The sequence below is a fragment of the Onychomys torridus genome, chromosome 15 (assembly GCF_903995425.1).
Source record: "Onychomys torridus chromosome 15, mOncTor1.1, whole genome shotgun sequence".
NCBI lineage: Eukaryota > Metazoa > Chordata > Mammalia > Rodentia > Cricetidae > Onychomys > Onychomys torridus.
In genome coordinates this window covers 17,314,511-17,592,635 of record NC_050457.1, presented here as the reverse complement: position 1 = coordinate 17,592,635, position 278,125 = coordinate 17,314,511, and the positions used below count along the sequence as shown (strand labels likewise).

General features: G+C 45.1%; 2 protein-coding genes and 2 pseudogenes across 2 annotated transcripts; 1 reads left to right on the top strand and 3 right to left on the bottom strand.

Annotated features, from left to right (window-relative positions):
• Positions 1 to 87,481: 87,481 nt before the first annotated feature.
• LOC118596428 (60S ribosomal protein L26-like) lies at positions 87,482 to 87,942 on the bottom strand. Its single transcript, XM_036207318.1, has one exon. It carries the CDS (start codon positions 87,932 to 87,934, stop codon positions 87,497 to 87,499), a length of 438 nt encoding a protein of 145 aa, XP_036063211.1. The 5' UTR covers positions 87,935 to 87,942; the 3' UTR covers positions 87,482 to 87,496.
• An 8,425-nt stretch (positions 87,943 to 96,367) lies between these two features.
• Arsb (arylsulfatase B) lies at positions 96,368 to 262,827 on the bottom strand. The gene is made up of 8 exons (XM_036207196.1): positions 262,369 to 262,827; positions 245,192 to 245,378; positions 240,243 to 240,433; positions 230,349 to 230,556; positions 182,427 to 182,670; positions 159,684 to 159,754; positions 97,903 to 98,025; positions 96,368 to 96,741 (listed from the first exon to the last, which is right to left on the bottom strand). The coding sequence occupies exons 1-8, from the start codon at positions 262,750 to 262,752 to the stop codon at positions 96,476 to 96,478; spliced, it is 1,674 nt and encodes a 557-aa protein (XP_036063089.1). The 5' UTR covers positions 262,753 to 262,827; the 3' UTR covers positions 96,368 to 96,475.
• On the bottom strand, positions 163,705 to 163,822 carry LOC118596619 (annotated as a pseudogene).
• LOC118596532 lies at positions 236,824 to 238,315 on the top strand (annotated as a pseudogene).
• Positions 262,828 to 278,125: the final 15,298 nt, after the last annotated feature.

The window sequence follows — 278,125 nt, the reverse complement described above, 5'->3', positions numbered from 1 at the left end:
GAGGATCGGATTAGTTCTCGTCTTCTGCCCAGCAGAATGGCATGTGCTCTGGTAATTATACCAGATAATGTTCAGTCTCTTTTGAGGGTCTATAAATGAGACCACAGAAACCACGGAATTAAGATCTAGGAAAGGGTGATATCAAGAACACAAAACCAGCCTTATTGTTGGGGTGTCTCCTTGAAATGTTGTGTGAAATCAGTTTATTGACCAACTCAAAAAAATTACAGAGGCCACCTGCATTTTCTAGAGTGTCATGAATTCAAGTCACAGCTGCTTTCTAGACATGTTTTCTGGAGAGTTGAGAAGTAAACATCCTTGATAAGAAATTATCATGGGCTTCGGAGTCTTGGGACTCAGTCTAAATGTCACCTCCTCCACCAGTTACCAATGACTTTAGGTTCATTAGTTAATCTCTCCAAACCTTAGTTTTCTTCATTGTGTTTCATTTTGAGACACAGTCTCACTATGAGGACCAGGCTGCCCTTGACTTCACAGAGACTTGTCTGCCTCTGCCTCTGAGTGCTGGGATTAAAGGTATGCATCACCATGCCTGGAGTTTGCTCAACGTTTAAATACAGATAATTCTGCCTTCTGCATTATGGTGATATTTTGTTTGTGCTAAAATGTGATTTTATTTGTATGTTAATAAATAAAATTGCCTGGGGTTCAGAGCTAATAGCAAGCTATAGCAGAAGCCGGGCGGTGGTGATGCACACTTTTAATCCCAATCACATGACAGGAAGATCTCTGTGTGTTCAAGGACACAGCCAGCATGGAGACACACACCTTCAATCTCAATACCAACCATAGAGACCTAGATGTCTGTATAGACAGGCAGTGACGAGAAGGTCATGTGGTTGGGTTTACAACCAATGAGAAGGCAGAACAGAAAGTCAATAAAAAGACAGACACACAGGAAGTAGGTCTCTTTTCTCAGGGGAAGGACAGCAGCGGCAGCGAAGGGTAAGAAGGCGGTTTTAAGTCTCAGTCAGCTCTTAGCTCCTGCTCTGATCTCTTGGGCTATTAACTCTGCATTTGGCTCTGTGTTTCTTATTTAATAAGACGGTTACATCTATAACAATGTATGTGGATGTACCTGTTAACAGCCTACCACCCTTTAGATTTTCTCCCCTGGGAGATGTAATCAATGTCTGCCCTCCTTATACAGTCTGAATAGCAAACCAAAGTTAAGATTCCACCAAAGTTCACCCTGAGGAATCATGAGTTGATTATGCTTACTTACAGTGAATTAGTAAGGGGGAATGGATAGGGGTATGGGTGACCCTAGAGCAGTCTCACTGGAAGGCCTGTGCCCAGCATAGACAACAGCGTCCCCAGAGCTGCACAGACCAGACAAAGCCTGTAAGTTCCAGCCCTTCCAGGGATAACCTCTCACCCCACCCCATCCCACCCCATCCTCACCCCCACCCCCACCCAATCATGCAAATGGCTGGGAGAAATGGATGGAAACTCAGGTGGGGGTCCTAGGACCCTTCCCCCAACCCTTCCTTCTGTGAGACAATGTCAATAGTTCTCAAGCCCCTCGGTGACTCTCTAGGAAGAGCAGCCAGTCATGAAGAGGGGCAGTTTTCCCTTCTTGCCAGTCATGTGGCTTTACCACACTGCTTTTCAAAGGAAATGATACTGAAGGTATAGAGGGTACAAATGGACACTCAAGTCAGTGAGAGGGAATTGAGAGCTCAGAAACAGATGATCACATTTATGGCCAATCATTTCTTTCTTTCTTTCTCCTCCCCCCTCCCCATATTTTTTTGTTGTTTGTTTGTTTGTTTTTGAGACAGGGTTTCTCTGTGTAGTTTTGGCACCTGTCCTGGATCGGCCTCGAACTCACAGAGATCTGCCTGGCTCTGCCTCCTGAGTGCTGGGATTAAAGGTGTGTGCTACTGCTGCCCGGCTGGTCAGTCATTTCTAAGAAGTGTATTAGGGCACTTTGGTGGGAAAGGAACAGCCTATTCAGCAAATGGAACCGAGGTACTGGACAGACACATGAACAAGGAAGCATATGAACCCCACCTCTTACTTCACCCCTAATTAACTCAAAATGCACTCCAACCCTAAGACATGGCGGCTGAAACTACTATAGAACTCATAGAAGACCATACGAAAGCCAATATTTATGACTCGGATTAATCTTTAATTTCTTAGATATGGCCAGAAGAATAAATGCCTAAAGAAAAAAGATGTAGAAGCCTATTTTTAACTATTCAAAACTGAAAACTCAGACATCAGGTCTCCTCAAAACTGACAATTTTGTTTAACGAAGGGACACTATCAAGAAATGGAGAAGAAGCTGGGGTGGGGGGGGAGACGGGGACACGGAGCACACCTTTAATCCCAGCCCTCGGGAGGCAGAGCCAGGCGGATCTCTGAGTTCAAGGACAGCCTGGGCTACAGATCGAGTTCCAGGCTCCAAAACTACACAGAGAAATCCTGTCTCAGGAAAAAAAAAAAAAAAAAAAAAAAAGAAAGAAAGAAAGAAAGGAAGGAAGAAAGGAAGGAAGGAAGAAAGGAAGAAATTGAGAAGAACCCATAGAATGGATGTCAATATTCCTTTTTAAACTATTTCTCTGACAAAGGACTTGAAACCAGAACAGAGAAAGAACTCTTACAAGTCAACAATAAAAGGACAAGTCAGTTAAATATGAGTAAAAGCTAGGGATAGATATTTCTGCAAGAAGATGTGGAAATGGCCATAGGGAAAGGAGTCTCACTCAGTTGTCAGGGAAATACAAGCCAAGTCTACAAAGAAATAACGTACTAACCACGCTAGAATGGCTAGAAAGAATAAAGAGAAGACCAAGTGTTTAGAAGTAGAGAAGCAAAAACCCAGTGAGCCACCTGAGGTTTGTTGGAGATTTTGTTGTTTTTTGAGACAGCGTTTTCTTCCATAGCCCAGGCTGACCCACAATTCACGTCGAAGAGCTCGCTGGCCTCAAACTCACAGCAAGTGTCCTCCTGGGATTCCAGGCATGAGCCCCCAAGCCTGACTCCAAGAAGAAATCTGAAGTGAGAGTCCTAGAGAGCTATTGGAAGTGTAAAGCAGCAGGAATGACCTGAGCTTGTCTAGAAAGATCGCCCTGACTGCTATGAGAGACAGAATGGAGGGAACAAGACAAGAGATGGAGGCCTTTCTTTCTGAGGTGTGGGGTGAGGCCAAAGTGACCAGAGTGACCATACTACTGGATGGATAGTGGGGGGGGGGGGGGCAGTGGTTGTCCAGGGCGACGGCATCAGGTATTCACACCAGGCAGTGCATGCGTGGCAGGCTGTGACTATGGAGACAGCAAACATGGACAGTGACCCACTTCCTGTGGGGTCTTGGTGACTGGGGACCTCGCTGTCCCCTAAGTGGACACCAGAACAGGTTGTAGGCCCTGGGCCATGCAGAACTGAAGCTTCCCTCCTGGAAGGAGGGCAGATTCGGGCCACACCAGTGCTTCGGTGACTCTGTAACACTTGGCCACGAGTCAACCTAACCTGGAGTGACTTCTGGAGCCTCCTAGCTCCTGTCGGAGCCTGGATTCTGATGTTTCCCTGGGACAAACTTTTCCTTCTTGTGATTAGCTGAAGGACTGAAAAGCATTCAGGACGATTCACCAGTGCCGTGTGACATCACTGCTGTCTAGGGTGGTGAGGTGGAGGCAGCTGGTTTCTTCCAGTATCAAAGGCTTGTCCTTGGCATGGAGAGCAAGGAGAGGAAAGATAGGCCTGATTCTCCAATCTGGTAGCAAAGAGGAATTCCTGACACCTGGATTCCAGGGTCTATACCCTGGTGTGTGTGTGTGTGTGTGTGTGTGTGTGTGTGTGTGTGTGTGTGTGTGTGTGTGTTGGAAGACAACTTAGGGGAGTTGGCTTTCTCCTTCCACCACCAGTACCGAGGGAATGGAGGTCAGGCTGTCAGGCTTGGCCATAAGTACCTTTACCTGATGAGCCTTCTCACTGGCCCCAAGGTACTTTAGAAACCTTTGTTGCTTTAGAAATGAGAAAAAGCCATCAAGCCCTAATCGAAGTATTGATTCTCATGCCAACCTAAAGTTTTAATGCATTTACATGAAAAATAATCAATAAACATACCCTAAAAATAAAGTCAGAAAGCATCTCTGACGTCTAATGTAGGATTCTGTGTGTTCAGAGTTCCCTTAGAAACTTGAACTCTCTTTGACCTGATAGAAAGCAGGCACTTTCAGCCTGAGATGAAAAACAATATGATATGCCTGTTCAAAAATAAACAATTGTTAAATGTGCTTTTCTACCCCGGAGACCTCACAAGAAAAAGCAACTTGGTGTTTACTGATAACACAAGAGGGATTCAGGGGAAACACTGCAAACTTGGAAAATAACTTGTTCAATCTTTTTTATTCTTTGTTTGATGGTGGCAATGACCCAGAAGTGGAGCTTCTTTCTCTCAGACCAGAGCACTTTCCAAAACTCCCAGGCTCATAGTTTGCCAAAGGAGGAAGCTTGCCTGTGCTTCTCGGTAACAATGGCAGCATCCGGCTAACACTGTGAAGGAAAAGATGGGTGGTAAATTGTGCTGTAAAATTTCAAGAAATAGGCTCATGAAGTGACTTGGAGAGAATGTATTAATTTCCTTTACTTCCCTAATAGAAGAAAATAAAGCCATTGAATGCTTGTGAATGCTAATGAATTCAGTTTTATGCATATTCATTTTATGTATATGAGTTTAATGAATTCAGTTTTATTATATCCCACAGACTTTGCAGAACTAACTAGCAACGGTTTATAGCATTTGGGAACATATACGCAGGGGTTCCGTTATTACCTTGAGCCAGTTGAGATCATGAGGTCCAGAGAAAACCACAGCCTTCCTACCCCACAGGCTGTTACCCTGTTCTGCACAGACTATGACTTAATGGTAAGCCATTGTTCTAAGAAAGGAACTTCACCAAATAGTCTGTGTGCCAAGAGGATGTCAAGAAAGTGTTTTTAAAAGGTTTGTTTTGAGATGGTAAGAAAATAGCTCAGTTGATAATGTGCTGCCCTGCAGGCAGGAAGATCTGAGTTAGAGCCCCAGAAGCTATGAAAAGAGCCAGGTGTTGGGATACTTCCTTGTGATCCCAGTGCTGGGGAGGCAGACAGAGTGGATTCCCAGGACTTGCTGGCCAGCCAGCCTAGCCTACTTGGCAAGTGCCAGGCCAATGAAAGACCTTCTCATTCAAAACATAAAGTGTGTGTGTGTGTGTGTGTGTGTGTGTGTGTGTGTGTGTGTGTGTCACACGCCTTTAATCCCAGCACTCGGGAGGCAGAGACAGGCAGATCCCTGTGAGTTTGAGGCCAGCCTGGTTTACAGAGTGAGTTCCAGGACAGCCAAAGCTGTGACACTGAGAAACCCAGTGTCACAAACAAACAAACAAACAAACAAACAGAAAAACAAAGTGAATGGCTTGTGAGGAACAACACCCAGGATTTCCTTTGGTCACTACATGCCTGGGGACACAGAGACAGACAGACAGACAGACAGAGACAGACAGACAGACAGAGACAGACAGAAACAGATTCATTTTGTTTTTCTTGATTCATAAATGAAGTTTACTTTATTTATATTTGAGAAAATATGATTTATGAAATAGATTTGCTGAGTAAGAAGTTCCAGAAGAGACCAAGGTCTTGTTCAATATCAGTATTGATATTGATAGTCAATATCTCACGATTAGACTTTGAAAAGTCTCGAAAGATGAAGAGTAAGTTGGATCTCTATATCATACCATGTGGAAAAGGAGCTAAAGCAAAGGATGGTGGTGCATGCCTGCCTTCTGGAGGCAGGAGCAGCTGAGTCTCAGTGAGTTCAAGGCCATCCTAGACAACATAGCCAACTTCAGGTGTGTCTGATGTGGTGTCTAGAATGAGAATGGCCCCTACAGGCTCCCATGTTTGAATGTGTGGTCCCCAGTTGATGGAACTGTTTGGGGAGAATTAGGGGGTGTGGCCTTGTTGGAGGAGGTGTGTCACTGAAGGTGGGCTTTGAGGGATCAAGAGCCCAGGCCCTTCCAGTTAGCTCTGTCTCTGCCTGTGGATCAGTATGTAAGTTCTCAGCTGCTGTACCAGCACCACACCTGCCTGCCTGCCATCACCATGATCCTTGCCATGATCATCATGGACTCTAACCCTCTGGAATGATGAGCCCCAACAAGCTTGTTCTGTCGCAAGTTGCCTTGGCCATGGTGTCTCCTCATAGTGACAGAAAAGCAACTAAAAAGCCAGCTCCCTGTGGCCACAGTTGTATGAGGATTTTTTTTTTTTTTGAGACAGGCTTTTGCTATATGGTTTTGACTAGCATGGAACTTGTGATGCAGCCCAGGCTGGCTTGAATTTATGATACTCTTCCTGCCTCAGTCTCCATAGTGCTGAGATTGCAAGCAGACACCTGCACACATGGCCTGTGTCAGTTCTACATGGCATGTTCTGAAAGAGCAAATCTCTTAAGACAGAAAGAAAACTATTGGTTAGCAGGGATGGGGTCGGGGGATTGCTGCTGAATGTATATGAGGTTTTCATTTGGATGCTAAAATAGTCTGAAGTTAGTGGTGATGATGACATAACCCTGTGAATGTGCCGGAAGTCACAGAATTATAAACTAAAAGACAGCTAAGCCTGTAATTCTACCTATTAGGGAGGCTGAGACAGGAGGTTTGCAAATTCAAAGCCAGCCCAAACTACATAGTGATTCATAGTTAGCCTGTGAGAATTAGTAAGAGCTTGTGTCTCAGAATAAAAAGTAAAATAAACATAAGAAATTAGGGATGTAGGTCAGTGGTAGAGAACACAGGCAAGTCTCTACATTCAGTCTTCAGTGAAATATAATAAATTCATTAATCACTCACTTCTTGTTGTTAACTTGTGAATTTTTATGTTGTGTGAATTAAAAAAATAATTTATTTAACTTTATTTTATGGTATAAAGGTGTCAGATTCCCCTGGAACTGGAGTTGTTACATACAGTTATGAGCTGCCATCTCGGTGCTGGGAATTGAACCCGGGTCCTCTGGAAGAAAGTCAGCGCTCTTAACTGCTCAGCCATCTCTCCAGCCCCTGTTGTGTGAATTTTAATCTCAAGAAAAAAACATTTTCAGGCATGGATGCACAGGTTGTAATCTCAGCACTCAGAAGGCTGCAGAAAGAGCGTTAATTCATTATACAGTGAGTTCGAGGCTAGTCTGGGTTACAGGGTGAGACCCTGTCTTACACACACACACACACACACACACACACACACACACACACACACCTTGACCCAGCTATGAGCCTATGAACCAGCAATGGCATGCAGACCTTGGCAGTAACCAAGAGCTCTCTAGTTGAACTTAAGACCCACTTAAAATGAGGGAGGTCGTGTGTGGTACTGGAAACCTAGCCAACTATCCAGGGCTAGTGAGATCATGGGTCTTGGAGGAGAGCCTGCAAACACCACTTAACTAAACCAGCATCATCCCTAACCACATTCTAAATATTTATCTTCATACCCACGGAGAAGTGTAGTGCTCGTCCCTCATCAAAGAAACTTCCCTTGGCAACAGATAGAGATTATTAAAGAAAACCACAACCAATCACATTGCAGTTTGGGAGCCCAACTTCAGTGGGTACCTCTACAATTCGAACCCCACACCTAAGCCTTGGTGGAAAGATGAAAGATGGTAAGAGCCAGAGGATCAGGGGGTTTGCTGTGAGATTATGTCTCCTAGGAATGTCAGAGGCTGCACCCACAAAGTCTCACAACCTGATTGCTCAAATGTGAGCTGGATAAGGACAGCACCAAGATACATGCCAACCCGGAAGGAACAAAGCTCTTAAGTCCCCAACCCTAGGCAAGGAACTGCCAGCAACCAAGGAATACCAACAGCAGGAGACTAACTGGTTATCCAATACCAAATGGCCAGCCCTGAAAACACACATACAAATAACGCTACACAGACTGCACAGGTTATATGTAGGACTGTATGTGTATATAAATACATAGATATATGTGACAGCTATCAATGAAAAAAGAAGCCATGGATTTGAAAGAGCAAGGAGGGGCATATGAGAAGGTTTAGAGGGGGAAGTTACAAAATTATAATCTCAAAAAAAAAAAAATAAAATAAAATTCTAAAACGGAAAAAAAAAAAAAGAGAGAGAAGAATGCTCTCCATCTTCCTGCCTGGGCCTCCTAGATGCTGGGCCTAGACACCACCACGTCTGGTTTGCTGTATAATTTTGCAAATCGCCTTTATGTGTGACTCAGTAGATGAGAGCTGTGTGCTCATGTTTGCTGTTAGAGGTTGTCTGCTGCACACAGCTATATACTTGGAGAGAGAGATAAATTTAATATTCTGTCTAGATAATCATTGAAATTTTTCTTTGACACAGCACCAAACCCCAGAGAGCAGTGGTTTTTCGAGGTTGGTTGCAGTGTGGAATCAGAAGCCATGTCAACTGTGACGGGGTGAAGACTGAAAGGCAGCAAAGCTTTCTGTTCGCACGGAACACACGGTGCTGCACACAAAGCGTGGGAAAGGCTGGGTGATGCCATCATTAGTGCGTGGGCAGCAAAAGACTTGTTCAGCACAAGGAGTGTCCTATGTTGAGTGGCTCAGAGACTGCCTTTAGTTTACACACACAAACCTTCCTCACACAGGAAGAAATTTGGGCTGGTAAAGGCAGGTGCCACGCGGAGATCGTAGGAGCGTACATAGCACAGACCTCGGCTTGCTTCAAATGTTTGCCAGGCAGGGATATTTTTGTTGTTGTTGTTGCTTTTTGTTTTGTTTTGTTTTTCCGAGAAGGGGTTTCTCTGTGTAGCTTTGCACCTTTCCTGGAACTCACTCTGTAGCCCAGGCTGGCCTCGTATTCACAGAGATCTGCCTGCCTCTGTCTCCCAAGTGCTGGGATTAAAGGCGTGCACCACCACCACCCGGCCAGGCAGGATATGTTAAGGCAGCTTTTCCAGGACTGTTCCAGGGATAGAGAAGACTTTACAGCCAGCCACCAGCAGACCATGGACTTCTGAGGACAGTTCTAGGACATTGGTGTCACTGAGTTTCTAGCATGGGAGATGCTTGAAAATCTCTTGGGGGACTGAGGATGTAGGGTGTTTCTTAGCATGCATGAGGCCCTTGGTTTGGCCCTCTGGCACCCCATAAACCCGGCACAGTAGCACACACCTGTAATCCTAGTACTCAGAAGGTAGAAGCAGGAGGATGAGAAGTTCAAGGTCATCCTTGGCTACAAAGAAGTTTTAAGCAGCTTAGGCTAAAGACTGTCTCAAAAAAAAAAAAAAAAAATCAGTCCTTGAACTCTGCTAAATTGGGAAAACATTGCATAAATGTAAAGATTTTTCTTTGTTATTGCCTGACTTGAAGCATTTACAAGGGGACTGTGGAGATGGCCCAGTCCATAAATTACTCATCTTCCACACAGGAAGACCTGAGTTCAATCCCCAGAACCCTCATGAAAAGAATTGGGCAGAGTGACACACGCTTGTAATCCTAGTGCTGGGGATGTAGAGACAGGTGGATCCTTGGGGCTCACTAACGAGACACCCGAGAGCAGTGGTTCTCAACTTTCCCAATGCTGCGACCTTTTAATACAGTTCTTCATGCTGTGGTGACCCCCAACCATACAATTATTTCATTGCTACTTCATAACTGTAATTTTGCTGCTGTTATGAAATGTTATGAATCATAGTGTAAATATCTGCTATGCATGATATCTGATCTATGACGCTCCAAGGGGTCATGACCCATAGGTTGTGAACCACTAGCCTAGATTATTCAGTGGACTCCAAGCATTGCAGCTTTATCCACTTAACCCTGAAACATATTCTCATGTTAGCAAAAATCCAAGCTAAGTCAGGACTGAAGTGGGGCTGGCCATCCAGGCAGGAATCCCCAAAGAAAATCTGCAGAGGAGCTTGGGAACCACCTGGGGTGTCTGTGCCATCAGACTCTCAGATTTCTGTGATTCAAGTGATATTTTGCAAACAGAGGAACCAGATCTCTCTGATAAAACATTTGCTGAAAACATTCCCACCCTACCACAGCAGGGAGAGTCCTTCAGTGGGAACATTTGATTAGAAACAAATGAAGAAAATGAACATTCTCACATCCTGCTGGCTGATGTGATCCCTCTCTCAGATGAGTCTTGGGGCGCTAGATAAGCTCTCTCTACTCAATGGAACCTGAACCCTGAGAAAGAAGCCACATGAATCCCAACACCAGGTCCTCCTTCCTTCCCTGAAGACACCTTGATCTCCTTCAACCTGGAACTCAGTGTTTTCACACCACACATGGAGTTCTCTGCTCTCATAGAAACAGGCAATGAGAAGAAAGGAATTTCAGAAGGAGAAACAGCAACGACCCTAGAAGAAAGACAGAAAAGCGAAGAACTTTGAAGACAGTCAGGAAATAGTCGAGTTTTCTGTCATGTACTCACACCTGAGAGGCAGCTCGGCAGGTTACATGTATACTTTCTGCCACGAGGAGCCCATGGTGGTTTTTCAAAGAGGGTAGAAGTTACAAGAGCTTTTTAAAAGCAGACACTAGCACTCTCATGATTGGAGGAGGGACATTGCTTTCCTGTCGAAATTGCAGGTGAAATGTAAAGTTCAGGTCACTCTTGAGTCTTGCTCCAGAATGGCTGGCGGCCATCACTCCCAGTGCTGACCCACAACCTCCAAAATCGATCACCAAATGAGTCTCGCATTTCATATCTCAAGGTTTTGACTACTTGATTATATCTAGGAGAATGACTTTTCATAGACTTTCAAAAACCATTGTTGCAGCTAAAAGAAGGGACCAATATATGAGATCCAGCAAAGGAAAAGACGTAGGAATTTTTGCTGACTTAGATTGAGAAGCAAGCTGTCAAGAAGTATGTAAGGAATCCTGGGTTTTCCTGTGCTTTATCATTTTTAAATTAACTTTTGAATGATAGGCTTAACTTCACACTTAAGCATTATTATAGTTTGTTCTTATACATTCTCTTTCCACACTCCCCTCTCCCATCTACTCTATCCCCAACCCTTGGGTTTTGATCTACAAATCCACAGGGAGGCTGTTTTTAAAGACCCAAAGGCAGAAGCTCTAGGATTACTGCCCATATTGGCAGGCTTCCTCTCAAGAAGTCAGGGGAGATGGGTATTCAACAGATCATGGAGGCAAGGTCACAGTATGGAAGGATTCCCAGTAAGTAGAGTCTAGCCTCAGTGATGAGTTACCACCAGCACAGGAACACAACAAGGCACAACTCAATTAATAGCTCCTTTCGTTTGCATAAGACCAGACTCTGACCTCATTTGAAGCTGCTCAAGACTGAACACGATTTAGGCTCTAGAAGTTACTGATTCAAAGGACCCATTAACCTTCCTTAATCTTGTGGTCCTAATATGTTTTCCAAAAATGCTTAAATGTCAGGTGTACAGAGTCTAATTTTTACTCCACACATGGAAATTGAAAAATCCTCCTTTCAGGTCCTTTCCATCGTTATTTCCGGTATATGCTGGCACTTCATTCTCTCTGTAATAAAGCAATCTCCTGGAGACATTTCGGGGTATCCAGGAGATGCACATAAACCCATTAGGATATAAGTGGCTTAATGGGAAAACAGGATAGGTCAACTGGATATCTGTCAACCAAGATACATGCAGAGTTCTCATTAGGAAAATGCTAAGCAAAAGGCCTTCTTCAGGGCTGAGAAGAAGAGGAAACAGTCTCATACTTAACAAGAATGTCAAGAGCAACCTCTGGGAAGGTATAGTAAAATGTCTTCTATGTAAGTCTGAGGATAATGCAAACCTCCCATTAAAGATTATGTCCAACTGGACTTATACTATGTATTAGTTACTTGTCCCTTTGCTCAAACAAAATACGTGGCAAAAGCAACTCAACAAGGAAGGTTTGGTTTTGGCTGAAGGGTGCTGTCCATCATAGTGGGAAGGTAGAGGCGGCTGGTCACGTTGTCTTTGTAGCAGGAGACAGACAGAGACAGATGGGGCAGGTGTTAATATTCTGATCCTGCCCTTTGGCATCACCCTATGCCTTGCTGTAGAAGCCTATTCTTAAAGAAAACTCGGTCCCTTCCTGTCTCTTCTCTTTCTTCTGCTTTCCTCCCACTAGGTTTGCACCTCTTGAACCCCTCGACCTTCTCTCTTTCTCCCTCTTTTTCCCTCCTCTCCCCCCCCCAAATAAAACTCTTATTGAGTGCTGTCTGCATGGCGTCTCTGTCTCTCACCCTCCGTGGGGCACCTTGGCTCTACCCACCAGCACATGTAATTCATAACAGTGAAGAGGGGGGATGTTGGGCTCTGCTTCCTTTTACTTTTTCATTCAGTCTAGGACCCCAACTCAATGAATTACCTACATTCATGGCAGGTCTTCCCAATTCAGCTTCACCTAGAAGTTCTTTCTCAGGCATGTCCGGAGATTTGTTTCCATAGTGACCCTAAGTCCTGCTAAATTGACAATCAAGCTCAACACCACACTCTACAATTGACATTGTCATTTTATTTTGAGACAGGCTCTCACTATATAGCTCTGGTTGATCTCAAATTCTCATTTTCTTGTCTCTGCCCCCTAAGTCCCGGGATCAGAGGTGTCACCATGCCTGGCTAGTTAGCACTCTTTATGAGACATCTGCTGGGCTGTGAGGACCCGGGGGCAGCTGTTGCTGGCTATCCTACAGCTCGGATGGTCATTATTGGATCTCTAGGACCAAGACCAATGCCTGCTTTGTTGTAGGCATTCACTGAGCCTTTAATTAAAGGAAAGATAGATGGATTTCATTACCCGCTGCCTGAGGGTATTACATAGTTGATTTCTTATTTATGAAAGAGAAGAAGTAGCCAGAAAGAGAAGCCTCCAGCACTTCCCAGACAACATAGAGTCTGAAGAATGAAGAACCGTAGATCACAGTTAAGAGTGATGAAGACTGATCCCTAGAAATCAAACTTGCGTCGACCTGGAAATGGACCAGAAATGTTCAGGTGGACTCTGAGCTCAGTCTGTAGAAGATTAGAGCAAGAAATCAAGTTTAGGTCTCTTTAAGTGAACCACAAGTGGGAATCGAGATAAGTCGACTATTAGATTTACTTAAACTTTGTACTTACAGAAAAATCCATCAGCAAAGGGCCTCAGGGTTATAGTTCTTTCAAACTCGCAACATTATTGCTCTAAGATGTAGGGTCTTGACATATTGTGATGGTGTGAGGGAGCGTATCAAAAAGTAAGCCAAGCAGATACTCTGTGTGAATGTGTGTGTGTGTGTGTGTGTGTGTGTGTGTGTGTGTGTGTGTGTGTATTACTCTCCTCCCTCTCTGCAAAGTTTGGAAAACAGGTTGGTTATTAAAAGACAAAATCTGAAAGGAGGTTTTTACATTTTTATTATTTTACTTTGCATATATGGGTGTTTTATCTTATGTATGTTTGTGCACGATGTGCATGCCTGCTGTCCCTGCAGGTCAGAGAGTGTGCTGGATCCCCTGGAACTAGAGTTACAGGCTGTTGTGAGCCACCATGGAGATGCTGGGAATCAAATCCAGGTCCCTAAAAGAGTAGCCAGTACTCTTGACCACAGCTGGACCATCTTTTCCCTAAATGGAATTTTTTTAAAAAGCAAAAGAAGGGTTGGTGAAAAATCAAAAGTAAATCAAAACAAAAACCAAACTAAAAAATGATACTTGGAAAATGAAGCAAACGGATTAGAGAGAAGCAAGTCACAAAGAAGAGGGGTTCTGGGAGCAATCACAAAAAAGTAACGTAAAATGGACACTTAGAAACTGTTTTTAAAATTATGATGGTGATTGTGTGAGTGTGTGAGTGTGTGAGTGTGTGTGTGTGTATGTGTGTGTGTGTAAGTAAGTAAGTAAGTAAGTAGGTATAGGACAACTTTGTGCAGTCAGTTCTTTGCTTCCACCTTTACATGGGGATTAAACTCAGGTCTCCAGGTTTTCAGAGCAAAACCTCTGCGGAGCCATCCTCTGGCCCAGATGTTACATTTTCTGTTTGTTTTTGAGACAAACTTTTGATTCCTTTGTTTGATTTTTGAGACAGTGTTTCTCTGTGCAGCCCTTGCTGTCCTGGAACTCATTCTATAGACTAGGCTGGCCTACACCTCACAGAGATCCGCCTGCCTCTGCCTCCCGAGTGCTGGGACTGAAGGTGTGCGCCACCACCGCCTGGTTCCAGATGTTACTTTTAGCATTTACTTTCTACTTGAGCCAGCTAAGTGCAGGACAGAAGCCTGGCATCTGTGCCTTGTTCTGTCTGTGTCTCTCTTACAGTGGACTACCTGCTGCTTCTGCATGTAGACATGTTAGTTGCTCAAGAATTGCTTGTCTGATCTACTTCACCCCTGCTTGGAGGCTGCAGGCACAGAGAGAACTCATGGTCTAAAGCCAGCAGTACCCTTGGATTCCTGGAACAGCAGAACCTTGAAAAACAAAGCCCCTCCCCCACACCACATGAGGGCAAGGCTGCACCCTGGAGCGGAAGTAATCATCTTATGCATCCAGATTGATCCCTCAAGTGATGGTACCCGTAACAGCCCCTTAGCAGAACCAGAAGTGAGATGCTTGACCAGACCACATCCTGACCAGGGTGCTGAATCACTCCAACCTCTTCCCCATGCCCCAGTTCTTTCTCCATTTAAACTAAACCTCATCCACTATCCCAGTCAGAGCTGGGGGTAACTAGACCCCTCTATTGGTTCCTCTTCCCAGTGTGGCAACATTGACTAAATCCCTCTGCTTTTCACCATTTTCTCGTTTCTTTAAATGGAATACTGGGTCAGGTGACCGAGTCTACCTTGAAGGGGCTCCGGGAGCCCAAACATTTGCCCTAAAACCTTCAATGATAAATGGGCCTTTGAAGTCTCAGTTTTGAAAGTGTGTGTGTGTGTGTGTGTGTGTGTGTGTGTGTGTGTGTGTGTGTGTGTAGTGATTCACTCCTGTAATCACAACTCTGGGAGGCAGAGGCAGGCAGCTCTCTGGGAGCCTGAAGCTAGTCTGGTTGACATAATAAGCCCTAAACCAGGCGGGGCTATACAGCGAGACTCTGTTTCAAACAAACAAACAAATGCAAAAATCTCTCACCCACGTCTTAGAAGGACAGGGTGACATCCTGTTTATATGTGACAAGGGTCTGGCTTCACTGTGAACCTTTCCTTCCTTGGAGAAGAACTGTCTCCAATGCATATCACCACCTGTGCCAAAGAAAGCTGTGCACTGAGATCCACAGCCAAGCACCAGGCCGAGCTCCAGGAGTCCAGTTGAAGAGAGAGAAGAGGGATCCTATGAGCAAGGGGGGGTCAAGATCATGATGGGAAAATCTAGGGAGACAACCAAACCAAACTAGTGAGAACTCATGAACTTTACACCAACAACTATGGAGCCTCCATGGGACTGAACTAGGCCCTCTGCATATGGGAGACAGATGTGTAGCCTAAGTCGATCTGCCTAAGGGGCTCCCTGGCAGTAGGATCAGGATCCATCCCTGGTGCATGAGCATGCTTTTTGGAGCCCAGTGCCTATGGTGGAACACCTTGTACAGCCTTGATGCAGGGGGAGGGGTTTGGACCTGCCTCTACTGAATGTACCAGGCTCTGCCACTCCCCATGGGAGGCCTTACCTTGTTGGATGAGGGAATGGGGCCTGGGTTGGGGAGAAGGCTGGGGGCAGGAGGAGGGCAGAGAGGGAGATCTGTGGTTGATATGTAAAATGAATAAAAAAATTCTTAATAAAAAAAATGGAAAAAAAAGAGAAAGCTGTACACTGGTAGCCTGTTGGCCACAGGTACTTCTGTCCCTCATCCATCAAAACCCTGTGGCTGTCACCTCCTCCATTTCCTTTTGCACATGGGTCTTTTTCCATATTAATTATTTTTACCACTTATAGGACACTAAATTTTATCTCAGTAACTTATTTTCCACATGGCCTTATGAAAGCTCCCATGATGCCAGCATTATCCACCTGAAGAATTGGCGCTGCCCAGAGGGTTCCTCCAGGGTCACCACAGAATGACGGTCACTGCCCTACCCCCAGCATTTGCTGGGGGTACGCACAGTTATCTCTTCTGTGTGGTTTTTTCAGTCTCATCTAAATGCAAGGACACTAATTTCCAGCAATCCCCACTGGATTTCATCCATATTTTAAATGAAATATCCATCCCAAGAGTTGGCTGTGGCACACGGACAGTACCTGGTAACATGGTGGTCTCCTCTCTGAGTCATTCAAGGGACTGAGTGTCTTTGTCTTGGACATGGGTTCTTGATGCCTGGCTCAGTGTGGCCCTCCTAGCTCATATTTCCAAGGCTGGCCCTTCTCAGCATCTCTGTCCAGATTCATGGCAATCCCACAGCCTGCCTGCCATGTCTTCTCTTCCCTGAAGCCAGATGGCCTGAACCACCATTTCCATCTCTGTCCAAACAGCCGTGAGTTGATAGCAGGGGAGGAAGGCAAGTGGGTGGGGAGAAAGCAACTGGTCTTTTCTCTACAATTCCTTAGGAACCTCCTGTCTGTTAGAATCTATACAGGTGATGGGCAGATTCTTGCTTCTTAGTGCCTCAGACTCTTAATCACAATAATTAATAATTAATGCAATATCTACCAAAGTATTGACCTGATTCTATGAGCACTAGTGGCTACTTTTTCCAGTCTCTAGTTACTCATTCTATAAAAGGACCTGCTCTGGGAATGAGCTGTAAATTCTTTCAGGTTAACACAGAGCCTAGGACCTCAATATAAAGACAAAGCTCAATCTTCACAGTCATAGGTTCTCTGTAGTGTCACTGAGGAAAACAAGGTAGGCAAGATCGGTCTGCCACTCTTAGGACCCTGCTTATCCCTCCCAGTAAGTAATCATGACTTCCATTTGCACAGTGTTTTACGGCTTTCCTGCATTTTGACAAACACCTCCAAGAAAGCTTTGTCCAGTTGAAGTCACTGGGGCTAATTCAACAAATAGTTATCAAGTTGGGACTAGGTGCCAGGGGCAATGAAGTCATCTAGCTTTATGACTCCTATCTTCAGGGAGATGAGTAAACACAGTGTAAACAGCACTAGGTTTGAAAAAGCTCATAAAAAAGTCATTGAGGCAGTGGAGAAGCTCTCTGCTGGAGGTACTGTCTGATTTTTATAGATCAACTTTGTAGCTAACAGGGGCTCCAGGAAGGACATTCCACCTCCCAGCTGAGGTTTTATTTGGAGGTTTGTTTGTTTGTTTGTTTGTTTGTTTTCTGTTTTTCATACCCCCTGGATTAGAAGAGATAGAATCCAAGTGTGATGACTATTCTTGGTTGTCAACTTGACTATACCTGTTATTAACTAAAACCCAAAATGCTGGGTACACCTGTAAGGGTTTTTTGTTGTTGTTGTTGTTTGTTTTTCTTAATTAAATAATTTGACATAAGAAAATCCACTTCTAATTCAAATCTTTGAGGTGGGAAGATCCACCTTTAATCTGGGCCACACCTTCTGCTGGCAGTTTATATAAAAGCCATGGAAGAAGCTCTCTTCGCCTGCTTGCTCTCACTTTGGCTGGCAAGTCCATTCCCTCACTGGCATTAGTGCCTACTTCAGGATTCTAGCACAGACTAAAGTTCAACTGAGACATCCAGCCTCATGGAATGAACAACTACTGAATTCTTGCACCTTCCGTTAGTAGACAGCCATTGCTGGACTAGCTGGACCACAGCCCATAAGCCATTCTAGTAACTGTGTGTGTGTGTGTGTGTGTGTGTGTGTGTGTGTGTATGTGTGTGTGTGTGTGTGTGTGTATGTGTGTGTTCTGTAAGTCTGTTCCTCTAGAGAACCCTGACTAATACACCAAGCTCCCCTGCCCTCCAGAAATGCAAAGGCAGTTTTAATCACCCAGGGCACTTATACAGAGCTCTAGAATTCCCCTCAAGACCGGTCCAGTGTCTCCAGAGGCTCTGCAGGTATTTTACCCACTGCGTGCCTTTGATTTTCTTGCTCTCAGTTGGGCACAGTAGAACATTTAAATTATTTTGAGGGAAGACACATATCACTTTTGTTCATTCTAACAGTTCTTGCTTAAAAAAAAAAAAAACATCTGGGATAGCAAAATGGGTGAGATAAGTGTAAAATAAATTTAAAAGATGCTGTTCCTAGAAATAGAACAGAACTACTTTCTTGTGTGGACTGTGTGGTGGCCAGGGGTCTGCAGGCTGCCCTGGATCCAGGCCTAGGAAGTGACTCAGTCGTGGCAAAGAAACCACTCCATGGAAGAACATCCCAGGGCTGGGTGTGGGAATGGGACATATTGGATGATATAAATTCTGCTCTCGTGCACATATTGTTTTGCAAAATCCAGGCATGAGATCATTTGGCCTGGATGTTTTCTCTGAGGGTTTCTCACAGACAAACGCAGTTATCTGAATTGGGTTAGAACAGGGAAAAGGCATTTGGGGGGATTATCTGATTGTGCACGGGGACAGTTATGCACGTCTCAGCTGGGCCAAATGGCTTCTATGTGATCCCCAGAGGCACAGCCATGAACATCTGATCATATCACTTTTTCTTGCTGAGTTCCAGAGAAGAGCTTGCAATTCTCCAAAACTATAGTCAGGAAGCAAAATCAGTGTCACTCTCTTTCCAAGCAGGCTTTACCTAAAGATGGCAGCTGGCTGGGTGGGTTTATTTCTTGTTTAAGATGACAGGGAAGAATAGTCCTCAAGATCAGTCACGATCTCTGCCACAGGGGGATCACAGGGGTGACATGAGCTTTAAGTCACTGGAACTGCCTCTTTCCAGAAGGGATGGGCTTGATGATGTCACACTTCTGAAGTGTTTCTGATCACTTGTATGGGACTGTCCCCAGGAGAACCAATTAACTGTGGATATTTCAACTGCATTCCTGCCAGCCTTGGACTTTGGTCAAGAATCTTCGGGTTTTTCTCTGCCCATACCATGTGCCATCCACAGGACTTTAGTCAGACTTCCTCATTCTGCCCCATCTGTCGCTTGATTCTGCTTAAGATTTTTCTCCTTAATAGGATGGTTTCCTAGGCCTAAGATGTTATCACTCAACAGAAAACTAGAAGGCACTGTGGACTCTCTTCAGTGAAATACTCGCATGTCAGAAGGAACTTGGAGCCTGTAGGTCATGGTTTTCTTAAGTGACAGAGGAGAGAGAGGAGTGTGTGCTGAGTTTGCCCTCTCATCTGGGGTAGTCGGTTCACATACAACGTGGAGATCCATGCAGCAAGAAGGTAGCCTGTGGGCCAGGTGGTGGTGGCACGCGCCTTTAATCCCAGCACTCGGGAGGCAGAAGCAGGCGGATCTCTGTGAGTTCGAGGCCAGCCTGGGCTACCGAGTGAGTTCCAGGAAAAGGCGCAAAGCTACAGAGAGAAACCCTGTCTCAAAAAACAAAACAACAACAAAAAAAAAGGTAGCCTGTGGAAAAGTGCAGGGAATATGGCTGAACCTTCCTCTCACCTTCAGGATGCTGGGGTCAACTGCAACCCAAAGGCTTGCTAATGAGGATGGACCCTGACAGACCCGAAATCAAACACCCTCAATCAGGGAGGATGATGTCACAAAATGTCATGGAGTCTGCAGGCATGGGAGGCAGAGGTGGAGCATGGAGCAGTATCATCCAAAAAACGCTGAAGTCTAGAAGATGTTTTAGGTCTGTGGAGAACAGAGCAATTACTGAATAGCATGTCTAGTCACGAACGTAAAGTCCTTCTTGTCCTGTGAGAACTAGAAGTCAAGTCAAGAGATCCAAACATCTCAGATCTGTCCGTTATTAAGAAAACTAGCAATATGTAGGATACATGTCTCACTTTTGAGGAAAATTCCCTAGGAGGACAACAGGTTATTCCAGCCATTTTTCTAGAGTTCTGAGCTCAACATACAATACTCAAGAATTACCATGTCAAAGTCCCTTGAGGTGTATAGTTGTTCTTTGCCAGCAGCCTTGAAGTAGGACCTGAATTTCAATTCTCTTTCCCCTGTTTCATACATGTGAAAAACAATGGATGAAGTATTTTACCATTCTGGGATTTGGTTCCTCATCCATATATATACAGACGTACACCACGTATTATACATTATATACATTATCTATTATCGATACATTTACCCTATAGATATAGCATATACAGGATAAATACACATACCTATTTAGGAATATGTTGAAGAATTATATGTATATTTATGCTATATTATATACATCATACATATATTTAAAATTAAGTAAGTACACATATACCTGTCATTACCAAGACAAGGATGAGTTGTTCCCTTAAAGCTATTAAATTACTGTAGTGGTGTCAGCTTATTGATCTAGTGTAGCATGTGAAAAGCGTGGTGTGAGCTTGATTTCTGTTTTGTTTTGTTTGGTGGTATTGTGACCCACCTAGCCCTTGCTCTTTCTGGGCACAAACTTTCCCAATGAACTATATATCCCAGCCTCCAAGCAACATTTTTACATTGGGGTTAGTGCTGGTTTAGGGTCTCTGCCATAGCTTGGTCTTCTACCTTTTCACACTTGTTATTGTAATTGCATTCTATATACATTAAGTATATAATCTATAAATACATGCTTCACAACGTCACAATGAAAGTAACAGGTGGCCATGCCTGTGAAAATGGCCGTCATGGAGTGGTACACAGCGAATGTCCTGCACATTGGCATCCTAGGCGGGATTCTGTTGAGATGCCAGCTCTATGTGTGTGGCTGTATGCTGTGATTTGAGATCATACAGTAGTCACAGACAGTTTCAGGATGTAGATGCTAAAACTGAATGGGGAAAATAGATGAATGCATGATCCATCAGCAAATGAAAACCATAGCTCGATCCTTTTATTTCTGTGCTTTAGAAAGAATTTATAGCAAATGCTTAGACTCTGTCCAGGAAAAAAGTGATTTCTTAGTTGAGACATTCTAAGTATCTACTTGGAAATTCATATCCATTGGGTAAGTGGAAAAACAGCTGTGCCAAGGGTCCTTTTCTTGTTTCCTCTTTCTTGGTGGATGAGGTAGACCTGGGCTCTCTCCACAGACCATCCGAACCAAATGCTGACATGTCAGGTTTCAAGAAAGAAGACATCACTTAGACGCCTAGGATGACTGCCTGGCATTGCTCATAAATTATGGATGGCACAATTAAATCTTTTCCATCCTGAGTACACATACCCTCTCTGTTCCCAAATGTAACTTTAGATTTCATATTTTGTTCTTCCCCTATGGCTCCAACGGAGGTTAAATAATTTATATTTCTATTAAACCTTTCCTGGTACCGCCAAAACAGCTTTTAGAAATGCAGTCATTAGGATCTCAAAGAGAATTTCAAGGGTTGGGACGACTCCATGGAGAGAGCCCACCGACTGTGCTCAGGACCCTGGGTTTGATCCCCAGCACTCTGAGGGGGGAGGAGCTGTTGAGGGGAGGGGAGGAGAGAAGTTTCAAGGGTCATGTTGAGACGTGTGTCATCCAGACACACAACTGAAAGCAGATGTTTGGATGCGTACACAGACGGGCCATTCTTCAAGTCACTCAGCCCCTGTGTCAGACTCAGCATGTTAATGCTCTGTCTCCTGTGGAAGAGCTGTATGTGTTCCCTTTGCTCTGGCTTAAGGTCCATGTGTAGCTCAGTCTTCACGGTGTCTGCCATCTGTTTCCTGTGCTAAGAACATGCTAGGATAGACAGGGTGAAATCTAAAGAAAAGAGGAGCGTTGGGGCTTGTGGTTCTGGTCTCACGTTGTACTTGACAATGGCCTTGCTGAGGAGTCCTGAGGCAGAGCAGAGCATCATGGGCAGGAAGTGCAGGAGAGATCTAGCTAGACTGGCTTTTAGGGTAGAAACTTGATGATAACCCATTAGCCCATGAGTCCATTAATCACAAGGATGGATCAGTCCATCTGTGAGGGCAGAACCCTAACCACCTCTTAAGGCTCACTTCTCACTATCACATAATCAGGCAAGATGAAACTTAACTGTTCATCATACATTTTAGACAAGACAAACCATATGCAAGCAGAACCCATTTCTGATATCTTTTATTTTCATAGAAAATCTGCATCTTGCTCCCACTATCAGATTATTTCTTCTAGCCTTATAAGAGGGAGGAAGCACTTTAAATTTCTAACTAAATCATATCCAAGGAAAGTCATCGCTAAACCGTTCACTGATGGTGAAAGCATTTTGCATTTATATGCTCACTTTTGACCTCTGTGGGGGAGACAGGATACAATGACCTGTTTCACAAGTTAGACTACAGGTCAGATAATGGAGGATCTACAGTGACTTTATGCTTGCTCATTTCAAATAACTACAGACACCTTCTTGCTATGATAAGCATCCATTAGTTACCCCTGGCATTCCTGAGTTTCAAATTATCACCCTAAAGAAGCAGAGTCCAGCCAGTGTGACGGCATACATCTGTAATCCCAGCAACGGCAGGAGGATTGATCCAAGTTTGAGACCAGCCTGGTCTACAGAGCAAGTTCCAGGTCAGCGAGGGCCATCTATCAAGACTCTGTCACAAAAGGAAAGAAGCCATGAAGAGTGCTTGAGAACTGGAGTCTGGATCCCAGCACCCATGTGACTCCAGCACCAAGAGATCCACTGTCTTCTCCTGGCTTCTTTGGGCATCAGTACACACACACACACACACACACACACACACACACACACACACAGAGTTTTAAAATGTAGAGTCTGTGGTTTGTGTTCTTATCCAAACCTGCTGCTGCCGCAAGCACTGAACCAAAGAAAGGAAAGGAAGAGCAGGAGCAGCTCACCCAGGTCGTCAGACCTGCAGCAGGCGTGGTGTTAAATGCCTTGTGCGTTGGCTCTCACGGGATCCTCATGATATGCCTGAAAGGAGAGGATCTGTTATACCTCCATTTTATATATAAGACAGGTGCAGATGGGCTGAGCAAAATATGGTACCTTGTCCAACACTGTGGGAGCAATCCTGCTGAATCCAGTAATGGACTCGGGTCATCCGACTCCTGGTTCCAGACTTTTTCTCTTCTTCCCATTTCTTTTCCTCTTCTTGAATCCCCACACCCTCTGCCTTGTGGGAACGGGTCCTTTTACACAGCCCATGTAGGTCTCCAACTTGTGATCCTCCTGCCTCAGCATCCAAAGTGCTAGATTTGCAGGCAGGTAACACCACATCCAGCTCCCAGGACTTGGAAGTAGTGCTTTTCACAAAACTATTTCTATGCTTGTGCTGATGGCACACAAAAGAGCATTCGTAGATCTGTCTGCAATGGATTGTTTTTCTAATCTAATTGTATCTGTGGTGCTGATACAAATAGACAATGGCCTGGCCACTTAGAAAAAACAACTGGTCCATTTCTTACAAAGGAAATCACAGGCTCCTATGTGGTTTTCATATGCAACAGCAATCCCGCTCCTGGGTATTTACCCCCCCACACACACACACACCCAAAAAGGAACATATGTCCACCCTAAAACCTGAGTGAGAATACGCACCTTTATTCACAATAACCCCTAGGGGAAACTGCCCAACTGTCTAACTGGTGAACAGATAGGCTGATCCACCCATATCATAGCCCGATACTCAGTAACACAGAGGAAAACCACCAATCCAAGCCTACCAGAGTAGATGGTCCTTAAGAGTGCTGTACCAAGGAAAAGTCACCAGATACTAAAAGCTACATTCGGTGTGCTTCTCTGTAACGGAACGCTGGAGGACCGGAAACTCCACAGCATCATCAAAAGCAGACCCGAGGCTGGTGGGGTAGTAAGGAGGGGGTGGACCAAAAGGCTTCTGGCAGAACTTCGGGGCGCTAGAAACTCTCTTCATCTTGACTATTGCAGTGGCTTTGCAAGGACACACATTTACTGAAACTTACACATTTGATTTTATTATTAAAAAGCCTTAAAATTCTTTTAAATTGTGTATATGTGTGTGTCTATGGGGTGGGGTATGTGCACATGAGAGTCCAGTACCCACTGAGGCCAGCAGGGGGCATCAGACACTCTGGAGCTAAAGTTACAGGTGGGTGCTGGGAACTGCACTCGGGTTCTCAGCAAGAACCATCTCTCCAGCCCCATACATGTGACTTTAAGGGGTCACTGATCAGCCAGGCGCAGTGAGTGGCTTGTGACCACAATCAAAGCCCTCGGGAGGCTGAAGGAGAAGGATTGTGAGATGTTTGAGGGCAGCCTGGGCCACAAGTGCGAGATCCTGTCTCAAGAAACCAAAATGGAGGTTTATCATGTGTAAATTATATCTCAATCTGGCTTACATAGGTCTAGTGTTAGAAACAGGCCCTGGATAGCAATGTAGTAGAATACCCGTTTGGCATGATCAAGGCCCTGAGTTCAATTCCTACCAGAAGAAGAGGAAGGAAGGGAAAGGAAGAGAAGAGAGGGAGGAGAGAGGAAGGAGGAGGGAGGAGAGAGGTCTTAGTCTTTGCCTCTCCAGCTTATCTGGAGTGTTTCCTGGTGGTGAGCCCAGCCTTCAATGGCTGAGCCATCTCTCTAGCCCAGCAGTATTTCCTTAAAGGCTACTGACATCAAGAAGTTAGGATAAGGTCGTCCCTGTCCTTTTGTTGATTCATAAAATAACATTGACCTTTCAACTTCTCTCACCCTTCAGAAGGTTCTCTTCACTACTGTGTTTCTCGAATGTTCTACCTGCTCGTCTCCATGACACAACTGCTTCAAACCCAGATCTCCAAACAGCAGCCAGAGGCCAGAAGAGAGAGCAGCTCCAAGTCAGTGGTTCTCAACCTTCCTAACTTCCTAACGCTGCAACCCTTTAACCACAACCCGAAGGTTGTGATGACCCCCAACCCATAAAATCATTTTTGTTGCTACTTCATAACCGTAATTTTGCCACTGTTATGAATGGTAGTGTAAATATCAGTGTTTTCTGATGGTCTTAGGTGACCCCTGTGAAAGGGTTGTTCACTCCCCAAAGGAGTCGAGACCCACAGGTTGAGAACCTTTACATTAGCTCTCTTACCTCATGGAATATGAATCACAAAACCAAGTTATGAAAAATGCATACAAAATGCAAAGGCAATAACCAAACAGGTTTTGACTGACAAAGCTATGCCCAAAGAACACTCTGGTGCATTGAGAACAATTAAGGACACAGCATCATCAGAGCACATGGGATTCTGAGACTAATTTTCCTTAGGCATGCCATAAGAATGCCCACATATTCATACAGATTAGGATAAAGCCAAAAAGAAATTATTATCATCTTCCTGTAAAGGCCATCAGAGAAGGATTCAATCAAACGTGTTCCATTAAATACATGCATTTATACCTTTTCTCTCTGAAAAGCCAGCGAAAATACGTGAATAAAACACACACACATAGACACAAGCACACACCACACACACACATACACAGCAAAGGAGACCACTTTGAGGTTGAAGAAAGCTTTGAAAGACATGAATGTTGGAGTCATCACTGCACACAGTGTTGAGAAAACTAAAATCTGTCTGCTTATGGAGGGATGCAGCCACGAGATGCAAGCCGGTTCACACCACAGGAACTTGGGAAGTCACAGGGACTGGGGTGTTAGGTATTCTGGAGGATGGAAGTTAATTATGGAAACGACATGAAAAGAAGGCACTGGTCAATAGAAACAAACAAACTTCCCAACACCCATGTTTTTCTCATCAATTCACCTTGTCCCTCAACATCACAGGAATTAGATACTTGTTCTGTGGAAACTGAACACAAGAGACTCCCATCCCAGGGTATCAGCACACCTTCACTCTCAGAGGAGGTAGAGAGGGAGGTGGCTGCCTTGGAAATCTGTGCACGAATGTGAAGTCCCACCTCCCCTTTCCTCTCTGGATTTCAGAACAATGGCAGACAAGAATGTGGCCACTCATAGATGGAAGGTTGAAATTGTTCAGCTGGAATCTCCAGCTTGTGCCCCAGTTCTCTCTCTCCAAACCCCGCCCTCTCAGCAAGACCGCCAAAGGTCCAGTTCCAAATTCCTAGGAGTTACAGTGGTTCCTCTCCTGAGACTTCCAGGTCCCCAAGTCCCCACCCAAAGCTTATAATGGGTCACCAACCCAGCTTGTAGAGGACATGTCATTGCCCCTGCACCTACAGGGAATTTAAGCCCCCTCCTCTAGAAAGACCATGTGGTTTCTCCCCTGTCCTTTTACCCCCCTGCCAGGGTGGGGGCTGGAGAACTCACCTGGGAGTGGTGTGCTCAAATGTACCTGGTCTTTTACTTTTTAATTCGGCTTGATCTGGCTTACTGCATTGATGGAGAAGCCTATTATCGGAGCACAGAAAACTTATCAGGGATCTTCTGCAAAAGAAACTTAAAATGTGCAGGGCGGTGGTGGCGCACGCCTTTAATCCCAGCACTCGGGAGGCAGAGGCAGGAGGATCTCTGTGAGTTCGAGGCCAGCCTGGGCTACCAAGTGAGTTCCCGGAAAGGCGCAAAAGCTACACAGAGAAACCTTGTCTCGAAAAAACCAAAAAAAAAAGAAAAAGAAAAAGAAAAAGAAAAGAAAAGAAACTTAAAATGTCACAAAGAAAAGATCTGCAGATCCTGACATTTTTAGGAGCCCCAATTAAAGGACAGTTCTGATTTGAACATAGTTTGTCACACAAACATTCATGAGTTGGAAGCTTAATGAGAGATGTTAGGATCATGAAGTGGTGGGCCCTCGTGGAAAGTGGTTATATCATGGTTCTCGCCCTCAGACAAGACTAATAACTGTTTCACAGGAATGGGTAGGATCTCACTCTACCCTCCTCTGTGTGAATGTTCATGTATGTGAGGGTGTATGTGCATAGAGGCCAGAGGTTAACCTTGAGTGCTCTTTGAGGCAACCAACCTTGGGGATCCCCATGCTAGGCTGGCTATTCAGTAAGCCCCAGGGACCCACCTGTCTCTACCTCTCCAGCGCTGGGATTGCAAGCAATTGATACCACACATGGCTTCTCCCACGGGTGCTGGGAAGCAAACTCTGGTCCTCACACATGTGTAGCCCTTTACAGCTGACCTGTCTCCTCAGCCCCTCGTGGGGCTGGTTTGGATACTTTGAGAACGAGTTGTTATAAAGTGAGTGTGCCCTCTTTGACCTACTCTACTGCCCCTGCCCCTCTGTGTCAGCCCTCGCACACATCTTCTGTTAAGTCTTCATACGCTCTTGCACGTGACTCAATGTGACCGGATGCCCTTCCAGAAATCAACGTCAGGATCACGATTTTGGGCTTCCAAAACTGTTTAAGCTATGTAAACTTTATAGTCCTCAGTCTTTTTGTTATGGGCATTTTGTTATAGAAACAGAAATCAGACTATGACACACGTGTATCGTTCATGCCCTTGGAGCAGAATCTGGTGTTTCACAAGCCCCCACCTGCACACTACACCTCGTGCTTAAACCTTGTCAGAAGATTAAAAAACAGCAGCTCTCTGAAGGAAACCCCCAACATGAGAGAGAAGGGACAAATCATACAAGGAAGGAATGTAACAAACATGGAGAAATAGAGACAATTCAGAAGAGCAACAGCAACAACAACCCACTAACGCTCCCAGAGAAACGAGACGTGGTATGTCCAACAAACAGCAACAGGATCGCATAGAAGAATAAATAGAGACTAAAGGAAATGCCCGTGCTGGGCATGGTGGCACATGCTCACAGTTCTGGCATTTGGAAGGTAGTAGCAGAAAGGTCCGAGGTTCATGGTCACCCTTGGTCACTTAGTGAGTTTGAGGCTGGCCTGAGCTAAATAAGACTCTATCTTTCAAAATAAAACTAAAGAAAATACTTTTGAACGCATAAACTACTACAGCTCAAATTAAAGATAAAAAGACAAAGAAAAAATATCTCTCAGATTTGGTGAAAAAGGTAAGCAGTGTGTTGGGGGGGGATTAAAAAATTGTCAGACAGCCAATCCAGAACATTCTACATCTGAATGAGTTCCAAGACGAGAGACTGCAAAATCTTTTTTTTTTTTTTTTTTTTTTTTTTTCCAAGACAGGGTTTCTCTGTGGAGTTTTGGTGCCTGTCCTGGATCTTGCTCTGTAGACCAGGCTGGCCTCAAACTCACAGAAACCCACCTGCCTCTGCCTCCTGAGTGCTGGGATTAAAGGCGTGCGCCACCACCGCCCGGCTAACTGTAAAATCTCAAGTGAAGATAATTATCAGACAGATAAGGCATTTCTTCGTATATAAAGGCATTGTCCACCAGACTAGGCAGAACTGTCATGTGCCTGGTCTAAGAAGTAAAGGTACTATCACGTCACATCAATTTCATTACAGTGGTAGTTACATGGGCAAGAAAGAGAACAGGCTTGAAGCTTCCAGAAAGAGAAGGGAAGGACCAGCAAAGAAGAAACTTGAGAATTCAAGGAGTGGCCTCAGCCTGACCGATGGCAGCGTCAGAACCTGGAGGACAAAAGCAGCTGCCACAAGACCGTGGCTGAGGGAGCTGAGTTCTGTACCTGACTCTACCGTCCATTCGGAAGCTAGAGGAAGAGGAGTTCCGGAGATTTGGAGCCTTGGAATGTATATTCTCTTTCAAATTACTTTAACTTATTTACTTTATGTGCATTGGTGTCACATCCCCTGGGACTGGAGCGACAGACAGTTGTGAGCTGCCATGTGGGTGCTGGGAATTGAACCTGAGTCCTCTGGAGGAGCAGCCAGTGCTCTTAACTGCTGAGCCATCTCTCCAGTCCCCTGGAATGTATATTCTAAGTGTCATGTCTGAGAAACTATTGAGACTGTGTTTCATGAAAATGAGCACCACCACCAACAAAAATGAAGACTTCAAGTTCAGAATCTCAGCTCCATTGACGACCTAAAAACAAGACACTGCTCAGGTTCCTGTCCAGGGACCGACTGAAACAGTAGCATTAACCCCTTGCCTGGAGCTGGCCACTCCTTTGCAGTTGGCCTCAGGTGTCTCTTAGAGTGGCCTTTAGTCAACAATAGAGCAAGCTTTCTACCCATCCTGGGGTCCTCAAGGGATAGTGTTTGCCCTGAAATTCCGCACTGGGCCAACAGATTGTCAGGTTTGCAACACGGGGGTGAACTCAGCTCTTCCAGCCCCATCTGAGTCCACCCTTTGCGTTCCATAGATACGGAAATCTAGCGACTCCTGCCTAAGCCTTAAGTTTTCTCAAAGAATGCAATTGCACAGGACGTAACAGGGAAGAAGGAAAGAACAACCCGAGAATAAGGCTGTTCAGCTCCGAGAGAAGCCAGAAGGCAACCTCCAGGCTTAAAACACACAGCGACGGAGACAATCTGGTAGGCTCCAGCCTGTGAGAAACAGTTCCAAGGTAAATTATACGGTTCTGAGGGAGAGTCTAGAGAAACACAGGGGTGACTACAGACAAAGCTAAGAAGACAGAAGGGCAAATAACAACTGCAGACAAAACAGAAAGTTGTAAAAAACAAAAATGGAAATATAATCATATTATACCTCTTGGCTAGCCTAACATAAAATTGTAAAAATAAACACCAAATGACAAATTTTCAAAAAGTTCCTGGATTCAGGGAGGTAGGGAAAGCTAAATTCCTATTCCTTGGTTAGCTAGACAGTCAAGAGGTGATGTCCAAAGTTGGTCCATCTGTCATGGAAGTGAAGTTTAATGAACAGCAGGACTGTGAAGGAGTTCTGTTCTTGTCTTTGAGGTACATGATGGAAGAAGCATCAGGTGGAGGGGTGTGGTTACCAGTCACAGAGATGTAGTTCACAGAAAGAAGGAAAAACCACGTGGAAGAAGCGAAACCTCACCGACAGACGTTGGCTCCCAGGAGAGAGAAGTTCTGTAGGCAGAATGGTGGGAGAGATGTGTGGTCAGAGCCTGAAACGGGCCTGGTCCCAGATGCCATGTCCTAAGAGGATGCGGGGCTGTACGCTTCCCCTACCCAGAGGCTGGGTTCTGAATGCTCTGCCACCAGAGGCCCTGGCCCCGATGTCCTCCATGGAATGTTTTATCAGAATTGGATTTCCTGGTCTACTCAAGAAATGCTATCGATTCTGGCTAGGATTCACTTATTGGAAAGAAAAAGGGCAAGAGAAACCGAAGAGGCAAGGAGGTGTGACAGGGGAGAGGAGGGGAGGGAGGGAGGGAGGGGGGGGGAGGAGAGGAGGGAGGAGAGGAAGGGAGGAGAAGAGAGGAATAGAAAGTGGGGGGAGGGGAGGTATGGGATTGAGAGTAGAGAGGAACAGAGTAGACTCAAAGGTCCACATATAAAAGACGGAGAAGAAGCACATCAAGTTGCAGTGTGCTACTTTTCTCAGAAAATATTTGTAAATGACTGCCCAGTGGTTGGACTTGGTGATAAGAGGCAGGCTGGCAGGTCTGGACAGAGATTTAGATGCAAGATGCAGAGGAAAGTTTCCAGCAGGTCACAATCTAAGAAGCAGAGGTCACTCCTTTGCTGAGGAGCAGATTGTGATAAGAGAATTACCTTGCTCCAGGTAAGGCATGGCGAAGGAGCTAGAAAATTCCATGAACATGGCAGACTGGGAGGGAGTCCCCAAGAAAAAGTGGAAAGCCTTTTAGGTGGAGGTTTTCAGAAGAAACAAACCTCTCATGTCTGGAGGTGGGATGTGTGAGGATGACGCTGGACAGCTGGGACTATGTGGACACGACCTTATATAACAAATATGACAGCTGGGATAAAGGTAAGGGTGTTGAGTTGAGAAAGTTATCCTGGGTTACCCATTTGGGCCCTGAATGTAACTCCAAGTGGACTGATAAAGTGGAACAGAGGAGGATATTTGACCCCAGAAGGGAAGACAGGGTGAGCACAGAGACGCTGGAGTGACATTACCATTAAATTCATACTGCCAATGTATCTATCTGTCTGGTTCATTTATCGGATCTAATCATTCCCAAATAATTCAACAGTTGCTCAGATTCTGGGATTACTTTATTTCATTCCACACACATCTGAAGTTTTTCCATTTTATTTCACAGAACTGTTGGCAAGAACTACTCAGTCGGCTGCTTACCCACTCTCAGTAAGATTTCCATAGCTGCCCATCATTAAATTAGAGAAAGCTTGGTTTTTTTCCCTGACCTAAGATTGTCCCCAGGATGTCCCCTGTGTTCTTTCACTCAAATTAGATGAGATAAAATCCCACAAATGGGACTCCAAACACTTCATCAAGAGTGAGCACAAGTTAGGAGAGCTGGAAAATGTGTGAGACTAATACAGCAGCAGCCTGGTGTATTCAGTCTCCACAGAGGGGATGCTGCTCTTCAGTCCCATCTCCCAATCCAGAGGAGCAGCAGGAGATAGGACCATGACACCAGACTAGTCTAGAGGGCTAGCCCAGGACACAGTGACTCTCCAGTGTGAGAATGGCACAGGAGAGCAATCTAAACGTAAGATGTCTTTAAAATGCTGACTGGTCGCCAGACAAAGCTAACTAGCCTTTCCCGAACAGCCCTGGATGCCTCGAAATGGACCACGGGCGATGACTCAGCTTGGCATGGAATGGGTGCGTGTCCATGAGACATTTTTTCCCTCATGCAAGGAAGGCTAGTCCTGGGCAGTCTTGCCCGATTGCGGGTGAGTCCGCTCACAGACCTGTGACTCATCAGTCTGACTGGACCTCACTAGTTAGCCACCCACTTTGTCAAACACACCTTCGTCACATATGGGGGGCCTCTTTTCTAGCTGCCATTCAAATTATTCCTTCACAAGAATCCTAGAATGCACAGACGCTCTCTGGGGGGGCCATGGAAGGCAGGTGATGAGCTCCTCAAACAAAATAAAATCCTATTTTCCACATGAGTTCTCTATCAGGTTTTCATCTAGTAACTGTTGAGTCAAAGGGCAGTCACATTCCTTTCGTGTTTGCATGTGTGTGTGTGTGTGTGTGTGTGTGTGTGTGTGTGTGTGTCCGACATCAGGTTTTTTTCCTTGCTCACTCTCCACCTTATTTTTTTTTTTTTTTGAGCCAACATCTCTTTCAGCCCAGATCTCACTGATTGAGGGATCCCCCACCTCTGCCTGCCTACCCTAGAACCGGGGTTGCAAATGCGTGCCATCTTGCCTGGAGATTTGAACCCAGTTCCTCCCGCCTGCGTGGCAGCCGCTTTACCAAGTGGGCTACCTCCCCGGCCCAGCTACATTCCTGTTGAGTCTATCATTCCCTTTCCTGGGAAGCCTACATGCTATATATAGCTCATGAGTTTGTGAGTGCTCCCATGGAGGAACACCTCCTTCCTATACCTCCACAGGCAGAGCTGCTGGAGGGTGTGATCTTAGGAGAGGGGCACCTGGCTGAGCCTGTAAACACCGAAGGCTCCAGGCGAGTCTTCAGTGAATCTCTTAGATACCTAGAAAAGGCCTAGCATGGTCCTCTTCGTGACGTCGCTCTGGGACTGAAACTGCCTACCTCCCCGCTTTCCATCATCCTTTCTGTCTGCTTTTACTCAATCTACAACTGTTCAATATCTAGTCACCCAGCCAGGCTTACATGGTTTCCATCCTTCTTTTCTACTGTTGGTCCTTTAGCCTCCTAATTTCTTGTAGGTCTAATCTGGAGACTAACTAGGCAAAAACTAGGGGATAATTTTTTAAAAAGATTTATTTATTGATTATTTATTCAGTGGTCTGCCTGCATGTATGTCTGCAGGCCAGAAGAAGGCATCAGATCTCATTATAGATGGTTATGAGCCACCATGCAGGTGCTGGGAATTGAACTCAGGTCCTCTGGAAGAACAGCCAGTGCTCTTAACCTCTGAGCCATCTCTCCAGCCCCTATAGAGGAGAATTTTTATAGGAAAAAGGCAAATAGTGAGATAGTCTTCACTGTCCACATTAACTCTTGTCACCTAGGAACCATCTAGAATGGTTTGAATTTTGCAGTTTCCTCTTCATGGGTTATTCAGGGTCTCTCCAGAGGCTCAGAAGGAATTCCACCCTTCCAGAGCACGTTGGGAGTGCATTTTGGCCTCCCGGCTCTCCCTCAAACTTCGCTTCCTACAACACTATATCCAAGTATTTGGGTTGGAGCCGAACACATGCCTTCAGTGGTTCACCGGGACATTTGAGGGTCACTCCTGGCTCTTACTGTCAAGAGTATATGGATGACAACTCTGAAGGTCTTTGCCAAATGCTGTTAGCAGTCTTCATTTTCACAGTTACAGACCGAGACAGTAAACCCATCTAAGGCTGTGGTCTCCTGCCATCAGTAGCCACACTGAGATTGGGGATGTGTCCAGATACTCCCAACTTTTCTAGGTCTTTTTGAAATCAATGGCTTTCCTTGCAAAGCACAAAGGCAAACGCTACAGCCATCCAAAATCAATACAGAAGACTGATGGATGGGGAAATAGGACTGGGTAGCACAAAGCAAAAGAAATAACAAAGCCAAAGGTTACAGAGCAATTGTTCTCTCATTTGTCTCTATAAAAAGGAGAGGAACTGAGGGAGAAACTGGCAAGTCCAAGCGAAAGTGTCAGAAACATTTAATAGTCTAAGGCTGTGCCATACACTGTCTTGCACAATGTCAGAGGAAGTGAAGTGGAAATTGAGAATATTTTCACAAGTCTGAGCCAGCCAGGAAACCAGGGGAAAATGCTCTTAAATTTGGGGAAATTACAGCCTTGCTATTTGACATTAGTTGGAGAAAAACACCAAAGCTCAGAACTTAGGCTGAGAACTTGGAGGAAAGAAGCTCCTGGAAGCTCCTTGCTCGGCCCTGGAGGTTCAGAAACACTACTAGGAGAAAGCTGCAGGAAGACAGTGACACAGGCTGATGGGAAGAGAGAGCTCACATTTGTTGGCCAAGTGTTCAGGCAAGCGCTTCGAGAATCTGACTTGGGGGGTTGGGGATTTAGCTTAGTGGTAGAGCGCTTGCCTAGCAAGCACAAGGCCCTGGGTTTGATCCTCAGCTCCACATACAAAAAACCAAAAAACAAAAAACAAAAACAAACAAAAAACAAAACAAAAAACAACAACAACAAAAAAAGAGAATCTGACTTGGAGGAATGGGCTGGGTGGGGGGTGGGGAATTCTTGAGCAAGGCACATATATATAAACAATCCAGCTCCCCCGCTTAGGAAATAATAACACCCACATCCAGTGGATCTTCCTACTAATTAAAATTGGTTGGCCGGGCAGTGGTGGTGCACGCCTTTAATCCCAGCACTCGGGAGGCAAAGGCAGGCCGATCTTTGTGAGTTCAAGGCCAGCCTGGTCTACCGAGCGAGATCCAGGAAAGGCACAAAGCTACATAGAGAAACCCTGTCTCGAAAAAACAAAAACAAAAAACAAAACTAAAAGATTATCCCCCAGGGGCTGGTGAGATGGTTCAGAAGTTAAGAGCCCTGTCTGTTCTTCCTGAGAACCCAGGTTCAATTCCCAGCACCCACATGGCAGCTTACAACTGTCTGTAATTAATTAATTAATTTTAAAAAAAAGTTTGTCCCCCAAAGATATTCCCACAGGCTGACTTAATCTAGACAAGCTCTCATGAGACATCTCCCTTCCCTGGTGATGGCAGGTGGTGTCATGTTTACAATTAAAACCAACCATTACAGTACAGTGTCTTCTATATACAGTTAAATGAAAGACCAATAATTCATGATCAGCTTTATTCATAATATGAGAACTATGACCAAACACTGCTTTTGCTTAATAGATAGATCCTGGGGTGAAGGTGAAGGGAACCTCTGAGGAAATGATGACTGTTCTATTTGTAATGATAACATGAATGAATTTTTTTTTTAATGTTTGGAAAAATGTCTTGGAAAAGAGCTATCCAAATTATAATCAAATCATTAAAACTTAGGTCCAGGAATTTCATTCTTGGGAATTTGATGCACAGATATTCTTGCATCATTATAAAATGAAGTATGTGCATAAGAAAACTCTTTTTTGTATTATTTATACCCATAGATCTTTCATTTGAAATTCTTGGGACAAAAACCGTTGTGCTGGTTTGAATGCAAAGGCCTCCTAGGCCCATAGCGAGGGGCACTATTAGGAGGCGTGGCCTTGTGGGAGTAAGGACGGCCTTGTTGGAGGAAGTGTGTCACTGGGGGTGGGCTTTGAGGTTTCAGAAGCGCAAGCCGGGCCCTTTGTCATGCTCCCTTCCTGCTGCCTGTGGATCCAGAAGTAGAACTCTCAGCTCTTTCTCCAGTACCATGTCTGCCTGCATGCTGCCTTGATTCCTGCCTTGATGATAATGGACTAAACTGATGAAAATGTAAGCCAGCTCCAATGAAATGTTTCTTTTATAAGAGTTGTTATGTTCACAGTGTCTTTTCACAGCAATAAGACCCTAAGTAAGACAAAAATGTTTCACATTTCTAGGTCGTTTTTGAATTTTGGAATATTTGGAATAGCATTGATTAAGCATTCCAAGAGCTAAAAATCTAAAAATGCTCCAAAACATACATTTATTTATTTATTTATTTATTGGTTTGTTTGTTTGTTTTAGCATGAACTTGCCACTTGCGAGGTCTCAGCTGGGACTTTGGGTTAGTGACACTCACTGCTCTTCTGGCTGAGGAAAGCAGAGAAGAAATGTCTTGAGAGCCATCAAATGGCGGGCTGAGCATATGGTGATGAAGTGTTCACTTAGTATGTATGAGCCCTGGGATTAATCCATAAGACCACAAAACAATCCACTAGGTGCAGAACAGTCTCATAGAAATCATTCAAGACAATTAATGCTTTCAATATTGATTAGTAAGTGTGAGTCTATCCAACCAAAATATTAAATGTTTTTTATGTAGATCAAGATTGAGTGATCTTTTTTAAAAGTTGTATTAGAAAGTAAATAGAGACATTGCATTTCCTTCCCTTTCTTCCTTTTGAAAGAAGATATAAGATATTATAGTAGCTTAAAACAAAAACAAAAACAAAAACTGTGTAATGCTCTAGAATGGTGAGCACAAAGCTCTGTCTCTCATTGGCTGGAGATTTTGAGTGACTACCTAAGCTCTCTGAACTTGTCATTAAGTGGCATAATCCATGTAACGGTCTTAGTCTTAGCTAAGTCATGGCAAGTGCTCAAACAGCCTTGATTTTCCTCATCATTACTACTAAGACCAAAAACAGTCCACTAGTGTTCTCAGTCATGATAAATACATTGGAGTGATAGCGTCCTAAGACCAAGGACCCACACAGTATGAGGGAGTCAGCTACTGAGAAAGATCTCAGAATGTTTGAGTTCTATGAAATCTCCCAGGAGGCTCCACAAATTAGAGGAACAGGGAAGCACACATCAAGATATAAAACTAGGAAGTTTGGCCAACCTCCTGTAACTACCAACTTAGATCTTACACCATGCTACAGATGAAATGCATTTTAGAGTAGCCAATGCATTGAGTGCTCTTTAAATCTTTTATTTTAAAATAATTATAGACTCAAAGGAAGTCACAAATGCAGTACAGAGTGCCTGTGTGTCTCTTGGTCGGTGTCCCCCAGTAAGACACTTTCTAGAGCTAAAATATCAAATACCAAACCCAGGAAATAAGATATTGCAGTTGACTAAGGCCTACACTTTCATCAGTTTCCACCCTTTCAAGCTGGATGTGTGTGCACAGGTACCATCAAAGTACACTCCCTCTAAAGTCTACTTTAGTTTATGTTACTGCTCCTCTTGATGGTGTATACTCTATGGACTTGGACAAACAGATAATGATGCAATCACTACCCCAGGCCCCTGTAAAATAGTTTCACAGACCTCAGCATCTCCCTGTGTTCCACCTCTTTCCCCTCCCTGCCCTGCAGCCCCTGATAATCATGATTACCATTATAGCCTCTATATCTCCCTGTCTTTAGAATGTCAAATTCAGGTTGAGCAACCTCAATCTGAAAAATCTAAATGCTCCTAAATTCAGAACTTTTAAATCCACACCTGATACCCCAAGTGGAAAATCCATACCTGACCTCATGTGACCCACAGCAGTTAAAATACAGATGCAGAAATGTGTTTTGTCTAATCACCTTCCGGCTTTGGTAGGAGGATAAATAAACAAAGGTGAATTTAGCATCAAGACTGGGGTCCCTTCCCAAGGTTTTTTACTGAGAATATACAGATAGATATTCCAAATTTTAAAGTATCCAACATCCAAAGCACTTCTGGTCTCAAGTATTTTGGACAAAAGCTAACCTGTAACAGAATCTTACAATATGTAGCTTTTCAGATATGCCATTTTTACTTAGTAATATGTGTTTAAGTTTCCTCCATGTCATTTTATGTTTGAATAACTCATTTCTTATTACAACATAAGAAATGTTCACTGACCAGAAGTTACATTGGTCATTCTCAAGTTTTGGTAACTATCCATAAAGCTGCTATCAACATCTATGTGGGAATATTTATATGGACCTACGTTTCATCCTATGACAATTTATTCCCACAAAAGATCTGTGTAATCTCTACCACACACAAGGAGATGAGCTGCTGAGTCATTTCTGTAGGACGCCTGTCTCCTGCCTCTGTGTACCTGAGCTCACTCCTACCCTTCCATCCACCATCCACCACCACACATATCATTCCTGTCTCCTGCCAGCCACTAATCTAGTCTCTATCTTACAGTTGCTTTTTTCAGAAATGTTAGCTAATTGGGATGCATCTTGAGATTATCTTTCTCACACTAAGAAATAATGTACTTGAGAAAGGCACTTGAATTGCCTTTGCACACTTACGGATGAAAGGGTCAGAAAGCTCCACTATGCAGGGGTGCTTGAACAAATTTCTCATGCAGGATCATAGGCACCACTGGAATGCAACATCCCTTGGCAGACAGAGGGATGTTCCCTGCACAGGGGAGACACTGACATCTTTAGAAGTTTGCTGGCAGCTGCTCTTGGCAGAAGAGGTTATTTTGGAGAAGGCTCCCCAGTATCAACAGGAATGGTTACAAACACTTGAGAATCTATTTACGAACACATGACAGTTACTCTTCAAAAGACATGAAGACATGGGGGAGCATTATCTCCTAACACTGGCCCCATAAAACTAAACAAAAACCAACTTGCGGTCCACATGCTTTGTTCTAAACACTCAACACAGATCTTTCTGGAGGCCTTTTATGGGGTGAAGATCCAGCTTTGTGGGTGGCAGATCATCCCTGAGCTGGAGTTGCTGTTCAGGGAGTTTATCAGCACTAGCTGGAGCCAGATTGGAAGTGCTATTTACAATGCTCCTCGCATGCAATGGTCTTTGCCAGGTCACCCTGGTTTCTCTCCTGAAGAAGTGGTCCACCTTCCTGGTCCCTGAAGCTGCCCTTAGCCACGGGACTCTGCACCTCTGCTAACGAAATGTCATCGTTGTAGCAGGACAGATGGTGTTGGCAGGATTTCACTTATTCTCTTGGGTTCCTCCACACCCTGTCAAGAAACATGCCTGGGCAAGACACAGGGTGCTAAGCCCAATCCTCCAGCCTGCAGCCAGCTGAGTCAGATGTACAAGGGACCCCAGCAGAGCTGCCCAGCCCACTCCTGACCCACAAGCCAATGTCCCTGGGGTTCGTGGTTGTATATTATGTAGAATTAGCATGAGAGGAGTCACACTGTGAGGCACAGATAGAAGCATGAGAGTTGCTTAGCAGAAGGAAGGTGACATTTCCTAAAGGAGCCCACTGTTCTCTTTGTTTTGGCAACTGCCAGTTGGAAAAAAAAAAAAGGAAGGGAAGCATATTGGTGGTAGAATTTCACAACAACAAGGAAATTAAACATACGAGAGCCAGTGCGTCAACCCCTTGTGTTAAGCTCTGTATTAGTGACTTTTGTATCCCTGTAACCAAATACCTGAGAACTGTACCTTCAAGGAGGAAGGTTTCCGTTCAGCCCATGGTCTCTTGGTCCGTGCGCTTAGACAGAACTTCATGGCAGCGGGGGAGACTGTGTGGGTTGAGGGGGTGGGAATCTCACTTCATGGCCAGACAGCAATAAAGAGACAGGAACTGGGGTCCAAGTAAAATCTCCACGGGCTTACCCCCAGTCTCTTAAAGTTTCCATAAACCTTTCCAAAGCCAGGGACCAAGCCTTCACATACAAGAGTTTGTGAGGGATACCTTGTATTCAAATCATGGCAAACACTTCACACGAATGACGTCTAATATCTAATACTGTTATGGGGTCCGCTTGGATCCAACACAACTCAAATAATGCAGAAAAAAGTTCATTGTAATCAAGCCACTACGGAAGGATCCAGGCTGCAGAACAGATGTGGGAGCTGAACAGGGACCCCGAGCCAGAGAATTACAGAACTTTAAGCATGACAACTACAAACATCTGTCTCAACAGTTACACTTTTCACCAATCAAGGTTTAAGGGAGTAGGGACTTTCCGAGGAGCATTTCTCTGTGGTCCACTGTCTTCTTCTCATTGGTTGGTTTACTCAAGTGTGGCAGGGCAGCTTGCCCACCATCCATGTCCCAACTTGCCAACCAGGATGTCAGATATCCAGGGAGATCAGAGGGGTCTTGGGAACTTGAACTTTATTTGACCCTTATCCAAAATGGAAGTTCTATCCAAAATGTCTTCAGTTTGGTTCCTTCTTACAATGCTTTAGCAACCATGAAAGGTGAATCTAATATTCTCATGTAAAACAGCACACAGTTTTAACTCCTTGCAAACAGAGTCAGTCCCTCAATGGCCTGGAGCTCACCAATTAGGCAGGTTAGGCTAGGCTGGCAAGTGAACCCAGAGATCCTCCCGTCTCTGCCTCCCAGAGATGGGATCACAAGCATGCACCATGTGCCTGGCATTCTTAGGTAAGCTCTGGGGATTGAACTCAGGTCTTCACACTCACATGGCGAGTACTTTTGCTACTGACCTATCTTCTAGGCACAAACTCCAAAGCAGCATGAAGTGCTCCGTGGGAGAAGTTCAGGGGAGGGGCTCACTACCACATGGAAGCCTCCTGCTTCCATGAGCTCCGCTCCTCATCTGTTAGATGAAAAAGAGCCTGGAGTCTCAGATCAGTAAACACATTTCACGGAAGAACCATGTCACTTGCTGCCCTGCTGAGGGAGGAGGATATCTGCTTCAAAAGAAGATTGAGCTGTGTTCCCGCCCCAGCTGGTTCTATCTCCGGATAGTTATACAAGGGTAGGCTCCAGCGTTGAACTTGGAGGCTAGTGATCTGCTTCCAGGTTTCCTGACCTGGCGGTCACTGGCCAGGAGCCTGTGGGAAAGTCCTATTTCCTGCCCATGCCTCAGTTCCTTCCTTTGTAAAATGAGGTTGACAATGGCTGCCTTACTCCTGTGGGATGAGTGAAGGACAAGCAAGACCTTGCAGGGGTCAGAAAGGACTCCTGAGGTGGAGGTGGGGCTGGGGGGGGGTCACAAAAGCCAAGCATCGACAGGGCCATGGTATGTTACCTGGCTCTGCAGTGGAGGAACAAGGCTGGGTGGCCCCTCAGGGTGTGGAAACCCAGAGCTAGTAGGCGTATCTTCATACAAGCCTTGCTCAGCAGGGAGAGGAGACCTGGAGGGTATGTCTCCCCTCACTGGAAGTGAACCCTCAAACTCTCACTGACTTGATTCTTGGCCCTGCCTGAGCCCTGCTTCCTTGGCTGCTCTATTGGAAGCCTCCACATGTTCTCAGTCAGTCTCCTCCTCACCTACCAACTCCAACCTTCATAGACACAGGCCAGTGTGGCAAGCCAGGGACACAAATACAGATTTGCCCTTGGCTGTGAAAACCTACACTATCACCTCAGGAGTGGGGACCTCCTGAGATTTGAATGCCCTCCCCGAGTCACCCATGAAGTCAGAGCTCCACAGAAGCAGAGCATCAACTCACGTGACCCAAACTGGGCTTGTGGTCAACAGCTTTTTCTTTAAGAGTCTCTAAGATGCAGCAAGGGCTGAAGTCTGACTTCCCACCAGAGGAGTGGCGGGTGTTGAGCCCCAAAATAACGAGAGCTATATGATGGGAAGGGAGAGCCTAGTCTGAGGGAATATACTCAGGGTGGGAGGAACTGGCCTCTCCAAATGAGGGTGAGCATCCTGGGCGGGTGTGTGTGTGTGTGTGTGTGTGTGTGTGTGTGTGTGTGTTCTGAATTGGTGTAACCCCAGGGCATCCTTCTTTTCTAGTGATGAGAAATTCACTTTTTCCTTAGACATACTCCTGGCCATGTGAGCAGGCCCCATCTGATTCTTTCTGAACTAGAAATTCCCCCACCTCAGGCCGGGCCAGGTCGTGTGTAAGAGTACCTGCCATGTCTATTCTGGCCGCTCCAGGGCTCTCTGCTATGTTGGCACACCCATGCACTGAGGAATGTAGTCTCAATGTCCCACCTCACTTCAAGCTGGGGAAGAAGATCCTCTGGCTGGAGACAGTCCTGGCTTCTGGGCAGCATGAGTTCCAGCACTGGCTTTACAGGGGACCATGTGACAAGGGTTGCCGCTGGAAAGCTGCCCAGGGCTAGAACTTCCTCGGCTTTTGTAGACCTGTGATTGGGGTCAGTCCCTGAGATCATGACCTCTCCTAAGATCCTTGACTTAGAAGAGATTTGGAACAGTCAAACTTCCTGTAAACACGGCATGCTTGTGCGGACAGGAGCTAAAACCAAATCTAACTGTCCCCACACCAGGGACCCAACCCTAGATTTTCTTTGTATCCAGCCAGAGTGGGGGTTCTTTTTTCTCTTTCTAACACAAGGATACTTCCAGAAGCACAGTGGCCCTGCTGGGGCTGCAGTTTGGTGCAGGCGATTGGCAAGGCCACCTCTGTCTCCATACTGGGTGCTTTCTCACAGAGCCGCGGCAGGCGAGCAAATGTCTGCTCTTAAATCGGGCGGCGGTTTCTTTCCCCGCTTTCAGCCTCTGACAAAGTTGGAGAGCTCTCCACAGCACTGGGCTGGTGCTGCTCTCAGGAGACACAGGAACCCTTAAAGCTCGGAGGCACACAATAAGGGCTCTTAACAAGCCTGCAGTAAAACACACTGAGCCAGAAAAGTAAACTCCCACAGAGGGGGGCTACATTAATGGGGCTGTCTGTCATTAGGACTCAGCCGCTAACTTGGGTGATTTGTACAGATGACCTTCCAGGCCTCTAAAGGGCTGCACCAAGTCATTCCTGGAGGGAACGGAGGTAAAAAAATAAAATAAAGATGTTAAAACTCAAGGAGTTAGAGGAAACTTCAGTTAGGAAGGTGTGTGTGTGTGTGTGTGTGTGTGTGTGTGCAAATAACAATAGCAGACATTCATCTTCACTAGCAAGCACTATCCCCATTCAGGAAGGGCAAAGGAGTTATTGTTAGTGGGGGATTTCCCAACCAACAGCCAACACTGCAGGAAGAAGGACCATGGCCACCGGACAGATAGAAGACGACAGTGACATCGGAAACACCCCATTTCTCAAGCTGGCTTAGCTGAAAAATCTCACCTAGACTCATGACTTTATTGGCTTGGAAAAGAACTGATGGATTTTCTGCCTTACTCCCATGTGAAGCATCAGGAGATTGGAAGCCATTCAGGGGTAGATCACTGGTCCAGCATGCACGAGGGCCTGGCTCAGCTCCTCAGCAGTTGAACACACACACACACACACACACACACACACACACACACACACACGCCCCCCCCCCACACAAACGCATGCATATGCACATGCACACACAGGTATGCATACACACACATACACACACATGCACACACACACACACACCATTCCATTGAAATATTTACATATGTCACATTTGAAAAATTAACCACCTTTTAAAAAATCTGGGGGTTGGGGATTTAACTCAGTGGTAGAGTGCTTGTCTAGCAAGTGCAAGGCCCTGGGTTCGATCCTCAGCTCAAAAAAAAAAAAAATCTGCAATGTAGAATTTCCTTCTTTTTAATACCGGCTTTAATAATAAGTTAGAAACCTCTGCGAGGGGAATTCACTCTTTTCAGCCGTAGTAATTGAGGTGGCAATAACAAGGAGGCTTTTGTTGTTTTGTTTTGCAGGGTGGAACCCAGGCTCGTGCATGCTGGTAAGCCCTGTATCCCCAATCCTAATGGGGGTCACTCTCATTTTCCTCAAAGATTTTAAATAATTGCATACTTAGTTAAATTTTCTGAGACAGAATCTTACTTCAAAGCTCAAGCTAGCCTGGACCTTGTGATCCTCCTGCCTCAGCCTCTTGAGTGCGGGATTGATAGGCAAGCGACACGTAGTTTGTGAAGGAACCCTCCCATGGCGTTTGCAGTAGCTAAGCACTGTCCTGAGTGGGTTACGTTTATCAACTCTCAGTTACAACACCAATTGTATATTGTAGCTATAATTGTTGTAACCACTTGTTATCATTTCCTCTTTGGCGGTGGGAAACCAAAGCATACAGATGAAGGCCAAGGACAAATGACCAGTGAGCGGTACGACTGGGATTTGAACCAGGGAGTCTGCACAGTCTAAATGTTTAAATACTAAATTATGCTGCTTAACAAGGACACAAAAGCCACACAGACTAAAACTGTAATTAGTAGATAAACAGCTATTTCAACACTTTTGTATCAGCTGTTGTATAGGAACTGAGATGGCATTATTATTATAGGAAACTAAGTCAGAGTTTGGGGTAGAAAAGGTCTGACCCCTAACGTTACAAACCACCATCTTTGTGATGTATTCCTCCTCAATTTGGTTGTGAAATCTTCAAAGAGCATGTCCTAGTGTGCTCCTGGCTGTCCTAGGAACAGATCAATGCCACTATCTCTAAGGAGATGCTCCTCTACCCTAAAGTCCAACTGAAGCAGAAGTCCCAAGCACCCCATCTTAAAGCCAATGTCTTCAGCTGACAGTATGAAAGCCAGCAACACCACTGAGTATTTGTATCATCTCCACCATGTTGGAAAGAAAGAGGGTCTCACAACTGCCTTGTCAGCAGTTACGGGAAATGGAATTTGTCATGTTCACAGCATGAAGAGGTTTACTGGGAAATAACCATTGGTTACAAATATAATTCAGACTTCTTATTTCCCTAAATCCTGTAACTATAACCTAAGCTCTCTAGATGGTAATTTTACATTGGTGGATGTCTTTGATCAACTCTCAAGATCTCTCAAACACCTGAAAAGCATTTTTTGTTGAATGTGATTATGTGTTAAGAAGCAGTGTTTAAGTGTCCATGCCCCGGCCTATGGCCCTCAAGACCTCTCACAGTCCCTGGGGGAGTCTGTGGTTTTTTTTTTTTTTTTATAAAAAAAAAAAAAACACACTTCAGATAGTCATAAAAAAATTGTTGTTACTTTTTCTTTCTTTTTTTTTAAAGCCAGTAAAAAAATTTTGAAAGTGTCATGTGGGCCAGCGATAGGTGTTTTCTTTTGGGGGGAATGGCATTAATTCCAAAAAAATTGCAGACAGCATTTCTCTAAAACATTTGCCTGCGACATTGTCTGATGTTGCTTGTTAATTAGGTCAACTAAAGGACTGTTGTCTGCAGCCGAAACGGAAAAGCTGGTAAGTTGATCATTGTAGGGATCAGTGTCTAAGTGGTTCTTGTTGCTGTTTCATTTTGTTGTTATTGTTTTTTTAATACAACTTTATTCTGTCACAGTAGCAGTGAAGGACCCTTAAAAGAAAAGCTGCCTGCTGGGTAGAAGAATGGAATCTCCCTCTGGGAGTAGACGAGGTGTTCAGTTGTTCTTTAAGGGTTAATCCAGTTGGGCCAGCCAATCACCTGGCCAAGGGACCACCCCTCAGGGAGGCAGGTTCACCTTAAGCCATACTAAAGAGATAGGGAGAATAATTACCCCTTTAATCAGATAATATACTTTCCCTCCCAGAATTCCCAGCTAGATGGTAGCGCAGTCCCTATGAGCTTCCTCGAGGTTCTGGGGGTCTGCCTGCTTCTCCGAGCCCTGACTAAGACAGGCATAAATTTCCCATTTCTTTTTCCTCTTCTGTCTCTTCCTTTTGGATACTGGCCAGGGCCTAAGTCTGATGTCTCTGGTTCTTCAGGCTTTTTTCATCTTTCTTTACTGCTCCCCTCCTTGACACGCGGTGGCTTATGGGTCACGTGGCTGACCTCCATGCTGGTTAACTCAAATGGCACAGCCTTTCTCTTTCTCCCTCTCATCTCCCCCCTTCAGGAAGCTGTCAAGATTTATGGCTTACCTGCTCTGGGATTTTCCTTTAAAATTCTAACAAAACTGTCTTTAAGCCTCCTTTCGAGTCAATTCTTAAATTCTTTTACAAACAAGACTACGAATCCCCTTCTGGGGACTCCGAATTCTCTACTAACAATTCTATTCATGCATTCATTGTAGAAAATACTCAAAAATACAGAAACATCAGTTACCCATAACCTTACTCCCAGGGAGAGTATCTATGTATGCACCATCCCTGTCCTGTACACGGGTAGGTACCTATCATGTAGCTCTGACTTCTGCTTTTCTGGAAAGCACAGATCCTCCAAGGATCAAGGCTTAACCTCTGCCCAACTGTTACCTCATTCATTCAAATTCTTCCCTCCGGCATTCCAGTTTGGATCTGAAATGTCCCTCACGGGTTCATGTGACTGATGTGTTTTAACTGTCCCAGCAGAAATGATTACCTTCTAATGCGACACCTATGCCCCTTAATCTGCCTATCAGACTTGGAAACAAGGGATCCTGAGAAGCTGGAATTCCTCCTAGGAAGCTGGTTCTGGGAAGGCAAAGGCTGAAGCCTGGTGCCAGCCAGAGGGAAAACTTGTCTCCCAGGAAAGAGATTTCACACAATTCCAAAACCTGGTCACACCACCTTGCAGGGTAAACCGGAAGCCCAGACAATGATGGATGGGTCAGTGGTAGGTGAAAACACACCTTGACCAGGAATTCTTAGTTATACGTATCTGTAATGTCACTTTGGGAACCTCAAGATGGAATAGTGGGAGTCACTGGACTTCTTGTTCCTCTTCCCAACGTAGCCACTTTGCATGAATCTCTCTCTTTTTCTTTTTACTAACAGTCTTTTTCAATTGGCTTCTCCAGGACAGGTGGCCTAACTTGGCTTCTAAGTGTACAGACTGTGCCCCCAAGTTTGATAAAAGTGGCACTATTTGGAGAAGTGGTGGAAACTTTGGGAGGTGGGGCCTTGCTGGGGGAAGCCGGTGATTGGGGACCTGGGCCTGCCTTTGAAGACTGTGCTACCCCCTGCTAGTCTCTCTGCTTTTTGTGCACCAGGAAGTGAATCTCCAGGATGGCTTTTTGTCCAGGCATCTGGGACCACTCAAACAAAGAACGAACTCTCTGAAGCCATGAGCCAACGTCAATCTTTCCTCCTAGTGTCCGGGTCCCGGTGATCGGAACAGTAACAGCTGGCTAAGTTCACATTTGTTCCTCATGGACTGCTCCAGCCCTGGTTAGACAGACTTTAATGAGCATGCCCAGCCATTCCAGGAAAGCCCAGGCATTTCTGCAGTGGCACTTGGGCTCAGTCTGGACCATCCTCTCGTGCCCCATAATCCTGAGAAGAAATGTAACAGATACATAGCAGAAGCTTTCTCATGTTAGGGAGGTGGTTATGGGGGGAAGTGGCATCATGGTCCTAGGTAGCTCTAGGGAACAAAGTGTGAAGGGGGTAGGGTTTGGGGGACACAGATGACAGGGCCTTCCTTGAGAAGCTGTGACACTTCTGATTGGTACTGTTAAGTCTCAAACCCTGGGACAAATGGCTGAGGTGCCTATTTAACATATCAAAGTGAGCCTGGCCTCCAGGTTCTCCCAGCATCCCTCAGCCCTTACCTGTTATAGGGTCCTCTGGCTTGCATAGGTCCTGAACTCTCCAGCCCAGGGTACGGGGCTGCTCTTCCTGTATAATATAACCATTTTGGTTACCCACCCCCTTTGTACCTTGGGCCTCCTGGCAGCTGCACCTGGTTCACCTCCCTCTCCTCTCTCTTCCCCTCCCCTCCCCCTCCTCCAGCTCAGGGTTATGTCCACTCTGGACTCTCCCAGATGTCTCTAGCTCTGGCCTACCTTTTCTCTACAGTAGACTTTCTCCTCCTTCATAGCTATAACAGTCTTGTCTTTTCCTTTTTATCTCTTGTTTTCATTCAGGTTCTACTTTCTTGTCAAGATGGTTGTAAGAGGGAGGCACCCAGGGCCGGGAGAGTTGGTGACCACCTCTTCACCATGAGGTGTTGTGACTGTATTTTCTCGGAGACAGTCCTCATGGCTCTTTGAGTTACAGATGTTGTGAACTTTCTCCTGTTTCCCGTCAGCAGTCTTGACTGTGGTTGTAGCCACAGGCCCAGAGCCGTGCCAGGCACATAGTAGGTGCTCAATAGACATTTGTTGGGATGAACAAACCTAGCTGCTGTGGTTGCCCTTTTGCTCAGTGTCTGCAGACCATGAACCAGACAGTAAGCTGGAGGTTGGTTCGGCTTTGGTGGGAAGGGCTCAGAACTGCTGGCTTCCTGGCTCGAAGAATTATCTGCTTTCTGTTGTTTTTGGGAGAGCCCCAGTCTTGGCTTTCTCTGGCTGGTGTGGAGAACAGACTGAAAGATGGCTAGCTTGAGTTTTTTCCTCTACCAAACAAACCCAAACTCATAATATTTGATTTGACAGACAGGAAGCTGCTTGGGCAATAGAATGAGCGCACCGCAGCCTTCCCTTTGGTGTGGGGATGTAGGGCGGGTAAGTGGGGGGCGCTGGGTTGGAGTGGGGAGGTAATGAGCACAAAAGGAGAAAGGGGCAATTATTTTAAGTAGAGCATACCCTTTTCAGGCATCACGTGACACATGTAACTCATACACACACACACACACACACACACACACACTTGATTGGTATGTTGGATTTCTGTGACATAAGGATTTTTTTTTTAGCAGCATGCTGAGCAAATACCCTTCCACTGAGCCACATCCCTGGCCCTGTTTCAAAGTTTTTGAGAGGGGGTTTACTAAATCACCAGGCAGGCCTTGGACTGCCGATACTGCTGTCCCAGCCTCCTGAGTAGGTGGGATTGAAAGCCTGTGCCCCAAGTCCAGGGAGGGAAAACTTAGGAACTGTGTTATCAAGTGGCATCTTAGTAGTTCAAAAGGTGACTACCTCTGGCCTGTTTTATAAGTGCAAACTGCAGTTCCCTAAGTACAAAGAACCAAGGAACATTAGACGCCGGTCACAGAAGAGACTGAGAATCCAGAGGACCCAGAGGAATTTCATCCTAGGCCATGTCTGCTCTCCAGGGAGGAGGAATACCCCCTAAAAGTCATTGCCTTTCTGCCTTTAAAAGTGTCTGTAGCACCTCCTATCTCCTCTTTTATGAAGAGCATCTAAGTCCCAATTATCTGCCTCCTTTTTATGTGTATTATTATTATTATTATTATTATTATTATTATTGTTGTTGTTTTTTTTTTGAGACAGGGTTTCTCTGTGTAGCTTTGCACTGGAACTCGCTCTGTAGACCAGGCTGGCCTCGAACTCACAGAGATCCACCTGGCTCTGCCTCCCGAGTGCTGGGATTAAAGGCATGTGGCGTCACTGCCTATTTTTTTTTTTTTTTATTTTTAAGATTGTAATATAATTACATAATTTCCCCTTTCTTTTCTTCCTCGCAACCCTGCCATGTACCTGCCTTGTTCTCTCTCGTGGCCTTTAATTATTGCTGTTGGTGGTGGTGGTGGTGTGTGCTCCTAAATATGTGAATACAGCCTGCTAAGTCCGTATACTGTCGATTGTATGTCTATGTTCTCAGGGCTATTTGGTGTTGGATATGTCTGCCCCTCCCCCTTTGAGATTCCTATCTTGTGTGGCTCCCAGGCACATGTGCACACTCACTGATATTTCCATGGTTTCTCTGCTTCTAATCTGTTTCCAGCTTACTTCCACATGCAGCCTTAGCATGTGACGCTTGGAAGAAACTTGAACTTCTGTGTGGTTAGGATCGAAAGTGTTTGGGGACCGCACTGTGTTTGTTTGGAGAGTGCTGCAGAGGCCCCTCCCCAGCATAGCAGCACAGGGCTGCAGGTGGAGGGAGCCTTGCAGGCAGCTCACTGTTCCTGTGTCGCCAGCCATCCTGAAATCCCTGCGTGTTTGAGCGATGTATCTCCTGCTTCCATTTCTCAGCGGGCTCTACAGTTACAGACCAATGCTGCTCACATTTGATCATTGTAAGATGCCTTTTGTGATAGGTTTAAAGGGCTTTCAAGTTTACATTTTGTTTGTAGCGGGTTGTGTGCCTGGGCCTGGGCCCCAGTGTGCTGAGGTCAGAAGACAACCTCCAGCAGTCAGTTCTCTCCATGTGGGCGTCGTCAGGGATTGAACTCAGGGAGTTGAGCTTGGTGGCAAGCACGTTTCCTGGCTGAGTGTTCTCCAAAGGCCAAATGGTTAATCTGGATGATCAGTTTGACTGACAAGATCTGGAATTAACCAAGACACACCTCTGGGCTGGTCTGTGACGGCATTTCTAGAAAAGATTAACTGAGGGGAAAGACCCTTCTCCCTAGAATGTGTCAGTCTCCCTTTGTGTCAGCCCAGATAGGAAGGAATCCGAAGAGAATAGCATGTTGATTCCAGGCCTTTGCTTCTTGCTGGTGAATGCTCCTATATCTCAGCAGCTGCTATAGTCTTACGTCAGACTCCAAATCCTTGGCCTTTAAATGTAGACTGCAAACCTGACTCCCCAGACTCTTCTAGGCCTTCAGCGGCAGATTGGATCTGTGAAGGTATTCAACTCTGTGGGTGGAGCATTAGACAGCTCTTGTTTGCCTGCCCAGCCCAGATTGGTTTGAAGCCACGTTGGAATTCTTCTCTCAGGATATAGTTACATTTTATGAGTCCTATCCCTCTGGAGACCCCATCTTGCACATCTTTCTTCCTTCAAGGCAAGTCTGTCTCCATGGTTCTCCGTCATTCATAACTTTTAGGCCTAGTGTGCCTTGGCCAGCTTGGCCCCCGCTTGCTTGTGAGACTTTTGCTCCAGCGAGCCCACAGAAACCAGCGTCCCTGGGGGAGAGGTGAAGGAGGAAAGCTGGAGAGTAGAAAAGCCCCTGCAGAATTATCCTCTGCTCACAGGCCAATTCCAACGACTCCAGCAGCAGAGAGAATTGCTGGCAGAAGCCCGTTCCCACTGCTTTAAAAATAAGAAGATTCCCAAGCAAGGAAACACTCAGATTATTGGTTTCTATCACGATGGGAACAAATTCATGAGCTGCTGCAGGATGTTCACTAGCAGAGGTCTTGGCATGGGAGGAAATGTGAAGGAATGAGAGGGGTAATGTGGGTCTTGAAGAAGGGAAGCTTCTGGAAGCTTGGATCAGGATCAGGCACTGGCATGTTAGTAACTAGGGCAGTCAGAAGGGGAGAGTCAGAATAGCAGGGAACTGAGGCAGGGGAGCTGCCGAGGAGGCTTTTCTTTGGCCTCACAGTTTCTCTGGACTCTGAAGACTGCTCAATCAGCATCAGCCTCTCCGTGGTGGGTTTGTAGAAATTTCCTGTGACTTCTATAACAAATGGCCACAAGCTGAGTGACTCCAGATGATAGATAGGTCATCCTTACAGCTCTGCAGGGTGGCCGTCTGAAAAATACACTGTGTCACTTCTGTGTCGCTTGGTCCCTTCTGAAGGCCCCTAGAAAAGAACACATTCCATGCCTGTCTTTATCTGGTGGTGGTTTTCTGGCAACTTTTGGTGTCCCTTAGCTTGTAGACACATCACTCCAGTCTCTGGAGCTCTGAACATCTCCACGAGAGAAGCCTTTCTTTCCTCACTGGATCGACGGCTCCCTCCAAGTGTGAGATCTCAGCTCCAGAAGCCACCTTAGTGACAATTGCACCACTTCCTCTGTATGGCCCCCTTGATCATGAGACACGCCTTGGGGAGTAAAGGTCCTTGTTTGGTGCATCAGGGAGGATGTTGCCAGACAGGACGGACATGGGACAGCAGCTGAGAGAGAAAGCTCCATCTAGAATGTGGGCAGCACCCATCAATAGGCTGAGGGCCCAGATGGAATAAAATTGGTGAAAGAGAAGGCCCATGGGCTGGGGAAATGGCTCATCTGTCTTCTTGGTTCTAAGAAGTTACTAGGTTCTCAGATTCTGCCACATGCAATCAGCTATTGTTGAACTATATAACCTCCCATGGTGACCTAATTCAACAGAACTTCACACACACACACACACACACACACACACACACACTTTAGTTGGTTCTGTTCTGTTCCCCTGGAAGACCCTGACTAATATAACAGCTGCAAAGACCCGAATTCCAAACTAGGCAGTGGGGGTGGCACCTGGTACATTATTTTGGGGTTGAAATTCATCCATTCCAGGGTCTTCACATTTTCAATTTTCATATGACGTTTGGTCTTGCTTACCTGGAGCTTTTGATCTGTGGGTTTCCCCTTGATAGAATTCCTGAAGTCTTAAAACCCATTATTAAAGCATATCCATGGAATTCTACAAGTATGTGCCTCAGGAGGTTGCCGGAACCGTGAGCATCCCCAGAGAACTGGACGGGAACAATGGCAAATACCTCTGATCGCTCAGCAGCAAAGCTACAGTGAGAGCCAAGTCCTGTGCTTTCAGTATCCTTTGCCCTGCAGTCACAGCACGGAAATGTGCTTGCCATCTGGAAGTGCAATTGTAACAGAAATGTGGCACTGGGAGCTTTGCATCAGATCTAACCATTTGTTGAAAAATTTGGAAAAACATCTAACAATATTGGTGAATAAAGTCTGTAGTGGATGAATCTCATTCACTCCTCTCTTACCACTGGGGGTTGGGGGCCCAGTGACAAATTATATAGGATAACACCACAGATCAAACTCCTAACCACCGAGGAAGCTACCCTGGGGTACTCGGCACTCAGTTTTGTTTTCAGTACTGCGGAGGGAACCAGGGCCTTGCAGATACTAGGCAAGCACCATGCCACTGTGCTGCATTCCAAGCCCCAAACTCAACTGTTCAAGCAGAGAAACGATCGCATAAAAGAATTTTTTTCCTCCCCATTCTTTGCCAACTTGGGTCGTTCCTCTTCAAGTCCCAGTGTGGGCTGGAATAGTTGGCAGACTGAGGGTGACGTTTCTCTCCTAGTGGCAGCCTTCTCTTTAAGGTGCCAGGCCACCTCCCATTTCCTTCTTTTATGTTCAGAGAAATCCAAACAGCCCGGTGAGGTTCCAGTACCTCATCGGTATCTCGGATTAGTGCTATTGCCGGGCTTTAGTGTGAAACTGATTTCACAGAAAAATCAGGAAGAATAGCCACAAAATTACAAAAACAAAGAAGGGGGGTGTCACCTGCCAGACAATATGTCACAAGGCCACAACTTTGTGCCACCATTGCATGGTGGCACATAAACACACCGGATACAAGCAGTGTAAACACAGACTTTGGGAATTTCCGCTGATAAACTCCACATCTCAGATCATCTGGATAGCCATTGGAGAAAAGGACACTTGAATCCCCACCTCACACTTGGGGATAAAATTAATAGTAAACTGATCAAGTTAAAACTTTTAAAAATCTAAGCAAACACACACATACTTTTAAAGAAAACATGAGGAAATTAATTAATCTGCCCCTAAATGTTTTTACATGAAGAAATTATCATCAGTAAATTCAAAGGCAAATAATAAACTAGGAAAACATATATAACTCATCCTACAGGCAAGAATTAATTCTGTCTTCCCCACTTCTTAGAGAAAAAGAGTTAGAAACCAGTAGAAAAATAGGCAAAAATTGGGAACACAACCAACCACAGAGGAGTAGATGCTCAAAGGATGTTCCCTGCATGAACAGAGAAATGAGATCTTAAAAGTATAGTTCAAGGGGCTGGAGAGATGGCTCAGTGATTAAAAGCACTGGCTGCTCTTCCAGAAGACCCAGGTTCTATTCCCAACACCCACATGACAGCTCACAAGTGTCAGTAACTTCAGATCCAGGGAATCTGACACCCTCTCAACAGACATATATGCAGGCAAAATACCAAATGCCCATAAAATAAAAAGTAAATAAATAATTTTAAAAGTACAATTCAATTATACTTGTAAAAGAAGCTTATTTTTTAAAACCATCAAGCTTTAACCATGGAATTAGAGAGGTACCATGGGGGTGTACAATGGGGGTGACCACGGAGGGGGTCCTCCTTCCCTTGTACCTGGACCTCATGGAACCTTGTTAGACAGTGTGCACTATGACCCAGAGAAGTCAAGTACCCCGAACTCATTCTCAGTATCCCCCACATACAGAACAGTAAAAGATGTGCAGAACTTGCCTTTTATTCTGGTGTGTTGCCCCAGGATGGAAAGACCTCCTGAGATCAAAGGAACAATTCAAAACACTGGCATTGGCCTTGAAGAAGTGAGTGACGTTGAAGGTGGGGAGGTGAGCCTTGCAAGTCTAATTAATGCTTGTAAATGTAATTCCCAACCTTTTGCTTTTCCAAATGAGAAAAGGGCTTACTGGGTTCTCAGCTGACAGAAGGTTAAACATTATTTTTGAAAGTGTTATTAGAGTCACAGCCTGTGCCCCACAAGCCAGGTCAGCCCCCCGGGGCCTCAATAAGCAAACTCAACAAACCAAATTAATGGTGGAAAGTAGAAATGGCGATGATTTCTTCAGTGTGACCATATTGAGGGGCAAAGAGATCCAATGAACCCCACCTCACCCCCAAGTCCATCTTTGGGGTCCTAACATGAGGCTAACGTTTAAATAGAAGACAAAGTACATGTGTAATTAAGCAGTCTGGCCAAGATGTGGGCCTGTCCATCACTGCAATATCTAAGCCCGAAGTCTCTCTCACAAGGCCAAGTTCATTTTCTCCAGCAGTCAAATCTACCTTCCAGCAGACAAGTTCCTCTGGTAGACGCCCCCAACACTTTAGACCTTTCTTCTCCATTAGATCCCCAAGGGGATTCTTGAAGTCTACCATGCCAATAGTCTGAGAGCCAAAGAGAGGGGTACAGGTATCATTCTGACTATTTAACTTCTTCCCAGGCAACGCAGTTACCATAATACATCCTGGGACTATTTTTTTTCTAATATGTAATAGGACTTTTTAACTTTAAGAAAATCTTTGCATTGCTGCTTGCTTAATGCAAGCACTGTTGCTGAGTATTGCCAAGGTTAAAAACAAGAGGGAATGAGCAGGACACGATCAGTCACTGTAGCCCATGCCTCACTGTACGTTCTTAAAAGACAAGGAGCTGGTCACCTTCCCAAGAGATCCATTCCTGAGAAACTTTCATCTTTTTTTTTTTTCAAGACAGGCTTTCTCTGTGTAGTTTTGCGCCTTTCCTGGAACTCACTCTGTAGCCCAGGCTGGCCTCGAACTCACAGAGATTCGCCTGACTCTACCTCTTAGTGCTGGGATTAAAGGCATGCAATACCACCGCCTGGCGAAACTTTCATCTTTATTAAATCTTTTTTAAAGATTCATTCATTTTCATTAGCATGGGTATGAGTGTTTGCCTGCATGTATGTATGTGTAGCATCATCTGCATGCCTGCAGCCCCTGAAGACCAGAAGAGAGTGTCGGATCCTCTGGCTGGAGTTATAGAGGGTTGTGAGCTGCCATGTGGGTCTGGGAACTGAGCCCTGGTCCTGTAAGGGCAGGCAGTGCTCTTAACTGCTGAGCCATCTCTCTACCCCATCCCGTTAGGTTTAAAGATAACAGTTGGTCAAACCAGTTACGATGCAACTCCATCTGAACTTTCTATCATTGAGCTTTGCAGTCACAGGAACTATTGCAAATTTTAATTTGTTTACATACTTTTCTTACAAAGGATGATGAAGTGATTTAAAAATAAACAAGGCTGTCAAGCATTTGGAAGTATTATACCAGGGATAACATTCCTGCAAGGGAAAGAGAAGAAAAAGAGTTCTCTGTGAAACAAGTGTAAAGTTGCCTAGTGCTGGAGAATAACTTGTTGATATAGTTTAAAGATGATAATGGTAGATATAGAACAGCCATTTGAGTACATGCTAAAGAATGATGTGGGGTTTTTTGGTTTTGGAGCTGAGGATTGAACCCAGGGCCTTGCGCTTGCTAGGCAAGCACTCTACCACTGAGCTAAATCTCCAACCCCAAAATGGTGGCACAGGCCTTTAATCCCAGCACTCAGGAGGCAGAGGCAGGCAGATCTCTGAGAGTTCAAGGCCAGCCTGGTCTACAAAGCGAGTTCCAGGAAAGGTGCAAAGCTACACAGAGAAACCCTGTCTTGAAAAACCAAAAAAAAAAAAAAAAAAAAAAAAAGATGTAAGAAGCTTTAAAAATGTCTACTTACTACATGCTTGAAATTATACATTTTTGTTTAGTTACTTTTTTATAACTGCAAAGAGAAAGCCTGTTTTCAATTCTTGGGAGAAACACTCAACCAAGTGATTTGAACTTTTGCCCTTGGGAGCAGCTGGCCAGCAATCTTAGGAAATGAAAACCTCGTCCATCAAAGTCTTTCTCAATGATGGAGTAACTGAAGGAAGCAAACCCTGCCCTGCTTTCTTGGGCTGCGTAGGCAGGTCCAATCTAGGCAGGCTGCCTGGAAGGAGTGAGTCATGATGGGCCTTGGCAGAAGCAGCGGAGCAATAAAGAACTAGGGAGTCACAGCCCAGCGTCTCAGGAATGAAGGAAAAACCCAGGCTATGAAATACTCCCTGCCACGTCCCCATGGGTTCTGCCACCTCTCTCCTTCCACCTTGTATTCCTGCAGATCTCCAGACGCTCATCTGACTGTCTCTTGGGAACCTGTCACGGTCTGAGATGTCAGCAAATACTGCTTGGAGTTGGTGCAGGAGCATGCCTCTGTATAAAAGTCCAGTTGTGTTCTGAGAATTCATGGTTTCTGTGTTGCTTTTGTCTGATGCTGTAGAGGCAAAAACAACACTGTGAAGAAGCAGCAGCCACCTACCCACCTAATGTGATTTGAGAGTACAGAGAAGTCCAGGTGATGGATAGATCAGCTTGGCGGGATCCATTCTTTTTTTTTCTAAGTAATATAAGAACACAGGTCAGGTAAGCTTGAAGTATGGACCAGAGATGGTGTGGGGAGTACTCAGAGCAGACAGTACTGAACTGAGTTTACTGAGAGGAGGGACTTTTGTTAGCAGACACTGCTGGGGCAGACACTCTGTGTGGAACATCCCCATGTGCAACTCCATTTCACCTTTTCCCAAGACCACATGGCTTGATTTCCTGTGCTTCACTCGGTATGGAATGTCCCGATGGCCCATTGCCTCTCTGAATTGTCCTTTATTTTTTCTTTGAGGTTATAATATAATTACATCATTTCCCCTTTCCCTTTACTCCCTGCAAACCCTCCCATATGTCCTCTGCCCTTTGCTCTCTTTCATATTTATGGACTCCTTTTCCATTAATTAAAATGTCTTTGAAAGGATCATTACCAAGCTAGGGGTGCAGCCTAGTGGTAGAGCATATGCTTAGCATGAGAGAGGCCCTGGGTTCAATCCCCGACATTGGAAGCAAAGAAGAGGTGGGAGGAGGGAGGGTGGGCCATTAGAGGATACAGGCAGAACCAGAAATAAGAAGGATAATCTCTGTCCTCAATACAGTGCCTTTGATTGCATCATTTCACTCTCCCCCATCAAAGCCTGGCAAATGGACCGGCAAGCACCATCCCTTATCCCATAAACACAGCCCCGTGCCTCGAGTGTCCTGACTAGGTGCCGAATGCTGTGTAGTTTATAAGAGACCAATCTGATGATTTCCCTTGGTTCCACAGAGAGGATTCTTGGATTGTTCCAGCCACACATACCAAGAAAATATTCCATTCCAAGATTTACTTAGAACTCTATCAAAGTCTCCAATCTCCGTGTCTCTAAAATCCCAGTTCACCTTCCCAGCCTCGTTTCCTATTTCTTTCTGTTCTAGATATGAGCCTGGCCTCTTCTCTCTCTCTCTCTCTCTCTCTCTCTCTCTCTCTCTCTCTCTCTCTCTCTCTCTCTCTCTCTCTCACTTACTCACTCTGTGAATGTGCGTGTGCACGCGCGTGTGTGTGTGTGTGTGTGTGTGTGTGCACATGCACGCGTGCGCACGCACCTTCACTTATTTACTATGCCAAACCCTTTCCCAGTGGATCCCTCAGCCTGGACTTCCTTCCCCTTGCATCACTGGCTTTGTCTCATCTCTCAGGTCAAGAGCAACATCTGGGGGGACTCTGCTTCTCTCCCCATGTACAGTGGCCCTGCTGATTTCTCTACAGCACAGCATCCTGCTTATTTCTTCGGCAACACAGCACAACTTGTAATCATCTTGTTCATCATATACTTTCATATACTTATATATAATTCTGCATACTTATTATACTTCTCACTCTATAATCATGCCTACTTCGCTATGATATAATCCCAAGGACCAGATCTACCTTTCCACTGCTCCCACCCTAACGTGGGGTGCATAGGAGGTACTCATCAGATGTTTCTTGATCACTACCATGGGAAGGAACTCTTCCTGGGGATGCTTGGTCTGTGGCTGTGGCCAGCTAACTAGGGAAGACTAAAAACGGCTTTGCCGCTGACGAACTCAATCTCCAAGTCCTTTTCTATTCTGTGCTTGTAAGGCTCTTGTGCCGGCTAGTTTAGGTCAACTTGACACAAGCTAGAGTCAGCCGAGAGGAGGGAGCCTCAATTGAGAAAACGCCTCCAGAAGATCCAGCTGTAGGGCATTTTCTTCATTAGTGATTGGTGCGGGAGGGCCCAGCCCAGTGCGGGTGGTGCTGGTCCTGGGCTGCTGGTCCTGGGTTCTATAAGAAAGCAGGCTGAGTAAGCCATGAGGAGCAAGTCAGTAAGCAGCACTCCCCCATGGCCTCTGCATCAGCTCCTGCCTCCAGCTTCCTGTCCTGTTTGAGGTCCTATTTTAACTTCCTTCGATGATGGATGTACAGTGATGTGGAAGTGAAAGCCAGATAAACCCTTTCCTCCCCAAGCTTCTTTGGTCATGGTGTTTCATCACTGCTTAGAGATCCTATGGCTATGACACTATGTGTTGGTTCCTGGAGTTCATTCTAGAAGCTGCCGTCCCCCAATCATTTACTTGCCCAACTGGAGGTATCCAATGTGAGAAAAAGGGACTTCCATCCTCTTGGAAGGGAGTCTTTCCTGTAAGCTCACAGGGAATCCAGTCTATGCTGGGTAAACTGGTCAGGCCCAAGTCCTCCCACTGCACAGAAAACGCAGTGCTTGATTTTCTAAAGAGAAAATCCCATGAGCTTTAACCCAGTTTCAGTGGTGCAGTTGTGAAGAAGCCTGGTACATAAGATCACGTCATCAGAAAATACGCCAAGAGAAGGGGCTCTTGGATCTGCTCGGGCAAGATGTTGATCTTCAGAGACTCCAGTGTGTGTCCATCCCAGGGATGACCCACTTTTATCTCTGTCTTATGACACAATGTTGGCCCCTTAAAGTGGGAATTCCTGGACATTCTGCTACAAGCTGTCAGAGGGAAATGAGCTAAAAGCCCCAGGGGAAGCCAGAGGAGAAATCTTAGAAGCACAGAATAGCAAAGGAAATTGAAGAGTGAGTCTTCAATGGCAAAACTATTTTCAATGTTCTCTTAAAATGACAAAGGTCAACCCCCAGATTACACAACTCCATGGTAATGTATTTCTTATTGTAAAAGTATTTCTAAACTAAGGAAGGGGAAGAAGGGAGGCAGGAAGGAAAAGGAAGAAAGGTAAGGAAGAAAGAAGGAAAGAAAGGAAGGAAGGAAGGAAGACAGAAAGAAAGGAAGAAAGAAAGAAAGAAAGAAAGAAAGAAAGAAAGAAAGAAAGAAAGAAAAAGGAAGGAAGGAAGGAAGGAAGGAAAAAGGAAGGAAGGAAGAAAGAAAGTTGATTAATGATAAAGATTACGGGGTTGGGGATTTAGCTCAGTGGTAGGGCACTTGCCTAGCAAGCACAAGGCCCTGGGTTCGGTCCTCAGCTCTGGAAAAAATAAAAGACCAAAAAAATAAAGATAAAGATAAAGAATTACAAAGAACTTTTCCAAATCCATTCACCATATCATAAAATTTTTGAAATTCCAAAACTGTGGCTATAATCTTGGTAATTTTTGTCCTACACTCTAATAGAAACAAAAATTTGAATGTCTTTGTGTCGGTATGAATGCCAAATAAATCACCTTGAAACTGAGGTACACATTTTAACCTCAGTGATATGATGAGGCAATGTAATTAAATTTATAATCCTCTCCTCCCCCTCTCCTTCCCCCCTCCTTCCCCTCCTTCCCCCCTCTTTCCCCTCCTTCCCCCCTCTTTCCCCCCTCTTTCCCCTCCTTCCCCCCTCTTTCCCCTCCTTCCCCCCTCCTTCCCCTCCCCCTCCTTCCCCTCCTCCTCCCTCTCCTCCTCCTTCCCCTCCTCCTCCCCCTCCTCCTCCTTCCCCTCCTCCTCTTCTCCCCCTCCTTCCCCTCCCCTCCCCCTCCTTCCCCTCCTCTTCCCCCTCCTCCTCCTCCCACTTTCATTTTTTGAGACAGAGTCTCACTTACTCAGTTGCCTGAGTTAGCTTGTAATTCACTAAGTGATTCAGGCTGGTTTTGAACTCATGGCAAGCCTCCTGCCTCAGTCTCCCAAAGGCTAGGATTAAAGGTTTAGAGCCACGACAGCCAGTACCCCTCTCAACAGGGTCTTGCTCAGAAGTCGACGCTTGTCTGGTGGACTGGAATTTACTGTGATTGTCCTGCCTCTGCCTCCAGAGAGAGGAGATTACAGGTGTGAGTCACCACGCCCAGCTTCTCTCTCTTTTAAGATGAAATTTCAGAAACGATAGGCCAGCTGATCTAACCCAGTCCCCTCACTGAGGAATCCAGTGGCAATGGGACAAAACCTAAAATCACTTGCTTAAGAATCTGATAAGTAGGAGAGGGCAGAGGGGAAACCGTGATTGATATGTAAAATAAATAAAAAATGTTATTTAAATAAAATTTTTAAAAAATCTGATGAGTATCATGGTCATAAAGGAAATAGGTTGGTGGGCAGACGTCAGGGAGGAGGCCCAGCATGAGAAGATACACACACACACACACACACACACACACACACACACACACACACAGCTGTGACTTTTGCCGTCTCTGAAGGGAGAGCAGAGAGGCTAGAAGGCTAGATGACAGCCCTTTTCGACCAGGGATCCAATCTAGTACCTGTCACAGGAGTCACTGGAGAACCCGTCACTCTAAATTGGTACTCTAATCTATACTCTAGATTAGATATTAATAATAATAATACTCTAGACATTGGGTGAACTGAGATCAGAAAGGTCTTGCTGTATTGAATACCACTTTAGATGGGCTCATCTCTAAAACTGGATTAAATTAATCTAGATGATGGTACTCTTCTCCGGAGAGACATATCATCCCGGAGATTAATTCTACGGGCAATGTTAATAAGTACAACACTGAGCTCGGTAAACAAATAAACAATAACCAGTACCAAGAAAAGACAACATGGAGACAAGAAAAGAAGCAATTGACCACAGAAGCAGATTGTGTCAAAGTTTGTCAGTGGGAGCCCTAGACCCCTAAACATTACAGGCTAGTGTCATTTCTCCAGAAATCAGCCGGGCGGTGGTGGCACATGCCTTTAATCCCAGCACTCGGGAAGCAGAGCGAGGCAGATCTCTGTGAGTTCGAGGCCAGCCTGGTCTACAGGGTGAGATCTAGGACAGGCACCAAAACTACACAGAGAAACCCTGTCTCAAAAAACAAAACAAAAACAAAAAAAACCAACCAACCAAACAAACAAACAAACAAAAAACTATGGAGAAATCAAGCTTGTATTGGCCTAGAAGCCTCATTCCTACTGGCTAGCTGGAAGATTCTATGCATGCTTCTCGGAGGAGAACAGTAATCAAAGATCTTATCCAGCTGCAAACTCAGGGAGTTACAATGATCACTGGCCTGGTAAGATATGCCCACTGGTGCAATGGTAGCAGGGGTGTTATAAGAATAACACGCCTGGCGGTGGTGGCACATGCCTTTAATCCCGGCACTCAGGAGGCAGAGGCAGGAGGATCTCTGTAAGTTCAAGGCCAGCCTGGGCTACAGAGCGAGATCCAGGACAGGCTCCAAAGCTACACAGAGAAACTCTGTCTGAAAAAAAAAAAAAGAATAACCAATGACTTCCTGATTGTATTTAAAGCCCTTACCACAAGACGGAACTCATACTTGGTACTGTTAACTGGGTCAAGACCTCATGGCTGGGTGGGTCATAGGCCCTCAGGAGCTTATTATGATTGTTCTGCTAAATGCACATGGCGTTATGCTGACCCCTAAGTACTTCTGTTTCTGTACTTGTTCTAATTTTGTGTTTTGAGATGGGGTTTTCTCTGTGTAACAGACCTGGCTGTCCTGAACTTGCTTTGTCAACCAGGCTGGCCTTGAACTCACAGAGATCTGCCTGCCTCTGCCTCCTGAGTACTGAGATAAGTACTTAGCCACCACTCCCTGCTAAGTACTTACTTTTATATCTGTAGATTACTGTATCTCTCAACCTCCACCTGAACTTTCTTTTCTTTTTTGCAATAGATGACGATTAATTCAAAGACCAATAACTGCAGAGACCCTCACTGTACAGAGAATATGAGACTGCAGAGTGCTCAACTCTAAATAGATGTTTATATCACATTCCCTCTCTCCAAGGCTCAAGAATTTCCTAGGGAGGGAGTAGAAAATATTGTAAGAGCCAGAGGTGATGGACGACTACAGCAAGACAGTGTTTTCTACATATGACAGGGCTACGGCACACATGAATTCACCACGGTGTGACTGCAGGCACAAAACTCATGTAAGATCAAGCCAGCCCCAATCCCAGAATGGATGACAAAGGCTCCCCAGGAGCCCTGGTAAACTATGGTTACTGGGGGGAGGGGACAGTCAGTTGTCATCAGAGATGCAGCTACTGAGAGGATGCTCATGATCCAGTAGTTAGTCCTGTGCACACGCACATCTACTGTACACATGCACATCACCTAGTGTACACATGCACATCACCCACCGTACACATGCACATCATCTACTGTACACATGCACACCATCTACTGTATACAGGCACATCACCTACTGTAAACATGCACATCACCTACTGTACACATGCACATCACCTACCATATACACGCACATCACCTACCGTACACATGTACACCTACTGTACACACACACATCTACTGTACACATGCACACCATCTACTGAACACATGCACATCACCTACTGTACACATGTACACCTACTGTACACACGCACATCTAAGCAGCATGGAGGAACTCAGTGGGTCAAAAAATGTACCTGAATTTGGGAGGGAAGTGGGGGAATAGGGGAAGAACTGGAGGGGGATGAAGAGTAGGTTTGATCAAAACATGTGTACATGTATGAAATGTTAGATCTGAAATAAACCATTCAATTGATGGGTTTCACAATAGGCTTGACGTAGACAGGGAAAGAAAATTTTCAAAACTGAAGGTGGTTCACAGGAAATAATTTAAAATAAATCATAAAGAGAGAGGTTGACAGATAATATATAAGCAAAGGCAAATAAAAGAAGACATAGCCAGAAGATATTGCGCATTGAGAGACAGGATGAATCAGAGGTGACATCTGAAGAAATAACTTTGAATCCCCACACTAATAAAAATCTCAATAAACTGTCCATCCCAAACATTTTTATATCTTTTTATTAATCAACTTACTTTAATACATGTTTGTGTAGGTTTGTGTGCATGTTTATACATGTGCCTATGTAAATGTATACATGTGCATGAATGCGGATCCTTAGGAATGGCACTCACCTCCTTTGAGACAGGGTCGTTCATTGGCCAATGAGCCAGTGACCTCAAACAGTGGGTCAAAATAAATCCTTCCTGCTTGTAAACAAAACAAACAAACAAACAAGCAGAGAGAAAACCCACCTTAGTTATCTTACAGTAAGGCTTGTAAAACTAAGACACACACACACACACACACACAACTAAGACACAAAGAGGAGCATCTGAAACAGCTCTTGACCATATTCCAAGATCACAGACGACGGACTCCAGCAGAAGTGATATTGGACACGTGCTGTATTATCTGGAAAGGACTGAGAGTGGGCGCAAATGGATTAGGAATGAATGAGACGCCTTCTGTCTTTACACAAAAGCAGAATTCGTCTCCGGTAGACTTAAACCAGAATATTATTTCCAATTGAGATAGGTGCACACTTATTTATGGTATTGGAGGCTGAACCCAGAACCATACACACACCCCTTAAGTACTCTAGCACTGAACTCAGTCTGAGCCATTTTTGGATTTATGGTTTTACGAAAGGTTTTGCTAAATTGCACAAGCTGGCTTTGAACTTGCCATCCTTCCGCCTCAGCCTCCCAAGTAGCTGGGGTTATTTATAGGCCTGACTGGGTTAGGTTTATTAGTGATGCTATTCCGGTTATGTAGCTATTTTCCTCAAAATGTAACGAGAGCAGATATTTCTTCCAAGGCATACCATCCTTTATCTGGTCTCCACTCCGTTTGCTGACCCCAAACCAGTTCAGCTGCCAATGATACGGCTAAGAGTGAAGTAGCTAAAAACCTCCCCAGTCCAGACTTTGAGTGCTGAAGTTTCCTGGCGCTGAAGCAGCTCAGGGCGGAAGGGAAGTGTCTGTCACAGGATGGAAAGAGCAAAGACAAGAGATGCCCAGAGGAAAGAGTGTTTAACCGAAGGGGAAGGGGGTGCCCTCAGAAGGAAGGGAATCTCAGTTTCTTTCTGGTTAACTGTGGACCGAGAATAGACTCAGTTGAACTTTCTTTTTCCCCCCAACTAATATTTTTATTAATTATTTGGGAATTTCATACAATGCACCCCCATCACACTCGCTTCCCATTCCTCCCAGGACCATCCTCCCACCCTTACTCCCTCCTCCACAAAAAGGACAAGAAAAGAAATAACACCAAGTCTCGTTTGCATTGCTCGTGTACTCATGGAAGCATGGTCAGACTTCCAGCGGCCAGCTCCTCGGAGAAAACTGAGTCCTTCCTTCCCCACCCCGCACCAGAAGCCGTCAACTGTGTGGAGCTACACTTCGGCATCTTCATCGCGATTTTTAAGGACTCTCTCTTCAACAGCTTCCTGTCTGGACTGTTTCTTTTTGGGGGGGCGGGGGTAGCGGGGAAAGCTTGACAGAGAAGCCTTCAAAGTCTCTCATTCTCAATTATAAGTCTGCAGTCATCAATACCACTGCAAAAGCTTCCCTGTCCATAACAGCCAGTGGCAGCGCGCGTCATGGACACCAGGCTGGTTTCCAGTGGCAACTCAGATGATGGACATCAGCATGGCCTCTGGCAGCAGCACAGACCTCAGTGGAGTTTCTGGCAGCATGGGTCATAGAAGTCTTTGGAGGAGACTTAACCCGGAAAATGAACCATTGCTCATCTGGAATACCTTATTGCTCAGAGTCAGGGTGATCGGGAAGTTGGGCAGTGAGTCTGGGGGCGGGCCCTGTGCAAGCTTCCTGCTGCTGTACACCATCTCCTACTGGGGGTGGGGGTGGGGGTGGGGGTGGATGGGGGTGGGGGGTGGGCGGCAGCCCCATCACACCTTAGACACCACCATTGTGTTTGCAGACCACGGGCAGCACTGTACCCATCTCTCCCACCACAGCAGGGTAGCAGCCTTGGGCTTGGCCTGCCCAGTGGAGAGGTAGTGTGAGCCTAGTGGATGGTGTCAGGATGAAGCGGCCTGTGGTGACCCAGCCTCCCAGCGGCCCAGGACCTACTTGACAAGAGCATGCTCCTTTGTCCTTGGTGGCGGCCCTCTCGTACCTGTCAGGGTCCCCACCTGTTGCTGCTGGGCAGCCACTGCCACGGTCTGGCTCTGCGGCTCTCAGCCATACACACCGCTCCTCTCTGCCATCTTTTAGAGGGGGAGTTGGAGAGTTGGGGGTGGATATGACAAGACCTACTGTATACATCTAAGAAATTTTCAAAGACTAATGGGGGGCAAGTCCCTCCCTGCTTAACGCTGAAATCTTTTATTCAATTTTTGAGATTACAATATAATTACAACGCTTCTCCCTTCCCTTTCTTCCCTCCAAACCCTCCCTTATATCCAAAGTCTCCTCACTTCCCTTCAAATTCATGGCCTCTTGATATTGCGCGCGCGCGCACACACACACACACACACACACACACACACACACACACACACACACATTATATACGTATGTATTCCTAAATGTATGTATTCCCAAATGTAACCTGTTCAGTCTGCATTATATTACTTGTATGTATATTTTCAGGTCTGACTAGACAACCAATTGGTGTACTCTTCCTCTCTCAGCTTTCCTTGGTTGGCTATAGATCTTCATGTAGGGTTGAGCCTCATGGGCTTTTCCTCATCCATTTTGGCATGTCATTGGTGCCATCCCTGTTCAGCTCACATTTGGGCAGTCATGTTGGTGAGGCTTTATGGGTATGTGTTCTGATGTTATTAGGAGACACAATTTCACAACAAACTCCCTGATCCTCCCTCCGACTCTTACAATCTTTCTGCTATCTCTTCTCCAATGTTCCCTGAGCCTTAGGCGTGGGACTGGTTTATAGCTGTAGCCGTTGGGACTGGATGCCACAACTTTGCATTTTGATGGGTTATGGTTCTCTATAGTGGTCTCTGCCTGTTGCAAAAAAGATGTTTCCTTGATGAGGGGAGAGGACTATACTTATCTGTGGGTACAAAGACAAATGTTTATAGATTCCTGTTAGGAATTATGCTGGTTTAGTAAATTAGTGATTGTTGTAGAGTCTCCTCCATTGACCGTGACTTCACTAGTTCTGGGTAGTTGGCTAGGTTCCCAGTACCAGGCATGATTTCCCTCTGGTTGAGTGGCTGTTAAGTCCAATTAGAGAGCTGTTGGTTACTGCCTAGGTATGCACGCCACTATTGCATCCTTAGGGTTGTCATGCAGTGATGGTCATTACTGTGGTTCGCAGGTGTCATAGCTGGGTAGGACTGTTGGTGGCCTCCCTCATTTGGAAACTTGCATGGCGCCTTCTGGTGCCATGAAAGCTACTCCTCAGGCTAGGGGGCATTCAAGTTAGTTCCAGCTCAGGGCTTTCTGGGCTCTGTTTCTGAAGTGCATTTTTCAGCAATGGGGACTGGGTAACCAAGGGCAACAACACTAGGCTGGATGTTTTGGGAGTCTCTAAAGCAGCCCTGCCATGCCAAAAGTTTGAACTGGCTTGATCTGAGGCTGGAGATCTTAGGATATAAATACTGACCTTATTAATTAATAATTAATGCGATTATGCAGTCCTTTCTGCTGTGGCTCTAAGAGACACCTTCTTTATTCCCTATGTGCTGAAGTAGTGAAAAGAAAATGGGAAGGGGAGAAGAAGGGAAAAGAGGAGTAGGAAAGAGACAAGGAGAGAGGGGAGGGAGAGGAGAGAGTGCTCGGCTCTGTCAGAGTCAAGAGCTGATGTGGAGGTAGAAGGCCTCTGGGCCTTCACTAAAGACCATGAAGCAAATGGCAAATTTGTTGAGTTCCCGACTGGAAACCAAATGCACCGGGCCACAAAAGCAGTGTGAATATAAAAGTATTAGGAACTGACCCATGCAGTGTAGAGCCTTGTATTAGAATGAGAGAAAATAAAAAACAGATCTTGCACATAAAAAACAAGAGCATGATTACATTGTCTCCTGTGGAACCATTAGATTCCTATGCAAGAGCCAGACTTGTTTGTTTGTTTTTTTTTTTTGAGACAGGGTTTCTCTGTATAGTTTTGGTGCCTGTCCTGGATCTCACTCTGTAGACCAGGCTGGCCTTGAACTCACAGAGATCCGACTGCCTCTGCCTCCCGAGTGCTGGGATTAAAGGCGTGTGCCACCACTGCCCGACAAAGAGCTGGACTCTTAGGCATCATTCATTTCATTCATTCAGCAGATGTTTCTAGAACACTTTTGAGTTGCAAGTCTAGGCTGGGAAGGTCTTTCAAGATGAACCTCTAGTCTTACACATTATACACTATAAAATATATATTTACACAAAACATATGTAATATGAAAAGTCACTCATAATAACATCGTAAGGCTGTGACTGCACAGGGAGTAGTTGTGTGGCTGAGTACACCAGGAGAGGTAGTCTTAAGAGCTGATGCCATAGACAGGAGGCTTTGGGAAAGAACTGTCATCTCAGACGATCGTTAAAATGCGAGGATTTGTGGTGCTGACACTATGGAAAATGCTCTGTCCTTAAAGTGGTTCCTACTAATAAGATCTAATCAACATGGAGATTGAAGATTGCTTGTGTGCTGGACCCCACCCCTGGCCCAGAAAACAGATCTTTGAGACAGTTTCTCACTTACGTTAGGCAGGCTAACATTGTTCTCTCTAGCAGAGGATGGTCTCACACTGGGATTATGGGTGTGCACCATCAGGTGGGCGCAGGGGATGGAGCTCAGGGCCGAGTGCATGCTAGGCAAGCACTCTACCACTAAGCTATCACTCTAGGCCCCAGTGAAGCTCCCTTCCCATTGCCTTAAACCTAAAATCTTTCTTGTTGCTTTGATTTTCAAGTCACTCCTGAAAAGATCCCAGTCCACTGATTTGCTTTGATCTACCCTCTCCGGTGCATGACGTTTCAAAACTGTGCTTGGGAATTCAAGGAGAGTTCAAGGTCAGGAAAGCTGGGAGTGGCTTTTTAGAACTTCTTCAGATGTCTTCAAATGCTAACTAGCCAAGTCCAGCTTTTGATTCAAATGTCATGAGCTCACTGATACAAACCACTTTCTGCTACTGCTCTGTTTCCCAGGACGTCTCCTCGATGGAAAGACTCTGGGGCTTCAGGCCAAAGTCAAAATATGCCAGTGCTTGTGTGTATCTGTGTGTCTGGACAGATTGCAGAGACATCACTGACACTGTCTAGCTCAGCTTCACTCTGGCTTGTCCCCAAAGTCTGAAGCGAGGCTGGCAGGTTATGTTTCCTCCAGTTTCCATGGATACCACAGCAGGGCTTGAAACATCCTGGTGTAGGTTTCTCCTCTTTGGGTTCGCTCCTTGGAAATCTCTGGTGTTGTTTGTCTGGCTTCTAGCTTGTAGATCACATGGCACTGGTTTGATTATCTTCTTCCCAATGTGGCACAGATTCCCTCGTCATTGGAAGGGTGGCCTTGGGGCGGGCCAGACAGCTTGGACACCTCTGGGAGCCAGACTCCTGGGACTTAAGATTTGAACTTGTTAGAGGAAAGGGCAGTTAATTGAGTTCCCTCTAAGTTGGCTGGACAAGTGAAATGAGGAAGGGAAATATCTAGGTTAGTTTAGATGAGAAAAAAATAATTAAAAGCAAGCTTCAGCTTTCTGGATCTTCCAGTGAGTGAATCCCAGCCAAAGATCCCTGGGATGGCCTCCACTTTACTTTGAAGTTGTGGGCCCAGCCTTAGGAGTACTCTTACACTTACTTACATTGAACACCCCCTACCCTGAGTACACCTTTATAAGAAATGCTTCTGGGTTCTCACTTTTCCTCATATTCCATACAGTGGTATAATTATTCCTACTTTTTCTTCTTTTCCAGGCAATTCTTGGCCACAGCTGGAGGCTCACCACCAAGAGGGAAGAAATCTTGTCCTATTTAAGACCTAATAGGTGAACCTGTGAATTAATTACTCATGGAGATGCTTAGAAGTCACGGCCCAGCCAAGATCAGGTGGGCTATCATTGGCCAGGGCTCAATTCCTCGAACACATCTGGTCAGTCCAGAGGGTGGGTGGGGTAAGGAGCAGGGAAGGGACAGGAGGGAATTCTGTTTCCTTGGCAACCCATCTGCTGAGGTCATGAGCAAGCTCTGTTCTGGCTGCTCTGACATATCTGCCTTGTGGGTGGTCCCTCGAGCTCATTCCACCAGCTACATGACACAGCCCACCCCTCATGCATGCCCTCTGCCCGACTATTTATTAGGAGCTCTGCCTTCTTGGGAGATTAAATTGCTAGGACTTTATAATTAAAGACCTCATCTGTTTCTTGTTGCAAATTTCTGTGGCTAATGGGATGCAAGCCTGCATTAAGTGATGGATGGCTTGTAATCCATCAATCTCAGCTACCCACCATGTCCCCTCCCACCAGTATGCCAGCAGGATAAGAGGGATCAATGCCAAGTCTGCAGGAATCCACAGTGTGGCCAAAACTATACTAGGAAATGTGGTGCCCATCCATCTATCATCATTATCATCTTCTTTGAGATGGGGTCACTATGTAACCTAGACTAACTTTGAACTTACTATGTAGCTGATTCTCTTGCCTCTACCTCTTGAGTATACCAGGATTTGAAGTACCCACCACACCTGGCATATATGTGATGGTGTATGCAGAGCATTATGCATGCTAGACAAGCACCCTATGGCTGAGCTCCAGCTACAGCCCAGCCCTTATCTTCTACCTTCTATCCTTAGCTCATCCCATGAGTAAAGGAAGCATTTCAGAGATTTCTCCAGGGCTTTTCTATCAGGACTGTCACTCTAGAGAAGATTCTAGAAGTTCCTGGGGGCAGAGGAATAGAGACTTTTAGGGAAATGGGACCGGACGGAGAAATGTGCTCAGAGCGGCCAACAGAAGCTAGCCAGGTTGTGATCATGAGGTCAGTACATTGTATCCTAGAAAGGGTCATTTTGTGGTCTGTTTTGAGAAAAACCTTTCTTTCCCAATTCCTATCAGATGAGAGAATAATATTGAAGCCATGGATGTGAGTTCTACTTTGTTTCAGGGACTAGTCTACTTTGCCTGCATTAGAACCCCATATGCACTAGCTCTATACCCAATACTGTGTGCTCTTTTCTTCCAAGATGTATAGAGGGGACATGAACATTCAGGCTTGAACTATACTTCCTTTGAAGTAGGTGAGATCATATGACCAGACCTTTACCTGATAGGTGTTGTAGGTAATCCTGGGGCATGCTCAGACCAATGCTTTTAGGACAGATTTGCTCCTCAGCTTTCTTTCCTCTTTGAAGACTGAGTTGGTGGAAACCGTAAGAGGTCTTAGCCACCCACCAGCCCAGGCAGCTTAAGTGTTGGGAGTTAAGCTGCCAGATCTTTAGTTCGCCCAATCCTGAGGATCTTCATTACCAAGTTTATGTTGTTCTGGTACGTTTCCAACAACCCACCAACATAAGCTCTCTGAAGCTGAGAAGATTTGGGTACTTTCTATAAAATCATTGAGTTAGTAGCCAGCAAACACTGGCATTCAAATCCAAGTTTGTTGAAGAATCTATGATGATAGAGGTCAGAGCTTGGTAGAGGAGACTGAGGGTAGAAGGTCTTTTATTTTTTTTTCCCTTTTAAGAAAAAGATGCATCCCTCTTAGGATCCTCCTTGTTAGCTAGCTTCTCTAGAGCTGTGGATTGCAGTCTGTTTATCCTTTGCTTTACATCTACCATCCACTTATGAGTGAGTACATACCATGTTTGTCCTTCCGAGTCTGGGTTACCTCACTCAGGATGATATTTTCTAGTCCCATTCATATGCCTGTACATTTCATGATATCATTGTTTTTGACTGCTGAGTAGTACTGCATTGTGTATATGTGCCACATTTTCTTTATCCATTCTTTGGTTGAGGGACATCTAGGTTGTTTCTGAGTTTTGGCTATTACAAATAATGCTGCTATGAACATAGTTGAGCAAGTGTCCTTGTAATATGCTTGAGCATTCCTTGGGTATATGCCCAAGAGTGGTATGGCTGGGTCTTGAGGTAGATTTGATTCTCAATTTTCTGAGAAACTGCCCTACTGATTTCCAAAGTGGCTGTACAAGTTTGCACTCCCACCAACAGTGGAGGAGTGTTCCCCTTGCTCCGAATCCTCCAACATAAGCTGTCTTCAGTGTTTTTCATCTGAGCCATTCTGACAGGTGTAAGATGGTATCTCAGAGTTGTTTTGATTTGCATTTCCCTAATGACTATGGATAGGGAAATAGAGGAGATCTCTATAAGTAAACTGGGGATGAGGGAGGGCCTTGGAGGGTGGGGGTTGGGAGATGAGAACAAGGGGCATCAAGATCACAATGGGGGAAACCTACAGAGACAAACCAAGCTAGTGGGAACTCCTGAACTTTAGACCAACAGCTGTGGAGCCTCCATGGGACTGGACTAGGCTCTCTGCATAATCAAGACAGTTGTGTAGCTTGATCTGCTTAAGGGGTCCCTGGCAGTAGGATCAGAATTTATCCCTAGTGCACGAGCTGGGTTTTTTGGAGCCCACTGCCTATGGTGAGATACCTTGATACAGACAGAATACCTCTACTGAATGTACCAGGCTCTGTGGAATCCCCATGGGAGACCTTGCCTTGTTGGAGGAGGGAATGGGAAGTGGGCTGCAGGGCTGGGAGGAGGGAGGAGAGGGGGATCTGTGATTGGCATGTAAAATGAATAAAAAATTCATTAATTAAAAAAAAGAATATATGTATGTACAAATACATGTATGCATATAATAACAAAAATACAAAAACATTTGTCAACCATGCTTTAAAAAAAAGAAAGAAAAAAATGCTTGGATTAGAAATTACCTTTTTTTTTTTTTTTCTTGTTTTTTTCAAGACAGGGTTTCTCTGTGTAACTTTGTGCCTTTTCTGGAACTCACTTGGTAGCATAGGCTGGCCTCGAACTCACAGAGATCCACCTGGCTCTGCCTCCCGAGTGCTGGGATTAAAGGTGTGCACCACCACCGCCTGGCTTAGAAATTATCTTTAACATTTGACCCTTTTCAGTATTATAACAACAGCCGCAGTAGCAATAATATAACCCAGAGCATTTGTCTAAACTGGGTGTTGTGGTGCATGACTTTAATCTCAGCATTTGAGAGGCAGAAGCAGGTGGATCTCTGGAGTTCAAGACCAGCCTGGTTTACAAAGCATATTTCAAGTCAGCCAGGACTACATAGTGAGAACTTGTGTGATCATATCTCTGAGGATAAAGCAGAATTACTGCCTAGCATGCTGCACATCAGATTTCTTTCTGATGTATTTACCTGTGAGTGTGTGTGTGTATGTGTGTGTGTATGTGTGTGTGTGTGTATGTGTGTGTGTGTGTGTGTGTGTGTGTGTGTGTGTGTGTGTATGTGTGTGCTCCATGGGTCCCATGTGGAGGTCACAGGACTTTTTGTGGAGTTGGTCCTTTCCTCCACTTTTATGTGGGGCCTGGAGCTTGAACTCAGGTCATCAAGATGCACAGCAAGCCCTTCTACCTCATGCCATCTCTCCTGTCCATACTTCTTGCTCCCTCTCACTTGACCAGTGGGGCTGGGAGAAAATAGAGCCAAAGTCAGCTCCTACTCAGAACATTGAAGTTTAGTTTCCCACAGAAAAGAATGTGTTCTTGCCTACAGCTTGATGAGTTATCAGATACTGGAAAGACCTTGGGTCTCTTGCCTTTTCCACAAACCTTGGTTGAAGCCCAGAAGACAGGGCAAGATGGTGTAACTGAGTCTCAAGAGAACCACATAGAATGGATAGTGAGGCCAGAAGAATTGTTTATAGGAAGTGGCAGATGGAGAGGCTAATGTCAGAATCAGGAAGGAGTGTTAGATGTACAAAAGGAGATCCATCATGCACATGCTACATTATGGGAAGGATCTAGCACAGCATATAGGCCTTAGTTTTGAACACACCACCAATATGACTATAACAGCCTTGGATCCTCCATGCAGTACTGCCTGAAGAGCTATAATTCTCAGTCTACTTATTTATTCAAAACTCTTTGTAGAATTTTGTAGGCTGATGCTTCTTCCCTGGCCGCAAGTCCCAAGTAACCACACAGAGGCTTATATCAATTACAAATGCTTGGCCAACAGCTCAGGCTTGTTACTAGCCAACATTTAAATTAACTCATATTTCTTATCTATGCTTTGCCACCTGACTTGGTACCTTTTTTCAGCTCAGCATGCTCATCTCACTTCTCCCTGTATCTGCTGGTGACTCCATTGACTCTGCCCTTCTTCCTTCCAGCGTTCTCAGTTTAGCTGGTCCACCTATAGTTCCTGCCTGGTTGCTGGCCAGTCGGTTCTTTATTAACCAATGAAAGTAATATATATTCACAGTGTACTGATGTGGACTGTCCTTCTGTATGCTGTGAATATTTGTGGCTCCCACTGGCTAATAAATAAAGCTGTTTTGGCCTATGGCAAGAAAGCTTACAGTCAGGCAGAAAATCCAAGCAGAAATACAGAGAGAAGACGGGCAGAGTCAGGGGAGACATGAGTCCACCACCCAAGGAGCAACAAGATGCCAGCTGACCAGTAACACCATAGCCATGTGGCAATATATAGATTAATAGGAATGGGTTAATTTAAGAAGAATGAGTTAGATAGCTAGAAGCTGAAGCCACAGACCATACAGTTTGTAATTAATATAAACCTCTGAGTGATTATTTTATAAGTGACCATGGGACCATGAGACCAGGTGGGACACAGAGAAACTTCTGTCTACAGCAGGATGTCTTTGCAGCTCCCCAGTAATTACAGCCTCTGTGGGAATCTGACCAGTGTTAGGTGTGCAGCCTTGTGCTAGAGACAAGCCCCTGATTTAAGGAATGCATGAAATACTTGCACATAGATATGAGTATCATTAATTTTCTATCTCCAAGTTTTCTCTCTGGAGACTAACATTCATTTTTATGACAGTCCCTTGACAAGATGGGAAGACTAACAACAAAACCCAAATGCACTGTTCTCTCAGCCCCTTAGGGGTGCAGAGGTGTTGGCTGTACTTTCAACCTAGTCAATGAAGTTGGTGATCACATGAGCCAGTCTGCTGTGACATAGACCTAGATTAATCATCTATAGAGGCCAAGGAGGAAGATGGCCAGAACTGTCCAGCCTGGAAGTGTCTGCCACCAGCTCCACTTGTGACTTCTCTAGCAACTTGTGACCCACTGCTAAGGTATTTTTGTTCCCTGCTCTGCATTAACAATAGGGGCTTTTACCTTTTTTAATTTGAAAAATTAAAGCCACAGTAAAACACGTATTTTTCATTGATGTGGCATACTCTAGAGCTGAAATTGTGTCTTGAAAAACACCTGTTAACTTCTATCCTGTGTACCATACTCTGAGATGTTCTGTTCAATTTTATTTCATTTTAAAAGATTGCTAGGCACACACACTAAATATTTCACAGCAGATGCAGTCAATAGTTTGGAGAGTGCTACATCTAAGCATTCTATACATTTTCCCCAGAGTATCCTTAGCTTCAAGTGTGAGCACCTTGTTACCAAATGCCTGAAAACTCTTTGTCTAAGGACACCATCATTCAAGTGAAGAACAGCCTACAGAGTGGGGACAAATATTTCCCAGATACACATATGACAGAGGGTTAGTATGTAGGCTATACAAATAACTCAAAAATGAATAGTAAGAAAATAAATAACGCTTTTTAAAATGGGGCACAGAACTAAACAGAGAATTCTCAAAAGATGAAATAAAAATACAAGACACATTTTTTTTTAAACGTTCAACATTCTTAGCCATCAGAGAAATGCAAATTAAAACCACTTTGAGCTTTCATCATACCACAGTCAATATGATTAGGATCTAAAAACCAATTGATAATACACACTGGCATGGATGTGGGAGAGGGGAACACTCATTGACTGTGTCTGTGAGTGAAATCTGACGTTGCCGCTACAGAAACTGGTGTGAGGTTTCCTCCAAAAGCTGAAAATTGATCTACTCCAAGATCCACCAAGATCCAGCTATACCGACACTAGATACATACCAAAGGACTCTACAGCTTACCACAGAGGTACTTGATCACCTCTGTCTATTGCGGCTCTATTCGCAACAGCCAAAAAGCTAGAAACAGCTTAGATGTCCATCAACTGATGAGTGGATAATGAGAATATGGCACATTTACATAATGGAATGTTCCTCAGCTGTTAAGAAAAATGAGACTATGCTATTCACAGATAAATGGATGGCACTGTAGACAGTCACTCTGAATGAGGTGACCCAGCAAGACAAACGTTTTATGATTTCTCTAAACTCTCGTGTTTTTTTAATTAATTTATTTATTAATTATTTAATTTGTTTATTTGTTTGTTTGTTTGTTTGTTTGAGACAGGGTTTCTCTGTAGCTTTGCACCTTTTCTGGAGCTCACGTGGTAGCCCAGGTTGGCCTCGAACTCACAGAGATCCACCTGGCTCTGCCTCCCGAGTGCTGGGATTAAAGGCGTGCGCCACCACCGCCCAGCGTAAACTCTCATTTTTAAGGAACCAGACTTTGTAAGGGATAGAACCCTTCATTCCAAGACTGTAAGACCTTGTCCTAGTTATGACATTGGGTCTGCTTACATTTCATCATTGTTATAAAAGGAGGTTATATTATTTAATGGGAATTGTCTGAATCAGGGTTCCTATTGAAGCATTAAAACACCCTGACCAAAAAAAGTAAGTTGAGGAAGAAAGTAAGTTGGGCTTACACTCCCACATTGTAGTCCATCATTGAAGGAAGTCAGGGCAGGAACTCAAACAGGGCAGGAACCTAGAGGCAGGAGCTGATGCAGAGGCTTTGGAAGGGTGCTACCTACTAGCTTGATCCTTGTGGCTTGCTCAGCCTGTTTTCTTTCTTCTTTGTTTTGTTTTGTTTTTCAAGACAGGGTTTTGCTGTGTTGCTTTGGAGCCTGTCCTGTAAATCTCTCTGTAGACCAGGCTGGCCTTGAACTCACAGAGATTCAACCACCTCTGCCTCCAGAGTGCTAGGATTAAAGGCATACACCACCACTGCTGGGCTTCAGCCTGCTTTCTTATAGAACCCAGGATCACCAGGCCAGGGATGGTGCCACGCACAATGGGTTGGGCCCTCCACCATAGATCACTAACTAAGAAATGTCCTACAGGCCTGCATACAGCTGGATCTTATGGAGGCATTTTCTCAATTGAAGTTCCCTCTTCTGAGATGACCTTAGCTTGTGTCAAGTTGACAAAAAACCAGCCAGCACAGACATGGAGTCAGTCTGAGATGCCGAATAAGTTCTTTATAGTAGTGGAGACACTAGCTCAATACTACAAATGTGCTTAAATCCAGCAAGCTTAATGGTATATTTAAAAATGGTTAAAGCGGTAAACTATACTTTTCTAAAGAGAAGGGGCTTAGATTGGATGTTCCCAAGTTTGTGTTTCTAAGTCCCTCGTGGTCCAGCTTGCACTCAATTGCGTCATTAGCTGGGTGCCAAGCCTTCAACACAGGAGCCTTTTATGGGGGTACAAGTCATATGTAAACCATGACATATATGACAAATAGCAATCAAATCAGGGTAATTATGACTTTCATCTCCTTAAACATTTATCATTTCTTTGTGCCAGGAACTCGGAATTCCTTTTAAATTCTTCCTGCCCAATATTACAGGGCAGATAGATATTAAGGTGAAATTGGATTTAATTCTTGTTTTCTAAATTTGAGAGCAGTCTCCTCCCTTCCTTTTGAAAGGTAGAAAGAGTTAAATAAGTAATAGAAACCCCTCAACAAACTGAATTTGTATGTGCTGTATAACCAGGTGGCTGTGGAGTCCACGCCTGACTCGAGTTCCCTGTCCTTTTTGAAGTATGATACCCATGTTGACCATTGGCTCTCCAGGGGCTTGGCAAAAGGGTCCAAACCTTAGGCAGGAGGTATTTGGAAGTGAAATAATAGAGGTATTTTACTTATAATAATTTTTTTTCTTTTCAGAAACTACAGGGGAGCTGGAAACCATGCCAAGGAGATGATTGGAGCTTGCTGCTCATATTTCCAAGTTCACCCTATCACTGGAAATGACTCAAGGGGACAAGAAGAAGCAAGATCCATTGGAGAGTGTCTAATACTTCTTTTGTAAGGCAGTAGCAACTGAGGAGGTTCTGGAGAACACCCTCCATAGCCTACAAATGGAGTCTGTAGACAAGGACCTCTTTGGTTTGAAGGTGGCTGGGAAGAGTGGGTCCGTGATGCAGGTGAACAGCTGTGAACCACTTAGTAAACGAGCCATGAAATCCTCTGTGCACAGGGCTTTTCAATGATGCAGATGAGACTCCAGTGTGATGGGCTGACAGCCAACAGAGGATGTGTTCCAGCCTCAGAAAAGAGTGGTCTGCAAAATCATGAGCCTGCTCCGCCGTTCCTGACACTGCTCCTACCTATGAGAATGTGGTCTTTTGTTGTTGCTGTGTACTTTTGAGACAGGGTTTCTCTGTGTAGCCCTGGATGCCTTGGAACTCGCTTGATAGACCAGGCTGGCTTTGAACTCAGAGTTCCACCTACCTCTGCCTCCTGAGTGCTGGGATAAAGGCATGCACCACCACTGTCCAGTAAGAATATAGTCCTAGTCCAGCCGCCATCATTTGGATCACTACATCCCACTACAGAACAATTCTACCATTCTTTCTTTCACCCCTCCCCCACGCCCTTATGGTTCATAGACTCATAGATGCATTGCACAAGTGTATCACATTTAATGGCCCATGGTGTGTTTTGATCAATATCAGGAGAGCGGATGAAGAAAATTGCTGGGTTTGTAAAAATACTCCCTTTCTACACGGGGCATGCTCATTTGGTTCTTTGTATAAATTATATCTTTCTCACTGTTAAAAAACAAAACAACAACAAAAAAAAAACCAAACCATTAAAAAGTCCTTGCAGACCTTGTTTCACTGAAGAATTTTAATATTTTACATTTATCATTGTAAAAGCAAGGACAATTTTATAGCTTTTATGTGTGTGTTACATGAAAAGCAATTTGTCTTTGAGTGAGGGAAAAATCACTCTTTAAGAAATACTACCTAGCTTTTCCTTCATGTCAAAATGTTACATACATAAATTTTACATACAAAATGTTACGTACATAAAATTCTCAGGTGGTAGCCTGGATAACCATTAAAAGTTAAGAGCGATTAAAGTGCCAATCCTAAGGGTCCATATGCAACCCCACTTTGCAGCCTCTCTACTTTCCCCCAAACTGCAAGAGCCATGGCCAGGCCACAGCCAACACATCTGCTTCCCGAGTGTGGTGTGAGGGTCATGTCTTGGGTCCTAGAGTTAGTCAATGTGGTTGGTTCCAATCCTGATTCTTTCAGTTGTAAGGCACCTGACTCCGAGAAATGTCTGATGCACTCTGCGTCTCTGAGTTTACCCTCCACAATGTGAAGGTGCTGGTACTTACTTCCTAGGAAGTGTGAGAACAAAGGAGATAACAGAGTCCCAGCAGACAGTGAGAAGCCAGTAGACCTGTACTCTTACACTCTGCATGCTCCAAGTCTGAGCAAACGGAACCATTTACCCTCCTTGACAGTCAAGTACGTGGATGTCCTCCCAGATATTTTATTACAAGAATTTCCAACATACAATAAAAGCTGAAAACTGCGCATTTTGCTAGGCATGGTTATTGTATACCTCTGTTTTAGCCACTATCAATCTATTGTATTTTTGCTTTTGTTTAAAATATGGAATGATTTGCAAATTGGCAGGACATCCTGTGTTCACACCTGTGCTGCTGAAGTGAACTTCATCCTTTGTTTTATATATATATATATATATATATATATATATATATATATATATATATATATATATATATATATTTGGTTTTTTGACACAGGGTTTCTCTGTGTAGTTTTTTGGGTGCCTGTCCTGGATCTCACTCTAGCCCAGGCTGGCCTCGAACTCACAGAGATCCACCTGTTTCTGCCTCCCAAGTGCTGGGATTAAAGGTGTGCACCACCGTCACCCGGCTTGTTTTTAATGTGTTTTAAAGTAAATTGCAGATATATGTATTTGTCTTATTTATATCCTTATCTAGATCTTTTTCCCACTCCCCCCCCCCCCCCACAAAAAACTAAGTGATATTATCTGGATTCTTTTCAAGGTAAAACTTACATTCAGCAGGGAAAAAGCCAACTACAGTCATACCATGACTATATCTATCTTGGAGCTTTGCTATTGGCTGAACTCTCCCAGAGAACAAGTACTGGGTGGCAGTGGCCTGGGAGCACAGGGGAGGCCTTAAGGCCTCCACATCCAGAGGCTAATTATCCGTGGAGGCGTCTCTGAGAGGCCAGTTGAATCACAGAAGCAGCCCCTATGTCACAGGTCCAAGCCACTCTCTGATGCTACTTAGCTTTCTCAAAGTGGTGTCTTTTCCAGTGTCCCCAACACATGGTCACTCATCTGAGTGTGGGCTTCAGGTGACCTCGATATGCTGCATTCCCCACTTCCAAGGTCTTTCTGCTGAGGAGCCTCTCTTCCTAAGCTCTTCCTACTGGAGATGGCTCCCAGGTCTCCATAGGGACAGCAAGCCTTGCTTCTCCTGAGCTCCTAATTTTCACTGCCCTGCTCTAGATTTCTGCCTCCTTCCTCATTTCTTGCCTCCAGTTGTTCACTGACAGGCCACACCCTTTGGTGACTCCTGTGGCATGGACCAGAGAAGGCACAGTAGGCCAGCCTGAAAGGCACCATTTTTCTGAAGGTGTGCCAACTATTTCATGTGAAGAAAAGCAACATCCCAGAGGCAAGCCAGATAGAGAAGGAATAGATTTCGGAGTCCAAGCAGCCTCCTTAGTTCCATCTTCCGAACACAGCCTGAACTGTCTATCACAAGAAAGTGAATGCTCTATTCAGTGAGGATTCTGTGCTGGGCACAGATACAGAATACAACATCTGACTGAAGCTTTGACCGCATACGGTTATAAATAATGCGGTGTTCTGCTAACTAACTGAAGCTAATTCTTGTTGTGGCGGGAGGCTGCCTGCATAATCCTAACTGCATACTTCAGACTATTAGCATGGGGAGTTTCGAGAATACCTTGCTGTCCAAGAACTTCTCTGAAATATCAAGCCAGGTGCAGCTCTGTCCAGGAGCCCAGGGCCAGGAAAACCATATTTCATCTGGGACACATCCACAGCTCTGTGGCATGAGGATTCCTGCAGAGACCCCTGAACTGTATGGTAGCCCAGTTCTATTTGGATCTTATCCTGCCTCTCTTCCGCATTGATCCAGAGGAAGCCCAAGCTGAAACGTCTCTAAATAAATGTTGATACCATAAGTGCCTGCATTTGGGGCGGGCAAAGACCCTGCCAGCTCAGCTGGTTTACATTTTTTTTTCAGGTTGTGTTTATAGAAAGGAAAATGTCTGATCTCATTTTTACCAAGGCTGCTTTTCTCTGCTTCCCTTGAGACCAAGAGTTAGACGAAGCCAAATAATCAGCCAGGCAACCCCACGGGGCCCTCACCCTGCGTGCTTCGCTTTGCTTCCAAATTTTAGAGGTGGAAAAACCCAAATGTATGTTCATCTGCGGTTTTCATGAGAGGAAAGAGCTGCTGACACCATCCAGATGGGGACTGGGAGGCACTGGCTCCACCCAGGAGCAGGGGAGTGTTCTCAGGCAGCAAGACTAGCATCAAGTCACTGTAACTCTGGCTCACCGGGAGCTTAGGAAATACAAAATATACCTGTGTTAGTTTTCATCGCAGAAGTCAGGAGGCAAAGGCCTGTCTCCGGTACACTATGGCATTGGGAGGGATTCTGCTATTGTTCGAGCATGCAGCAGCCCAAAGGTTTACGGGCTGGAAGCTTAGACACAAGTATAGCAACGTTGAAGTGATAGAGTTTTTAAAGCTAGGGCCTGGTGGAAGGTTGGGTCACAGGGAATAGTAACCCTTGGAAGGGGCTGGTTCTGGCAAGTTCCTGGTTAGTTCCAGGAACAAGCTGATGTAAAAGAGCAAGTGTAGCCCCCTGATACATCTGGCTTTCTAGTTTATCTGTAATCTCTCCCTCTGGCAAGTAGAGTCACTATGAGATCTTCTGCCATATTGTGATACAGCCATGTAGCTCTCCCCTGAGGCCAGATGAGGATGCCTACTGTTGAACGTTCCTGTTTAAAAAAGAAGTATGTGTGTGTGTGTGTGTGTGTGTGTGTGTGTGTGTGTGCATGCCAGAGGAAAATGGGCAGTCTCCAGAGTCCATTCTCTCCTTCTACCATGTGGGTTTCAAGTCATCAGGCTTGGCAGCAAATACTTTACCCACATCTCACTGTCCCTAATGTTGTTAGACTGTCAGCCTCTTAAATTGTGAGCTAAGTAACCATTTTTCTTTACAAATTGCTGGTCTCATGTGTTTTGTTATAGCAACAGAAAATGTGCTAAGACAGGCTTCTGTGGGACGGTGTCTTCTGGAAAGAAAAGAACGAATCAGAATCTCAACTTAGTGTAGACGTGTTTTGTTTACTTCCTGCCACGCCCGATCTACTATATTTGACTCTGAGGTCAACACAGAAGTCCAGTCCAGATTGTTACACTTCCTGCCGTTCTCTAGGAGAAGCCGACCTAGTCTGGTGTAAGTGCTGAGAAGTGGTTCTAGAAGCAGTCAACAGCAAGAAGGCAAGAGGTGGTGTGGCCTGGAGAAGCCCTGCCCTGTGTCCAGTATTCATATCAGGTAGTCTAAGGCAAACAAAACAAATCTGCTGGGTTGAACGCTAATATGAGTGGAAAGTGAAAGACAGGATAGGAGAGAGTTCAGGACAATTTACCAGGCTAAATGTCCTATGCAATCAGGATAGTTTCTTTGAGCATGAACAGTGTCCAGGCTTGCAGTTTATGGATTGCTTGATACACGATGACTCTGATTTAATTTAATACACAGCATCCAGAAACATAGCTGCTCCATTTGCCTTGGCAACTTCAGGGCTCATGAATGAGCCCTTGGTATGTGTTAATGGTATAACCTTTTTCCTGGAAAGTCCAGAAAACCACCACCACCACCACCAAACAACCATGGGATCACTGGCAGCCAGGATCCAGACAGAATAATGGCACTTGGCTCTCATCCCATTTCCTTTGGGACACAAGAAAATATCTGAATATCAGAAATGTAAGTAGATATCCAGCCAAGAGTCTTCAACGTAAGTCATGACAAGTTGGTCTGATTACGTTAGGGAATTGTCCTTGGATCTGATTGAGAGCTGGCACCATGTACCTATAATATAGACCTGGGTTTGGTCAACATTGTTTTCTGGCAACAGATCTGTGAATGATTGATAACTGAACATTGGTCTGCCAAATTGGAGCTGGCTATTGCTAATGGGCAGGGAATTTGAACCCCCAAGACAGACAAGAACTAATTGATGTTCGAATTCCCACAAGGCAGCAACTATCTTTGGTTCTTCTTGCTATAACAAAATATTAGATCTTGAAGAAATTATAAAGACCAGAAGTTTATGTTTTTGGAGGGTGGAAGTCTAAGATTCAGGCAGGCAGGTCAGTGTCTGGTGAGAGCTGAGTTCTGTGTCTAAGGAAATGCTGTCTCCTTGGGAAGGGACAAATGTCTTCACATGGCAGAGCTACAGAAGGGGAAAATCCTAGCTGTTCCCCTCATGTCTTTGACAAGGCACTAACCCAACACATGAGGCCAGCTCTGGAAGCGTGTAGCCTTCCTCAAGTCTTGGCTCTTCATACACTGTGCATGTTGGGAGAACATGAGCATTCCAACCATGTAAAGTATATGAAAGACTTATTGGTTGACTTGGGCTAACAGTTGGAAAACGATCTGCTACCCCACTCCCTCTCCCCACCCCCCCCACACCCACCCCCCACCATCCTGCCATCAGGCTCCATCTAGCCTCCCACTTTCAGAGACTTTGAGGTCCAAGGGCCAGACTATCCCAAGCCCACTTCCCCAAGCCATAGCATTGATTCTTGTACCCCCACTATCTTATAGTCTTCTGCTACCAAAGTGTGATGCCACCTAGTCATGCCTTTTTGTAAGAATCTCCAAGTGTGGGGCTCTCACCCCCTACCCTGCTTTGCTTGCTTTGTGTGAAGAGATTCCCCCCTTTTTCATAAAGAAATGGTGACCCGAGCTTATTCCCTTTATAAGTTTCCACCACAGAGCTCACTCTACAGCCCTCTGCTTCCTACCCCTCCTTAGCCAGCCAAAGGGCTTCCTTTGGCACCTCTCTTCAGAATGCTCATCATGGATTCACTTTGAAGCGGCAGCGGACACCTGAGACAACAGGATGAGTTCCAGTCCACATCCTGTTGGCTGTTGTTACCACCTAACGTTTTTCTTCTCCTTCCTTGGATCTGCCTTCAGTCTGGACACCTCCTTGCCCTGCCATCCAGGCCCATCTAAAGTGTCAGTGAATCACAGGGCAACTTCATCTTCCAAAAAGCTTCAAACAAATCATAAACATAATTTCTATGTACTTTATAAAGAGGATGTGGGAGGCATAATGGTGTATTCATTCTTAGCCTAAAAAAATGAGCCAATTTTTTTGGGGGCATTGGCTGTTTGATGGTATTATGTGATGCACAGTATGGCTTCCTTCATTTTACATTCAAAGACAGGAAGATATTTTTGCAAAAAAAAAAAAAAAAAATCCAAGAGTTCCATCAGTTTCCTGAGGGCCTTTCTTCTACCTTTGATATACAAATCACCCTTCCTTTGAAGAACCATTTGTGTCCAGTCAATTTCTCTCCTTTGCTGGTGACTGCTCCAGTTTCTGCCAGATTCTTCTTGCTGAATGGAGAGAGAGAGAGAAAGAGAGAGAGAGAGAGAGAGAGAGAGAGAGAGAGAGAGAGAGAGAGAGAGAAGTAGCTCTCCAACTTCACTGCCTGCCTCACCCACATACCTGTGTTTCACTTTATCTTTCTATATATTTATAGCATTGGAGAATCAGCAGGACCAGAAGGAAGATGAGGTGGTTCCTAGGAAAAGACTGGTCTAATAATAAGTATTTGTACAGAGACTCCTTGTATAAAAAGGGGGCGGGGCTTCATTGGTCAACCTTACATTATGACAACTTTTACTTCCCCAAGCACTAACTTCGGAGATTAGATACCAGGCAATGGAACGAGCAGGTGCCCCTGCTGCTGTCCCAGAAAGAGGAGTTACACCTTCTGTGAGTCCAAGATGGAGATAAGGACTGACCCAAGCCAGCAGGAGTTCCCAGGAACTCAGGGAGAGGAGTATGTTGAAACACAGAGCCAGAAAACCTTTGGAAGGTTCTGAAGAGCAGCCTGAGGGGGCACTTATCAAGACTAATTGAGCTCTGTGGCCATCTGGGCCAGCCTCAATCCTGAGGTAAGACAGCTATTCAGGTCTGAGTCTTCAAGCGACAAGTATGTAGCAAGAGGCAGATGAAAAAGAGAAAAGCACAACAGTTTTATGGAACAGTGGAGTCTTCAGAAACAAGACCCTCCCTGGCTCACAGAAAGCCACTCACTTTTATGGTTAGGCTAGATGAAGACCGGACAGCTGCATAGATGTTCAGCTGGACATGTGGAGAGATGGAAGGCAGAAACCCAACAGAGAAAGGGAAAGGCCTTGCTTTGGAGCCCTTCACTTCAGCTCAAAGTAGTCAGCATGCCAAGGCAAGATACTTTAGGAGACCATGTTTGGGAGCCAGTGTAGGCTAAAGAGCATCAGGGTGTAGTCCCCAGCTTCAAGTCCTGTTTTGCAGAAGTGGTCCTCTTTAGCCCAGACTTCTGGACGTGACCTCTTTCTGACCTTCAGTGTTGCCCATCCAGCATGTTAGCATTGGCTTTGCTCCTTTAGAAGACATCTTTGCCAGTACTTCTGAGTCTCTGTGGTTCTCCTGTGAGCAACACACCCAGCTTCACAGACTGTTATGATTGAAGGCCATGTCTGTGACATGATGGAATGATGGAAGCAGTGATGTGTCCTTTTCACAAGTGTATCCTGAAATTGGTGGTATGGGGGTCAAGTGTCTCCCACATAGTTATGTCCCCAGTAACTTACTTCCTAAAAACAGGCCCTAAAAAATGTCCACTGCCTCCCCAAATGCCAACAAATTATGACTCTATCAACAGGTTAATCCATCAGCTAGGAACCAAGCCTTCAAAACCCAAGCCTTTGGGGGGAGATTGCATGTTCAAACCATAATAGGATATCATTTCTTTCTTTTTTATGTATTTTTTTTTTCAAGACAGGGTTTCTCTGTATAGCCCTGGACACCCTGGAACTGGCTCTGTAGACCAGGCTGGTCTCAGACTCAGAGATCCACCTGCCTCTGCCTCCTGAATGCTGGGTTTAAAGGTGTGCACCATGACGACCCGACTGTAGGACACCATTTCTAAGATGTTAAGACATGAGTGCTTGCAGTTTCTATCATGGGAACTCTCACTATGACCCTATTGACCCAAGCCACACCTCCAGTCCAAATGCCTGTCTCATGAGAGTCCCTGAGACAACCATACCTCAATTCTTGTCCCCCAGATACTGGGGAGACAATATGTGTTTGTTTGTTTATTTCTAGATGTAGTATTGTGATAAATCATTATATATCAATAGATAATTTATATGGCAAAGTATTGATATGGGACCACTTTCCTGATTTCTGAGGACAGTTGAGAGGAAAATAGCAGAATCATTAAATGACCTTGATGAGCATATGATTATCTTACACTTTTCACCAAGATGCCTGCCTTTAATTTTCCTCCAAGGTTCACTTTCTTTAAGGACATCAGTAGTTTGTCTCTGTCATTGATAGTCTCCCAAACCACCCACTACCCTGGGGCAGGAGAAAAGTCTCTGCAGATAGAAATTGATAACTTAAAGTTGTCAGGAAACATACTGCCTGCTCTTTACAGCTTGCCCTTGACTTTGCAAGAATTGTCTCAGCACTGGGCATGAATTCTGAAGCCAGTGCTCTGCAGGGAAGGTCAGACACGGAAAAGCATCTGAAATGCAGCAGGAGTGAGTGAAAGGGGAAACTCTGAGGGAAGCCTGGAAGACGAAGGGGGGAAATCTGAACGCATCCAAATCTGGAGACTATAAAAGGGTTTGAAGTCAAGCTGACCTGTTGGAGGAGATCCCAGGGTAAAGTCTCTGGTCTGAGAGGCCTGGACAGTGTAAAGGTTCGCCCTGCTCTGAAGAAGGCTATGAAGTCCCTCCAGCTGGGACAAACAAAGCCTTCTTCACTGATAACCCTGGCTCCAGATGCCTAAGTCCCTGGAGCAGGGTGGGGAGCAGCCTGGAGTTACGACAGGGGCTGAGTAAACATGGTCTGCAGGTAACAAGGGTACGGGAAAGGGCCACACTAGATCTAGGACCAAAGGTCTCCTTGAATTAAAAAGTTGCTAGGTCATTACCAGTCAACAAACAGAACACTTTCACTAGTATTGTTTAAGGCCAACACTGAGCTAAGACACATATTCCATCAAACAATGCAGACACGAGACATTTAGGCATGAAACACAGAACACGCCGATGCCCACTTCAGAGGTGGACAGGTAGGCACGTGGGTTCTGGTTGAGCAGGGCTAGGAAAAGCTGCTGGGGTTAGGGTAGGGGAACTTCAGAGTTAGACTTGAACAATGGGCCATTTAAACAAAGAGAAACAAGACACATTGCACACAGGACCAGTAAGTGTCCTGAAGTTCACAGTCACTGGCAGGTCAGTGGAGCTGAGCGGTGTCAAGGTCCAGATGGCGGCGGGAGTGGAGCTTCATGTCGGGAAGGGAAGGCTGAATGCAGCAACACCAGCACTGCCTTCTTCTCCGGAGGCAGGCTCCTGTTCTAGAATATTGTGCAGAGTGCAGCCACCAGCACAGCTGTGTAAGTACCTGCATGGTTTGTAGCTGTGGAGTCCTGCAGACCCACCCCGGGAGTGACAGGGCCGGTGCATATGGCAGTTCTGTTTGCAGAATTAGGGGAACCTCGTCAAGACGCCCACCAGTCTACGCTCCCGGGAGCAGTGTACGAGGGCTCCCTTTCCTCATGTCCCTGACAGTACTTGTCATTCGTTAACTTGATGACAGCCGTTCTAACTGGGGTGAGACAGAATCTCAGTTTTGACTTTTTGTTGTTTTTTTTTTTCACCTTTCTTTAGCTTTTTATTTATTTTCTTTTTTTATTATTATTATTATATTTGTGTTTTAATTTTATACATCAGCCATGGGTTCCCCTGTCCTCCCCCCTCCCGCCCCCACCTCCACCTTCCCCCACCCCCTCCCCTCCATTCCCATCTCCTCCAGGGCCAAGACTCCCCTGGGGATTCATTTCAACCTGGTGGATTCAGTACAGGCAGGTCCAGTCCCCTCCTTCCAGACTGAGCAAAGTGTCCCTGTGTAAGCCCAAGGTTCCAAACAGCCAGCTCATGCACTAAGAACAGGTCCCGGTCCCACAACCTGGATGCCTCCCAAACAGTTCAAGCTATTCAGTTGTCTCACTTATCCAGAGGGCCTGATCCAGTTGGGGGCTCCACAGCCTTTGGTTCATAATTCATGTGCTTTCATTCATTTGGCTATCTGTCCCTGTGCTTTTTCCAATCTTGGTCTCAACAATTCACGCTCTTACAGTCTCTCCTCTTTCTCGACAATTGGACACCTGGAGCTCCACCTGGGGCCTGGCTGAGGATCTCTGCATCCACTTCCATCAGTTATTGGATGAGAGTTCCAGCTCGATGGTTAGGGTGTTTGGCCATCTGATCACCAGGCTAGGTCAGATCAGGCTTTCTCTTGACCATTGCCAGCAGTCTACAGAAGATGTATCATTGTGGATTTAAGGGGACCTCTCAAGCACTGCCTATTCCTGTTCTCATGTGGTCTTCATTTATCATGGTCTGTTATTCCTTGTTCTCCCTTTCTGTTCTTTTTTTTTTTTTTTTGACTTTTAAGCAGTCTTTAATGAAAGCTGTGCAGGACACACCCCTACTCCTGCATCTTCTCAATCGTTTCTTCCTTGTATTTGCCCTTCTCCTTTCTGACTTGTCGAGACTTGCCTTTCCTTTCCAGGATCTTTTTGCAGTCTTTTTCCAGCTTTAGCCTGGTGATAACCACCTTGCTGGGGTGGATGCCCACATGGACAGTTGTGCCATTAGCCTTTTCTCGCTGGACTCGCTCAATGTAGATGACGTACTTCTTCCTGTACACTTGGACCACTTTGCCAATCTGCTGGCCTTTGTAGTGTCCTTGGACAACCTGAACTTCATCATCCTTTCGAATGGGCATAGACCGAACATTGTACTTCTGCCTCAGCTCTTTGGAAATGGGGGAAGACACGATCTTCCTCTGAATGTGAGAAGGTGCATTGAAATGCCATTTGCGATTCTTGCTTCGGTCGGAAGTCACAAAGGGATTGAACTTCATTTTGGCGGCTGTGATTCCCTTTCTGTTCTTGATCCAGCTGGGATCTCCTGCTCCCCTAAGCTTTCTTTCCCTTGAACCTTGCCCTTCATTACTCCTACTGTCGTCCAGATTGTTCATGTAGATCTCATCCATTTCTCTGTCATTGGGTGATCCCTGTGTCTTTCCTAGGGTCCCATTTTCTAGGTAGCCTTCCTGGAGTTGTGAATAGCAGTCTAGTCATCTTTGTTTTACTTCTAGTATCCTCCTATGAGTGAGTACATACCATGTTTGTCCTTCTGAGTCTGGGTTACTTCACTCAGGATGATTTTTTTCTAGATCCATCCATTTGCCTGCAATCCTCATGATGTCATTGTTTTTCTCTGCTGAGTAGTACTCCATTGTGTATATGTACCACATTTTCTTTATCCATTCTTCAGTTGAAGGGCATCTAGGTTATTTCCAGGTTCTGGCTATTACAACAATTGGAGTCTCACTGTGTAGCCTTGGCTAGCCTAACCTAGAACTCACAGGGATCTGCCAGCCCTGGCCTCCTGAGTGCTCTCTCTCTCTCTCTCTCTCTCTCTCTCTCTCTCTCTCTCTCTGTGTGTGTGTGTGTGTGTGTGTGTGTGTATGGTGTATGTCCATGTCTGTGTGCAGAATCCAGAAGAGGACTTTGTGTGTCACTCTCTGCCTTGCTCCCTTGAGACGGGACCTCTCACCGAACCTGCAATCCCTTTCTCCACTGCCCACAGAACCGAGGCTGCAGGAAGGTGCAGCCACTCCTGGCTTTCTATGTGGGTACCAGAGACTTGCAGCCAGACCCTCATGCTTGCCCAGCAAGTGCTCTTGGCCACTGCGCCACCTCCCTAGCCTGGTATTGCTTCTGTTGAGAACACTCCATTCAGTTTATTAGCCATTTATTGATTGCATGGCTTATTTGTAATGTCCTTTTGCTTTGCAGTTCTTTTCATACTCTAGATATCATCCCCATAGTCTAGAGGTGGCCTCAGTTCCCTCTCCCTGCTCTAGGCTGCCTCTGCACCCTGGTGATTTTCTCTCAGCCTTCAGGCAGTGCTGCCAAGTCACAGTCTTGGAGTTGCTGGGTGAAAGGTTATTCACACTTCAGGTCTTTCTTCCAGGCTGGGAATAATTCTGAGCTAACATTCAAAAGCAATTTACACTCATTGTATTTCTGATTACTTTCCTTTTCTCACAGTGATTAAAAAAAAAAAAAAAAGCATTATTTGAAAGCATTTACAGAGTGAGAATGTGAATTTAGGGAAAAGTTCCCCATTGTTTGTAGGAGTGGCAGCTGTGGGCTGGGCCCCCTGGTGAACTTCCTGGTTGCTGGCTTTCCTCAGGTACAGGGCAGCTGGACCTGTGGGCCTTGGTGATAGGGCAGTACAGGATCCATAGAGGAGGACCGTTCTCCTTACCCTGCAGTCCTGGCTGGGGGTGTGAGCCATAAATCTAAAGGCACCCTTTCAGCCCCTGTAACCTTTTCAAAACAAAGCAGACGTTTCTGTCACTGAGTAGAAGTATGCACTAGCCAAAGGTCTTTGTGTTAACTGTCATCTCAGGGACGTGAAAAACAAAATAAAAAGTGTTAAGATAAACCCAACTCCCTTGTTGGCCTGCAAGCTACATTCATTGGATTAGTGAGACCCTCACACCCCTTCTGCTCTCAGGCCCCATTCTGGAACCTTCTCCCATCTGTTGCAACTGGGATATCTGGCTGCAGATTCTCTTACCCTGCTGGGGGCAGGCACCAGCCTTGGTGACTCTACCCATTTTCCTTCCCAAAGCACGTCACAGCATAGACTTGCATGATTCCACCTCTAGGGATCTAAGATTCAAGTCACTGAGTATAATAAAAGCCAAGTTAGTCCTGTTCATGTGAGTGACATGTGCTGGCCTCCTTTACCTGGCTTTTCAGGACTCTGCCTGGTCGAGCGGCCATACCCCTTTCACAGGAGTCAGGCATTTACATTTCAATTCCTAACAGTTGCAAAATTACAGTTATGAAGTAGCAATGGAAATTTATGGTCGGGGTCACGACATAAGGAACTGTATTAAAGGGTCACAGCCTTAGGAAGGTTGAGAACCACTGGACTACAGGCTTGCCTACAGCCTGATCTGATGGAAGTATTTTCTCGGCTGAGGCTCCCTCCTTTCAGATGACCCCAGTTTGTAGCACGCTGACATAAAAACTGGTTGGCATAGTTTCTTTGGCAAATTACTTTGAGAATGAAATACCCCTCTGATGCCCTGATGGTCATCCTGGGTGGCTCTCATGGCAACAGGGTGAAAGGTGAAAGCAATATGTCTGCTGCCATCTGGCTTAATTCCACCCACCCTTAGGAATCATAAGGCTAGGGTCTTTCAAATGACCCTCTGTGTGCAAATTATGGATAAAATTATCTGTATGAAATTTATGCAATTACTTGTATAAAAACAGGTTTTAAAGCTCATTTGGTTACTGTAAAGGGCAGTAGTAACAAGTCACCACATTGAGCCAACATATTGGCTGGGACATTGTTAAAACAGTCAAACTAAAAAAAGCACTGTGGGGCAGTTAGAGTGCCAGTCTCTCCGGCCAGGCACGCTATAGGAGTCGTTCATCACGCCTCGGTCTCTGGACTGCTAGCACATGTCACGCCCCTCACACAGGTGGTATAAACTCTTCAGGATAACCTAGGGAGCAGCATCTCAAGTTGGAAAACATAAACTGATGCTTTTATCTGTGTTTGTCAACCGATTCTCAAAAAAAAAAAAAAGAAAAGAAAAAGAAATAAAAAAGAAAAAAAAAGGTTTCTTCAAAAAGTGAGTTTCAAGAAGGCCAACAAGAAGGCTCAGTGCATAAAGGTGCCTGCGGCCAACTCTAAGGGCCTGAGTTCAATCCCTGAAGTCCCACATGATAGAAGGTGAGAACTAAGTCCTGAAAGCTGTTCTCTGACTTTTACACTCACATCATGGCATGGACACCCATGCACCCCACATTAAAATTAAAGTCAGTTTCTAGGCTGGAAAGATGGCTCAGTGGTTAACAGTGCTTGGCGCCCAGCACCCAGCTTGGGCAGCTCACATCTGCCCTCTCCAGGGGACCTGGCACCCTCTTTTTGCCTCTGTAGGCACTTGTACTCATGTGTACATTACCCTCCCCCCCCACCAAAGACATGATTAAAAATAAAATAATTTAAAAAATAAAGTGTTTCCCCACAACACTGAAAATGTTGCATTTATGTGTATTTACATACCACTTTGTTTATTAAAAAGACAAATATGCAGTTCTTGTTCTGTTCAAAGGGTAGGTATCTTGTTTCTGTTTAAAAGGACTTTGTAAGTGGGTATAAGACATACTCTGTAAGTATATATCCATATTTCTTGGTGAGTGTTTACATCTGCATGTACTGATGAAGAGACTAGACTAGCATTTGAACCCAAAGGGTTCCCACTACCCAAAAGAACCAATATGTTGACTTCCAACACCACCAGTCAATTAGATTCCTAGAAATCCCACCTGCACGAAACAGGTGCAGCTGCTTTCATATAGGAGGCTTCAGACTCCAGGTCCACAAAACCCCAGGTCCATGGAGCCATATCTCCTGCTTATCTCTGCCTCCCCTCTCCATGACCCATCTCTGAACTCAGGTGTACTCTCCTCTCCCACTTATTTATATTATGATAATACATACACACACAACATGAAGCTTTTCTGTTGGTCCCTTCTCCTGCCACTTTGACAAATACCCAAAGACGGCATGAAGGCCAGTTACTTATTTTGACTTATGGTTTTTAAGGTTTCAATCTATAGCTCTTGGCTCCGCTGATCCTGGGTCTGGGCTGAGGCAGAGCACTCTGGTAGTGGGAGAATTCGGCAGAAGGCGCTCATCTCACGGTGACAGGCCACAGAATGGGGATGGTCATGCTAGCAGATGTATTCTCCCCCACCCCACTTACTCCATCTAGATCTGCAGCGTCTGGGATGCAGCCACCCGTACAAGGCAGGCCTTCCCCCTTCAGTAGAGACTTCCAGGAAATGCCTTCAGATCCACCGCTTCGCTAATCTCCTCTCGATCTAATGGAGTTGGCAAGATCAGCCACTACGGTAACCGGTTCAATGGTGCTGGTTATATTCACGGGGTTAGGTAACTGAAGTCACCATCTACTTCTAAAACTTCTACGGAAACCCTGTCCCCACTGGACGATATCTTCCTAGCCTCCAGTTCCCCAAGCCCCAAGTGTTCTATTTGTTACACCCTTTTCTTTTTGAATTTGCCTGTTCTTTAAAAACATTTTTCACACTTATTTATTTAGTGTGTGTTGGGGTGGGTTGATGCCACAGGTGTGCAGCGGATGGGGAGGGCAGAGGATGAAGCTTCCTCCTTCCGCTGTGCAGAACTTCCGTCATCCGGCTCAGCAGCAGCATCTTTACCTGCCGAGCCAGCTCACTGACCCTGCAGTCTCCTGTTCTGAATAATCCCTGCAGTGGGATTACACAGCGCCATCCTTCGTGTCCAGTGTCTTTCACTGATCATGGTGTTTTCAACGTTAATCCAAATTACAGAATGCATGAAAACTCCACTTCTTTTTGTGACTGGGAAACAGACTATGTTTTACTACCCACTTGTGGATACTTGAGTTATGCCTCTAGTGAATCTTGTCTAAAAAAAAAAAAAAAAAAAAGACATGAGATGGGTCTAGAGAGACTGCACCTGTTGAGAGCTCTTACTGATCTTCCAGAGGACCCAGGTTCAGTTCCTAGCACCTAAGGCAATGACTTCAGGGGATACACATCCTCTTCTGGCTTCTCTGGAACTCATATGTACATTCATGCATGTGTACGCACACACAAACACACACACACACACACACACACACACACACACACTAAAATAAGTATTTTTTTTAAAAGACATAGAACAATTCTTTTATTTTCTTGTTTTAAATAATTATATGTTTGGGCAAAGATGGCATGTCAAGATCGCCTAATTCAACCATCACCTTACCAGAGGGGGAAACTGAGGCACTGAGATGGTTAAATGATTTGCTTTCGAGGCCGTTCTACCACTGAAGTAAAGCTGTCATCTCTTTTCAAACGGTAGCATGTGATACACATACGCATGTCAATTTGACTGGGCAACCTTTTCCCCAAGAGGTGAACTATGTCCACTGTAGGAAAATGCAAGTATCAATCTAACAGTCTCTGCAAAAGTGGGCTCCTTATGAGTATGGGCTTAATTTAGTGACATTTATAATGAATATACAAAAGGCAGAGTGAGCGCATACAATTTTGTAGACTAGGTCATAAAAGGTGCCAAGGCTCCCTGCCTGCTGCTCCCTCTCCGGATTACCTGCCCTGTGAGGACATTCTCATGGTCACCACTGGTGCCCACATGGCAAGGAACTCAAGCATCTGCTCACAGCCAGTCCACAAGGCATCTCAGAACGAATCCTCCAATCCCATCCAAGCCTCCAGATCTCTCTGCTCAACTGCTGGACCACAGACTCATGAAAGACCCCGGAGCAGAACTCCCGCCAAACCGTTCTGAGTCCTCGCCCTTATGCAGTGTATGCGAGAATCAACCTTTGTTGTTTTGAGTGGCCACATTTGGGGATCATTTCTTAGCCAGCAATTAAAACCTATCATTGCCGTTTTCATGCCTACCCTGCACTGACGCCCTCTAAGACTTGGTAGTGAACGTTCCTTTGCTGTGGTGCTAAGGACTGAACCAGCGCCTTGTGAGTCTGGCACTCTTAGCCCTAGCCCCGCGATGGATGTTCTTAGGGCAACGTCTCACTTGTTCTTCAAGTGTTTGTTTATTATTACTGTGTATGTGTGTATGGTGGAGGCTGTTTATGACAGGGCACACATGTCAGAGGACAAGTCTATGGAGTCAGTTCTTTCTTCCCACCCTCAGGTGGGTCCTATAGCCAAACTCAGGTTGTCCGGCTTGCATGGTAAGTGATTTACCCTCTGAGCAATCTCATTGGCACTAACATATTTATTTAAAAAAAACTCTAATATATTTGCTCTTACTTGTGTAACATGTGGTGAGATATAATTCACATAATATAACACTGGCAAATCAGGAAAAATGTGGCAATGCCTCTTTTACACAAAACCTGCCATTTTCCACCATCTTACAGCACACCGGCACACTGGGTCCACCATGACATTCAACTACCATCATTGCCAAGCTCCTGAACGTTCAACCATCACAAGCAGAGGCCCCAGGGCTGACAGAGTTTTAGAAAGATTCATTTTATTTTGTTCCTCAAATCTGCAACAGTCATGTGGTAACAAAGAGAGATGAGTTTGCAAGTTAATAAACAAATCCTCCTTTAGAGGTAAACACATTTGCAAAGAACTAACATTAATACTTCTAAAGCCAGGTTATTCATCTTTTCTTTTTGTATAATACATGAAAACCCAAGGAGATTGATCTTGAGACCTATGCCATTTTTTTTTATTAAACAGAATCTCTAGTCATTTTTTTTAACATTACTTTCTGAAAGTCTCTTTAATCCATTCATTTGTTAACATTCCAAGGATAGCCCACAGTCAAAGGATTGAAGGTAGCTACTCAGAGAATAATAAGGAAAATTCAAATAGGTGTTATATTGTAGTAACCTTCAGTCTCAGAATACTAACGGCCACCTACAGCTGTGGGACATGAAGGACATCCAGACTCTCGTCACTCAGACTCTCTGCCATGGGCTCTGGAGTAAGGGGGGGGCCCATGGCCAGCATGTGCGTTGAGTAAAGGTTGGTAAAAAGTGTCATTAGCTTTAGCACCATTTTCTCACAATAGTCTTATAATAAAATACTGCATATTAATGACCAGGAAATACTGCTACTGAACTGAAGATGTAACTGTATGCAAGGACCTATATCATATTATTTGGTGGTTTTAATCTCTAGTGCTCAATGAAGAACGGGGATGAGATTGCTGGCAAAGGAGAATTCCTAGGGAAAAGAATTCTCTTTTGTCCCCCTGGGGAGGACATCACAGCCCCACCATGCAGGGCCAGTGACTGTCCTCATAAGTAGATCATGCTTCCGCCAGGGCAGAGGGGGCAGCTTAAGGACAGATTAGCAAGGGCTGAAGGATAGTTATATTGCCTTTATAGTCAGCTCACTGGACTAGTACCATTCATGGTGAGTATTTGCTGTTTATTCGGTTCATTCATTCATTTAAAAAACCTACTGGGTGCCTATTATGTCCCAGACCCTGTAGCAGACATTGTTGTAAGCCGAGAACAAGGCAGCGGTGCTGATGAGGAGCACCGTTTTTGTATCTATCTGGGCTTGGCACTCTCTGAGGCTAATCTGGATAGTGTCACATTGAGAAAATATGAGAGTCTGAGAAAAGGTTGAAGGTCAAATAGTGTATCCTCATTCTTCGACCCCAGAACCCCAATACGAGGCAGTGAACACAGAAGAGAGGAACAGGAATGGTTTACTAAGGTCAACACACTAGACATTGGCCACCCCCTTTCTCAGGCGGTCCCACCCATCGCCCGACAAAGGTGCTTTCCTGGCCTTTCTCCCCACTGCTTGAGAAAGCAGCACAGGTCACGGCATACTGGGAGACACAGCCACAATCTGGCTGGACTCCATGCAACTCGAATAAACCTCCTTAGCAGATGCTACAGACCCATAACTCCATGAGCATGGCCACAGAATGACCACTCCACCTTCTCCAGGAAGGACTTGGTACTACCCCAGAGCCCAGAATGCCTGGAGAAGAGGGGAAAGTGACCTCGGGCACAGGATAGTGAAGTCCAAAGGTGTGACAGGGTCAGGGCCACCTAAGCCGGGTAGCAGGAATCTAGACAGAATGAGCAACAGTGGGTAAGGGGAATAAAATAAGATCACATTTAGTTATTGTGCAAACCAGAACCAAGGCATAGACATTCCCCTGTGCTGGTTTACTGCAGTGGGCTTTATTCTCCACAGTGAGATGAATAAGGGGTGAGCCAGCAGGTCATGGATGTGGAAAGCTCAAACAAGATCTCACGGACAGGGAGCCCTCACAGCCAGCAGAACCACTAGAAATCATCTGCTCCCTGCCTTTGTTACATGTGTTTTGCCAATAAAACTGGTTATTAGCAGAGGGAGTTCTAATGACTGACTTGTGAGGCAAAGAGAGCCAGCTGCTCTGGCCTCCAGGACGCAGGGACAGCTTCCTATGTCCAGTTCCCAGCGTCGGCAGTTTAGGAAGCCGTCACGCTGGCCTCCAGACACTAAGGCCAGCCAACAGCAGGATCCATCTGTCTGGATTTTACTGGCTTTTGAAATGTACTGTAGGTTAAAACTGGACTCCTTTGGTGGGTTATAGCCTGAAGGCCAGGTGAAGGGGCTGGAGTTATTTAAAAAGAAAGAAAGGAAGGAAGGAAGGAAGGAAGGAAGGAAAGGAAAGAAGGAAGGAAGGAAGGAAGGAAAGGAAGGAAGGAAGAAAGAAAGAAAGAAAGAAAGAAAGAAAGAAAGAAAGAAGCCAGCAGAATAGGGGCCCAAGGTCTAGCCTGCACATATGTGCTCCAGCCTCCCCTGAGACCCTACATCCAGGGGCTCCACACACCGGTATCCTTGGGATCACAGTGTGGGTCCATGGGTGGGAAGTATGAAGGCACAGAGTGTCTGTGGTAGTACTGTAGGCGGGAAAGGAGCTTCAGGACGATGTGGGGATGCTCCTGGGACAGGTCATTCTTTTCTTCAGGGTCCTGATTGATATCAAACAGCCAGAGTGTCTTGGTTGACGAGTCCAGCGAAGGTATCTCAGAAACGTTGGATTGAGATGGAGGCGGGAACCAGTAACCACAGCCTGGAAAAGGACATGACACGTCAGTGGGGGTGAGGCACTGTTGGGGGGGTTCTAATCCCAGGGCATCTGGGGGACAAGGCTGCCCTGGCTTGTGGGTATGGTTACACACACACACACACACACACACACACACACACACACACACATACACACACACCACACACCCCAACCACGTGTCTCGTGGTGTTCATTCTAGATTTGTCTCAGAATATGACTCCCACGCTTTAATGGGACAGATCCTATTGCTTTACAATGAGGGACATTAAAAATACATGTGGGATGGCGGCAGGAAGGGGATTTTAGTTGTCACTGTGGCAGCGGGGGGGGGGGGGGGGGGGGGGTGGGGCCGGTATGAATATACTCCCAGGATTTAGCAAGCACAGCACAGTGCAATGCATGGGACAATCCCAAACAATGAACTACCTTTGTAAACACCAGGAACACTCACAAGCTAAGCATGCTAATACATTGCATCGGAGCCCGGGTAAACATGCCGGAGATGTCCCTTTCTGAGAATGGGGTCAGGGAAGCGGCCTCTCGCCCCAGCCCCAGCGTTGGTGGGGCTTCTCGGCTAGCTAGGTGTGCTGTGTTTGACAGGCACACGTGTCTGAAACCCATACCTGTCTGTGAAGTACGCAGTGGGATTTTCTCCTTTTACCTGCACTACAGATAATTAAAAACCAAACCCAAACCCCAAACTCAGAGGAGGTTCAGGTTGAGCAGCGGAAGCCTTTCCCCTTCTCCCCAGCCTCAGAGAGAATGTTTTATTTTTTTATTTTTTAAAGGCAGCCATCATTTTGGTGAGCTTTTGCTGTTCTTTTTGGTGGGGAGCCTACTTAGACCACCACAACAGCAGAAGTTGGGTGATACGGACCAGACAGAGCCCATGAAACTCAGAGTAGAGAGCTGCTTTCTTAAGATCTGCAGGGACCATAAAAGATCTGAAGGACTAGTTAACCTCTCAGATGTCCGAGCAGACTGAGGAGGTTTGGCAAGGCGCCTTGAGGAGCTAGGAAAGGAGGGGAAAGGCTTAGACACAGTGGTGACAATCGATCTCCCTTTCTATGGAAATGGCCCAGGGAATGAAGTCCCCAGAGGAAAGGAAGGATGGGAACACAGCCCCCACTCTGGCAGCTCCCTGGAGAGAGCTGAGCAGTCTACCTGGGTGGCCCGTGAGGAGTTTCCAGTTTTTGTATCTAATCCCAGCGTGGATAGATGTGTTAAAGGCGGAATATTCTAAAGGGAAAGAGTCATTCTTTGCGGCAGCCGTGCTCTTGCCAGGACCTGGGAAGGAATAGTTTGAGAGAATTAGATTGCTGTTATTGGCCTGTGTCGTTATAAATCAACATTTTATATCTTCCCTGCAGAGCAGTAGCTTTTGTTCCACACCAGAGCGCAAATGTCTGTCCTGCCACAGAAATGAATCTTCTATTAAATGTAAGCAGAAAGTATAGTTACATTAGATGTCAGTCACAAACCACCACAAATAGAAAGGAAACCCCAAAGAGATTAGAAGACTAATCCATCCTTAAAATCACTGCCTCCCGCCAAGACACAGAGGCCATGTGCAGAACAGTGTCTGTTACAGCAACTGAGCTGGGCATTGTGTATGCGTGAGTGTGTGTGTGTGTGTGTGTGTGTGTGTGTGTGTGTATGTATGTGCTTCTACTCTTAAATGTTTAAGTGAAATACATTTTCTGTGAATGCTTGTACCTTTGCAGATAGCATATTAAATTATAAATGAACATTTTATTGAAGTCTGACTCAAGCTAGGAGAGGTTCAGCACACCACAAAAAACTAAGGACACATTTATTTTCAAACCAGTCATGAAATTTAAAAGTTAGTGAGCAACGCTTTTAACTATTCAACAGAATAACGATGGGCATATAAACTATTAGGAGATAGCATGGGTTATTTTAATTAATCATTTTAAGGTCTTTTAGCAATTGATCAAGTTTCTGAGGGAACAGTCATTAACGCTCACCCCAACCTCAAGTTTAGAGCCAGTTATGAGACGGGCTAGGCAGACTGACCTTTTGTACTGAAAAATCACCTACAGAAGATATAGCTTCAGGTCACAGTGAAAAGAATTGCTAATAATTGACCCTCGACTTAATCAGCCACCACCACTGAGCTCACTGGGCAGTCCCAGGGTTCTCTTAGAGTACACAGTGATGACAGATTGACTACATACATCCAGGGCACGAGCTGGCTCTGAACTTAGACCCGGAAAGGGTCTCAAGCTGAGCACACCCAGTCTCTCCTCCTTAGCTAACTTCCTCTCTCATCTTCAGCGGAGAGAAACGCACTATGTAAAGTCAAGTTCAACTTTAGCTGAGGACATTGGTTGACCCTGAGGGTAAGGGATGGGTGTACTCATGCCTGGGAGTACATATTTACATATTTAAAAGCTCCCACTTTGGACCTCACTGTGCAATATCTAGTCTGTTTTAAGATTACATTTCCTTGTTAACTTTTCAAGTATGGTCAAGGCAATTGTCTGGGGGATGCTGAAGGCCACTGAACAGGCGGTCAGCCCAGTGAGTAATTGTCACAGTGTGTGGCTATGTCTGTAAAAGTGCACACTCAAAACAATGGAACTGAACAGGACTGGGGCTGTAGCTCAGCTACAGAGCACCTACATGGCATGTTCAAGGCTCTAGCATGGCCGACCCAAACCAAAACAACCAATTGTACATTCCACCGAGGTGATGAGAGGGAGGTGGAAGTTCAAGACCAGGCTGGGCAAATGGCAATCAATCAATCAAAAATAAAAGCAGACTTTATGGGCTGTGCCGTCTCCTCCATCTCTGTAGAGCTTCAAGGCTCCCTGGATTCAGTGCAGGGGTTGGCGCAGGCTCCACAGGCCACGGAAAAGGTGAGTCTCAGCCCTTGTGAGACACTCAGAGTCTGGGCACTGACCCAGTACACATCAGTGGTTTCAGTCGTAAGCACCCACAAGGAAAACCTTTCTGATTTCTTGCTTCTTTGCTTGCAAATATTTTGGCTGTAACACAAACAGATGCTTCTAGTGATGGAGGTGGGTGATGATGTGGGTCACAGGAAGCAGGTCCACGACACACAGGCTGTGCTATAACATGATCCTCTCATCTCACCCCTCACCTCAGAGTTTGTCTACAAGCCACATTGCAATAGCAAACATTTCGGATGTTAAATCAAACAAGCATGTTTTGGTGAACGTAAACAAAAGAAAAGTAACAGCTACTTCAGCCCTACTTATATTTATATACATTGTTTCCTAAAACAAACAGGAACAGAAAATACCTAAACAACAAGTCGAAGGCTCAGCGGTGAAGGATACTATTATCTCAACTTTATTTTTCTCAGTTTGAGTGACTGAACAAAGAGGTCAGAGGATACTAACACCCTAGAGCCGCCACCGGTGAACAGATGTTAACATTTTGCCACATTTGCTTCAAAAACTTATTACACTTTGATTTTGTGCACATTTGTGTGCACTTGTGCATAGGTGGGTGTGAGTGTGTGCATGCATGTGCTCGGATGTGTCACTGTGCTATGTGGAGGTCAGAGAACAACTTGAAAGTCATCTCTCTCCTTCCATCATGTGGATGGATCCAGGGGGTTGAACTGAGGCCGGCAGTGTTGGCGGCAGCCGCCTTTACCCACCGAGTCATCACCAGCCTCCCATCTGCTTTGCTGATGGAAGGAACTGGTCAGGTTCAAGCTGAAGTTTCCTCTGGCCTCCATTCAGCTCTCTCATCCACTGCTCCATGTGCTGCTCCTGCTATGGCTTCCGAACATTCTCATCCACTTCAGAGCGCAGGGCCATGTGGGTGCACTAAAGAGTATGCACAGCACTGTTTCACACCCTACATGTGTGTTATTACACATATCCACATTGTACACGTGTGTTATACATATTCTGTAACTATCATTCCCTCTTTAGAGTTTTATAATTATATATGTGCATATATGTTAACTTCACTATACAAAATACTGCATCTTGTTCATCGATTTCTCTGTCCCCTTTCCCAGGCTGTTTGATTTGGTGTCTGTTATTGGTGATCCCACAGTGAGTACTGATGTCTACTTCTTATGCACAAGGGATGAAGATTCTTTGGGGTCTGTGTCTAGAACTGACCACTTGAAAGGTCCATGCTTTTCCATCATAACAACTGGCCCTCATGACTGTAATATCCCCATTCCTGAATCCTATTCCACCTAAAATTCTTGAAAAAAACCTTTTATCTTCATGAAGGATGTAATCAGCAAGAACCATTTTTTTTTCTGTGTTAAAGAAAGGGGTTCTTACAGACACCTTTTTACATCCCTCTAGTTCACAGGTGCACAGCTTGATGCCCAAGAGGCTGACCATGACCAGGGCTTCAGGACCCATGGCAGGGCTTCCAAACACTCCCTCCTCGCTCCAAGGTACCTGCTGACTTAACTCTGTACTGCAAAGACGCTTCTGGCTGCTTTTAAATGCAATGTGAACAGAGAGTATATGGCATGTTACTCTCACTTCTGGCTCCTTTCAATTTGAAAATGTCTAGTCTGATCAAATAAGTCCATAAAAAGTGACCCTGAAATTCTACACAGCAGTAGGAATCAGCCTATTTCTGGGACCTCCTCCACTTCAGTCGCTGGAAAGCCCTCCATGGGTGAAAATCCAACACCCTTCTCTTCTATTTGATTTTGAAGCCCATGTGGGACTGGTGTTTGTCTATGAAGAGAGGTAGGAATCAAGAACACATTCAGTGTAAAGGCCATCCTCTCCCATTTATCCGCAGCAACATCCTTGCCGACATGGGGTGAGTCTGTCCCTAAAGCTTGGGAATCTAGTGAGACTTTCCACAATGCTGGGAAAGGTGTCTGTGCCAGGCCGTGCTTTGGGCACTTACCACATGTGACTGTGGAATGGTGTCTGTGCCAGGCCATGCTTTGGGCACTCGCCACATGTGGCTGTGGAGCATATAAAATGTGGCTGGTACAACTAAAGAACCAATTTTTTATTTTTGACACAGGGTCTCATTTTGTAGCCCTGGCTAATTTGAAACTCACTATGTAGACCAGGCTAGTCTTGAACTCACAGAGATCCACCTGCTTCTGCCTCCTTGAGTGCTGGGATTAAAGGTGTGCACCACCACACCCAGATATTTAACCTAATACATTTTCTACCATGGGGCTCTACCCTCAGCCATATAAATTTAAGTATTTTACTCTTTTTGGATGCTATTAAAATGTCTTTATGAAGTTTCATGTTTGTTTGGTTCGTGTCTACTGTCTGAGTAACAATTGATGACTCTATGTTCCTCTCACATTGCAAAACTTTGTTGAAGTTGTTTTTATTAGTTCTCACAGCTTTTAAATGTTGACGCATGATTTTTAAAATTACCTCTATTTATTTAATAATTTATTTTGTGGTGTGTGTGTGTGTGTGTGTGTGTGTGTGTGTGTGTGTGTATAAAGCAGGGTTAATTTTGGGGGAGTTGGTTCTCTAGAGACTTCCAACCTGTAGGTCCTGGGGATGAATTCAGGCCATCAGGACCGGGGACCAAGAGGCTCGGAGTTCTAGTAAGATCATGACGGGTTTACTTCCTTGACCAGTCGGCTGTCTATTCTTTTCATTTTCTTTGGTTCATCATTAGTTTGCCTAATTCTCCATATAATTCTGACACACACAGTGAGAGCATAACACAGTCCTTTCCGTTCCTGACCTATGACAGCTCCTGGAGGACGTTGAGAACAGACCTCTAAGCAAGCTAAATAAGACTCCTATGCTGGCTACACTTGAGTGATTTTATCAGTGAAGGAGTATTACATTTTGTCTAAAAGCTTTTCCAGATCTATTTGATTATCATCTTTTGTCCTTTGATCTACTGACTCTCATTAATTGATTTTTTTCAATGAAGGAAAGATCATTCATTAATGAAGTAATTTCTTTCATTGAAAAATCTTTATTTTTCACTAATTGATTTTCAGATATTAAGCTGATCTTCACCTTACCTGGTCACAGCATATAATCTTCTTTATACATTTCTGGATTCTGTTAATATTTTATTAAGGATTTCTTGTGTCCAGATACATAGGAAATAATGAATTATTAAACTGGTGTTTTGATAAGCTGATGTAGATGGGACAGACTGTTAGGCTGAAAGACAGGAGGACAGATTTCACAGAAAAGCCAACATCAAGGATTTATCTGTTAGGGTTGATGCTAATGAGGATGCAGGAAAGAGTCATTGCTGTGGAGTCTCTCCACCCCCACAGCACACACACAGTAGGCTTGTGGGGGCCCACAGAGGTTTCCTAGTGAGATCTGAGCTTGCTTTATCCAGCTGGGCTGCATAAGGGGATGGACTTACCACGTGCCTGGTTACCAGGTATTTGGAAGGGTCTACACTTGGCTGTGCTAGAGGGAGATCTTTTGCCCTGCCCCTTGGCATTCCTTTAAAGAGCCCTTTAGAAGAGAGAGAAGGGGCTGGTGGATAAGGATCCAGGCCCTCCCGAGGCTCTCCTGTGTTTCTATCTGTCTCTCTCCCCTCTATATTTCTATCTAAATCTCTTATCCCTCACTCCTCAAGAGTGCCCTGGGGAAAAAGGTGGGGGTGGCCCCCCACATAGGCACATCCGGAGCCTGACTGCTGGGTTCAAGTATCAACTCTTGTGCTGTGTGTGATCTTGGTCTTGACTGACCTTCCTGGCCTCAGTTTTCTCATTTGTAAAATGCAGGTGCCAGTATCTACTTTGCAATTGATTGTGTGGCCTAAGTATGATGATACCTTCAAATGGCTTGACAGTACGTCCATTCTGTAGGAGGTATATAATAAACGCTATTATTACCAGTTGTCCAATCTTGGGCAACTTCCTGAATCCCTACACTTCAGTTTGCTATCGGTAAAATTCATTTAACTACAAGTGAGCTAAGACATAAACTGTGCTTAGCACATCTGTACATTCCCAGGCCATTATCAACACTAAAGAGACCAAAAACAGCTGATACATGTACTCACTATGTACTAGGGGAACACAATACACCATTTTAAATCTCTCTTCTCCTCTCCTCTCCCCTCCCCTCCCTCCCCTCCACACTCCTCTTGAGATGGAGTCTCACTACTATGCAGCCCTGGCTGTCCTGGAACTTGCTTTGTAGACCAAGCGTCAAACTCACAGAGATCATTTGCCTCTGCCTCCCAAGCTCTGGGCAGCACCCTCCATCCAAACGACCTGCACTTACTTACTAACAGTGGAATTTGTTCCTGGGCTATGTTTAGCAAACTTTAGCCCTTCCAGAAATTTGGTTGTCCAAGAGTTATCTAATTCAGAATTCTGTCAGGTATGTTCTTCACAAACAGGAAAGATTTCGGCTTAGTAAGCTGCAAATACTCTCAATTTTTATACACTCAAGTTGAAAAAAAAATTGTCTGTTTGCTTTTAGGAGCAGGCTGTTTACTTATGATGTAGATCAAACATCTTATTTTACAAATTATTTTTATTTTATGTATGTGAGTGTTTTGCCTGCATGTATGTGGGTGTCATGTGGGTTATGTGGGTGCTGGGCATTAAATCCAGGTCCTCTGGAAGAGCAGCCAGTGTTCTTAACCTGAGCCACCTCTCCAGCCCTTCAAATATCTCTTAACGTGTACATTGAAGTTTAAATTCTGTTAAACATTAAATTGGCTGGTTGTGTTTTCCTAGTCAAACTACTAGGAAGTTTAAAAGACCCAAACTCTAGCTGAGGTCCAAGACATGGTACGTCTTGTGCCCGCCCCCCCCCCCCCCCAACCAAAGGCCTCTAGCCGGGAGTCTGCATCCTCTTCCACCAGATTTCAACCCATGTCTGCAGCTGGACGGAGACCCGCTGCACATGTGGATCAAATCTTCAGGGCGCTCGGGGTTTCATGTCCCAGTCACCGTGGGCTCGGGCCAAGGCTGTACTCTCTCTCATCTTGCTGTGTGGCAAAGCTTTACATATCCAGATGTGAGTGCATACACTGTTGTCTTGTTTCTTATTTTTAAAATCATTATGGACCTAAACATAGAGGTTTTTCCCCTAAAAATAAGTTTCCTAAATATTACACTGGCTGATCACCCTCCCCTCAGCTGATACTTTGTTGGCCCACTCTGATGCTTTGCTGGCGTGCCCCGGGTTAGCTTTTAAGGATGGAAAAAGCCACAGTGGCCTCTTCACTAGCTCCAAGGATATGGAGAAGCTGTGAGGACTTTAGTAGAAGCAGACCCCACACCACCACCCTGTAGTTCTAAAAGAGAGCCCAGACACCGAGGTGGGTTTTAGAGGCCTTTAGAACAATTGCTTTTTGTCACCTTAATAAGGCACTGAATGGCTCTGTCTCTGTTTCATTCTATGTAAAACAAGTATAAAAAGGACTGCCTAGCCAACAGGGTGAATGTGAGTCAGACATAAAGCTTATGGGTGGTGGGCCTTGTGCATTGTGAGTATGAAGATCCAGGCTGCAGGGCTTTGGAATCTCCACTGTCATCCCAGTTGAACCTATGGCCTGTGATTGGCAACCTTCAAAGTCAAGGTGTTATGAGCTGCTGAGACTGTACCAAATGTGTGATGCCATGTACCAAACTAGCTGCCATGGGAACAGGGTATGGTTAGAAAATTATTAGAGTTATTAGTCACATGACCAACATTGTATATACTATATCACAGGTCAAGCCCCACATGAAAATAGAGTGAAACAGAATTATTCATTTCTCATCTGGACTGGGGGGCCAGCTGGGGCCTTTAGTTACTCTAACACCCAAATCTGGTTCTCTGAGGCCCCGCTAGCTCAGCCGTATGTGGTGGTATTGTGTTCCCCAAAATATTGTGCACCCTAATAAACTTATCTGGGGTCAGAGAACAGAACAGCCACTAGATACAGAGGCCAGAAAATGGTGGCACACACGCCTTTAACCCTATCACTTGGGAGGCAAAGATCCATCCGGATCTCTGTGAGTTTAAAGCCACACTGGAAACAGCCAGGCATGGTGACTCACGCCTTTAATCCCAGGAAGTGATGGCAGGAAGCAGAAAGGTATATAAGGCGTGAGAACCTTTCAGGCTTTCAAGAAGCAGTTCAGCTGAGATTCATTTGGATAAGGACTCAGAGGCCTCCAGTCTGAGGAAACAAAGATCAGCTGAGGAATTGGTAAGGTGAGGTGGCTGTGGCTTGTTCTGCTTCTCTGATCTTCCAGCATTCACCCCAATACCTGGCTCCAGGTTTGATTTTATTAATAAGACCATTTAAGATTCCTGCTACAGCTGGACCGTGGTGGCAATCGCCTTTAATCCCAGCACTCGGGAGGCAGAGGCAGGCGGATCTCTGTGAGTTCGAGGCCAGCCTGGGCTACCATAGTGACTGCCCTGGGACAGCCCCAAAGAGGACTTTGTGTTTAACCGGCCCATGCCTTGGATGTCCGGGTGCAGTGCCTGTAAAGTTCCAACATGTGTCTCCTCTAAATACCCAACCCACTGCTTCCACTGTGCCGTCTGTGTGCACCCAGGGGACACTTACTCTTCATCCCTCAAATACAAAGCTTGGTTCACTGTATCTGCACTTATCACTGTTGTGGGTGACTGTCCTCGGAGCCAAGCAGTCACCATCTTGGGGAGTCCATCTGTACCCTCTTACAAAAGCACAGTCCCAGCTGGGTTTGTTAACTATTCACACACCCTCATGGAGAAACGTCTTCCTGATTGCTTAGGAGTCAGCCGGAAAGGAAAAGAAGGGAGCTAGCATAGAACTAGACATTGCCATCGTCCCCTCAGAAACAGAGGCTTACTTACTAAATTGATGTGTGTGTGTGTGTGTGTGTGTGTGTGTGTGTGTGTGTGAGAGAGAGAGAGAGAGAGAGAGAGAGAGAGAGAGAGAGAGAGAGAGACAGAGAGAGAGACAGAGACAGAGACAGAGAGACAGAGAGACTAGGGAGGGTGCCCAGGGCCCCTCACACATGCTAAGTGCTCTACTGCAGAACTGTGCCTGCAGCCCTAACACATAACGTCTTGGGCTAGTGCTGGTAGCTGGGCACAGTCAGGTACAGAGCCAAGTAAACAGGTAAGCAACAATGAAGAGTGATGTCGAGAGAGTGTGGGGAGGGGGGCAGGGGCTCTAGGAACCCCAAGTGGGCAATCTCCATTAGTGTAGGTGGGGAGAGAAGGCCTTTCCAGAGAAATGATGGTTAGCACGAAGCGGAGAGGCTGGCAGGCGATGCAAAGGTTTTCATTTCATTACTTCTTTTGTGGGCTGAGGTGTGAGGTAGGAATGTGATATGTGCACCGAGCTGTGGCAGATCCTGTCATATCTGTACAAGCAGGCTGTCATTTCACAGTTTCTGCTGAAATTTCAATGTCTTCATCAAAATGTTCTTGAGGTTGTCTGAAATTCCTAACACAAAACTGAAATCTACCTCACTGTGGGAGCTCACTGCCCAGGCCCCCTGGGAGCCTCGGTCACAGGCTCACTGTGGATGTTCACTGCTCAGGCCCCCTGGGAGCCTTGGTCACAGGTTCAATGTGGGAGCTCACTGCCCAGGCCCCCTGGGAGCCTTGGCCACAGGCTCACCATGGAAGCTGTGCATTCTCTACTTGCTCTAGTACTCGCTGTTGTCTGGAGTACTAGTTTCTACAGCTTAGTCTCACAGCCTGTCACACCACCAGGGACTGCCTCAGAAGGGCCATTCTAATTCATATATAAACTTGGGGGGAAAGTAGAGTGGAATCAAGAGTCTTCATTGGCACTTGCCTGAAGTCAAACGAAAAGGCCAAGTGCTCAGTAAAGCCATATTGTTTTAGAACTTGGGAGTCACAACCTGTGAACCAAGCCGGACCTAGGCACTTGTCCTCAATAAGTCAATTAAAAGAACCCGATCAACAGCAGGAATTGGAAAAAGGAGAATCATTCAACGTGGCCACATTAGGAAGAGGGACAAGAGATGAAGCAACTCCTCAAGTCCTTCTTCGGGGCTCTCGAGATCGGTGCTCACCTAGAGGGCTGAGGCTATACACATCTAAGCGGTCCGATCAAGGTGTGGTCCCACCCACCACGGCCCGTCATTATCTGGGTTTTAGTCTCCTCCTAGAAGGTGGTCTGATGCGTTCTGAACCATGTGAAATCTCTCTCAGAGAGCTAAGCTCCTCCTCTGCTGACACCTTTTCCTTTTCCCAGCATTCCTAGGAAAACTGCCATTTCCTGGGGGTCCACTCTTTCAACAGTCTTTAGAATATTCTGCCGCAACAGTTACAACACAGCCAGTGCCTACCAGTGAGAACCCGGCATGCACAGGACACGGGTCAAGACAGCCTGTCCAGGGTTATGCTGGAAACCAGGAGGGTGGAGAGAGGGAGGGTGGAGAGAGGGAGGGTGGAGAGAGGGAGGGAGGCTTGGAGAATACAGAAAGGGAGAGGCAGCAGGGCTGGGAGACAGAGGAGGGCCTGGGAGGGAGGAGGAGGAGGTGGGGAAGAACCCCACACTGCACTCAGGGGGGGTTTAGCAAGCAGCTCTGCCTTTCACATTCCCTGTCTTTCCTGTCATGTCCCCCACAGGGGAGGACACAGGACAGAGCGACACTCAGAGCCGGGGGGCTCAAGCATCACTTAGTGCTCAGCTGTAAAAAGACTTAGCAGGGCGGCCTGCCCGCTGCCTGCCATGGAACAGTCTGGTCCTTCCCAGACTTTCACCCGGCTAATGCAAGTTTTCTCTAACACCCACACTACTTATTGAGAATCCTGTCTGTCCTTGGCAAAATCCTTACAGCTTGAAACAGGAGTGTTGGGAAAAATAGGCCAGACATGAAGCTAATCAGAAAAAGGTGAGGAAGAATATTACAGATGTTATTTATTACCTAGGGGGGAAAATCAAAATGCCCATTATTTTTATATATGCACTCCACATGATGTGTTTCAAATGAATCTAAGTCCATGATTTTCAGTTTACAAAGTCAATTTCTCTGACACCTACTCACTCAGTCCATATTTGATATGTTAAACGTCCTCGTGAAAAAACAGCTTTGATGTGGCTTGCTCGGATTAGACAGAGTCCGGCGTTAATCACTGTTGAGTTGTGCGTAGTGGGTACTCAGAAAGGAGCCGGCTTAAGGGGAACTTCAACATTTGGTTCGTGTCTGACACTAGCCAGGAGTGTTAACTGAGCGATGTCAGCCAAGACACAGAAAGTCACCCCCTACCCCCGACCTGTCAGCCCAGAACTATTCTGATAAATGAAACCATCTCCATTGGTATATGAAGTGGATTAGTAGAGACCTTCTCGTGTTGAGTTTATACGAAATCTTGAATAATTTATTTGATAACATTTATTTATCTATAAAACAAATACCCACCTTGATCACTGTATATGCTAGATATCAAATTCTCAGAATAAAAAAATATGCCTAAGTCTAATTAGTAGTGAAGAGATGATTTTGTTCAAACACCCCATACTGTAAAATATGCAATACACATTTGCTGCCAGGAAAAATAAACACACGGAGTGTTGGGAGAGTCTAAAGGAGATGTCACCTCCCTGGGAGGGACTCATGGGGTGGGGTGGGGCTCTGGACAAGGTGGATATGACAAGTGATGAAGGCTTGAAGAGATCAGGCATGATGGACGGCACTGTAATCTCAGTGCCTGGGATGCTGAGGAGGGAGGTCAGAGTTTAAGGCTAGCCTGAGCTACAGAGCAAGACCCTGTGGATGGAGTCACAGGCAGGCTGGGATTCCAGCAGAATCACTTGGCTGGGTGGTGGTGGCACATGCCTTTAATCCCAGAGGCAGGCCTGGTCTACAGAGTGAGTTCTAGGACAGCCAGTGCTGTTATACAGAGAAACCCTGTCTTGTGTGTGTGTGTGGGGGGGGGTGACCCAACAAACAAATAAATAAACTAGAATGTCTCTCTTTTTGCAATAGTCTTCTCCCTATGGCGTTCCCCCGCCATCTCTAAATGAGGCAAATGTACACAAAGCCAGCAAAGCAGTACCCAGCTCAGGGGGAAAACGTTTCCATCAAACCGCACTCATTCTGACCTTCCTCTGCAGCCTCTTGTACTTTCTTTTTTCTGTATATGTGTATGTAGGTATGTGTGTTTGTATGTGGGGGTGCACACGTACATATGGAAGCCGGAAGTTGATACCAAGTACCTTCTTCCATTGTTCTCTGTTTACTGAGGCAGGGTCTCTCTCTGAACCTGGAGCGCACCCTCCTGCTCAGTCAGCGGTAACCAGCCAGACTGTCTCAGGAGTCCTGTGTCCCTACTATTGTTTTTTTTTTTTTTAATTCAACCACAGATTCCCCTGTCCTCCTCCTCCCGCCACCCATGTGTCCCTACTATTGAGGGCGGTTGGCATGTCTGCCCAGTTTCAACATGGGTGCTGAAGATCTCAACTCTCCCCACTCCGTGCAGCAAGAGCTATCTCCCAGACCCCTCTTCATCTTCTAAATGTTTTCCTTCCTCCAGCTCGGAACTCAACATTCCACTGGGTATTTTAGACTTCTCGGTCTCACCACCTACCTACCCGCAATTCTTCGCCTGTGGAATCCTTAGTGCCTCTCACCCCAAGGCCAGCCCAAGTACCAAGTGGCCAGCATCCAGCCCTCTTGCCTCCCTCACACACTGCCCCTTCAGCCCAACCTTGCATTTTCAGAAGATGAATTTACCATTTATCTCTTATTTTTGGCCTTGGCCATGAAAACAGGTTCAACCTCCTCAGCCTGTCCCTCCGCTCTGCTCTCTGCATGGCCTTTATTTTGTGCCCACACGCCACAGGCCTATTGTTAGCCCTGTGGTCCAAGTGAAATAGAAAAGTCAGAAAAAAATCTTTTGTATTGGACAGTGCATCAGGATGCTTCCATGAGCAACTCCTCTCTGATGTCCCAACTCCTCATCCAGGTGCCTTATCCCAACTTCTACCTGCTGTAATGAGGGTGGAAGAATAGACAAAGACTTGGGCAAGGAAGGGGCAAAGGATGGGATGCTACAGAGGACCAGTGCTGAGAGACAGAGGAAAGAGAACGATGAAACCGGCCTAGTGCACGGCAAAGTGGTCACGAGAAAGGACTGCCGTGAGGAGACAGAAAAGGAGACTGTGGGCGTGGCTAGCAGAACAGCATGGAGTCAGCAGGTACACTGGGAGCTGCTGCTTTTTTCCCTCCCTATAATTGAAAATAGATTTTTTTTTAACTCACATAACATACCCCATTTATAGTTTCCCTTCCCTCTACTCCTCCCAGTTTCTCCCCACCTCCCCTTCCATCTAGATCCATCCCCTTTTTGTCTCTCATTAGAAAACAAGCAGGTTTGTAAGAAATAATAATAAACTATAATATAGTTAGATAAAGCAAAAGCTAGCACCTTGGACTAGGATGAAACAAACAATAGAAGGAAAAGAACCCAAGAGAAGGCACAAGAAACAGAGATGCAGAGACCCACTTGTTCACATACCCAGGAACCCCATAAAAACACTACACTGGAGCTGGGTGGTGGTGGTGCACGCCTTTAATCCCAGCACTCGGGAGGCAGGGGCAGGTGGATCTCTGTGAGTTCGAGGACAGCCTGGGCTACAGAGCAAGATCCAGGAAAGGTGAAAAGCTACATAGAGAAACCCTGTCTCAAAAAACCAAAAAACAATCAAATAAACAAAAACAAACAAAGAAACACCCCCCCCCCCAAAAAAAACACCACTACACTGGAAACCATAATATATGTGCAAAAGACCTGTAGAGTAAAAAGAGAGAAGAAAAAATTAAAAATATATAAAGTAAAAAGAGATTTAAAAAAGGGGGGAAATCCTGACATTACAAGATAAGGAGCCTCCAAAGGTGCCGCTGAATTTGTTTTCTATTGGCTGTCTACTGCTGGGCACGCAGCCTACCTTAAAGAGTAGTTGGTTTGCCCAGTGAGACTCCCATGGAGAAAATTAAGTGTTCATTTGTAAGTTGTTACCAATTGGAGCTTGCTTCTGGGTTAGGGATGGGGGGGGGTTTACTTCTTTCAGCTCTAGGACCCAGACTGGTGCAGACCCATGTAGGCCGTGTGCATACGTCAGTCTCTGTGAGTTCATATGTGCACTGACTCTGCTGATTTAGAGGGCCTTCTTTTCATGGCGTCCTCCATCCCCTCTGGTTCTTCTACTCCTTCTGCACCCTCTCCCACAGGGTTCCCTGAGCCCCGAGGGGAGGGATTTGGTGGAGGTATCCTACTTAAGGCTGAGTGTTCCAAGGTCTCTCACTCTCTGCATGCTGCCTGGCTGTGGGTCTCCGCATTTGTTTCCATCTGCTGCAGAGGAAGGTTCTCTGAGGATGACTGAACAAGGACCTGATCTGCTTCCCTAGTCTGAGTCTGCACAGGATCTTGCACAGAATGCCCTAGAAACATGAACTTGGGGTGGTGGGTAGAGGCGCGGGCAATGAGCTTAGAAACAAAGATAAGGCAGACAGAAAAGAAAGCATGTATTTCCTCTTGTCACCATCTAGTTAAAGTGCTAACAGATGGACTGTCCAGGCCCAGCATCCGCGTGCCAACCACGTCCCCTACTCTGATCCTGCCGCACACGGGCCAATCTAACACAGGGCGATGGCTACTCATCCAATTCACATTCTCAGCCTGTCTCTCTCTAAATACACGTTTTTCAAGTAATTGGTAGAGTCCAACAACAAATGGCTATAAATAGGCATTGTGTGTATAAAAAGAGGGAAACTAACCAAAAATATTCATCCTCAGCCTATGATTATGATGACGAGCACAGAACAGGCTGGGTCGTCTGTTTTCTGGCTTGGGATGAAAGAAGAAAAGACTTCCCCACCCCCGGTGCGGCATTTAGTGAAATCCCAACCACAAATCCTCACAGAGGATCCAAACGCCTCACTGAAGACCAAGCTCTTCCTGCGTGGCACGGTTCATATTCCAGCACGCAGGAAAGACGTGTCTAGGCTCTGAGCACATTTTTGGACAAGGATGAAATGATGTCAAGAGTTAATTTAGAAAAGGGGGAGTTTGCCCGTGGTTCAGCCACGATGGATGTCAGGCAGGCCTGGCCTCTCTGTGCTGCCTGGGGATGGCATCTGTCTCAATCCCAGGAGCCCACACTCCAGCTGCAGCAGTGACAACCTCGGTGCAGACAACTGAAGCTGGATGGCACTCTCCCCAGCACAGCCCCCACAGTACTGCCGTCCACAGCCCAGATCCAGTGTAACCCATGCCCTATAATCACTGCAGTGAGGGCCATGAGGTGCTGCTGTTGCCAAAGGTACAAGAGCCAACAGCAAGGCCGCTCTTCCTCGCCTCCCCTGGTTCCTGGCAGTGGTCCAGTGGAAACGGAGGAAGTTTTATATTCTGAGAGGCTATCGGGGTCTCATGTGAACTGAGAGCCAGAACGTAATCTCCTTCCAAGGAAAGCTGGAAGCCTGCTGGAGAGAGCAGGCAAGATGGCTACACTGCTCTACAGCTGATTTAGAACGAAACAGTAAAGAATTGCCACCAGCTCTTCGGATCTGCTTTGGAAAGCTTCGGTCTCAGGGAACCCCTGCCTGGTAGGTCCCTGAAGTGGAGATCTGCTTGGAATTATGAAGCTTGTCTATGAAGGTCAACAGATAGTTCTCCCAAGGTTTCCAAAGACAGCCTAACAGCCTGAGTGGATTTCTTTCCACATTCCCAATGCTCAGTGTCCTAAACCAGGCCTGTCTTGAGATACCTCACACATACTGTGACAATACTCACCAGAGGGAAGACTGAGTCTGTGCTGGATGGCTACTCTGCAGAGAGTGGATGTGTGCGTGCGTGCGTGCGTGCGTGCGTGCGTGCGTGCGTGCGTGTGTGTGTGTGTGTGTGTGTGTGTGTGTCCTGTTCTTCCCCCTCCCTCTTTGGAATAATCACTTTATCAAATCAGGTAGGAGGGACTACCCAACCCCACCACCTTTCCCTTCCCCCTATTCCAGCGGGGAACTACTTGCACTCAGGGAGAATCTGCTCAGCAAATCTCCCACTTCTGAACCTGCAGCTGGAAAAGCAATCAACAGAGGGGGAAAAACTAAATGGAACTGAACTTTCCATCCGACAGAGTCAGGCAGATTTACGAAAAGCATTGGTGGGGGCAAGGCGATGTCACACGGGAGGCTCTTTTTTGCCAGAGGATGGTGCCCTGCAGACTCTGAAATACGAGCTGTTGGTCTGATGCCCTCTCTGGGCTTTGGTGCAGTGTGTCCTATGACAAACCATGGTCTGGTGGCTATTGGGTACCAAAACACAGTGGTATGAAGGAAGATGCCATGGAGATCAACTATGGTCTTTAGTAATTCACTCTACAATTCTAACAGCCAGAGACGAGTCTGAGGGTTCCCAACCCGGAGAAATGATAATGTTCAAGGATATAGAAATGCTAATTGCCCTTATTTTACCAAGATGTAGTATATACATGTATCAAATTATAATAACCTAATTATGTCCAATTAAAGAAATCTTGAACCGGGCATGGTGGTACACATCTTTAATCTCAGCACTTGGGAGACAGAGGCAAGTGGATCTCTCTGTGAGTTGGAGGCCTGCTTGGTCTACACAGTGAGTTCAAGACAGCCAGAGCTACATATTGAGACTCTGTCTCCAAAACCAACCAACCAACCAACCAACCAGCCAGCCAACTAACCAACCAACCATCCAACCAACCAATTTTAAACTGGGCACTGTGGCTCGTGCCTGTAATCTCAATATTTGGAGACTGAGACAGATGAACTGCTGTGGGTCCCAGGTTGGTCTGAACATCCATGGAAGACCTTATCTCAAAACAACAACAATAACAATAACAACAACTAAACCCCAAACAAAGCAAAATCTATCTTGATAAGATGGAAAATCCAAAAGCTAGAGTGTGTGGGAGGCACTGAGATCTTGCGTGCGACTTCTTTCTTGGGAGAGAAAGGGGTTGTGAATAGGAAGATCAGAATATTTATCACTGAACACTCCATGAAACCCCCAAAGCCACTTCCTGAATTGGCGAAAGTGCACAGGCAGGCAGGAAGTGTGCAGAGGTCTCTGCTTCCCTCCCAACATGCTCAAAGGCTCCCTTTGGGGTTGAAAAGGCACACCTTCCTGAACTGCCCAAGGCTGTGCATTTTAGAAGGGATTGTATGTTAAATACCAAACAACAGATGTTGAGCCTCTCTATTGTTCAAGGGCAGTATACAGTGTTCTGGGAACGACAGAGGACCAGTCCTCCTTTTTCTTGGTCCGAGGGTGTGCTAGGTATGATTTTTAGGTACTAGAAGGCCACAGCTATTCAAGACGCTTAGATGAAGAACAGATGTGAAAAGAGCTGTGAGGTGCAACTGTTATTATTTATTTCTTAATTAGAGGAAGGTTTTTTTTTTTTTTTTTAAGATTGGCTTGATTTACGATGTCCATATTAACTGAGCCTTTGGATAATGAGCATTCCTGAACCCCTAAGACAGAAGGCTTATTTCTAGCTAGTGGGAAGACAAGGATTCCTGGAAAAGGTAAGACTCGGGTGAGGCCACCACTGAGGGGCCAGGAAGATTTGAACAGTGGACAGACACAGGTGATCCTGGGCAGGGGTGACTGTGTGTGGCAGGAAGTAAGTCTGGATGGGAAGATGGTTGGGCACCCTGGCTGGCTGTAGGGGGACAGCTTAAGGACAGCCTGGGAAGAAGAGGTCGCTAGGCATGGTGATGCATGACTAACCTCAGTATTCAGGAGGCTGAGGCAGGAGACTAACCTGGGTGTCTCAGAAGGAAAGAAAAGGGAAACAGATGGGTTGGGTCAGTGTCATTTCCCCTAATTAGAGAAAGAGAAATTTCTGTAGTAGCTGGAAGCCTGTAACTTTTTTTTTTTTTTTTTTGAAGTAGGGATAAAAGGCACATTCAAAGATTCATCTCCATGTCCCATTTTTTGACTAAGCTGCAGAGTTGACTTAATGCTGTAAAAATGTGGCCACAGATGGCAGCAGGATTAAGTGGCCCGGAAGGGATGGTCTACATCACTGCTGTGGAAATGGCCATTCTCTATCAGCTCAGAGCCTTGTCAGACAAGTGCCGAGTGGCTAGGGCCTGGGTGTAGGAGCGATACAGGGGAAATCCAGGTCCCCTATGGGGTTCTTAGCCTCACAAATGGACTCAAATGGAGGCACAAGGACAGTTTTATTAGAGATTAAAAGAACCCCCACATCCCCCAAAATAAATAAAAATAAAGGCCAGGTGCTGGTGGTGCATGCCTTTACTCCTAGCACTCAGGAGGCAGAGGCAGGTGGATCTCTGTGAGTTCGAGTCCAGCCTGGTCTACAGAGCAAGTTCCAGGACAGGCACCAACACTACACAAGGAAACCCTGTCTCAAAAAACCAAAAAAAAACCAAACAAACAAACAAAAAAACCCCAAAAAAACAAAACAACCCAAAAAACCAACCCCGCTGGGTGGTTGGTGGTGCACGCCTTTAATCCCAGCACTTGGGAGACAGGTGGATCTCTGAGTTTGAGGCTAGCCTGGTCTACAAAGTGAGTTCTATAGGACAGGCTCCAAATTGACACAGAGAAACACTGTTTCAAAGAAGAAGGAGGAGGAGGAGGAGGAGGAGGAGGAGGAGGAGGAGGAGGAGGAGGAGGAGGAGAAGAAGAAGGGTAAAGCTGCACCTCCCCACTAAAGAACAGACTGCTCTGCCAGTCTCTTTAGCAAGGATCCCTTCCCAGGAGGTGGTCCTTAGCCAAACCGACTGAACCAGCCTGTCCTGGTTACTTTCCTATTGCTGGGCGGAGACACCATGGTTGAGGCAACTCTTACAAAAGAGAGTATTTGATTGGGAGCTTGCCTACACCTTTAGATGGTGAGCCCGTGACCATCATGGAGGGGAAGTACGGTGGCATGCAGGCCGGCGTGGTGCTGGGCCAGAGCGAGAGCTTTACATCCTGAGCTGCAGACAGCAGGGCCTGGTGTGGGATTTCGAAACCTCAGAGTCCAGCGCCCCCAATGAAGCTACAAATGCCTCCTAATCCTTTCAAAGAGTCCATCAGCTGGGGACTAAGCATGCAAATATGCAAGGCTATGTATGAAAGGCATTCTCATGGCCACCGCACAGCCCAGAGATTCTATGCAGGTGACCGGAGCCTTTTCTGTTCTAACAGGAGGACAGTCCAGATGGCCAACAGAGGCAGAGCAGGAACTTCAAGGTGTGATGAGGTGGTGTGGAAACAAGAAGAAACACCATTCAGAGATGCCGTTTCTAAGAGACGATGGTCTTGGTTTAGGAACCCTGTGAGGGGGGCAATGTTACCAGGTGGCCTCACCAATATCGGGAATACCACAGATGCAGCTTCACTTGGTGTACGATGAATAAAGCCAGAACCGCAACACGGCCCACAGGACCTGTGTCACCTGCTCCATTTCCTCCAAAGGACCACGCTGATGACACTTCTGTTTTTCTTCCAATGCTGATGGAGTATAAGAGCGCCCTGTCCAGGCCTGGATGGGAATACGCTCCTGTACCCTTCTTATAGACAAACATGTGGCCTTGGCCACTCACTTGACTGGCAGAGATGCAAGAAGGAAGGAGCTGTGTCCTCCAAAACACTTCTTGGAAGAGGCTCCACTTCCCACTGCCTAGAAATAAGAAACAAGCGTCTATTCTCTCTTAACTCACACACATTGGGTCTGTTCAGTCATCATCAGCACCTTAACCAGCCCACTTGTCCAGGGTCTCATCTCCTACAACTGCCTTTGCTTGGAATGCTCCAATTGTATTTCCCACTCTAGTTGGTGTGAACCTGGGAGAGTGGGACCTAAAAATGGGGCGGACGAAAGTCTCCTGCAGTAGTCAACTTTATTCAGAGCACCAGACAATTTATACTCTGAGGGTTAAGAAGAGTCACATGAGTAAGGTGTACAGTCACAAGGACAAGCCACATGTGGCAGAAACATGTGTTTCCATAGAGGCATATGAATAATAACAGCTGACGGGCTGGAGAGATGGCTCAGTGGTTAAGAGCACTGGCTGTTCTTCCAGAGGACATGGGTTCAATTCCCAGCACCCATATGGCAGCTCATAACTGTCTATAACTCTAGTTCCAGCGGATCCAACACCTTCACACCAATGCACAGAAAAATAAAGTTAAATAAATTATTAACAAATAATAACAGCTGAAGTAAACTCACTCCTATCCACTACAGTAGGAAGGAGTACAGAAACACATTCTGAGAACAATTCTGTGTTTTGAAGAAACTGAGGTCACATGACTCTCGCATTGTTTTCTTAGGAGCTCTCAGAATTCTCTCATGACTTCATTCCTGGAGTGTGTTCCGACACACTGCACAGGTTTCTTTTAGTGCTTGAGATACTCCAGATGTTCTGAGCTCTGCTGGCCCAGCCCGGGCTCTCTCCACAGCTGGTGTCTTTGCGTCTGTCCTTCTCTCCACCTAGGGCACTTACTACACGATGCTCTGCCTGGATAACCCCCACTCCAGGCCTCTGATCAGATCACACTGGCACAGGGGCATTTTTGGCCTCCCAAGTTAACCTAGCCCTGTTAATCTTCTACGACAAGCGTTATACTTTAACTACATGTATGTGTCTTTCCCTGGAAGATCCGGGCACAGTTGGGTTCATGACTTTTTTGCTCAGTCATGTACTATACATTCCACACCTAGCACTGAGGAGGGGGAGAGAGAGAGTTCTAGAAGGCCTTACACAAAACTTTAGAATATCCACACAGGAAAAAAACAAGTTGGCAAAGAGGAAGCTATTCCTTCCCCACCCACTGAGGCCAACTAAAGCCAGCCAGGCCCAGACATAACTCCAGTGTCCAAGTGTGACTGTGAATCTTTGTGATACTAAAACACACACCTGAGGGTGGAGATTTAAATGGAGACACACAACGCATGAAGTTGTATGAAGAACTACGTGTAACAAAGCATGTGAAGAAAAGTCTGTGATCTGCAAACGAGTCCCCAAAGCCCATGCTAAGGTAATGAAAGGCTAGATGCTCTGTGTCTTTGTAGGGCGGGGCTCTTTGAGTGGCTGAACTACCATGCCTCCCTTCTCCCTTAAGTGTCTTTATGAATACATTCTCTCACCATATTTACTGCTATCCACGCATCTAGTTCTTTGTCCAGGACACAAGAACATAAAACAGCTCTAGAGGTACCCACCAAGTCCCTTCATCAGTAATTATCAGTTTGATAAATACCACTAGATAAAAGAGTGCCTGGGAAATCTGGGTTTGACAGTGATGTGCATAGAGCCTGATGCTGAGTGGAGACGGCAGAGAAGTAGGCCATTGCATCCGGAGTCAGTAAGATTTAAAGAAAACCAAGTCAGGTCAAGGAGATAGCTCAAGGGCTGAGTGATCCTGTGCAATCATGGGAACCAAATCTCCGTGCCAGGAGTACCTGCACCTGTAAACCAAGCCTGCAGGAGGTGGAAACGGGAAGATCACTAAGGCTTGGTTGTCAGCCTGGGACTGATTTCAGAGTTTATCCAGAGGTTCAAACGATCTGAGCATTACATAGACTGGAACTCTTTCTCCCACGGAACACAGGACTTTGTTATTCCAAACAACCTGCCCTGGGCCTGGTGCTGGGAGAGGAACTGGGTCTCACACAAGTGATTTCTTCACAGAGCTCAGTCAGGCTCTTGCAAAGTAAACCAGGAATGCCAGGGCAAGAGCGGCTCTGAGGATCGGCATTGCTCACCACAGATGGAGCCAAAACGGAGCACCCATGCCGATCCCCCTTCCTCTCCTCCCTGCCCACCCTGCTGTTGAGGTTTGTCAGGGCGAACACATGAGCTTCTCTTGAGAAAATATGTAACGGATAAATTAGAGCAGCAAGGGAGGCTGGGAATGGCTCACTTTCATGTGATACAGAAAGAAATGGAAACCAGTCCAACCTCCTGACACACTCGAAAACAGCCTTAGCACCTTGAAGGGATCAGGGGGAAATCTCTTGACATGGCAGATAATTAATCCACTAAAACTAACAGCCAAAGGCAGCGATGGAGGCTGTAATTACCCAAATGCTTTTGAAGAGTGGATCCTGGACCTGGGACAAAATGGGCAGCTCTTCCTTTGGTGGCTGATGGCTGGGAAGGTGGCCCTTCTGCCTCTTCTGTCCTCCAACTCACCCACAACTGTCTCTGCAGCCTCCTAGGGAATGAGGGGATGTCACTGGGGTCCCACGTCTGTCTTCTGGGGTCCACTGATGAGTCTATAGTCAGGGCCAGCTGAGGACAGAGCTGTCTCAGGCTCCTTGCTGAGCCTTGTAAATATTTGCCAAGCAGAGGTGTGTAGCACTGGCTTGGAGGGTTCTGTGAGAACTCATCCAGGGCTTCTTAGAAGCAGGAAGATCTTCACAGGTTTCCTCAAAAGAATATGTGTTGCCTGCTCCCGTGAGGGTATGTGCATGCTGGTGTCTGTCGATACCAGTGCCTGCCCGAGACAGAATTACATTCCTGGTTCTGTGTGAGGAGAGGGGTGCATAAAGCAACAGGGAACAGCCGTCATTTTATTTGAAATAAGACCGATGTTAACTGTCCTCAGAATGGGACTCACGCTCCCCCCAAATTAAAACTATTTTTTTTTCTTTTGGATTTAATGAAGTTTGGCTAGTTGACATGGTGAGAGATGTCAGGCTGATTGAAGGTGTGCAGCATGATTTAAAACCGAACCCTGAACCCTTTTAAAGAACAATAACACATATTTCATATGCAGAAAGAAAGAGGGAGGGAGGGAGGGAGGGAGGGAGGGAGGGAGGGAAGGAAGGAAGGAAGGAAGGAAGGAAGGAAGGAAGGAAGGAAGGAAGGAAGGAAGGAAGGAAGGAAGGAATATGTAGAACACAGGCTGGGCAGAGTCCCACAGCCATGGTGTAACTTCAGAAAGCACACACCAGGGCCTTCTCCACACAATTGCCGAATGCATAACAAGCAACAGACCTAATCCTATAATCACATCAGGTTTATCTGATACTGACTTACTTTCCCATTGAGCACTTATCTGTGGCGAGAATCGGCATGCCAGTGGGGCCCACAGGCAGCTCCTGTTACATCTCGGGGACGCGCGCTGTGATCTGACAGCAGGCGTGTGATACAGGTTGGATACGCACACACAGAGAACGAAACATCGGGAAGAGTGCCTTCCACGCCTCCTCTTAGTCTCGTTCTGTTCTTTCCTTCCACCCACCCTCCACCTCGAGAGTGTGGGGCACACCACCCGCCTTCCGTGGCAGAGGGAGCTACCACTGAGAGAGCAAAGCTCACTCTTCTCCAAGCTGCGTTTTTCTGGTTCCCTCTGGCAGGCTAGAAAAGAAGTCAGAAAGAGGACAATGATGTGAGGATACACTTATGGTCAGCAAGCCTGTCCTTTGATGAGGGAATTGCCTGGCTGAGCTGGAATGTCCACAGATTAAAACTCTGTGGCTCACTGACTGACCTCCCTGGGCTCTGCAGGCCCTGGTACTTGTTTGAGCTTAGATGCAGTACCCGGAGAGAGGATGCAGAAGTACCCCAGGTATGGAACACCCCAAGACAGCAGGGGTTTTTTGTTTGTTTTAGATTTTTTTAATGTTTTGCCTGCATGTATGAATGTGTACCATGTGCATGCCTGCTACACACCAAGGTCAGAAGAGGGCCTAGAAAGAAAGACCATTTGGGTGCTGGGATTTGAACTTGGGTTCTCTGCAAAAACAACAAGTAACATACTGAGTCACCTTCTCCCCAGCCCCAAGACAGCAGTTCTTTAACACTGCAAGACAGCAACACTGTGGTGGGCCCTGTGAGCCTGGACTCACAGAGCCCCAACCCTGCTACTTTCTAGCTGGGTAGCCTGGGAGCATAAACAACTTAACTTGCCTATGACTCACTTAATTGATCTGAAAAAATGGGAATACCAACACCTACTTTCATAGTTGCTGCGAGCACTGAATGGGCTAATGGTAATCAGGGGTAAGGAGACATGTGGTTGATATAAAACAGAAAAGATGATGAAGTTTTACCATTATGGTCAAAAATACCTTCTCTGGGTTAGCCTCCTCTCTACCCTCCTACCTAGTGTAGTTTGGCAGTATTAAGCAGACAGAAATAAAACTAGAGGAAATAAGGGATAAAAGAGTCAGTGTCCAGGGTCCCCTGATGGGCATAACAATCTTACATCTGGTGTGGTTTGATTTTGTGGGGTTTGTTGGGTTTTTTTGGAGGGGGGCTTTCAAGACAAGGTTTCTCTCTGTGTAGCCCTGGCTGTCACTGTCTTGGAACTCTGTAGACCAGGTTGGCCTCAAACTCACAGAGATCCTCCTGCCTCTGCCTCCAGAGTGCTGGGATTAAAGGCATGTGCTACCACTGCCCAGCTGTTTTGTGTTTTTAAAACAGGGTTATTCTCTATTGTAGAAGAGCTGACTCAGTGGGTAGCTCAGGTTGGCCTCAATCTTATAGTGACCCTTCTGCTTTGATGTCCCAAGTACTGGGATTACAGTATAAGCCACTGTACTAAACCTCATGTTCACACCAACAGCCAACACTGAGACACTGAACCTCATGTTCACACCAACAGCTAGTGCTGACTGAGACACTGAACCTCATGTTCACACCAACAGCTAGTGCTGACTGAGGCACTGAACCTCATGTTCACACCAACTGCCAACACTGAGACAATGAAACTCATGTTCACACCATCAGCCAACACTGAGACACTGAACCTCATGTTCACACCAGCAGCCAGAGCTGATTGGCACAGCATCTTCCAAAGCTTACTGGGCACAGAATGCAGTGTCCGGATTGGGTCTCCTGCTGGACCTGTTACAGCGGTGACACTTTCAGCCTCTTTTACACACGCAACCACACTTCCAAAAGCTGTAGCCATGTCACACTAAAGCCGGCTACCATGTTCCCAGTCAGCCACTCTCTCTACCCAGTTCTGTTGTCATCCACCTGCCCCAGTGCATCCAACCCAGCCTGCTAGACGTGCCTGAGAACGCTCAGTTCTCTGTCTCTCTGGTATCCTAACTGACTGATCTCTGTATTCATCATCACCAACAGCCCTGGTGACATCTGGAATGTGACGTGCCTAACGTGGCAGTCACAGCAGCGTCTACAGGAAGTTAGCCAAGATGGCTAACTGCAATATGTAGGTACCCCTGAGAACACTGCCCTCACACTGTCTTCTCCAGCGGGGGCACTGTCACCCTGCGTACTCTCTCACCACAGTCTCTCTTTGCTCTTTCCCGACCATACCCACTGTGTGCAGGGCCAGGAAGGTCAGAGTGCCCGAAGACAGCAGGGCAAGCATAGAGCCTTCCATGTCAGGGTGTGGTGGCGGAGGGCACGGCTTGTAAACAAGAGGGCTGGGGAAAAACCCACTCTGGAAAATGCTATGCTGATGGACCTGAGAGCCTCTCTGGTCTAGAGGGAGACACTGTAGAAACATTTGGGAGGTTAAATAATTCAGCACGGAGCCTGTCTTCTCTGTTTTATGTTCCCGGCTGGCCAGAGGTCTCCCGGCTCTATCAGAAAGCCCATCTTCACAGGGGAGCTTCTAAGTATCTTCAGCTCTAGTGAGGTGTCTTTCTTTTCAGATGCTCCCTTACCAGGTCCCTTGGGACACGGCACACTTCTTTCTCTCCTATCATCTGGAGTTGGGGGGCTGTGATTCCTCACTGGAGAAGGGCAAGTGATGAGCCTCCAAGGGTACCTCAGCTCACAGCCAGAGCACAGTCCACAGGGAGGAAGGAACGGAGTTTTCAAAGACTTTGACACCTATTTAACTAAACACAAGGCAAGGCCTTCAATGGGAGCCAATGCTGGCCTCTTCTAACTAGGAATCCTCAAGTGACCTTGAAAGGCAAAGAGACACAATAAGAGGCAGTCTAACCAAGGAAGGCCGAAGAACAAAACAACCTTTCACCTACTAAAGCAGCCACCCTGTTATGAAAAACACCAGACATCCAGAAAAACTGTATTAACATCATTATAAATGCCACTGGTCCAAACCCGGCCCCAACAAACACCATCCTACGGCCATGCTTCTCTATCTTTACCTCTCATGTCAGTATCGTCCATCTGTAACTGTTTCAGTGTGTCTCTAAGACAAGCATTTTAAAACAGACACACTTATGACCCCAGTAAGACTATCACATTAAAACTGAGTTAATATGGGGAGATGAACATCCTTCCTAGAATATTAAGAACATGTCTCTAGGGTCTCTCTCATATTCAGCTGGTGTTTGAATGTCTGACTCTTTTTAGTCACTGTGTGTGTGTGTGTGTGTGTGTGTGTGTGTGAGAGAGAGAGAGATACACATGTTTGTGTGGGTGTGTGCTTGTACGTCTATGCACAGAGGGCAGAGGGCAATACTGTGTGTGTTTTTTTAATTTGGTGGATTTCCACTTTCGTTTTGTTTGTGGTTGGGTTTTCGTTTGTTCGTTTCAATCCCATCTCTCACTGAACCTGTAGGTCACCTAGGCGGGCTGGCCTGGGGGCTCCAGGGATCTTCCTGCTTCTACTTTTCCAGTACGTGTCCACAGACACATGTTGCAATTCCCAGCTTTTACATGTGTGTTTGAGACCTGAACCCACGTCTTCATGCTTGTGTGGCAAACACAGACGGAGCCATCTCCTCAGGTTCCCAGTTACTTTCCTGATGAAGTCTGTGACCACATAAGTGGCTGGTAGGATACTGTGCAGTGGCAAGTATCAGGCAGAGCTTAGCCTGCTGGCAGGGGCATCCTGTACTGGGCGGGGTGAGGTTCAATTTGTGTTGCATTTATACCTTCGCGCAGAGCAGCACTCCCATCAAGGCATTTCCCTGACTTCCGGAGCCAAAGGCACTTCCAGAGTCAAAGACTTTTGAAGGCCTCGGCGGCCCAATTTCAGTCCTGGCCCTCAGTTCAATGGGTTCTCCTGCCTTAGAAGGGGCTCTGTGCTGTGCTGCATGGAACCAGGGTGACTCCTGGGTCTCTTCGGCTTGGGCTAAAGACATCCAGGATGACTGTTGGCTGGACCTGTAGTAGGTGGGGAAGTGACCAATAAATGTCCACTGTCCCACAGGCCCTGCTTTTATTCCCTCAATTAATCATGCTAAAATGTTAATGAATCCTAAAGGCTTCCAACTTGGTTGGTATGAACAGGCAAAACAGACAGTTCGCAAGAGAGGAGCTACGAGCCCAGGACTGTGCTGTGGGAAACACCAAGAGGATTGAACAGGCCTCCAGGAACGAATAATCCTATTGTGATGAGCTAAGTGCATAGGAAATGCTGAAGAGAAAGCCATCAGTATCTAATTCTATCAAGAGAATTAGTATGGCGGTTGGCAGGAAGGCCCAACTTGGGGGGGGTTCCATTTGAAATGGAACTCAAAGGGTGGGTGCAGTTTTACTATAGAGATGCAGGAAAATATTGGGGGGTGGGCAACGATCAGTGTGAAGGCTAGCTGAAGAGGGGGCACATGGGTCAGGGAGAGCAAGGGGATAGTGCTAAGCAGAGCCCACACTTCAGAGAGGCTCTGTGGCAGGGCCTGGTGTCAGCTCTGCCTTGGATCAGGCATCGTCGATCACTGAGGGGTTTCCACAGGCAACGTGGCAATCGTGGAGGGAGGGCCAGGCCTGGTTGGAGGGGGAGGTATAAGGTGTTCCCACCTTCATCAGGAGCTTGGAAAACTGCCCATTAGGCTGAGGCTGATGGACTCCAGGGCCTGGCCCAACACTAGAATGGAGCTGCAACTGTGTGTGGGGGACACCGGGTCACACCTGCCACCTCATTGCAGGCTCCTGCCATGATAACAGTGTCCCAGCCACAAGCCTAGCAGATAGGGCTTGCCCTTGCTCTCTCCAAGGCAGGCCTTCGGGCCTGGCATGCTCCCTGGCCTGCCATACTTCTCGGGGTTCCATGTCCTCCTGGCTGGCCTTTGACAGGAATCGGTGGCTGCTGGTATGGGCAGAGGAAGTGACGGAGTCTATGCTTTGGGCTATGTAAGCAGGACGCAGCTCTAGTCTTTTCCACAAAACCTGGATCATTTGATTTTAGAGGACAGACGTTGAGTCCTAAGAGGGAGTGATGACATCTATATCCCACACTGGCTTTCTGACCCTGTTAAATCCCTGGACCACTCACTGGTCCCCGTGCTTCTGAGAGAAGTAGCTTGGGAAATGGCAGGTAGGAACATCACAGTGGGAAATCTGTGCATTGAATGGAAACTGGAGTCAGTGCCCGGGACTTATTTGTTTCTCATTTGCTTTGGAAAGGGATTGTCTCGAGTTTGGAAATCCACATTCCACTGGGGAAAGCAGACCAGATTTCTGCTGACAGGGAGTTTGGCAGCGGGTAGATTTTGTCTGTTTTTGCCATGTGAGCTCATTTTCTGGGGACACGCTACCCAGTTCTCGTTCAATATGCTATCGAGGCTGTACCTTCCACCACGAAGCTTTAATTCTCACTGACTGCCTTTGGAGTTTTTATTTAGGATGCATTTTAGGAAAACATAATGCCAGGCCTCCCTTGTGCAAACGGTCAGAGCCACCAGGGAACATGTGAGTTAAACATCTTTGATGGAAACTCCAGTCAGCCTTCCTGTGCCTGGGGGGTTTCAGGGACTCCAGGCCTGTGTTCAGATGTACTACAACACACTGGGGTTGGATTGCACCTAAGCTCTCAAAGGCCTTGGACCTTTAACCTGTTAACACAGCTCAACTTTTTCCTACACAGAAAGACTGTTTTATAACCCAACATTATAGCAATTAGCAATACAAGAAAAGTTGTGTTTCTCATAGAAAACACAGGCCCTCAAGTGTTAGGTTAAATTTCAAATTTGGAGGGAAAAAAATGCTTAAAGCTGTGAGCATGCCAGACTGGACTCTCTCTCTTCTTGCTTTGGGAGGCAGCAAGAGGCCAGGACAGAGGCCTGTGTGAGACACACATCACCACCTCATGGTTGCTGAAGTCTCTTCATCTTTCCAAGCAGATGGTGATGTGTCTGAGGTCCCGCCCCATGGAGGAGAATCATGGGCACTCACACTTGTAGGCACAGTCAGAGGCTGGGGCTTGCCTGGGGAGGCACTGTCCTGGACAGGGTCTGTCCTGGACAGGGGCTTCTGCTCTTGGCATTGAAACTGCTCTCCTCATTTTCTCCTAAATTCCATCAAGAGGACATAAATTAGTAGAGCAGACAGGACATGGGCAGTTACCATAGGGGGTCACCAAACAGTTAACTCAGTTCTGATATGAGCCGTGAGACGGGTGAGTAAAGATTGCACACAATGGATTTATAACACACTAGGTTTTTTTTTTTTTTGGATGAAAGTAGTGACTGGGGACATTTCAGATGAAGAAATGGCCATGTTTTTAAACATGTGCATCTGTGAGTTGCAGAGGCTCAACATAAAGCAGATTTCCTATATCCACCAAAGCCATTTTGGCATAAGAAAGTTCCCTTGCCTAAAGCAAAACAGATGTGTGAGTGGGACACGCCAGTTCTCTAAGGGGTGTATCACCAGCAGAATTACAGAGCGACCCCAGGAACTATATATTCTGTGAAGCAATGAGCATAGAATTCTGACCACATTTTATCCCTAAAAACATTGAAAGCAGAAACTTAATATTGGAAAAAGGCAAATTATTAGTGCAGATGAAAATCCATCATCCATCCACAGTGTCAAAGACTCCCTGCCAAATGAACTGACCCCATATTGCTTTCACCGTTCCAAGTTCTTGCTACGTGCTGCATCAAAGATGTATATTCAGGTCCACCTGACTGTTTAAATAATTATTACGTGGCATATCCTTGTATGTGCTTATTATGAGGGGAGACTATGCCAGGGTTATCTGCACAATGGATCCATAAGCAAGTCAATACGGAAACAGGAACATGAATCCAGGCAATCTCACTTGAGGTGTGGGTCAGAGATCAACAACAGGCAGGTGCTCGGTGGTCTGCAAGGTCCTGAGAAGGGACGACAATGCAGGCTGGCCACCGGCACCAAACAGGAAGAAAGGCAGGCCCAAGCCACCTGCCAGAAGAACATTTATAGTGAGGTGGGCAGCAGGAGAGAGGACGAGCTCCTCAGTGAGTGACCATCTGAGATCAGGCTGGGGACGATCTCAAACCTATTAGTATGTGAAATGAATATGTAATGGATCAGAGAGAGCCACACAGCAATTCAGGTGGGTGTGGTAGAAAGGAAAGCTCAGATGATTCAAATCACATCAAATGCTGGCTCTATTACAGAAAGTCACAGGAACATTCTATTCAAACACACACAGTATTAGATGCATTAAATGCAGCTGGGAGAGTGTAGTGCTTAGAACTGTCTGGGCACACACAAGCATAATAACCACTGGTGATAAAATGTATATAGACTGGTTAGGGATAGACAGAATAAACACAGGTATTTTTCACCAATGGTTTTTCTAATTTCATGGTGATGCAAATTAAGCTCTGAATTCACACAAAAGTCACCAAGTAAAAACCCACAGCAGTGATCCATCTCTACACAATAGAGTCCTGCAGCACTATACAAACTTTCCCTCTCCTTGTTTGTTTTTATGATGAATACTAGCAAGAAAGTGGTCTCTCAACTTCTTATGATTTTAATAAGGCATAAAACGTTTCTGGAAAACTTATTCAAATATACAAATTTGTCTGAATGAGAAAAAACAGTTATGAACAGAGGTGTGGCATCCATCAAGCACCCCTTTATTAATTTAATAATTAATAAAGACACTTATAGGAAGAATGAGCTGTGACATGTGTACTCGAATAGATGGGGCACTACATTGTGAAGGGCGACAGAGTATTGCCACATTTTATTCTAGACTGCTGCCTTTGCTTTGTCTCACTGACCTGTAGTACAGTTCCCACCATCACGGCTGCCCCTTCTGAAGGAAAACATGCAGGGCCAAAGACCATGCTTTAAATGCAAGCCTTTGGCATTTGAACTCAGTAATCAGATGCCACTGGAGTCTACAGATTTTTCAACAGTGTAGACAAACAAATCAGGCTGAAACGACCCATACCATGGTGCATGTATTTCAAAGGTGACTGTTCTTTTTTTTTTTTTTTTTTTTTACATGCCCATGTGTAATACCTTATGAAGTGTTCTGGAAAGCAACCTCATAAGGAAGAAGAACAAGGCCGTGCTTCAAGGATCACCAGAATGATGGAGTCATCTCACTCAGTCCGTCTGAGCTACTTTGAGCTATCAGCCACCATATGAGGCCACCTGCCTCTATGCATACATTCCCACCCATTGCCCTCTTTGCATTCTTTTAAAATATATGACCTTTGATCATATTTACCTCCTTCACTCATCCCCCTAACTCCTCCCACATCTACCCTTTCCTTCATTCTTAAGGGCCCAGTTAGAAGCCCATCCTGTTTTAATCTCTGAGGACCTCACTGTGGAGCAGTCCTCCACCTACCATCTCTCCAACTTTCGGGTTCTCTGCTAGGCAGCCACCATGGAGGTTTATAACTTATCTTGACACATGTTGACATTCTAATCGCTAATGCAGTGATGTGTTCCTTAGGCAAGAATCTACAGCTTGTTCTCTTTCTACGACAACCTTCCTCAAAGAAAAACCCTGAGTCACCTAGATGTCAGGGTGTACATGTGCGTGTTTGCTCATGCATGTGTGTATGTAAGGGGTGTGTGTGTGTGTGTGTGTGTGTGTGTGTGTGTGTAAGAGGTGATCACCAAAGCCAGAGATCCTGAGCTATTTGGCAGGAGGCTTTAAGGAAGCTGCATTTTAAACATGTTGCCCTGGGGATTTTTGTGTATGGTAAAGACTGAGTACCACAGTATGCAGTGTGTAAGGACCACAGTATTATAGACACAAAGGAGCAAGAAGTATTTGCTCAATATATAAAGGCATACAATCGAATAAACAAAACCCAAACCCAAGCAAACAAGAACAACAAAATCAATCAAAATTAAGAGTTAGAGTGACTGTTCTTTTCCTGGTCCCATGGCTGCTGAAAAGGTAAAATCTCTCCCCCCAACCTTTCTCTCTTCCTCCTTTCTGAGTGCTGGATTTGGAGGTGTTGCGAAGTGCCTTATTACTGAACAAAGCCCTAAGGTCCTCCCTAAGCACCTCCCTCACCTTCCCAGCATTCCCTGCTTCTCAGACTTTTTATTCTGGCCCTGCTTTTTGGTGAGGAGACTCTTTTCTGCCTCCTCACCATGACTGGGGTTCAAGACAATGAACGGATCAGGAGGAGCAGGGACACACAAGTTGTCAGTGTCTCATTTAAAACAGAACCAGACATTGCCTTCTGTGCAAGTGAGATGGAGGATAGGCAATGCTCTTCCACATTAGCAACCTGTGGTAGCCTGTGGAGAAAAGGCATCTGAGTTTCCTGACCTTTCCCCACACTTTCCCAAAGACAGCTCTTCCAGACCTTGTTTTCATCAGATTTCACTCCCCACCCCCAGCTCAGGTCCAGATGCTGGTGGGGAATAAGGAAGGTCCCCAACAGCAGAAGTGTGAGCCTATGACACTGTGTTGTCAAAGAAGTGACTTTGATTTCCATGGAGGAGTCAATAAGGGCAAAAAGACATTTGGGAAGTGGGGAGATAAACCTGTGTCCTAAGAAAGGGAGGCAGTTGAGGGGCTCTTATCTCTGGAGAACTTCTGAAGTGGCATGAGGCATGAGATCTGAGCCACACGGCCTTTGAGCCTTTCTCCTTGAGGTGGCTCTTCTGATAGCCAAGTCCCCGGTCCTCGCCTTCACACCGAGGCCTTCTCAGTGGTTCACTGTGGGTCTGAGGTCCCTGCTTCAGGCAATCAAGCCAGGATTTAAAACATGTGAAGTTATTTCCTAGAGGTAGGGACATTTCTCAGGGTGAAACTGTATCCGAATAGCATTTCCAGTCCAGATGCCTCAGCATCTCTACTAGGAACGGTTAAAGAGGCAAGGGCCCCCAACTGCTTCAATATTCGGCTCAACCACAAGGCTCGCTAATGAAAGGCTTTTCATTCTCAGCTCAGTAATCTGATTCTGCCAGCAAGAGCTTTTCTCTGGTCCCCTGAGGCGTCTCTGATATCACTCCCATCCCATCCCATCTGCAGTCTGGCCTTCGATCTCCAGATATCATTTCAAGGTCAGACACAGCCACATCCTGGACAGTGGGTGGCCAGATTCAAAGATGGGTCACATAGCCTTTGGCCCCTAGTGTCCCTCCGGTGATGTGTTACAATTAGGGGCAAAGGAAGTTGTATAATGAAGTGTCTAGTCCGTGACGTCAGTAGGGAGAACACCTGGAGGGCCATGCCAAATCACGTGAGCCTTTTGAGAACAGTGTTTTCTCTGGGGGGCAGCAGGCAAGTGGGTGAGAAATTTATGAGAGATTCCACACCAGAGGTTCTCACTGCTGACTTGGAGCTGAAGAGGCCAGGGAGCCAGGGCTTGAGAAGCAGAGGACTGTCCCTGAGCAGAGAGTGGTCACACAAGGGGGCGCCATCTTGGACTTGGAGATTAAGCCCTTTGTAGACACCACATCTGTAGACACCTTGATCCCAGGCTCCTTGGCCTCCAGAACTGTGAACAATGAATTTCTGGTATTTATGAGGTGTGTGACCTGTGGTATTTTGTTATTCCAGCAGCAGGAAGGGGTTAAGGAGGAGTATGCAGGGAAGAGGGCAGACTGTGGTGAAAGGGAATGGAAAGACGTGTTTAAAGACTCAGCTGAATGCACACCGTGACGTGCCTGGCTGAATAAACCATTGGCTATGCAGCATTTCAGAGGAAGATCCTGTCAGGGGCTCTCTTGACATTCCTGACCCCTTGTGTAGATAATTCTCTGTTATGGTACTGATGTGTACACTGTGTTTGTCAGCACCCTTGGTCTCTACCCATGAGTGAGACTACTCTCTAGAAGTCACCAAATCTCCCCTGAGGCAAAACAGCCTCCATTGAAAGCCATTGATCTATACTTACTAACGTGGGAAAAAAACCCTCCACACTGATGAGGACTAAAGCATATGGCAAACAAAATAAAACAGACAAAAAAAAAAATCATATGAAACCAAGTACATGGGGAAAAAAGCATCACACAGTGTATGCAATTCCACATGTCTATATTGTTTAAATGAGTAATTGAGGGACCCTGATAGGGGAAACCAAATGTGTCAGCAGTGGCACCAAGCTGGGGCTGGGGTCATGGTGAACTCTGGCTTTATCCGCACTGCTGGTTTCAACAGAAATAATAAAAGAAAAAGGGAAAAGTGACAGAAATGTACTCGAGGTTGAAATTAGACAACGGAAATGGAAGACATAGAGAAAGCATGTGTTCAGTGGTGCACACGAGGCAGAATTCACGGGAGGAATTTTTAGGACCCGGTAGAATTCAGCCCTGCTAAATTCAGTCCAGTTACAGTTCCGCTTCTGCGTCGTGAGAAGCGGGTGAGTCACTTCTAAAACACTTCCACTTACTAGATTAAGGTTTCAACAGCGCTTCGCCAGCGGTGGCTTTCCCACCACAGTTAAAGAGGCACGGAACACTGGAACTTCTCTTTCTGTTTTTCCCTGCATGTTTCTTTCATTTGCAGTGCTTTGGTGTGTGTACAGCTTTCTCTCACTACAGACAGCGCTGATGCCATCGTGGAAAGTGTCACTCTGCAGATTTGGTGAACCCTGGGAATGAAAGCTGACTTGGAGTTTGTTTGGTCTGGCACAGCCTGGGACGCTGCAGGAATCTATTTATTTTTCATTCATTTGTTTGTCGCCCCCCCCCCCCCCCCCCCCCCCCGTGATCTAGGGAACATTTATTTCCCCCAAAGCAATAGGATCTGAAATGTCAGAGGATTTTTTTGGTTCCGCTAGGGTAATGGGTGGTTGAGCAAAAGAGATTTTTCTTAGATGCCGTTTTGCTGTGGAAGGAGGCATTTTGTGACCTTTTGCCATTGTGCACTGATAATGAATTTTCTGACAAACCTAGAAACCTTGGTTTCTTTGTTAAAATAATAAGCTTTGAGGAATAACTTTGACCTAGACCTTTGTAGAATTAATCAAATACAGATTTTGGAAAAATTGATGAGTTTGGTCTTTACTGAGACACTCTAATTTATTACTGTCACAGAGGCAGTATATAGATCTATAGCATGTAGAGACATCAAACGATTAACTCCGGCCCCGAGGCCCTGGGAGGGGGTGTCCAGCCTGCACACAGTATTGCTTTGTTTCCCTTCTCCTTTGTCCTTCTTATTTAAAACACAAAACAAAAAACTTTTAATTGTAAAAGAAATACATACAGTGAATCAGATCAAAAGGATAATGAAAATTATCTAAAACTGCACTTCTCCTAAGTGGGCTATTATAACACTTCTGTATATTATCTCTAATCCCATTTGATGCCTCTATTATTTTGTATAAAACTGACACTGAATATAAAATACTTTTTCTTTTTATTGGACAGAGTGTTTGCTGCTAATCTTTAAACACTTTGAGAAGAAAACACAGGAACAATAAATTCTCCCATTTCCCCCTTGGAATGTGGTTCAATTGTGAGACCTGCTTCTCACATTCCAGACATGGAGGGACAGAAACGCTGGGCCCAGAGCACGGGATGGGCTCGCACGATGGTGCTGGCTGAGCACACTCTGTCTTTTGAGACACAGTGGTAGACCAACAGGCATCTCAGACACTGCACATACAGCCCAACAAATGCACAAGCGTCCAAGGATGGGCCAGAGGGCCCTGTCAGCTCTTAACAGACTGGGGACGGCCTCCTCAGTACACAGGTAGCAGCTGCTTTTCCTATGCAATCTTTCTGGAAGATGGTGACTTTGTCTGCACCCAACCTCAGTACTTCTACAAGACCACAGGAGGTTCTGTGACTGTCAGACCCACAGTCCAAACAAGGACCCAGGGAGTTTACTACTACCTCACTCCCAGTCTGGGAACCCCTTCCAGGCCAATGTTCAGATCACTGCCATTTATTGGGAGCCTATGTTTTCTTTTTGAGTGTTGGCATCATAGGAAATTGTCTTAGTTAGGGTTTCTACTATTGTGATGAAACACTGTGACCAAAAAGCAAGTTGGGGAGGAAAGAGTTTATTTGGCTTACACTTCTTCTATATTGCTATTCATCATCAAAAGAAATCAGGACAGGAACTCAAACAGGGCAGGAACCTGGAGGTAGGAATTGATGCAGAGGGCATGGAGGGGTGCTGCTTACTGATGTGCTTCCCTGGCTTGCTCAGCTTGCTTTCTCATAGAGCCCAGGACCACCAGCTGAGGGGGTGAAACCACCCACAGTGGGCTAGGCCCTACTTCATCAATCATTAATTAGCAAAGTGCCTTACAGCCAGATCTTATGGCAGGATCTTCTCAGTTGAGGCTCCCTCCTTTCGGGCGACTCTAGTTTGTCAAGTTGACATGGGACCAGCCAGCACAGATAACAAGAAAATAGGACAAAGAACCACAAGTGAGTCAAGCTTCAAAAATCATGCCTGATGACTTGAATTGTGTTTTGGCCAGATACACTAAATTACACTAATATTGGAAAACATTCTGGGATTTGGCTAATCAGAAAGACAATGTACACTGCTACAGAGCCAACTTAAATAAGAATTTGGGGGAATGATTTATAAACCCTCAAAAAAAAAAACCATTTATGAGATTTACAGTCTTGTATGTGTGGTGCTAAGGGTTGAATTTAGGGGTCTTATACATGCTAGGTAAGTGCTCTACTACTGAGCCAGATCCTCAGCCAGCCCTGAAATTTAGAAAGTCTTGCATCTTAAATAGAATACTTACATATAAATTTATTAAATTATAAGGCTTGAGCTTCAAATTGGGTGAAAATCATCTGGGTTATGGCTCTCTACTCACACTGCAGTCAGAGAACTGGCCACTCAGGTGGGCACTACTTAGAGATTCATCAGAAATGCTGAATTCCAGGCTGGAGAGATGGTTCACTGCTGTGGGATGTTCTGTATGTCAAATGTGTTGATCTGATTGGTTGAAATAAATAAAGTGCTGATTGGCCAGTAGCCAGGCAGGAAGGATAGGGTAGGTGGGACCAGGAGGAGGAGAATTCTGGAAAGTGAAGGCTGGGGCAGAGAGACACTGCCAGCTGCTGCCATGACAAGAAAGATGTAAGGTACTGGTAAGCCATGAGCCACATGGCAAAGTATAGATTTATAGAAATGGGCTAAACATAAGAGTAAGAGCTAGGCCTGAGCTAATGGCCAAGCAGTTTAAATAATATAAATGTCTGTGTGTTTATTTTACAAATGGGTTGTTTGACTAACAGGGCTTGGCGGGGGCTGGAGAGAAGCTCTCTAACTACAGTTCACAGGTTAAGGTGGGCACTACTTAGAGATTCATCAGAAATGCTGAATTCTGGGCTGGAGACATGGTTCACAGGTTAAGAGCCTGCACTACTTGTCTTAAGGACCTATACCTTCCAGAGAGCCCAAGTTCTGTTCCCAGCACCCACATCAGGTTGCTCACACACACCTGTAAAACTCCAGCTTCATGGGGATCTGACACCTCTGGACTCCTCATGCATACTCCACCCCAACCCCCACCACAAACACAATCTTTAAAGAAAAGAAAAAGAAATGCTGAATTCTGACCCAATGTTAGTCAAAGCAGGAAATCTGCATGTACATTCAAAAGTGAGCAGCACTGGGATAAGAGCAGAGCGGTAGACCAGATGTCTGGAATGCAAGTATTATCATCTGACAGTTACGGGTAAGTTCCTAGGAGCTGCAAAAGTGGTTAGTTCTGTTCACAGCTTGCTCTTTTCTTTCTGAGCAACGACTTAATTTCTAATATGACCTCTGCACCTTCACCTTACTGATCATCAGAGTTGCCCACTATTGAAAGGCACTACAGCAAAGATACTGTATGTGATTTTCCTGAAGTGGAATAACAATGCCAAGGTTGTTATCCTTTTGTTTTGAGTCAGGCTAAGACAGACAGGAAAGAGCATGGTTGGTATGGATTGATGATGCACTGCACTGTAATTTAGTACATTTTGACAGATACTATTAGAACTCTAAGGAGTGCATGTTCCTTTACTTGCTGACTTCAAATTCTAGAAACAGAGAAACCCATGGGCATTAAAAATTCTCAGGAGTGTTCAGAAGTAGGTCTGAGGTCAAGACTACATTACTCACAGCAGTTAAGGGAATTTAAACTCAACCCCATTGGTTTCTAATTCATCTCAATCATTAAACTTGATGAAGTACCACTGAGTTATCTGAAGGAAAGCAGAGAGTGCATAGTCAGAGAGCTGATGTCATCCTTGGAGCTGTTAAGCCAGCCACAGCTGGGAAATGATTTGTTTTCAAGGGAAAATGTACAATCAAGAAAAAATACAGTTCTCAGATTTACTTACATTCTCTCCCGAGAGCCTGGTGATTTATATACACTGTATACATCACTTTTCTTTCTTTTTGAATTTGGTGCTCATTGTCAATATTTTCATTTTAAAGGAATTTGCATTTATTTGAGCTCAAATGCAGGACAAATGCTGCTTTTCATTATTTGTGGAGATATGTGGTAAAAGTCACCTCATAAATTTGAAGATGGCTGACATTAGATAACAGAAGAGTCTCAACTCACTTTTAATCCCCATCATTTTAAAACGTTAGTTATTCACAGAAGTCAGTACCACATTCTAACTTGTCCAAGAAGCAACTCAAATGTCTTCCTCAACTTCTAAAAATGAAGTATTAGTATCATAAATAATTCTTTTTTTCAGTCAGAAGATCATAAAGGAAGGAGGTACTTAATCTGACTTTCCTCTCTTATGCATTTTTCTTGTGAGTATGGTGCCATATTTGATGTACTAAGTTATTTTCGTAAGTTTTTATAAACCAATAAAAGATCAAAAGACTTGAGGTGAATTTAAGGAGTCCAAGTAGCTTTGATCACCTGGTTAAATCACTCTGAATCTGGGTAAGTGTTAGTCTCAAGTAAATGGTTCTTCAACTTACAATCAGCAGAGTTAAATCCAAGCTTTCTCATGTCTCACTCAACCAGCAAGCATTAGCTCTTTCAAAGATGTATCTGACATGTGGCAAATCTCTTTCTTAAAAAGATTTTGTTTTTATTTTTAAGTTGTGTGTATGTCTGTGTCTGTATCTGGAATATATACATATGAACACAAGTACCCAAAGAGACCAAAACAGGGTGTCAGGGTTGAAATTACAGGTGGTTGTGAGCTGCCGTGTGGGCCCTGGGAATATAACTGGGTCTTCTGCAGGAGCTGTATGCACTCCTAAGCACTGAGCTATCTTTCTAGTCCAAATCTATCTATCTCTCTGTCTGTCTATCTGTATCATCTGTCTGTCTGTCTGTCTGTCTATTTATCTATCTCTATCATCTATCTGTGTCTATCTATAGTATCTGTCTATCTCTATCTATCTATCTATCTATCTATCTATCTATCTATCTATCTATCATCTGCCTATCCATCCATCCATCCATCCATCCATCCATCCATCCATCCATCCATCCATCTCTATCATCTATCTGCCTGCCTATCTATCTATCTATCTATCTATCTATCTATCTATCTATCTATCTCCATTATCTGTATATCTATCTCTCATCTCTCAACATATTTTAAGGTCTCTTAGAATCTTTCTTAATTGACTTTAAATACAAGAAAATCAATGCAGAAACAGCAGAATATTTATTCTACAAATGCTTTTTGCTGGGCTGCCATTTAGATGCTTGGGTATATATGTGAGTATGAGAGACAAAAATGTCTGTTCTCAGGAAACATGCTTTAAACAGGAAAAGAAAATGATGAACAACTTTTTAAAACTATGATGACCAGCTGTGATACATCCTCTCAAGAAAAGGCAGGTCTACAACACATGGGGTTGGGGTGGGGGGACACAATTCCTAGCACACAACATCAACAACAATTACAGGTTCTCTTCATTATTTCTTTCTACCTTCCTTGTCAGTCCTACATGACCATCTTTGACAGGAGAACTGAGGAGAGTGGGCAGACAGCACGGGCATCTAACACCCACTCCATATTAAAGGAAGAAGACAACATTGACCCAATGCTTCTTTCCTGAGAAACAGGACTGTGCTTAAGAAATAAGAGAGAAAGCCATGCACACGCCTCTAATCTTAGCACTCAGGAGGCAGACAGATCTCTGTGAGTTCACGGCCAGCTGAGTTCTAGGCTATCCAGAGTTACATAGTGAGACTTTTGTCTCAAAAAAAAAATTAATGTGAGATACATGCTTTTTTAAATAATATTCCTAACTCAGAAATAAGGGCGGGGTTCATGACAGAAGGGGAACCTCCAGCTGAAGCCTCTTTTGTTACCATGGATCAGGAGTATTAGGATCACTTACTTCACAGAACGCAGGAGCATCTCCAGCACAGCAGACTGAGGGAGTATATGCTCAGAGCTCATCCTAGCAGAGGGTCAGAAACAGCAGGAAAGGTACTGGGCAGTCACCTGCATGTCTGGAACACAGTCCAGGCTGGTGAGAAAACTATAAAGCTGACTCCATCCACTGCTCCATCTAACACAGAAACCCAGACACTATCTCTCACTTAGATAGTCCACTATATCCACTTCTCACCCTGTGGCAATCACTGAAGGAGCTCTATATATCTTTTATTGATCATTTCAATATGAAGTGCGCCCTCACAGTCTCATGCACTAAGGTGGGTGGGTGGTGTTATCAGTTGGTATGACTCCCAGGAAAGTGACTGGATTCTGAGAGTACTTCTCAGATCAGTGGACTTGTCCTCTGGTGGGCTCATACTGTGATGACATTATTGGGAGATGGCAAGAGGCAGGAGGTGAGGCCTAATTGGAAGATGAGGCAGCTAGGTGAATCCTTGGGGATATCATCTTGCCCTGGCCCCTTGCACACATCCCCACCAAGCTCTCTGTCTGCAGTGAGGAAAAGGAGGCACACCCCTCTGCCATACGCTCCTACCACATAAGGGTCTGCCCAAGTGCATGGGGAACCATGGAATGAAGCCTCTGTGAGCTAAATCTATTTCTCTCTTCAAGTTGTTATTGGCAAGTCCTCTGTCACAGTGACGAAAAAGCTGACTGATAAACTAGCCCTCAAGAGTTTTCTAACAGTTTGCAGAGATAAGCTACCCATACTATTTTTAAGTAAAAACCATTCAGTTATACTCACCGATTAGATAAGAATAGCATGAAGCATGAAAAAGTGTGCCAAAGTATGAAAACACTCCTAGCTGAAGAAGAGGAACATGTGATCTAGAGGTAACGGAACAGCACAGCCAAGAGCTATTCACCACAGAGGAGCAAAACCCGACAGCATCAGCTCTGCAGTCCTCTTCCTTTGCAGCCTTGACTGGCTGGGCTCTGGCTTTATACTCCAGTCTGACCTCAAATTCTCCACAACCCAGCCTCAGCTTCCCGCTGGGGTACCAGATGTGCACCACCACCCAGCCTCAGCTTCCCGCCAGTGTACCAGGTGTATACTACAACCCAGCCTCAGTTTCCCGCTAGGACACCAGGTGTGCACCACCACACAGCCTCAGCTTCCTACTGGGGTACCAGGTGTGCACCACCACACAGTCTCAGCTTCCTGCTGGGGTACCAGGTGTGCACCACCACACAGCCTCAGCTTCTTGCTGGGGTACCAGGTGTGCACCACAACCCAGCCTTAGCTGCCCACTGGGGTACCAGGGGTGCACCACCACACCTGGCTGCATCTGCAAGTTTTAAAACACATTTGAAAAGAACTCACAGGTCTGACAAGAAATAAAAAAATACAATGCTAATAAAATGCTGACGATCAAATTACAAAAATACATTAATACCCTTTCAATAGGGGCTATCCTAAAGAGGAGAGGCAAAAGCTTATTGTGGTTCTGATTTGCATTTCCCTCGGGATTACAGATGCCAAGTGGCTCTTCCTAGACTTCGGCCATTTGTACATCTTCAAGGAACAACTTCTATTCAGGCCTTTTGCTCATTTTTTAAAACATGGGCTGATTTCTTGCTATGGAGGTATAGGTGTTCCTGTGAATTTTGGAGAGTAACTTTATCCCAGCTACTTGATTGACAAGTATTTATTTACATTTTCAATGTTTAATATCCAACTTGTAGCTGTGTAAATACAAACCAGGGAGGAGGTGCTGGGTCAGCTGGTTGCCAGGTCGGTCTACAGGGCATCTAAACATCTCTCATCACTTGGGCAGACTCCACAGCCAGAACCTACTACCAAGGGAGCTCCCATCCCTCTGCCACTCTGGGCCTTCCCCTCCTCCTCTGTGGCTCTGGGGTCCCAGGCAGGATGGCAGGGCTGGGCCTACCTAGCGGAAGCAAGTTTCCAGGCTTCTTCCAGAATGCGAGCAGCCCCCCACTCTCTCCTTCTACCTCTAACATTTCTGCTTGAATGGGTACCACTTCAGCAGCGAGGCAAAGGGTGAGTAGGAAATGCTTCTCCATGAGACAACTGCTCTTGTACTTAGCAGTGGCCGCGCTCAGCCTATATGATGTCTACCTTGTCCTTCTGATGTGGCCACTTTCCCATGGCAGCCGTGGAGCCAGCCTGATGGGACAGTGCAGGCCAAGGGGATGGTCATCACAGACCAAGGACCAGTGTCATGTGGTGGGAGTAGTGACCCTAGTGTCCAATGAGACGGCCTTGACACCTCCCTTGCTCTGCGACTGTAGGCACATGTTGACTTTCTCTGAATCTTGATATTTTCCTCTGCAAAGGAACAGAACTGGAAGTTTGTCTTGCAGTTGGTGTTGTGGGCTCTAGCATGGCCTGGGGTCTCCGCCCCACGCCTCCGCTCCTCCTGATTGAGTGAGGTCCATCTTTCCTGTGGAGGACCTGAAGAACTTTCTGTGTGCTTCTGAGACACAGAAACTAGTGTTGGACTGGTTTGTTAGCAAAGGGCTGCCTGACTCCAACTAGTCCAGGGACCTGAAAGGACTGTGGACCCCAAGGCACCAACTGCAGGACAAGTTCGTCTACCTCTGATGATATTGACCGTGACCTCTCTATTCTTCTACATCACTGAGTTTTCAGTCAAGTAGGAAGTGCTGAGACAGCCGCTTCATCACTGGGCACTCAGCAGGTTTTAATCTGCAGCTGAAGCAAGTCAGGTATTAAGGCTCTTTTCTACGGACAACAGCAACAGGACTCTCGGGGCAATCTCGCTTTTTCTGTCCCTGGTCTTCAAGGACTAAGGATGGGCCTCTGAGTCTGGGATGAGGTATATGTGTGTGTGTGAGGTGGGGTGGGGTACTTCTGGCACTCATGTCCTAACTAGGTATGCCTATACTAACGGCTCTAGGGACGGGATTGTGGATCAGTCTGATGCTGTATCTCTCTGCTTGGCACTGAGTGCTCAAGTCAACCCTGCTTCCAGATGAGCAGGTTCTTTGTGCCATAGCGATGGGAAAAGAGAAAGTAGCCTCTTGTCACCCACCAGCCAACTGAGTTTCCCTAAAGCATCTGCACAAGGAAGGCATATTATAAAAAAAAAAAAAAAAAAAAAAAAAAAGACCTCAATCCTAGTAAATCTGCCTTAATGTAGTCACTGTGGGAATAAAGTGATGTGTGTGTGTGTGTGTGTGTGTGTGTGTGTGTGTGTGTGTGTGTGTATGTGTAAATGACACAAATGAGGGGAAAAGCCATTCACAGAATGGGAAAACTCTTAGCAAATCATACAGGTGGTAAATAGTTAACAGTTAAGGAACTCCAACAACCATAGAGTTAGAAATCTCTGTAAGGGGCTGGAGACATGGCTCAGTGATTAAGAGCACTGGCTCTTCTTCTAGAGGATTCGGTTCAATTCCCAGGACCCACATGGCAGCTCAAAACGATTGTAACTCCATTCCAGGGGACCTGACATCGACATACATGCCGGTAAAACATCAATGAACACAAAATTAAAAGGAATAAATCATTTAAAAATCCATATAACTCACCAGAAAAACCATAATTAACTCCATTAAAAAGTTGGTGAAAGACTTGAAGAGAATTCTCCAAAGAATGGTGGCATCTGTGGCCAGCAGAGGGGAAGCATGCAGCCGCAGCGTGGCAGGTCACACAGGGTGAATGGGCCCTGGAGAGCCGCAGTGCCTTGCCATGCCATGCCTGAGGTTCACGACGCTGCATTGGGTGCTTATGCATTTGTTCAAGGAGCAGCCTTTGAGTTAAGTGTTCTTGCTATAACTGAAAACGCTGTGGGGGGGGGGGGGGGTGGTAAATAATGAAGAGCAGACGTTAATAGAAAATCCAGACAATGCAGAGGCCCAGCAAAGCTTAGAGAATTTCCTCTGAACAAACTAATAAAACAGACCAGTCTTGAAGCATTACTCATGGAAAACAAAAGCACAAACACATAATACTACAAAAACAGGCATGAACTGTGGGATGTGTGGGGATTAACTGTGTGAAATCACTGTCTCTGAAGGTTAGTAAAGGTCAAATGACGTAGATGTGCAGGAACAGGAGCTCCTAGTCTCTCACAGCCCAGTACTTCAAATTTATTAATTTTGAGAAAATTTCTTATCGTATCTCAGGCAGTCCTCTGCCCTGCTCTGCAGTTGAGGAAAGACACCGAACTTTTGACCCTCCTGTCTCCAGTCTCCTGTGATGAGAGGTGTACCCTTCTACACCGGGCTTATGTAGCACTCAAGAGCCAACCCGGAGCTTCGTGCATGCTGGACAAATCTTTACCAACCAAGCTGCATGCCTAGCCCTAGAGTTTGAAAAAAAAAAAAATTAGCTTTAAAAAAATGTTTGTTTGGCCGGGCGATGATGGCGCACATCTTTAATCCTAGCACTCGGGAGGCAGAGCCAGGCGGATCTCTGTGAGTTTGAGGCCAGCCTGGGTTACAGAGTGAGTTCCAGGAAAGGCACAAAGCTACACAGAGAAACCCCTGTCTCAGAAAAACAAAAAACAACAACAAAAAACCACCCCCCCAAAAAACCCCACCAAAACAAAACAAAAAAACCCCAAAAACAAAACATTTGTTTGTGTAAAGACAGTCTTTACTATGTAGCCTAGGATTGCCTGAAACCCCTTTGTAGACCAGGCTGGTCTCAAAGTTGTGGCACTCCATTTGCCTCTGCTTCCTGAATGCTAGGATGACAAGTATGTCTCACCAAGCCTGGTTTATATGGGGCTGGGATTTGAACCCAGGACTTCACAGAGAAAAACCTGTCTGGAAAATAACAAAAAGCCACAACAAACTTCACACTTCATGGTGTGAACTTTGGAAGCTTTCTCTTTGAGCCTGGGACAGGGACAAGCGCATGACATCACCGCTAGCCATACTTCCTGTACAATGAGACGAACCAGGCGCTGCTGTGAAAGGCGAAGGGATGAAAAGGAAGAAACAGGTCACTGTCGCCACAGGTCGTTCTCTTACTGGGGTCAAACTAAGGAGACCATTAGACCTGAGTTTAACGACGACACTGATAAAAGGAGGCGTCTGCTCAATGTCTAAACTTCAATGGCAGGGCTGGGGTCACAGGTCAGTAGTATCCTGAATTCCATCCTTAGCAACCCCCACCTCTACAAACAAAACAAAACAAAACAAAACAAAAAACTGCTGTGTAGCTTCTGTTAGCTAATAGAATTCAAAAATAGAAGGACCCCAGCATGGGTAATAAAACACAAGGTACCTAAAAAATGATTAACAATGTGAAACGGCCCAATTGCAGGCAGTCCCTCGGAAAGGTGGGATCCATGGAAAAGTACTTTGTTTATAAAGAGGCCAGTCTGTCCCTGCTACAAATCCCTAGTCTCACAATGGCTATCTTCTATCTGTAAATCTACCTGCTGCCATTCCGGTATATCTAAGAGCCAACAGTAAATGATTAAACATTTATAAACAGCCAAGTACAGATGATTAAAACTTTGGCAAACTAGACTATTGGTGAATACTTGAATGTAAACTGAAGAATTCTGCAAAATGAAAATGAAAATTTTCACATTTAAAATGCACCTTTAAAAAAGTATTGTATTTACTTTTTTCTGTGTGCATGTGCCACAGTGAGTGGGCAAGTAGGCAGTCAATACCTGAGGGAGTCAGTGCTCTCCCTCTACTGTGGGGATGCCAGGGACTGGATGCACAGATTGATGCAGAAAGCGAACTTATACTCAGTATACTGTCTCCTTTTTCTTTAGATCAGGACCCCAGATCATAAAATTGTGCTCCCCACATTAGGGTGGGCCTTCTTCCAGACATGGGAAGAGGCATGTCTCTTCAGTGCTCCTAGAACCTGTCACATTGACAAAACAGTGCTAATCATCAAGGCATCCATGAACATTTTTTTTTTTTTTGTATGAGTGAAACCTTGAAAATACCCTTAACATGCAGGATTAGTGAAGCAAAACATTTTATTGTGCTGAAGTGATAGGGTCATTCCATATAATCCCAACCTATGTAACCATTCATAAAATTACTATTAAAGAATTAAAAAAATTAGTGTCTTGCTGTGGGATGTCTTTCTACATGCTGTGAATATGTGTGGCTCTCTTTGGATAATAGAGCTGCGTTGGCCTATGGCAGGGCAGGAAAGGTTAGGCAGTACATTCAAACTGAAGAGGAGACAAAGACGGGTGGAGTCGGGAGAGATGCCAGCCCCTAGGTGAAGGAGAAACAAGATGCCAGCAGACTGATAATGCCACAGCCATGTGCCAATATATAGATTTATAGAAATGGGTTAATTTAAGATGAAAGAGCTAGCTAGCAAGAAGCTGAAGCCATAGGCCACACAGTTTGTAACTGATATAAGCCTCTGAGTGATTATTTTATAAGCATCTGTGGGACTGTGGGTGGGAGAGATTTGTCCTGACCATGGGCCAAGCAGGACACAGAGAAACTTCCCTCTACATTTGGTTCTCACCAATGGGCATTGATCCACATAGACCTAACAAAGCTTAAAGATTCTGAAGGCACAGAAACAGTGCCACACTAGGCCTCCTACTCTCATGTCATCAGGAATGCATAGACTCGTCTCCTGACAGCTGCCTGTGAGGTGGAGCTGGCCACCAGCCTCCATGAGCTAAGCAGCATGGCAGATTCCTGCCACAGTACACAGTGGTGTCTCTAAGCCAGCAGTGTGCTGCATGGTGGATTTAGCCTTTGCTAGTACAGACAAAACAACATCAATAAAAAAAGAAGTTTCTGGACTACATGCTACTTGATGGAGGCATAGACCAACTGCTTCCCCAAGTTGGTGGTGAGCATGGCTCCCAGAGCTGGTGGTAATTCTGCCATGTTGGTAAGCAGAGGTGGGCGGAGCCAGCAGTCAGGGTTGCTGCTTTGGTCCTACCCACTCTGCAGTTTAAATCAATGGTCAAAAATGATTACAGATTCACAATAGGACAGATTCAGATGGAAAAAAACTTCTAAATGGTTTACAGTGTGTATAAAAATGTACATAGGCTTGGAAGAGAGAGGAAAATGAATTTAGACAGTTATATAAAGAAATAAATAGTTAAAAATAAAGTCTTTAAAGAGACAGTAAAAGAAATATAAAAGTTAAACCATATAAGGATAGAAATTACACAAATAATCTGAATACTGAATATTATCATATTATTTTTAGAATTTTTAACTGCAGAGAGACATTCTATTACAGGGGTTACCAAGTTAAACCAATATATATATTAAAGGTATTTTGACTTCAAAATTTATGTCTAAGGATATGTTGCTTTGGAAAGGAGGTTCTACTTTTGTTTCCACAGAAGATGAGAACCTGTGGATTGCTTCCAGGCTAATATGTTTTAATCAACCAAGACCCCCTGAAAGGTCTCTGATGACACCATGGCCCAGATGATCCAACATCCAAAACAGCTTCAAAGCAACTGGCTGAGATTATCTAGCCTCACAGACTACTACAGCCAAGATTTAACTATAATTCTTAATTTTCTCAGGATCCCCATAAGATTGCGCCCCTAATCAGCAGGAAGTAGTATGGGAAGCTACGCCCAAATTCTCAAAATATTGTTTATGAATGTTTATTTTTACTTAAAGTGGGTTGATTATAAATGCAATCTCTTTCTAAAGAAAAGGTGATATATATATATATATATATATAGATAGATAGATATCACCTTTTATATATACATGATAGGATGACAGAGTAGATTATTGAATCTACTTTTAAAGAGCAACAACGTGTTTAAAATATTTTTCATTGCTATAGATTTTAGTTTATTGATACAAATTTAATTTTGTTATACTGTATGTATATTTAGAATCTTGTTTAAGGTATTATGTTTATGTAATTCATTTAAAATTGTAAAATATAATACAAAATACAGATTAATAGTCATCTATGATAATTAAACTTATAGTCATGTTAGTTAAGTTTTTTAGGCATACAAAGGTATATTTCAATTAGGTAGGTAATCTTCAAACACTTCAAAGACCTATACAATATGGCATTTAAAATGTTTTAAGAACTTAGATCTTTCTGGACATTGAGACATATCTACTCCTGGCACCACCAATCTATTTCAGAAATGATGATGGGCATCAAAGAAACTCATTATGGAGTTTGCTTTCCTTGTGGCGAAAGTTAGCCACTGGGTAAAAAAAAAAAATGCTCTTGCCTCAACTACCTGACAGAATGCTGTATAAACTGGACATGCATGACCCATAGGAAGATGACCATTGAACTTTGCAAGGTGAGATGGTCCTTCAAGTTCCTGCTTTGCAGAATAAACTGCCAGACATTCTACAGGACATGGGGAGAAGCGACTGACCAACTTTGCCAGAATGTGTGGAATAGTTCTTAAATTTTCCTGCTTCACTAAAAGTCATGCCAGAGGCTCCAGGCCTGTTGGCCAAAGATAGATGCCCAAATGTTACAGAGGAACTTTGGGTGACTGTCCAGACAGCCAGATGTCTCTGTCATTTCTAGAATTATGGAAGTTGCTTGCAATGCACTTCCTGTTTACTCAGGTAATAATATTGTTCCTTTTGGTGTCTTTGATGGAGTTGAAGACTAGATAGCTATAATTATAGTTTTCCTTAGTCATGATAAAAGATAAATAAGTTATAAAACTTTGGACTCAAAAGAATAGGATAGATGATAGAATTTTTTTTTAAATTTTACCAAATACAAATAGACTAGCTATTGTAACTGCAATCCTTGCTTGATAACTGTTTTGTTATATATAATTTTACTATGTTAAAGTTAAAACCTTCCTTTTTGATTAGATAGAAAAGGGTAAGTGCTGTGGGATGTCTTTCTATATGCTGTGAATATGTGTGCTCCCACTGGATGATAAATAAAGCTGCATTGGCCTATGGCAGGGCAGGATAAGGTCAGGTGGTACATTCCAACTGAAGACGAGACAAAGAAGAGTGGAGAGATGTGAGCCCACCACCAGAGGGGCAACAGGATGTCAGCAGATCAGTAATGCCATGGCCACGTGGCAACATATAAATTTATAGAAATGGGTTAATTTAAGATGAAAGACCTAGCTAGCAAGAAGCTGAAGCCATAGGCCACACACTTTGTAATTAATATAAGCCTCTGAGTAATTATTTTATAAGTGGCTGATGGACCATGGGTTGGAGAGATTTGTCTGGACTGCAAGGCAGGACTGGAGAAATTTCTATCTACAGTGTCTACATAAGCTTATGTTAAGTTAACTTCAAATTTTTGATTCAAATCCTATAAGAATGTGTTTACATGTGTCTATTAGTGAATAAAATCAAGAGAAAGTGAGAACTATGAAAGATTCACTAAAACATCTGCAAAGCTTATTTTAGGGTGCCCTGAGAGTGTTCTAATATGATAATATGATTTTTACCGCTATCTTCGAAATTTCCCATGTTTCAATGCTCCCACTTTCAATGAATTACTTGCCTGATCATGTCCCAGTCCCGAGGCTGGCCTACCCTTACTCAGATGCCTTCTCTCTGACCCCAAGCAGGCTTAAGTGTGCCTACACACACACACACACACACACACACACACACACACACACACAGAGCCTGCCACTTCCTGTGGTGAACCTTTCTCCCCAGTAGCTTCCTGTGGTGAAGAGGCTGCCCTTCCCCTCAGCAGGCAGCCTTTGGGAGGGAGCAGAGCCCTCCTGCATTCACAGACACTGTCAGACTCCAGGGAAACAACTGGCAATTAGCCAACTAGAGCTCATACAATCTCTACCACTGTCGCCTTCGTCTGTTATTTGAATTTATTTAAACTTGTATGTTATTCTTTCCTCCAGTTATCTTCTAGGCTACTCCATGTTTTTTTTGTTTTGTTTTGTTTTGTTTTTTTATAAAATCCACAGCAATGGAGTGTTTGTGGTTGACAGAATAATGCCTTCCACCCCCAGGCACCAAAGAGTTCCTTCTGATTTTTCCAGCATCTGTGAACGTGTTGGGCTACAGGGCAAAGGGGAATTCAAAGTGCAGGTGGAGGAGACTGCTGAGCAGTTAGCCCCCAAACAGGGAGGCAGCCTGGCTCTCCAGGTGGGCCTCATGTCATCCTGAGAACCTTAACAAGATGGACAGGACAGGAGATGCTGTGAGAAGGGAAGCGGGGTTGGAGGTATGCAGCACCAGAAGAACTCAATCCCAGAGACAGATGAGAAGGACTCACTGTTCTGGTGGGAGCTCCACCTCAGCCCTGGGCATCCATATACCCAGAGAGTCTGGAATGTCCTGGTGGAAGCCCCACCTCAACTCCCCCCCCCCATCTCTCTCCCCCCAAACCCTGCCTCATCTCAGAAAGCCCGCCAAACACTGCTCCTCTCCCAGAGATGCTCAAGACCACTCCCACAGGGTGTTTAAACTACCCTCCCCCTCCCCCACAAAAAAACAGACACGTGGTTTTTCAGTCTCCCTTCCCTGTCTCCTCTCTGGGGAAGGGGGTGCCAGGACAGAAGATCATGGGGAGAGCTTTACCCATTAAACCTGGGCCTTTTCTTAATTCAGTCTGATTTGGATTGATGCATCAACATAGACTTCATATGGGGTACAGAAACCTTTGCCACACCTCTCCTTGGACCACTGGGTTAAATTCTGTTCAACCACTGTTCCTGTTAAGAAGTCATTGTAAATGTCTCATCAGACGTTTCTTTTCCTGTGTTCTGATGAAATGTGTCCAATCTGCTTCCTGACTACCAGGCCAGCCTCATCCTCCCGTTGCCTGGCCTTCCCCGCCATGATGGGCTGTATCACCTCTGGAACTGCACACCAACATGAACCTGTCTTCCCTAACTTGCTTTACATCGGAGTGTTTTATCTCAGCCACAGAAAAGTTTAAAGCCACCATTTAAGTGTCTTGTGTATAACAGAATGAAAGAAGAAGAATCGAAATAATTAGTTGGAAACGGGAGAGTTTGCCTCGTTTGTGATGCTGGGCTGAGGTGGGGGCAGCACACATGTAAATGAGTGCTATGTTTTGAGTGTGTCCCCAAGGGTTTGCATGCTCAAAGCTTCACTTTCAGTTAGCCCATGTTGGGAGGTGATGCAACCATTAAGAGGCGGGGCTTAGAGCCTGGTCATCAGGCCATGGAGGGGCAATGCTGCCCCCTTCAGGAACTGATGTCCTTGGTTGTAAGTATAGACGAGGTGGGCCCTAGGCTGTTTCCTCTGGTTCCCAGGGTCAGCTCCCTCTCACATGCACCCACCACAATGTGACACAGCCAACAGAGATCTCACCAGAGCTGAGCAGATGTCAGTGCCCGCTTCAATCTCCAGACTGTAAGCTGAACGCATTTCTTTACTTACAAATTACTTGGCCGCAGGTATTTTCCTATCGCAATGGAATGCAATGGGGTTATAGAAAAGTAATCCCACAGTGATGTATGTGAAGAAAGGAATTTGGTGAGGCACATGGTCCCCCATCAAATGGCCTCACTCCCAGAGCCAGGGCCAAGCCAAACCCTTCAGTCAGCCTCTGTCCTCTGACGCCAATTACCCCGATTTCTGCAAACATAAAACTGGGGCCATGGGATTTGCTAGTGTGGTGTGGCCAACATCCATGGTGAGGATTAATTAGCATTTTTAAAAGTGCTGTGGTTTGGTTTGGGTCCTGTATTTTCTCAGGAGGAAAGGAAGGTCTAGATGGAGAGTTAGCAGCAGAGGTTTGACGGATGTCACTTGAGATGTGCTGGGTGGAGTGGGCGAGACAGGGCATGCAGCTGTGGGGCTGCTCAAGGCATCAAGAAAGCCGTAAGGGAAGCCATAAGCAGCAGAGCTTCCAGAAAGGGGGAGGAGGCCTAGAAACCTCTAAAGTTCAAAAAGAAAAAAGTGACATGTGCCGGGGCTCCGTGAGGGAGGGCTCAGGGTGACCTGCGGCCCAAGAAGTGTTGACAAACTATAGGTGACAAGTACTGGCAGCTCAGCATGCATCCTGGAGCATGAAGATGCGCTACGCAGTAAGTTCCTTGCTGAAAGGACTCCGCAGAGAAGGCAAGGTCTGTGGGTCTGTGGATCTGGGGTCTGTGGCTGACAGCAGAGCAGTCTAGTTACACACTGGCTTCTCTGCCTGACACTGTATCATAACTTTGCAGACACCATGATCTCCACAGAGCCTCAAGTAACTTTCCAAACTCGATCCAACATGTCACTTCTGACTATGGATGTGACATGTATTTATCACTGGAGCTTAAAACTGCAGAAATACATAAAGCAGAAACTGCAGCACCCTCCCCACCCCAACACCCACAATGTAACTGGTATTCCCGGCACAGGGGTCTATTTATTGTCCTCAATTTATTGGTGACAGGACAGATGACTGAAGAACTCATCCCAGGCTCTCAAGAAATGAGTCAAACTGCCATTCAAACCCTAGTCCGACACACTCCAAACTTCTACACACAGCACGGTGGTGGCAGCTCCCATCCCCACACTCTTCTTTTTCTACCCCAGTGTGATTAGCACAGGGCATGAGCAGGGTGTCCAGGGCCAGCTCTACAGTCAGAAGCAATCACCATCCAGAGCCAGACTATGTGCGAAGCCAGCAAGGCTGGTGTCACTATGAGAGCTGGTCTTCCAGCCTCACTTAAACACAGCACACCCCCACATGCCATCGCTGAGGTGAGATGGCTGCCACTACAGTCAACCTTTCCCCATCAAACCAGTGAAGGACAGGAATTGAGAGAGGCCTAGAATCAGTATGGTTGGAAAGGAGGAGCCCTAAGTTCAAGCTCCATTGTTTAACAGTTATAAAGGACCTAAAACCTTGATTTCTCCATCTAGGTTAGGAAAAGTGGGGGAAAGCCTGATTACCCAGGGGCCTCTAGAACTTCGCTATCTTATGCAGTAATGCACAGTACTGAGCTGGTGCATCCCACCACACTCACTGCATTCTGCACTAATGCACAGTATTGAGCTGCTGCAGCCCACCACACTCACCACGTTCTGCAGAAGGAAGGAAAGCTGATCTGAGAACAGGTGAGACCATCACCACTCTTGCTAGATTGTTCTGAGCAAAGGGAACCAATGGTAACGGATTCACTGATCAGCATGCATTGTTTCAGAGAATGCAAGGCGCTGAGCCAGCTACACAGATGGTGTCTGATCTACTTGGAGAACATATCTCTGGCTGGGAAACAGGTGAGCATGAGTAGGAACAATGTGAATGTTGCTGTGGATATCGCTCTGTACAAATAAAATGCTGTTTGGCCCGTGGCCAGGCAGGAAGTGTAGGCGGGACAAGAGAGAAGAGAATTCTGGGAAGTAGAAGACTGGAGGGAGACACCGCCAGCCGCCGCCATGAAAAGCAACATGTAAAGACACCGGTAAGCCACAAGCCATGTGGCAAAGTATAGACTAACAGAAATGGGTTAATTTAAGATAGAAGAAGCAGATAACAAGCAGCCTGCCACGGCCATACAGTTTCTAAACAATGTAAGTTTCTGTGTGCTTTCTTGTTGGGTCTGAGAGACTGTGGGACTGGTGGGTGAGAGAGATTTGTCCTGACTGGGCCAGGCAGGAAAACTAACTACAAATGGCGCCCAACGTGGGAGTGTGCATCTGACCTGCAGTGTGGCGGGAATGAGGAGTCTACAAGCAGCACTTTGCTCTGCTGCATGGTGGATTTAGCCTTTGCTAGTTAAAAAAAAAAAAAAAAAAAGAAAAGAAAAAAGAAAGGGTTTCTGGGCTATGTGCTGCTTTGATAGAACTGCTTCTGATAGTTGATAGTACACATGGCTCCAGACCCAGAGCTGGCAGTAAACTGCACCACCGCCATGTTGGGAAGCTGAAGTGGGCGGAGCCAGCAGCCACAGTGGTGTTTCAGTCTTACAAAGATGGATATTACACAGAGAATCTGGTTTGTCTTGTCTTTGGGATTTTTAATCACAGAAAAAGGTTTGATCATAAAAGCTGTTGAGTTAAACAAATATGTAAATTTTAAAGGTACCTTGACTTCAAAATTTGGATATAAGGATATGTTGCTTTGGAAAGGAGCTTCAAAATTTGGATATAAGGATATGTTGCTTAGGAAAGGAGTCTCTGCTTTTGTTTCCACAGAAAGCCAGAGGCTGTGGATTTGTTCCAGATTAAGATACATCAGGTTTGATCAGCCAAGACCACCTGAAAGGTCTCCGATGACACCATGGCCCAGATGATCTGACATCCAGAATGGTTTCAAGGCAACTGGCTCAGAGGTTCACCCTAATGGACTACTCTATAATCCTAAAATTTTCTTTATGTCCCCATAAGATACAGCGCCCCCTTCCAGCAGGAAGTAGTAAGAAAAACTACGCCCACATTCCCAAAATTATCAAGCTGGCTTTGGAGATGGAATTGGCTCACTCCTTCTCTAAACCCAGACATATTGCTAAAAGAAAAGGTTAGATTCTTGTGTCCCAAATAAGAAGAGCCCTCTGGTGTGGGACAGAGAAAAACCAATATTTTTCTTTAAAACAGGTTGATTATAAATGAGGTCTCTTTCTAAAGAAGAAAGGGGGATATGATATAGATATAATAGGATGAAAGGGTAGATTAGGGAACTTACTTCTAAGAGCAACAACTTGTTTAAAATGTTTTACATTGGTTTAGATTTTAGTCTATTGATACAAACTTAGTTAATTTTGTTATATTGTGTGTATATTTCTACTCTTGTTTAAGGTATTATGTTTATATAGCTCATTTAAAATTGTAATGGATAATTAAAAATAGATTAATAACTGGTCATCTATGATAATCATACTCATAGCCATGTTAGTTAAGTCTTCTAGGTATACACAGAGATATTTCAGATAGACAGGTACTCTTCAAACACTTCAAAGGTCTACAGAATATGGCATTTAAAATATTTTTAAAATTTAGACTTTCTGGACAGTGAGACATGTCTGCTCCTGGCAACACCAATTTACTTCAGAGAGGAGAACGGGCATTGAAGACACTTCATATCTTATCTTCACCTTGGCAAAAATAGCCATTTGGGCAAGAAACTGTTCTTGCCTGGACTGCTTGATCAACTGAACATGCAGGACCCACAGAAAGGTGACCACTGAACTTTGTTTAACAAAATGGTCCTTCAGGTTCCTGCTTCGCAGAGGAAACTGCCAGACATTCTACAGGACACTGAGAAAAGTGACCAAGAGACTCTAGCCCTGTGGGCTGAAGACAAATGCCCCGACTTTACAAAGGAACATTAGGTGACTGTCCAGGCTGCCAGCTGTCTCTGTCTACCCTGCAAGATTCCTGAAAGTTGCTAGCATCCTTCTCCCGGTTCTCAAGTAATATTATATCCTTCTGAGGTCTTTGATGTGGTTGAAGACTAGATAGTTATAATTTCCTCAGTTATCATAAAAGATAAGTTAGATATAAAACCTTGGACTCACAAATATAAGATAGATAGGATATCTTCTTTAATAATGTAACTATAATTCTTGCTTGATAATTGTTTTGTTATATGTAATTATACTATGTAAAAGTTAAAAACCTTCCTTAAAAAAAAAAAAAAGAAAAGGGGAAGTGCTGTGGATATTGCTCTGTGTAAATAAAGTTCTGTTTGGCCAGTGGCCAGGCAGGAAGTGTAGGCGGGACAAGAGAGAAGAGAATTCTGGGAAGTAGAAGACTGGAGGGAGACACCGCCAGCCGCCGCCATGAAAAGCAACATGTAAAGACACCGGTAAGCCACAAGCCATGTGGCAAAGTATAGACTAACAGAAATGGGTTAATTTAAGATAGAAGAAGCAGATAACAAGAAGCCTGCCATGGCCATACAGTTTCTAAACAATGTAAGTTTCTGTGTGCTTTCTTGGTTGGGTCTGAGAGACTGTGGGACTGGTGGGTGAGAGAGATTTGTCCTGACTGGGCCAGGCAGGAGAACTCTAACTACAGAATGTGACCAGGAAAACGGGAGCATGATGTGATGCCTTGAGGAGAACAGAAGCACAGGGTCTTCGGAAGCCCCACACGAACCAAAGGGACTGAAGTCTGGAGCCGTCAGCATGGCACTTAGAATCTGAAATGTCCTCTACTGGCTCTTATTGAAATGCTTGTTCCAGCCACCAGCTGCTCCTCAATCTGTCCCCCTGTGCCTTCCCTGACGGACACCTGTCCGAAATACAGTTCCCCTCCCCTGAGTTGTTTGCATCAGATGAGACAGTCACAGCAACCTGGAGATAACCGATATAGAAAGCTGGCATCGGAGAATGAAGCGGGACTGTTGCCTTGACAGCACCCGACAGAAACAACTTAAGAGAAAAGGCTTGTTTCGGCTCACAGATGAAGGGTCTTGGTTTGGTCCACAGCTGCTTGGCTCCATGAGTCTGGCCTGGTGATCTCAGGAGTGGGTGGGGAGGAGAGCTGACAAGGGCAGAAAGGAAGCTGAGAGAGAGGCTGGAGCCATGGGTTGGTTTATAACCTTCAAAGGCACAGCCATAGGAACCAACCCCGCCAGCCAGGCCATTTTATATTCAAATTACGACGCATTTAAAAGTGGATGAGTCTTACACCTCAAGCAGATGTGGCTGCTGTACTAGAGGAAATGTCTGTGTGAGGGAGTGTCTTTGGTTTTCTATTGCTGGGAAGAGACATCATGACCATGGCAACTCTTACAATGGAAAATATTTAATTGAGTGGCTTCCAGGTTCAGAGGTTTAGTCCATTATCACCATGGTGGGACACGGTGGTGTGTTGGCAGGCAGTCTTGCTGCCAGCAAAGAAGCTTAGAGTTCTACATCTTGATCTGCAGGCAACAGAAGAGTGTGCCACACTGGGCATAGCTTGAGCATATGAGACCTCAAAGCCCACCCCCACAGTGACACACCTTCTCCAACAAGGCCACACCTCCTAATAGTGCCACTCCCTAAAGGCCAAGCATTCAAACACATGAATCTATGGAGGCCATTCCTATTCAAGCTTCACGGGGAGGGAAGGGAGCGCGTGTGAATTACATATGCATATATCATACAACTGGATTATTCTGGAGTTCTGGTGATCACATCTGACATCTGAGGTGAGCTGTGGTCTCAGCTTGAGAGGACCATCACCCCAGAAGAGCCAAGACCAATCTGGCAACTCCCCATGATCTGAATGGTGCTGGGAAACACAGAGTCGGGCACTGGAGAGTTCTGGGATTTATGCAAGCTTTCAGACCCAGCATCATAGCTGCTTCTCCCACCCACACCCCCTAATGCTTCAGACACCTCCAGGCTTTCCCATAACTCGTTGCTAACAGTGCCATCCCTTTCCCCAAGTCCTCACTGGTTACTTCTCCTGCCAACTCCTAGGGAAAGATACTGAGTCTGGGCCACCTCCCTAGAAAGGCATCGAGGTATGAGGAGGTGCTAGGTGCTCTGTGTGGTCTACTCTCCATGGGCAATGTCCTTGGTCCTGTCCTGAGCCCAGAAAGCAGGAGTGCAATTATTATCTATCTCTCTCTTCTCCTCAGTGAGCACCTCCTCTGCCTGGAACCCATATGGGAGAGTGGATGAAGTTCCAGCTAGACACTAATCCCTTCTGGTGGGCAGCTTTGGAACTGGACCTCTAGGTGTTCACGGTGGAAATGTGGTTATATCTGTTCCCAACTTCAGTCCACTTCCAAAATAATGATGGAGTACAAATGCTAAGCAGGCTGAGATTAGTATCCTCAGAGGCCATTGAGGATAGACCCCTTCCTCATGGTTGGCTCTGGACCCCATCTTTTTTCCTGCTAACACTAGAAAGGAAACATTACAACTGCCTCTCTGTAGGCCTTCTGGTCAAATGGATGGAATCCTTCTGGCCCTGAGTGGAAACATAACATTCTGATCTCCTCCAAAGGCATTATATACTATGTTGTCTCTTCCCTTGAGCTGCACCTGTCAATCACACGGCCAGAGTCTCCTCCCAGGAAAGCTGATTCACCCAATAACACACTCAGGAGATAGGAGGAATAACTACCCCTTAAAGAAATAATGTACCTACTTGTACTTCCACACGGCCCCTTCCCGATGCAGTGGCTTGCCCGTCTTCACTGCTAAGCGTGCCTGCTTTTTGAGTTCTAAAAAAGTTATCATTTTTTCCTTCTCTTTCTGTACCGTTTTTTCAAAAGTACGCCATGTTCTCTCCGTCTAAGCATGCTTTCCCTGGCCTCCTGCTTTCCTCCTCATCCTCTGAAGGCCCGCACCCCACTCTTCTGCCATCAGCTCCTTGCCAACCTCCACCGTCGACCATGCCAGCTCTCACGGCCCCTCACCCAGAAGGCATTCCATTCTCTCTTCACTCCCCTCCGTCTACCTCCATTCAGCAGCTGCCAAGACTTACAGCTGGAACACTGTTGTTTTTCTTTCAGATGCTCATAAAATGGTCTCCGAGCTTCCTTCTGAGTCTGTTTTAAAATTCTTTTATTCATGAGATGATGAGTCTAAGGAGGGGACCCCAATTTCCCTGAACGTTCCCGCTACTCTAAAGAGGGGGTAGGAGGGAGTAACTGCTAAACCCAAGAGCCGGCTTCTGAGGGAGCCTGGGGAATGTGTGGAAGGCAGGGATTCCCTGGGAACCGTACAGCTCACAAGGTGAGGAGGCCTTGGTAAAGGGAAGAGGACAGGGCTCAGACAGGTGAACAGGAGGTAGCCATAACAAAACCACACATTCATCCAAACTAGTCTCTTGTTTGTAACGTGTCTAAGGCTTTCCTTTCCATTCACTCACTCCTGCCTGGGAACAGTTACTCCTAGCACAGTGGGGGAATACTTCATTACCCTCCCCTGAGTCCCACCATCAGCCTGGGAGGCACTGGAGTGGGGGCCAGCTGTGGCTCTGTGGTAACACGGGCTCAAATCTCAGCCCTTACTGGACACACCCGATGGGCTGCTTCCTGTTTCACAAAAGCTTCTAGAATATCTTCTTAGACTTTCCAGACGTTGTCCTCTAAGTTACTAGTTTCTTATAACTGGATTTACCTTTTCCCTACAAATAACTGCAAAGGAAAGAGAGCAGGTTTGCATCTTCATGGTAAAAAGCAGCAGGCCCCCAAAGAGAGCTTTTTTCTTTTTCTTTTTTTCTGATTGTGCCTCAAGGCAGACTGAGGTGACTCAGACACAGCAGAAAAGGCCTGCAGGGTGGCTCTGGGTGAAGAGGAAGCGGGCACGATGCTCCCTGCAGACACAGTCGACAGAGGACACCTCACTCGTGTGAACCAAGTTGGTAAGGGAAGGCCAGCATCGAGTGGGTTTCTTTATAGGAGGCACAGAAGACAGCAGAGGCCGAAAATTAATGAATTAAAACTCCGAGTGCCTCTGAATTAAAGACACAATGATGGAGCTTAGCACAGCCACCGGATAACACAATAGACACATCCTAGCAGCTGAGGGTGGAGTCCCCCATCCTGACTTCCACGCCCCTTCTAACCTGCACGGTGCAGGAACCTCTTGTCCATGTTTATCATTTTTGCTAGGAGTATTTTAAGGAGGGCAGCCAAAAGTGATGGCAACTTACAATAAGAGCCCTGCTGCAAACAGGCCTGCGATGGTTGTCACTTCTAATGGCAAACTAAGCTCTAGCCCAGTGGGTGTGCAGCCACAGGCTTTGTGTGTGTGTGTGTGTGTGTGTGTGTGTGTGTGTGTGTGTGTGTGTGTATTTAGCAAGGAAGACAGTCCACAGCCATTATGTGGGAAGCATAGCCTGGACGCCCTGCAGCAGGGTTATATGAGAAGTTTGAAAATCTACTCCTGCATTCCTGCAGTTCTCCAGACCTCCCCAGGAGATTTTGGTAATGCTGGAATAGGCCATGTGTCTTAGGTGTGCAGGGGCAGGGAAAGTTTAGAACCATGTAGCCTCAAGGTAACTAATCCGATCTTCTGTGCACCTGATAAACTTAATTCCTAGCACCTTCTAGAATAGTTCTTCTAGACCATCAGAAATACAATGCAAATCACATATGTAATTCTAAGGTTTCTGTCAGTCACACTTTAAGGAAGGAAAAATAAACAGATAACGTATTCACAGTCCTGTCATTCCAACACATATGCATCATATGTGTACCTAGTCTTCAAAGTCTGATATGTACTTTATACTCAGAGCTGACATCTCAACCCATAATCACCTACCTACCTTTCAAGGGCTCAGTAGTCACATGGACACTGCACAAATCTACAGACTATCTTTGCAGTCCTCAGGATCTAACCCATACTCTTTCCTCTACCATCCATGTAATTTTACTCCAATAGAAGAGACATTGCTTGCCTGTTATTAGAACACTTTCCTTTTCCAGGTTTAATGCATCCACTTGGGTTTGGTGGGCACGGTGTTTAGCTTTTAAAAATTAACACACTGAGTACTAGATTTCAGATGGCATTATCAAACGTAATTTGTTTTTCCTGTCCATCCCTCTATTCCCCCATCACCTTCACCCTGTCTCAGAGACTCTCTTTCCCCTTTCATGGTCCTCTTCCTGGCTTTATGACTATAACCGCACTCACAAATAATCATATATCTAAACATTACAAGATAAGATCTACATATGAAAGAACATGCCATCTTTATAACTCTGGGTTACTGTGCTTACTAGAATAATTTCCGGATTCATCCATTTTCCTGGAAATTTCATATTTTAATTGCATCTAATCTCTCCTCAATTGTCCACTCTGTGATCAAGTAATGATTAGTGAGTGCTTACCAAGTCCTGGGCATTTGTGCTAACTGATGAGGATCAGAACACAAACGAGTCCTAGATCTTGGCATCCAGGCCCCACTAGACTATGTGACTGATGCTATTCAGGGGCCCGAAGTGATGCTGAGTGGGGGACAACTGCTTTTCACGGGGCTTCTGGGATGCTCTGGAAACTGCAGAGAGGCAGGAAACAGGTACTGAGTTTGGGGATGGTACAATCAACTCTGTGCTTTGAAATGGCAAGCGGGACAGGTAATGTGCAGGAACATGACAAGGCCAGGTGAGAGGGTGCTGGGGGTTCGGCGACACAGTCAGGTTAACCCTCTGAGCAGGAATAGCTAAGGAGTGGAGTCTTGTGGTCACTTGGAAAGGACAAAGAAGTGAAGAGAGTTAACCGAGGCGGTACGATGTCTGGAAAGGAGGTGGCATGACCCCCACGAGAGGGCAGGGAATGTGACGACACCCCCTGAGGAACTGACAAGGCTCCGGAGGCAGCAGGCACAATGCAGCTGAAGGATTCCCAGGACTGTGAGGAAACTGACACCGTGAGATTCAGCAGGTTCTGAGCAGCACCTGGCCAACCCAACCAGATCCCGTGGAGGCTCACACAACCCCAGAGCCGACAGTGGCTTGTCTGGTGGTGAATGGTCTGGAAAAGGGTTCTGGAACGTTTAGGTAACACAGGCAGTGACATGATATGGGCAGCAGAAAGGGGCCTCAGGGCTCCTAGGGGCTCCTGGGGGCTCCTGCTGCATACAGCCAGCAAATGGCAGAGCCAGAATTTACTAACTTCACAGAATACTGAAGCCGCTATGAGATTCCCAGAACATGTGTAGGGAAGAAATGTTTACACTAACATCAGCTCTGGTGGACAGAGAGCGAGCGCTAGGCTAGTGTACTGGTGTCTCCTAAAACACAACAAAACATTTAACACAGCAGCAATGGCTGGGTACTCACATGGCGAACTGTCAAAAAAGTCCTGATCAATGTTATGCAGCAGCTCCACTCTGGGGGACGGGCTTCCTTCACTGGAAAAGAAGTTTTAGGAAAAGTTAATTTCTTCTCCTGTGGGCATGCACTGTATTATGACTTCTTTTCTTGATGCCTATAGAAAAATAACAAGTCTGCCAGTTAACAATCTTATCATAGTTCAGATGTATCCCAAAGCTGTGGCTGGTCGATCTGCATGGGGTCATTTGTCTATATCATAATAATAACTGTAAGCGTCACATAAAAATGTCAGTGTCCGGCATATGACAACACCACAGCTATATTTAAATGTGACCGTTCTTTATGGAAGAAACACAAGTCATCTGTGGGGACGTCACGCTGACCATGTAGGAAAAAATGAAGAAAGACCATCTTCCAAAACAGTGGCCCCAAGACTGCAGATGCAGCAGCCTCCTCAACACTAGCTATGTCAGAATCTTCAAATCTTCCTCATAGCCAAAGAGGCCACAGGTTTATTTTTTTAATTAATTAATTGAGTCAAGGTCTCTTGTGGCGCAGGCTGACTTAGAACTTGCTATATAGCAAAGGCTGGCCTTGAGCTCCTAATCTTCCTGCAGAACTTCCAGGGTTGTATGCTTGTACCATCACACTTGGATCACAGATTTAATAGAGATGCAGGTTAAATCCATGCCTTTAAAACCTTTTTTTGAGAGGACATGTAACTACAGCCATGACCTAACCTATATTGCCCAAAGAACAAATGGATATCACTTAGTCCAATCAGCTCCTGTTACAGGAGAGAAATTATGTCCTGAGTTAATGGTTGTGAGACTTTGAAAGTAGGGTTCTTTAGAAACTGAGAATGCTAACAGCCTGTAGATCCCTGTTCACCTTGACCTCGTGGAAACTGTGAATCAATATAAACCACTGTTTGAGAGCTGTGGACACTCACTAATCTAGAAACCCTGCTATGTATTGCTGGGTTCGAAATACTGTGAACATCCCAGGACTCGTACATACATGAGTAAACGAGAAAGCTCTTGATTTAACTAAGACAACATGACTTCCAGAAGGCTAATGTCCACACCCAAACTCACAGCTAGTTGTCTATAATAGCGATTTGAGATTTCAAAGGCAGCAACATTTCAAAAAAAGTGCCATCCATCAATGTACAACTTGGTGTTTCCTAAGCAAGAAAATGTTAAAATACAGGTTTAATACGTTTAAAACTAAATCAAAAGAACTTCATCTACTATCAACACTGTTTCCTAAACTACATTAATTTCACACACATAAACACATATAAACACACACAAAGATGCACACAGCAAGAGGAACACAACCTGGATATAATTAATGTGAATATTTTGTAAAAGTTCAAACTGTTCTTCCTTACTTCCATGAAACACTCCCACTAGAGAGCTGAAGGTGAGTAACCAGGGATGGCCCTAGTCTCTGGGACAACGCTCACTCAGGATGTCCCACAGTCCTCAGCCCCGAGGGGCTGCAGGATGGATTGGTGTTGACAGCAAGGCACATCTCCAAGGACCCTGTTCATCCATTTGCTCCTGAAAACACTAACTGCTGTCCACCTATAGATTCTGGAGGCCGACAGTCCTCCCAAACTGGCTTTGGTTGTAGAGGCTCTGAACGCAAGGAAAGGGAGATGTGCAAAGAGAGCAGTAACTATACCGAAATGTGAGAGGGGGCTGGAGAGAAGGCTCAGCAGTATAGCGCATGTAGTGCTCCTCCAGAGGAACCGTGTTCAATTCCCAGCAATCCTGTCAGGTGTCTGTAACTCTAGCTCCAAGCCAGAGCCTCTGTGGGTGCCTACACTCATGTGCACATACGTATGCAATTAACATAGTAAATAAATAACTTTTTTTTTTTTTGGTTTTTCGAGACAGGGTTTCTCTGTGTAGCTTTGCACCTTTCCTGGAACTCACTTGGTAGCCCAGGCTGGCCTCGAACTCACAGAGATCCGCCTGGCTCTGCCTCCCGAGTGCTGGAATTAAAGGCATGTGCCACCACCGCCTGGCAAATAAATAACTCTTTAAAAACAAAAAAGAAAATGTGAACAGAATGATGATGGTGGTGGTGTCTTGGGCATAAAAACAAGCAAATAGAGTTAAACTCCTGAATAACAATAGCAAAGAAGTCGGAGGGGAATGTCAGACTGAAAGACTGTGAAGAGGACAAAGCTATTTATTAAATTTAGATGTAACTAGGTAGAATTTATGTGTTGTGTTTTTAGAGAGAAAATTAAAAATAAACATTTGTCCTGGACTACAGAATGCATGAACAGTTCATTCAATTCAAAAGAAGGCAAGGGGAGGAAGTCCTCTAAACTTCACGTTCTCCACTCCTATGTAACCACTCATCTCTAAAACCAGAGCTGTCCAGAGTATCCCAAAATACCAGGTATCGGGGTCCTTTGGGTGCCAGCCCCTAAGGCCCCTCCCTTTCAGGGTCCAGAAAAGATGCTACAACAAGCGAGGGAAACCTAAGGATCTGAGGGCAAAGGGATGAACAGGTTCACAATGTTCCTTTCTGCATGTCTTTCTCATCTAGCCTAATAATACTCTTTTTCACAGGAGGCTGGAAGCAATAATAAAAACTAAGAGTCACCTCTCATTGGTCAAAAGCACATTCTTAGGGTAGACAAGAAGGACAGAGCCATTTACTCTGGCAATACAAGGTTTCAGGGTCTCAGGACCAGAGGGAGGGGGCACAGTGACCAGTGCGATAAACTCTGAGACACAGCTCTTTGTCAACAGGCTTGGCAAGTGAAGAGTGTTGGCATTCTTCTTAGGGTGCAAAGAACTGGCATGCTTTTCTTAGGGTGCTTTATGTGGATAACCTTGGTTGGACACCTGCAACTCTGACCTTGTACATTAACTGTGAACTTTTAAACTTATGATCTATATACAAAGGCCTTTAGTCTAGTTTGAACTTGCTTTGAGGTAAAAAGAACTAAATGTGCGCAGTTAGTCTGGGCAAAAGGAACAAAGAAGGCTTTTAAGGGTCCACAGTCCTCGTGGGACAATAGATCTAGTTATGAAGCATATCCTAATATATTTTTTATATACCAAAATGGTACAGCTAATGAAAAGTCATCTTCCTGACCATCCACAGATATATATGTGCTCATAAAATTGGGATGCAATCATGAGATTACATATATACATTTCACGAAAATGCATGGTAAGTGGGAGATTATCATTGCTGTTATTGCACAAGTGAAATTATAGACGAAAGCATCAGTATTCGGAGTCAGTGGCCTGCAAGCCTTGCTGACAGGGTGTGCCATCTGAGGATCATCCCTCTGGTGGGTTGACATCTGAATTATCAATTGCTATAGGCTGTATTTGTGTCCTGGCCCACAACAGCTTGGGACAATGGTTCCTCACAATCAGGCACAGTAAACAAAGGATACTTTTCTACTGATTCTGGAATTTTATATGTGTTACTAATTCTCATTATTTCACTATTCTTAAGAGCCACAAGTATTTCAAAATAAGTAAACTTAGTAAGAGGTATGACTTTCTGAACACCAGAGGTTGTGGACAATCCTCATTGACTATTCCTTGGGAAAGTTTTCACAGGCAGACTTCTTATGATGCCAATAGGCTCTCTACATCCCCAACTGTCATAGTGTATTATGATTCTACTTCCAAAATATGCTAATCAAGATATTTTAGTGAGGATGTGGTTAAAAGACATGCCGAGAAAATACAATTTGTGACAAGTGGTTTAAACAATGGCAAACATACTTAGGGACTCCAGATTATTAAGAAAACCAAATCGACATTTAGGAAAATTGAATAAACTATAAATCTTGGGTTGCCTCATCTTAAAAACATATAAATTCTCAAGACAATCTCATATAATAATTCACATGGGCTAACCCTTTGGAAAGAGATGGATTTAAGAAATCTACAGATGATTGTTTAAATTTTTAAAAAAATATTACATTAATCATCTAGAAAAGTTTGCCCAAGACCCTGGCACCCTAGTTTCTTAACAAGAATGCTGCAAGCCAGAGTCTGACACCAGATAAATGGTGTTGGCCTTGCCAATAAACAAGAAGATGCTCGGTCCAAAGCCAGGAAATGAGACTGCCATAGCAGTCCAAAGACATGGAGAGGTGAAGCTTTTAGAGATGCACACAGGGCTGGGGATGCAGCTTGGGGATGGAGCAGTTGCCCAGGATGTACTAGGCCCTGGGTTCTGGCCCCAGCACCACACAAAGCAATGTTGCCATGCACACGAAGGGAAGATGGCAATTGTGGAACTATGAAAAAAGTATACACCAAACTGTTTGCTTGGATGAGGAATAAGTATAGTGAAACTGAAGAAGACTTTCACCTTCTAACATGCTTTTAAACCATTAGTAAATAGAAGCAGAATAAAAAACAGGTGTACTGAACACTTGGGGAAGAGAACCACGAGTCTGAGGTCAGCTTGGGCTATAAAACAAACAAACAACAACAACAAGAAATATATTGCCTGTGGAAATGTCCAGGATGGCACAAATACAACACTTCAAACAATAACAAGGTCAAAACTCAGATGCTCACAGAGTATAAGAGGCTAAAGATGGGACAATTATCCATCTCAACCAATACAATGCATGGGTAGTATTAGAATGGTTAGTAGATATTTGGATTTGAATTGTATCCTATCTATTTGTAATCTATCACAATAACTGATCATGAGTCTTGAAATTTCCTTGCAGATCTTTGAACAAGATGGTCTTTATCTATAGTTGGAAACAGTAGTGGCTTTAGGGTGATATAATCTCAAATTCCATTGCTGAAGTCGCTTTTGCCTTTAGTAAAGGGTTTGGGGGTCTCAGTGCTGAGGATGGAGGATGGGAGTTAAGAGGAGCAAGAAGGGGAGAAGGAAATTCCAAGGGAGGAGGAACGAAAACATAGGGGAGTGAAAAGGTAGGGGAGCATGTAATTTCAATTCATAGCTACAAATAAGTTATCAGCACAGATACATTAATAATTCTCTCTCTTTTTAAACAGCGTCAGTGCAGGAATGCACAACTGGGCATAGGAGAATGTGCCTATAATCCCAGTAACTCAGAGGCTGAGACTGAAAGTCCATGAATTTAAGGCTAGCCTGAGCTGCATAGCAAGACCTCAGTTCAAAAAACTAAAACCCAAACCACAATCCATCCAGTTAATCTCAGCAGAGACTAGAGGATAAGCATGTGTGTGGATCTGGGGGTAGTGGCCTAGGAAATCTGAGAAATCTCAGAAACTTCTGCAAGCCTTATAGTTTTGCCTGGGAAATAACGGAGAGAGAATATTTGTAAAAGGCAATAACCAATGATTCAGGACCATATTCTGAGAGGTAGATATAAGACAATATAAACTGGACCATGACTTCGGTGTTCCCTTTATAAAGTACAGTCAGACAGCTGTAACTTCAATTTCTAAGACATGCAATGTTCTCTCCCATGGACAGCCATCTCCCATTTTAGAGAAAACCACCAGTGTTAACACGCCCACTCATGAACTACGTATTTAAAAAGGTGAGATGTGATCTGCTACCTATGAATTTTGCTTATTTGGAGGCATTTGAACAGGTATTGGAAGTTAGCTGCTTAAGCAACACTGTCGTCGACAAGCGATGAATTCCATGTGGGAAATTCCATCTCTCAGTCATGACTGCTCATCCCCTGCTGGGCCTGTAAGAAGGGCCACGGCAAGAAGTAGACAAATAACTATGCAAAGAAAAAGGACAGAATCACCTTGTACACCTCTAACCACTTGAAGACAGGTGTGTTTCATCCATGCCATTGACTACCAAACTCGGACTAGTCTGGGCTTTTGACTGTTTTGGCAAGGCTGGATTGAATAATAGCAACTATACTAACACAGAACCTAAAATACTTTCCCATAGGGAGACTGCTCAGCAGTTGAGAATGCTTGGTGCTCTTGCAGAGGACCCACATTGGGTAGCTCTCAACCACATGTAACTCCAGCTCCAGGGTATCCAATGCCCTCTTCTGGCCTTCACATACACATGTGAATAGAGGCACGCACGCACGCGCGCGCACACACACACACACACACACACACACACACACACACACACAGACAGAGAGAGAGAGAGAGAGAGAGAGAGAGAGAGAGAGAGAATAATAATAATAACAATAAAAATAATAAATCTTTAAAATACTTGACATGTATTAGTCTCATTTAATTCTTAACACCACAGTTCCAACCTTGGCTAGGGTGATTGATTAGGTTGATCCAAGCTTGGCTAATGTGATTGGTTAAGCTGATCAAATCTTGGCTAGGGTGATTGGTTAGGTTAATCCAACCTTGGGTAAGGTGCTTGGTTAGGTTGCTAACATGACCCCTAGTTGAGCAGATGATAGAAGTAAGTTTGAAACTCAGGTTGATGGACTCTCTAAACTCCAGGCCTAACCAATACGCTATACTGTCTGCTCAGTGAAATGTTTACACATGGCTTCAGCATCTCTATGGATGTGCTATACCATACACTTAGCTTATTTTTATGACTCCATAAACAACACCTTTATGCAGCCTAGCTTTATGCCACCTTGACACAAGCTAGGGTCATTTGGGAAGAGATAACCTCAACCCCACCAGATGGTCTGTGGAAAGCCTGTGAGGCATTTTCTTGATGAATGATTGATGTGGGAGGACCCAGATCACTGTGGGTGGTGCTACCCATAGGCTGGTGGTCCGTGTGCTCTAATAAAGCAGGCTGAGGAAGCCATGGAGAACAAGCCAGCAAGCAGCACTACTGAGTGTCCTCTACATCAGTTCCTGCCTCCAAGTTCCTACCTTGCATTCCAACTCTACCCCACTTTAAAAATGGACTATGATGTGGAAGTAGAAGATGAAATAAACCCTTTTCTCCCTAGGTAGCTTTTGGTCATGGTGTTTTATCACAGCATAGAAACCCTGAGACAATCTCTAACTGCAAATCCCTCTTTTAACAAACATGTCAATCACTTTCCCCATTCTTTCCCCCATATGATTGGCGAAATGGTATGCTGTTGGTGGTGGTGACATTTCAATATTTCATTTAAATTAACCTTTAAATTTCATATTTTCTATATTAGTTTTATTTGACATGCTGATGAAGAGGCACTGACCAGTGACTACTTGTCTTAATTCTTTCTAGGACTCTACAGTTCCAGATGTTGAGGCTGGAGCATCACTGTCCATTTACAGTTCCCAGCTTGACTCCATGTTGATGGCTGAGGCAGAACCCCTTCCCACAGACCAATGAGACGTGATTACAATACTCCCCCTTTCTCCACTCCCCGCTGACCATCTGTCACAAAGGACACGTCCTAGAAGACACTGTCACACTTTTAGAAAAGGAAACAGTAACGGCACATTTCGGAGGAGAAATTTGGAAGGAAACAAACAAAACCCAAACTAATGGCTGCTCAAAACATGAAGAGACCTTCCAGGATGAGTTCCACCCACATGTGAGTATGGACATCACCTTGTAGCTCCACTTCCAGCTGCTGGGCTCTTCCTGCTGTGTTTTCACATGCATATTCTTCCTACAGTCTCTTTAACCGCTAACAAGACAGGTACCACTGTGCTCACATCTTAACTCACTATTTTTTGCAGAGTTGTGGGTTGAACCCAGAGCCCTTCTCGGACATGCTAGACAATCGCTGTACCACCGAGCTTCATTTCCAGCCTGTGTCACATCTAACACACGATGAGATTAATGCCTGAAGATCTCAGTAAGCACGTGAATAATAAACGCAGGAGATGGGATTTGAACCGGAGCCGACCACCACAAAGTACACACTGAAACCATTACTCTTGGAAACCACCAGCAGAACTTATTTTATTCACTGTACATGTGCGGGTGGGTGAGTGGGTACTGGCTCTATGCAAAACCCACAGTCCTTGAAAGCCCTGTAACATGCAAGCATTACCATGAGAAAAGAGGTTAGGCATGGGAATTATAAAATTTAGACAAAATTTGGTAAGGATGTAAGTTGAATTTATTTGCTGGAGGATAGGGAACTATATTTTCATTGCTATTTATTTTTACTAAGGAGCTTATTAAGTTTTTAAAAGTAGACTACTCAAGAAAAAAGTAATTATCAAAGAATCATACTCTTAATGCAATATTTTCCTGTTGATCACAGACTCTTGGGTTAGTAGCAGGACAAGCCATAGGGGATGGTACGCCCTTCTTCCAATTTCCATTGTAATACCTATGAAGGATCTTGAAAAGACAAAAACTGGCAGCCATATTGGCAACTAAGCAGGAGGCTGGCTGCCAAAGTCCTGAGGGGCTTTAGTAACGCCAACGCTGAGGAGACTAACAGCATAATTCTTGGTTTTACAATAAGGATCAAAAACCTGATCCAAAGAAAGTTTAAAAAAAAAAAAAAAAGACACTCACTTTGTCTACCTCTAACCTCACCACGGAGGGGCCACACAAGACAAAATGGGCAGTGATCTGTTCTCAGAGCTGGTGGCTCTCTGTGTCCATCCACAGTGGCTCTCTCGTCTGTATCCACACAGACAACTAACGGCAAAAGAACAAGGATGCTGTGTAGCTTACTAGAACATGATTCAGATGAAACTATGGAGAAAGAGCCGTACTGTGCAGTGCACAGCGAGCACAGGCCGAGGCACTGTTAGCAGACACAGTAACAAAGAAGGGAATCACAACCAGCCGATCAGCATGATTCCCGCACCCAAGGCTGAGGGCCAGAGGAGCAGGAGGTCGCAAAGACAGTAAGGGCCAGAAGAATGGGGTTTGCTATGATATTGACTCTCCTGGGGATGTCGGAAACTACACCCGTAAAGTCTCGCCAACATGGCTGCCTACACAGGGGCTGAATAAGAATGACACCAATGGACATGGACAGGGGAAGGAAGTCTCGTGAGGCCTCAACCCTATTTAAAAAAAAAAAACAAAAAACTACAGGCAAATAAGGAATGCTTAGAGCAGAAGAAATAGCCTTCCTCAGGGAGAGCCACCAAATGATTATCCAATACCAAATACATACATATAAGTAACATTATCCAGACTCAGAAGGTTTTATTTATGTATTTAGGAATAAACATACTAACGCACATGTGTATGTAACAATAAAGAAAATGAATTTGGAACAGAGCAAGGGGGAAGGCAGTAGAAAGGGGGATTTGGAGGGAGGAAAGAGGGAGGGGAAATGATGTAATTATATTTTAATCTCAAAAAAATTTTTAAAGTAAAAAATAGCAAATAATTTCTTGAGCATTTTCTCCTCATGAACTGTACAATGTGGTTGATATATTGTGCACCCCAATAAACTGATCTGGGGGTCAGAGAACAGAATAGCCACTCTATTAAACACAGGTCTAGGCATGGGTAGCACACGCCTTTAATCCTAGCATTCAGGAGGCAGAGATCCAGAGATCAAAGTCACACTGGAAACAGCCAGGCATGGTGACACACGCCTTTAATCCCAGGGAGTGAGGGCAGGAAGCAGAAAGTTCCTGAGGACCAGGAACTAAGTTGGTTAAACTTTTAGGGTTTTAGCAGTTGTTCAGCTGAGATTCATTCGGATGAGGACTCAGAGGCTTCCAGTCTGAGGAAACAGGATCAGCTGAGGAATTGACCAGGTGAGGTAGCTGTGGCTTGTTCTGTCTCTCTGATCTACCTGGATCCCGTGGGTGTTTTTTTTTTTTTTTTTTTTATCCATAAGACCCTTTAAGATCTGTGTTACAGTACTTGGTGGTCGTTGGCTCGTGTGAGGAGTGCTCCATCTGAGGTTCTGGTTGTTTTATGTGAAAATGCTGGAAGGGACCCCAAGAACGCAGGAGTTTCCACAGAACAGTGATGACCAACTAAATTTAAATATTTCACACAACCCCCTCCAAGCCTCATGGGTAAGGAAGGCAAGTAAGAGTACCCAAGCGTCAGCCTACAGCACACCAGGAGACTGAGTATCCTTGGACCCCAGATGGAAGTTGGAAAGACCATCCAGGCCTAGGAGACAGGCCTGGACCACCACCCTTGGGGTAGAGTCAGGCCAGGACGATGCCAGAGTGACAGAGCATAGGAAAAGGTAGGGGTTCCAAATCACTTCTAATGAAAAAGAAAGTCACACTTTACGTGACAAAATGCTAATACAGAGTCAACAGATTGTAGATCTGAGAGCATTCTGGATGCAGGGTAGTTGAAAAAAAAAGTGGCTGGGCTTGTGTAGAAAAGGGTGGCAATGATGGACCAGTGCCACCTTGAGAGGAGAGAGAGAAGACGGTATCTTTTGGAAAGTATGGCAAAGGGGAAGTAGGAGGTGGCTGAGGAACAGGTTCTCTTACCCACCAGACCATCAGCAGTCCAGGGGAGAGCAGGCCACAGCCAGGAGGCCACAGCCAGGAGGCCACAGCCATCACAGAAACATCTGGCTCTGCCGTAGGAATGCAGTTTCCTTTTCCTTTACTTCCTTGATGTCTCAAATGGGCTCTGCGGTATCTATTCTTGGTTGTCAACTTGACTATACCTAGAATGAACTACAATCCAGAAATGGAAGGCATGTGATCTGGCTCTTGAGGCTGGAAGGCATACCTTTAAAATGGGCCACACATTCTGCTGGAAGCCCATATAAGGACAATGGAAGAAGGACGTGGTGGGTTTACCCTCACCTTGCCAGCACACCCATTCCTTCACTGGCATTGGAGCCTACTTCTTGGGGTTTCCAGCACATACAGAAGACCAGCTGAGATACCCAGGCTCGTGGGATTGAACAACTCTAGATTCTTGGACTTTCCATTCACAGCTAGCCATTGCTGGACTGTAGCCTATGTTATCCCAATTAATTCCCAATAAATAAATAATATATATATATATATATAATAAATAAATAAATAAATATATTATGTATATGGTAAGTTTTATATATATAATAAATTATATAGATAGGCAGAGGAGGGGATTCATTCTATATGTTCTATGACTCTAGAGAACTCTGACTGATACAGAGTCTCATTATGCAGCTGAGGCTGTCCTAAAACTATGTAACCCACTTTGCCTTCAAACAGACAGTGATCTCTTGTCCCCAAGTGCTGAAGTTACAGGTGGGAACCACCACACCAAGCTCTGAAGTTTCTTTGGAACTGAGAGAGAAATTAAACTACTCAAGTCCTACCCTAGCAGACTGCCTAGGAAAAAGCAAACACATATGAACATGGACGAGGCACTAGATAAGAATCTGCCATGAGTACCAAGTTTCCAGGGAAATTGAAAAAGAAATACAGCAAATGAGAATCTAAAACTTTTGGCTAATGAAAACTACTTTCCTACTATGGAAAGAAAGTCACAAGCAGAGGAAAACTGTCATATGATATTTTAGCATGAAGCAAATGTAATTTATAATTAACTCAGTAACTGACAATATTTAAAAGCAAGAGGACCTCTTCCCAGCCTTTTGGGTAGAATTAAGCAAGCAAGCAAACAAACAAACAAACAACAAAACAAACAAACAAAAAAACCCCACACACCAGGACTTGGAAACTCAAAATACCGGGTCCTGCCCTAAGGGAAGAACTGGACTGAAGAAATAAATAAGCAAGCCCAGCATGGTGGCTTATTCCTGCCATCTCAGCAGGTACAGGGGCAAAGGAGCAGGACTACAGCCTGTGTGAGCCCAGCATAAACTACACAGTGAGTCCCAGGCCAGCCTGGACCACAGTGTATGCCTATCTAAAGGAGAGAAAAAGCCAAAACTCTCAGAAACCAGGGACATAATATATAACTAAAGTGTGGGTAAGGCAGACGAGAACCAAAGTGAAGATAACTCAAAATAAAGAGTTATCAGAAAGGGTCAGAGAGAAACTGCCAGACGTTTCAACTACTACAGTCAGAGATTCTGAAGAAGGAAATGAAACAATGGAATACAGCATTTAAAACTAATTGTAAGATCTTGAACAAAAGACCTGAGTGTCCAAACAGAGAGAACCCACTTTGTATCTGAGAAAACTGACCCAGAATGGTCAACTCTGAGACACATGCAGCAACAGTCTTTGACTCTCCACAGCTACAACAGTGGCAGTCACAATCCCCTAGGCCTCCAAAGGAAAGCCTGTCACCTGCAAAGGACATTAAATTGGGCTGAAATTTGACCTATCCACAGCAACACATGAAATAAACTAAGATGGGGTAACAGTTAAAAAATCCAAGGAAAGACAGTATGAGACAAAGGTGTTTTTTTAAATCATTTGAGATATTTTTCAATTATCAGAGTTATAAAAAATGTTTTGATAGGCATGTAGGAATCTAAAGAATCCTGAGAAATTTATCCAAGAAAAATTCTTCCAAGGAAGAGACAACTGTGGATGCTCCAGAAATGGATGGATGGTTAGTATTAAGTATAGTATCAAGGACCTAATTGTAGAAAATTGTGGATAGGAGATCACAGTATTCCATGTGATATGCTCTGACAGAGTAGAAATAACATACTTAAGGCTAACAGATGTAGGAAGTAGAAAGGTAAGGCTTGACCAAGCTAGTCGGGTCCCTTGTGGATAAGAGAATTACCAAAGGATATTAGTATATTGGTGAGCAACTGAAGAAAATACACATTGTTCTAAATACTAAAATTTCCAATAAATAAGATGTAAAAATAGAATATTAAACAAAGTGACAAAGCTAAGAATAAAAATGGTAATTGTCGTAACATATATATAAACAAAACTTACCTATCGGAGGAAAACACGTTCAGATTTATCACAAAGCAAAACAAGAACTATAATTAATTGTGATAGACTACACCATCTTCTCCAGGACACATGGCATGGTCTGAGGGCCACGTCTTGAATTTAAAGAACTGAACACCAAAAGCATCTCCTTTGACCAGGAGAGAGTTAAACCAGAACTAACTAGAGTTAAACCTGAGCATGGCAAAGAAGGTGGGAAGCAATGACGTCAAAGGCATGCTCAATTCCTTGTCGGTTACTTCCGTTTTTAGCTAAGACAGAGACATGGGCAAATGGGATTTACTAACCATGGTTCCTGAGCCACTCAAAACCAACCAACAAACAAAAAAATCAGCCAGAATGTAGAAAGCAAAACACCAGATGTCAGTCAATGATGCTTACAGGTGGGAAAAGCTAAGCCAAGTGACTGCCTCAGCCTGAGGGAGTTTCCAAGTGCTGGTGGATGATGGAGAGGGCCTGGGAGACTCCCCGAGTGGAAGAGACAGAGCTGAAAATCCAAGGAGTTCAAGAAAGAGGGTTCCAGAGAAGGGAAAGCTACACAAATAGAACCTGGGAGCTTCATAGAGGGTGCCTTACAGCATCGCTAACTACTACTTACCACCGGGAAGAGACCCAGCTGAAAGGTTGACAGGGGCAGTGTTCAGCATTCACACCAGGTGAAACCAGCTCATGGTGTTCCAGACTGGAAATACTTACAGTTCATCCAGCAATGGACACAGAAGGCTTTGACTCAGGAGTGGGGGATAACTGGCCCTAGAATGAATACTATCCCAGTCTTGAGTAATTAAGTCACAAAAGTCTTACTTAGTATTAGCTGCCAATCACTGGAAAAAGAAGCTTCTGTGATGAGGGCTGAGAGCTGCAGTAATCTATGGGTATGAAGATGAGTATTTGGAAGGCAATTCCATACCATGTCCATGTAGCAAAATAATAGTAGTAGATTCTAATCTGGTGCTTATGCCCTTGCCAGCCATGGGTTCTTGGCCATGTTTACAGTTTCAGGTATGAGTTCTGACCTCTGGAGTAGGCTGGAAGCCCAATCAGAAAGCAATTAGTCACCTCTACAATATTCATGCTGCTATTGTACCAATAAGCTTACCTCAAATGTGATGTCTATATCTCACCCCTCCCTTCAAGGCTCAGGGAACATTGCAGAAGAGAGGACAAAGACTGGAAGAGCAGAGGTTGGAAGTTTGCTTGGAAACAGCATTTTCTGGATATAACTACTGTTGCTCTCACAAACTCCCAGCAGGCGTGGCTGCCCACCTAATACTTCCATAAGATCAAGCCAGTCAAAATTCCAGCATGGGTAGGGAAGGAACTCATGAGGCTCCATCTCTAACTGAGAAGCTTTTGGCAACGGATGACTGCCAGAAGAGAGAGAATCAGCTGTCTTCAGCAGTGTGGCCCTGGTAGGCTGGCCGTGCTCCAATGGATGGCCCTACACCCATGAGCATGTAGACAGAACTTATTGGACCCAATGGGTTATATAAAGCATGGAGGCCATGAGGTGTTGAAAGATGGGATAGTGTAGTGGGGATCTGGGAGTGTGGGGCAGTGAGGGGTAGACATGATCAAAATACATTGTATACATGTATGAAATTCTGAAAGAGTAAATTTGAAAGGTTTTTTTTTTTTTTTTTCAGAAAAGCATTACTCAAACAATGCAGTATCAACTGCATCTCTGAACAAAGCAAGAAGACACACAAGAATACAGAAAGGCTTGGCAGCCACCAAGATGATGCCTGACAGTGAGTCAAAGATCAACAGGCATGGGAAGGCAACCCACAGAGAGAATGATCAACTAGTATCCTTGCTAATTTCACAGTTGTTGCACTATGATGACATTGTATGTGTTCCAGGAGTTAAACAGAGTTAAAAGATCTAAGTTGAACTTGTAGGAGCAAAAGCACCAAAGTGTGAGATGGAAAACATAGGAGATGCAATTAACTGATGACTGGACTTGAAAAGAAAATAATAAACTTGAAGATTGTAATAATTAATCCAGATTGTGAACTTGATTGGATTTAAAAATGTCTAGAAGATTAGGAAAACATACTTCTCCATGTGTCTTCTGAGGTGTTTTCAGAAGATATTAAATCATGAGGGTTCTGACCTAAGCAAATGGTTTAATCCATTGACAGATCCAAATTCTCATGAGACCCCTGGGAAAGATGGATGCCTGGAGGTTGGGCCCTCATTTGAAGACATGAGTCTGAGTAACTCCATTGGAAAGCTGTGGCTTGGTCTTGTCCCTTCTTGCTACTGGCTGCTCTGAAGTGAACGGCTGCCTCTTTCTCATATTCCTGCCATCATGGTGTTCATTGTCCTCTCAAGCCTAACACAACAGGTCCACGAGATCACAGACTGAGCACTCGGAAACCAGGAACCAAGAGAAGTCTTTATTTAAGTGGTTTGTGTCATATATTTTATTGTAGTGATGGATGATGGACTGACAAAATGGCTTAGCAAGAGAATCTATTCAAAATAAAATACAGAAAAAAATTAAATGAAGATGGCACCCGTAACATAGGGGACAACCATTAAGAATGAATATGTCCAGCTGGGGGATGGTGGCAGTGGTGGCGCACGCCTTTAATCTCAGCACTTGGGAGGCAGAGGCAGGCAGATCTTTGTGAGTTTGAGGCTAGCCTGGGCTACAGAGTGAGTTCCAGGACAGGCACAAAGCTATACAGAGGAACCCTGGAGAGAATGATTATGTCCAACCTTCCTGAATCAATTTACAAATCTAGTCTTGCTCTGTACAGTTCACAAGGAGCTTTTCTGATAACTTAGTAAACTAATTTGTGAAAAGGCATGACTTGTCAAGAAAATCTGTAAGAGCAATATAGTGAAGAGGCCAATGACAAATCTAGTGCATTGTTCAACATCCTCAAAGAGGGAAGAAAAGACAATAGTGAGCCCTCCCTGTGTGAAGCAGATCCCAGCACCAATGAGAACGTAAAACACTATTACAATGACGAGGAGACGCTATTCACTTTCCATCTGGCTGTATTACTGCTTAGAATGAAAAATGAGAATCAGAGGATCTTTGCTCTGACTCAGGGACTATTGGGCTTCATGGTCTCAGTGAAGCCGGAGGGGTGGGGAGGCAAGAGATTGTTTGTTGAGGGATATTCCATCCAACTATGAACCCCAAGTTTACATTTGCGTTAATTAAATAAAATGAACCTTGGGTCCGGAGGCTGCGTTTGCAACTAGTTGACAGAAAGTGATCATAGAGCCTCAGAGGGCATCCGGGAGAGAGAAGCAGACACGGGAAGTAGTAGGGAGGGGTTTGGAGTGGCGCAGAAGCACAGGTCTTCCATGGATGCCAGCAAGGAGAGAGGGTTTGCTACTCAGCCTCTCTGAGCTCGTAGGTTTTCACCCCAGCCTTTGAATCTCAAGCCTTATTCATAACTAGAACAATAGAGATTTAGTTAAAACTACCTTTTGTGGCAGTGACAGGGCCGGTGCCTGTGGGAGCAGAATTCCTGCCAGGGTATGGCCTGAACAGCTGGGCTGCTGCTAGAGAAGCAGCCTGCTAACTGCAGACTTCCAATTGCTGGCTGAGATAGCAGTAGATTAAGGCACGGGCACTGTGCCAAAAAGTTAAAACAACAATTGTTTTCCTATAACTTTCTTCTTGAACCTCTACTAGTAGGTAAAAACGTCTTTAGAACAGCATAGTAAGTTTTTAAGACATTGCACATGAGCAGTTAATAGTCAACTGTCATTGAAGTCAAGCCCCATGGATGGGAAAGGAAAAACACATTCCTACCATTAAGCTCCAGGCTCTGATTCTGTCTTAAGATTAAATAAAGAGCAAATGCATAAAGAAAGCATATAAAGTGTGAATCCTTTGGTCTCCCTTTTGGTCATCCTGTCTTATACATTATCTTGAAATGGCCTGTAAGCTGCTTATTGGTGCAAAGGCAGAAAAAAACATACAACACTGGAAAGAACCTAGAGAAGCCTGGGTCCCTAGAAATCATGTGTTCTCTTGGAAGGAAGAGAAACTGCCCTATTGAAAGCAACATCACTGCTCTGCTAAGCTTTAACTGTCAACCCGACACAACCTAGGGCCATCTGAGAAAAGCTTCCATTGCAGAATTGCTTCGACTGGCTTCTGGGTGGATCTGGAGTGTTGTCTTGATTAATCATTGATGCAGAAGGGCCAGGCCCACTGTGGGCAGCACCATCCCTAGGAAGGTGGTGCTGGGTTGTATAAGAAAGCTTGAGAAGCATGATCCAGAGAGTACCTGGCAAGCAACAGGTATGGTTTCAGCTTCACAATACTGCCCTGATTTCCCTCAATGATGGATTGTGACCTGAACGTGTAAGCCAGACGATCCCTTTCCTCCCCAAGTTGCTTTTGGGCGGAGTGCTTTATCACAGCAACAGAAGGCAAACCAGGACAACCCTAGGACTCTGTTGTTCCTCTTAACATTCTGAAGCAAGTCAAAGAAGAAGAATTGACGTCCATGAGCTGAGGTAGACCTCTGCTGCACTGGCCAGAGCCGACTGCCATCCATTAACTGTCATGCCCATTTCATGCACCTCTGAGGAAAGTTGAGAAAACTGCCGTCATCGTCATCTTAAAAAAACAGTTTTTCCATGCCTGGAAAAAAAGCGCATGTCCTCTGGGCACAGATTGAGTGTCTCTGACCCTTGGCTGGCCACTTGCTTTTGCTGAGCGGGGAAGGCGGCTCTGACACCAGTGTGTGACTGGCCACCTTCTGTACCTGCTGCTGAGTGCGAGATGCCCGGTCACTGATGTGGGAAGACTTGAGTGGAGCCAGGAGCAGAAGCAGTTTGTTTTTTTGTTTTTTTCCAGGACCTTTTGTCCTGAAATGATACGACTGAGAGTCATTCTTCACCAACTGAATAGGAATTTGCTGGGTTTTCTACAGAGCAAGTCTGGAATTGTTTGATCCAACTGTGGGGACAAATCTGACTTAAAAAACAAACACAAACGGTAAGCCCACTCTCCTATGATACAGCATACGTGGGCTATATTCTTCCAGTAACAGTCCTGAGGAACCCAGAGCTCTGGCTCCCTTAAGGGTTGATCACCAAGAGAACATTCTAGTGCTGAAGAAAGACAGCAACTCGGAGTTAAGGGTAACCACATATTGTGCCAATTTCTCTGCAGGCAGAAGCACAGAGAGGCCAGACTCTTAAAGGTCACTCCTGATTGAGATAATCTTAAGAATGAAATATGGGTTTGCAACCCAAAATCTGGCAATACAGATGAACATCCACGATGGGCACTGTGACAAAAATAATAGCCCCAGTGGGTCAGGAACAAAAGAATTTTCTCAGAATGAACAAAACGTACCACAGAACCACAGTGTATATTTCTGCCATAAAACAAAACAAAAATAAAAACTGACTTGGTGCCAGGCACGCCACAGTGGGGCCACATCAGAACCAAGCAGCTTTACCTTGTCCATATTTTCTTTAAGTTGCATGTGGGTGTGGTGTACACAAGTGTGTGGCATGCACGGGTGTGTGTGCATTTGGATGTGCGCACCTGTGTGTGGAAGCCAGAGGTTGACACTGGCTGCGGTCCTCTGTCGTTCTCCAGCTTATGCGCTGGAGCAGGGTCTCTCACCCTTGTTCTCCAGCTTATGCAATGGAGCAGGGTCTCTCACCCTTGTTCTCCAGCTTATGCAATGGAGCAGGTCTCTCACCGAACCCTTAGCTTGCTGACTCAGCTGCTCTCCCTAGCTGGTTTGCTCCAGAGATGCCCGGTGCTGCCACCTCCCCTGTGCTGGGATTATAGGCAGACCACCACGTACCCTGGTGCGCCATGAGTGCTGAGGATCTGGACTGTCTGCTGCAAGCACTATGCCCACTGAACCATGTCTCCAGCTCCTCTTTTTTTTTTTTTTTTTTTTTTTTTTTAGATAAGAGCTCTCACTGTGTAGCCCAGGCTAGCCTGAAATTTGCCATCCAGCTGCTTCAGGGTGCTGAGTATTGTGCTCCCGGCTTTTCTTCCTTCTTTATAGGCCTTCAGTAACTGTCACATTTAAAGCTGCTGGTAAACATGAACTGAAGTCAATGTTGCTGTGCTTGGATGTTTTTATTACCTTTTCATCATAAAATGTTGTTGATTTTTTCTGCATCAAAGAAGTAAGTGAGATGTAGATTTGTCCAGAATTCCTTTTCATATTTTCCTGTGTACGGACATTTTGACATGCTTTATGTCTCTCAGTAAGATCAGCTTTTCTTGCTTTTTTGTTCTGAAATCTGTTTCTCAGATGTGTGCTTGGTATTCCTTTACTTTTCTTCTGAGTGCTGTGGTTTGATTTTCTTCCACATAAATCCTGAATTGTGAGGTGGTGGCTGAGCAGTTAAGTGCACCTGAAGTTCTTGCAGAGGACCTGGGTTCAGTTCTCAGCACCCACATAGTGGTTCACAGCCATCTGTAACTCCAGTTCCAGGAGATCTGATGCCCTCTTCTGACCTCCATGTGAAGCAAGCACATCCATGATACACATGCACACATTGAGGCAAAAATACTTTTAGAAAAGTAAAAATGTGTACTTTCAAAAGAGAAAATACAAATGGAAGCAACATTTAAGATTTTTTTCAAAGACTACCTAAGAAAGGCTGTGATGAAATGAGTATTTCTATTCATCATGCAATAAGGGTGTAGCCTTCCTGGAGAACAAAATGGTTATATATAGCCATTGTCTATCAAGTGGTCATTTTTCTATAGCACTATATATATATAAAGTCCTAAATGCAGGCAAAGATTCTATGCGGGAATTTCAGTGTTATTGATTAAAAACACCAGACTAACAAAATGAAGGCTAGGGCTGGAGAAACAGACCAGTGGTTAAGAGCACTTTCTGCTTTTGCAGAGGACCTGAGCTTAGTTCCCGGCACCCACATGGCCGCTCACAGTTCTAACTCCTGTTCCAGAGGATCTGATGCCCTTGTTTGCTCTCCACGGATACTGCAACTGCACACATGGTCAATTTACATTCATATACATAAGATAAAAATAAATAACAAGGGTTGGGGATTTAGCTCAGTGGTACAGCGCTCGCCTAGCAAGCACAAGGCCCTGGGTTCGATCCTCAGCTCAAATAAATAAATAAATAATCTTTTTTGAAAGTTAAGACAACGGTTTAACATATTAAGGAGGCTTCATCAAAACAGTATTTGCTAGGAGCAGCTGGATAACATAATAAAAAAGTGGTTATATAGAGCAATTGATTATAAAATGATTATTTTTCTTTAGCACAATTAATTTCAAACCTGTTAAATGAGGAAAAATAGTGAAAAAATATGTGTGTGTGTGTGTACATGTGTGTGTGCATGCATGCGTGTATGTGGTATGTGTGTTATAGAGGGTTGAACCTGGGGCCTGTGCATGATAAACAATCACTTTACCACTGAACTACATCACTACCCCTGAAATGAATCTTTTTAAAGGGCAAATATTTGGTTTAAAAGAGAAATTTCAATATTCCTAGGCCCCCACAGTTCACTTGCAAATTTTTTCAAATTGTCACAAATTGGCAATGTCAATAAAAAGTGTTCTCCTGTGGTCCTTTGGCATATTTCTTATGGCATTTAATACACACAGCACAAAATGTGGTGTCTTATTTCTAAGTCACTGGTAAGGCTTCTGGTCAGTAGCAAGCTGTTTATAAAGTTGTGGAGGAGCAGAACCCAGAGAACCCAGAGGCCTGGCTCCACAACCACCCCAGTAACGGGTAGTAGAGGGGAGTGACAGTCACCCCATCACAACTGAGAGCAGTAAAGCAGACAGGCTTGTCTGTCACCCCCACCCTCAGCACCGCAGTCACCAAGCTGTGCACCACGCAAGGGTGCAGGAGCCTCACGTGGGCATCCTTAGTGGTGGGACAGTTGAGCACAAAGGTTGGGGAACCATCCAGTTATTCAGTATAAGGATTGACCATGTTTGCAGCAACAGGAGTAGCACCAAGGAATGGGTCAGTCTCCAGCCCCACATAAAGAACAACCCAGGAAACAGTGCAGTGCTGGAGATGGACAGGCTGTGCAGGAAGAATGGTAGAGGGCAAGGAAGTGGGGGAGGGGAGGTGGCAGACGAGAGTGGCAGAGACAGAGCTTCAATGCAAGGTAACAGATGACAGCTGCTTCCCATGTCATTGACATCTACAGTCCTTCATACTCATAGTCCCCACTCACTATATACAGAGACCCTACGGTGACCACCTCATGGGCCAACCTTCCTGTGCAGACCAAAGTGATGGAGATGACGGACAGCCAGGGTACCACACAGCCAGGCAGACCAATGCCACAGGCTGTGCATGGCTGGTGATTACAGACCATCATACTGCGGAGCTCACTCTCCAGACAGCCTAGAGAGGACAAGGCAGAGAGGCAGGCGGAACTCTGTGAGTTCGAGGCCAGTCTGGTCTACAGAGCGAGCTCCAGGATGGCCAGGGCTATAGAGAGAAATGCTGTCTCAAACAAACAAACAAACAAACACAAATGAAATAAGCTATATGCCCAGCAGTGAAGGATCAGTTCAATTACAGTATGTGCAGAGTGTTGGCACTGTAACCCTATGAACATGGACTTCCAACTGGGGACTAAGTAGGTGTCGCCAGTGAGTGGGGGGGGGGCAGTGGACAGCTAGGAGCACTGGAAACAGATGGCTTAGGAGAGTCAGCAATGCATCTAAGGAAGACTGCTGCTATCTGATTCCATTTGGTGCAAAGCTGTGCAAATGTAGGCCACATATTGCCAGACCTTTATATTTAAAAAAAATTATTTGGAAATAATTTCAAATTTATTAAAAGTTATAAAAAAATCAGAGTACAAGAACATCTGTGCTCCTTACCCACCGTCTCATATTGTTTATATTGGAGTCTGAGTCTCCCACCCCCACGATATTCACACGCGCGCGCACGCGCACACACACCACCTTTTAATGAACCACGCACACTATGGCTCTTTGCTCCTGAGTCCTCTGCTGTGCATTTCCTTTGAAGAGAAACCTGAAACTTCACTATTTTGAACTGGGAAAACCATAGATGAAGAAAGAAAAGTATGGGGTGGTTCACAAGGAGGATGGACAGTCAACCAGCCACCCCCAAACAGAGCTCAGCAGGCCAGAGGGGTTGAGAGGCCCAGCACGATCCATTTTGTTGCTTCAGGAAAAACAGTGCGCTTGCAATGCATGTCATTGTATGTATAAACTGGATCTGGGTACTGACCACGGACATATGTCATGAGCATCTTCCAGCCTCCAGAGACGTGCCTCCCTTCCTTACAGGTCCCATGTCCGCAACCGTGGGAGTGAAATAGACAGAACAGCTGCCATCTCTGCAGCGGAGCACAGGCCCTGCTCCTGCATGGTGTCCCCTGCTGCCATTTATTGCCTTCACATTTCCTATCTCCACCCAAAGTACCCCAAGTCATCCTGCTTCTTTACCTGCTTTAAACGCCCTTACTCCCCGCCCCCCGCCACAATACAAGCTTCTTGAGAGCCAGGGTTCTGCCTGAGTTATTTACTTCTAATTTTCTAGAACCCAGGACAGAGCATCACATAGTTGGTACTCAGAAAATACTTACTAAGGAGTGGGACTAAACTTAGTTCTATAGACTGCACAGTGTCTCCAGGCTCCTATCCCATGCTTCCTTCTCTGGTGAGTCCTCCAATTTTTGAGCTAGCAACTGGGCCGATGCCCTAGCATCCTGCAAGAAGCCAGCAACACTCTGTCCTACACCAAGAAAAACTGCTCAGCTTTAACGACCTTCTACAGGAGAATCCTGTCCTTTGTATAAAACACAGAACCCAAATCCAAAATGTATGATTTAAAAATACTTAATGACAATATTTGAAAGGCATTTCATTTCATTTCTTTTTTCTTTTTTTTTTTTTAAGGAGAGAGTCTTGTATGTATTAGCTGGACTTCATCTTACAAAGGGAAATAATTATTCTCCATCAACCATGTTAAGTTGCTAGAGTTTCTGTCCTGGAAAAGAACAGGGAAAGGCATGTAGGTACCTGATGGTTCTCCACACATCGAAGCCATCCAGAGGCTTGGTACCATTGGTGCTTCCCCCGGCCAGGTTCACCAGCGTTGGAAGCCAATCCGAGATGTGGATGAGCTCCCGGGTCTTCACGCCTTTTTGTTTCAGCAAGGGGCTTGCCACAAAGCTCACTCCACGGATGCCACCTTCCCACAGGGTCCATTTCCTTCCTCGAAGCGGCCAGTTGTTACCCCCAGACAGAGTCTGCCCACCATTGTCTGAAACACAGATAGATAAGCCTTGGCATGAGTGGGCGAAAGATATCAAAACAGAGTCATATGTCAAGTCCTAACAGACAAAAATGTCACTGGTGAAGCTGAGGTTATGGAGGAGGGGGATCAAATACACATACGTCATATAATGAGAACAGGCTCAGAACCACAATCTTGGGGATGGGAAGAGGTTACCGTGACCTTCTACAAGGACATTCCCGCAAGGACATCCATCCAGTAACTGTCAGCCTTGGACTAGTTCTGTTCCTGTTCCTCATCTCTGTGGCCAAGGACTATTGCTTCAAAATAACTTACGCAATCTTCCTCAGCTATCCTTTAAAAACATCTCAGGTGCCAACCAACCTCTTTAAAAGTGCCCAGAGTTAGCAAGCAAACATGCCCCTATTGCAATGCTCTTTGCTCTCATAGAAACTCAGTACCGGCCGGGCGGGGGTGGCGCACGCCTTTAATCCCAGCACTCGGGAGGCAGAGCCAGGCGGATCTCTGTGAGTTTGAGGCCAGCCTAGGCTACCAAGTGAGTTCCAGAAAAGGCGCAAAGCTACACAGAGAAACCCTGTCACGAAAAACCAAAAAAAAAAAAAAAAGAAAAAGAAACTCAGTACCTTTGAGACTCTCTTTGGCAGCTAGCAGGGGAAAGGACAACGCTACAGCTCTTTTTTTTTTTTTTTAAGTGAATTCTGTGTGTGTGTCAGTGTGTGTGTGGGGGGGGCGCAAACAAATTCAGGTACCTGTGGAGGCCAGAAGATGTCAGATGTCCTGGACCTGGGTTACTGGCATTGTGAGCCACCTTATGTGGGTACTGTAAAACTAATTAAGCCTTCTGCAAGAACAGCATGCATTCTTAAGGGCTGAAGCTGTCTCTCCAAATGTTAACTCTTTCATTACCCTCACCACGTCTTGCCTCCCCATCTTCCCAAGTGGTAGAAAGGGTTTCAAGGACTTTGCCTAAGGGTGGGGAGGAGTGGCCAGTGACCAATAAAAGTGAATTGGTTATTTTCCAGCTCTTAAAAAGCACATTCAAGAACTCGAGGTTCACATGTAACTCTCGTTAAATAGTTGTTGAAGAACAGAGGTGAAAACTCTTCCCCTCCTTCCGCCTGGCTCCCCATTCCTCTCCCACTGGACACTGTCCTCCAGGACCAGACATAACCAGGATCCATGACACTTATCTGATAAAAAAAAAAAAAAAACCCTTTAATCCTTTGAGTTCTACCATGTGGACAGGTGCCTGGGCAAAGCCATGGATGAATTTTACATGCAGTGGACAACAATGTACAGTGCAGGAGCCTGAGAGCTGGTGTTCTCCGGCTTCATGAAAAGTCAGGGGAGTTTCACTTAGTGACTCCACACTTCCTCAGAGCAGGACAGAAACCTTTTTAAGATTTGTCTTGGAGCACCAGGCATGGTGGCACATGCCTTAATCCCAGGCAGGTGAATTCTCTGAGTTCTGGGCCAGCCTGGTCCACAAAGTTCCAGGATAGCCAGGGCTATATAAAGAAACCTGTCTTGAAAAAAAAGAAGAAGAAAAAAAGGTTCATCTTGCAAGAGAACTTCTAATACTGAAGCTGGCATCTCGGTTATCAACCCACTCTCTGGTGACCTGAACCTTTTCTTATGTGTGAGAAAGTCACGGCTTCTTCCCAGACTGCAAACAGCGTGGTTGGGTGGGAAAGAGAAACACTTCCCCCCTTGACAGGATGGCAAGGTGAAGTTTCAATGCATGCCGTACCAGAGGGGGAAGGTTTTGCTCCAAGATGACAGAGATATGAAGGATATTGGTGCAAACTGGGTAGAAATTCTAAGAATGACAAACACTGGGTATCTTATTAGACAGGTGAGGGCTCAGAGTTAAACACTGAGTTTCAACTATAGAAAAAAGTAGTGGTATTTCTTGTATACCAAATTTTCTTGTATACCAACATATTAGTTTCCAGAATACCCATGGGCTAATGTGACTTTATGTACATATTTAAATAACCTTTATTTGCATACATATGATACTTAAATACTGCTTTTAAAAAAATCCATTATTGTTCAAATGAACTATAGTCTTCTCTTATCCTGGAGGAACGCCCCAGACATCCAGTGTATACCTGAAACCCAGGTGACCACAGTCTGGGTTTTCCTACACACACCTACGATAAAGTTCAATTTATTTTCTTTTAATTTTTATTTTTTATGTGCATGGTGTTTTGCCTGCATATATGTTTGTAAAACATGCATGCCTGGTGTGGAACTGTGAGCCACCATGTGGGTGCTGGGAATTAAACCCAGGTCCTCTGGAAGAGCAGCCAGTGCTCTTAACTGCTGAGCCATCTCTCTGGCTCCATAAAGTGACAATTTATAAGCTAGGCACAGTAAGATAACAACAACAACAATAATAAAACAGAAAAACTATAACATAGTGTTACAAAAGTTATATAAGCAGGGTACAGGGGCGCATGCATGTTGTCCCAGCTAAGGAGGAGGATGTTTTTCAGCCCAGGAGTTTGAGACCAGCCTGAACAATATAGAAAGACCCGATCTAAGAATCAAAAAGCTATATGGCTGTGGTTTGTCTCTAGCACTACGTTAGCACACTCTATGTTACGGGAAGGAACGACTCACAGACTGGCAGAATCATAGACTTCATTGCACTAGTCGTCAGCATGCAGAAGAAAGCACAATTGACAACTTGGAGTTTATTTATTTTGGAATTTTCCATTGACTATTTGCAGACCGCAGTGGGCCACAGCTGACTTAACAGTAGAACACTGAAGAAGTATACAGAGGGGACTCTAGTACAGAGTGTGGACCGAGGCTATAGGAAGCAAGAACTCAATGTGAGTAAGCGTTAACGCCACATCAGGCACCACTTGGATTTCACGGGACTTTAAGGTCTAAGACGGGACGGAGACATAACTGACAGCTAACGCCAGCTGCTCACTCGCGGGGTGACCAGGGACATCATGCTACCTCAGTTTCTTCACCTTTCTTGTTTAAAGTGAGCACGAAAGGACCTTGTCAGGGCTCCCAATGCCACGTGAGTGATAAATAGTAGTGACTGTCATGGTTCCTCATGCCCACAGCTGCTCCCACAGTCTAGATAATAACGTCTTGTTACCCGAAGAGGAGGAGGAGGACAGAAAACAGTTGAGGATGGAAAGGCCAGGACTCCAGTAAGGTCTGTCTGGTCCCCAGGCCTCTGCCCCTACAGTGCCAGGCTCTGACGTTCCTAGTACAGTGTGGGCTTATAAAAAGGCTTCATCTCCCTGAGCAAGCACCAGCCGAGAGCGAACGCACTCTTCCCATGAGACAGCAGGAGCAAAGTCACTTCCGGGGGACTCCTTTTATTGATATTGGGGGCAGATGTTCAAGGCCCTGCTGCCATAGCCGCTTCTCATGGAGTCACTGACACATGCATGCTCGGTTCCTCTTCCTGCTTCACAAAGGAGAGTCTTGGGTTAGGCTAGATGAAGGAAACACCTCTTCAGCCTGTGCCTGGGAGACAATGGATCCATCCTATCATTTGATATCAAAGACATATGAGACCCTTTCTTCAAACTCCATTGCTATCTTTTTTTCCCTAAGACTTGAAAAAAACATGTGCATGCGTGTGTTCTTCTGTGAGTTTATGTGCACATGTGTGCAGGTGCCAGAAGAAGGCATCGGATCTCCTGGGGCTGGAGTTAAAAGCAGTTGTGAGCTGCTATGTGGATTCCTGAAACTAAACCCCAGACCTCTGAAAGAGCTGTAAAGGCTCTGACCCCAGAGCCATCTCTCCATGCATCCCACTCTGAATTTTCTCCCCACCCAAACCAAAACTCAAAGTCCAAGCCCTCATACAAGTTGATGACATTCCATGTCATGTCACCTTCAGTACTCACAGAGTATCAGACCCCTATAGCCAACAGATCATCTTCAAAGAAGGAACCCTTTGTGCACTCAAAAATGCCCTGAAAGCTGAGTGGAAGAAACAGTCTTCCTCAGGGAAGAGCACACCAGCTGGTTATCCAATACCACGTGATCAGCCCTGAAAACATACATACATACAAGTAACACTAGACAGCCTGAGCAGGTTGTATTTATATATTTAGGAATATATATTAATATATACTAATATATGTACATATATTAATATATACTAATATATACATATACATATATACTAATACACACACACACACACACACACACACACACACACACACATACATATATATATATATATAAGAGTGAATTTGAAAGAGAGCAAGGAGGGATATATGGAAGGGTTTGAAACGAGGAAAGGGAGGGGGGAGATGATGTGTTTATATTATGAGCTCAAAAAATAAAAGAAATATTTTTTTTTTAAAATGCACTAGAAGGGAATACTCACAACCTGAATGGCATGAATGGCTGGGGCAGCCTGGATCCTGTTTCCCTCCGGTCTACACTGCTGTAAACCGAAGTGGCACAGGCCCACGGACCAGACACAGTTCTTTGAAATACTAGTCAGTGTGCCCCATAGTTCCACATACTTGTTTGTGCTCAGTGGAAAATACTGGATGGTGGTGGTGGTGGTGGAGACCAGAGGTGGCGGGGCCCAGGGCACCTGTGTTTGCAATCTGATCCTAGTCTGACAGTGAGTCAGAGAGGAAAGTGCTCTGGTGCTCTGGGCTGTAAATCCAATCTGGCCACTGCTGCTACTGCTGGAATTGAATGAGCCTCCACACATCACCGTGGCAAGGGGCCAGGGCAGCGAGGGGGACTGTTTTTGTGATTAGCTCACCGTGATGTTTCTGCCATTAGCAATGATAAGCCTGCCGAGCACCAGTTAGCAATGTGGCTTCCTCTACTGGTTTCTCCAGACTGCTCTAAGAGGAAAGTATTGTCAATGGACGCACCTGTGATTTCCACCTGCTTCTTTAGCCAGAAAGCCAAGGGCAGATGCAGATGTGCCACAGGGAGAGGGAAGTTCAGCGCCCCCTGGGGGGTGACTCATCTATACAGCAAGAATGCATATGCTCGGCTAAAACAGTGAACTTTCTCTTGTTAAGAATTCATTTTCAAGAGAAAGTTTAGTTTCATTTCCTGACTGCCTTATGCAAAAGCTTCCAAATCAAAATAAGATGACTCCAGCTTTACAGGCTGGAAACTATGAAACTTTTTTTTCCAGAGAAATAGGTTTTTTTTTTTTCCAGCAACATTTTGGCAGACACAAAACCTAATTATAAAACCTTTGCTGTCTAGAAAAGAACTGTCAAAATAAAACAAATGCTGTCAGATATAGACTGTAAACCTCACTTTATTATTCATTATCAAATAAAATAACTGTCAGAAATCATGGAAAAACATCAGTTAGCCAAAGATCTGAGCAAAAACATTTAAGTCTATGACGTGGACACCTCATCTGTATCCAACTGATAAAAACTGAAATGGAACTATGACATCAACACTAATTCTTAGGCCCACCCCCAGCCCCAGACAATCCAGTAGCTTGGCTGTGTGACATTACCCTGAGCCATCAGCCTGAATCTCTGCATTTTGTCCCATGGACACTTTGGCTCAAGCTTCCCCAAGCACCCCCCTCCCCCTCCATAGACCTGAAAAGAAAAGAAATCTTGCTCATCCTCCTGGAGGTCTGGCCTTCTCTCCACACAGGGCACACTTGTGGATGTCAATGGTCAATGCAGAGAGATGCCATTCCACAAGGTGGAAGCCTCTTTGTCCCAAAGCTGGACCTACTGGTTAATAGCTGATTTCCTGGAACTCATTCTGTAGACTAAGCTGGGCCTCGAATTCACAGAGATTCATCTGCTTCTGCCTCCCGGGTTCTGGGATTAAAGGAATGTGCCACCACCGCCCAGCTGATAGCTGATTCTTTTGGATTCATTTTCTATATTACTCAGATGCAAAGTGGAAAATCAGTCTATGTCTTGGTATTATCTAAAGGTCTAGGGAAATTCAATACTCTTGTACTAAACGATTCTGAGAACGTAACCATGAAACCAGAGACTCCAAAGGCTGACCTTCATCTCACCAAATTGAAGTTTCTTTGCCTGAACTGGACATACACTCAACTCTGCCACAGATAAATTCAAATCAGCTCTCTAGTTCATCACCTCCCGCCTTGGGTAAGGCACACCCCCTCACCTGGGCTCCTGGGGTAAGAAGGTTTCACAGCACCCAGTTGCCACCAGAGGTATTTTTGTTAAGCCCCCAAACTATCAGGGCCACATCTTGAAGACCCAGTTGCTTTCACATCACAGGAAAGTTCAGACTTCAGTCCCACTGACAGAATTCCTTACACATGAGGCCTCAACCTATTTTGTGCCACACCTACCAAGTCACTTCTGCTTCAATCACACACAACAAATACTTGCGCTGTGAGACCACGCCATCACCTTTCAGGCTGACTTGGTCTTTGTATGACTGGTTTCCTCATGTAAACACTCCTTCCTTCATTTCTGCTGGACTCAAACTTTAAGAGCTAAGGTTAAGTGTCAGATCTTCGGTGAACCTGTTAGTACCCAAACAGGTTTTATCTCTCCTAGGTCACACATTTATTGCCATCACTCCCGGGGCACTTAACTTGTTGGCTCTTGGTGACTTTTTCTTCTCCTCGGGGCTAAGAAGGAAGCTCTGCTGTGTGTGTTTGCAAGACCTGGAAAAGGAGCAGCTAAGAGTAAAAGAAAGAAATAAAGGAGGAAAAGGCCACCCACTCCAAGTAGTGAGTGAAGATACCCAAAATTAGCTTTGGATGCAACACAGCTCTCCAAGTCCCTGCCTGGATGTTGTCCGACCTTGACCCTTTAGGAAAAGGATGCTACTTCAATCGGCAGATGACGGACTAGCAAGTGGGCCATCTGGGCCCCAGTGAGGATGTAAGCATCAAACCTACACATACAAGAACTGCTGGTCCCGCCTGGTCCCTGGGCAGCCACGCTAAGGTTTAAGGGGGCTGCTGAAGAGCACTTTGGAAAGCACTGGCCTGGAAGGGACTCTCCAGATCACACCTTAGCAAATCTGCTCTGAGCTCTGCCATTTGCCAGGGCCACCCTAGCTCTAGAACATGGCATACAAGCTCTTCTCATGTTGTAAGTGAGAGAAAGAGACAAGCTCCTTCTTTCTCTGTAAGCAGTAACCTGGCCTGTCAAGAGATGAGATGGGACGATGGAGAGCCGGCTCAGTGGTTAACAGCATTGCTACTTCTGCAGGGGACCCAGGTTTGGTTCTCTGTATCCATCAAGGCATCCCACAACTGCCTGTGACCCCAGCTCCAGGGAGATGACACCCTCTCTGACTCCTGTGGGTACCAAGCCATGTAGCTACAAATGAACAAAAACAAATCTTTTTTCTTTTTTTAAAGCTGAAATCAGAAGGGCAGTCACATGACCTGATCACAAAGTGGACAGCCCAGACACAGAGAACGGGCAGTGCAAGGCCCTTATTCAATTACACGGGTTCCTCAGATTAAGGTCAGGGTCTCTTTTAGTTAGAAACTAATTAGCTATCTATTTGATTTTATTTTGAAGTGCTGGGGGTGGAATTTAGTCCCCTACACGTGAGGCAAACGCTCTGTAACTGAACTGTGCCCTCAGCCCGGGGAATCACATTCATATGGAATCATGGAACAGAAGGACGGCTAGGTCTGAACACAAATCCATCTGGCTCTTTAATGACGTCACTTTTCCCACCATCCCTACTGCCACCTGGCTAACTTCCCTGAACACACCCAGGAGACGGGACCGTGAACTCGGGCAGGACACTTTATCTCTGGGTCTGGGATGCGAAGATCACAAAACCCGTCTTGATACAGTGTCTGGCACTTAGCACCACCACCTGGTAAACACGAGCTGTTTTTGTTGATAGACGTCACCGGAGCCGGTAAACAGTGCAGAGCAGACTACCCAGACATTAAATCCTAAATTCAGGTATCAGAGCTTCATTCTTGGGTTCTGTGCTATCGCCCTGCTGGATTACATGCTGCTCCGTGAGAAGGGGACTGCAATGAATTATGACGGGTTTTGTTATTCTTAGGGAAAACTCAGGATGACTCCTTTCTGTTTCCACGGGTTTAAACAAAGTTCATCAGTTAACTGTGGTTTAGCAATGACATCCTGAGATTCAAATGAAGCATCAGAAACTGAGTATTTATCCAGATGTTCATTTGAATATCTGTAAGGCTGTGCGGTGGTTTCTTTACTCAGGGAAGATAGGTGCTATGACCCTGGGCTCCCTGTGCGTACTCCTCAGCCATTTTCATCCTGCTGAGCGGCTCAGGGAGGATTCTGGGAAGGTGGGAGATTGGGTTGCTATTCTCCAAGTAACTGACCTGGCCACCGAAAGAGCTGAGATAAGGAAGATGGATGTGAGCAAAGGCCCAAATCAGGACCGGTGGGACTGGAAAGAAGGCCTGCAAGGAAAGTCACTTCTTCATTCTGCCATAGACATGTCATTGCTTGGAATAATGAGGGCCACTGCGGTTCTGACTCTCCTTTGAAATGTACTAAGGGCACAAAGACACACAAGTGTCCAAAGACTGAGAACATTTGTTCTCTGAAAGTCATGATGGGTCTGGGAACCGGCCAAGTGGTCTAATTCACTACCCTCTGGCGGGATTTAAAGCATTGGCACCCACAGATTGGGGAGCTCCCTAGATGAAGTTGTAAGACTCTTAGAAAGTGTAGATAATGTGGGTTCAATCATCATATTCCAGATCCTCTAGTAAGCAGTACAGAAGGGTCACTACGCTGTGTTAAGCAAAAGTACCAAATGTTTCTTCTAGTCAGTTTTCAAAAAAGTAAAATCTTCTTTGTCTTTCCTATAGTTTGATCTTACAGGAAATACTCAATTTTAAATTTAAAAAAATTAACAAATTTCCTGAGCCCAAAAATTTTGGGGCCCTCTGATGATTATTAGAGTTTATTGACAAACCACTTAACTCTTCCTCCAGGCCTGAACCCCGTCCCTGATGATCAGGTGGTTCTCTACCAGACTGCTGCTTATCTTTCAGTAATGCCAACGAGAAACAATAGACCGATCACCACAGAAGTACTGGAAAGTTTGGCAAGCTCAGCACAGCACAGAAAATGCTATTAACAGATAGAAAAGAAAAAAAAGAGAAAGAGAGAGAGACTTGTAGTTTTGGAAAAATGGACTTATTACCTATATACATGGCAAAGAAAACAAAAGTTGAGGCCAGTGAGTTTCTGGGACTGCTAAATCAGAGAAAAGCTGGAATATTCCATTTAGGCAAGCATCAGTTATTTTGTTTTGATGTTTCCAAATAAGGAATGTAAGTTAAGCGTGTCAAAATCTACAGAGTTCTTGTAAAATGGCACTCTCAATGTCAGCATTTACTGAATCTCTTAGGGTTACTTAGAAAGGTCATTGAACCTAATTGAGTGGCTGGGCGGTTCCGTTTCCCCAGAACACTTCTCTGAAGCTTTGCCAAATGCTAAAGGATCTTGCTGGTGGTTGGAGTTCAGTGTCAGGAAAGGCAGGCAAATGTAAGAACTAGCCGGTGCCCTTCTCTCTGAGGAACAGAGGGAGGAAACACTCAATGGTCAACACACAAACAACTCAGTAAGTCCAAAGATGAAGCAGTCATAAAATTTCAGATACTGAGGGCAAGAAAAAGATCCTTCCAATTTGCAGATGACACTTACTCCAAGGCCAAAAGGAGAAACCCTGTGAGTCCCCAGAACACTGGACTTCTCATGTGGCCAGAAGCAGCCCTCTGGCTAGTGCAGTGGGTGTGAGCGTGAGCTCTGTTCACAATACGAGTCCCAAGCAAGTGCAGGAGCTGTTGTAGTGAGGAAGGCTGGAATAGGGAAGGTGGGAAGCAGGCTGTTCTCAGAGTCCAGCAAGAGGAGAGTGGATAAACAAGGCAGGAAGCAAGAGCAGGCAAACAGCCCCAAAGCAGTCTGAAACCAAGACCAAACAATCAGCCAAAGCAAAACAAATGTCCCTGAGTAGTCACAACAAACTCACGAGGTCCAGGCTATCAGACCCAGCACAGGGCTGAAATGTCTCACACTCAAATCTACAGATAGGGGTGGCGTCCCGCCTCTGAGCAGGCTAGGATCTGCTGCAGGAAGCTGGAGGCTATCTCCACAGAGGAATGGGAGAAGAAAATCCTGAGCATTAAAGATAAGCCGTGCACTATGCCTGTTCTTCCAACATCAAGAGATCCACTTTCCGGTTATAAGGAAACTACTATATGAAACATGTTAGAGTAAAATGTTAGACCAATAACCCTTCATCATTTAGATAGTAAGAGGCTTGGGGCACAGTGAAGGGTAGTTTAGAATTGAGAAAAAAACCTTTCTATTCCATAGTCACATCAATGATTCTATCAATATAAGGTATATATCTTCATAGATGTTTCTTCCAGAATCATCTTCATATGCACATATAATCTATGCTGGAATAAAGTCATGTTAGGCTTGAATACCAAACACGAGCTACTCAGAAACCAAACAGGGTGCCTTTGGGGACTCTGATCTCCACTGCAATAATGCTTCCAGACATTATTCTCGTTCCTTGTAATTCTTGCCACCCAGGAAGCATTCAGGGCACAGTCAATGCTTGTCCTCTGGGGACAGAGAGTGAGCAGATGACATTTGGCTGAAGCAGCCATTCAGAGCTAGTTAGAGGGGAAAAGGGGACAGCAGAAAAAGCAAGAGAATGCAGCTGCATCCCTACAGAGATACTTTGGTCCCCACCCTGGAAACCCTATCCCAATGTAGAATGACGGTCATGGGAACTGAAGAGTGGAAAGGACTGTCTCATATCCCAGAGGAGACTGGGGGTGTTGGAGGGAGCAGCAGGGCTCTGCATTTTCAAGTGCCAAGTGTAGTGGTGTAGCATCGGATAGCAATGATTGCACAAGGAGAAGGCAGGCAGGCTACACCAGAGCACGGGGAAGCGCAGGTCCACTCACGAATGTTCTATCATTGAGAAGCACACAAATGGACATGGAGGTGGTCCCAAGACTCTCTGCAACAGGGAGGACCCGACATTGATCTTGATGGGAGAAATGGGAGGTGTGGCGGGGACAGGGACGCTTCCACTGAGGCTGGTGAAGGAGGGAGAGCGGTGGACCACTCACTCTCACCTCCCGCTCCAGCTCCAGCCTGTTGGCTTCTTGGAGAGGAGCCAGGAAGAGAGACAATAAATTAAGTGAGATGAGCTGTGCTGATTGAAACAGGTACTGTTTTTTGTTAACACAGACTTTCACTGGCTGAGTGACTTTTAAACACATTGGCTTAGGTTTCTGGGGGGTGTGATGTCCAGGCCTGTGGCTCTAGGATCCAGTGAGGGCCTCCCTCAGTGTGGCATAATCCATGCAGGAAGCAGGAGGACCGGAGATTGAAGAGAGACTTTGACAACAAAGCTACTTATGCAGTAGCAGCCTTAATCCATCCGTGACCACATCACTTCCTAAAGTCCCTGACTTTCAAATTATATTTGGCAATTATATTTCAGTTTGGGAAGGACATTGGAACCGTAACATGGGGTTGCCTCCACACAGCAGAACAGGGACCTAGGCAGCCCCGGAGACACTGATGAGGAAGAAGGAAATTACATGTCAAATTTCTAAGTCTGAGCACTGAAATCTGTGGTCACTCTGCACGTGTCCGATCATGTGAATTTGAGCAAAGGTGCTAAGGGTAAGAAAGGGAAACAGTGTTTGCAACAAATGATGTTAGACAATGGTATGTAAAGACAAAACAAAACTAAAAACCAAGACAATAACAAAACAAACACTGACCTACTTCATGAACCTCAAGCCAGCTATATTACAATTCCACAACACAAAGACAAAGAACTCAATTAAAATATGAGCAAAGGATACAAAGAGAAATTTCTCCAAAGTAGGTATATTAGTGGCCAACGAGCTCATAACAAGATGCTCAGCCTCATTACTCATTAAGTAGGCTCAAACTAAGATGACAGGCAAGATCATCTCACACTCCAGAGTACAGCTACAATTAAAAACTGACCACTTCCATGTGAAGCCATTAGAACCGATTACACTGCTGCTGGGAACACAACACTTTCTGTTTATCCTCCAGAGGTTAAAACTAGAGGTCCCAGGTACATTTGTTACCTTCGTGGCACCATAAAATCCAATAAAGGACAGATTCATGTTACAAAATGGATGAACCTCGAAAACATTAAAGAGAAAGTGGGACAGAAATGACCAGCTACTGTATGGTTTTATTTATACCACATGTTCAAAACAGGAAAATCTAGACAGAGAAAGTAGATAGTGATTGCAGGACTGGGCGGGACGGGAATGAGAGCAACTGATAATGGGTACAGGATTTCTGTTGGAGATGATAAAAATGTCCTGGAATTGGACAATGACAGTGAATGCACAGCTTTGCGAATACACTAAAAACCAGTAAGCCACATACATTTATGGTATGTGAATTATACCTCAATAAGCAATATTGTGGGATGTCCTACTGTGGTTCCAGTTGCTGTGACAAAACACCAACTGAGGAGCTGGAGAAATGGCCCGGGGGACAGGAGAGCAGCTGCTGCTCTTTCAGACAACCTGGGTTAGGTTCTCAACATCAATGTGGTGGCTCACAGCTGTCTGTGACTATAGTTCCTGGGGAATCCATTGCCCCCTTCTGACCTCCACAGGTACTGCATGTGTGTGGTACACATACATACACACAGGTAAGCACTTATACATATAAACTAAAAGCAAATAAATCTTTGAAGAATAAAAACACTAACAAAAAGCAATTTGGGGGTAAAGGTTATTTGACTTACACTTCCATGCCATAACCCATCACTAAGGGAAATCAGGACAGAAATTCAAGGCAGGAACCAGGATGTAAAAACTGTGATAGAACCATGAAGGAATGCTGCTTACTGGCTTGCTCCCTGATATCTTGCTCAGCTTGCTTCTTATACAACCCAGGACCACCTGTGCAGGGTTGGCACTGCTGCCAGTGGGCTGGGCCCTCCCACATCAATCAATCAAGAAAATACCCTATAGACATTCATATAGGCCAATTCGACAGAGGCATTTTTCCAATTGATGTTTCCTCTTTCAAAATGATCCTAGCTTGGGTCAAGTTGATGCACAACTAACTGGCACAAATAATAAAATAAAAAGGGAAGAGGGATTAAAGACTTATCAGTAAAACAAACCCCAAGAAACTCTTTCAGAAGAACATAAAATAATGTGTGCACTGGGATAGGTCAAAGGTCTCCTCAAGCCAAGTCTCTGTCACATTACTCTTGTGCACAGAGACCAGTAAGACCCATGATGGTGTGGGAGGAAGCAGGGTAGTGTATGGCCTCAGAAGGAGAGAGCGCAGCTCCGGTCAGCTGCTGGCTGCCATTGCAACTGAGCGACCCTGAATCTTGGGGCAACAGATGGACTCCCCTGGACAGGTATTCCAGACGCCATCCTAACTATCAAAACGCTGGGCTTTGAGGACATGGCAGGCTCTTCACTCATGCTTTTGCTGGTCTATCACAGTGACCTGGCTTCTTACAAATAAAACACACATGCACATGCATGTGCACACACCAGCAGGTATGTTCTGGAGCCAGGGAGTCTCTCTTAATTTTACAGATCCTGACTATGATAACCTCCCTTCTCAGTGGAGTCTTCCGCCGCAAGCTGATCCTATAAAACATCCATCTGGCATGTGAGACAAAAAAAAAATCAGTTTTGGAAAGCTTTCTGCATGTAGCCAGAGAAACTGCCTCATTGTTTATTCCATTTTTGGCTTCCTGAAAGTTTAAATATGAATCAAGTGGAAAATGACTTCAAAATAGATAAGGGATTACACAAGTCTTTCCCTCCTTCTCACTGCCATAAAAATGACCCTGTCAAACATGAAATGGTGTGCTGGCACTTTTCTGTTTTAAAACTACAGATGATAAAAATCCAATTATTCTATATGCACCTCTATGAATTTTGACAGCCACATATCAGCAAACATTCTCAAGAAACGGAGCACCCCAGACGGACTCCCTTGAGACATCTCTGTACTCATGTCATATGTCCAACTCAGTCCCTGGCACCACTGATATTCTCTGCATCTTTAAAGTTTTGCTTCTATCACAATGGTTCATTAGAACAACAACAACCAAAAAAAATCACACAGTCCAATCTTAGCCTGGCTTCTTTTCCTCAGCATGATGTGTTGGCAAGCCCTCCATGCTAATGGGTATGATAAGCATTCCTCATGTGCAGTGGGAAGCCCCATACTTGTTTACCCATCTACTAGTTAGTTACAGAAAATTTCTGGTGGTTTTTATCTGTTTTCAATAAAGTTGGATTGAGCATGTACCTGCTTGGTATATGTGAGGCCCTGGGCTCAGCTCTAAGCACTGAAAGAAAATGCTACAAACACAAAGATTCTTATGTATCTTAGTTTGGCCTCAAAGTAGACAGTCAAGGACGACCTTGAACTTCTGATACCTCTGCCTCCACCTAAGCTCTGGGATTATAGATGGACACTACCACACTTGTTTGGTATGGTTCTGGGGGCCAATCCAGGGTTTCACGCTGCTTGTACATGAAAGGGGCTACATCCTCAGCCCTAGGGTTTCAGTTTTACAGAACGGTTTCATCTCTCTCGGCAGAGGCAAACAAACAGGATGGCACCTTTAAGGCATTTTGTTTCACTCGTTCTCAGCAACTCACGAACCGGGTACTGTTTTCTTGCAGTTTATCATATAGGTTTCTCTTTTCTGTACATGGACCTTGTGGTTGATTCACTGTGCACCCTAATAAACTTCTCTGGGGTCAGAGAACAGAACAGCCACTAGATACAGAGGTCAGATAATAGTGGCACACATGCCTTTAATCCTAGCATTCCAGAGGCAGAGATCCACTTGGATCTCTGTGAGTTCAAGGCCACACTGGAAACAGCCAGGCATGGCGATACATGCCTTTAATCCCAGGAAGTGCTGGCAGGAAGCAGAAAGGTATATAAGGCGTGAAGACCAGGAACCAGTAGGTTAAGCTTTTAGGCTTTAGAGCAGCAGTTCAGCTGAGATCCATTCGGATGAGGACACAGAGGCTTCCAGTCTGAGGAAATTGGCAAGGTGAGGTTGGCTGTGGCTTGTTCTGTCTCTCTGATCTCCCAGCATTCACCCCAATACCTGGCTCCAGGTTTGTTTTTATTAATAATATTTAAGATTTGTGCTACAGGACCTTTCATTAAATTCCCAATGTCTCCAGTCATGGCTCCTTTATTCTATTTTCTATATCAATACTTCTTTACTCTGGGAAAGCCAACAACATGTCAATCCTTTTTAACCCCCACCTTTAACACTGTATAATTTCCATGGTTCTTTCCACTGTCATCTTGATTTGGGCCACAAAAATACATTCTAGATTTCAACAGCACACTTCTCAGTTGTCAGAAAAGTTTCATTTGTTGACTCAAGTTGCTCATTGATTTGGTTGTAGCTCCCATTGCTCTATTGATGAGTAGGGATTTCTACAAGAGAGTGCTGTCAATGCCTGCTTCATGTTTCATGGGCCAGAGCTTGAGAGACAGAGGAGACGGAACCAACACAAGGAACTGACCCCATCACAGGAACTAATAAAACCTTGAATTCACTCCTCACCTGCCACTTGCCCTTCCAAAGTCTCCACTGGTCTACTCCTCTGCATCAGCCAGTTCTCAGCTGCCGTGACGAGAAAGACAAGCCTCGCCTGACTTACTCCACCTCAGCTAGCTGGGGAAGGCCGCGCCACGGTGTGAATGAGAACAGGCTGAGGGGACTTGTGATGTCAGCCTGTGTTTTAAAACCTGTGTCTGAATGAACAGGGTGCACCGTGTAAGGTAAGAATTAAAGAGAACACGGAGACTTGAAAGGCCCTGATTACAGGCCTGCTAGGCCACGCGGCTGTTAGTGCTGTGGTCACAGAAGATACAGGTTTAGTATGTGGTTCCTGCTCTCCAGGAAGCCTGGCTCAGGGGAAATGCATGGCTGCACACAGTCAAAAGTCAACAAGGCTACACAGGAAGAGGAAGAGGAGGAGGAGGAGAGATGGGAGCTGGGGTAACAATCAGGCCAGGCAGCTCCGTGCTGGACCTTCATGGAGACCAAAGGCATATTCCACTGGGGCCAAGAGACCTTGACAGGGTAATTATTTTTCTCCAGATGGTTTTGTCATTTTTAAAAATTATACAGTAAGATTATTTTCCTAAAAGAAAACTGAGAGGCAGTTCCTAAGGGCATTTCTTATTACTCCTGACCCTGCTCAAGAGAGCCTTCCCATCTTTGCACATGGTAGACAGGGTTTCAGGGACTTTGGCTCGGGCTGGGGAAGAGTGGCCCAGCTGTGAAAAAGTGAGTCATGGCATCTTCACTAGGGAGTCTCGAGTTACTGGGACAATGCTCAGTGACCGCTGTAACTCAGCAGGCTGCCGGCACCGCTGTGCACTTCAGCTGAGTTCAAGCATTTGGGAGTTCATTTCTCATATTATATCTGGGTTTACTCCTACCAATCACAGACTCCTCATCCTAGGAGAGAATCTATTATGTTAAAAACCACTTTTTGTTAAGCACATGGAAGGTCTTCATGGAGAGCCCCTGCTAGAAGCCGGCCCCACAGGGGAGAGGCCATGGCTAAGCCTTTGCACAGATGGCCAGCAGGAGCGGAGGCAGCCAAGCCCACTGTGAATTTTCACTCCCAGTTGCGTGGTAAGCAGCTATGCTGGTGATTCGATAGCTGAGGGTCTCTAGCTTTAAATTCAGGCGTGGAAGCAAATGTTTCCAAAGGCTGGGCAGACAGGGAGATTAAAGGACCCGGGCGAGGTCTGAGCCCACAGTGGCCTTGCACTGTGATCCTAACGGGGAGGGCTCTCTACAGACATAAGCATCAAGTGTGGCACCTGACACAGAAACCAACCTGACAGATCCCATGGGTTCTTCTGTAATATACATCTTTGCTCCTGTCTAGTAAGGCTTTGTGCTCGGGTCCTGGTTCTTCTTTTCTGCTGCTCAGGTCCACACTTCACGCTTGCCCAGCCGTTCTGGGTCACGTCCGAATGTCAGGACTATGAATGCATCACACTTACGCCTTTTCTTCGGGGTTTTGTCTGGAACTCTTTGTGCTGTCAAAGACCCTGTGTCCTCTGACCCTCCCCTCCCCATTCCCACCTCCACCCCCACCCCCCATTTGGCCTGCTGCTGGGACTGTATTCTGTCACTTATCTAACATAAAATAAACAGAACAATCTGGAGCTAATTTAAGTAGTTTACCATATCAGGATACAGCTGGGAAAGATTTTAAGAGAGGGCTGAACAGGAACAATAGCGCTCTGAAGTGGAGCCCCCCCCTGCCCCCCTCACACAGGCAGCGAGCACAGGAAGGCAGTGGCAGACAGCCTGGTAGACAGCTGTCAGCCACTCCAATAACAATCCCTGAAGCCAATGAAAACGGGCAGGCTCAGTGCAGGCGGCTCAGCCGGAACGCCAACAATGAAAACAAGGGACTATCGGGCGTTCTGACTTAATGGCTAAGAGTGTCAGGGCCGCCTGTCTCTCGGGAGCCCCTCACTGGGGCTCCCAACCAGTGAGGCCTAAAGACGGATTGCAGATGAGACCTTTCATTTCTCTATAACGTGGGCCAAGATTTCTTTCTTTCTTTCTTTTTTTTTTTTTTTTTTTTAGGTGTGTGCATGCATACTGGCTTTATCCTGACTTATGAATTCAGCAAGGCCCACAGCGGCACATCTGGTTTTGACATCAATTTCTTCTACTCTGCAGGATGGTTGAGTTTTTAACTCTTTGGGGGCCTCTGGCTAGACCTTAAATTTCCTGGTGCGACTTGACGGAGGTGAGAGGGCTTGAGGGAGTTACATAAAGCTGTGTGCTGTTCTTGAAAGAACTTGTGAACGCTTTATATTAAACCAAGCCAAAAAAAAAAAAAAAAAAAAAAAGGAAACCGCTTTGAGTCCAGCTCTTGACAAAGGTCCAGCCAATCAGGGATGCTCTGAGGCAGTAGAGGGGTCCTGCAAATGGTGGGCTCAGATGCTTGGAGACCTGACTTTGTCAACTCTTACCACCAGGCCGAGGCTTCTGGGTCAGTTTATTCACCCAAACCAGGTGACATTACCCCCTTTCCATCACTTAATTTCTGACATACGCTCATACTTTCTCCTTTCAGAAAGTGCTGGATTTAGTGAAAATTCCCCCCGACAAGAGTAACTTCTAGGTCTGTTGTGGAAAAACTCCATTTGTTTCAAAGTGATTTTAAAAAGGTCACCTATACCTGCTGAATGACACCCAGGAGGCTCAAACAGAAAATAACCCAGCTTGGAAAAAGAAAGAAAGGTTTTATTAGTGACCATTTCTTATATCATGTCTATCACACCAGAGTAGATCACTGAAATAATAGTTACTCATGTTTCCATAACAGAAGCTAAGCCTAAAATTTCAGTGTATACATAAGTTTTTGAAACAGAAGGCAATATGAAAACTTCTTCCAAGCAAAAGGATAGAAAGGCTGGAAAATATTTCTTTAAACAATGTAACATCTGTGGCTGGAGAGATGACTGGGCAGTTAAGAGTATGCACCGCTCTTCCAGAGGCCCACATTCAGTTCCCTGCACCCACACTGGGCAGCTCACAATCACCTGTAATCCCAACTCTACAGGATCCAACGTCCTCTTCGGGTACTGCAGACACTGCAGGCGTATCCATAAGCCTGAACACAGATGCATGCACTGTGCTGGATAGTTTTATGTCAACTGGATACAGCTAGAGTCATCTGAAAGGAGGGAGCCTCAACTGAGAAAATGCCTCCATGAGATCCAGCTGTCAGGCATTTTCTTAGTGGTGTGTGTGTGGGGGGGGGGGGGACAGAGCTTTGAATTCTTAACCCTGGACCACAGAATCACAAAGATTATCTAAGAGATCAACACGAAGATGATAAAGCCTAGTTAAAGGGTACGAGAGGGGCCGTACAGGGTTAGCAGCAAAGCCACAGGTTACACTGTGGTTTCCGAAGCCCATCCCAATCTCCACCATCGTATTTGACTGTAATTACAGAGACAATAAAATGAATAAGGGAGATATGTGGGCGAGTTCTCAAACAAATCTCAGCAGACAACAGGAAGGCCAACCATCACTTTGAGACCCCAAAGGTTCCATCTGAAATGTCCATTTTAAGAACCCGAGGAATCACTGTAGATTCTATTCATTTTAACCCCTCCAATGTCACCAGATCTTCACCATCTAGGACGCACCAGGGTCTAGGGAGTGGGGACCTGCACGACTGTGACCCAGAAACTGTGGCTGTGAAGAAAAAGAGCGTTAGTGGTCCGCACTCTAGCTCCCTCCCTCTCCAGAGGGCTCTCGGTCAACCTCCACTGACAATCTACCTCCACATCACTCGGAGAGGGGCTTACCAGGAGAAAAGTACGGCCATGGAGTCATCCAGGGGATGCCTATAGTTTCTCTCAGACTTGGAGAGAGTCAGAGCAAATAAAAACTATGTTTAAAGCCGTGTCTTCCACCTGGCTCTCATCACAGGGTTTTGGCCGGCAGGAAAAGGAAGGACCTGTCAGTTTTATCCACAGGAAGTAAGAAGAGACAGTCTATTTCAGGGAAGATCAAATAAACAGTTTGTGCTGTGATGATTTCAGGTTTTTACCAGCACAACAGGTGTGTCAGAAAGTACAACACACACCCAAACCCGGAAATAGTGACACTTCACTCAGCTGGACAGTGAGGAGGGCTGCTCTGAGCTCATGGTATGGAGTAGAGGACATTTAGGGGACCTCCAGCCATTTGACTAAGGCGTAGAACCTTGTCCTTTTGAGATTTTTTTCATAACCATACTGTCCATCTCTATTTGCAGGCCAGAAAACAAATATGCAATCAGAAATGATTTTTGCCATGTATACATGTGCATGCTGTATGTGTACACATGTGTGCTCAGGTATGCGGCAAGTTGCAAAAATACACAAGAGTAGGATTTCAGCTGATTACGACAAAGCTAATACCTGGAAGAAGCCAAGGGCCTTCCAGAGGTCAAGATGAGGCTCAAGGAGCCTTGGTGATATTTGGCTTTTGATTATCAGCCGTTTCCTGCTATGAGTTTCTTGTGTGCTACTGTAGCTTTCCCATCATTTACTGGACAACATTTCCTCTCTACTAAAGGAGTATTTAGATAACCTTCTGCACTGACAGCTATGCACAGCCAGAACCCCAGTTCAAGCCTCCCTGTAATTATCATCATTGGCAGCATCTGGCCAGGTCCATCCCCAGAAGGAGGAAAGTATCTTATCAGAGATACCTCTGTACTCTCTAAGAACAGACTTAAGCGTCCAGACTATCCATTTGAGAAGGCCTGGCAGAAGTGCTAATTAAGCTTAACTACCTCCTTTCCCAAATCTTACCTCTAGTTCCAGATCTCCCTTCAAATATCACCAGAGGCATCTAGCTGTACACAGGTTGCCTAGCGACCGAGCACTTTCCCCCACCCTGCAGAAAAACAGCAGATAGCTTGGACAGATAGGAGCCACAGGAAAAAAGAAGACAGTTTTATTTTCTCCCATTGACCTAGCAACTTATAGATTCTTAACATTTTCTACCAATCACGTTTAAGATTATAGTTGAGCACATAAGCTCCCTCTTCTTAGATATTACCCAAATTTAGCCTTTAGTTAATTCATTAGTCACATCCCTTTTGAGTTGCAAATGATAATTAACAATTACTGCCCCTCTATGTGATTCTTATCACCCCTTCATTGACCGTGGAAGCCTGGTGGTCACTGCCTGAGGAAACTCTTACCTGCCTTCCTGACCATACAAGAATTCAAGCCTGGTGACCTTGCTTGACCAGGGGATTGCTATTGCTTAGGTTTGTAACTGGACTCTGGAGAGACTTGCGGGGGATGGAGACAGAGAACGGAGAGGGACAAGGAAGATTCTGTCCAGAAAGAACGTGTGGATGAGATGGAAGATGAGAAAGAGTCAGATGGGGAAGTCCTAGCTGGGTAAGAATGAGATGAAAAGGACCTAGATGAGGCAGAATTAAGACGAGAGAATTAAGATAGACCTTAGAGGGAGCAGTAGATAAATACAGAGAGAAATCAGGCAAGAAAGGAGCTAAAAGAGGATAGAAGCTGTGTAGAAAGAGAGCTGACAGAATACTAAAGTGTGTGGACTAAGGATCCATTTCTTTTCATCAAAGGTTAGTTATCAGCTGGTTGTAGATTCTTCCCAGACCCTGAGAAGGGACTCTTGAGGGGCTGGACCCCCATATGTGTGCATGTATGTGTATGTGCATGTATGTGCATGTGTGTGTTAGAGGCCAGCAGTCGATACTGGCTGTCTTCCTCATCATCTCCATTTTATTTACCGAGGTGGAGATCTCTCACTGAATCTGGAATATATAGATTTGGCTAGTCTAGATTGCTAGTTTGCCCTCTGGGTTCCTTTGTCTCTGCCTCTGAGCACCAGGATTACACACAGGCCACAGGGCCAGGCTGGAATCCAATCTCTAGTCTTCATACTTAGATAGCAAGTTCTTTGTCCATGGAGCCGTCTCCCCAGTTCTCAGCATTTCCTTTTTTTTTTTTCTTTTTGTTTGTTGTTGTTGTTGTTGTTTTGAGACAGGGTTTCTCTGCATAACAGCTCTGGTTGTCCTGAAACTCACTTTGTAGACTAAGTTAACTCAAACTCACAGCAATCCACCTGCCTCTGCCTCCTGAGTGCTCCTCCTGTGCCACCACCATCCCACTCAGAAAATCTTAAGATCTGCTAAAGGAATGCTTTAAAACAGATGTGATGTTTATTTGTTTCATTGCAGGCAGTGCACATGTGTGTAGCACAGCATGTACATGGAGGGTAATAAACAACTTGGAGAGTTGGTTCTCTCCTGCCATATCGGTTCTGCGGACTGAACTAACTCCAGAGTGGAGGCAAATGCCCTTACCCACTGAGCCCTCTCACTGGCCCTGTAAAATGCATACTTATTTGTTTGTTTATTTATTGGTTTTTCGAGACAGGGTTTCACTGTGTAACCCTGGCTGTCCTGGAACTTACTCTGTAGACCAGGCTGGCCTCAAACTACAGAGATCCACCTCCCTCTGTCTCCCAAGTGCTGGGATTGAAGGTGTGCACCACCACCACCTAGTATGAATGCATTTTGACTCACAGTGAGTTTCACAGGAAGGGTGAGTCACCAGCAAATGCAGACTTAGTATTCCTGCTGACCTGTTGTGCAGTGGAAGTTATTCCACTTGGTTCTCAAGTTTCCCTACTACCAGCAAACACGACCAAACACAAGCCTATGGCTTCTATGAGTTTATTATACAACAATAGGTTAGGACCTCCTGGTTCCCATTTCAGTACAGGTGCAAAGCTACGGATGTTCTGGAACTGAATTCCACAGCCCTGGCAGCACAGATCCACCACAATTACTCTCCAATACTACGACTAAGTGTTTACGCCAAAATACCCTCTTAAGGTACCCAAGGATTTAGCAAATAACAAACAAAAACTCTCTTTGCTAACTGTAGTCACCTAAATCTTGGATTCTTAAAATGAATGCTTTTGTCAAAACATGGTTTTTGTTTGTTTGTTTTATTGTGTTGTCTTTTTAAAAGGCAGGGGACAGGATACCACATACGCACTACAGCACACACGTGTTGGTCAGAGTCAGTTTCCGCCTTCTAGTGTGGGTTCTGGGGATCAAACTCTCTGGTCATCAGGTTTGGTAGCTCTACCCAATTTGCCATCTTGCCAGACCTTATTTTATTTTATCTTTTTAATCTTGGGGCTAGAACTCATGATCTTTCATATACCAAGTACATACTCTACATTTTTAAGGAACTGTTATGTTTTTAAGGAACTGTTAATGTCAGAAGAAATCTCCCCATGTGAGTTTAAATGTTTTTCTTAGGAATAACACAATTCATAATTTACATTGTTCTCTTTATCATTTTAATAGTTCTTTCTTCTATGATCATGAATTGATTTTTAAATCAGAAATATGAATAATCTGGTGAAATTACGGAGATAGTTTTTAAGTGAAATTAATGAGGAGATAGTAAGGATCTCTTTTGACAGCTGACAGTATATCTAAATGACTGTGGTGGGGCTAGAGAGTTGGCTCAGCAGTGACGAGCCCTTGTTGCTTTTGCAGAAGACATGGGTTCAAGTCCCAGCACCCACACTGCAGCTCACAACTGTCTGTAACTTCTTTCCCAGGGCATTCGATGCTCTCTTCTACCCTCCAAGGGTACCAAGCACACATGTGGAAAATAGGTACACATGCAGGCAAAACTCTCTTACGCTCACAAAATCATAAAGCAAATCTAAAGAAATAGATGAGGTTTATTAAAAAAGTCTGATCTAAAAATTAGAAAGTATTATTCAGTGGTGTTAAGTTGAAGGGAGAGCCATGTCACTCAACAATCTAATGAAGTGGTGACCAAGACAGACAAGGTCCCCTCCCAATGTGCTCAACTCTGCTGAGAGGAACAGATGTTGAACAAGGGAAAGAAATTGGAATGGTGGAGAGCACTCCCCGCTGTGGTGAGTGCTGTGGTCAAAACCAAGCCCAGTGACATGAGGTAGCTTTGCAGAGTGGGGAGGGAGGGGGGCACATCACCTGACAAGCCAACATGGCAAGTTTCGAGTGCAGAGTTCCAGACAGGAAGGAGATCAAGTTGGCGGCATCAGACAGTGCATACATTATACCATAGTTGCTTTTAAACTGAAAACGGTATAACTATACTCTGTTTTCTGTGGTCAAACCAAATAAACAAAGAACCACAACCTACCTCTACTTAGAGCTAAATGGCACCTCACAGTATAGCACAGAGACACTGTGGGGCAGAGTTTGGTCACCATTCTGCCCTTCCGTGATCTGTACCTCCCATCCACCTGATTTCACTGGAATTTGCTTGTGCATGTGATAGGACACACCCCGGAAGTCCTTGCTACAGACGAAGCTGTGGTTACAGGTGGCTTATTAAACCACAAGTCTAGGGAAAGTCAAAACTAGACACTTTCAAAGCCAAGCAGAGAGAAACAAACCAAAAGAGACAACCCAAACTGTTCGCACGCTTCCTCACGCTGGCCTGGCAGCATCCAGACACAGCCTCTTAACCCTTAATGCAATTAAATTCAGAGTTCTGAGCTCTGGGTTCAACTCAAACGTAGAAACTAGACTTACTATAAATAGAAGCACTATCTTCTACACAGCAACTAAACATTCTATATGTAACTTTGTAGTAAGAAGTTTACACACCAGCCACTGATGGTGTGATTAGCTATTGAAACTACCTACCGCCCTTAGTACTCCGGTATATACAACCATGAGCTGTAGGAAGGTAATACACAATACAGCTTCCTACAATAGAGTTTCATTTTATGGACACTTTTGGGGGGTGTGACCATTCAGTTTTCTGCTCAAAGTTTCTAATTTGGTTTTAACGGCCTATCATATATTTAGAAAAATAAGCTTAGTTTTAGACTGTTTCAGATGTCTGAGATGTCCCAGACAATGGTTTCCACACTCTATAGACTGTTCCCCCTGTTGCTAATACCACATAGCAATCAGTCCTGTATTTTCTTTAGAGGAAAGACTCTAAATTTCATTTTACACACACACACACACACACACACACACACACACACACACACACACAATGAAGAACTCTTAAACCAGTATGGGTTTCCCCATAAAGTTACAGCATTTGTCACAGTCTTAAAACTACACAAGGTGTGGGGAAGTAGAGCAAAGGATGAGAAAAGGGTTGAGTCTCTGGAGACCGTCACTTATGGTATGAAATTATAGTAAACAATTATAACCTCAGGGGATAAAATCTTCTTTTTCCTTATATTTTCTGTTTAGACCCCCTGTCTCATGTATCCCAGGCTACCTTCAAACTCACTATGTCCGAAGATGACCCAGAACTTCTGATCCTTCTGTCTTTACCTCCTGAGTGCCGGTGTTTGCCACCACATCCAGTTCATGCAGTGTTGGGGATCAAACCCAGGGCCTCGTGCATGATAAGCAAACACTCTACCAATTGACTCCCATCCCCCAGCTCCTTCCTTTCACCCTTTTCTTCCCTACCTCTCTCTTTCCTTTTTCTCTCCCCACCCCTTATTTTGGAAACAAAGACTTCCTCTTAGCATAGGCTGGCCTGGAACACTCAGTCCTCCTGCTTCAGCCTCCTGAGTGCTGAAATTAAGAGCAAATGCCTCAAGGCCTTTTCTTTTATGAAGATTTACTTTTACTTTCAAAAAATATGTGTGTGTGTGTGTGTGTGTGTGTGTGTGTGTAGATTCCCTCAGAGGCCAGAGAAGGGCTCTGGATCACCTGAAGCTGGAGTTACCTGTGGTTGTGAGTTGGGTCCTCTGAAAGTTCGGCAGGCGATTCAAGACCTTTATCAGTGCTAAGATTTTCTACGGCATCAAAGCAGCCATGATTTATTAAACAATTCTTCCTGAGACAATTTTAGACTCAAAGCAATTTTTAAAATCAAAAGGTCACTACCCAATAATTATCTAATTAGCGAATACATTTTTTCTCAACTCAAACAGTAATTAAAAATTACAACCGTAAAAGAGTGCTAATTGGGTTTTCATGGCAGTGTGACGTGCCTACGCTTTTTGTGTTCACCCCACTGTGGATGGTTATGCTAATTACTCCTTTCTCTTTTATATGACAGCAGGCGCCAATAGGAGATGTCTTGGTTCAACAGAGGCAGCGGAGGAGAAAGAGCAGAGTCAAGCAAGCTTCCGGATTTTCCACATACATGAGATTTCCTACAGATGGATACGGTCCGATCTGGGCCAGAAGCAACAAACCCCATGCTTTCATCCGGGAGAAAGAAATGGAGGTGAGGCAGGGATGGCAGAGCTCAAATTATCCTTGCAGGAATGTCTACTGCAACTTTATACACCAAGTCAATGTGACACCACCACGTACGTACCAGTAACCCTGGGACATCCCTGACCAGAAGAGGGTTCACCATACACATCAGGCTTCGGGACCTCACAGTCCTTATCCCACTATATGCCTGCATGTAGACGAATTTCTAAATGATCTTATTAAATAAGAAACAGAGCCAAATAGAGGGGTGAAAGCCTTAGAGATCAGGGAAATAGTGAGAGCCACCAGCTAGCCTTAACTCACCATGCCACCATAGCTTCCCAAGAGAGCTACTTCCTGTCTACCCAGGCTTTTATTGCCTTGCTGTTCTTCCCTCTCATTGGCTCTTAGCCCAGCTGCCTCACTTCCTTGTCACTGCCTGTCTGTACAGACCTCCAGGTCTCTATGGTTGGTACTGGTATTAAAGGCGTGTGTTATTATGCTTGGCTGTTCCCTAGTGTGACCTTGAACACACAGAGACCCTGCCTGCCATGTGATCAGATTAAGGGCGTGTGCTACCACTGCTTGACTTTTGTGTTAATGGCTTCCTATTACCTCTGATCTTCAGGAAAACTTTATTTATTAACATACAAATAAAATATCACCACGTTTTAGCACAAATAAAATCACCACACCTGCCCAATCCAAATGTCAGTGATTTGCAACATATTGATGCATCCCAGATATGGAGAGGCTGCCGTGGCTAGCAGCTAAGATGGACAAGGGTTTGGGAAAACATATGCACCCCAAATGCTCTGCAGGTGTCAAACTGGATTGTGTACTCTGCAGGGTAGCTGCATAGATGAAATGAATATAAAGTAATTAGTGGAAGGTATGGAAAGTTCCCTGGGCCCTAAAAGAGTTCTGTGCACTTCCTGGAGCCCAGAAATCAAGATTTTTTTTTTTTTTTTACAAGGTGGCCACAAAGTCCTCCTGCATCTAAATTCAGAGGTCTGGCTGGTTCAGTTGCTGCTGCGTGCCCATGTTCTGCCCGGTAAGTACCAGTCCTAAGAGATTCTCAATTGAGTTTTCCACGCAAAAAGGCCAGCTCCATCATTTCCCTACTCTCTTAGTGTAAGAGGAAAGAACAGCGCATAGGTGTCACCTCTCCCAGATGAATATTGGAAACGGGTAACAATCACATACTCTGGGCAAGATAGAAGTGGAATGTAGAAACACATGTAGAGGGAATTTGGGTCTCAGAGCCATGGGCAGTGCCTGGGTGGGGCTGTGAGAACACTCAGAAGGTACATAAGAGTGGAGGAGGCACAGCCCTCAGCCCTCGGACCTTCTCTTCCTACATGTCAGAGATGTGACCCCAAGCACTAGTGTAAGGGTTCTGTCCTTAATTACGTCATCAGCCTAGGATCACAGGCCAGCCTAAAAAGTGGGCAAGGCCCTCTGTGTGTCTCCCTTTTCTCTTTCTGCTCTCTTCCCTCCCTGTGGTCTGTTTCTCTGGTCCTTCCTCTCTCTCCCCTCTCCCTTCCCCCTCCTTCCCCCTCTCCTTCCCTCCCCCCTTCCCCCCTCTCCCTCTCTCCTTCTCTCTCCCAATATAGCTCTAGAAAGGTAACCATGGCTCGTGATTCTTCCGCCAACCAGCACACTCCTCTGTCAGCATGGCCACCATGGGTGGTGGCCAGCCACAAGCAGCACCGCTTTAACCAACACATATGGTTCCAGGAACTGAACTCAGATCATCATGTTTGGTAGCAAACGCCTTGATCTGCTGAGCCATCTTTCGGGCCTCACAACCCTTCATTTCAGTATCGACACATCTTTCGAAAGATGATCTTTCAAAAAAGCCTGGGTTCTCACTGCCTCTCTTTTCTCCTTGGGTGATCTCACTGTAGCATGAATCTTAGAAGGCTTTATTAATAAAATCAAACCTGGAAGCCAGGTATTGGGGTGAACGCTGGAAGATCAGAGAAGCAGAACAAGCCACAGCTTCCTCACCTCTCAATTCCTCAGCTGATCCTGTTTCCTCAGACTGGAAGCCTCTGTGTCCTTATCCAAATGGATCTTAGCTGAACTGCTTCTCGAAGGCCTGAAAGCTTAACCAGGCCAAAAGCTTCTAGTTCCTGGTCCTCACACCTTATATACCTTTCTGCTTTCTGCCATCACTCCCTGGGATTAAAGGTGTGTGTCACCATGCCTTGCTGTTTCCAGTGTGGCTTTGAACTCACAGAGATCCCAATGGATCTCTGCCCTAAGAATGCTAGGATTAAAGGTGTGTGTGCCACCATTTTCTGGCCTCTATGTCTATCTAGTGGCTGTTCTGTTCTCTGACCCCAGATAAGTTTATTAGGGTGCACAATATTTGGGGAACACAATACCACTACATCTCATCTTCCACCCTCCCATAACAATCCACTCCAGATAATTCTGAACTCCCCCAAGCCAATTTCCAGTAACTCATTCTCTGATAACCAGGGACCATCTTTCCAGCTCAATTCCTGCAGAATTGAGCTATTCAAAACAGTGGCCACTGGGTGTGGCTACTGAACACCTGAAATGTGGTGAACTGAAACTGAACCATGCTGTCCGTATAAAATGCATGTTTTTAAAAGATGGCAAAACCCTCCTTGATAGCTTCTGATACCGATTTCTTGTTGGCATAGTAAGTGGTATTTTTGATATATTGAATAAGAAAATATATTGCTAAAATTAATTTCTCCTGACTCTCTTTAGTTTTGTTTTGTTTTGTTTTTTAAGTTGGCTATGTAAGACTGCATCTGTGTCTCACATTAATGATTTGCATTACATTTCCATTAGACAGTAATGGTCCAGGACTTCATCTTAACAATGCTTCAACTATGGGGGGAGGGGCGGTTTCAAGCCTTTAATCACACCATCCTCTCACTCTACCTAATGACCCTCCACAGAATCCTAGCTTCTTCCCTGCTGGCATTCCAGCGCCAGCCATCACTGTGTCTTCTGTGTATCACCTTGCCTCTCACTTTTCACGCTGCGGAGCAACAACCTCAGTCTGATGGATACTGACGTATGCAGAGTCAAGTATCGTTAGTATCTCTTTGTCCAAATTTTGTCATCACTGGCTCTCTTCCTCCCGACAGCCCAGCTTGACAGCCAGCATGTCACCAGCAGGCGGCGGCATGAACGGCATTTTTAGAGGACCCACTGCTAGCCAAGGGCCAGAATGAAGTTCTGCTCCCACATCTGTCTCCAGCAAGTCTTCTGAACCTGGAGAGTGACTTAACCTCTTTGGGGCTCAATTTCCTTATCTACAAAACAAGGCTATTAACCTCTTAAGCTCCCCAAGCTGGTGAAGATAGAGGAAACTGGTGTGAACATGGGTAAGGGAAAAGGCTTTCGGGCACCGGCTCTCCTTGGGCTGAAAGCAGACCTGTGTGCACAGGTAGTTTGTTTTGGAAGCGATCCCAGAGAGTAGGAGTGAGCGGCCGGGAACAAACAGGGAAAAAGGAAAAGGCAGGACACGGATGTGATGTCATCCTAGTTGGCCACTGCCACAGAGGACCGACGTCCAGTCTCAGCGTGACCCTTAGGAAATCATGACGGAATCCATGTCAGAAGGAAGCATTCACCAGCTGGTTCCTCATAAGTAAGGGTGCCTCCTGGACACTGGCTCCCTGCACATCTAGTTTACACACGTTAAGTCCTCCAGTGTCACAGAACAGGTGGACTCAGAGCAAGGTCCGGGAAGTCCAGGGAGAAGCTGACTAGACTGTTCACCCACCCACCCACCACAGGAGCAGCTGGAGCACAGGAGCAGCTGGAGCACAGGAGCAGCTGGAGCACGAGCGGGAGGTAGGGAACCCAGTGACAGTGGAGACTCGTGTGATGGACGTTGTCTTTCCAAGTGTGGCTCCGAAATGAAAGCCCGGAGCGGCCAGACGCAATCGCTTTAAGCTATGTGCCCTTGTGCCAAGAGGGAGAACTGGCAATAACAAAATTTGGCCCTGGAGTCACTGACAATACGCTGTTTCTTGATACTCAAAAGACAATGGAAAATCGAGTGCAGTGAGGTTGAGTCTGTCCAGGGGCGTGCATAGAAGAGTGAGGGCTTTTGCTTTGAATGGATGCTGCCATCTCTCAAGCCCATTTCTGCTTTTCACATGAGAAAGGAGGAACTAAGACCTAACCTGCTGAGGGAGGCGTAACCCAGAAAGCTAGCATTGCATCGTTTTAAGAATCTCTGTAAATTTATTTAAATGCACTGCTGGTAATCAGGCCATCTGCCCCGTCTGCCCTGCCACGCACAGCCGCGAGGCTGAGGCCTTCAACACACAGGTTCGGCTCCGAGTACCGCAAGCACTCTTGTGGAGCCTACAATTTCCCCTCCTACCGTTGCTCACTTCTCTTTTGCAGCAAAACCTTTACCCTACCTGGAATGGAATGTTTGTTTCCAGATAAGCTTTTCTGTGGCCTTAAAGGGGTTCCTGAAGCCGGGACAGCCCTTACCAACCATGTCCTCCAGGGGGCGCTAGCCTCCATCCACGGAACAGCCGGATTCCCTACCTCTCTACCTGGACCCTTGGAACACAGACCTCCACACTAAGACACCCCACCCAGAGATTACTGCTGCAGTGTCCTCTCTGGCCAGGCAAAAAGGCCAAAGCCCAGAAAGTGACGACCGCCATAACAGCTGTGAATTCACATTTGTGAATTCCTACTTTCGCCAGGTGTTTTGCATAAATTCTTTCGCTGGAGCCTCACAGTAGCCATGGTAACCCTGAGTACCATCTAGAAGATAAGAAAACTGATGTAGCAGGTCGTCGAATGAGGGTTTGAGCTCACGTGGTCCCTCTGCGTCAAGAATCACTCCTGTCTCAGCAACTGTACTCTACTGTCTCTCAGCCTCGTATCCTTGACTTGACATGGACCTGGCTTCCCACCTTCTCCCCTTCCCCAGAATACCAAGAAGTCGAGTCTACTGTAAACAAGATTTTCCAGACCATGTAACACTGACTGGGCCTGGAGTCTTTTGGGCACATTGTATTGTTTTATCATTCATTTGGCTTGGGCCGTCTTCTTGGGTTAAGATGTAATAGAAATTCCTCGTGTTAGAACAAAGTCTGCGTTTGGTGCCACATTCTCCATGAAGAGCAACATATATCCAAAGCCAAGAACAGAAAGAAGTTGGGCAGCTGAAAGGGGGCGGGTACTTCAGGGAATAAGACTGAACCTGGCTGAGGTAACAGCAGGGGGCTCTCTAAGGGCAAAATGCTGTCCTCAAACACAAACATGTAAACACTGTTCTTTTCCAAGTGTGTTTCTTACTCCTCATACACTGTATTCATACATGGCAGAGAGAAACATCTACCGGCAATGATTTTACATGTGATGAAAGTATCCTCCATTCCCCACATCCTAAGGCCTTAAGGAAACACCTGGGCAGACTGGTTACAAGTCTGCGAGGAAAAGGCTGTTTATGTCTGCTCTTTCCTGGATCTGCAGACACGGAACAACTTATGATCGTGACCCACGTTTGCTGATTTCTTATTTATAGTGCCTGCAGGATCCTAGCCAGTGGTCACACAGCCTGTCACCAACCACAGGAACACAGTTTCTGCATTGGGTGTAACAAGTGATCTTGCTGAGGCTTCATAATCAATTAATGTTCCAAGCCTTGCTAAGATAGCAACTAAAGGGGGGCTGGAGAGATGGCTCATAGTTTAAGAGCGCTGACTGCTCTTCCAGAGGTCGTGAGTTCAATTCCAAGCAATCACAGGGTGGCTCACAGCCATCTGTAGTGAGATCTGGCGCCCTCTTCTGGAGTGCAGGCAAACTTGCAGAAAGAGCACTGTTTATATAATAAAAAAGATAAATCTTTAATAAAAAAAAAAAAAAAAAAGATAGCAACTAAGGGACGGCCATCAAGAGAAAAGCATCTACATTCGCTCAGAGAAAATAAATGCTATCACTTCTCAACTATACACAGCAAAACAGGTGACTAAACTCTTCCAGCATGTGAGCTGACAGAGCAGTAAGAAGGACATAGGGAAGTCCCACGGTTTCAGGGGCTTATCCCCTGAAAAAGGCAGTAGGGACGACAAAATGATTTGCTTTTTGTTCTAACTGTTGGGGGTGTTGACCCAGACCAACAAATTATTTACCTCTTTTAAGTATTTTCTAAATATCTATACTTGCTAAGTAGCCAGTGCAGAACTTAGGGAAAATAAACCCATCCAGAAGTGATCCTTATCTTTTTAGTTTTCAGACTAGCAGGCTATATTGAGAAAGACATCCCAGTTCTTACACGGCCATGCCAGGCTATTGTGCATTTGAATGAGAACGGCCCCCGTGGCTTCCTATGTTTGGATACTTGGACCTGGTTGGTGGAACTGTTTGGGAAGGATGAAGAGTGGGGCCTTGTTAGAGGCAGGCTTTGAGGTTTCAAAGGATTCCTGCTATTCTAGGCATATTCCCCCACCCTACTCTTTCTCCTCCGCCTCCTCCATCTCCGCCTCCTACTTGCAGATTAAGATGTGAGCTCTCAACTACTGCCGCCATGCTTTGCCCCACCATCATGGACTCTAACCCTCTAAACCGTAAGCATAATTAAACACTTTCTTTTATAAGTTGTCTTGGTCGTGGTGTTTTATCACACCAATAGAAAACTGAACTAAGACATCCATGAACATAGTAGCTAGAATAGAAAGCCACTTAAAATTTCAAACCATTTCTGCCACTGGTCCCTTGGGTTTTCAATAACCTCACTACAATTGTTACTTTTATTTACAAAAGAGATAGTTATTTTTAATAAACACCAGAGAAGAAAAAAATGTTGCAGTGTATAAGAAGTACATGTTATTGAATCTGAAATGTCCCCCAAATGCTCATGTGTTGAATACTTGGTCTGTAGCTAGTAGCATTATGTGGGGAAGCTGTGGAGTGCTGTGGGATATTCTGTATGTTTTTTTTTTAAAGATTTATGTATTTATTATCTATATAGAAGAGGGCACCAGATCTCATTACAAGTGGTTGTGAACTACCATGTGGTTGCTGGGAATTGAACTCAGGACCTCTGGGAGAGCAGTTGGTGCTCTTAACCACTGAACCATCTCTCCAGCCCATGATGTTCTGTATGTTAAATGTATTGCTCTGATTGGTTAATAAATAAAACAGTGATTGGCCAGTAGCCAGGCAGAAAGTATAGGCGGGACAAGCAGAGAGGAAAATTCTGGGAAGTGGAAGGCTGAGGCAATGGCTGCCAGTTGCTGCCATGAAAAGTGAGGTGTAAGGTACCGGTAAGCCACGAGCCACGTGGCAACTTATAGATTAATAGAAATGGGTTAAGATATAAGAACAGTTAACAAGAAGCCTGCCACGGCCATATAGTTTATAAGTAATATAAGTCTCTGTGTTGGGTCTAAGTGGCTGCGGGCCTGGCAGGTGAGAGAGATTTGTCCTGACCATGGGCCAGGCAGGACTGGAAAAAACTTCAGCTACAGTGGAGCCTTTAGGAGGTGAGGCCTGGCTTGCAGCAGTCTGCTGATGGAGGCCAGCCTCTGAAGGTGGCACCTGCCTCTGCCTCGTGTCTGAGTCTCTGCTTCCCACTGATGGGATGGGGCCAGCATCAGCTACACACTTCTATCACCATGACCCACTCTACTGTGTTTTCCCACCACAACTCACTACAGCTCTGAAACTGCCCAAATAAATCTGTCCTCCATCGCATTATTTTTCCAGATGCTGTAGTCACAACTATGAAAAGTGAACTGATACAGTACAAATATGGAGAGCTAAAGTTCTTCAATGCCCTTGCTGCATAACATGCTTTCTTTCACATCTTAATCATTAGCGCCAATGCATCCCTGTTCGGGAATCTCCTCTCTTCCTTCTCTCTCTCTCTCTCTCTCTCTCTCTCTCTCTCTCCCTCTCTCTCTCTCTCTCTCTCTCTCTCTCTCTCTCTCTCTCTCTCTCTCCCTCTCTCTCTCTCTCTCTCTCATTGTGTTTTGCTCACACTAGCCTCAAACTCGTGAGTACAAAAGATTCTCCTGCCTCAGTCTAACAAGAAGGTAGGCCCACAGGTATATGCCACCATGCCAGCTTTCTTTTTCAGATTATATTAATTTTTTTTTTTTTTGCAAATTTGCTATTAGTATTTTCTCTATCAGACAAATAGTCTTTTCCTTTTAGGCAAAGAAAATTTTTTTATGAAAAATGGAGGCTATTATTTTTAAGAAGAAATGTTGTCACTCACAGTAAACAAATTAAAACACCAGATTTCTCTCCAAAAGTTCTAAAATGTTTTTCTCTCCTCTGCCTGCATCATTTCTCATTCTGCATTGCTAAAACAACAGTAGGAAACTGGGGGCACATGCCTTTAATCCCCATATGAGGCAGGCAGAGGCAGGCAGAGGCAGGCAGATCTCTGTGATTTCCAGGCCAGCCTGGTCTACATAGGGAGTCCCAGGCCAGCCAGGGCTATCTAGTGAGGTGGTTTGAAAGAAAATGGCTACCAAAGGGAGGGGCACTATTAGGAGGTGTGGCTTTGTTGGAGTAGGTGTGGCCTTGTTGGAAGAAGTGTGTCACTGTGAAGGCAGGTTTTTGAGGTCTCCTAGGCTGCACCCAGTGAGACAGTTCACTTTCTGCAAGATGTAGAACTCTCAGCTCCTTCTCCAGCATGTCTGCCTGCATACCGCCACCAGGCTCCCCACCATGATGATAATGGACTGAGTCTCTGAAACCGTAAGCCACTACTTCAATTAAATGTTTTCTTTCTTTTTTTTTTTTTTTTTTATAAGAGTTGCCATGGTCAGTCATGGTGTCTCTTCACAGTAATAAAAATCCTAAAACACATGAGTCCCAATCTCAAAAAAACCAAAAACAACAAATAAAAAAACCAGCAGGCCCAACCCTGTTTCCTGGTCAAGGGCCTCTGCACACCCTGAGCATCTCTGTAGGCATCACTACAAGTGACAGAACCAGCTGCTGCTGCTGCTGCTGCCGAATCTTACTTAACATTCCAGCCAGAGAGACCTGAGCAAGCAAAGGAAGGGCATCGAACAGCGGGGGTTGCTGGAGGATGAGGCCTGACTTCAGTGATGTTCTCAACACACAAAACCCGTCCTGGAGTTACTTCCAAAGACTATTTGTGAACCTTCTAAGTAAGCTGATCTTTCTACTCACGCCTTCGGAGCAGCGGGATAGGAAAAATAGTCCTCTCAGCGTTACCTAATGATCCCACAGGCCAAATCTGCTGAAAACAGAGAAAGTACCTGGGTGGGCAGAGGGAACCAAGAAGAGAATGTCATGCTTGGGGGGGGGGGGGGGGGGGGGGGATGAGAGCTGCCTTGAATACCCTGGAACTCATCATCCCGGGAGACTGTCCTGCCAGTTTTCTCTGCTGTCTTGACTAAAGTGCAGAACCGATGCCTGGCCTGTGACAGAGATGATTCCTAGCTGCTCTGTGAAAACTGGCCAATGTGTTGGGGGGGGCCACACTAACTGCTGTGAAGAGCTGCCATCACTGGGAGTCCCGAGAGCCTGCCCCCTCCACACACTCTAGGGTTTTCCAACAACTCAGCAAACTCCTCCACCCTCCTTAAGCTTGCCTGCGGCAGGAACCACGTGCATTACTGGGCACTCGGATCCCTGCTGACTACCACTGACTTAAAAGAATGGAGTCGATGATAACGTTTAAAGAATTTTAGCCAGGTGGTGGTGGCGCACGCCTTTAATCCCAGCACTGGGAGGCAGAGCCAGGCGGATCTCTGTGAGTTCGAGGCCAGCCTGGGCTACCAAGTGAGTTCCAGGAAAAAGGCGTAAAGCTACACAGAGAAACCCTGTCTTGAAAAGAAACAAAACAACAACAACAAAAATTTTAAACTGTTGCACTGAAAGAAAAAGAGGGGAGATGGGCATGGCGGTGCACCTTTAATCCCCACACTCGGGAGGCAGAAGTGGATACCTAGGAGTTCAAGGCCAGCCTGGTCTACCATAGTGAGGTCAAGACCTGCCAAGGCTGCAAAGTAAAACCTATCTCAGAGGAGTGGGAGGGAGGGAGGGGAGGGGGAGGAAAAAGAAGGAAGGAAGGAAGGAAGGAAGGAAGGAAGGAAGGAAGGAAGGAAAGAGTAGAAATCTGAGTTCTTACATTTTTTTAAAGTCTATAAAACTGCATTCTCTTCCATGATGTACCTGTGTTTTAACATACAATGGTTTAAAACTACTCAACTGTTAACCTATTACTTTTCCCCTTTATGCATTCAAACAAGATGCAGAGTCCCGGGAGATGTGTCCTGTCCTCTGTGGAGTCGTGTGCTGCTGAGAAGATGGACTGGCTCAGTCACCATGCCAAAACCACTTTGCTTCCCTCTTCCTGTGGCCCCGTGTGTGCACAAAGCCATGCCCCAACTGTCCTCTCCTCCTTTTCATTGGCCTCCCTACATTTGAGTGGTTGTGAGAACAGCTTACTTTAGATGCCACCTCCTCCCAGTAAGCCAGCCTGACGGCCAATCTCTCCCAAACCTCACCATTCCCATCTGCCCCTTGTCCTGGAACTGGGTCCCATTCCCATCTGCCTCTTGTCCTGGAACTGGGTCCATGTAGGCGTGAAGTCAAATTTCAAGTATACTTACTACCCAACATTCCTGAGTTCTTTAGGAAATGCTATGCAGGCAATACAGGTATTTTGTGTGCCCATTCACATTCCTTAGATCCTTTTTGGAGACAAGTTCATAGCCTCAGACATAGGAAAAGACCCCAAGGACAAAAGTAATGCTTACACCTCAGACCACCACTGTCAGATAAGCTAAGAGACCGTAGCTCACTTAATGATAGAGCTCAGAACCAGTTCCTTGTCTAAGTTAAAATTACAGAGCCTTGCCTGTTGACTACAAATTCCTATTACCAAAAGGGTAACCTCCCCTAGTAACAGCCTGATGACACCCTCCACAGAAACCAATCAGGCCACTCCCTTCAAGCACACAGAAGTGCATGTGATGTGTACTGTACACAACTGTGCACACAGAGAGCACTTTGGGGGCTGGACCCCACCATGCAGCCTACTCCATCACCTCTGGACTTAAAAAGGACCTTTAACATAAAGTGAAACCAACATGAAATTTTAAAATGACGTCACAGGGCCACCACCAATCTCAGAAACGTGGTGCTCCATTCTCCACTTCATCTGTGATTTCCCAAATCGCGTGCGTGTCTGCATATGTGCTAAGATCATAGGCTGAACTGACAACAGATAGAGATTGAAGGTGTCTTGCAAGTTCCACAGCACTGATATTACTTTTAAGGTTTGTTAAATTTTAGAAACAACTTTTTTTTGGGGGGGGGAGGTTCAAGACAGGGTTTCTCTGTGTAGCTTTTGTGCCTTTCCTGGAACTCACTTGGTAGCCCAGGCTGGCCTCGAACTCACAGAGATCGGCCTGGCTCTGCCTCCCGAGTGCTGGGATTAAAGGCGTGCACCACCACTGCCTGGCTTAAGAATGCTTTTTTTGGAGCTGAGGATCGAACCCAGGGCCTTGCACTTGCTAGGCAAGCACTCTACCACTGAGCTAAATCCCCAACCCCTAGAAACAACTCTTTAAAAAAAAAAAAAATCCCACATAAATAAGGTAGGAAGTGCTTTATGGATAGGGAGGGAAGGAAGAAGGAAGCAAGCAAGGAAGGGAATTCTGCTTTAAAATGTTTTCATTTTCATTTTAAAAATTGTTTTAGATTAATTTATGTGTGTGTTTTGCCTGTGCATGTGTACATTCCTGGTGCCTGAGACGGTCAGAAGAGGACACTAGATCTCCTGGACCTGGAGTTAGGGGCGGATCGCAAGTCAACACATAGGTGCTGAGACATGAACCTGAGTTCTTTACAAGGGCAGCCAGTGCTATTAACCACTGAGCCATCTCTCCAGCCCTGAGTGCCCATGCTCAAACAGAACCACAAACAAGATCACAGAGACTACAGTTGGTGAAGAGTGAAAACCACCAGGAAAGAATAAATCTGCAGTGCCAATAATCCCTGAAACATTTTCTCATTAAGAAAACACGAGAAAAGAGTCTTACGAGGTTAGGGTTGCTCTGTAGGAGGGAACAAAGCCTGGGAGGCAGAATGTTCATGTCCAGCATTTTGTTGCTGCTCCAACCCAACTGCCAAAGTCAGCAAGAGAAGTAACTGGGGATCCCTTCAGATGCATTCCTGTTATTGTTTTAGGCCTGGTGGGGGGATTCTGAAAGCACAGGATGGGCAAAACCAAGCACAGCAGGGCGGCCCCCAGCCAAGAGCCTCAGCACCGGTTCCCAGGCCCTCTCCTGTGGAAGAGGCAGCTGATAATCTGCGGGAGGAAGGGGACTGTGGACTTTCTCAGCAGTCTCAGAGTTCATTAGACAGCCACAGTGGCCTCTGCAAACCACACGGAGGAGAGGAAGCCAGGACACACTCGCCACTAGCTAGCCCCAGAACGCTCATTTTCGGAGCAAATGCTTTATGATATAGACATACACAGCACCTACCACTGCCTCAGGGAGAATCCCACACATGCACAGAGTCAAATGGGGGGAAAAAAACAGCCGTTTGGCTAAATTTTAGCTACTGAAGCACCCAATCTCAGTTTTCTTCCTTAAAAAAGATAAATAAATAACAGCAGCAACAACAACAAAACTATAGAGGAAATAAATTTCCATTTTTATATTGTAGAGGAGATGAAGGTAAATAGTATGGGGCTTTTGTCATTCAAATGCCAGTTCCTGTTCCCCCCTTGAGACTTAAATGTGTGTCCTTCACCTACTATTAAAGTCTCTGTTTAAAGATTCCAGACCGGGGGCACCTGTGACCCATCTACTTTCTGCAGACTCATAAACTGCTATCTCCAGGGTGTTTAGCCCTTTCTTCCTCTGGCTGCTTACACTGGGCTCTGAACTGCTCACGGGCATTTACATTAGGAGATGAAAACTGGAGGGAGGGAGGAGGGGGGAGGGGGGAGGGGGAGGGAAGGTTGATGGAGAACAATCAGCTTTTCCGTTTTACCACTGATTGGCAGGTAGAATAAAAGTCTGGAAAGAATGATGAGATTCTGCTGTTTTCATGCCAAAGGTAAATGCATGGGTTTTTTTGTTTTGTTTTGTTTTGTTTTGCTTTTTTTTTTTTTAATGCCAATCCTTACCCAGTTCTTAAAGGTAGCTACATACAGGTTACAAAAACATTTTGGCCAAAAGCTGAGGAGCCATCACACAGTTCTTGGTTTCAGCTCGAGTTCGGCAAGGCCTGTTCTCAGAGCGCATCCATTTCCAAGTGACAGAAGCTGCACTCTAGTACATTAAGATCTCTGCGTCATTATCCCATGATCTCTGCGTCATTACCATGTGGACAAACCCTACAGTGCAGGGAGGTAAGAGCCTAAGCTTGGGAGTGAAGATGGAGCCAAGTGTCTACTTCAACACGAATCGCTCAGCCTGCCTAGGTCTGTTTTTTCAATAATCAGGGTGGACTGGAAGTCCTCTAAAACCTTCCCCAGCTCTAAATTTCTAGAAGCCCGCCTGTCCATCCAGGCACGCCTTGTTTAGCTCCTATGCACTGAGCTGACCTGTGTGCTCTTTCCTATCACAGCCCACTGACATAGAGGACTGTCAAACAACCTGGACCGTGTCCACCTTCCACTTAGGAAGAGCTGCATGACTCTGCAGATTATAAAGTACTGGCTCCAGGAACGAGGGACACTGGCAGCACCTCCTGATTGGCCGACACACGCGCAGTCTGTGATGCTGTGCTACAGTGAGGCTCACCTCACTATATTGGCCGCTACTTTTGGATGATGGATGCATCCTGGTTACTGTCTCTACGAGACCTCTGGAGCGGACCCTTCCTTTACCCTCCTCTGCCTTTCACATCTAGACATCCTTCCAGGTCCCACCTTTCTGTGAATTGACCCCAGGCTATTCCCACTTGCATTTTTCCTTCTCAGCTTAAAACGAAGTTTTCTATAGCACATACTAACACTGTCAGGGTCACACGTTTTAGAACTTGGTTGTAAACCATCTTCTACTACTAGGGGCTTCAGAAACGGCTCAGTGGTTAAGATCATTGGCTGCTTTTCCAGAGAACCCTGGTGCAGTTCCCCGTACTCACATGGCACATATTACCATCTATGATTCCAGTTCCCAGGGATCAGATGCCTTAGTCTGGCATGTAGGCAATAGGTATGGTGCAAGACATGCAGGCAGGCAAAAGAGCCATACACATAAAGTAAGTTTTCAATTAAGAAGGCGTACACTACTAGCAGGTTGGGTCAGATGGCCTGTCTGACATAGGTAAGCATGGGAGCCCTTGAAAGCAGAACTCAGAACTGTTCAGTGTGTGCAATCACCTAGGTCAGCACATGACTCCTTCTATGGAAGATGAGGTGGAAATGAGGCTTCAGAGGACGGGCAGATGGTCCAATTTAAAATGGCATGGTGGAGTTGATGAGGAATGGAGTTGTGATGTTTCCCTTCTCAGCCTGATGGGGATTTGGAATCACACCCCTGGGGAGCATCAACCAGTGTACTTTCAGAAAGGTTTAGCTGAGGAGGGAAGACACTCTGAACAGAGGGAACACACCCGGGGGGCCAGGGTCCCGGGCTGGCAGGCAGACAAACACAGACTTAGCACCAGCTGCCATTCTCTCTTATCCCAGGGGTTCCTCGAGGCTGCAGTTCGCCAGCACCTTCTCCAACGAGCTCCTCACTTTCCTGGGTTCCTCCCTAGCCAACAGAATCCTGACATCAGAACAGCCCTGCAGTTATGTTTGGACGAGACGGCCTTGTCCAAGTAACACATTCAATAACATTTCTTTGCGGGGTGGACAGGTATGCTAATGGTTAGCCTGTTTGACAGGTTTGATACTTGAAACACCCGAGGCTGCTGGAAGAGACAGTGGATGTGAACAGACTAGACTCGTGTAAACAGGCAAGGGGTAGCTTGTGGCTGTTGGCTTTACTTCAGCCCCTCACTCTTATATCTGTGATTTCTAGGTGCTTTTCTCTCTACATATAATCCACCCTCATCCTGATTCAAGCTCCCATAAAGCTTGTGCAGTGAAACACCCCCGTGCCTCAGAGGGAACTTGAGCTCCAGGAGGTTCTGAGAGGAGTGAGAAAGGGAACCATCTTCAACATGACCTTTAAAACGGAACACAAAGGGAAAAGGGGAAAATGACTCCAAATGATGGGAAAGCTTCCTGCAATTTAGTCAATAAACACGCTCAGTCCAATGTGACTGGCCATTAATTATAGACTCAGAAAAGGCCACGATGCTATGTGCTCACAGAAGCGTGAAAATGTTGATTACTTCATGTTTCACCTGCTGAAAATTCAAAATACCAACAATATGATATTCCTGCACCTATTAGGTAATATAATAAAACACTGACAGTCTAGAAACATGAGAATTGAGAGGTGTCCTTTCCTTAGACTTGGACTGAGCACTCAGTGGTCCATCACAGAGACACTAAAAACAAGACTGGTCTAGAGCCCTTAAGTACACCGGTTATTATTTTCACTCAGTGAAGTTATCAGTAAATTAACACCCCTTATGAATAAAAGTTTCAAGTGACCCAACATGTTCTTTGTGCAGAGGTGATATGATCACTAGCTGGCTTAAAGACAGGTCAATGTTGTCTCGGTTTGAATCCACGTTTGGTTACTTTCCTCTTTGACAGACATGTGTTAAATGCATACACCACTGCCAGGTGAGCGCGGGCGTGATGTGCAACCCGCTTTATTCATTAACCAGGTCTCAGTTCTGTCAGACATGCTCTCAAAGGTCTGGAGCGCCCAGCCAGGCTTCTCAGCTGGCAGTCAGGTGGCTTGCTCCCAGCACAGGTTTCTACCATATTTTACAGGTCTGCCAACTGCACAAGCATCCTTGAAGCAATGCACAGCTCTCTTTTGCCAGCTACCTACTTTGAAGAGAATTCTCATAAAATGCAAAGGGGACTTTGGAGGTAGAGGAATTCGTTATGATTCTTTTCGCTCTCTGTTGGAAATAATCAATTACACGTAATTTTGTGACTGTTAATGATAAGTGCTAAAACTTTATATTCTACAATAACTAACTCTGAACAGGTTCTGGTGGTCTTAGGGTGACACTGACATCATGGACAAGACCCCTCTGCACTGTGCAGGGCTGGCCTGGGCACTGCGGAGCCGGCTCACTGAACGGCACCTTCACTGTAATCAGAGCAGCAGCCAAGCACGCTTCACACATTCCCAATTCCCCCTGTCTACAGCCCAACTGCATGACGAATCCATGGTCTGAGACCCTCCTTCCACGTAGATTATACATGCACTCTGGCCAGAGTCTGCACCCTTTGCAGCTCTCTGCAAATGCACCCCAATCTCTGTCAAGACTGCCCCTGCACTGGAGACCACAGGCTAGCAAGCTATCAAAATAGCTAGGAAAAAAATGCTCAGAGCAGTTCTTGGCCCAAATTCTCCTATTTCTTAAATCTCCTCTTGCAGCTCCATCTACCCTCCCCCATTTCTGTCCTTTCATTCTCCTTTCTTGTCAGAGCCTCCTAAAAACCCTGCCTGCTTTTAGTGTGCCTCCACACACAGAGAGATGACAGGGAGATTTTGATCCTGCTAACCATGCGCCATTATCTCCCCAGCGCTAGCAGAGGCTGGGTAAATGAACAAATGGTCATTGAACAGACGGGGAAACTGAGCCAGAATCAACAAAACTCATTAGCAGGAAAGCTGGACTCGAACTCTGATGACGTGCTATCAGAGAAAGATAAAAGGGTCGCTGTTATGTAAAAACACAATAGTACATGAGCAACGAGACAGGCAGTATTTACTTATGGTAAAATTAATTCCAAACACAAAAAGAAGAGCACGGGATGGAGCTGATGCCAGTGGTAAAAATGCCTGCCTCAGTGTGACACTCTGTGATTTGATCCCTAATGCGTGCGTGTGCACACACACACACATACACACACACACACACACACACACACACACACACGCACACACACACACAAATAAATAAAAAAGTAGTAACATATTTTAAACTGAAATGAAATTCACACGACATAAAATTAGCTACTTTAAAGTGCTGTACTCAGTGGCATTTAGTACACGCACAGCTAACACCTCAGGAACTCGGGGATAACAACAGTGCTGTGAAGGTCTCAAGACCATGCCCCAAGGAAGGTCACCGTAGACACTCAGATGAGTGTGACAGAGGAGGAGACACCCTGAGGAGCTCTCAGATTATAAAGGAACCTTAAAAAGAAAGCTAGCAGCCTGGAGGCAGCATAACCCAGAGCCTGCCTCTCTCTCTGTCATGGCGCACAGGCTGGATACCAGGAAGCTGGTGCATTCCGTGCTCTCTCTACTAAGACATTCAAGGCTCCCCAGCCTGGTTGCACAAACACAAGCACTTACAAGGAAGAGGCGCGCTAAGGAGCGAGAGAATCGGGAAAGGTGAACCACATGCTTTTGGTGCAGGCCCTCTCTTCTGGGGCGTAACCACACTGTCATGCTCATTATTAAATTCGGCTTCAGGAAATAAACTGTCCAGAGTCACGGAAAACCCTCTAGAGAAAGAAATGCCAATTATTTCTCCTTAGAGTCAGAGCCTCGGTGGAACTACGTGAGCACTACGTAAGCTATGCTGGTAAGAGCTGGTACAGACATGTACAAGATACCACTCTTTCTTCTGCAGGGACTCCGGGTCTAGCTCAGTGGTTCCCAACCTGTGGGCTGCAACTCCCCTCCCCCAATGACCATCGGAGAATACGGATACTTACATTATGATTCATAACAGTAGCAACATTACAGCTATGAAGCAGCAAGAAAATAATTGTATGCTGGGGGGGGGGGTGTCACCACAACGTGAACTGTATTAAAGGGTCGCAGCGTTAGGGAGGTTGAGAACCGCTGCTCTAGCTGATCAAGGACTGACTCTCATTCCCCAAGTTTAGCAACTAGAAAGATGAGCCGTGGTGATGGGAGTCCAGGCTAAAATCTTGTCCTTTTAACTGTGGCTAGCACCGCATCTTTTAGCCAATATCTAGCCAAAAACAAACAGAGGAAGATGGGAACTAATCATAACTCAGGACCTGACAATGGGAAACAGTTTCTAATGCTAGAATCTTGAAACAGTTTCACAAAGTTTAAGGCCAGAGATGCTGGGCTGAGGAAACAGGGCTAACCTGTGCTACTTGGTCTCTGGACATGAGCCATGCCACCTACCTGAACGGAGGCAGGAGAAAGCCTAGGAGTGCTAATTTTGTACACAACCAAAGAATGATTAGCTCTTTCCCCTTCTATATATAGTTAAGAGGTCTCATCACTGCTAGAAGATGGAACGGGAGGAAGGAAGGGTCTCTTGGCAATTTCCAAAAGCAAAACATTAACAGGATGGAGTTGAGGGAGTCAGGTCGAGGTGACCTGGGCTGGTCAAAGAACCGATGGCCAGAAGGGAAGGAAACATAACTCAAATGATTTCTGCAGGGTGGAATACACTTCGCTCCTGAAGGCCTGGGAACTCAGTGAGCTGTGTCTATCAACCTGACCCCAACCACAGACGTGGGACAGAATTAGCCAGGGGACAGAGAGATGGCCACGTGTGCTGTGCACGTGGACTCTACATCATTTACATTCAGAGAAAGCGGCAGTGATTCGGCATAAAATGAAGATTTTAAAGTTCTCCTCAGGAAGATTTGGGGGGAGAGTTTGGCTTTTGGGAACAGCCGCTCAGAAAGCCAAGAGGGAGGTCAAAGACAAGGAGATGTTGACTCCACTAGATCTGAATTTGAATTCTGCCTCTCTCTTGTGTTTGACATGTGGCTCTTCTCTCGGCTTCCTGAAGCTGGGGTTCCTTCTTTGATAGAATGGAATAGGAACTAGCTCACAAAGGAACCTTGAGCTGTCCTGCTTACACCATGAGCAAGTGCAAGGGGCGCTGAGCGCATGCGCAGTCAGGACTTGACGCTGTGGTCACTCTTACCGTGAAACTCTGTGGAGAAGGGCAATGACAGGGCAAAGAAAGGAAGGACTGCAAAGATATTAAAAACACAATCACAATAATGTGCACCGCGGACGTGGAGGGCAGAACTCTCCAGCCGGTGACAGGGGAGTAAGGGAGACTGAGGGGGTGGGGCGGGACACAGAAACACTGGAGACAGGGGACATGACACGGGACGAGGACACGATGACACAGATGGACAGCCGGGATAAGAAAAGAAGCTGGCCAGCAATTCAACCTAGTAAAGTTTGGGACCCGTCCCATCCCAACCCCCAACCACCAAATCAAGCAGACCAAAGTCAGCAAGCTAAGACACGGGCCGAGAAAACTTCCTGGGATGGAGAATCATCTGGAGGAGCAGTCAAGGCAGTCACTGTTATCTCGGGCAAAACTAACTTGAAAACATTTGAAGACTCACATCTAGACATAAGGAAGGAAAAGATTTTAACTATGGAGATGACTTTTAAAATGCCTACAAAGAAGGCTCCAGGGACCACCTATCACTCCAGATCATAGAAAGAGTTGAAGAAAACATTCTAATCACTGTATCACATGAATTCAACCAAGACAGCAAAGCCTGCCAGGGAAGAAGGAAACCAAACCCACTCTTGCTTGTGAATTGACATGAAAATCCTAACTAAAACTCCACTGAACCAAATTTAGGAGCATTATTAAAATGCATAGGCATAAGCAAGCTGCACTGGGCCCCCAAACAAAGCAAAGATGACCTAGGATTAATACATCTGTTAAGACACCATCGTATTGGGATATGGCAGCCCTATTATAAGGTACAGTTTTTCCAAGTAAAGCTTCAAATATTATTTTTGCTAAATTGAATAAAATGTTCAGATGTTTATAAAATGAACTCTATTTTAAAATATACACACATATCTGAAATCATGACACAAAACATTGATTTTCAAATATTTTTTCATTCTCATATATCACGAAAAAAAAATTTATCCCATCCCTTCCCAGACATTGTTGACGCCAATCTCTCTATTCCTGAGCATCACTTTGAGATTTTAACAGTTTCCAGAGTGAACATCTTCACTGCTGAGCCCTCTTTAGCTCATGAGTAACATATTAATCCATATTCAGGAAATCACCATCCAGAAACTGTAATCATGATCTCTACAACAAAGGCTTGAGTTTTTTTTTTTTTAACTTACAGGCTCTAATTTTTGCAGTTATGAGGTGATTTCCAAGGAATAATTGCTAAATCGGTGTTAAGCACCCTGGTCTCCCTTTCAAAGTGTTTCTAGAGACTCCATAGGCCTTCAACACCAGACTGATCAAAAATGCTATACAAGGGTTTTTTTAATGAGGTAAACTGAGGTTGACTCCCAGATTATAAGAGACCCTATAAAGGAGCATGTCTTCCTTCCTTTCTTCCTTTTTTTTTTTTTTTTTAATGAAAAAAACATTATCTCACATTCAACCCTCATCAGTACAGGGAACACTTAGAAAATTATAGTATTTAGATAGCACCAATGCCATGGCTGCTTTAAGACACCAGCTGCTCACGCAGACACTGCCGACCTAACGTGCCCTGCCTGGATCCTCAGCTGCTCATCACTGCAGCTGAGGATCACTGCATCACTGCTGTGTCAGGAGTTGAAAGAGAACACAAGCACCATCAACTCACCAGGGACGTGATGAGCACATACAATCCCAGCACCAAAGAGGCTGTGGCAGGAGGACTGAGAATTCAGGCCAGCATGGCTATATGGTAACCAGATTTTGTCTTAGATAAACAAAGATTGCCATCTGTGAGGCCGGAAAACGCCACAGAACCTGAAGCAGAAAGCCAGACATGCCCAGATGTGGCTGTGTAACCGTAGGCTAAGTATTAACTTCTCTGGGTCTAGTTCTCACAGCTGCAAGCCCCGGGGGTTGAGGGGTGGGGGAGACACGACACGGTCCTCAGGGAGTGAATTACTATGGGGGTTAAACTAAACACATGAGGCTCTTAAAATTGTCCTATATAGCAGTGATTGAGATAAATTCAATGCCAAGTTTAGGAAAGACTGATAAGCGATTTCCCAAATGGTAAAAGAAATATAAAGAAAACAGAACAAGAAACTAAGACCGTCAGAAGACTGATCAAGTAAGCAAATATCGGACGTTCTGCAAAGTGGGGAGGAAGGGCAGGTGGATGTCTAACAATTCCAAAATCAGCAATATGAGAAAAGAACACGCTGCCTGGGTGTTCAGGACAAAGAACAAGCAAAGATCTCTGCCAAGTCCCACTGGAGTGAAATTCAAGAAAACCGTTTCTGGTGGAGGAAAGGAATTATGGTTATAGAAAATTTCTACTCAGAAAGCCCCTGACCCCATGAAAACCGTCTCAGGCATCTTGGGGGCTGAGATTCTATTTCTCTTTCTCCCTTTTCTCTGCTTACTTTCTCTACAATGAATGCGTGACTTTTATTGTCCGAAAACGATTTTAATACAAAAATATCTTATACTTGGAAACCCTAGCTGGTACTATCTATCTTACAGTGTTACAGCCCATATCTGCCCAGACACAGGGACCTTCTGGTAGCAACAGTGGTAGTCAGAGAAGACGGTTGGACTGGCAAGGCACTCTGGGGACCTGCCATCCTGATGCCCTGTGGAACCTGCTAACTCAGTCAGTGAGTGAGTGCTGGTCTTCAAGTTCACACCCAGTGTATTTTGAAATACAAACAAAAGGAGGAAAGATGTGTAATTCGGTTTCCTTATTCGAATTGCGACTGTGGTTCCACTATTGCAGATAGTATTAGTTTTCATAAGGAAATGCCGACTGCTCCAATCTGTCTTTATTCCACCTACTGAATGCCACATCCTAGAGATGGACGGCCTACGGGTGACTGACCTGTGGAGAAGATGAACACCGTGTTGTTCCAGAGCCCATGGCTTTTCAAGGCTGCAGTGACGTTTCCCACTGCTTCATCCATGAGGGACACCATCCCTGCATAAATGCGTCTGTGCTTATCTTGGATGAAGTCATATGGCTTCATGTATTCCTCGGGGACCTGAAGGGGGTCGTGGACAGACTGGAGAGCCAGGTAGAGGAACAGAGGCTGGAAAGAGAGTTTGGAGGCATCAGTTCAAAGGGAAGGAGGCTTTAACTGCAAAATATGAGACAGTTAAGATTTATCAGTTCATATCAATAACTTCAAGACAACCTACAGAGGGCACCAAAAGTATCTTTGAATCATATATGTGATTACATCCAGAATACATAAATAATTTGACAATTTAAAGGCAAGTTAGTTAAGCATAGAGAATTTAAATAGGTTTTTCTCCAAAGATGTAACAAATTTTCATAACCAGAGGACTGCTAAACAAAAATTGCACTATTTCATACCCATTAGGATGCTTAGAGTGTTTAAAATAGGAAATGATAATGTTGGTGAGGCTATGGAGAAACTGGAATCCTCAACTGCTCTTAGTAGGAATGTAGACTGTGTAGACATTGAAAGAGCAGTGTGAATATTTTAGTGTTTACCTACAGCTACTTTACACCCTGGCCTTCCTATTCCATGAAAACGCATGTCCATGTAAAATGTACATGGATGCTCACTGCAACATTATTCATAGTGGTCAAGAAGTAGGAAAACTCAAATGTCTACAAATTGATGAATGGATTAATAAAAGTCAGAATAGTTCTAGTTATGGTATATACCAACGAAACAATCCGGGACAACACAGCTGGGCTTTGAAATCATGAAAAAAGCCAATCAGAGGCCGTACCTCGCATCACTGCATTGATTTGAATATTCTGAAGAGGTAAGTCTATGGAGACAAGTAGGTGAGTGGCTGTCTGTGGCTGTGTGGAATTCTGGGACAGGAATTATGTGGCACTACCAGCAGGTAGAAATTTCTCTTGAGTGATGAAATATTTTGAAAGCAGACTGTGATGATAATTAAACACCTCTGAAGTTTCCTAGTTAATTGTATACTACTTTAAGTGGGTGAATTTTATGCTATGCAAATTATGCCCCAGTAGACATGTTCAAAAGAGGACAAAAGACCCAAAGCCAACATAAAGGTCAAAGTTTGAGAATGGGACAGGACGGAAGACTCTGACCCAGATAAACAATAATATCAACAGTCTGATGACTATCTATCTGGCTACGTCATTTAAAACCCCAAACCATCCTTTATATCCATTTTATGGATGAATTAACCAAGGCTTCAAAAGGTTAGATGATATGCGCACGTACCATTAATTGATGAGGTGTTTCCTACTGGCAACCTCATTATTATGATGTTGACATGCACTGATATGTTAGGTAAAAATAAAGAGACGTTTACAGGGTTGTTGTTTTTTTTTTTAACACATTTTTGAGGAAACACAGTATTTTGTTAGTCTTTGATGTTGAGCCAAATAAATGTAAGACCAATTTAATTCCTGGAAGTAAGAAATATGGTCCACAAGTCCTGTGTGCTTTTTTGTTTGTTTGTTTTGTTCTTATGTCAATTCATAGCATTCAGCATCTGTGGTATTCCTAGTCAACCTTTTCTCCTTAGGGGGCCACTCTGCAGCTATCCCCTGCACTGCACCTTACAGAATTCTCCAGTGAGCTGAAAACCCTCAGAGAGATAGTCACTGACTTCAATCCAAGAATAAGCACATTATTCTGTTAGAGTATTTGAGGCATTTAAATCAGAAATTAAGGAGGCAAAAAGGCAGATGGGAGGGGCTCACTTCATTTGTTTATTGTTGTAAAATTGTTTTAAATGATATATACATCCCTTTGATAGAGTGTGTGCCAATCAGTTAGAAGGATGCAGACGCATAAGAGGAAGGACCGTCCATACAGGGAGCTCAAATAGACACCCAAAAGTTTATTTGGAGTCCAGATATTCCAAATGAAATGTTGGGGTTTTTTTTTTTTGTTTTTGTTTTTGTTTTTTGAGCTGGGAATCAAACCCAGGACCTTGTGCTTGTTAGGCAAGCGCTCTACCACTGAGCTAAATCCCCAACCAAATGAAATGTTATACATATATCCATGAAAAATATTTCAAAGCCCTACTCCTAAATGCTATACCAACACTTCTAACATCATTTTGCTCCGCCTCTGCTCCTCCACACACACTTTCCCATCCATCCATCCAGATCATACTGGCACTTGGGCCCCTCTGGACCACTGAAGGATGTTGGGGCAGGGGCTTCATTCTAAGCTCTGACAGTACACTCGGCTCTGCTGGGGGAGGCTTCCTGACTCATTCTTCAGCACTAGACTGAGCCAACTCCAGCCACCAGCCAAGGTGTAGCGAAGGACAGGAGGAAAATTCATAAGGCAACTATAATTTGCAGCCAATACAACATGCTAGAAACTTAAAAAAGGGGGTCACGTAAAAATCATCTGAAACTTTTCTTACGCTGGGCATGGTGTCATATGATTGTAATTGCAGCACTCGGGAGCTTAAGGCAGGAGGATTGCCATGAGTTTGAGGCCATCCTGGGCTATCGAGTGAGTTCCAGGCTAGCCTAGGCTACAGTGTGAGACACCCCCCTCCAATCTCTAAATTAATTAATTCTTGAAAAAAATCCGAAAAGAGTGTGGCCTGCTGGGAACAGACTGGATGGCAGGGCAGAGAAGCCTGTCTGCTCCCTTCTTCTTGGCACCTCTGACTGAGCATCTCTTCTGTGGGTCTGATTGGCCCTGCCTAGAATGAGCATGTGTGCCAACTTACTGTCAAGCAGGCCACATCCTTTCCTTATAGCCAGCTGTTACGTGGAAAGGCAGGGGTATTAGAGCAGTATTCTTAAGTTTTCTGGCTGGCTTTGAGGAGGGAGCTCTGAATTCTAGGACCTGCCCTAGGGAAGGAGTTCGTCCCACTGGCCTGTCTCTGGGTGGGGAGAAAGCAGAAGACATTGGAAACACCTCCCTCCTGAGAGCCGTCCACTTGCCTCTCATTGGAAGTACTCAGCACACCACAGTACTGTACTTTGTACCATAATCTGAGAACACACTTGTGAACATAAGAGCCTGTAGTCCTGGTCGGGGTTCTCAACAGAAGGTGGGATGTAAGGAAAATGGGAAGAATGGGAAATGGAGAGTGGAGAACACAGCCCAGGTGAAATGGTAAAAACAGGCTCTCTGGAACACTGACTGCTCAAGTTAAAGGCACCTGGAAAACAGTAGGGACAAGGCCACTTTATCTTCATGCTATTTCTTCACAGTGGGAGAGGAAATCCCAGTGTGGATGTCATTTTCCCTGTACTACAGAAAGGCCTCATCGTAATCTCTAAGGACAGGAAGTCTAGATGAGGAGAATTCCATATAGACCTGGTGTCTTACTTAAGGTGTCTATTGCTGCAAGAAAACACCGTGACCACAAAGCAGGTTGGGGAGGAAAGGATTTCCTTGCCTTACACTTCAGGGATTTGCCAATTCTCGGTGTGGAACCAATTCTACTTCTTTTTGTTAAATATTGAAAAAGAATAATTTGACCATCTTTTATATCATTATTCCTTAGTGGCTAATGATATGATTAACACTCCTTTTTTTTTGGGGGGGGGGTAGAGGGATTTCAAGACAGGGTTTCTCTGTGTAGCCATGGCTGTCCTGGAACTCACTCTGTAGACCAGGCTGATCTCGAACTTACAGAAATCCTCCTGCTTCTGCCTCCCGAGTGCTGAGATTAAAGGCATACGCCACCAAAGCCCATTGACCATCACTCTTAAAGGGATACAAATAGAAAACCACAAAGTCCTCATTGTGTAGCAGTCTGATTTACACTGACTTAAACCTAAGGGATGGAGCTGAAGCTAGCCTACCAGGTGACTAACACATGCAAATGCCTCACACTGTTTGCTGACCAGATCAATACGTGCTTGATTCATTCATTCATTCATTCATTCATTCATTCATTTATTTATTTATTTATTTATTTATTTTTCATTTATTTTGGTTTTTCAAGACAGAGTTTCTCTGTGTAGTTTTGGAGCCTGTCCTAGAACTTGTTCTGTAGACCAGGCTGGCCTTGAACTCACAGAGATCCGCCTGGCTCTGCCTCCCAGTGCTGGGATTAAAGGCGTGCGCCACTGCCACTTGGTGTGCATTTTTTTTTTGAACAACAAAAATTTCACTTTTTCCATCTCATCATGATCAGTTCAGGAAAATTTGCTGTGGGGATAAATAGCCCCATACCCTTGCCCAGCTCTGTGTCACCAGGACAAGGTGATGTGTAGCACAGTCCATTTCATGAGGTTAGGACCAATGAAACACATTTTATATGCTTCCCTACTTCCGACCCCCAGCCCATGTCTGTCAGTCCTCCTGCACACACACACCCATTTTATTTTGTTTTGTTTGAGACAGAGTCCCTCTATGTAGCCCAGCTTGACCTGGAACTTGCTGTATAGACCAGGCTAGATTCAAACTCACCAAAATTTATCTGTCTCTGCCTCCCTAGTGCTTGGATTGAGGGTATATGCTACCACACCTAGCCATTTTATATATTTGTATGACACTATAAAGCAAGCTTTCGGCACTCAGGAGTACTTTATTTATGAACAACCCATTCTCCAACATTACTAAACACAAGTATTAAAAATTCAAGTATATGGGTATTTGCCATTTTGAACTACATGGTAGCCTAATGGAGAGAACATTATCTAAGGCTCCACAGTTCTCTGGCCACCATCAGGACCCTGCCTGCGGCCACTAGTTCTGGAGTCTTCCGACTGAAAAGCTGTAACCAGTTTCTCCACACCTGCCAGTGGGAACCGCAGCTCACTGCCCGGAGCAAGCAGCCAATATCTGAGGATGGCTTCCTTATGTATCTAAGGACCTGGGGTGTAGCCCTCTCAGGCCTTGGCTTAGGAGAGTGGTCCTCTGTCACCACACTGACTAGATTTACGCTAAAGCCCTGCCCCTCGTTAACCTCCACCAATCTCTGTTTATGTTGGGGCCTGGTATGTCCTTGGCATTCTCTGGATTCCAAACTCTGCTTCTGATCAGCCCAGCCAGAACTGCCAACTTTACCCCAGCCCTAACTGCAACCCTTCTAAGTGTCCTAAGACTATAAAATGGGATCCTGGCTGGGAAGTCATGACTAGACACTTGGGTATCACATAAAACCCAGACATAACCAATGGAGCTATCTCATATTCATATTTAGATGCTAATGACTCTTTCCTATTCTGCTCCATGGCTCCTAAGATGTACACTCTGAACAGCCACACTATGGAGAGAAATCACATGCCATTAAGGAGTAAAGTCTTATTTTCATTTCTTTATAGTTTTTCCTAATTCAAAGTATAAATGGAAAAACATGAATAAATTTTGAAACAACTATTCTGTCTCTGACATCCAAATTAAGATATTTCTTCCCAACCTGTGCCAGGGCAAAGAGAGAGTCTCCATAGGAGTTCTTGTTATGTTTCCTTTGGAAGCTTCTAGTAGATTAGATGTAGAGATCTTTGAGGTCTTTTAGATCTTTTTCTTTCTTCTTTTTTTTAGTTCTTCAAAGCGCTACTGTTATGAATATATTACTTTTTTATGAATGTTACTACACTCTGAGAGTCACCCTGCCATCAAGGAGAAAGGACGTACCTTCCTGACCCATGTAAAGCCATTAAGAAATGTCCTCACGCCCAGCATCAGCAACTCAGCTGTTACACAACAGCTCTGCCGATTTTCTCCCTCAGCTGCCCCTTAAAAGCAGGTACATTTTTAGTTGACTTGTGGATACTTCATGCGAATTCCTTCAGTGACTTCCATCTTACGACAAGTGCCATGTTACGATCCATACACGGCGCCTGACAGCCGAGCACGGAATCAGGCTCAACCCTGGGGGAAAGATGTTATAAAGATCAGCTCCTGAAGCCAGTGAGATGCATCCCTGCCTTGAGAAGTGAAACTGGAAGATGTGTGTGAGCTGCCTTGTGAACATGGTCGGGTTGCTGCCGTTATCTCCTCACTTATGCCTGTGCCTGGGGACACTGGGCACGACTCGACTTCTTCAGAGCATCTAAGACACGGGCAGGAAACATCCATCTCCCATCTGCTGACTTTGTAATGCCCAATTCAGCCGCCCACCCACAGAGAACTGCCTCTCCTCAGCTGCTTCCTCTTAGCCACCTGATGTTACCAGGGCACTGAGAGACAATGCTGTTTTGTACATGTCTCTAAACATGTGAGAGAACATTTCCCTTCTTTGTGTTTCACGGCAGACATGGTTGTCTCAAGATGTCAGCATGGAGCTCTTAAAAATCCAAAGTGAGACAAAGTCTGAGGGCTGAGGCACAGTGTCCAGGGCCGCCGACCCGCAGCCTGAGAGCCCCACACTGCCTTTCATGGAACTCTGAGCCCGCTGTTATTCCTGCAACCATGTCCACCAAGGAGACCGCTAATGCACCTGCTGCCCGGCTCAACAGATTCAAGAACACGGGAAAAGACAGTATTGAAATGTGGCGCCGCTGAATAGAAGTTCATGTGGAACGGATGAAAGATGAGGAGATGCTGAAGAAGAGACATGTCATTTCCCGATGATGCTGCTTCTCCATGCAGGAAACCCGCAACAATCAGGGCACTGTACACTGGTCTGTGGAGGACACTGTTGAAGGCACAAACAAGCAACAATTTGGAAAGCCACCTCCAAGCTCAAGTTACTTGGAAACTGCTTTCTAAGGGAGAAACGGCCTCCTATAGACGACATCATCCTATGTCCTTCTTGATCGTAGTCCTATTCAGTTTGAATCTGCTTGGGCACTTACTAACATTGCTTCTGGAACATCTGAACAGACCAAGGCTGCGGTGGATGGAGGGGCTACCCCAGCAATTCCTTTCTCTCTTGGCATCTCCCCATGCTCACATCAACAAGCAAGCTGTATGGGCTCTTGGAAACATTGCAGGTGATGGTTTTCCGAGACTTAGTTATCTAATATGGTGTGTTTGATCCACTGTTGGCAATTCTTACAACTCCTGACCCATCTTCCTTGGCATGTGGTTACTTGCGTAATCTTACCTGGACACTTCCAAACCTCTGCACCCCCCTTAGATGCTGTTGAGCAGATTCTTCCTATTTGAGTTGTGACCTGCATCACAATGATCCAGAAGTATCAGCAGGTCCCTGCTGGGCTATTTCCTACCTGACCTATGGTCCACACAAGCGCATTGAAATGGTGGTAAAGACAGGAGTTGTGCTCAACTTGTGAAGCTTCTAGGAGCTGTTGAATTGCCAACTGTGACTCCTGCACTAAGAGCCGTGGGGAACACTGTCACTAGAACAGATGAGCAGACTCAGACTGTGACAGACTCAGGACATGTGCAGTCCTTCCCAGGCTGCTCACAACCCCAAAACTAATCTTCAGAAGGAGGCCACGTGGACGACGTCAAATGTCACAGCTGGACACCGGGACCAGATACAGTAGGTTGTGAGTCATGGCTTCCTCCTGTTTCTTGTTGGTGTTTCTTGTTGGTGTTTCTTGTTGGTATCCCCTCTAAGGCAGAAGACACACAGAAGGGAGCTATGTGGGCTGCAGCCAACCACACCCGTGGTAGGATGTTGTGTATCTTGTTCACTGTGGTGTAATAGAATTTTTGATGAACCTCATGAGTGCAAAGGATACCAAAATCATTCTGGTTGTCCTTGATGCCATTTCTAGCATCTTTCAGGTTGCCAAGAAACGGGGTGAGACGGAGACTCAGTATAATGACTGAAGAGTGTGGAGCCTGGGATGAGATTGAAGCACTATGTAGCCATGAAAATGAGTCTGTTGACGAGGCCTTGTTAAGCTTGACTGAGAAGCACTTCTCAGTGGAGAAACGACCTCTGAGGCTTTGCCTTCCAAGCTCAGGATGGGGCTCCTGGGACCCTTAACTTCTAAAGTCCAGCTGAGGCACGAAGTTGTTAGCTACATGCTGTGTTCCTCATAAGTTTGTCTTACTTACTGTTTCTCTACTAAGGACTCTTTTTACATGTGGTTTGTTAATTATAGCACTTTCACAAAGAAATTATATGTTGCAGAAATCTTAAAGGTTTTATTAATAAAATCAAACCTAAGGCCAGTTAAGGTGAATGCTGGAAGATTGGAGAAGAACAAGCCACAGCCACCTCACCTTGTCAATTCCTCAGCTGATCCTGTTTCCTCAGACTGGAAGCCTCTGTGTCCTCGTATCCAAATGGATCTCAGCTGAACTGTGTTGCTCAAAGCCTAAAAGCTTAACCAGCCAAATGCTTCTAGTTCTTGGTCCTCATGCCTTATATACCTTTCTGCTTTCTGCCAACACTTCCTGGGATTAAAGGTGTGTGTCACCATGCCTGGCTGTTTCCAATGTGGTCTTGAACTCACAGAGATCCAGAGGGATTTCTGCCTCTGGAAGGCTAGGATTAAAGGCGTGAGTGCCACCATTTTTTAGCCTCTGTATCTAGTGGCTGTTCTGAGCCCTGACCCCAGATAAGTTTATTAGGGTGCACAATATTTTGGGGAACACAATACCACCACAATTATACTTGAACGGTTGTGAACTGTACATACTATATGAAACTGTCCTCTGAGTTTCTTACTTCTGTGTGGGATTTCATATCCTGCAGTGTCCTGTAAATAAAGATTAGGTTCCACTCTTTTTAAAAAAAAATCTAAAGTGAAGCAAAGCTGAGACCAGTCACCTGGGAAGATTCCTCATGCTGACTAAGACAGAAGCTGGAAGATTTCACACAGACAGGGAGTCATTTGTGGGTCACCAAGTCTGAACAGGTATGCAAGCCAGAGCGCTCATCAAGACCTAGGCTAAGTACCTCCAGGCAATGTTAAAGAGACAAAGTGTGGTAGGGCGGACCTGCACATTCTGGAATCCTCCATGTTGGGTGGGCTCCCACCGAAGGACATTTTTTATGATTGTACTAATACAATTCACAAGGACACTCTTTGAGCCTCATATCTGACAACATAGATATCGGCTCCACTTCAAAAGCACTTAGATGTTAAATCCGGACAAGCCGGGTTTAAGGCTATTCACAGCTGTTTTTACCTGCAGCTAAGTTTGCATGTGACATACCCAACAGCTTCCTTATGGTTCCTTCCTGTGAAAACCAATATACCAGGCATATGAATTTTAAAAACTCATATTTAAGATGGCCATTTCCTTTAAGATCAATGAACACCAAATAAAGCAGCCACCTTTTGTTTCTTGGTAAAAATCGGCCAACCGATTCTAAAATTAACATGGGAATACAAATTGTTACACGAGTAACCAAAATAATCCTGAAGAGAAAAGGGTAAGATGAGAGGGCTTTCTCTGACCCTTAAATTCCTAAAAGTTCTCTAGAACAGAGCCTTGCCTTGCACACAGACACTTGGAACCAGAAGCCTGGCTTTGTTACCAACCTTATAGTGCATGCACACAGAGCATCCTAAGAGTAAGCAAAGCCGGACGGTGGTTTAATGCCAGCACTCGGAGGCAGAGGCAGGCGGATCTCTGTGAGTTCAAGGCCAGCCTGGACTACAGAGTGAGTTCTAGGATAGCCAGGGCTACACAGAGAAACCCTGACTTGGAAAAAGAGTAAGCAGGGTTTGCATTAAAATCCTGAAGGACAGCGTTCCCCCACCTGCAGCCCAGGATCCCCTCTTGTGAGAATCGTCTCTTAGGGGTTCCTGTATGCTGTATGGATTTCTCCCAAACCTGATCCATCAAACCTTTAAGAGAGAAGATCCAGATTCTTCACTTTCAACAACCTTCCCTTATCCTACTAATCCTACCTTCTAAAAGTAACAGAATTTCGATAATATTGAAGAAGGAAGCCTTACCTTTTCTGGTGGGTGGTTAGCTATGAGGGTTGTAGCCCTTTTGCTAAATATGTTTGTTGAATAAATATTTTTATACTCTGTCGCGGGTTCTTCGCCGTCTCGGAAATCGAGAGCACACCGGGTAACGTTCAAAGGCTCAATCAGCGCGCAGACCTCGTGGGTGTAGTAGTCTTCACTGCCTAGGAGGTATCCTACAAGAAGAATGGGAGACCAAACGTGGGTATGGCAGAGAGCTTGTAAAGCGAGCGAATGTTCCAGCATTTAATTGCCTGAGGCAATTGATTGCCCGTGACGAGGCTAATCAAATGACAAGGCTAATCAGAGTTACATTTCTTAACATCTCTATATTTGTTCGCCGACACCATTAAAATGTGCTGCATAGAAATCCAAGCCCTTTCTCACTCGAGTCTTTCAGAGCTCAGTGTGACCCTGTCAACTCTTTCTGAGGGGATGATTTCGTGGAAGTAGGTTTTGAGAAATCAGAGTTCAAGTTCAGTAGGCAGTAAGATGTTAATCCTTTAAAGCTAAGAGAAAAGACAATACACCGGTAATGCGATTTGTTACGAGGTTTTACTTGTAAGATAATAAAAACAGGATTAAGATCATGTCATTTGGTGGTACTGCAGTTGGGAGACTGATGCCTGAAGTTATTTATGGACGAGGCCTCAGCAGGAGTTATATTTAGTCAAATGCTGACACCCACTGGTGGGAAGACACAAACCTTTCCAAGTACAAGCTCTCTCTGATCGCTTCCCAGCTTCAGGTCAAAGTAGAGCATTCTATCTAGACTGTTCCACATACAGCACTTCACCGACTATTTAGAGACACGCTGCTCACTGAGCTGAAGGGCCTGCCGACCTTGCTGTTTCTCTAGCAGATTTTCTTCTCCCTCAACAGGAGCTGGGGCACAGGAGAAAAGACAGTCTGCAATAGGTGTTCTGCAAACGTGCCATGCTTTGCTGAAGTATGAAAGCAAGCTGTGCTGCACATCATGATTAAATGCGAAGACTTGCTCGGAATAAGTCAGTCAATGCAAAGGAGAAGGTAGTTAGTGACGGATAGGGCTGGGGGCTGGGGGGAAGCTGGGGTGACTGCTCGTGGAATTTGGTTTCTCTTGTGAGGGATAAAAACAAAGTCCTACAACTGGATTGTGATGATAATGACACAATCTCTCAACTTGTTTAAAAATCACTAAATTAAATATCTTAATTGGGTGAACTGTGTGGTGTGTGAATTACATCCCAATCCAGCTATTAAAAAGAAATAAACTTTCCTGGGATCTTAGCTATATTCTTAAATATATTCCTTTTTATTCTCAAAATGATGAAAAATGGGCCCAGTTCTTTCCCTGCCCATGAGTTTTCTCTACAATGATAATTAAGAGCCTTATTCAACTTATATACTGATTCAATTCATTGTAGATTAACTATTTTCCATGATCCAAGGTCAAGGTCCTAAATATAGTTAGTATATTGGCCTTAAGATAACTTATGTGATTTTTCATCTATAGTTATAGCAAAGAAATCCAACATGTTTATTACTTAATGTGAAATAGAAAATATGTATTCATGAAAACTAATTTCAGGGCTGGTGAGATGGCTCTGTGGGGAAAGGCGTCTGCCACCAAACCTGACAGCCTGAGTTCAATCCCTGAGTCCCACATGGTGGAAGGAGAAAACTGACTCCTGCCCTCAGACTTCCACACGCATGCTGGCATGTGCACATGTACACATGCGCCTGCACATGCACACACACAGAAATAAATAAATAAAATGAAGAAGAAGAATTTAAACCCTTGGCAATTAAAGTGATGAGGACCTAGTTTGTATTTGTTTGTTTGTTTGTTTTTTAAGATTTATTTATTTATTTATTATTATGTATACAGCATGTATGACTGTGGGCCAGAAGAGGGCACCAGATATCATTATAGATGGTTGTGAGCCAACATGTGGTTGCTGGGAATTGAACTCAGGACCTCTGGAAGAGCAGTCAGTGCTCTTCACCTCTGAGCCATCTCTCCAGCCCCTAGTTTGTGTTTTTAACATGGATGAAGTATTAGAGTTTGGAGAGAAAACTGCAGGTCCCCTATTCATTAATATAAACCATCACTGTGGAGGCCATAGGCACAGGGTATATTCGGTTATAAGAATCATAAATACTAAATGACATTACCAACAGGAGAACTGTAGGAACAGAACTAGTTCCTCAAAAACTTGGCCAAACTGACCACAGAACCAGTGACAGTCACACAGTGCCTTCACCATCGCATCACAAACTTGAACTTGAAGACTGAACCTAAGGATGACTGACACAGCAGCCCGTGTTTCTATGAAAAACTTTAGGAAATACTTTTGAACAACTAAATCTGTGTAGTAGAATATTATTTCAAGGTGTGCTACTTTTGTTTATGTTGCATTTGTTTAACTCTGTGAAGCTGTGTTACTGTGCCTGTCTAAAACACCTGATGGTCTAATAAAAAGCTGAACGGCCAATAGTGAGGTAGGAGAAAGGATAGGTGGGGCTGGCAAGCAGAGAGAATAAACAGAAGGATAAATCTGGGAGAAGAGGAAAAGAGGAAGAGAAACCAGAGAAGGAGAGGACATAAGGGGCCTACCACCCAGCTACACAACCAGCAAGCCACAGAGTAAGAGTAAGATTTACAAAAGTAACAGAATGAGAAAAGCCCAGAGGCAAAAGGTAGATGGAGATAATTTAAGATACAGAAAGCTGGCAAGAAACAAGCCAAGCTAAGGCTAGGCATTTATAAGTAATAATAAGCTTCCATGTGTGATTTATCTGGGAGCTGGGTGGCAGGCCCCCCAAAAGACTAAAAAACAAACAACAAATCTGTGTCCTTCAATAGTTTTATTAGTCCACATCAACACAGTCACCCATCAAGGGTGATTTTCTTGGCTTTGAAGGCACTGATGACTACCTGACTGCTTTCAGCGGGACAGCTAAACTACAACACTGGGTGGCAGTGTGCTCCAAACATTCTTCTTGACTGTAAGTCTCTCTTCATATGAATGTGGGAACTGCTCTATCTAGGTCCAGGGTAGACCTTAACTCTCACAAAGGTGTATGACTTCTGCCTTTTACGTGAAGTGTTTAGTTTGTGTCTGTGTGTAAGCGTAGGCTTAGGCCAAGGGACGACTCTGATGTCACTGCCAGGAGCTATCTCCCCCTTGCGTTTTCAGACAGGTGCTTTTACTGACTTGACAATTAGGCTAGGTCACCTGGCCACCCATCTCCACAGCCTGTATGCCAGGATTAGAACCTATGTGACACCAGCATTTTTACTTAGGTCTAGGGATCGAACTCAGGTTCATCGGTGCCAACACTTTACCGACTGAACTATCTCCCCAGCTGTCCTACTCAAATGGTAAGGGCACAACCTGGATTTTAATAAGGATTTTTAATATCCACCGTCTGTCAAAGGACAGACAGTAACACATCTTCTAACAAAGGCCTGCACGAAAAAAATCCCCAAGGTGCACAAGGCCTTCCTCTTGAATTTCCAGGATGTGAAATCTACGAAGGTTGATTTTTAACAGACATTCAAGAGCACTGAAGACTTGTTCAGATGCAGCCAGAAAGGATGTCATGGCTGGCTAGCTGTGCTGCAGCACCCTGGGTAGGAGAGGGACACACCGGCTCTCCTGTCTGACATGCCTGCATCCTGACCTCAGCTTGTAATAATGTACTCTTGCAGCCTCTCCCTCTACCCCCTACCCCCACCTCACCCCCGCCGCCGCTGCTCCCATCTCCCATCTGACATAAGAAGCCTCCTATCTTAGACTTGAATGCAGAGTGCTCCTGGAGCCAGGCAGCTTGTGTGTGTGTGTGTGTGTGTGTGTGTGTGTGTGTGTGTGTGTGTCACACACACACACACACACACACACACACACACACACACGTATATATAGTAAAATTTGGTACATTTACATTATTCCATGTCTTACTAGTCACTCCAAATTTGTTATTCTACTTAAATGTTTACTAATATGCATCCAGTTTGGAAGAAGCAGATGGGAGGGAGAGAGAGGAGGAACTAGACAGACAGACAGACAGTCAGCTCAACATGAAAAAACTTGACAGAGAGACACACGGTGGCAAGCAGGTTAGTAATGATGGCAGTTTATAACAGGTTTACAGTGTCACACTTGAAAACTAATGTTAGATCACACATTTACTTCCGAGGGCTCTCCAGTTTCTCATTATTGTTTTATTATCTCCCACTACCATTTTTTTTATTATCTCTCCTTAGTTGTTATTAATTTCTTAAATTGATTTTTTTCAGCTGGGCGGTGGGGGCACACACCTTTAATCCCAGCACCTGGAAGGCAGAGGCAGGCGGATCTCTGTGAGTTCGAGGCCAGCCTGGTCTACAGAGTGAGTTCCAGGACAGCCAGAGATACACAATGAAACCCTGTCCTCGAAAAACCAAAAGCAACCAACCAACCAACCAAACAAACAAACAAATAAAAACCAAGTAAATGGGCTTTCTCCAATCTAGTAATCCCAGGAACAGATCTCACAGGTAGGAAAATATGCTCAGGGAAAGTGAGTCCTTTTCTCCCTGGAGAGGGGGCTTTGAACACAGGCCATAGTGAAAAAGTATGTAAACTTCAGTGAAGGAAACACCAAGTCTGCCTCTAATTCCATAAAACTCCGTCTCTATCATCTTTAGGTAAGAAGATTCTAGAGTGCACAGCGGTCTGATATTAACTCCCCTAACACTACCCTTAGTGCTCTGGCACATACCCACCCAGAGCTCAGCAGGGAGCTGGCTTATGGAGGGAGCATCAGAAAGTTGCCCCCACTGTGGTGCTGGCTGACTGACTCTGTGCTCAAGTTCCCAGTCATTTTGTTTGATGACCCTTGGGTGTGTTTTAGGAGCTGGCTGCAGCAGGCCTGTGTTGTTCAAGAAACATATACATTTCTATTACCAAAGTAGGTATCGAATCCTCGGCGTGTTGGCAGACATTCCTTCTGGCACATTCCCAGGTGCCATTTCCCGACCATATGCGTAGCATAGCCTGCTTCCTTTAAGAGCTGGGGCAGGAGTTTCTCATCCAGGGGCACACAGCTGGGCTGACAGATCTTGATGAGGTAATGCTGTAAGCCTGTATGGATCTTAAAGAGGCAAACACAGAACTATGGATTAATACCCTGGAAACGTTGTGAAGGAGTGGATACAGCAGCCACCTAAGTCTGGATGTCCAGGTGTGTTCTGAAAGGTAGTTTCCCCAGTGACACGGTAAGGTAATGGACACAAATAGGAATTGGATGTAGGAATTAAAACATTTCAATAAACCAATATTTTCAACAAATATTTACCAAAGCACTATGTCAGGAACTGGTAATTTAGTCTATCAAGTGTAGCACAAATTTTAAAGGGTCTAATTAATTAAAAATCATGGGAGCCAAATATTGGGGTGAACACTGAAAGATCAGAGAAACAGAACAAGTCAGAGCCAATTTCTCCGATGATCTTGTTTCCTCAGACTGCAAGCCTCTGAGTCCTCATCCAAATGGATCTCAGCTAAACTGCTGCTAAAAGCCTAAAACCTTAACAAGACTCTAGTTCCTTGTCCTCATGCCTTATATACCTTTCTGCTTCCTGCTATCACTTCCTGAGATTAAAGGTGTGTGTCACCATGCCTGGCTGTTTCCATATGGCTTTGAACTCACAGAGATCCAGATGGATCTCTGCTTCCTGAACGCTAGGATTAAAGGTGTGTGCTACCACTGCCTAAACCTATGTTTAATATAGTGGCTGTTCTGTTCTCTGACCCCCAGATCAGTTTATTGGGGTGCACAATATATCAACCACAATCAAGGAAAAGGATTCCGATCCCACTGCATATGAGAAATTGAAATCTGGTTAGAAAGGGGCATTTCTCCCATCCAAGTACTAACCAGGCCTGACCCTGCTTAGCTTCCAAGATCAGACGAGATCAGGTGTGTTCAGAGTGGTATGGCCATAGACTAGAAGGGCATTTCTATTCTTTGAGGACTTGATGATTTTTTTAAAGACTTATTTAACAGATGATGAAACTGATGGTTCATGATTCTTACTCAACTTTACGTAAACCATAATCTGGAAAGACACTGATCCTTTCGGGAAAGCATTCTACTGACTGCTGTTTGGGAATGGCTCACAAAAGCATTTGCAGGGCACAGGTTCTACACAGCATCCAGCATTAAGAGACAAAGACTTGCTGAATTTTAGAATCATAAAAATGTAATTTCTATAATTTCAGAAGTTCCTTGAATTTTAATGGGAATATACTCCTAATAAATCCTTCACAACTTGAAATTATCATAAATTGTAAAATCTATTTGATAAAGCTAGCCTAGAGGAGAGTGTACCTTAGACTAGCTCACCTTATAGCCTCACACTTACACACGATGCTCGTTACAGTACAGTGCTGATGCTCCCTGTGATTTTAAAGACCACCATACTGGAAGTGAACAGAATGACTATGTGAGCTTGATTTCTGAACTGTTATAAAGTTCAAAAGGATTCACCTGAACCGTGATCAATTAGATACTGTCTGTAAGTGAAAAGACTATTAAAATCTCTCTCCCTTTTTCATACGATGGGGAACTACAAGCCTTTATGAGGTCAGACTTTCTTCTTCAGCTTTGACCTAAATAACATATGTAAGTCAGACAGGCTGGGCAGCAGAAACTGTTCAACAACCTAGCTATCTTTTATGAACAGAGGAGACACACACACACACACACACACACACACACACACACACACACACACCAAATAATGCTAAGTTCATGGTTGTTGTAGAACATACACTCATTTGCTCATACTTGATTTTTGGTAACAGATAATTGGCCGGTTGTCATTTAAATTGCAAATGGTATAATTTGTGTTTACTCTTTGAGTCAATTTTTTTTTTTTAAACAAGACCAGATAGCCTAAAGACCAACAAGTTTGAAAACGACGCTCTGCTGTCTGATAAGGACCACCGTGTATAGGTGGCCAAAGGACACTTCTCTGGAGACGTGTGTGAGAAGTCAGCTGCGTATAGATGGAAGTAATACCACCCCTTATTCTGGACTTCGAGAGCATTCTGGATTTGCCTGTTGCATATCAAAGCCAGCCAACAGAAAGCTAGGGGGCTGGGCCAAGCTCTTGTGCTGACAGATGCTACCATGTCCCTGAGGAATGACGAAGAACGGCCCTGGCCTTCCTTCCCAGGCATTAGGAGATCCTGTATTTCCTTAGAGCAGCAGTTCTCAGCCTTCCCAATGCTGCAACCCTTTAATATAGTACGTCATGTTGTAATAACTACCAACCATAAAATTATCTCTTCATTGCTACCTCATAACTGTAACTTTGCTACTGTTATGAACTGTAATGTAAATATCTGGTAGGCAAGATATCTCTGATGTTTGATCCCCAGAGGGGTCATGACCCACAGGACTTTGCAGCCAGCTCTCAACCCAGGTAGAACTTTAGCACCCTGTTTCACTAAAGGTGGGTACCAAAAACTTGCTGCTAATAATTCCTTAAGTGTGTTTGTGGGTACCTGGCATGCTGCAGAATATAATGCAGAATAGGATAAAGCAGGAATCCAAATCTATTGTGGCTCTATCACTGACAAGCTTTGTGACCTTTAGAGAGTAAGATTGTGGCTTCTGCGACTCATTTCAGTCTCAACATTTCTAAGATTATCTTCATCTGTAAAGGAGGGAGCACAGCAGTATCTACTTCCTGTGGTTTGAGCAGGATTAATGAAGTGGTAGCTGGTGCCAAATGCACACTAAATACTCAACAATGGTGACAGTAACAGTGGTGAGCAGTTATCAATAACACAACTCCCCTCCTGTGCTGGTGTGCTTCTCTGTTGATGTGATAAAACCCTGACCAGACCGGCCTGGGGGAGAAAAGAGTTTAATCTGCTCACAGACTGACTGTGGTCTGTCACAGAGTGATGTGGAGACCTTGGAGGCAGGAGCTAAGCAGAGACACAGACTAACACTACTTACTGGCTGCTTTCTCAGGCTTGCTCAGCTGCCTTTCTCACAGAGGTGAGGCCCACCTGCTTAGCGATGGCCCTGCTCACAGAGGATAGCCCTGCTCACAGAGGATGGCCCTGCTCACAGTAGGATGGCCCTGCTCACAGTAGGATGGCCCATGCTCCATCAATTAGCAATCAAGAAAATACCCCACAGACAGGCCCACAGGCCAACCTGATGGAGGCAATTAGCCAACTGTGAGGTTCCCTCTTCACCATATTACCAAGCTGGCCACCAAGTTTAATTATCACACCTCCCAACCTCTCCTCCCGGAGGCCCAAGCCTTTACAGAGATCTTTCACCCAATCTTGAGCCTATTTCCTGAACTGTGTTTTACATATGACTATCGTATATATATATATGGTGCACACCGGAACTTCACATCTACCGTTCCACCAGAGCTAAATAAACACACATTTCTCACTGATTTTCTTAAAACTTAAATTGCTAACTACTCAGACCATATAGATCCACAGGCTTACAGTTTTATTTTCATGATTTTTAAATTGTATCTACATGTGGAAGGGGGTGCTTGTGAACTTGGGTGCAGTGATCGCAAAGGCCAGAAGACAGTGCTGGATTCCCTGGAGCTGGAGTTACTGGCGGTTGAGAGCGTCCAGATCTGGGTGCTGGGATCTGAACTTGGGTTCTCTGCAAGAGCAGCAAACACTCTTGGTTGCTAAGCCATGTGTCCAGTTCCATGTATTGTTCTCAATATTTGGCAATAAACAAATGCAAAGTTCAGATTAAAAAAAAAAAAAAAAAACCTTTCAAACTTCATTTCCTTTTCTTTTTTTACTACGAAGTCAGATGAAAGCGTTTTCTCCCAAGTGTTGTGAGAATGTGTGTGGAGCTGGGATTGAACACAGAGCCTTGTACATACTCTTCTGCTGAGCTACATGCTCAGCCCTCTTTTTGTGTTTTGAGACAGGGTCTCACTAAACTGCTCGGGGAACTGACTCTGTATCCCAGGCTAGCCTCGAACATGTGATCTTCTCACCTCAGCCTCCTGAAAATCGGGGATTACAAGGCCTGTTCCATCAAGCCTATCATTTTTGCTGTTTTTGGGTGGGAATCATTAGCCTGCAGTGCTGAGGATGAACTACCCAGCTAGGCAAGTGTTCTACCACTGAGCTAGATCAGCACACGCCTCATGAACTTTGGATTTTATATTGTGTGTATTTTGTCTGAGTCAACACTTTTGAAATTGTGCCTACTATCACTTGATTCCACGATATCTTTCCATAATTTCCTAAAGGAACCATATGGACTATCTTAAATGTTAAAGTATGACAAATTCACTATCATGGTTTCACAGGTAGATCTAAACATCAAAATGTATCAAGTTGTATGCTTAAATTATGTGCAGTTTATTGCATGTTAATTATCTGTCAATAAATACTTTTATTTTAAAAATGAAAATATACTTTCTATAGAGTCTTAGGCCTCTGTCAGCAACAGCTGGACACATAGAGTGGGAATGTTCCAGAGGCCTTTCAGGTGCTTCAACCAGGTCATGTTCGTTCTCTAAAAGCCAAGACAAAGGACCTGTTGCCCTTCTAACTCTGGCTTCTAACTGAGGTCAGTCAATGGAGAATCATGACCAGAGAGAAGGGTGACGGGAGAGAGTGGTCAGCCTTGGGTCAAGTCGCCTCAGCTGGCCACCTGCGCCTCTGTGCTGAAGGTCACGCTGAAGGCAGCTTCCCCATACATACCCCACCCCAGGTCACATCAGCCCTTCCTTTCCTCCCAACTAGGCATGGTAACAGCTTCACTGATTCTCTCCGCTATACTTTCCGCCCACTCCCACATTCACATCTTCTAAAATACCGTCACTTTGCAGAGAAACTCTCTCCAATGTACTCTAATCTGAATATGCCATCTCTTCCCTGATGCAATCCTGAATGTACACACAAACACACACACACACACACACACACACACACACACACACACACATATGCACATGCATACAAGCATGTTCATACACACAAAGAAGGATTCTTTCCATTGCTAACACAACAAGCTTACTAAACAGAAAATTGAGCCAAGGCTCAAACACTGCATAACATATACTAATATATCACTGAGCAGGCTGTAAAAGCAGTATTTTATGGAACCCAAAAGCATCAGTGGATATAAATGTGCAAAGCACACATGGAAAGCCCATCTATCACACACAGAGAATTATCTCTGATCACTAGAAAACACTGCCAAGAGACGCTCTGCAGTTTGGGTTTCCTGTGCCCTGGGCAGCAAGCCAGGCGGTCAGCTGTAACCTGTCTCCATTCCCTGCAATCATACAGAACGGGGAATTTGTTCTCTTTAGTTCCTGAGAATTTATTTGACCGAGCATTTTTATGGCATTATTGGGAAGCAGAAGTCAAACCCTGGAGGACAGCCAGAATCGTGTTTTTGGTCTGTTCAAACCCTATTTCGAGTCAGGAAGCTATAATGTGTGGAGACGCAGTAAACAGGCAAGTGCTAAGCATGGGCCACTGCAGCACAACTCTGGAGCTACCCCATAATGCCTGGGGCAGGCTGTCTCAGGGTACAAATTCGAGTCAGAGAAAGAAGGGCAGCTATCTAAACACAAGAAAATCCACAAGCCCATCCCAAAACTCTTCAACATCCAGAGAGAGGTGTGACTAGAAAAAGGCATAGCTGTAACGTAGGGAAGCTCATGGGTGCTACCACTCACTGCCTTGTGTGACTAGCTCTTCATGAAAACAGATCTTCCTGCAAAACAATCCCCCCCGCCCCAGCACCTCCAAAGACTGCACTTGACCATCGAGGATCTGCCCCACTGATACCAAAAGTTTCCGACCCCAGGGAGGGCTTTCCTTTCCATAGATAACTGACAAGAAACCTTTAGTCTTTTTTCCAGATACCTAGGAGATGCTTGCTTAGTTTAAAAGAGAAAAACCAAACCAAGCCACCTCCTGCTCTGGGTCTTAGGTCAGAACTTCATACTCCTTCTGAGGCCTATGTAGTCTACTGATTAACTACGTGTCTGTGCTGGAGGGGTTTTTTTGTCAAGTTGACACAGGCTAAAGTCATCTGAGAGGAGGGAGCTATGATTGAGAAAATGCTTCTGTAAGATCAGACTGTAGACAACCCTGTAAGACACTTCCTTCATTAGTGATTGATGGGGAGGGCCCAGCCCATGTATGTGGTGCCATCCCTAGACTGGTAGTCCTGGGTTCTATAAGAGGGCAGGTTGAGCAACCATGAGGATCACGCCAATAGCAGCACCCCTCCATGGCCTCTGCATCAGCTCCTGCCTCCAGGTTCCTGCGCTGTTTGAGTTCCTGTCCTGATTTCCATATATGATGGACTATGATATGGAAGTGTAAGCCAAATAAACCCTTTCCTCCCCAACTTGCTTTTGGTCATGGTGCTTCTTTGCAGCAATAGTATCTCAGAGGCCAGGACTTCAGCCACCTTAAGAAACTGTACCAGGGACTCAAGGAACCACTGCAACACACTTGGCAGTGAATGCCACGTCTCTCCCACCCTCAACAGTGGTGGGCCAATACCGGGTGGAGCAGAGGGGAAGCATCCATCCATCTATCAGCTCTCACAAGTTGAACACATACCCTCCACGAACCCGGGTGTTTTGAAATACCACCTCTATGGCACTTGAGAATTCAGAAAAGTGAGCAGGCCTGCCCCTCTACCTTATACACCGGGGAGCCTGAAGGGAGGGGTGGGGGTTGGGGGAGTCTGGAACAGAAGACAGCCACAGGCCATGATAGTGGCCAGCCAGGGGTTCAGAACTCTCAGCCTGTGCTTTTGCCAGTTTCCTGTAGGTTTTAACCACGGTCAGAAAACACTGTACCACCCTACAGTTTATTCCTGGAGATGGCCACAGAACAAATGGAGAGTGGGAAATCTGCTCCCTCCCCCTTAAAGCCTTCTGACTGTCAGCTGCCCAGGGAGCTGAAGCCAAGAGCTACAGAACACACATTATGTCTTAGGAGCCTGGCTTGGCCATCTGGCCTGGCCCCGCGGTGCTCCGGCTTCGGAATTGGCCCACACCACTGACAGTTTTAAGGGCCTCTTTAGTTTGGTGGTGATTAGTAAGGAGCGCACGGCTCTGACTGAACCCACAGAGCGATGTGGTGTGTGTCAAGAGAACAAACAAGGCAGAAGTGATTTCCGTGACGTCCTGTTTAAATTATGAATCCAACAGAAGTTTACCAAGGAGGAAAAATATAAAGAAATCTGAAAACAGGACTTTTAGGAAAGTAATATGATTAAGAAGCAAAATCAGTAATGATGATAATGACCCAGAAGTAACAGTGTATGCACAGATTTTTTTTTCAATTAGAAATTGTTTATGACATTAATTTATGTGTGTGTATGGGTATATATGTGTACGTGTGGATGTATGTAGGCGCTTGTGTGTGGGCATGTGTGCACCATCTCACACAGGTGGAGATCAGAGCCTGCAGAAGCTGGTGCTCTCCTCTCCCCAACATGTGGACCCCAAGGGTTGAGCTCAGGTCAGCAGACTTGGCGGCAAGCCCTTATGGGCTAAGCCATTTCACTGTCCTCAGAGTGATTATTCAAATAACCAACCACACAGGTCAATCAGGTACAAAAATGCCCCAAGTCAATTAATCATATCCCAATCAACTCCGAACGGATGTCCTTACTTTTTGGTTTCCATTATCTTGGGAGGTAAATTAAACATCCCCTCCGGGCTGTGGTGGTGGTGGTGGTGCACGCCTGTAATCCCAGCACTCGGGAGGCAGAGGCAGGTGGATCTCTGCGAGTTCGAGGCCAGCCTGGTCTACAAAGTGAGTTCCAGGATAACCTCCAAAGCTACAGAGAAACCCTGTCTCGGGGGTGGGGGTGGGGGAAAATCCCCATCAGATCGAGTTGCCCCTGGGTTCCTTGTATTGGAGTCACAGGCTTGACTGCTGGCCCTCTTGCTGGCTGGCATAAAGCTGATGCATCCTTCGTTTCCCCCTCAAATGAGCATGGTCCTAAAACAAAGCGCTGGGCCTGCAGGAAAAGGTGAGCAAGGCCTCAGGAAAGAGATAGTCCGCAGGCATTCAGGAGTGTGAAGGCCAACACCCTGGCTTTTCCCGTGCTTTTCACGTGTAAGCAAGGCTTTTCTTAAGACTAGCCACTGACAGCAGAAGGGGAAGGGGAAAGAGATCCCAGTGCAGCCCTTGCTCTGGTTTTTGGAAGGAACAGTCAGTCAGCAGAGTGTTCATGATTCTGGCAACATGATGGCTTCCTGGCTGCACGGGACCCTCATCTCTGCCTCCTCGCACACTTTGGCCAGATGATCCTATGACCCTTCTGACTAGCATTACATGTCCTTGTCCAAAGCCCGCCTCCCAATTCCCCTAGCTCCTCCTCTATCTGTTTAATCCAATTCAGTGACTGGAACCCATCAAGGCTGCTGGGGACCAGACCAGACCCTGAGGGCAAGCAGGGACAGCAGCTAGTAAGGCCATGTTTTGGCGGACTTTCATGTTGCCGAGCCCTCGTCCTCTGCAAGCGTCTCCTGCCAGTCTTGAGGCAAACTTGAAGCAAAAGTCAGGAATCACCTGCCCCGCATCTGCACAGCCTCTTCCCCATATTTCCTGTTCAAGGTTCGGCTTCGGGGGTGAGGGAAAAGCCAAGAGAGCGTCCTGACTATTTATCAATATGATTAAGAAAAATGTGGCAGAGGTCCCTGAGGAAAGAACCGGTGTCATCTTTCACTGGCTGTCTTCTCTGTCAAGGCTTAGAGAATGCTGGTGTGGAGTGACCTCCTCCATCCCCAGGGGAAGAACAAGTTGAGTTGCTAAAAAGAGTTACTTAGTGTTTTCACTGAGACCTGCCATTTTGCTACCCTTTTCTTCCTTTCTTCCTGTGTGTGTGTGTGTAGGGGGTCTCATTACGCAGGCCTAGGGTAGACCAGGCTGGCCTCCAACTCACAGAGATCTTCCCAAGTGCTGGGATTAAAGGTGTGCGCCACCTTGCCTACCCCTTTCAAAAATTTCTTTAAAAACAAGCAGGCTCTCATTACCACTGGGCTACATTTCAAGCCTTTGTCTGTTGTTTGTTTGAGACAAGGCTTGCTTTGTAGCCCAGGCTAGCCTTGCATTCTCTATGTACTTGAGTCTAGCCTCACACTCCTAGTCCTGCCTCAGCCTTCCAAGGCTGGGATTCCAGGCACGTGGCCTCCACCCAGCTCAGTCCTAGGACTTGAACTATAAAGGAGCTCCTTCTTGTGCCGGCGCACAGCGCACGCATGCTTAGATATCTCACCCAGTGCTTCTCTGCACCAGAGAGAACCAAAGTCAATCTAACAGAGGAGTCGGGCCTCAGAACAATGACCATTAACACTTGGACTAGAGGGCTGAGCGGTGGCTCAGGCGTTAAAAGCATTCGAAGCTCTTACAGAGGACCTGGGTTCACTTCCCAGCACCCATGTGGTGGCTCACATCATCTGTAACTCCAGTTCCAAGGATCTGATGCCCTCTTCTTACTTCTAAGGGTACCACAGTACCAGACAGACACGTGGTGCACATATATACACCCAGGCAAAACATTTACACACATAAATGTAGTCTCATTTTATTGGAGCCTGGAGAGAGGGCTCAGGGGTGAAGAGCTGCTCATTCAAAGAACTCAGGTTCAGTTCCTACATGGTGGCTCACAACTATCTGTAACTATAGTTCCAGGGGATCTGATGCCCTTTTCTGGCCTCCATGGGCAGCAGGCATAGACACAGCACACAGTATACATGCAGGCAAAACTCCCATACATGTGAAAAATAAAATTTAAATTAAAAAATGTTTTCACTGGGGATGTAGACATATAATGAATCAAGTCAACTTATTAGAACTTGAAAATTTAGCATTTTCAAGGTCTCTGTTTGAACTAAAAACAGTATAGAAATGCTATTAGAAAAGATGAAAAGTTTGAGCTGAGGACAAATGAATATAAAATCATTTTCCCTGTAGGCATCATCAATAAACCAGTAAATAGGGACGGCCAAACGGAGTAAGTGTGGGAGACAGAAAAACAAAACAAAACAGCTTTTCCATTAGAAGCTTCTGGATGCATTTCCTAGAAGCAATTTTAAAAATAAGAATGCCAAGCTAGGCATGGCAGTATAGCCGTTAATCCCAGCACTTGGAGACAGAGGCAAGTGGGTCTCTGTGAGTTCTAGGCCAGCCAAGGCTACATAGTGAGACCTTGTCTCAAAAAAAAGTAAAAGAATGCCTGTTGATTATAGATCTTTAAAATATACTTGTATAAAACGCTGTTAGACTGGACACATTCTTTAGGATATAATAATATTAAGTGTATTATTACTGTGGAAATAGCAACAACCAGAGCTGAAGGCTTAACATTTTCATCTTGAACAGGAAGCATTAGGTCCAGGGAGACCTAGCCTTCCTCTGAGCTCCCAGCATGCTTCTGGCCCTTCATTCCCTCAGCACCCACCACCATCGCCTTGTGGATTCTTAGAGCAAGCTGAATCCAGCCTCAGGGGCTCGGTCCTCTTGTTTTTTCCATAGCTGGTTAAAGCCTTTGCAGGATCTTGCCACGGCTGACTGTGACATTCAGGCCTCTGTCAATCTTGCCTCCTTGGGGACATTCTCAGGGTCCCTACCACTTTATCGACTTCATTTTCAACTCTTTCAATTCCCCTTCCTTACTGGTTTGTTTATATGCACCTAGTTTACTCCCCTTTTGATCACTCCTTCCCTTCACCTCAGCCACATTACAAACACCCGAAGACCCTGCAGTCCAGTCCACTGCCTGGCATGGCCATTGCTCCACAGACACCTGCCAACTGCCTGTTAAAGAAATGAAGAAACATCACACTTCATGGTGATGGACTACAAACCTGAACAAGAAACGGATCTATTCAGCATACACCAAAGGTTCTAGCCTGAGCAATTGGGCAAGGAAATATAATGAAAGACACTCAACAAGCAAGGAAAGGGCTAATTCAGAAAACCTTGAGATTGTTCGCGCATGCGCGCGCGCGCACACACACACACACACACACACACACACACACACACACACATATGTACAAACCTTAGTAAGTCCCACAAGGATAGCTAATGTGTGTGTGTGTGTGTGTGTGTGTGTGTGTGTGTGTGTGTATATATATACACACACACACACATATTATATACATATATATATCAGTTGTATTTCTATATAATAACACTAAACATCTGAAAATGAAATTAAAGAAATCCCAATCACAATGGCATAAAGAATAAAATATTTAGAAATAATTTTTACCAACAAGCTACAAAATCTGTATCTGAAAACTACAATTACTGCTGAGACGTATTAAAGAATACTTGAACTGCCAGAGAGACGCTCGACTCCAGGACTGGAAGATCCCTGTTGTCAAGGCCGGAATACTTTCAAGTGGTTCTGCAGACCAGTGCCATCCCAGTCAAAATTCTGTGTGTCTCCATCCCACCCCCAAAGTAGACAAGTTGATTCTAACATCCACATAAAAATCAAAGGGGCTCACAATCATTTAAACGATCTTGCAGGGAAAGAAAGGGGGTCAAAATTCACACTTCCATATTCTGGAACCTGGTATACGCAGCTATGGTATCTGTCATTCTAACATCATGATAAACATAGATTGATTAAAAAACAAAACACAAAAAAACCAGAGTCTGCAGTCAGTGCACTGATGCTGACTGGGAGTGAGGAGATAAAGGAGGAAAGAACAGTCTTTTAAGCCAAGAACTAGACCACACACATCTACACAAATTAGCACAGAATAAATATGAAACTCAGTGTAAGGGTAAAAGCTTGTGGAAGAAGATATAGAGACTAATACATGTAAAATGAGGCAATGATTTTTATATGTAATACCAAAAGCGTAAGCTAACAAAAAAAATAATTATATGACATCAAAATTGGAAGCTTGTTGTGTATCAAAGGACACTATCAAGAAAGTAACAAATATTCATCTGATTAAGGCTTACAATCCGAAACACATAAAGAACAAGATCCAACATTAAAAAGATACATAATCCAATTAAAATTGGGCAAAAGAAGCTAAAGAGATGTCCCAGTGGTTAAGAACACTGGTTGCTCTTGCAGAGAACCTGGGTTTTGTTCCCAGCGCCCACATGGCAGCTCACAACCATCTGTAACTCCAGTTCCAGGAAATCTTCTGGCCTCCACAGGTACTGTACTCCTGTGCAGATATGCATACACAGACACAGATAATTAAGAACAAAATAAGATTTTTTTTAAGTTCAAGTTTACACTATTTGTCAAAATTACAAATGATTGTTACGTTTAAACCCAGAAAATTTGTTGAGAAATTGTCCTACAAATGTCTTTCAAATGAGGAAAAGGACATGTGTACATGATATTGATTTCACCTTCTTTGACATAGCAAAAGCTAGAAATTATGTTTATATCCATTATTATGTGACTGGTTAAAATGTTCTGTTCATGTAACAAAATAATGTGCAAACATAAATGAGGATGCTATGTATTTAACAATATGAATGATATCAAACATTCAGTAAAATTAAACATGGGTACAAAGGTGTGAAGAGAATGTTACCATTCAAATAAAAAGAATGGCATATCTACTTGTGCATCTGCTTGGATAGTCATGAGAAACTTCTGGAAGGATCTTGTCATTCACAGCTCATCACTTCTCTGTATACTTCCCTATAAACACAAGAACTGAATGCCTAAGGTGTGGGGGAGGTTGGGGTAGATGAAAATTTTGGTAAGCTTTGACGGTTTCAAATAGTTTTATTTGATAGGTTCATATATTTACATAACAGATTTTAATTGTTTTCATACCTCATCCCCCACCCAGTCTCCACTGGAGCCTACACCCAAAACTTGCCTACACCCAAAACTTCCCTCCCCTAGAACTGGGTTGGGTATTTGTTTTGTTTTGTTTTGTTTCCGAGATAGGGTTTATCTGTGTAGCTTTGCGCCTTTCCTGTAACTCACTTAGTAGCCCAGGCTGGCCTCGAACTCACAGAGATCCACCTGGCTCTTCCTCCCGAGTGCTAGGATTAAAGGCATGTGCCACCACCGCCCTGCCTAGAATTGGGGTTTTTACACCATATGTGTTTTCTACTTAAAAATAAAATGCATAGATCGATTTTAAAGATAATAAATAGAGGTCATTGGGAGAACATCTGCCTGGCTGTACAGAGACTAAATTCTAAATCTTGTATTTACCATTAACTACTGGGTAAGGGCCATCTCCTCCTGTGCAGTGTGTAAGTCAGTTCTAGGCAAGGGCCATCTCCTCCTGTGCAGTGTGTAAGTCAGTTCTAGGCAAGGGCCATCTCCTCTCATGCAATGTGTAAGACGGTGCTAGGCAAGGGTCGTCTGTCCCTACCAAAGAGAGGTTGGTGGGTGTGATAATGTGCACTTTCCCTGGGAACACAAAAGCACTGGGTCAAAGAAATGTAAGGCTAGACTGAGCATCAGAGCTTAGCCCAGGTCCTGTATCTTTTTGTGAGGAACTGAGTCCAGCAAGGTCATAACTTGACACAGCCAAGATGGAAACCTACCTCTCACCTTCCCTAACTATTCTCTTTACTCCTCACTTCCAAAAGTAAAAAAAGCCACACACCCACAGCTCAAGAGAGCTAAATTCGGCTGGTCTAGGCTTCTCATCTGATTTTCAAATGTGAAGGTTTCCTAAGCATTAACTCTCCCAACGTTAGTAGGACTGACACCCTCGTTTTAATTCTGTTGCTGTGGAAATTAGAACTAACGGCCACAACTGCAAAGGTCACAGGTGGGACTCTTGAACAGATCTCTCAAGTACCTAATTTTGAAATAGTTAACACATTTTTTTCATTTTATTGTACCAAATGATTCTTTCAGAAATAAAATCCATTCCCATTTTACACTTAAAACAGGCAATCTTTAACTAAAAATACGATAGATTCATTTTTCAGAAGTTCAAAGATAAGGATTTTATTAAGTATGAAGGAGCAGTGGTGACATTTTTAATACTTCTGAGGAGGAAACACGATATAGTTGCTGTAAATCCCGATTCTGAGCACACCGCCAGGTCCATAAGCAGTTCCATTATTTCTTAGCCCTGTGGCCTTGGGCATATTTCTTCAGTGTGAGTGGTGGTGGGTGTGGGTGTGAATGTGGGAGCAAGTGTGTGGGAGCAGGCGTGCAGGTGTGTACACAGCACCCATTGTGGAGCCAGAGAACAGCCTAAGGTATCAGCCCTCAGGCACCTTCCACATTTCTGTCGTGAGGCAGGGTCTCTCATTGGTCTGAAACTCTGCCGTGTAGACCAGTCTAGTTGGCCCAAGAGCTTCCGGGGCTCTACCTGACCCATCTTGCCAGTGCTGCGATTAAAGACACATGCCACCAGCCTGACCTTTTTATGTGGGTTCCAGGGACCTGAACTCAGGTTCTCAGGCCTGTGAGGTGAGTCCTCTGCTCCCGAGTCATTCCCAAGCCCGACATGTCTTACCTTCTTCCAGCCTCAGTTTACTAATCCTTGTTATGAAACAGCGATGCTAATACAACAGGACTTTTAAAAATGTAAAACCACCGCTGTTCAGTATAAATATAACATCAGGACAGAGGAACTAGAAGTCAATGTCAAAGAATCCTGCTGACATTGTGAAGAGAAACATTTGGATGTCCCACTGCCACTGCTACGTCACTATGACGCCATGAAATATAAAGGGGCTGTTGCTATGTGAGGAAATCTACAGTTGACTCTTGAGAAGGTACAGGAAATATTCTTATAGTTCTGACAATGATTCTAAATGAGGCGTGTCATCGGTTTTGAATTATTTAAGTATAAAAATCGTTGCTTTAATTAGCTTTGAAGGATATGAGAAAGGTGTCTAGAATGTACCAACCTATAGTATTTGAAAGCAATGATCGTTGTTAGACTCCAGTAAAAGAATATCACTAAACCAAAAATAATCTTTAACAGGAACTTGTGAATCCTGTGACAGGCTATAATGGTTAAAAAAAAAAAAAAATAGACGTTTGAGTCAGCTCCCTCAAGATGCCTCTGGTGGTTCTGAAGGACACAGCTTCTCCTTTTCCTTTACTTATTAACCACAGCTTTGCTCCCAGTACCCAAGTATTTTTCAAGGGCCTGGTGGGTGCAGCATGTTAGGGTGAAAGTAATCAGTTCTCTGAGTGAGGTTCGAGGTGCAGTATTTGCTTTCCTGTTCAGGTCTGTTACGAGGATGTTGCATAAATGAACAGCCCCTCCATGATTTTGCAATGTGAGTTCAGTTCTCTCTCTTCAGAGCAAACACAAAAGTACCTTCTCCTACTGCTGAGGAGTAGTGTGCCAGGAGACTCCTACTGTGTGCTGGGAGACCCTTGCCTTGGCCCGGGGACTACTGATTACACTTAGCAGCCTGGTAGATTCCCCGGAACGCCCTCACTGCTGGTAGGGAAGCAAAGCAGGCTTTAGCTGCATAGTAAACTCTGGCTGTGGATGTTTCTGAGTCCCTCCGAAAAATACCTTCTCTCTTCAGTCTTACGACCACTGTTGAAATCTTTATCTCAGTCTTAGAACATGAGGTTAGTGTTGATCTGAAAGGTTTTGGGAACACATATGTAGGAGGACAATGAGTTCAAAACGCTTGTTAAATAAACAGTGTGCTTATAATCCACTACACAGTGGATTACATCATACTTACATTTACTGCTAATTCATTTTTCCTCAAATATCTGCTATCTGACATGTTTGGCTGACTGGTTCTGGATATTCACACTGACACCATGTTATCTAAATCTTTGCAAGAAGAAAGGCCAGAAGATTGTGTGATTGTGTGTATAGAAAGAGATAAGGGGGGGGGTGGATAAATAGATGGATGGGTAAACAGAGATACAGAGAGAGAGAGAGAGAGAGAGCACATACCAGTATTCAGTAGTAACCGCTTCAAATTATTATATCTAATTTGGTCATAATCACACCAGGATCGTATAAACTCATCAACCTCAGTCAGAATGAAGGGGGAGGTGGTAATTTCATAGGTCTGAGATGACTGGGGGATTTAAGAAACTAAGGATTACAATTTAGTAGCTGCAGGACTCCTCCGCTGACATCCAATTTAGGCAAGCTATCTCCTCACCTGTAAAGGGGATTCACAGTACCTACCTCATGGGGTGTTTTTTAAAATTAAGTTTAAAGACCATAAAACACTACAGAAATGTTCTTACTGTTTTTAGTCATCTACCATACACATAGTCTGTGGGTAAATACGTTAGTTGCAGACACTTCTCTCAAGCACAGCAAGGATGCTCATACAGGTTGGATTTACCCTCGAACTTGGAAGGAGTATCAGCACCCTGTGTTTTTTACTCTAGGGGTGTGGGGAATCTAGAAATGACTTTCCATTGTTGGTTATGTATAGCGTAGGGCCTGGGGGGGGGGGGGGGCGCTGGAGTCTCCAGGTGGTTGACACATGCATAGTTACAGGCAAGCGGGTAACTTACTAAAGGAAAGGCAGATACAGAGGAGCTGGGGTGTGCCTTATCTCACCTGGGGCTGGGGCTGGGGCTGGGGCCCCAAGGCACAAGAGGGACTGGGGGTAAAGGTTAAGACTTTTCACAGTACCCCCCAGTCTCATACACTGCAGGCTTCTCTGATCATGCTCCCCTTGTCAACAATCCCAGTCTTTCTAATGTTTCCACATTAATCTCTCAAAGTCCCATCTACACGGGGTTTTCTATTTTCCTGTCCAAGTGGGTCACTCCTGACCTAGGACCACTGAGCACACCAGTTACCAGGATCCATCCCACTCACTTTAATTCCACTCTGGGGCTCCTTGGGCCTCCCTCTCCCAACCTTCCTCCTCAGGACCCCATCTACCCTTGTCCCTGGGGCTTCAAAGGCACAGCACCTCGAGTTCCCAGAAACCTCCACTCCTCAGACCTTGAGAAACCGAAAGCCACTATGGCAACGGGCCACCTAGAAGAGACCGGGCATGCGCAGAGGCCTGGGGACGCCATGGGCAGCGAGCACGGTCCCACTGTGTCCCTGGTGCGAGCGCCCGGGCTCGGGGAGCCACTCGGGTGGGGAAGGGGGGCCGCCTGGTACCTGATAGCGGCCGGTGAGCAGCTGGCTCCGCGAGGGCGTGCACAGCGGCTGCACGTAGTAGTTGTCCAGGATCACCCCGGAGGCCGCCAGCGCATCCAGGTGCGGCGTGCGGATGACCGAGCCGTGGAAACCCACGTCGTTCCAGCCCAGGTCATCTGCCAGCACGAAGACCACATGGGGCGGCCGGGCAGCCCCGGAGGCCCAGGCTGGCGACGGCTGCCATAGCAGCAGCAGCAGCAGGAGCAGCTGCAGCCCGGGGCCTCGGGCCTGCCTCCCTGTGCATGCTCTCAGCTCGCCCATCCTTCGCAGCCAGCCTAGCCCGAGCTGCTGGCGTCCCGGACAGAATCCGGAACTGAGTAGCCCGGGGCCCCTGCACGATTTCATTCACCTGGGCGGGCCGCGGGCTGGGGAGGGCCGGCGTCCACTCCCTCCGCCTCCCAGAGGGGTCGGGGGAGGAGCCGCACAGAGCAAGCGTGCAAACTCGGCAAGCGTGCAAACTCGGCTGGTGCTTCCAAAGCCCAGACCCGAGGCCCGTTTTTTTTCCTAGCCGTGAACTTGAGATCCACACGTTCCAAAGGGTTTTCACATCCCTTATCTGATTAAATCTAGCCGTAACCTTGGCAGCTAAAGACGATATTTAGCGCTCCCTTCACCCCCAGAAGAACCACTTTGTAAATGGTTCGACTCCTGGCCCCACATTCTCTGTCTCCCCCCCCCCGCTCCCCCCCCTCGTCTGTCTCTCCCTTTTTCTCGAGTGTGTGTGTGTGGGGTGGGGGGGTATTGTAACTAGTAAGTTGTGTCTAGTTCAAGGCCGTAGCTTGGGGCAGGTGAGAAAATAGAGAGCTGTGCAGATGTGTTTCTGATTCATTTATGGAAAGTGGGTACCCATGAAGCCACTTCCTTCCCATCAGCAGTGGGCCAAACACACAGTCCGTCTGAACAGGGCCTATTTGATGGTGAAGTTTCATTTCCAAGTTGTTTGGAGTGTGCCCATGGAAGACGCTTACTCAATGTCTAGAAAAGAGCGATAAGTGTTAGGTGGAGGAGAAAATGCCACACTCCCTAGAGAACACATCCTCTCAGGCCGAGGCCAAGTCCATGGGAGTTATTTTACGGCTTTAGAAGCTGCAGGTGAATGATAGCCTTGAAAAAAAAAAATAACTCCTGCTGATGTACTCAAATGGCTCCTATGCAGTTGATTGACAGGTGCTTTTTGTATTGTTCCATATACAGGTTTTAACTTCTTAGCGGTTTCTTCATTAAGTTAAATAAAATCTGATGATATGTTCATTTTTGCATTTGTGTGAGAGTAAAGAATTTTTCCTTTTTTGGAAAATTATCCTTAAACGCATGTTTCCCTCTTCACAAACATTTTTCCCCTTTGAAGTAGATAACTACTTTTCATTTTTAGTAAAATATAGCCAGAAAGTTATAAATTTTATTTTTTTTAATTTTTTTTATTTTTTTATTTTTTGGTTTTTATGAGACAGGGTTTCTCTGTGTAGCTTTGGATCCTGTCCTGGAACTCGCTTTGGAGACCAGGCTGGTCTCGAACTCACAGAGATCCACCTGCCTCTGCTTCCTGAGTGCTGGGATTAAAGGCGTGCGCCACCAACGCCCAGCTGAAAGTTATAAATTTTAGCATTTTAAAATCCAAAGAGACTATCTTAAAGAGCAGTTTGTTTACTTTTGTGATGAGGATAGCATAGGAGGAGACAGAAATGTCCACTGTGGTCTTTGCATATTCTTCTACCCCACAATTGTTCCCTATATCCCTCTCTTTTCTTTCTTTCTTTTTTTTAAAGCCAGGTGCTCACTGTGTAGCCCAGGATAGCCTCCTCCAGCTCTGTCCTCCTGCTTCTCCATCTAACTACTGAGAGGAACTGGGATTACAGTCATACGTCACCACCCCAGGCCCTCCCTGCCCTTCTTGGTAAAGCTCAAATAGCCGAGCAAACCCTCCTCTAACTACCACTCCTGAAACTAAATGCACACTCAGACTTCCTGTGTCCACACTTTCAACTAAGTAGGCCAGTGGTGCCCTGGAAGTGGGCATCTGGAAGAGACGCTTCTACTTTCCATCTATGTTCTCATGCACGTTGTGCCCAGTGGTTAGTTTTTAAAATCTCTCTCTACAGGTGTTTGTTTAATGCTTCATCAGAACTTGACTCTGGCAACAGCTTTGTGCAAGCGTGCAGGAAAGCAACGAGGTGCTTCTTGGTGCCTCAGACAGAGAGAGAGGCACAGTATTGATTGGTCTCTTATGGGATCACTGTGTTCCTGGCATCCTGTCTCCATTGCAAACTTACCATCCCCCCCTTGTAATTTCCAAGTAGTCCCCAGATTTTGCTTTTTGGTTTCTGTTTCTTGCTTGAATTGGTTATAATTAGGATGGCTACCAATAGTGACTTCTTAGTTTTCTCTCTGAGTTTCTGAGTTCACTATGTATTTACTTCACTATGAACTCTTGGGAATCTCGTTTTGATTAATATGCCCTAATACTTTAGCATAATCATCTCCCCTATCTCAACAGTCAGAAACTGTGTTATTATAGAGAGTGGCCCCAACTTTTCCAAGGGATGAAAGTTTGAGTGCATTTACATACATACATACACACACACACACACACACACACACACACACACACACACACACACTTAGGTAGCAACCAGGAAGTCAGAGCCGTTTCTTTGTGATTTGATTGGGAGCAGAGTGGGTTGTTTTCAGTATCTGGGCATACTGTCTCTGCAGGTGGATCCAGAATGGTCAGGCTGGGACTTAGCCATTCTTTATGGCTTGGGGCTATTGCCTAATACAGCCTGACTCAATTCCTCATGACCTGAGGCCAACATATCCCAGTTCTGGAAAGGTAAAAAGAAAAAAAGGGGGGTAGGATGGGGGATTTGTCCTTTTAGGGAAGCTGCTTCTTGTTGGAAGGGGGCTACAATCAACATTGGAAGGGGCATGTTGAGGTAGCTTCCGGGTGGGATGGAGCTGGTAGTTTTCTGCCATAAAGAATTCTGTGACCTTCTCGGGGGTGGAAGCATGTAGTGTTTGTTGGAGGGACTTGGTGAGACAGCCGAAAAGGTGGAGACCAAAGAGTACAGTTAGTAGAATGGTTAGTAGATTGGGCCTGCCAAGGGGGAGATCCATGGTCCCCAACCAGTGTCAGATATCCTTCCAGAAAGTATTGTCTAACTTTTCTCTGGTTTCGATTCTTTCTCATAATTGTTTAGCATTTCCTTGATTGGTTTGCATGAAGACAGCATTCTTCCCCTAGGAAGGCACTCACGCCTCCTAGTTCAGCAGTCACTGAGTCGAGACCTGTGTCGTTTTGGAGGACTACAGCAGCCAGGGAAGGAATCTATTCAGTTTTTGTAGGATGACTATGCTTTCCTTACCGAGGTCAGGTCTTCCTTGATCTGATTGGTCGGTTGGCGGTGTGGTACCGGTTGGAGCCCCATCACTGCTGAGCCAGAGGCTATGTCGGGTGAGAGCCATTGGAAGGCTTGTGCGGACCTTTCATTGGGATACAGGGAAGAGTCCAATAAGAAAACATTTAAAAGACAGGGTGAAAAGGTAAGGTGGAAGGTAACAGGAACAAAAGGAGTTTTCCAGGGGAGGAGCCAGAGCTAGAGGGAGCTGGAAGTCCACACACAGGAGGCAACTTGTGGTTGAACTGTGTCTGGTCCTGTGTCTTTGGGCCCCATCTCAAATCAGTTAGGATTTGGTGGTGGAGATGCAGCAGCATTGTCCTCTGAGGAGGGCACATGGCGAAGATCAAGAGTGTAAGTCAGGAGTCACATAGTTATTTCTATGCCTGAATTTTCTCTGAGTCACCCACAGAAGCCTCAGCCATCTGGTTCTTGTGTCCTTTGGGCCTCTCCTTTATCATCTCTGATTTCATCATTTCTTTACTTTTTGGCACAATGAGATCTCCTTAGGCCCGTTGGGTATTTCTCCTCCTCTGCTCTGGAATTAGTATTTCTGTAAGGAACTCTGATTCTCCTGGGTGGAAGATGGCCTTTAGAAACCAAAATTGGTGCTGAGGTGTGTTTCCTGGTCTTGTGTCCATTGCTTCTTGGCTCTCGGTAGACAGTCGATAGCAACTAGTGGTTGTGGAGAGAAGCAGGGTTTCCAGGCAAGAGTCAAAATTACCTTGGGCCATCTTCAGTCTCCCTAATAACCATGTATTACTAATCTCTGAATCTGGCCCAACGCCTTTGCATCCATTGAGTGAATCTTTAAGAATGTATTAACTTAGCAGACCACTAGCTTTCACCTAGCCTAAGCTAAGAATGTTAAAAGACCATATCTGAAACCTACAGAAGAGATTTTTCTGCTTGACCATAGCACACCTACATGATGCTTCCACCAATGTAATTGACAAGTCCCTGGGCATACAGTTTTCTTTCATTCCATGACCTCTTCTACATTGGTACATGTCGTTTGGGGCAACCAGAATCTGTGTTCCTGGGTCACCTACAATTCCTACTTGGCTCTGAGTAAACTAACTTCTATTCACTTAGAGTGAGAGCTGTGATTTGCATCCAACACATACATAAATCTTCATACACACCCCCACAACCTGAATGTATCTATATGAAGCCATGGGCCCATTGTGGATACCACCAGATCTATTCCCCTCCCGAAGAATAAAGATGCCTTTGGAAAGTCACCAAGAAGATGGGAGGCAGTTGCCAACAAAGACCGCCTTAAGTCAGCCTGGATTTCAAACTCCTTTATCCCCAAGTATGGAGACAGGAGGGGCCTTGGGCAGAGTTGAGCAGAAACTGGACCCAAAGATTAGAGTGCAAATCACTCAGATTCTTGACCTCTAACATTAGTGGTTTGAAGTCAGCGACCACCAGGACTGGCGGCACATTGTAGTATTGGCACCTGATAGACTCCTGTGGGAGGGTCCTGAGCACACACTGCAGTGTAACCTCAACACCTGACAGGCTCTTGTGGGAAGGTCATGAGTTTGAGGCCAGGCTGACTGGGCTATTAAATGAAAGCCTGTCTAAAAAAGCAAGGTGATAAACTGTGATACTTCCAGATGATGGAACTACTATTCAACACTTAAAGGAAGTCTATTTGTGCCTCAAAGATATAGGTACCCACTGTTATCATGTACTTTATTTCCATAGCCACTGGGCCTATGTCCTGCTCCACTGGCCTTATTTACCCATGGTTTCTATTGTTTCTCTTAGAGACACTTTCATACACCTTTCAGTGTGTGATAGGGCCGGTGACCTCCCACAGCTTTGCACTTTTAATGTTTTCCAACTACTCCTGCATGTCTTTTTTCTGTGTGATCTTTCCTATCAACATGCCTGGTCTAGTGAAAGTCTGAGCTGGGCATGGTAGTACACACCTGCAACCCCGGCACTCAGGAAGCTGAGGCAAGAAGATGGTCAGCTCAGGGCCAGTATAGCAAGACCCTGTTTCAAAATAAATAAATAACATGTTTGCTGGTGTTTTATTGGAACTGAATTAAATTTCTAAGTTAATTTTCTGAGACCAAGCTTGCTGGGATACTCCATTATAGCAGCAAGTGAGAGGTGCTTCTCTATTTCCTAAGGTATAATTGTGTAACCTTTAGGAGTACATTAAGATTTTCCTCCAAAACTTTGGTTTTTTTTGGGGGGGGGGTGATGGATTTAATGTATTTATTTTTATTTTACGTGCCTTGGTATTTTACCATGGGTGTCAGGTTCCCTGGAACTGGAGTTACAGACTGTTGTGAGCTACCATGTGGGTGCTGGGAATTGAACCTGGGTCCTCTGGAAGAGCAGTCAGTGCTCTTAACCACTGAGCCATCTCTCCAGTGCCTCCTCCAACACTTTTACTTTTTTCGTATTAAATTAATTCCTGAGTACTCCTCCTCCTCTGCTGTTGTTGAAATGGGGCCGTCATTGCTATTTTATCTTTCAAATCATTGTTAGTGATGTGCCTTGAAGTTTTAATCATTTATAAAGATAATGTGGAACAATCACCAATACAACCTTTTCTTGGAGTTAGGGAGAGTTATGGATGGCATGCTTTTATTTTCTTCAGTGTGTATGGTTGTCTCTAGGTAGACAGGTTGATCAGGCAAAGGGATGGGGGCATACTGAATTTTCCTGTACCTTCCAAGTATCTATTCCTTCTTGTCCTATTCCCATTAACATTATTATTATTATTATTATTATTATTATTATTATTATTATTATTAATGTAACGGCACTATTTGCAAAATGCCACGAGCAAGATTTTCCCCTACAGTGAGGATCCACACCCACAGCTCCCCACGCCCACAGTTTCATGCTGCATTTGGCTTGTGCTGAAAACCAGCAAGCTAAGCTCAGAGTCAGACCTCCTGTGTTTCAAAGCTTCTCCCTAACCGTTTTGTCTCAGTGCCTTTGAATGTTCAGTCCTGGCTCCAAAGGCCTAGCCGCCTTCCACACCTTATGTCTAAATGTGAAACCGTTGGTGTGTATGAAGAAAAGCTATGTAACTTCTGAGATAAGACTGGCAAGAGGGCTTTCTTCAGAGATAACTGAACGGTGTACCCATGTGTTAAGTTGTGGTTGATCTTACTCACCGCTTCTGACTGGCACGGTCGGGCACTCAAGCATCAGAAAGAGGACCAAAGCCTGTTCATCTAGATGCCATCTACTAAACTATTTCCATGATGGATTTAGTTATAGAAATGGATGTGAGGGGCATCTGTATTAAGAGGAAAGGGTCTCATAGGTGTGTAAAGTCCTAAAACAGGTGTCCAAGGAGTGTTCTGAGGTCCTTGGACCTTTCTTCCATTTGTTAGTACTAACATGCATACACTTTCTGTACTGTTGAAGCAGGAAGAACCCTTGAGCCCATAGACAGCCTATTAAAAGGTAATTCTTCATAAGTAGCACGTTCAGTTGTGTGTGTGTGTGTGTGTGTGTGTGTGTGTGTGTGTGTGTGTGTGTGTGTGTGTGTGTGTTTTGGGAGGGAAAAGGTGAGAGGAAAAGAAGATAAATAATTCCCTTTAGCTCTAAGATTCTCCAAATCTATGAAATTAGTAAGTTCGAATAAGAGCTGATGCTATTTCAAAATGAAACTTCCTTGACTCCTTCATCCTGGCCACTGCTTATCACCTCCAATCTCAAAGCCAGCCAGAGCCGAGAGAAGAACATGGTTCTGTTCTGATGGAGAGATTCTGGCGTGGCAGTGTGCCTACAGCAATGGATTCTAACAAAGCAATCCATTTTCTTCTCTCCTTGACCACATCTGCCCACGGCAACGGCTTATTTCTCAGCCCAGTTAGTGTCAGTTTCTAGAATTCATGGACCTTTGTATATTTTGTGTCCTTATTTTGTGCATAAAAAGAAATGTGAACACTGCTTTTTTTTGGTATACCACACTGTCTACATTTTTATCCATTTCTTAAAAATAAACTACATGAAAACTCTTTCCAGCCATGTCCAATATGCAAACTAATGTGAACACGTGTTTATAACAAAAAATCATACTCTATAACAAAAATCCACTTATAGAGAAGAAATCAATATATGTGCTATTTTAAGGAGAATATTTCACTTTGTCATGGAGTTATGGTTTAAATGTAAAAAGTTCCCCACAGGTTTGTGCTTTGAAAGCTTTATCCCTAGGTAATGCTGCTGTTTGGAGGTACTGTAGAACCTTTAAGAAGGGTGGCCTGCTTGGAGGAAGTGGGTCCCTGGGTCATGGATGAGCTAGAAGTTTATAGCCCCTCATGATGAATGTGTCCTCAAACCATGGCCCCAAATCAACCCTTCTACCCTTCAGTTGCAAACCATAACATCAGGTGGTCACAGCAATAAACAGTCATAACATGAGTAGGCTTTTTTAAAATGTTGGCCCACCCAAAACTCACTCCTTCCCACTAGGCACACATGCTGCTCTTGACCATGAATCCACAGATGGTCCAAGTAGCAGTCACTGTCCATGCTGTGTTATCTGTTCCATAGTCTTCCTCTTCTTTGCTCTATGTCACAAGGGGCCAGCCCTTGCACAAGAGGCCAGGCCTCTTCACCTCCTTAACATCCAGCTGGACAGACTCAATAAGGAGCCGTGATCAGGGTGTGGAGGCTGAGAGTTAGGGTATAGCTGTGGCAGTAGACTGTAACTTCCTGTGGTTCCAGCTCCTGCTAGTGTCTGGTCCCCATGATCCTAGGGACTGTTGGTGGCTCCTCAGAGAATCCTCATCAGTCATTCTGCATATTAAGTTGAATATTTGAACTGTTTGGCAAGCTAAGCCCATAGAGAGGCCCTGTAGCTGAAGTTTTCTCCAGTCCTGCCCAGCCCCTGCTGGGCTTATAAAATAATCACTGCTACCACTTATAAAACAATCACTCAGAAGCTTATATAAATTAAACTGCTTGGCCATTAGCTCAGGCCTACCACTGACTAGCTCTTACACTTAAACTCAACCTATTTCTGTTAATCTATATGTTGCCCTGTGTTCTGTAGTTTTACCTATGTGCCTGTTACATGCTGCTCCCTGGATGGCAGGCTGGTCAATCTCTTCCCCAGCCTTCTTCTTCCCACAATTCTCTTCTCTGCTTTTCCCGCCTATAATTCCTGCCTGGCTACTGGCCAATCAGCATTTTATTTATACAGAGCAGTATCCACATCAAGACCCCTTACTCAGGAGGCTGGGGAAGAGTTTTGCAGTTTAAGGCTAACCTGGGCAACTTTGACTGGGTCTTGAAAGGGGGTCTAGGGAGATAGTTCAGTGGTAGAATGCTCATTTACCATGTGCAAGGCCATAGATTCAATCTCCAATACCAGAAAAAAGAAACCATTTTGGATAACCAAATGATGGAATTCAATTTTTAAAATAATTTTGCCTCTTCTATATGACACAGTTATTTTTCAGTAATACCATAAAATAAAATGAGAAGTAGTGACCAGAAAAGAAATATAAGACTGAAAACTTTTCTATTGATATACACATATATCATTATATCAGTAAAAAGGAAATGAGAAAAATAAAAATGAAATGAATATTACATCACAAAAGAAAGAAGATAATATTTCTAAAATAAATTAGGTAATGTATTTTGAAAAGGACAGTATTAATTAATATCTGTTGTAATAAACTGGTCTGCCATGTATGTAATTCATTTACTTTTTAAATTTCATGTATGTGAGTGTTTGCCTGCATGTATATATGTGCACCACATGGGTGCAGCTCCCACAGAGGCCAGAAGAGGGCATCAGATTCCCTGGAACTAGAGTTACAGATGGTTGTAAGCTGCCATATGAGTGCTGGGAGTGGAACCCTGGCCCTCTGCAAGTGATCTTAACCACTGAACAATGTCCCCAGCCCCTCAATCTTGCTGTCTTTAAGCTTCAAGATTTATAAATGTGTCAATGACATCAGCAAAACCAGTTTCCTTGAAGTGTCAGTGTTTAAATGTCGATGCAGCCAGATTTGCCCATTTATTGAAAAACCATTTTTTAAAGCTTTTGACTTCACAGTTTCTTTTACATGAACAACAAACACACAGGTGATTAGCAAAAGACTTCAATCTAATGATAAGTTTGGCGAATCTGCTCTCATAACCGAACTATAATAGTCTGTGTCTTTGTTTCTTTGAGAACAATTCTGGTTCATTATAAGCATCCTCTGTACTTGAAAATTTTCCAGTTCATGGGGAAATTCATGGAGTGCTTCTTCGGTTTTCACACAATTAACAATTTGAAAAGAAGAAGTCTAGGGTTCGGCAATTCAGAGCTGCTTTTTTAGAGGATTGGAGTTCAGTTCCCAGTACCCATGTTGGGTAGCTCACACACTGCCTGTAATGCCACCTGCATGTGATCCAATGCCCTCTGCTAGCTCGGCAGGCACCTGCACACAGGTGGCATACACACACATGCTCACACACACATAAAAAAAAATTAATCTTTAAATAATTTGAAAAGAGTCTGAATTTGACATATATATTCAAAACCAGTGAGATATTTCACATATGACCCTATCATTTTCTCTTACTGTACATGTTGAAGCTCATAGTTAGCCTACTGTTTTTTAATACAGCTAACCAACAGAAACTCAAATCACGTAGAACAATGCTAAGAGACTCACCTTCTGTCTCTGTTTAAAATCCTCTGTGGTTACTGTTATTTCCAGCTTGATCTTTAGACATAGAGTAGCTAGATTTATAGGGATTGAAGACACAGACTCAACCTATGTAAACTTGAGTGATTCCAGCGCAAAAACTCATTCTGAAAACAACTTGCATGAAGCTGTGAATATCGGGAACCCATGAGAAAACTGTAGCTCTCCAAATTACCTCTGTAAAGAGTGCAATGTCCATTAAGATGTAAGTGATAGTTGGTCATACTGGGACAGACCTGTCATTCTAGTACTTGAGAGACTGGGGGAAGGATCAAAGCCAATCTGGGCTATAAAATGAGACCATGTCTCAAAGGTACATCAAGGGGCCCGGGGAGATGGTCAGTTAATAAAATGCCTGCTGGGCAAGCATGTGAGTTCTGATCCCAGCACTCACATAAAAGACATGTGTGGCCAGGCACCTGCCTTTAATCCCAGCACTCAGGAGGCAGACGCAGGTGGATCTCTGTGAGTTGGAGGCCAGTCTGGTTTACAGAGGGCTTACAGAACAGCCAGGACTACACAGAGAACCCTCCCACACACACACACACACACACACTCAAAGCCATGCATGGTTCTGTGCACTAGTAATCCTAGCACTGGGGTTACACACACACACACACACACACACACACACACACACACACACACACACTTTTTTAAAAAATCAAACTCTTAAACATCCAAAGATATAAGTAACCGAAAGTGTTCATTTGAAGCTAATCATTTGTATTACGTAATCCTATATTGATCTGTATGATCAAAGTCAGCCTAGCTTTTACATTCATCAGTTCCCTGAAATTGTTCATGCTACTAGTATCATTAATAACCCCTCTCTTAACATGGGGGGGGGAGTGTTCAGCCTTTAATTTTTTTTTGTTTTGTTTTGTTTTTTCGAGACAGGGTTTCTCTGTGTAGCTTTGTGCCTTTCCTGGATCTCGCTCTGTAGACCAGGCTGGCCTCGAACTCACAGAGATCCGCCTGCCTCCACCACCGCCCAGCTCAGCCTTTAATCTTACTTAACAGCTCCTCTCTTCTGATATTAATCATGTAGTTGTACACAGTTAGAACTGAGGAGGCCTTGCCAACATAGGAAAAGAGAACTAAGATACTTCAGATGGTCCAGTCCTACCAAACTTCCTAAGTGATTTAAATAAAACCATCGTCTCAGCTTCTGTTATTAAGAGGTTTTTTTTTTTAAGTCTGCAGCCAAATGCTTGCTGCTGACACTCTCTATAAACATCTTATTCAGAGATTACTTACCCTAGACTAAAAAAATAAATGTATGTCCCAGTTCTCCAATGCTTTGTCTCTTGTTCACCTTGTAATGCAGTCTGGGTTTTCTCCTCGCTGATCCCTTAAAATTGTTGGTGCTGGCGGCATGAAAGACCACCTGCTGATCCTAAGGGTCCTTTTCGGTTTTTATTCTTACTGGACGGCTCCTTATGCCCAGTCCCTCTTTCCTGTCTCCCCATTCTCAAGAACTTTTGTTCCTTTGGCATTTATATCTGTGCAGCTTTGCGCCTGTCCTGGAACTCACTCTGTAGCCCAGGCTGGCCTCGAACTCACAGAGATCTGCCTGCCTCTGCCTCCCGAGTGCTGGGATTAAAGGCGTGCGCCACCACTGCCCTGACACTATCATTTTTAACTGAAGAGTTATCTGTTCTTTTCCTAAACGCTCACCTGAGGCTTCTGTAGTCTGGACAGCCCCGGAAAGCAGCGTTGCCAGGGAAACCTCTTCTTAAGAAAGGAATTTAGAAACAGGACTCAGAAGGAAGCTTCAGGACGATTTTGTCAGTGTCTGAGAGAAAGTTCAACAGGCCAGGCAAGGTGTAGATCTTGGCAACTGCCAAGAAGAGAGATGGAGAAGAGAGAGAGAAAGCCAGGCTGTTTGCAAATGAGGTCAGCAAGCACCTGGGTGGTGGAAGGGCGAGGTCTTCATTGAAAGAGGAGAAAGCCCCGACTTCAGGGAACACGCGTGTAGGCTTTGGCCAATATCTGACGGGAGGAAAAGGCAAAGTCAGGGCTGAGAAAAGCAGACAGGCTCTGCTGTGCTGCTTCATGGGGTACCTCGAGCATCCCTGATGAAGGGCTGCTGGGAAGGTGAGTACACTGTCGCATTAAGGAGACAATGAACAGACAACCCTGCCTGTGCGTGTCTGCAGGTGAATTAGCGTCCCTACTCAAGTGATTGACAGGCCCAGCTGGGACCCTTAGAAGGAGAGAATAGTATATACTGTTTTGGGTATCTTAGACTGTGGAGTCTCCACCCAGGGTCATAGTCGAACTTAGATCCTATTCTTTTGACCAGAGGAAGTAGCTTTGCTTTGAAGGGTCTCAACAGGGCCCAGATTCGGCACCACCTCTTTATACTGCAAATTAAATCCTAAGAAGGGAGTTTCTTGTTCAAGTATTAACAAGAAAACAAGAGGTGGCATCCGAAGCCCTCCCGGAGAGAGGGGGTCCATCCTTAATGGCCCCTAATATCTGTAATGGGGTGTGTGTGCACTTGTTTGTTCAGTAATCATTGCTTCCCCTGGGCTTGTCTGTATAGATCAACAAATCCTTCTCCAAGCTGCAAATCACACATTTGAAATGTTGGCGTGGCTTCAGAGATGGATTGTGAGCCGTGCTTCATTGACGACAGGTTTTTGAGAAGCAGGTCTGGAGTCCTTCGGGTCTGAAGCCTCCGCGCTGTCCACTACGTCCATGTTCCGTGGCTTTCAAATCAGTTCCTAGAAAATGCTAGTTAATGTGCAGTCTGCTCATCCTCATGGAGCTTTCTGTAAACCACGAACTACTTTTATGATTCGCTAATGGCAGAGAGATAAAGCTGGGAGGGTAATCTATACACTAAAAATTTCTTACAGATTTATTTACTTTATCGTATGTCTTAGGGGTGGTTTGCCAGCATGTACATATGTGTACCATGTGTGTGTCAGAGAGGGCATTGGATCTCCAGAAACTAGAGTTACACACGGTTGTGAGTTGCCATGTAGGTGCTGGAATTTGAACCCAGTCCTCTGCAAGAGCAACATGTACTCTGAAACACTAAGCTGGATCTCTAGCTTCCCTATTTTTCTAAATTTTATAAACTTTATTATTTAAAAATATAACTTGCAAATAAATAAAAACACCACACACCAAAATTAACCAGACCCAATGTCTATTCAACTCAATGAACACGGTTCCAATAGACGTTTGGGGCAGGAGCCCATTCTGTGCTCTGACTTCTCAAAAGAGACTCAGTTTGCTTTCTCAGAACTTAATGTTGTGAAACATACTGGCTTTTGGGGCTGCTCTCTCCTAACCCTCCTCATCTTTCCTTTGGCTCTGTTTAAATATTCACAGAGGGAGGGCCACAGAAGTCCAGAATCTAGTCTATCTATTTAATATCCTCCACGGCATACTTCAAAGCATCTAAGATAGTTTTTCTCCTGTCATTTTTCTGTATCAGTAGAAAAGAAGAAAAATAGAGATTCCCTAGGATGTGAATGCCAGCAACATAGTACCATCCATAAATATCTTGAAAGAGAGTCCCTCTCCTGTACCAGGGTTTCTTAGAGCCCAGGATGACTTTGAACTCCCCAACCTCCTGCCTCAGCCCCAAGTGCTGGGATTTTAGGTGTATGCCCCTAGGTGTGGCCATCATCAATTCTTTAGAATGAATCTCCTTACACATCTCTCTAGTACTTTCAAAAGTTTTATTACATTTATTTATTTACTTACTGGGAGGGAGGGTCATGTGTACCATGGTGAGTAGAGGTCAGGGGACAATATGGGAGTTGGCTCTCTCCTTCCACTGTGTAGGTCCCAGTTAATGAACTCAGGTGGTCAGGTTTGGCTACAAGCCTCTCTGTCTACTGAGCCATCTTGCCAGCCCTCTCTCCGGTATTTCCAAGAATGCTGGCTGTTGGCTCTTCAGAGCTCAGAGATCTCTCAGTGTATAACCCACATTCCAGAACTGGTTACCACCTGGGCTTTCCTTCCCCTCTTCACTCCTACCCCTGATGCTGAGGATCAAGCCTGGGGCCTCCTACTGGTTGGAAAGTCGTTGTGCTATATATCTGACCCATTTCATTTTTGATTTTGAGACAGGATCTCACTCAGTTCCCCAGGGTGGCCTTGACTTTGGGAATCTCCTGCCTCAGGCTTCCAAGTAATTGGGATTATAAACCTGCTCTACCAAGCCTGACTTCACTTGGTACTCACCCAAGAGCTGAGTGCTTGGGGGCCTGTTATTCCTTCCCTGTCTCTCTCAGGGCTCCCTTCTTAGGAACTCTCATCCTCTGTGGGCTCTGTGGCTTCCTTTTCTGTCTCTCTTTTCAGCTCCCACTCGGTGTGCTAACCAGCTTGTTTGCCGTGAGTCACAGCCTATTCCCAAGGGGAGAAATCTGCTTAACCCGCCTTTCTAAGGGTGAACTGGGCTGTATCTATCTATCTCTCTCTCTCTCTCTCTCTCTCTATATATATATATATATATATATATATATCACTGATTAGCCGTGGACTGCCTAGAGCAAGGTCAGGCCATTGGCTGGTGAGGATAAGATAAGAGTTCAGGAATGACTTGACTCCTAATGGTACAACATGAACAGAAGAGGGGACCTGGGTAACTTCCTAGGAAAGTCAAGACACGGACTTCTAGTGTAAGAGACGACCTTTGCGAGGCTGAAGTCCCACGCATTCCAGTGTTGTACTGGGTTTTTGTTTGGTTGGCTTCGGTTTGTTTGGTTTCTGATGTTGTTGTTTCATTTGAAGATTTTTCTAAAAAATAAAGACTTATTCTATATCCCAGGTTGGCCTGGAACTTGAGGTAATCCTCCTGCTTCAGCCTTCCAAAGGGCTAGGATGACAAGCATGAGCCGCTGCATGTATCTAGCTACCAACATTATGCTTTCAACATTGCTTCTTGCTGTTGTATCCTCAGAAAAAGAGGAATGTGAGCCCATTTGGCATAAATAGAGAGTAACTCTCCTGAGGCCACTGGGTAATGGAGCTAGAGAATAGGAAGCCAGGCTCCCATTCCCACCCAGGGGCTTCTACCAGTCTTGCCTGGGAACCTAGCTCAAGCCTGGATAATATTCCTGATAATCATATAAATGCTTTTTGTAACCAAGGGTCCCTCTTTATGTAAGATGACATACAGTTACTCAGATAAAACAGTTAACAATACACATTTGGTGTCATTTCAAAACTCACAAGCTAAGAACTCATTTTAGAGTCTATTTTGATTATAGATTCTTAAAAAGCTTCAAATCCAGCTTTCTTTAGTACCTAGGAAAAGTTCAAAACCACGGAGCAAATGTATATATGTGTAAATTAATCATAAATGATATACCACCTTTAAAATCCGTTTGGTTTTTTCAGTCAACTAAACCCTAATGATTTGAAGAAGTACATCAAAGGATTGTTTCTCAGTTTCTTCCCTCCCCATCTACAGTGCTGAGGGTAATCCTGTCGTCTCTTAAGCCCCTGTTTGGCCTGTGTTGTCAAATGCTTTGTGAAAAGCTGTTCAGAAGGGCACCGTGTGATGTCAGCTCACATTAATTCTTTCTCCAGGAGAGGCGCTCAGTATTCAAACTGTGTTTGCGCTGGCATAATCTATTTAGTCTTCAGCTTCGTTTC

What these genes read in the sequence shown, in the direction of transcription:
- LOC118596428 (XM_036207318.1), bottom strand. Translation starts at nt 87,934, where the DNA reads ATGAAGTTCAATCCCTTTGTGACTTCCGACCGAAGCAAGAATCGCAAA.
- Arsb (XM_036207196.1), bottom strand. Translation starts at nt 262,752, where the DNA reads ATGAAATCGTGCAGGGGCCCCGGGCTACTCAGTTCCGGATTCTGTCCG. An exon ending in CTTTTTTGACAGTTCGCCAT is followed by an intron (nt 98,026 to 159,683) that starts GTGAGTACCCAG and finishes ATTCCTTCCCAG; the next exon opens with GTCCTGGCAAGAGCACGGCT. An exon ending in ACTCCTCACGGGCCACCCAG is followed by an intron (nt 96,742 to 97,902) that starts GTAGACTGCTCA and finishes GTCCTTTTCCAG; the next exon opens with GCTGTGGTTACTGGTTCCCG.